Genomic DNA, 275,109 nt, shown 5'->3' with positions numbered 1-275,109 from the left:
AGTAATGTAATGTACCACCACAACAAATTAAAGAAAAAAAAATTATATCAATAAAAAAAAAAAACAGTGCAATAGATGTAGAAAAAGCATTTGACAAAAATCCAATACCTATTCATGATTAAAACTCTCAGCAAACTAGGAATAGAGAGGAACTTCCTCAAATTGGTAAAGAACATTTACAAAAACACCTACATCTACAAAAAAGACACCATTAAGATCAGGAACAAGGAAAGTTATAAGGTTACCACTCATATTCAGCATCACTGGAAGTCTTAGCTAGTGTAAGAAGACAAGAAAAGGAAATAAAAGGTATACAGACTGGAAGAGAGAAATAAAGTTGTCTTCATTAGCAGATAATATCCAAACATATATCTGATGAAGGACTTGTATCCAAAATATACAAAGAACCATTAAAGCTCAAGAATAAGAAAACGAACAACCCAATTAAAAAGTGGGGAAAAGATCAGAATGGGCACCAAAGAATATATACAAAGGGCAAGTAAGTTAGGAAAAAATACTCAACATCAGATGTCACTAGGGAATTGCAAATTATAACAAAGAGATACAACTACATACCTATTATAATGGTCAAAACACTGACAACACCAAATGCTGGTGAGGATGTGGAGCAACAAGAAACTCATTCATTGCTGGTGGGAATGCAAATGGGTACAGTAACTTTGGAAGACTGTCTGGCAGATTCTTACAAAGCTAAACATAGTTTTGCCATGCAATCCCGCAACCACACTCCTTGGTATTTACCCAAAAAAGGTGAAAACTTATGTCCACACAAAAACTTGCACATGAATGTTTGTTGTTGTTGTTGTTAGGTGCCATCGATTTGGTTCCAACAGAAGTAAACACTGCCTGATCCTACACCCTCCTCACAATCACTGCTATGTTTGGGCCCATTGGTGCAGCTACTGTGTCAATCCATCTTGTCGAGGGTTTTCCTCTTTTTCACTGGCCCTCTACCTTACCAAGCACGATGTCTTTCTCTAGGGATAATATGTCCAAAGTATGTGAGATGATGTCTTGCCATTCTCACCTCCGAGGAGCACTCTGGCTGTAGTGCAGCTTTATTCGTAATTGCCAAAGCTTGGAAGAAACCAAGAAATAAACTGTGGTACATTTATACAATGGAATATTATTCATCAATAAAAAGAAATCAGCTATCAGTCCATGAAAAGACATGAAGGAACCTTAAATGCATATTGCCAAGTAAAAGAAGCCAGTCTGGAAAAGCTACACATGGTATCGTTCCAACTGTATGACATTCTGTTAAAGGCAAAACTATAGAGACGGTGAAAAGATCAGTGGTTGCCAGAGGGTTGGGAGGGGGTGGTGGTGGTAAGCGATGAATAGATGGAGCTCAGGGCATTTTTAGAGCAATGAGACTATTCAGTGTGATACTGTAATGGTGAACACATGACATGCATTTGCCAAGCCCACACTAATGTAAACTACAGACTTTAGTAAATAATAATGTACCAATATTAGTTCATCACTTTTAACATATTTCCAACTATATGAAATTCTGAAAAAGTCGAAACTATAAAGATCAGTGGTTGCCAGAGGTTTTGGGGCAGGGGGGTGGGTGGGGAGAGAAAAGGACAAATACGTGGAGTCCAGGGAATTTTTTAGGCAGTAAAACTATTCTGTATGATACTCTAATGGTAGATACTTGGCATACATTTGCTAAAACCCATGGAACTGTACAATACAAAGAGCGAACCCTAATGTGGACTAATAATAAAGCATCAATATTGAGTGAGGAATTGTAACCACACTAATACTTTTTTTTTTAATACTAGATGTTAATACCAGGGGAAACTGGGGGGATGAAGAGGGTATATGGGGATGCTCAATACTTTCTGTAAACCTAAAAGTGGCCTAAGAAATACCAAAACCCCTAAAACCAAACCCACTGCTGTCGAGTTGATTCCGACTCATAGCGACCCTATAGGACGGAGTAGAACTGCCCCACAGAGTTTCCAAGGCTGTAAATCTTCACAGAAGTTGACTGCCACGTGTTTCTCCTGATGAGCAGGCTAGTGGGTTGGAACTCCTGACCTTTCGGTTAGCAGCTGAGTGCTTAACCATTACCAGGCTCCTGTCTAAAAAATAAAGTCTATTAATTAAAAAAATAAAAGCATTGGTTCTTTTTTTTTTTTTTTGGCGGAGAGTGTTTTTTAAGATTGGGCCTCTAGATGTGCTCATTGCTATTGGGGTGTTGATGTTTTCAAGGCCTCGCAGTCGTCAGAGGTTGAGATTATAGGCAAGTGTATATATATCCATGTATATCCATAATTTATAGACATATAAACACACACACACTTAGCTCAATATTTCTATATTTACCTCTATATATTGAAAACCGTGAATTCACACCAATTCCAACACTACTGGCTTGTTCTAGTTTCCTGATTTTCATATTTGTAGTTCCCTTCTCTGACAATGAAACAATGAGAAATCTGGCTCCCATTATGTTACTTGAATTAATCTTCATGAATGTAACCAACCTTTTGTCACCACTAGTGCTGACTTTCTCCACACTCTCCTCCTCATTTCGGTTGGGCTCCAACATCCTGTGACTCAGCATTTATTTTGATCTTCTTTAATTTCTCTCATAATATCTTGTAAGGTTCAGTGTAGAGGTCTTGAATATCTTTTTGTTGTTGTCGTTGCTGAGAATATACATAGCAAAACACACACCAATTCAAGCTTCTATATGTACAATTCAGTGCCATTCATTACATTCTGTGAGTTGTGCAAATATTCTTACCCTCCTTTTCCGACTCATTCCTCCTCCATTAACATAAACTCACTGCCCCCTAAGGTTCTTATCTAAACTTTTGCTCTGCTGTTGTCAATTTTGTTCCCACATAGATAGTACTTAAAGAGCATAATGCTCAAGGCAGACATTTTTTATTAGTTAAGCTAAACTATTGTTTGGTTGGTTTAATTTAAGGATTATCTCAGGGCAATAGTTTTGAGGGGTTCATCTAGGCTCCATGCTTCCAGAAAGTCTGGAGTCTATGAGAATTTGAAATTCTCTTCTGAGTTTCCCCCCTTTTGATCAGGATTCTTCTACAGAGTCTTTGATCAAAATGTTCAGTTAACTTTTAAAAATTATATTACTAAATGTTTTCCATGCTATTTTCATGAAATTGTTTATTTCATTTTCTAGTTATTTGCTGTTAATACATAGAAATGAAACTGCTTTTTTTCATATTGATTTTGCATCTTGCAACCTTGCTATACTCATTTACTAGTAGTAACTACTTACTATTAGATCTAGTAGTTTTTTTGTTAGTGTTGATTCCTAAGGATTTTCTGTATAAACAATCATGTGTCTGTGAATAGGGACAGATTTACTGTTTTGTTTTCTATCTTTATGTCTTTTATTTCTTTTTCTTGAATTATTGCAATGGATAGAACTTCCAGTTGAACACAAATGGTGAAATTAGAAATTCTTGTTTTGTCCTTGATCTTAGCAGAAATGCATTTAGTGTTTCACTAGTGAGCAGAATGTTAACTCTTAAGTGTTTCATAGAGGACTTTTATCAGATTGAGGAAGTTCCTTTGTAGCCCTGCTTTACTGAGAGTTTTCATCACGAACGAGTGTTGAATTTTGCCGAATGATTTTCTGCATATATTAGCGTTAATCGTATGATTTTTCTGTTCATGTGCTGATACCAATTGGCTTTATAATTGTGTTCTGGGCCACACCTCACTTGTTATGATAACTATTGTATTTGATTTACTAATACTTTGTTAATTAGTTTTGCATTAATTTCATGAAGAATATAGAAATCCTAGATTTTTTTTTTTTTTATTTCATGTTCTATCAAACACTGAGAGAGGTATGTCTCTTTGTTTTTCTTAAAATGTCTTTGTTTTTGGTATCAGGGTAATTTTGGTCTTATAAAACAAGTGTTCCTTTCTCCTCTAATTTCTGAAAAAAGAAAAAAAGAGGAAGACGGGTATTATTTCCTACTTAAATATTTGATAGAATTTAGCAGTGAGACCATTTGAGCCTAGAATTTTCTTTGCGGGGAGATTTTTGATAACAAATCCATTTCTTTAATATCGGTTGTTCAGATTTTCTATTTTCTATTGTGTCAACTTTGTTATGTTTTTCCAGAAACCCATCCATTTCATCTGTGTTATCAGTATATTAGCCTAATTCTTAATAATCTTTTGTTATCCTTTTGATGCCTGTAAGGTCTGTAGTGATATTCCCTCTTTTATTCCTGATATCGCTAATTTATGTTTTCTCCATTTTTATTTTGATCAGTCTTGTTAGAGTTTTATCAATTTTATTAATCTTTCAACAAGAACTAACTTTTGGCTTTGTTAATTCTCCCTATTGATTACCTGTTTTTCTATTTCATTGACTTCCACTCTTTAATTGTCTCTTCCTTCTTTTTCGGGTTTAATTTGCTTGTCTTTTTGTAGCTTCTTAAAGTAGAGCCTTAGATAATTTATTTTGAACTTTCCTTCCCTTAAAATCTAAGCATTTAAAGATGTAAATTTCCCTCTAAGCACTATTTTAGTTGCGTTTCACAAATCTTGTGTTGTATTTTCATGAAGTTTGCAATATTTCCTAATTTCCCCTGTGATTTTCTTTTTGATTCATTTGTTATCTGAAAGTGTGTTGACTAATATCCAAATATTTGTGACTTTTCTATGAAAATTACTATTATTGATTTCTAATTTAATTCCATTGTGGTTAGAAAGTATACTCTTTAAGAATCCGATCTTTATCCAAAATTTATTGAGACTTGTGTGATGATCCAGTATCTAGTCTATCTCAGTGAGTGTTCTATTTGCACTTGGAAAGAATACAAATTCTCCAGTTGTTGGTCATACTGTTTTAAAATGTCCCTAGGTCAACATGGTTAATGATGTCGTTTAGATCATCAGTCTTCTTAGATTTTCCTTTGTCTCATGTTCTATCAATTATTGAGAGAGGTATGTTAAAATCTCCAGCTATAATCGTGGATTTGTTTTGCTTCTATTGCTTTATTCCTGCGAGTTTGTTCTCCATGCATTTTAAGCTCTGTTACATAGTCATTGTAATTGTTTGATCTTCCTGATGTATTGACAGTTTTATCATTATGAAATGTCTCTCTTCATGTCTGCTAAACCTCCTTGTCTTGAATTCTATTTTGTTTGACATGAGTAGAGCCATTAAAGATTTTTGTATGCTTACTCTTTGCATGGTATGCCTTTTTCCATTGTTTTACTTCCAACCTATTGGTGTCTTTGTATTTAGTGTATGAAAGTGTGCCTCTTGTAGACAGCATATAGTTGAATCATGCTTTTTCATCTAGTCTGACAGTTTCTGCCTTTTAGTTTTTAGTCCACTTACATCTAGTATAATTATTATATAGTTGGATTTAGGTCTACATTTTGCTATTTGTTTTCTATTTGTCCAATTCATTCTTTGTTCCTCTTTTCCTCCCATCTTGCCTTCTTTTGGGTTATTTGAATATTTTTTAATATTCTGTTTTAATTTCTATGTTGGCTTTTTAGCTATATGTTTGCACATTTTTTTTTAGTAGTTCTTTAAGGATTTCAATATATGTTTTAAACTTGTCGCAATATACTTAGAGTTTATATTGTATTTCACATAAAATATAGGAATCTTGTAATGCTATAGTTTGTTTTCCATGTCCCAAAACTTTGTGCCATTTTGATCCTATTTATTACAGCTACTTGACAGCAGCTTTTTTTTAATGTTATGTACTCCACATGTTATGTACTTCACAATATGCTTTTTGTATTATGCAATCATATGATTTTTCAAGAAATTAAGAAAACAAAAAGTATAATACTCTTACATTTACCCAAACATTTTCCATTTCCTGTGCTCTTTATTCCTTCCTGTGAGTCCAACTTACTTTCTGGTGTCATTTTCCTCGAACTGGAAGAATTTCCTTATCATATCTTAATAGCACAGGTCTGTTGGTGATTCATGTTTGGGGTTTTTGTTTATCTGAAAATACCTTCATTTTTGAGAGATAATTTTGCTGCATATGGAATTCTGGGTTGACAGTTTATTTTATTTAATTCAGTACTTAAACATGTCATTCAGTATTTACCATAGTCAGGTTCCTCGGAAAGTAGACTCTGAGATGGAGTTTATCCAACAAGATGTTTATTCAGGAATTTCCTTGGTATCAAAACTTGTGAAAAGGAGAAGGAAGCAAGAGCAATAAGAAAGAAAAGTTAAGATCTGATGCATGCCAGATGATAGCATCAGCAGACCCCATGGGGAGATCTGGAGCAAGAATGGCCCTTTAAATTTGTCTCAAGCTGGTCAGGCCTTTATACTCCTACACTGATTGATCACTGGCTGTAAGTTTCCTCAGGAAGGGGCATGACTTTGAGTGAGGCAGCTCTCTATAGTTGAGGCAATCCCTAAAGGGGCTGACAACTGAAGACTATCTACTAACAGCACTCTTCACGGCGAGGGCAACCAGTTTTTCACAAAAGGGTATCTGAGTGTACATCACAGTCTCATGGTCTCCATTGTTTCTGATGAGGAGTCAAGGACCATTTGTATATTGTTTTTCTATATGTAATGTATAGGTTTTTTTGAATTTTGTTTTTTTCTTACTGCTTTCTTTTTATCTTACGGTTTCAGCAGTTTATTATATTTATTCTGCTTGTGGTTTGCTGAGTTTCTTAGATCCACAAGTTTGTGTTTCTCACTAAATTTGAAAGTTTTCAGCCATTATTTCTTAGAATATTTTTTTCTTCCCCAGCCTCTCTCTCTACTCCTTCTGACACTCCAATTACATGTATTAGACCACTTGGTATTGTCCTACAGGTCTCTGATGATCTATTAATTTTCTTCTTTTTCTTTCACTTCTTGAGATTGGACTATTTTCCGATTCATTGATTCTTGTGCCATTGTCAATCTGCCATTAAGAACATCCAGTAAATTTTTCTTTCTTTTTTATTATGCTTTAGGTGAAAGTTCACAGCTCAAGTTAATAATTTTTTATTTTATTTACTGTATTTTTTAGCTCTAGAACTTTCATTTGGTTCTTTTCATTGTTTCTGTTTTACTGCTGCAACTCTCCATCTGTTCATTCGTTAAGAGTGTATTTTCCTAAAAGTCCTTGAACATATTTATAATACCTGCTTTAAAGTCCTTGTCTGCTAAGTACTACCACCTAAGGTCTCGTTTCTGTTGACTTTTATTTTTCCTTGTGTATGGGTCACGTTTTCCTATTTCTTTAGTCATTTTTATTGTATACTAGATCTTATGCATAATAAATTGTAGAGACTGTTTCTGTTATGTTGCTCATAAAAGTGTTGATTTTTGTTCTAGCATGAAATTAACTTGGCTGGACTCAAACTCCAAACTCTGTCTCTCTTGTGTCTGGCTATAGTTGAAATCTCTGCTCAGTTCTTCCAATTTTTAGCTGCAGCTTTTTCACTGGACCTTTTGGGATCTCCCCCATCAATGCATATTTAAGTGGTCAGAGAAGAATTTCAGGAGGGTTTATACACAGATTTAGTGTTTCAGTACCGGTATGGCTCCCTCCCTTCCAGGATTTCTCCCCTAACTTCCCAGTTGCTATGCCAGCCCAGAACTCTATACTGACAGCTCAGTCCAGCAAGTTTGCAACTTTTTGCATCCTGTACCTAGTGGATTGATGGACATCTTTGGACAAAAACTGAAAACTCAAAAATCACTTTGCTATATTTCTTGTCTTTTAAGGGTAGACTCCTCTCCAGTTTCTGCCTGTTTTTAGTCTCTCCTGGGTGTCTTCAAATAGTTCATTTTTACTATTTTTTTCCTAGATTTTATCATTATCTATGGGAAAATTAGTCCAACCAAGCTACTCCAACATTATTAAAAGCCAGTCATGCCCCCACACTATTTTTCCTTGTTGGTAGAACACAAATTTTGTTCAAAGATACACCCTTCCCCCACATTTCTCAGGTGAAAACCCTGATTAATCTATATGAACTATTATAATTCCATCTCCCTTGAATCAGTGATATGATTAAGAACGGCACATATCAGCAAGGAAAAGAGAAGTTACTCTATGCACTCTGGATATAAAGTGTTTTAATATAGGGAATTCATAGCTTCCCCATGCCTCCTCCCTGAAAAAAACCCTGAAGGAACAATGGTTAAATAAGTCACCATTAACCATCTCAACCTGAAGCACTCCAGCAGCTTGCTCTCAAGAACTTGCCAGGAAATGACTGTAAGTATCATATCTGCCCACAGTTCTGGCCGTAATTAACTCTGGAGAATAATGACCTCTCCATCACTTCTGGCTTAAGGGTGCCTCTCATTGAAACATGCTACCTTGTAACAACTCAACGAAGGGAATTCTAGCAAGTATAGTCCCTGGCTTCTCCACTTCCAAGTAGAGGAGAACTTAGAAGTGATGGCAGTAATGACAAGTTAACAACAGTCAATCCAGTACAGGGCATGCGACCCAAACAAACCAAAGGGACATGAAGGGAGTTGGATGGCTTCTGGAAGAGATTTATTTGTTGATAAACAAAACAAAAAAGAGTCACAAGAAGAACAGTCCCTCTTCTCTTCCACTGGATGTTGCTGTATCTTCCTGTGATTCTTGGAACTAAAGCAGCCATCTTGTGATCCTGAGAAGAGACAGTTGAGATGGAAACAAAAAATGGTATCTGAAGCCTATTTGACCTGGACTTCTTGTAATATGGGAATAAATTTTATTATTTAAGTCACTTTCAATTAGTTTTTCTGTTACTTGTACTTGGATTTTCTATCACTTGTATGTAGATTATTTACATCAGGGAGGTAAATCCCAGATGAAACAGTTAAAAAAGTGAAATCGATAGCCTTTAGCAAGCAGGACTGGAGGTAATGAGATGTGGTACAGGGTATGTTGCTTTTTATTCTAAGCCTTCTGGTATTTTACTTTGTAAAGGTGTATGTACTACTTTAATAAAAAAAATTAAGTTGAAAAAGGAACATGGTGACAACTCATCTCTACATCATGCTTTTCTCGATTAACTCTGACCTAGAGTTCAGTGGAGCTTCCAGTCTAAGATGGACTAGAAAGGAAGCCCTGGAAATCTACTTCTGAAATCAGCCAGCAAAAACCCTGTGGAAAACAACAGTCCAATCCACAACTCATCATAGAGATGGCACAGGACCAGGCAGTGTTTCTGTTGTACGCGGAGTCACCATGAGACGGGGCCCGACTCAATGACCTTTCGGAAGCAGATTGCCGTACCTCTGGGTGGGTTCGAACTACCAACCTTTCAGTTAGTAGTTGAGCGCTTAACTGATTGCATCACCCAGGGACTCCAACATAGTTCAAAAGGAAAAGGTAGCTCAATGCAGAAGCTTCCTTACTCTTATTTCAGGCAATCATCAATTCTCACTACCTATTAAAGAGAAATTTTTTTTTTTTTTTTAAAGAGCTTCCTAAATTAACCTCATTCTTATATCCCTCTGATCTACCATCTATTGTGCCACCAAAATAATCTTTCCTATGGGCAAATATGGAAACCCTGGTGGTATAGTGGTTAAGTGCTACGGCTGCTAGCCAAGTGGTCAGCAGTTCAAATCCGCCAGGCGCTCCTTGGAAACTCTGTCAGGCAGTTCTACTCTGTCCTGTAGGGTCACTATGAGTCGGAATCAGCTTGATGGCAGTGGGTTTGGTTTTTTTTTTTTTTTTTGGTTATGGGCAAATATAATCACATTTCTCTCCTGTCTAAAGTCCCTAATTGGAATCACATCATTTCTACAGGATAAAATCCAAATTCCTTAATATGGTAGCCAAGTTCCTCTATAATCTGGCTCCTGACACTCTTTCCTGTGTATACTCCATCTATTCTGAAAATCCTGCTTTTCTCCAGACACTCTGTGCTTTCTCAGATCTCTGTTCCTTTGCAAACAGGGTTCCTTTGGCTTGGAACATCCTTCCTAACTAATCTTTTTCAGCTATGTCTTCTGTGAAGCTTTCCCCTACTCTCTCAATCCTTCTACAATCTCTTCCCCCAGATATGTTATAGATAATAGCCGTTAGTATCATAAGTTATATTTCAGGTAGAAAATCAATCAGAAATTCTAAAATTCAGAAAATCTCTTAAGACTAAAAGGGTTTTTGGTAACTTATTTGGTGGCAAAGCCTAAACTATTTAAATGTATATTTATAATCTCACTTTATTCCCATCTTGTGTAAAATATTCATTAGTTTTGTTGCAGAAATACTAATGGGCTTGATTATAAAGTCTCAGTCTCCATTGGTAGTATGATATATCATGTAACATCATATGTACCTGTGGCTCCATTCCAAAAATAGCCACAGCAATATTTCTCATACCACAAGTTATTCCAGAACTCTCAGTCCCTATCAAGAAAAAAAAAAAAAAAAACACCATAGCTGTCGAGTTGAGTCCAAATCATAGAGACCCTACAAGATGGCATAGAACTGCCCCATAGGATTTCCAAGGAGTGGCTGGTGGATTCTAACTGCCAACCTTTTGGTTAGCAACCAAGTTCTTAACCACTATGCCACCAGGATTCCCCCTACCAAAAGGTGAGGTCTGTTTCCTCTTCCTTTTGAAACTGGGAGTGATTTTTTGACTGTCTTGATGAATAAAACACAGCAGAAGTGACACTGCTTGACTTCCAAAGCTAGGTAATAAAAAGTGATATAGCTTCTGCCTAGTTCCCCTCCCCCCTCTCAATATGCTTGTTGTTGGAACTCAGCAACCATATTGTAAGGAAGCCTAAGCCACGTGGTGAGGTCATATGTAGGTGTTGTGGCCCACATCCCCAGCTAAGGCCACAATCACCAGCCATCATCAACTGCCAAGCATGTGAGTGAACTTTTACATAATCCCTGCCTCAGATGCCAAGAGGGCAGAGTAGTCAGATGCTTCCTGTGGTCCCTCTTACAACAAAGACCCCAAAACACAAGTGAATTGATTATGTATGACAATCTAGGAGCCCTGAACATCAAAGGCAAAGTTGAGGAATCTGACCGAATGGCAGAGAGAGGGAGAGACCATTCAGAAGCAGTGAAGAGCTGCTAGACCTGACCCCGTGGGAACTGGAACACTGCAGGGCGGATCCGCTGATATGCATAGTGAGGCAAGCAGTGGTGCTTGGGATGCATTTTCTACACTGGAAGAAACCCAGCAGTGGAGAATCTACTCAAGCCTCCAGAACCAGGGGAAAGTGGTGCTCAATCAGCAAAAGATAAGTACATGTGTCCAACCTACCACGTAGATCAAAAAACACCCCATTTGGGAAGAACCTCGCTCCCATTTGCCTGCCCCCTCCCTGCTCCGCACCAGTCCTGGGCCAGCTTTAGCAACTGCTGCATCCCCTGGGCCAGAAGTAGGACCTGTTGTACGCTCCGAGCCATTCTCCCACCTTTGGAGAGGGAACAAATTAACAAACAGGAAAAAATAATCTGGCAGTTCCCCTAAGCCAGAAACTCAGAGCAGACACAGCCCCTTTGCCTAGTCACAGGCATAAGGAGTCCACGGCCTTTAAATGCCTTTCACTCCTGCATAAACCTGCGTAGGCCTATTTCAACAGGATAGGCCCTCATTAGCACAGTACAACAAGGTATACCTGAAGCCTATTCTCAAACTGTATCAGCTATAATGCGGAGTGGCAGGTTCGTGACATTTGACACCATTCTGCCCATTAAGCAGGGTCCTCACTACCCACATCAGGGGCCTGGGGACTGGTGGCTCCACCCACACCACCTAGCCACCCGCAACAGGGATCCAAGAATGAGCAGTGCCTCCCAGTCCTTACAGCCAACAGCACTGGCTGCCCATAGTCCGGCTGCAAAACTCACCCACCTATGCGCTCTAGGGAACGGGTACATGCTTTCCTCCCAGACAGTCAGGGGCAGCCTTCAGCCCCGTGCCTTGCTCAGTGCATGACCCCCTACTGCAGCCAGATACCTATGCCTACACCAATCACTCCTGTCCATCTAGGACTGTAGGTGAGAGCCTGCACCACACACTTCGTGACCAACTACCTGGATATCTGAGCTGAATCCATACAAGAAAAGTAAACAGACTCCTGGGCTCACATACCTAGTAACAGCTCTAACCACCTGGACACAGGACATGAAAGCCTCAAAGACACCAATAATCAAACTAGCTCACATAAGCAGCCTATTTGTGCATATCGAAACAAAACAAAACAAGAAGCTAGCACATAGTAAGCAAACACAAAATAAATAAATATAATAACCTATTGAAATCTGGGAGACAACAGTCAATATCAAATCACACAAAGAGGCAGGCCATGATGGCTTCAGCAAGTGCACAAAATAATCAAGAAATGTTTCAGCGGAAGAGAATTTCTTGGAATTACTGGAGGTAGAATTCAAAAGATTAATATACAGAGACCTTCAAGAGATCAGGAAGCAGATCAGGCAAAACACAGAACAAGCCAAGGAACACATAGGGAAAGCAATAGGTTATAACAAGACCATAATTACAAATTCAACAGGCTGCAAGAATCCATAGAGAGACAGCAAATAGATAATCCCAGCCCTCAGCCTTCAAGCTATGTAAAGAAAACCTAGCCTAACTAAAACCAAAAACCCAGCCCAAATTGCAGATTCATGAGCAAAATAAATGTTTTTGTTATTTTAAGCCACTACGTTTTGGGGAAACTGTTTCGCAGCCATAGTTACTGGAACAGCATCAAAAAAATTGAATTCCAAAACCCATCAAATGTTTCAGATGAGAAATGTGGAGTTGCCATGACTACCACAGCCTCCACAAGACTGAGTCCAGTACAAATAGATGGTGCCCAGCTACCACCACTGACTGCTCTGACAGAGGGTCCAGAGCTGGAGAAAAATGTAGAACGAAATTCTAATTCACACAAAAAGGCCAAACTTATTGGCCTGACAGAGACTGGAGAAACCCTGAGAGTATGCCCCTCGGACACCTTTTTAGCTCAGTAATGAAGTCACTCTTGACATTCACCCTTCAGCCAAAGATTAGACAGGCCCATAAAACAAAGTGAGACTAAAGAGGCACACCAGCCTAGAGGCAAGGATTACAAGGCAGAAGAAAGCTCGTAATAGGGAATGCAAGGAAGAGAAGGGAGAGTGTTGACATGTCCTGGGGTTGTTAACCAATGTCACAAAACAATATCTGTACTAATTGTTTAACAAGAAGCTAGTTTGTTCTGTAAACTTTCATCTAATGTGCAATAATAATAATAAAAAGAAATTGTGGACATGTATACTTTAATTGTGTGTTTCTATGTCTGCTTTTTCAACGGGATTAAAAGCTCCTTGAGGACAAGTCTAAGTCTCTTTATCTTGGTACTCTAAGAGCCAGTATGTAAAATTTAATGGGTCCTCAAGGCTTGTTTGTTGAATTAATGTTGGATGAATAAATTAATGAATAAACAGTTACTGTTTTTTAGACTATACTCTTAGACAACTCAACTCATTGCTCAAAATAATTTAGAACTCCTTATTTTTATAATTATTTTCAATGTATTTAGTATACAGTGGGAAAAAAAAGTAAGTTTCATTATTTCCCAATCTTGTTTTCACCCAAAATATATTTATCTTTATTACATACTTAATTCATCAGACTGTATTCCAAAATTCCTTGGCTGTTTCCAAAAGTCAAATACATCTTTAAGGATAAAGATTTTCTGTTATGGGGGATAATCAAAATAATTTGACTTAAACTCTGAGGATAATTCCAAACATGAGAGCTCAATGTTTTTGAACAACGGCTGCAAGCTGCAATAAATAGTTCGATATTCGTGGTAACAATTTTGGGGTGGGGGGCGGGGAATACACTACTTTGGAGTACAAGTTCTGCTTTTCATGACAAAACTATATTTATCTCATGGTCACAAATAAACCCAAACCAAACCCACTGCTGTAGAGTCGATTCCAACTCATAGCAACCCTATAGGACAGAGTAGAACTGCCCCATAGTGTTTCCAAGGCTATAAATCTTTATGGAAGCAGACTGCCACATCTTTGTCCCGCAGAGCAGCTGGTGGGTTCAAACCACCGACTTTGTGGTTAATATACAGAGACCTTCAAGAGATTAGGAACTTGGTTTGTTCTGCACCACTAGGGCTCTGTCACATGTATATTTAACTGTATAAAGGGAAAGGGAAGAAAGGAGATAAAGAGAAAATCCATAATGTCATAAAGGCATGAATAGATAATGTCAAGCATCTGGCAATGAGAGTCAAGTACCGTCTCCTATGTCCCCACTTCCTCTCCCTCTCTCTGGACTCTGAACTCTGGGTGAAGTTCTGGGAACTCAAGGGTTGGGAAGGTGCAGGAGCAGAACTTCTTACTTACAATACCCAAAACCAAACCAGTTGCTGTCCAGTTGATTCCAACTCATGGTGACCCCATGTGACCCATACTGCCAAATAAAATACAGGACACCTAGTTAAATCCAAATTTCAGATGAACCATGAATAATTTTTTAAGATTGATATGTATGTACCACATAAAGCTTGAAAATTAATTAATCGAAATATTAGTGTAAATATTGGAATGTACTTACACTAAAAAAATTGTTCTTTTTCTGACATTCAAATTTAACTTGCTATTTGTTGTTTACCCCTAAATCTGGGTAACCCTAATTTATTTATGAGAAGAATAACAGCCAGGAGTGAATACCTTAGACTTGAAAACTGGAATTCTTAGGGCTATACAACCTTTGCAGTTGTCCACAGAAATGTACCTAAACCATCAGAATATCAAAAAAGCAGACTCCAAAAACAGCAGGGTCAGACAGAGGCAGTCTGAAGCATTAAGATGCTTAAGCAGCTGAAAATGTTTTTTTGGTATGCAGTAGACAGAGACCAAGTCAGCTTGTCCTTTAAAAAGTATGTGATGCGGTGGTCATGTGAAAATTTACTTGTCAGCACAACTAGTATAGATGAGCTCAAAGTCTCTTTTCGTTTCCTGGAAAGAGAGTTGAGAATTTTAAACAAAGTGCTATAGGAATGTTTAGAAATTGGCAGGAAATCTGCACTGCCAAATTGAGAAAACATAGAGATCAATACATTACAACAAAATGTAACTACAAAAAGCTCAAAACAGGGTAACAGCAATGTTATTATATAAAAGAAGACAACATTAAAATAATAAAGAGGAACTAAGAAATGTAATCATAGACCTTCCATATGGAGAGGAATATATGGCGATACAAAGAAGTAAAAGTTAGGTTTAAATTTAGAAAAATAGGGGTAATAACAAGGTAACCACAAAGGACACTAACTATCCTACTCATCAAAATAAAATACAAGAAAAAAATAGGGACTCAGCAGAAACAAAATTAACAACAACAAATACGAGGAAAGGACAATATATAAAGATAATCTACTCAGCACATAAAATTAAGTGGGAACAAGAAACAAGAAGTGAGAACAACACACAAAAAAAGACATCAAACTGATAGCACTAAATTCATACCTATCCATAATTACACTGAATGTAAATGGACTAAATGCACCAAAAAAGAGACAGAGAGTGGCAGAATGGATTAAAAAACGCGATCCATCTATATGCTGCCTACAAGAGACACACCTTAGACTTAGAAACACAAATAAACTAAAACTCAAAGGACGGAAAAAATATATCAAGCAAACAACATTCAAAAAAGAGCAGGAGTGGCAATATTAATTTCTGACAAAATAGACTGCAAAATTAAATCCACCATAAAAGATAAGGAAGGACACTATGTATTGATCAAAGGGACAATATACCAGGAGGATATAACCATATGAAATATTTATGCACCCAATGACAGGGGTGCAAGATACATAAAACAAACTCTGTCAGCATTGAAAAGTGAGATAGACAGCTCCACAATAATAGTAGGAGGCTTCAACACACCACTTTTGGTGAAGGACAGGACATCCAGAAAGAAGCTCAGTAAAGACACGGAAGATCTAAATGCCACAATCAACCAACTTGACCTTATAGACATATACAGAACACTCCATCCAACAGCAGCCAAGTATACTTTCTTTTCTAGTGTACATGGAACACTCTCTAGAATAGACCACATATTAGGTCATAAAGCAAGCCTTAGCAGAATCCAAAACATCAAAATATTACAAAGCATCTTCCCTGACCATAAAGCCGTAAAAGTAGAAATCAACAGCAGAAAAAGCAGGGAAAAGAAATCAAACACTTGGAAACTGAACAATACCCCACTCAAAAAAGACTGAGTTATAGAAGACATGAAGGATGGAATAAAGAAAGTCATAGAATCCAATGAGAATGAAAACACGTCCTATCAGAACCTTTGGGACACAGCGAAAACAGTGCTCACAGGTCAATTTATATCAATAATGCACACATACAAAAAGAAGAAAGGGCCAAAATCAAAGAATTATCTCTACAACTTGAGCAAATAGAGGGCAACAAAAGAAACCTTCAGGCACTAGAAGAAAGGAAATAATAAAAATTAGAGCAGAATTAAATGAAATAGAAAACAGAAAAACAATTGAAAGAGTTAACAACACCAAAAGCTGTTTTTTTGAAAAAATCAACAAAATTGATAAACCACTGGCCAAACTGACAAAAGAAAAACAGGAGAGGAAGCAAATAACCCAAATAAGAAAAGAGATGGGCGATATTACAACAGACCCAACTGAAATTAAAAGAATCATATCAGATTACTATGAAAAATTGTACTCCAGCAAATTTGAAAACCTAGAAGAAATGGATGAATTCCTAGAAACACACTACCTACCTAAAGTAACACAAACAGAGGTAGAACAACTAAATAGACCCATAACAAAAGAAGAGATTGAAAAGGTAATCAAAAAGCTCCCAATGAAAAAAAGCCCTGGTCCGGACAGCTTCACTGCAGAGTTCTACTGAACTTTCAGAGAAGAGTTAACACCACTACAACTGAAGGTATTTCAGAGCACAGAAAAGGACAGAATACTACCAAACTCATTCTAAGAAGCCACCATATCCCTGATACCAAAACCAGGTAAAGACACCACAAAAAAAGAAAATTACACACCTATATCCCTCAGGAACGTAGATGCAAAAATCCTCAACAAAATTCTAGCCAATAGAATTCAACAACATATCAAAAAAATAATTCACCATGACCCAGTGGGATTCATACCAGGTATGCAGGGATGGCTTAACATTAGAAAAACAATTAATGTAACCCACCACATAAATAAAACAAAACACAAGAATCACATGATTTTATCAATTGATGCAGAAAAGGCATTTGAAAAAGTTCAACACCGATTCATGATAAAAACTCTCAGCAAAATAGGAATAGAAGGAAAATTCCTCAACATCATAAAGGGCATTTATACAAAGCCAACAGCCAACATCACCCTAAATGGAGAGAGCCTGAAAGCATTCCCACTGAGATCGGGAACCAGACAAGGATGCCCTTTATCACCACTCTTATTCAACATTGTGTTGGAGGTCCTAGAAAGAGATAAGGCTAGATAAAGAAATAAAGGGCATCCAGATTGGCAAGGAAGAAGTAAAAGTATCTCTATTTGCAGATGACATGATCTTATACACAGAAAACCCTAAGGTTTTCTAATAGAAGAGTTCAGCAGTGTATTGGGATACAGGATAAACATACAAAAATCAGTTGGATTCCTCTACACCAACAAAATGAACATCAAAAAGGAAATCACCAAATCAATGCCATTTGTAGTATCCCCCAAGAAGATAAAATACTGAGGAATAAATCTTACCAGAGATGTAAAACACTTATACAAAGAAAACTACAGTACACTTCTGCAAGAAACCAAAAGAGAATTACCGAAGTGGGAAAACATACCTTGCATATGCATAGAAAGACTTACCACTATAAAAATGTCTATTCTACCAAAAGTGATCTGTACGTTTAACGCAATTCCGATCCAAATCCCAACGACATTCTTTAATGAGATGGAGAAACAAATCACCAACTTCATATGGAAGGGAAAGAGGCCCTGGATAAATAAGATACTACTGAAAAAGAAGAACAAAGTGGGAGGCCTTACTTTACCTGATTTTAGAACCTATTATACTGCCACAGTAGTCAAAACAGCCTGGAACTGGTACAACAACAGATACATAGACCAATGGAACAGAATTGAGAATCCAGACATAAATCTATCCACATATGAGCAGTTGATATTAGACAAAGGCCCCAAAACAGTTAAATGGGGGAAAAGACAGTCTTTTTAATAAATGGTGCTGCCATAAGTGCCTATCCATCTGCAAAAACCTGAAACAAGACCCATACCTCACTCCATGTACGAAAACGAGCTCAAAATGGATCAAAGACCTAAATATAAAATCTAAAACGATAAAGATCATGGAAGAAAAAATGGCGATGACGTTAGGAGCCCTAATACGTGGCATAAGCAGTATACAAAACATTATTAAGAATGCAGAAGAAAAACTAGATAACTGGGAGCTCCTAAAAATCAAACACCTATGCTCATGCAAAGACTTCACCAAAAGAGTGAAAAGACTACCTACAGACCGAGAAAAAGTTTTTAGCTATGACATTTGCGATCAGCACCTGATCTCTAAAATCTACATGATACTGCAAAAGCTCAACTGCAAAAAGACAAATAACCCAATTTAAAAATGGGCAAAAGATATGAATAGACACTTCACTAAAGAAGATATTCAGGTAGCTAACAGATACATGAGGAAATGCTCACAATCATTAGCCAGTAGAGAAATGCAAATCAAAACTATGATGAGATTTCATCTCACTCCAACAAGGCTGGCATTAATTCAAAACACACAAAATAATAAATATTGGAGAAGCTGTGGAGAGATTGGAACACTTACACACTGCTCGTGGGAATGTCAAATGGTACAACCACTTTGGAAATCGATTTGGCGCTTCCTTAAAAAACTAGAAATAGAACTACCATAGGATCCAGCAATCCCACTCCTCAGAATATATCCTAAAGAAACAAGAGTCTTTACACGAACAGATATATGCACACCCATGTTCATTGCAGCACTGCTTACAACAGCAAAAAGATGGAAGCAACCAGGGTGCCCATCAACAGATGAATGGATAAATAAATTACGGTATATTCACACAATGGAATACTACACATCGATAAAGAACAGCGATGAATCTGTGAAACATTTCATAACATGGAGGAACCTGGAAGGCATTATGCTGAGTGAAATTAGTCAGTTGCAAAAGGACAAATATTATATAAGACCACTATTATAAGAACTTGAGAAATAGTTTAAACTGAGAAGAAAACATTCTTTTGTGGTTATGAGAGGGGGGAGGGAGGGAGGGTGGGAGAGGAGTATTCATTAATTAGGTAGTAGATAAGAACTACTTTAGGCAAAGGGAAAGACAACACAGAATACAGCGGAGTTCAGCACAACTGGACTAAACCAAAAGCAAAGAAGTTTTCTGAATAAACTGAATGCTTTGAAGGTCAGCGTAGCATGGGCAGGGGTTTGGGGACCAGGGTTTTAGGGGACATATAAGTCAATTGGCATAATAAAATCTACTAAAAAAACATTCTGCATCCCACTTTGAAGAGTGGCGTCTGGGATCTTAAATGCTAGCAAGCAGCCATCTAAGATGCATCAATGAATCTCAACCCACCTGGATCAAAGGAGAATGAAGAACACCAAGGACACAAGGTAATTACAAGCCCAAGAGACAGAAAGGGCCACATGAACCAGAGACTACTTCATCCTGAGACCAGAAGAACTAGATGGTGCCCGGCTACAACCAATGACTGCCCTGACAGGAAACACAACAGAGAACCCCTGAGGGAGCAGGACAGCAGTGGGATGCAGACCCCAAATTCTCATAAAAAGATCAGACTTAATGGCCTGACTGAGACTAGAAGGACCCCAGTCGTCATGGCCCCCAGACCCTCTGTTGGCCCAGGACAGGAAGCATTCCCGAAGCCAACTCTTCAGACATGTATTGGACTGGACAATGTGTTGGAGAGGGATGCTGGTGAGGAGTGAGCTTATTGGATCAGGTGGACACTTGAGACTATGTTGGTTATCTCCTCCCTGGAGGGGAGATGAGAGGATTGAGGGGGTTAGGAGCTGGCGAAATAGATATGAAAAGAGAGAGTGGAGGGAGGGAGTGGGCTGTCTCATTAGGGGGAGAGTAATTGGTGCATATAGGTTTTTGTGTGAGAGACTGACTTGATTTGTAAACTTTCACCTAAAGCACAATAAAAATTATTAAAAAGAAAAATAAAAAACGTAACTACACTGACCTGGAAAACTTAAAAAGGAGTGGAAGTAGGCATCATCAAAAGTGTTCAAAAGCTTAAGATTATTTTTTCTTGAAAACCACTAATACAGATTGAGTGGGAAAGTGAAAATTTGAAGTGATAAATGCAGGCAAATCCGACTGATTCTCACTTTCTTATTTTCAAATTTCAGCATTTCCATAAAAAAAGGAAAAGAGAATTTTATCCCAGTACTTACAAAAAAAAAAAAATTTTTTTTCACTTACTTAGCAGACTATTAACACCATTGTAGTATAATTTCATATGACTGAATCATTATTTTAAAAGGTAATATTTTTAATATGGAATACGTTTAGATTTTATTTGTTATATAATTATAAACTATTGAAACTTAACTAGTAAAAATTATTGGGACTGTATAAATGTATCTACATAGAAAATTAATTACTAATAATCAAATTATGAAAGCAGAAGAATCATCAAATAACGTAAGTTTCATAGCAGATACCCAATTTATTTGTTTTGCTTTGCTGTTTTTAAAAACTAAATTGTTTAGCTGTATAAAATATAGATCTCATCAAAGCCCTCTCAAGCAAAGATTCTGCAGATGAAATAAGAGACATTTTGGTCACCTCAGTGGGATGGAATAAAGCATGTGCTAGTTCCGTTCAAAAAACACTAGTTGCCCTCAAGTTGATTCTTACTCATGGCGACACCATGTGTGTCAGAGTAGAACTTGCTCCATAGGGTTTCGGTGTCAGATTTTTTGGAAGTAATCTCCAGGCCTTTCTTCTGAGGAGCCTCTGGGTGGACTTGAACCACCAACTTTTTGGTTAAGAGCCAAGTGTTAACCATTTTGTACTGCCTAGGGACTCCTCAGAGCAAAAACAAGTTCTTTAAATATACACAGAGGGAAATAAACCTATACTCACCCTACCTGGCCACCTCCTCCTGTGAATCCCCTCACTCTACCCCACTCAGTCATTGAGTTCCAGTTCCCATTTTGCTTTTAGTGTTTCAGAAATGATAGCCCATGAAAAGAAAGCTGCTCTTTCTCATTTTAGCAGCTAAACTACACTATGCACTCACTGAAGGCAAGTGGGCTTAACCTACAGCAAAGAGCTTTCACACAGAGAGGAGCTCGAGTGAATTACTGAATGTAATATCAAAATTGCTAAATTTTAAAAACACAAATTAGTATTATATTATTAATCTTAAGATAAAACCGAATCATACAGAGATCATTCTGCCTTTACAGTTCTCAGAGAGACTCCTGGAGAACAAGACTGAAGTACAAAGTCAGGAAAATGTATAACAGACTTCAGTCTCCTGAGTTCAGTTTGGTGCCCTTCACCAGCATTAAATTAAACCACCCCCCAAAAACCAAACTCATTGCTGTCAAGTCGATTCTGACTTATAGTGACCCTATATATAGAACAGAGTAGGGCTCCCCTATAGGGTTTCCAAGGAGCAGCTGGTGGATTCAAACTGCTGACTTTCTTGGTTAGCAGCCAAGCTCTTAACCACTGCACCACCAGGGCTCTGCAGCATTAAATTTGCCATAAGAAAATGGATGCAAGTCCTGTCAGTATATTATATACATTGAGGGAAGAACAAAATGAAATCATATTGACAAAGTATGTCTCTCTTTTCTATAGAATTGTTCATTTGATCTTTATCCCAAACCTTCTTTGACATGATTAACCAAAGATTGGAAACTGAAGATATGAGACACATAAAAGACTATTAGATTATCTAGCCCACTTTTTAGGCCACATGTACAATTATCCATTCCCTATTGAAATATTTCTAGAACTTTGTCTAATTCATTTCCAGTAGCCTTCCTATAAATGTTTTAAAGTCTTTTTCTGAGGAGCTTATTCCAGTTAGGCACATCTTAAATACCTGACAGTTTTTCTGAAACTTCTGTTTCAATTTGTCTCATTTAAATTTTATCCCATTACTCCTAGTTAGACCCTTTTCCCATCACCATCTTGTAGATAGTTTTCATATTCCTATTTAGGCATAATTTAACGATGCTCCACACATCAACTTGAGTAGACAGTATATGGTATAAATTACAGAAAACAGCGATGTGTGAAGGCATTCTGTGGTGAATAAAGTAAAGTATTAATTTCAGACATAACGGACTAACACTTTTTAAATTTGTGGTTCCTATAATTTTCAGACCTGTTTCTAAAATCTTTGGAATGGGGCAATTAAATGGAAGAGATTAGTTTAAAACTTCTACCTTTACTTCATAGGTTGGAGATCTACCATCCCCATGAATATTTAAAGCGGGAAGATTTTTAAACGAGAATTTAATACAGAGACCCTGCTCCGATTTAAGGAAAGGTTGGCATTCAGACAATGCTCGTGAAAAAGACTGGGTTCAGCAACTCACAGATAGAATCGCCACCAATGCAGCGCATTCCGGAAACCCTGGGAGCCGTAGTGGTTAAGAGCTACCGCTGCTAAACAAACAGTAGTTTGAATCCACCAGCCGCTCCTTGGAAACCCTATCTGGCAGTTTACTCTGTCCTATAGGCTCACTCTGAGTTGAAAACGACTCGATGGCACCGTGGCTTTTTTTTTTTTTTTTTAAAGCTGGCAGTTAAAAAGAAGAAAAGCAAACGCACTGCCATAGAATCGATTCTGATTCATAGTGACCCTATGGTACAGAGTAGAACTGCCCCATAGAGTTTCGAAGGAGCGCCTGGCGGATTCGAACTGCATACCTTTCGGTTCCCACCCACCCAGTGGTTAAAAAAAAAAAAAAAAAAAGTGGTTAGCAGCCATAAAACCTGACCACTAGGCCACCAGGAGGAGTACACACCATTGCTCGTTGGGAGTGGACTTATATAACCCACTGAGTACTGTATATGCAGCCTGGTACAATGAATATGAATTGATTGAAGTAGAAAACCTATTTCTGCTATAATATTATGAAGCAAAGGTTGTAAGAGAACCTAACTCAAAGTTAACCAAAATCTGTGTGCGAAGGGAAAACTTTCCCAGCACATGCTTTCGTGGGATCCCGGGATTTCTGGTTTCCACAACTGATAAAAAATATACATGCAACTGGCACCAAAGAAAAGGCAATTCTTTTTAAGTTGTGAGGCTTCGGAAAAAGAATCAAGTCTATCCCTGTTCCCAGTTTTATTTTCCTCCATAATATTTATCACTTATATCACATTTTTTACTTATTTTCTTTATTGTCTATTTCCCTATTCCCTGACTAGCATTTAAGCTCCATGAGGACAGAAATTTTGTTTTGTCATGTTCACTTCTATATTCCCAGGTCCTAGTACAGTGCTTGGACCATAGCAGGCACTCAATAAATATTGTTGAAAAAATGAATTCATTTATTTGGCACTGATTTCTCTATTTAAGGAATCAAACAGAAAGATATGCATACTTCTCTGCTAAAAAGAGCTAGATAAAAAATAATATTGTTGATAAACTATGGGAAGAAGTTCTTTAAATTCCTGAAAGAAGGATTTGAGATAGTACAAATCGTTAAAACACAAAGTAGGAAGCATCTCAAATCTGACGATCTTATTAAAGGCACAAAAGATGAGGCCCCACAAGGGCAGGGCGCTGTCTTACTTATCTCTCTGTATCAGCTCATAACCCAGGCCTGACACAAGGCAATAAGAAAGAGCCAATAGGAATAATTGACATATACCGTGTGCTGGGATCCTGGTGGTGCAATGATTAAGTGCCAGGCTGCCAACTGAAAGGTTGGCGGTTCAAACCCACCCAGAGGCTCCTAACCTGGCCGTCTGCTTCCATAAAGATTACAGTCAAGAAAACCCAATGGAGCAGTTCTGTTCTGTCACACGGGGTTGCTATGAGATGGAATCGACTGATCGGCACCCAATAACAACAGCCACAAGGTCCTCGGGGGGTGCAAGTGGTTTATGCTCATCTACGAATCAACTCCATGGAACTGGGTTTTTTTTTAAAAAAACCCAGTGGCGTCGACACTTACATGCATTAATTCATCTACTCTTCACAACAATTCTATGCAGGAGGCACAATTATTACTCTCACTTTCCAGGTAAAGAAAACGAGGCACAAGAGAATACAGAACTGCAACACTTATCGAGGGCACAGTCCAAACCATCCTTTGCCTGGCTTTGTGACACTGGAGCTGGCGGAACGTTAGGCTTCGTCAATAGAGGGCACTAGAGCGACATTGCAAAGCCATAAGACCAGGAAGACTTTTCCCTTTCAGGTTCCAGTCCTCCATTGCTATTATTCAGCATAGGGGCCCAGTGGTCAGGTTGGAGGAGTTCCAGCTGTGCCTCCGAGTCACATTCTTACAGGTAAAGGTAGCTGCTTCTATAAACCAGCTCTGGCCCTATCTTCTGGCAAGTCTTTGGCCACCAACAGGGTGAGTGCTCCTACAGTAGCCACACCTTCTTTGAAGAGGTAAGAACCTCAGACTTGGTGGGGCCTTCCCCTAGTCCTTAGCTCTTTTATTGTCCACTTTCTTAGCCCAGAGGGAGTGGTTGCTTTTTTGCCGCTGCTTATTCCTGTACGTGTTACACTCTCTCTCATCCCCTATAGTAAACCACATTCTGCTACTCAACATTTATGTTAAAATTTTCATGATATTGTACTATATCATAGAGTACTGTATTATATTAGGGCTGACTCGCCCAGGGAGGAGCCCTGGTGGTGCAGTGGTTAAGCACTCCACTGCTAACCGAAAGGACAGGGGAGAAAGAGGTGAAAGATGTGGCAGTCTGCTTCCGTAAAGATTACAGCCTTGTAAACCCTATGGGGGAAGTTCTACTCTGTCCTACACGGTCTCTTTATCAGTCGGGATGGACTCAACGGCATTGGGATTTTTTTTTTTCTTTTGCCCAGGGTCATGCCACTAGGAAGCAATAAAGCTGAGTTTCAAGCCAGGAAGTCTGATAGCAGATAAACACTCCAAATTACTATGTTAAAAAAAAAAAAAAAAATTGCCCTAAAGTGGATTCTGACTCATGGCTACCCCATGGGTCAGAGTACAACTGTGATCCATTGGGCTTTCAATGACTGATTTTTTAGAAGTTAGATTGCCAGGCCTTTCTTCTGAGGTGCTTCTGGGTGTACTCAAACTTCCAGCCTTTCATTTAGCAGCTGAATGGGTTAACCTTTTGCATCAGCACACTGTCTCAAATATGTGAGAAAAATTCAGGTTAACTTCCCTATTCCCCAAACACCTCCAATGTTGCAGGAAGTACTTACTTATCTAAGAGTTTCATTCAATAACAAAAAATGAGAATTGTAACACCACAGTCCAAGAGTAAGGCACTCAGTTTCATCTTCTGCTCAAACATGGCATGGACTGATATCACAACCGTAAATTTTAGTTTCTCAAAAAGCTTTCACATGCAGGATTTCATTTAAAAACAACTTTGTTGAGTTGGTAAGGCAGATATTATCTCTATACATAAGGAAACTAGGTCCACAGATAATACAAATTAGCATGGTTAGTTTTACTTAAGTCTGTCAACTTCCAGCTAGAACTTTGTCTATAATATCACTGTCTTGCCTTGAGGTTTAGTTACTCTAGAGTCAATCTGACAAATTCCAGTTTAAAATAAAAGTTTATGGGGATAGAAAATAATTTCTTAACATGACATAAAAAGATTTATAAACTCCAAAAAACCAAACCCACTGCCGTAGAGTTGATTCCGACTCATAGCGACCCTATAGGACAGAGTAGAACTGCCTCAAAGAGTTTCCAAGGAGCGCCTGGCAGATTCGAACTGCCGACCTTTTGGTTAGCAGCCATATCACTTAACCACTACGCCACAACTCAGCTTCATTTAAATTGAGAACTTCTATTTATCAAAAACACATCATTAGGAGAATGAAAACACAAGCTACAGACTGGGAGAAGATATTTGCAAAACAAACATTCTACAAAAGATTTAGACTCAGAATATAGAAAGAACTCCGTCAAATTGGTAAAAGGCCAGCTGACAACTCAAAATTTTTTAAATCAGCAAAAGACTAACAGGCCCTTCACAACAGTGGGTGTCCAAAGGGCCAAAATGCCTAAGAAAATGTGCTTAACATCAGCGGTCAGTTGGGGAATGCAAATTAAAAACACAAAGAGATACCACTATACCTGACACGCCCCTCCAATGGCTAAAATGAAAAAGACTGATAATACTCAGAGTTGGTAAAGATTTAGAAAAACTAGAACTTTCATACACTGCTGATGGGAGTATAAATTAGTAGAACCACTTAGAAAAACTATTTGACAGTATCTACTAGGAAGAAGGACCTGGCAGTCTACATCTGAAAAGCATTAGCCAGTGAAAACCTTATGAATAGCAGCGGAACATTGTCTGATATAGTGCTGGAAGATGAGTCCCCCAGGTTGGAAGGCACTCAAAAGATGACTGGGGAAGAGCTGCCTCCTCAAAGTAGAGTCGACCTTAATGACGTGGATGCAGTAAAGCTTTTGGGACCTTCATTTGCCGATGTGGCATGACTCAAAATGAGAAGAAACAGCTGCAAAGATCCATTGATAATCAGAACCTGGAATGTACAAAGAATGAATCTAGGAAAACTGGAAATCATCAAAAATGAAATGGAACACATAAACATCGATATCCTAGGCATTAATGAGCTGAAATGGACTGGTATTGGACATTTTGAATCAGACAATCATATATTCTACTATGCTGGGAATGACAACTCGAAGAGGAATGGTGTTGCATTCATCGTCAAAAAGAACGTGTCAAGATCTATCCTGAAGTACAACGCTGTCAGTGATAGGATAATATCCATACACCTACAAGGAAGACCAGTTAATATGACTATTATTCAAATTTACACACCAACCACTAGGGCCAAAGATGAAAAAATAGAAGATTTTTATCAGCTGCTGCAGTCTGAAGTTGATCGAACGTGCAATCAAGATGCATTGATAATTACTGGCGATTGGAATGTGAAAGTTAGAAACAAAGAAGAAGGATCAGTAGTTGGAAAACATGGCCTTGGTGAAAGAAACAATGCCGGAGATTGAATGATAGAATTTTGCAAGACTGACTTCTTCATTGCAAATACCTTCTTTCACCAACATAAATGGCAACTATACACATGGACCTCGCCAGACGGAACACACAGAAATCAAATTGACTACATCTGTGGAAAGAGATGATGGAAAAGCTCAATATCATCAGCCAGAACAAGGCCAGGGGCCAACTGTGGAACAGACCGTCAATTGCTCATATGCAAGTTCAAGCTGAAACTGAAGAAAATCAGACCAAGTCCACGAAAGCCAAAATATGACCTTGAGTACATCCCACTTGAATTTAGAGACCATCTCAAGAATAGATTTGACGCATTGAACACCAGTGACCGAAGACCAGACGTGTTGTGGAATGCTATCAAGGACATCATCCATGAAGAAAGAGAGAGGTCACTGAAAAGACAGGAAAGAAAGAAAAGACCAAGATGGATGTCAGAGGAGACTCTGAAACTTGCTCTTGAGCATCGAGCAGCTAAAGCAAAAGGAAGAATTGATGAAGTAAAAGAACTGAACAGAAGATTTCAAAGGGCAGCTCGAGAAGACAAAGTATTATAATGACATGTGCAAAGAGCTGGAGATGGAAAACCAAAAGGGAGGAACATGCTCGGCGTTTCTCAAGCTGAAAGAACTGAAGAAAAACTTCAAGCCTCGAGTTGCAATAGTGAAGGATTCCATGGGGAAAATATTAAATGACACAGGAAGCATCAAAAGAAGATGGAAGGAATACACAGAGTCATTATACCAAAAAGAATTAGTCGATATTCAACCATTTCAAGAGGTAACATATGATCAGGAACCGATGGTACCAAAGGAAGAAGTCCAAGCTGCTCTGAAGGCATTGGCGAAAAACGATGCTCCAGGAATTGATGGAATATCAATTGAGATGTTTCAACAAACAGATGCAGCGCTGGAGGTGCTCACTTGTCTATGCCAAGAAATATGGAAGACAGCTTCCTGGCCAACTGACTGGAAGAGATCCATATTTATGCCTATTCCCAAGAAAGGTGATCCAACTGAATGTGGAAATTATAGAACAATATCATTAATATCACATGCAAGCAAAATTTTGCTGAAGATCATTCAAAAACGGCTGCAGCCGTATACCGACAGGGAACTGCCAGAAATTCAGGCCGGTTTCAGAAGAGGACGTGGAACCAGGGATATCATTGCTGGTGTCAGATGGATCCTGGCTGAAAGCAGAGAATACGAGAAGGATGTTTACCTGTGTTTTATTGACTATGCAAAGGCATTCGACTGTGTGGATCGTAACAAACTATGGATAACACTGAGAAGAATGGGAATTCCAGAACACTTAATTGTACTCATGAGGTACCTTTACATAGATCAAGAGGCAGTTGTTCGCACATAACAAGGGGATACTGATTGGTTTAAAGTCAGGAAAGGCGTGTGTCAGGGTTGTATTCTTTCACCATAACTATTTAATCTGTACGCCGAACAAATAATCCGAGAAGCTGGACTATATGAAGAACAGGGCATCGGGATTGGAGGAAGACTCATTAATAACCTGTGTTATGCAGATGACAGAACCTTGCCTGCTGAAAGTGAAGAGGACTTGAAGCACCTAGTATTGAAGATCAAAGAACAGAGCCTTCAGTATGGATTACACCTCAACATAAAGAAAACAAAAATCCTCACAACTGGACCAATGAGCAACATCATGACAAACGGAGAAAAGATTGAAGTTGTCAAGAATTTCATTTTACTTGGATCCACAATCAACAGCCATGGGAGCAGCAGTCAAGAAATCAAAAGATGCATTGCATTGGGTAAATCTGCTGCAAAGGACCTCTTCAAAGTGTTGAAGAGCAAAGATGTCACCCTGAAGACTAAGGTGCGCCTGACCCAAGCCATGGTATTTTCAGTCACATCATATCCATGTGAAAGCTGGACAATGAATAAGGAAGACCGAAGAAGAGTTGACGCCTTTGAATTGTGGTGTTGGTGAAGAATATTGAATATACCATGGACTGCCAAAAGAACGAACAAATCTTTCTTGGAGGAAGTGCGGTCAGAATGCTCCTTATAGGCAAGGATGGTGAGACTGCGTCTTACATACTTTGGACATGTTATCAGGAGCGATCAGTCCCTGGAGAAGGACATCATGCTTGGCGGAGTACAGGGTCAGCGGAAAAGAGGAAGACCCTCAACAAGGTGGATTGACACAGTGGCTGCAAGAATGAGCTCAAGCATAACAATGATCATTAGGATGGCGCAGGACCGGGCAGTGTTTCGTTCTGTTGTGCATAGGGTCGCTATGAGTGAGAACCGACTCAACACACCTAACAACAACAACAATTAAAGCTTTAGGAGTTCTGGTGACACCGTGGCTTTGGACATGTTATCAGAAAAGACCAGTCACTAGAAAAGGACATCATGTTGGTAAAGCAGAGGCTCACCAAAAACAAGGGACATCCTCACTGAGATGGATTAACACAATGGCAAAAGAATGAAATCAAACATACCAATGATCATGAAGATGGTGCAGGACCAGGCAAGGTTTCGTTCTGTTATATATGTAAGGCCACCATGAGTCGTAGCTAACTTGACAGCACCTAACATAGCAACGACTAAAGCTTAACATATGTACATTATAACTCAGCAGTTCCACTCATGGTTATATATACAAGAGAAGGTTAGATTATGTCCACAAAAAAAATGTACGAAAGTATATAAGAATATACACCAAGAACTGATATAAAAAGTTTTGGTATATGCATATAATACACAAAAATGAAAAAGAATGAACTACTACTGCTCTCAAGATAATGAATGAATCTCACAAACACAATGTTGAGTAAAAGAATCCAGGCACAAAAGAATACTCACTGTATGATTCCATTTATACGAAGTTCAAGAACAGGCAAAAGCGACCTATGGTGATAGAGGTTAGAGCTATGGTTTCCTTGGTGGGCTGTCTACTGGGAAAGGCCATAGGAGAGCCTGCTGGCAATGCTATGTATCTTAGTCTGAGTGATGGTTACTTGGACGTATATGTAAGAAATTAACTGAGGTGCAAAATTTAAGATTTGTATTCTTCACTGTACATAACAAAAAATAAAAAGAACACAAAGAACAACAACCAGAATTTATTTGAAAGAAATGTAAGGCAGTAGAGTTAATGCACCACATTTCAAGATCAGAAAACCAGGGTGCCATTCTCGTTTCACTAGAAAATTGACATGTGAAAATCGATCTTTCTCCTTTGCAAAATTGGAATATTAATACCTACCAACCTCATTGGCTATTATGATTATAATTAAATAATGTATAAATATTCTTGTGTTCCTGTAAGAGAAGTCCCATATAAATATAAGGTAATAGTATTTGTGTAGCATTCCAAAATTCATTCTCACTTATGTAATCTCTGTTATAAATACGTTCTCCCTTCTTTTATGTTACAATCACTAAAAACAATGAAATAAATGAAAGTGGAAAGTTGAGTCAGGCCAACAACAAATTGAGAAATAGGGGTGGAGATGGAGAAGTTGAAGATTTTTACCAACTTCTGCAGTCTGAAATTGGTCATGCAATCAGGATGCATGGTGATTGGAATGCAAAAGTTGGAAACAAAGAAGGATCGGTAGTTGGAAAATATGGCCTTGGTGATAGAAACAGTGCCAGAGATCGCATGATAGACTTTTGCAAGACCAATGACTTCATTGCAAATACCTTTTTTCAACAACACAAACGGTGACTCTACACGTGGACTTCGCGGGTAGGAATATAGAGGAAATCAAATTGACTATATTTGTGGAAAGAGACAATGGAAAAACTGAATATTATCTGGCAGAACAAGGCCAGGGGTGACTTTGGAACAGACCATCAATTGCTCATATGCAAATCCAAGCTGAAGCTGAAGGAAATTAGAATAAGTCCACGAGAGCCAAAGTATGACCTTGAGTATATCATATCCCACCTGAATTTAGTTAGAGACCATCTCAAGAATAGATTTGACAAGTTGAACACTAATGACCAAAGATCAGACGAGTTGTGAAATGACACCAAGGACATCATACGTTAAGAAATCAAGAGATCATTAAAAAGACAGGAAAGAAAGAAAAGACCAAAATGGATGTCAGAAAAGACTCTGAAGCTTGTTCTTGAACATCGAGTAGCTAAAGCGAAAGTAAAAAACGATGAAGTCAAACTCTTCCAGCCTCCTTCCATTACCCAATTCCAAATCAACTTCTACATTGTAGGTATTTGTTAGAGCACCACCCTACTCTTCCAGCACTATGTTCTTAGTTATCTAGTGCTGCTGTAACAGAAATACCACAAATGGGTGGCTTTAACAAACATCTATTTTTTCACAGTTTAGGAGGCTGAAGTCCAAATTCAGTGCGCTGGCTCTAAGGGAAGACTTCTGTCTCTGTCGGCTTTGGAGGAAGGTCCTTGTCTCTTCTGAGCTTCTGCTCCTGGGCAGTCTACATGTGGCTTGGCATCTGTCTTCCCCCTTCTCTGCTTTCTTGCTTAAGCTCCTTTATAACTCAAGAGATTGACTCAAAATACACCCTACATTATTTCTGCCTCATTTACATAGCAAACACAGCCCATTCACAAATGGGATTATAACCACAGGCAGAGGTTAGGATTTACAACACACATTTTGAGGGAACATAACTCGTAATGTAGGGCTGCATATTCTTTCTGTCAGTTGGAGAATGCAAATTAAAAACACAAAGAGATACCACTACACCTGATACCCCCCTGCAATGGCTAAAATGAAGAAGACTGATAATACCCAGAGCTGGTAAAGATTTAGAAAAACTAGAACTTTCATACACTACTGATGGGTGTGTAAATAGGTAGAACCACTTAGAGAAACTATTTGACAGTATCTACTAAAGCTTTTTTTAACTAAAGCTTTAGGAGTTCTGGTGGTACCGTGGCTTTGGACATGTCATCAGAAAAGACCAGTCACTAGAAAAGGACATCATGGTTGGTAAAGCCAATATACATCAGATAGGCAATTGTCATAAAATGAAGTTAATATTTATACTTATTAATCTTCTTGAAGGAGTCTCCAAATCTTCATAAAGTAGTACCAATTTAGTGACAGGATTTTCACTTCCAAATGGTTTATAAACCATTCGGAGGTTAATAAAAAGCCTTAAGCCCAATAATACCTTCCTGCTAATCTCCTTCTTTTTGGAGTTTATTAAAGAGGCAATTAAACAATAAGCAGGTTGTAGCCATACCTATATATAAAAAAAAAAATAACATGGCTCAAACCTTCTGCTAAATCTGAGCTAGCCAGTGGGGTAGCCATATGTGGCTATTGAGCACCTGAAATGTGGCTAGTCAGAATTGATTTGTCTTAAATACACACTAGATTTTGAAACTTTGTACAACAACAACAAGAATGTAAAATATCTCATTAATATTTTTGTATTGATTACATGTTGGGTTTTACTTTTTAAATGCCGCTAAGAGAAAACTCTAAATTACAAATATGGCTTGCATTACATTTCTATTGGGTAGCAGAACTCTAATTAAAGATGAAAACTTTCATAATGCCATTTCTCTGAGGATAGAGTTTCCAGAAAGAGAGTTTTAAAAATAAGGGTTAAGATTACTTGATGTTTTCTGGGCAAATTACCTGTCTTTGTCAAAGATTAAAACCTGTGTTTAATCTTTAATCAACTGCATTTTAGAATGGTCACGTAGTAGATGTTCCACCTATATGAAGTCATGGAGTATTTATTTAACTAGTTTTTACTGAATTTTAGTAACATGTAAACCTGTACTTCTAAAACTTTTGCAGGCTTTGAACTATCGAAGCAGGGAAATGACCTTAGTAGATCTCCTAGAGGACTTTCCAGGCCACTCTAACACAAAGACTGTATTCAATTAACCAAAAACCGATACTACCACTTAAAGCAATCTCATTTTTAATAAATATCATAATTAATCTTTACTACATGCTTGTTACATGAATATATACGTTGTCATTATATAAAGGAACGGTGATTTGCACAACCAACCCGTTGCTGTCAAGTCAATTCTGACGGAATTCGACAGAGTAGAACTGCCCCATAGCGTTTCCAAGGAGTGCCTGGTGGATTTGAACTGCTGACCTTTTGTTTAGCAGCCAAGCTCTTAACCACTGCAACACCAGGGCTCCAGATCTGCTTAAAGTGGAGAATAATTATTTGTTGATTTTCTCTACATATTGATAGATCAGACCTGGTCTATGGTCTCTGCAAAACAATTCATAGACCATCATTGGAGAGCTAGTAGAAAGGATCAAGGGAAAATGACTATTACTTTAAAATATTTATTCTTAACAATATGTATAAAAAATATTTTCTTCAGTAAATGGAATTCAAATTCCCATTTGAACTGAAAATGCTAAGTTGTTAATATCTTCCCTAGGTATTTGCTTCTTCATATGATGCCTTCAATGATTTTAAGTGTAATAAAATCTCATTTTATGCTAAAAGGCAGGGAAGATCCTAAATGTTCCTCAAGCAGTAGTTCTTAGCCTTGTGGCTTTTGGCATATCTCAAAAAGCATTCCAAAAAAAAAAGAAAGGGTCACAGCCTGAGGAACAAAATAGTATGCCTTTTCCTCAAAGAAACAGTCAAAACATCTGATTTTTACTGCTTAGTTTTAAAGAAAGAAAAAAATGGAAGAGAATCAATTAGGGTAGTTATTTAATCCCTGTTCTCACTTTCATCCCTTTTAGTATCTTTTAGGACTATTAGTATCTTTTAGGACTATAGGGGGTCTAAAAACTCCCAAAAATCTATGCAAAATTGCATTTGTCTTATATACATTTTCTGGGAAAAGGGCCTGGAGCTTTGGACAGAGGAGAAAATGACCACAAAGGTTAAGAACCTCTTCTTTAGGGGGTTGCTTTAGCAAACTGAATGAATACCTCTCCCTCACTTCCAGGTCAGATGTAACCAGCTTTCTGATTTGCTGTGTACCACCCAAGACCTCAAGATTTGTGCCCAGCTCTGCTTCCACTTTTAGTCTGCTTCCACTACTTGGTTGATTATTCTGTTTCTTGGGTGTGTGTGCATGTAAGTGTGTGTGTTTATGTCAGTTGCCTCCAACTTCCTCCTTCCTCCTCAGTTCTACTCTGTATGTCCCTGATAAGTTAAGAATAGACCCTGAGTGGCTGTCTCCTTATTTAAGTAAGACTGGTGGTGGAACTTGCTACCACATTTATGAACATACCCTTTTCCCTTACTCTGCTCTACCTTTTTGGCACTACCTGAATTTGCCACAGTGCTTCAGGGGTAGTCTACCTATATTTACTTTCTATTTAGGTCTAGAAACAATTACTTAAAGGGGGTCCTTTTAAAGTATGTCAGATCACCTTCCTGTATGGCCCTTCTCAGGTGGTATAAAATTCAATTTAATTCCCTCTCTAAAGATGTTGACAGAAAGAAATGGTGTCTGTAGTGTGCTCTTATCTCCCTAGAGAAGAATATTATATAAAGTTAATAACAAGTTTCTTTTTACATCAATTATTTGGACATTATTACATCAAGTGGCAGTCTCCTGTCCTTGCCTTTACCATTTCTTCCCTAGAGTAGGCAGAGTGATCATGCACCCACTGACGTAGCACCCTTCACCCCCTTCACCCTCTCCAAGCCCCACATTCCAAGTTCTCTCCTTGAATATAACTCCGGATATTCCAACAACCCTTCCTGTATTGGATAAAGAATTGGAGTTTACTCTTTTTCTATACTCTTCCCACTAATAAATTCTAAAACCTCTTCTAGTTTTTTTTTTTTTTTTTTGTAGGGTGCAGATTGGTAAGTTTTTTTCTTAAAACTTGCCTAAAATCTGTGTGTCCGGCCCTTCGGCATTCCATCTCAGGGCTGAGAATAGGTTGGCCAGTGAGGGGCCAAGAAACCTAGGACTATTTATAAAAAGAATATCGGCCTTAGAGAGCTGCGGAGAAAGACAGCCAAGCTGGGGTCTGAGATCTGAGGCCCCTGAAGAAGCAGCTCCCCGACTTGGCGCTCGGCGCGGCCAGCTCAGGGCAGGGCCCCAACTCCTCAGACCCCAGAGTCGCCTGCGTAAGAAGCCCCCCTCCCGCCGGACAGGGCCGGTCCCCACGGGGAAGCCCGGCTGGGCCCGGGCCGAGGGCGCTGCGCCGCGGCCTCTAGCTTCTCTTAAGGGCGCCGCGCGGCCAGGCCGGTGGGTGGCGGCGGCCCGCGGCCCCCGGGGATGGCGGCGGCCCGGGCGCCGCGGCGAGGGCGGGATCCGCCAGCAGGTGGCCCCGGGGTCCCGGCGGCGCCGCCTCCTCCCCCCCTCCCAGCCCCTCCTCCCGTGGGGGCGGTTAGCGCCCGGACCCGGCTCCGCTCCCCGCCACCGCCGCCGCGGCCGCCCTCCCTCGGCCCGCCCGCCGCGTCCCCGGGGCCGCGCTCGCCTCGGCCGCCGCCGCCGCCACGTCCGGAAGGTTCTGCCCAGGCCGGCCCGCGGCGAGCGCCCCAGGGGCGCCGGCAGGACCAGACCCCGGCCGGCAAGGCGCTCCTCCTCGCTTCACACCCTGTCCCCAACTCGGTCCCCAACGGAAAGTTCAGCTTCGGATACGTTTTTAAAAAGAAAAAAGAAATTAGAAAGGGTAAGGGGGTGTGTGTTTAGGACACGGGGAGGCGGTGAAGAGGAGGGGGCAACTTCTCCCTGGGAAACCGCCTCCTACCGAGACCCGAAAGCTGAAGCACCCGAGTTCGTTCGAGGTGGTTTTTTCCTTTCCTTTCTCCCCCCTCTGCTGATTGAAGAGACGGACCTTGGTCCTGGCCGCTCCCGCTGCTGGGTGACAAGAGCCAGTGCTGCCGCCGCCGTCGCCTCAGCCGCCGCCTCCCCTCTCGCCCTCCCGCCTCCCTCCCGCTCCCTCTCCCCGGCCGCATTCCCTGCCTCCTTCCTCCTTCCCAGCACCATGGAGTTCTCCGAAAGGAAAAGAAGCAGGAAATCCCAAAGCTTCAAACTGGTGAACCGAGGTGAGCGGCGGGCTCGGGGCGGGGGCCGGGGGTCCTGCGGGTCGGCGCCGGCGGCGGGAGAAAGGACTTCGCGCGGCGTAAACATCTCCGCACCGGGCCCCGCGGCCCCTCGCCCTCGGTGGCGGCTTCAACTCCGGGGGCTCGTCTTCCTGGACCCCCAAACTCCCCTCCCAAGCGGAGTGTCGGAGGAGGGGCTGCGGCGGAGGGGGCTGCGGCCGCACAATTCGGGCCGCGAGGAAAGTTGTGCGGGGGGAGGCTGGATATTATTTAACGTAAACAAGTCGCAGGGCATATCAGGAAATTAGCAAACAATGACACTTGGGGAGCAAAGAGCCTTCTTTGGTGTTCCACTCCTGTGGCTAGGTTGGGGGGGTGGGGGAGAGTTGCCTTTGAATCAGGCCGTGCTCCTGAGAATCCGGACGAATGAATTTTATTCCCCCCCAAAGAGAAAGAAAAAAGGTGGTGGTGGTTCTTTTAAGAAGAAGGAAAAAAGCTCATTAGGTGTAGAAGCCCAGATAAGAATTGTTGACATCCAGCATCTTTTCTAGATATGTGATTTGGGTTGGAAAGATATCTTAGAATAGATCACTTACTAGTCAGATAAGTGTCTCACAGAAACAAAAAAAGTCTTCTAGTTTCTGATCATTTAACAGGTGTATAACACACTCTTTGGGCTTGGGTTATTTTATTAGTGGAGAGTAAAGTTGTGTAGAGTCATATCTGTCTGTTCAGTTACTTGTTAGAATCTTTATTTTCCTGATTTGACTTTAAAAAAAATGATGAGTACTAAAGATAAAAACAGACCTACGAATATGTCTTTCAAAATGCATTGTGTCTCCTGAAATTAGAGGTAGGTGACTTTTTTCATTGTAATGTCACAAGTTCTAATACTGAGTTTAGAAAAAAATATTGACTTTAGAACCACTGTGTAAATCAACTTGAGGTCCAAACAAAACCACAGACCCATCCCCTTTTTCTCTGGTGTTTTATCCAGCACTGACATCAGAGTAGAGAGCAAAAACGATGGTTTTAACCACCTGGAGAAGTCACATATAAACTGATGAAAATTAGAGGGCTATTGCAAGTAATAGCGTTTTTCAAAGTAAGCTAAACTAACTGATGTGGATTCAGTAAAGGCTACATTCGTTTAGTCTGAAAATGGTTTGATTATAGACATTTTGAAGATCTAATCATATCTCTTTCCCCCAAATTTAGTTTGGACACCTTAATGAAAGAGGCCTAAAATAGTTTTATATATTCAAAATATTTGGCTCCTTCCACCTTCTATATAAAATTTTTTCCAACACTGCTGATTACTCAATTACTTGTACTTTAAAAGTCTCTTTTGTGACTAGCCTGTTGGTGCTATCTGATTCATTCAGGAATGTAGGCTGTTTTTATATTTATGACTTTAGGGAACCTACTACTTTATCTTAAGAGTGAGAGTAGTTTTATAGACGTTGACCTGTGAGGTCTAAGGCCAAAAGGGAAGAGCTGTTATGAAAGAATGTATATTTTCATGCCTAGGTGATTTTTAGAAATAGGAGATTGCCAAAGCACAGCCCAGAGAGAGAGAGCGAGAGAGAAGCTTGTATTGTGTTTTAAAGTTTGACTGACATAGCAAGTTTTTTCTTTTTTTAAATTACGGGTCTGATTCTCTCTGCTCTGCAGGTGCATTTTTTAGAAAATAAACGATTGCATATTAAAGTGCAGTAGCTGAATGCAAAAGCTTCACTTGTGTGAAAGATGAGAATCTTGCTTTCTTACCCAAATTTTTCTATATTTGAAATAACAAATCAGTATCTTTCAGGTGTGCTCACCTTTAAATTGCTTAATGATGGTTTTTTTTTTTCTTTTTTTTTTTTTAACTGAGTAAATTGAAAGAGTGCCAGGTACCTCTAAAGCATACTATTGATAGGCCCAAGAAAATGGGTTGTGGAGATAAATTTGGAAACCTCCCCTGGCTTGTAATTGGGTGAGGCTTTTCTTTTCCTTATAAACATACTTGTCATCTGAAATGAAAGAAGGTTAATAATTGGTATCTGTGGGCAAAATTACTGGGAAAACAATATGATCAAGCAGAGTTGTTTTCTGAAGTCAAAGTAATATTTCAATGTTGTGTACTTTCGTCAGAGTAAGCAAAGTTTTTAGAGATTATTATTGACTACAAGTCTGTGGTTAACTGGGTTCTTGAAAACTATATTTTTAAATTAAAGCATAGATTATGCTTCTAGCCTTTATTGGGATTCTAGTCTGTTGCTTATTCATATTTTGCCAGTCGTTAAAATTCTAATTTTTGATTGTTTTCTCATCCTAGATTATCACCATGAGGTATATACGATCTCAGAATTCAGCAATGATGTTAATGGGGAGGCCAAAGAGACACAACCCATTTTTTTAGGTAGGTTCTGATGTCAATTAATTTCTCAGCAAAACAGCATGGCCATTTGCAATTAGGAAGAAAAAAAAAGATTGTGCAAGAACGGGAAATGTCTGCCATTGCTTAATGTATGACATTCTTTTCAAGACCTTTTATTTTACAGATTGCCAATATATCCCTTATTAACATTGCTAAAAGTTGTAATTTCAGACATAAATGTTTATTAGTGTCTACACACAGTGCTAATTATCACTCACTCACAGAGCCAGATGCTGACTGTGCAGTTCTGTGGCTCTGTGCTCACCCCATTTACATTGCATATTCGCTGGCATGCTTCACTGGCAATAGTTTGTGTAATTGGGGTATTACATCTTTGACATCTGGATAACAGAAATTCAATTTCCAGGAAGCTGCTATTTGTTTGGTTTTGCTTCTGCCTTGGGTGGGATAGAGGATTAATGTGCTGTCTTATTATAATGTCCCTTCACCTCTGTGGCCTGGTTGCTAATCCTGCCATGACAAAATTAAATTAAATCTACAGTCAAAAAGCGTAAGAAAAATAAAAGTGTGATTGCCTGTCTGACCACTTCTTGATAGTCCTAGTTATCACCAAGCAGCTCTTCATTTTCATGGCTTTGTGTTCATTTTGCACCAGCCTTTTTGGTCAGAGAGATCAGCCACAGCCATGCTTGTCTCTTACTGCCCTCATTCCCGGCTCACCTCAGGGACAAGTGAAGCAAAAGTAGCATCTCTGAGTCCTTTAGACAAGTGTAGCTATATGATGGTAATGGATGAGTAGGTAGCCATCTGTGTGTAGTTTTTGGTACAGATACTGTTTGTGAAGAACCTGGAATACTTGGTTTGTGATTTGCAAACCATGAGTCAAAACTTAAACCACTTAGGATTTTGCTGGTAGAGTGAAGTACCCATAAAGTAGGAGTGAAGAGTAAATGGTGGCATTTGGCTTCAGCCTTACCTCTTCTGGACACCATTGCATCCCCACTTAGTAGAATGAGGGCTGGGAGCTGCACAACAAGGAAGCAGAAAACAAGAGAAAGTCAGGGCAAGAGTCATTAAAAGCAAGGGCCAGAATTGTCGTATCATAGGAAAGAATTGATAGGATTTAGGGAAGCAGGATTGCCACGTAGATCCAAGGCGTAGTGCTTCAAATTAAGCAACATGAAAGCCAAAGGGTGTAGTGTTGTATCACCTAGATCTCTATTCTGCTTTAAGGAAGAGAAAGGGTGGAGTTGCAGTGGAGTGAAATCAAATAGATACTTAAGCAAAATAAAAAAAAAAAAAAAAATAGGGAAATATTTCTTACACAAGTGATCATTGAAGGTGTTCAGATCTTTCCAATGAGGGAGAGAATATTACTCAGGCCAGCACTGCTCCACCACCTGTTTACTGTTGTAAGATAATGAAAAACCCAAAGGTTTAAAAAAAAAAAAGAAAATCCAAAGGTGAAAATCAAGTGAAATGCTATGACCCAGAAAGAGAATATTCTTGGACAGTACTCTTTTGAGTTCCCTAAACTTGATAAGTTGGAATTCTGATTTTGCCATTTGAAATGAAGAATTTGCCTAGTAGAAAATTTACATTTATGTTAAGAGTGGTACATCATGTCCTTGTTTTAGTTATTCTCCAAAGAAGCAGGCCTTTTTCCCCTTTTCTGTTGTATACTTGACAAATGGTAAAGCTGCTATACAGTCACTTAGTTTTGAGTATGAGAACGTGGAGGCTGAAGAACTGGAGGTTGCTAGCGCTCAGAATTCAGGAAAAGTACACTTCCGAGGGTGGCAGACCTTGCTGCTTTCTTAGCCTGTGTCCAGGAAGATATAAGAATATCAGTGAAAGACCAGGCTTGGCATAAGTTTTCAAAGTTACTGGTCGAACAGCCTTTAGATATCAAGAGACAAAAGATTTAGCAGCATAGCAGTGTGGTCCTTGGGTTGTTTCTCAATCTCTTGCTTATGGTGGGGAAAGTGAAATAAGATTCTCGAAGAACATTTTTATTTTGTGATCTCTTGGTCAATAAAAAAAATAGTGGAAGAATAATAACTACACAAACATAATTTCTAGAGCAAAATATCAGTATTTTACTGATGGCATCTGAAACTAAGAATTTTATTGTTGACCATGTTATAACATGGACCTTTCTTAGTTTATAGTTACGCTTCTCAAAAGATAGATTTAAATTATGCTTCTTTCATAATTTGCTAGAATCTTATTGTGGTGTAGAATTCTGTATAAGGTTTACGACATCCGAGGGAGATTGTTACCAGAATATCAAAACAACTATTTCACGTGTACTTCGGTACTAAAACCTGGCCCTGCAGATATTGTATAGCATTTTCTGTGTTTAAACATATATGTTACCTTTGATATTACTTGCGTCTCTAAGATTAACATTCACGTCCCGGGGGGAAAGAGTGCTCCAGAGTTTGGCAGAGGTTCCTACATCAAATCTATTTCTCTGGAGTATTTTTAGGCTTTTTAATCTAACGCATCCAACATGGTAGGGCAAATCGATAGGTGTCCTTATTCATGTGTGAATGGTCTGGCCAAGTAATTTAGGAGTTACTCCTGTATTTTGGGTTTGATAATAGAGTCAGAAAAGCTTACTTTACTCTATGGACATTAACTTTCTCAAGCAGGCTGTGACAGGAACAAGATAAAGATTTGAGTACTGCTTGGAGGGAACGACTTAATTATTTTCAATCAATTCAACAAAGTGGTTTTTGAGAAAATACAATGAATTCAGCACTTTTCTAGAATGGATGTGGGTTTGGGGGTAGCTGAAAAAGTGGAGAGCACAGAGACCCTACTCTAAAGGATTATAATTATCCATTTGGGGAGGTAGGACAAATTCAGGTAACAGTTAAGGAGCAATAAATCCAACCAAACCCATTGCCATTGAGTCGATTCTGACTCATAATGACCCTATAGGACACAGTAGAACTGCCCCATAGGATTTCCAAGGGAGCAGACTGCCATGTCTTTTTCTGTGCAGACGTTAGTGGGTTCAAACCGCCGACCTTTTGGTTAGTAGCTGAGCACTTAACCACTGGCCACCAGGGCTCCTTAGGGAGCATTTAGTAATAATAACTGCTACAGTTGTATGAGTGCTTACTCTGTGTTTGAGTACTTTACGTGAATGATGTCAATCTTCACATCAAATCTGTGAGAGCCATTATTACCCCCATTTTATAGATGAGGCTTAGAGATGATAGGTAACCTGCCAAGGCCTCACAAGTAGGAAGTGCCACAGCTGGGATTCCAGTGTAGGTCTGCCGGAGCTTGAAGCACCCCACTGTATCATGTCTCTTGTGAACAGTAAATGACAAATGTGGACGATTAAGGCAATGGACAAAAGCAGGGTTGAAAGGGAAAAATCAAATCTAGGGTAGAGTGGATAGTTCTCAAAAGCCTAGACCTTGATCTATATGATAGACTTAGATAGACAGAAGTTGGAGAAGATTCCAAAGGGGAAGGGCAAGCCAAGGCAGAACCATAAACATCATTATAATCAGACTTGGAGTGTTGTACTTTAGAAAGGGCTTTCACATCTGTTATTTCACTTGATTCTTACGATATACTTGTGAGGTGGTTAGGGTGGATGCTGTTGTTTCCATTACACAGATGAGGAAACTAAAGCTCAGAGTTAAGTGACTTGCTCATAAATAACAGAACCTGGAGTGTACCCAGGTCTCCTATCCAAAGCTCTTTCCTCTCTATCACGTTGAGCCAGGCAAATTCAAGGGTCATTGAAGAGACCTTAGCTGGTAGCAGGGTACTTTTGAAAACTGAATATTTTAATGAGACAATAACAATTCATAACAATGACACAAACATTAGATAAAATCTCTGTAAATATTGGATTATGGTTTAGATGTTCAAAAAAAAAGCCAACCCAGTTGCTGTGGAGTTGATTCTAACTCATGGTGACCCCATGTGTGTCAGAGTAGAAATGTGCTGTGTAGAATTTTCAATGGCTGATTTTTCAGAAGTGGATCACTAGGCTTTTCTTCCGAGAAACCTCTGGGTGGACTCAAACCTCCAACCCGTCAGTTACCAGCCAAGCGTGCCACCAGGCACCACCCAGGGACTCCAGATATGCCGTTATAACCCGTTGCCATCTAGTCAGTTTAGACTCATAGCAACCCTATAGGACAGAGTAGAACTGCCCCGTAGAGTTTCCAAGGAGCGACTGGTGGATTCAAACTGCTGATTTTTTGGTTAGCAGCCGTAGCACTTAACCACTATGCTGCCGGGGTTTCCAGATTAACCGTTACAGGATGTAAATTTCAAACATGTTTGTTCTTCAGGTATTCAAGTAGCCTTTCATTCATTTATTATTTAACTCATATTTATTAAGCTTCAATTATATGCCAGGCCCTCTTCTAGTTGTTGTTTTTAATATTCAGTTCAGTGATAACAACTCTCAGTACCAAAAGCACATGGTATAGTAACCATGTCAGCTGAGCAGAGTTGAGATCTCTGTGAATTTTTTAATCTCTTTGTGGCGGTTTTCTTGATGACAGTCGTTGCCAGTAAGGCCCAAAGAATCTCCCCAAACAGGACATACTGGGAAAATCCTGCACACTTTTACAAGTTAGGAATTTAGCCCTAACCGCAATGTAATTCCCTTCTTGGAAAATTGGGCGGGTCCTTGTATAAAATGGAAGAGCTCTTCACCTGTAGTTGAGTAGCCTGCTCTTTATCGCTGATTCCCTGGGTCCCTGCATGGTTCTTGTTTGGCCTTCAAAGGCCTAGGGAACTGAGTCCCTCCTTCCAAGTGAAAGGCGGTCCTGACATTTTGCCATACCAGTGCCTGGAGCTCCAAGCAAGAGAAGCATTCTCAAATAAGACAAAGGTCCAAGAGGACCAGCAGAGAGGGGGAGACAGGAACCCCCAAAAGGTATATCTTTTGGAAATAAGAGCCCCTCCTCCCCAAAGCCGCACTCTCAGCACCATGGCCCGGTTGTGTGCTTGTGTCCCTGTCCTTTTCCATATCAGTTCTCCTTTTTGGGGGCAAGGTGGAGTGAAGGGAACAGAAAGCTATGAATATCTCTTGGGATTAGAAATGTAGCCAATAATAATAGGTATCAGTTATCCAGATCTTGTGTGCCAGGCAGTATGTATATGTTATTTCATTGACTTTGTATATGTTATTTCGTTGACTGTCCCATGAAAGGAATCCCTGGTTAGAGCTGTGTCTGCTAACCAAAAGGTTGGCATTTCGACTCCACCGGGCACTCCTTGGAAACTGGGGGGCAGTTCTACTCTGTTCTGTAGGATTGCTATGAGTCAGAATCTACTTGACGGTAATGGGTTTAGTTTTGGTCCCATGAAAGGTATTATTCCTCCCACTTTGTTGTTATTGTTAGGTGCCGTTGAGTTGATTTCTATCCATAGCAGGACTGCCCCATAGGGTTTTCTTGGCTGTGATCTTCATGGAAGCATATCTCAAGGTCTTTTTCTTGTGGATCCACTGGGCGAGCTCTAACTGCCAACCATTTCAGTTAGCAGCCAAGCACTTAACCATTGTGCCACTAGGGCTCCATATTTCCTCTTTAAAAAATGAAGAATTTGAGTTCATAAAGTTATTCAGTGACAGAACTGGGATATAAATCAGGGCCTGTCTATGTCTAGGAGCCCTGAAGGTACAGTGGTTAAGCACTCAGCTGCTAAGTGAAAGGTGGGCAGTTCAAACCTACCAACCGCTCTACAGGAGAAATATGCGGCAGCCTGCTTCCGTAAAGATTTATAGCCTTGGAAACACATGGGGCAGTTCTGCTTTGTCCTATAAGGTCTCTAAGAGCTGGAATTGACTGATAGCAGTGGCTTTGGTTGGGTTAGAGAGCAGTTGTGACCTGGATTCTTTTTTATATCCTTTGGAGCACATAGCACCGTGTATTTATAATAGGTACTCAAATAATAGGTATTCAGGTATTTGTTATTTAAGTGCATGAATATATGGGTGCTGTTGTGTAGAACTCTGAAGATAAGCTTTGAGATACTATCTCTATACTGAGAATGAGCTGACCTAAAATATACCTCATCTAACTTGAAGAAGCTTTTGTAATATACTAAACAGAAATTTGAGATTTCTGGTGTTGAATTGTGAGGCATAACCTGAAATCTTTTTTTTTTTAAATCTAGAAAAGACCAAAAAGGAAGGTAACTCACATATGAAAGCCAGTAGGGTATTGAATACCAAAATGGAAAAATAGCCTGTGTTCCACTTGTTCAGTGCTCTGCTGTACCGTTGGTACAGCTTTATAGAGGTGCTTAAGATAGTACTGATCTGTTTATAAACTGATTTTGACATTGTCTAGTTCTCAGGTTCCACATGAAGAAAGATTTTGTACTTTAATTTAGGAAAATAAAGCTGTGCATTAAATAACAACATTGGTTGTTGGAACAGTGGTGTGGTACAGTGACTTAGCGAATGGAAAAGCCCTTGGCGAATATCATGTTTTTGAGGGAACAGGGACCCTGCGTACAGCTGTACGTGCCAAGGGTGCCCAGTGAGGGGCGAGTGGAGCCGAAACCCAGCTTGCACTCTTTCAGCAAGACCTGTGTGCGGGGCAGCATCTGTCCTGAGAAAGAGTTACCTTTTTCTGTATCTCATGAAGGCTCTGTGTAGTTTAGCAAGTGCCCTATATGTGAAATGTGTGCTGTGTTGTGATATTTTACTTTTTCTAATCTGATCACAACTCAATCATTAAAAAAAATCTCTACAGAGTATAAAATCTAAAACCAAAAACCCCATTGCCATAGAGTCAATTCTGACTCACAGTGACCCTATAGGATAGAGTAGAACTGCCCATAGAGTTTCCAAGGAGTGCCTAGTGGATTCGAACTGCTGACCTTCTTGGTTAGCAGCCATAGCTCTCAACCACTATGTCATCTAAGGAGATGTGTTAGTAATTTGCCTCTCTGGTTCCCATGGGAGTATGGATTTTACTTTTGGAAGAAAATAATATGGCCAGATATAAGATAGAATGAAGATTTTAGAACAGTGTGTTTTCTTCTCAAAGTTAAAAATAGATGGAGGATATTTCTGCAGGAAGTCTGTTTTCTTGTAAGTAACAGATTATTGGAGAGGAAACTACCTGGAAAGGAATGCACCAAGAGTGGCAAGAGGAGGTGGACAGGGGGAAGAAGCAGAATCTCAGACCTATAGTGATTCATCCAGGGAGTGCCTTTAGGATCCTTAAGGATTGTGAGCAATTCAGCCTGCTCCCTTGCCTGAAAGTCTTCATTATCTGTTGCTTTCAGGTTATTTGTCATGCTAAGGAAGCATGACAGGTAAGACCTTGTATGAACTGGCACCTGTCTGCTCCTTTGGGCTTATTCGTTACACAGTGCCTCTCATCTTCCGTGCTTTAGCCATACCAAACCACTTTTAATTCCTGGCACCGGGCCTACTTCGTCACCCTGTAGGCCACGCACTTTGATGCTTCCGTGCCTCTGCATATACCATCACTGCTGAGAATGCCACACTTCCACCTGCCCTTCCTCATTGGCTCGGTTCTTTCCTATCCCTTAAGACCACAAGTTGATGCAACTTCCTCCAGGCAGTCTTCTCTAATTCCCCCTTTTACTTTCCCTTCCACAGTATTCTGTACATATGTCTATCAAAGCAAGGAACTTTAGTTTACTTGTATATCTCTCCAACTAGATTGTAAACTCCCTAAGGGTTTTCTTTGTATCCTTACTGCCCAGCCCTGTTCTAGTCACATAACAAACATCAATAAATGCTTGATGAATGAGTGATTTTACCTCTAAGCTCTCATCCTAGCTGATTTGGATGAAAATTTACATGTCCATCTTAATAGCTAACACAATAGAATGTTTATTTTTCAGTTAATTACATATTTTTTCTTTTTCATTAGATTAATGGCAGAGCCCCTTTTAAAGTTTAACTCTGAAATAGGATACAGTTCTGTGCCCTCGTGCGTGTGCCATTCCTCCCCCCGCCCCAATACGCTGCCGGTCTGTTTATCTAGAATGCCCTCCACTCATCTTGTCTGTGTGATTCTTTATTCATCTTGCAAGTCTCAGCTTGAATTCCTTCAGGGGAAGACTTTGAGTTTTAAGTGTGTATTATATTCCCAATGCACAGTGCTTGGCACATTGACCCTCAGTAATTATTTTTGAGTAAATGAACAAGTACCACATTAAAACATGTTAAAATGTAAGTCACCACCAGTTATCAGCTGCTCTGAGTGGGACAGTTTATTTAGTGAGATTGTTTTCTTGTGCAGGACTGTCCGTGCGTTGCGTAGGGTCTTGATCCCACCCTCTAAATGCTGGTAGCATAAATGGGTATAAATGTTAGTTACATCCAACCTAAGGAGCCCTGGTGGTGCAGTGGTTAAAGCACTCAGCTGCTAACCAAGAGGTCGCCAGTTCAAACCCACCAGCCGCTCCACAGGAGAAAGATGTGATAGTCTGCCTCCATAAAGATTACAGCCTTGGAAATCTTGTGGGGCAGTTGTACTTTGTCCTGTAGGGTTGCTATAAGTCGGAATCGACTTGACAGCGATGGGTTGGTTTGTGGTAGGATCCAGCCTACTCACTGTGACCTAACAACACCCCTACAGAATGGAATGCAAGGCTAATTGCCTCCATGAACAACTGCTTCCTTTGCCCTGAGACCAGAAAAACGAGATGGTACCTGGCTACCATTACTGAAAGCTTTGATCAAAGACTCTATAGAAAAATTCTGATCAAAAGGGGGGAAATGGAGGAGAGAATTTTAAGTTTTCATGGAATCCAGACTTTCTGGATCCATTGGGGCTGCATGAGCCCCTAAAATTATTACCCTGAGATAATCTTTAAACCTTAAACCAAAATATCCTCTGAAGCCTTCCTAAAACCAAATGATAGTTTTGCTTGACTAGTAAAGAACATCTGCCTTAAGCATTATGTTCTTTTAAGAACCATCTATATGGGATCAAAATTGACAACAGCAGCTTGAAAGCATAGGAAGCCTAGGGGGTGACAGTGAGTTTATGTTAGTGGGGGAGGAACAGTTTGGAAGAGGAGGGTGAGAATGGCTGCACAACCTGAAGAATATGATCGGTGTCACTGAATTGTACATGCAGAAATTGTTGAATTGGTATATGTTCTGCTGTGTATATTCTCAACAACAACAGCAAATAAATTATTACTCCCCCCCCCAAAAAAAAACCCCCTTACATAGGTGAGCTAGATAGTGATCCTTAGCAAGCCAAGGCTGTGGGTTCAGTCATCTTGAGGAAAACAGCTTTGAGCATTAAAAACTACGCCATTGCCATAAACTGAACACCCTTCTGTAGTCAGTTGTCTCACAGATGCCAGTCTAAAGGGGAGCAAATGATAGGCTGTGGTGGCCCAGTTCAGCTACATCACCATAACTGGAAGCAAGAGATCAAAGGGCACATCCCTTTGATGGTCAGGTTGCTGTGCCTCCTTTCTATCCAAAGGATAGCCTATTACAAGCATATATGATAATATATTTTAAAATCATTAAGAAGTTTAGACAGATTTTCTTTCAGTATTCCAGACAGTCCATATCTTTATGAATAAGAACCGATAAAATTGTTTTCTTAGTATTGTAAGTTTTTTCAAACTTGTAGAAATATACTGTGTTATTTGAATTCCAAGGGTCTTACAATGTTTTTTACTTGGAAATCAAATTTTATATCTGAAAGGTTAATGGAGAAAACTAATTATGCTCTCTGGTAACCAAATGTGTGATGAGACATTTGTCTCTGTAATTAACAGCAAGGAACTTTTATAGTTTCATAAAATCGAATGTTACATAGAGTATTCTGTGAGCATTTGTTTGGATGAGGTGTCCAGAACAGAGATGTTTATGGGTGATATAAAGTTGAACTGAAATGTAATGCAGGTGTCTGTGCATCTCACAGCATTTCTCATTGTTGAAATGGAAGCCAGAAGATTAATAACTTTACTTTGTCATGATAAAATAAGTAATGTGTTCTTGGAACAGTGGTACGGTACATAAGTTACTCAGTAATTCCAAGAATTTATTCTGTTCCAGGAATAATATTCTTAACAATTTATTTTTACAGAAAAAGTTGATGCAACATAATAGACTCTGAAGTTGCTTGTGTGTTTAATGGAATTATATCTCAAATATGACTTTACACCTACGTATAAAATGTAAAAATCCCCACAAAAATACAAGGTTAAAAAAAAAAAATTAAAACTGAAAAGTCAGGAGATGCAAAAGTTAAGGTTCTTCTGTTAACGTTCACTCATTCTCATTGCACATATATAATTTTTTCGATTACTAGCAAGACTTGAATGGGGGCCTTAATACGCATTGTGTAAAGGATGGCTGAGAAGGATTTTCTGCAGGAACATTAGCTTTAGCATTTCTCCATAAGGTTAATGTTTTGCTGTTTAGCTCGACTCTTAAGAGAGAGCACAGTGCCTTTAGCATCAAGGAGACGTGTGGTCCAAATCTGATCTGTCTTCCTCTGATTTACTTTGGTCATTTTGGGCAAGCAGCTTAGTCTTTTCATTTGTCAAACGGGGGAAGCTATATCCTCCATTAGGTAGGAAGAAGATGAAGATGAGATATGATCCTTTGGGAAAGCTTTCCCAAGAAGACATGACTGTGTATTGGCCCAGATGGCCTGTACTTGCCACCTCCCTACATGCTCCATAGAAATTAGGAGAACTTCCTTCACAGATGTCACAGAAGTTGGTTTACCTCTTAGACATCAGTAGTGTTTTCTTCAACTTCCCTCAACTCATACCTTCCCATCATATTTGGCACTAGAATGTATTTATTCTTGTATTCGTTTTGTAGCTATTTATTAGATAGTCACTACTGCCAGGCTAAAAGATTTTAAAACTCAGTAGATTGTGATAAGAAAAATTAAGGTTTCTGCGGGAACATAGAACAAGGGCCTCACATAGAACAAGGGCCTCACGAGGCCCAGGGGATTAAGGAATACAACCTTTGAGGACATGACATTTGGGACCTGAAGGATAAGTATGGGTTGGGGGCGAAGGTGCAGAAGGGACATGTGTTAAGTCCAGGAGGTGAGAGCACCTCTGAAGAACTCAAAGACTTTCATTATATGTAGAGCAGAGGGTCTTTGGCTATACGTTACAGTCGCTAATTAGATTCTGATTTAATTGTTCTGAAGTGAGACCTGGGCACTGGTAATATTTTAAAAGTTGTCCAGGTGATTCTAATGTGCACCCAGAGCCAAGAGCCACCATGTATATTAAGGGAGAGGTGTGGCAAAAGCCCAGACTAGAGACATAGGCAAAGGGGGCCAGATGTGGAGGGCCGTATTTGCCATGTTGGAAGATAGTCTTCTATCCTGAGGATATTGGCAGCATCCCACTGAGGTATTTCATGTAATTAGATTTGCATTTTAGAAAGATCACTCAGGCTTCAGGGTGGAATATAGATGGGAGGGAGCAATACTGAAGGTTTTTGGCAGTAGCCCCATCAAGTGATAATGGGAATGGGAGTGAAGTAGAGGGATTCAGACATAATTTAGAAGTCGAAATAAGTAGGACTCAGTGATTAATTGGATGCGAGAGGAAGGGGAAGAGGGATAACTCCCAGGTTTCTGTCTTGGACAGCTGAGTTGTTGCATTTATTAAGGCGTGGTTATGGTCCAGGTAAAGTACATTTTTGGATGTAATTTTTAGGTTGTGTTTGAAATGTCCGAGTGGGGCTGTCCAGTAGGCAATTGATGTGTGGGTCTGGAACTCCAAGGCGAGGTCTGGGCTGTAGGAATAGATTTGCGCGTCCTTGAATGTAGGTGGTCATTGGCACAAGGAGAGAGGATCGGTTGATCTCGAGAGCGTGGAACATGAGAAGATTGCCTAGGACGGTGTCCTAAAAAACTTTGACATTGAAGCTAGTGTTTTTCACACCAGCAGCTGTGATCTATAAGTGGGTAATGAAATCAAATTAGTGGATTGTTACCCTCACTAACTACAACAATAACAACAGCAATAATAACAAGAAGAAAAATAGAACAGAAAATATCAAAGTACTGTGCATGTAGGAAGGATAAATTTGCGAAACTTGTTTTGGTTACACGCATGGTATAAAGGAAGCTGGGCAGTGCAAGTGGTTTACCATCGACCGCTAACCTAAAGATTGGTGGGTCAAACCTGTCCAGTGGCTCTGTGGAAGAAAGGTCTGGCGAACTGCTTCCATAAAGATTATAGCCAAGAAAAAACCCTGTGGAGCAGTTCTACTCCGTAAAACATGGAGTTGCCGTTAGTCAGAATTGACTCAAGGTTTGGGTTTGTTTTTGTATGTACATGTATGTGTAGGTGATCATGAAAAATGCATTTCTTTCTGGGAAACATGGTCAAAAATATTTGAAAGCCACTGATTTAAGGGATCATTACCTTGCCTCTGGAGATTTCCCATTAGTTTTACTCGAGAAGACTGCCAATCCCCAGGTACCTTTGGGCCCAAAGTTACCAGAGTTCCTTGATATCTTTGGGAAGAAAAAGTGATCTGAAGGATCTTTTTTTTACTATTTCATGGTCATATGTATTATTTACATTGAAGATGAAACTGCAACAGCATGTGTATTTGACTTTCAATATTTTAAAAATTAGCATGACTAAAGAAATGTAAAGCAGCCAGTCCTTCCACCACGTTCATTCTTAACTGATTCATTATGTTGATCTCAGTAAGCATCTCAGTAGGGAGGGGAGATTTGCACATCTGTATTAGGATGCTTTTAGAAGTTTTCTGTAGAGCAGAGTAGAGGATCAACATTTCAAATTATATTGAAAAGCGTTGTCTTTTTCCAAACAGTAAATTACGAGTATTTTATATCTTACCAAGCAAAGGCAAGATTTTGGTTCTAATATTATAGGAATTTAGAAACCGCTCCTAATCTATAATCTTTATATATACACATTTTTCAGCCTTTTAAAAACTTTCGCTATATTTTTCATAAAAGCATGAACACAAATTCTTAGTTGACTTTTTCCAAGTTTTAATCTTTGGCCTTTGTAAAACTAACAGGATTCACAGGAGCCACGTCTCCAATTCAAAAGGAAATATTTGAGCCTCTTCCTTAGTTTGAAGCAGTACAATTAAGTCAGAATCCCAGAAACAAAATGTATTTGTTTTAGGACAATTATTATGTAAAGTCTACTCTTAGGAATGGTTTGGGGACTAGTTCATCGTAGATAAGGGAAATAAAATGATTTGCATTCATTTGATCATAGTATTGTTTGGTTCAGTGATTTCACTGTTTCTACCATGTGTGTTAACATAATTGGGTGGTTAAGGAGCTAACTGGTTTAAAGGGCACCTGACACATGTCATAAGAGCTTCCTAGATACCATGCAGCGTGACTGTTTCAAGAATGGATTCTTTCCTGCCATTCAGCTAGTTACTTGAGCAGTTCGGTAGAATTTTGAAGAGTATAGACCTTGGAGGCTAACAGATCCAGTTCAGATCTCTAACTAACCACTTAGTCTTCATTTTCTCCTGGGTAAAACATAAACATCAGTGTTCCTGTCTCTTAGCTTGCTATCAGAATTAAATGTAGGGGAGTGCTTACCAGAGGTTCTGGTACATAGTAAGTGCTCTGTAATGTAGCATTAACACATTTTCCTCTTAAATAAATCTAAATTCCTTTTAAAAGTACATGGCTTGTAATGAGTATGAAGAACAAAATGATGTTAGGCATGTATTCCAGGGTTTGCACACCATAACCCACCCAGCACGCTCCTTTTTTTTTGCTGCAATCTCTAGCCACCTATTACTCACTCCTGTCTACATCTTTCTTGGGAACACTATGAAAGATGCTCTTATGTTCAAAGCTGCCACTACCAGTTGCCTTATACCCAGCTTTAGAATACTACAGGGAAAAGACTGCAAATAATTCTCTTAGAATTTTTTTTAAGTAATATATGTTTATTTAAAAACAATGATTAAAGTTAAAATTTATGAAGTTAAAAATGAAATGTAAAGTAAAAACAGATCCCTTCTCAATCACATTCTCTAGAGATAACCAGATAACCACTAATAGTGATAGAGTATGTATGCATGCATAAGTATGTATGTATGTACATATATATGCATATGTTGATATCTAATATATACGTATAATACATAGATTGATATATACACATATTGTTGTTAGGTGCCATCCAGTCAGTTCTGACTCATAGCAACCCTATGTACACAGAAGGAAACACTGCCTAGTCCTGTGCCATCCTCACGATCGTTGATGTATTTGAGCCCATTGTTACAGTCACTGTGTCAGTCCATCTCATCAAGAGTATATGAAAATATAAATATTACAAAAAGGAAAATGGAATCATGCTATGTTTTGCAACTTCTTTTACTTCACAGAGTCTCCATTTATTACACATATATTGAGAACCTAGTTTGTGCAGGGGTGGTTACCAAAACCAAACCCATTGCCTTTAAGTTAATTCCAACTTGTAGCAACCCTACAGGACAGAGTAGAGCTGCCCCATATGGTTTCCAAGGCGGTAATCTTTATGGAAGCAGACTGCCACATCTTTCCCCTCTGGAGTGGCTGATGGGTTTGAACTTCCAACTATTTGGTTAGCAGCAGGGCACTTAACCACTGTGCAGGGGAAGTTAGGCCCTGATTATCCAGTAGCAAATGAAATAATCACTATCTCTACCTTCATGGAATTTACAGTTCTATCTTGCACATAGTCCCAAATGACTGTATAAGGACGGATTATTTTTTATAGATATGTAAAGATATATTGTAATTTTATTTTATATGTATGTATATATTGTAACTCATTTATCTAATCCCTTACTGATAAATACTTGGGTTGTTTCTAATTTTTCACTACTAAAATTATGCTGCAATGAATATCCTTGTACATATGTAATTGGTACTTGTTTAAATATTTCTGTAGGATAAATTCCTATAAGTGGAATTGCCGAATTCCCTTCCAAAAAGCTTTTGCTAAATTATACTCACACCAGCAGCATCTGACAGTAACTGTAATGCTTTACCATCACCCAAAATGGGCATTATGGATCTGTTGTTTTTGTCAAATTAATAGACAAATATTATTTGATTTTTATTATGTTAATAATTAGTGAGATTAACAGGTTTAAAATATTTATTGACCATGTATGTCTTTTTTGAATTATGTGTTCATACCCTTTGCCCATTTTTCTATTGTATAAGCATTCTTCCAAGTATTCAGGATTTTAACTCTTTTACTTGATTATTCTTGAATATTACTTGAAGTGGCAGTTTCACACCTAGTCACTTAATGTTGGGTGGGATTACACATTAAAAACGTTCAGTTGGGCAGCTGTGTTATTTATTATAAAATAAAAGTTAGTTTTTTTAGTATAAGACCATTGGGGGAGAGGTAAGTAGATGAACTTTTTGAATTGGTTGGTAGTTATAGTTGTGTTGTATTACTTTCTTAGGAAAACATTTCAGGATAGAGTCAAAACTTCCAAAGTTCCTGTGTCCTTGACTTTGCTTCTATTCAGTATCTTAACCCCAATTAAATTAATTTATTTACCATTGCCGACTTTGTTTCATCCTTTCCTCAAGCTTTGTTTCATGTTGTTTTCCCTTTTCTCCTTCCAAAAGTGCCCCTGAAAACTCTAGCTACCTTTCTTTGACCAACTCAAATCTTACCATATTTATGGAGCTGGTTATAATCCTTCCAGTTTAAAATGATCTCTCCCTCTTCTTAATTCCCAAAACATTTAAGGCAGTTATCATATTTTGTCTTGTTTTTGCCTGTTCAATCATGGGCACTATAAATATATCCATGCAGAGTGTAGCTGGGAACATTTGGAAGCCTGACTTAGAAGCAACAGCCCTTTGCGTTCTGTAATGGTCCAGCCTACCCTTTACTGGCCCTGTGCTTTTTAAACTGTCAGATTTACAACTGTGGGTAGCCAGTGTTGTTCCAGGGACCACGGGAAGCTACACGTCTTTTGGTGTGTCTATTGTGCTCCAAGATTGGTTGGTAGGTATTGTTTTTAAATTAAACGTAGAAATAGAGTTCAGTATAATATTTGCATCATATTTTTAAGATAAAACATGAAGACAGCCACCAGCCACTCCAAGGAAACCGTATGGGACAGTTCTACTGTGCCCGATAGGGTCGCTATAGGTCAAAATCGACTCCACAGCAATGGGTTTGGTTTTTGGTTATTCCCTTGTTAGGGCTTTGCTCCCAAACTTCTCAGAGATACTTACTCTCTTCAGTCTTCATGTGTTCTTTGAGGGAAAAGTTTGAGAAGGAGTGTTATAGCCCATTTTGAACTGCTGTTCCTTGCTTCATTTCCTGGTATTTCTTCAGCCCTTTGTACCCATCTCAAGCCTTTTTTGCTCTATTTGCTTTGAAGGCCTGTTTTCCAGCTAGGACCCATGGCATTCTCTCTCAGTACCTGTCCCGGCTTCACATCCCTCAGCTGTGGTTAAAAAGACCCCATGGCTTCCCTCCCTGGCTGCAGTCGACCCTTACTGGTTAAGCTTGCCAACCTATTCATTCTAAGAGAAATGTTGTATTCTTAGAGTTGTCTGGGCATTCATTTTGTTTCCCATGCTGGACTGGAAACTCCTGAAAGGAAGAGATTGTATCTTATATTTTTATTATTATTATTTTTTCAGTCACACAGTGTCTCATATTAGTAGTAGTACAATAAATATTTATTGAATGGATGAATGAATCTGATATTATCTAAACATCCAGAAAGCTTAGCTGTCCTTTAAATGCAAATATCATTTATAACTTGGGCTGCTTAACAATTTTTCACTTAACAATATTCAGTGTAGTAGGGACCTCAAACATGTGGCAATACATTTGCAGTCTAAATGTTCCTTATCATAATATTTAATTCAACCAATTAAAGGATTCTGTAGCCACTTTTTTGCCTCTTTTCTTTTCAGTGGCATTCAGAATATGTTGTGTGGAGCCCTTGGAGTTCTTGAAGGTACTCCAGGGACTCTTTCAGGAATCTGGGCTCTGGCAAGCTCTGTTCAGCAGAGCTTCCTCTTCTTTATTTATTGGGGTTCCACTTAAGATTTCATTTGAAAAAAAGTTTCCCTTGGAAAACCATTGCACCGTTCCAAAGACTGATGCTTTTCAGACCTTTTTTTTCCTATGTTAGAGTCCCAGTCTTGCATGTCCCTTATAAACATGTCTGTTGTCCCTGAGGGCAGCTAGTTGGGACCTTGATAGCATCTGCCTGCCAGTAGGTGTTTGGAATGAGGATACCAACCTCAGGTCTTCTCATAGCACAGTGTATACTTCAGATTCCTTTCTTTTGAATCCATTTGTTGATATTTGCAACGAAGAAGGTGTCACCATAAGCTTAAAGGGCCATGTCTCCTCTTCCCTGTCCTTTCTCTCATTGTTGTCATCTGTCAGGCTGTAGTTCAGTCTTTTCTACAATAGGGCTTCATGCCTACGTCTTATAGTTGTTAAGAGGACATATTTAGACCATTTAGTATAATCCTGGTCATCTTAGTGTTTCTCACTAATTTAGATCTTTTTCTGTTATTTTACCATTTCATTACCTGGAAAACGCAAGGAGTTTTAAAGCATTCCTCTTTTACTGATGTTTCTGCAATCTGTTTCAAGTACTTACAAACTGGAATGGTCAGCTCCTTCAGACCATATGTTGCCTAACCTCTAGCCTGGAAGCTATATTTTCAGTCTGTTTTTCTTTGTTGATAAAGAACAAAGACCTAGCATAATAACCCATAGTATATTTGATGATAATGAAGTCACTCAATAGCCATTTATTTCTTAGTGAAATGACCCAACTCCTATAACCTTCCCTTTTTCCTTTTTTATCTTTTTTTGTTGAGTTTTTCATTACCTCCTCAAGTTTGTCAGTAACCTGTTTAAAATAGGAGGACAAAACTGGACATGATAAAAGTCTGGCCCATACTGAACATAGTCAAAGAATTCTACATCTGTTCTTTAAGATTCTCAGTCTAAGTTACCACGTGTGGCACTCTTGGATGATGGGTTTGATACTGGACTGAGGGAGAACAAGGAGTCAGAGATGACTCAGGATTATGACCAAGGTGACTGTTAGGCACCACAGTGATAGGGAAATATGTTTTAACCCCCTTTACCAGCTAGGAAACAAATGAAATCATATCTCTTAATATTTAAAGGAAATCTTTGAGCCTTCGACATACTAGATTAATAGGAAATCTAGTATCTCTAAGGTGTCCTTTCACCTCCTGAATTGTTCATGAACCTCAGGGGCTTACTCAGTCCAGAGGGGCTGGCCTCCTAACGTTATAGTACTGGAGTACTACTACTTTGTTAACTTTATGTACACTGCAGCTGAATTTTCAGTTGCCTGCTGCTTTTCTAAATGTTCTTCATCAAAACAAGGCTCATTATACCCCTACTCCCCTGCAACCTTCTTTTTCTCATTTTCTAAGTAGTATCAGTATCCATTCAGCCACCCAAGAAAGAAACCTTAGCGTTATCTTTCATTGGTTGTTCTTTACCACCCCACCCCCATCCCCATCCCCACATCCAGTTCATCATCCAGGCCATTTCATTAAACTTCCTTAATACCTCTTTCTCCATTCCTGCCCCCAAAATCCTGATCAAGAGTGCTACAGTCTTACCTAGCCTTTAGCAGTAGCATTCTCACTTGTTTCCTTTCCCTATAACAATTTCACCATCATTTCACCAGAATTGTTTTCTAAAAATATGTATCTGATTGTCAGCTATCCTCATATTAATAGAGGCAACAAATTTAAAATTACCCAGACTAATAACACATTGTCTCTAGGGTAAAATCCTTCTCCCTTAACCTGGCTTATAAGGCACTTGACAGGATTGTCTCAATATATGTTTCAACTTCATCGCCTGCCACTTCTCCTTAAGAGAATTTCTGGCACACAGAACTTCTGTGCAGGAAGGAGGTTGGAAGATGGTACAACTCTGTAGCACCATACTCAAACAGCCGTGAGCTTTGTCAAGAGGCTGGAAGAGTCATGTCTTACGGAGCTAGAAGAAAGCCAAGTCCACTCTTCCTCAACCCCATGGGAATGGAAGAATGAATAGCTTCCATGCAGGAGGCTGTGGGGAAAGCAGGTCCTTGGGGAAGAGGCGGAGTTTAGGTCTGGCAAGGAAACAGAGTCATCTGCAAATGATAAGGGAATTTGCTAACGGAGTTTTGGGGTACACAGAAGAGATAGGGGTCAGTAAAAAAAAAAAAATTTTTTTTTTTAAATCATGGCATTTTTTAAAACAGGAAATCAGCATGACAGGATTTGGGTAAAAGAAGATGAGAGATTGGGGGAGGGATACCTTTCAGTTTGTACCACATGATCTTTGTGTCTCTGGGCCCAGGAGGTGCTTGATAGATGTTTGTTGAACAAATCATTTCTGGTGCTTTTTCACCCCATCTTGTTAGTATATTGTTTGTTTATAACTTTAGTGTAACATTTAAGACTACTGGACTTTATTCTGGTCTTGATAAACCATTTCTTTCATTTATTTGAGAAAGGCTTGTGGAATGCCTACTGTATATCAACACTAGTTCATTTATAAGGCAAAGGTAGGATAACTGGTCTTCATGAATCTTCATAATAAGAAGGCATTTATAATGGAGTCATGATGTTTACATTCAACCTCTCTATATATGTTTGTATGTTGTAGCCTTTTTTCTCTTATCATACCAGACTGTTAATAATCAGATCCTATATAATATATCCTTCTCTCCAGTCCAGATTAAGAGAGTTTATGTATGATGACTTCTGTGTTTTCATTCTTATCAAATCGTGCAAGATTATGTATTATATAAAGTCTTTATGTAAAGGAAAGTGATACAGTTAAGTCTTGCGGTTGAATAAAGGATGGAATTCAGCTTGTCATCTTAATGAGATCTTTTCCAAGGAGTATAGTTATTAAACTCTCAAAAGAATCTCAGTTAAAGTTGTTTTACCTATAAGGAAGCCAGATAACACAGACCCATTTTATTTAGTATGATTCCCCGCCCCCCCCCCACCCCCCCCCACCCCAAACTCTTGAAGTTGAGTGTAGTAAAGAGAAAGAAGGGCTTGGAAAGAAATCAGGAAAGTGTCCAGGTTTCCTTGTAGATCATGTTTCTCAAGATGGCTCATTGCTTCTAAGAGCTTCCTTTTCCTGGTATTTATACATGGAAAAGATATTTTCTAATTAGAACTAAAAAGACAAATAGAGCTTAACTAATGCATGAAACCTCAGTCTCTGATATATTTTCTGCCAATCTTCTAATCAAAGAACTTGGGCTCTACTGTGACAGACAGAATAAGCCCACTTTTTCGGAGAAGGACACATGACTAAGAAGTACTCTGTTAACATTTTGGTAACTCTGAAAGCCCTGCATCCCTCCTGGACTACTTTCCTTTACCCCTGAGGCTATACATAGCACAGATCTGCTTCAAACTTTCATTTAGGAAACTGAAGTTCAAGAATATTAAGTGACTTGTCTTATACCAAGTAGCAAGTTAGTACAGTTAAGCGAGTGCAGGTCTCAGGAATACCATCTTAGTACTTTCCACTGTACCCCCTAGCATCTGTTGTCTGAGCTTCTGCCTACTTGTCCTATTTGTCTACAGTCAGCACGCACTACCTCCCAGTTTATGTAGGTCAACTCCACCTTCTTGTCATCCTTACTTTTAGTCTTCAGGTCGCATCTCTGACTCTCTGCTCCATCTGTCCCAAATGTACAAGGAAACCCCTTTCCTTTTCTGTGCCAAAGCCTGTCATTCCCTGCATAAGTAATTAAGCTCTAGAACTCCTTCGACCCAGGCAGTATTTCTGGGTGTGATCTCCACTGCTGCTCCCTATTTCTTTTGCTAAAGGAATTCAGTTAACCCTAGAGACCATTCATAAATGTCCAGTTACATTTTGGGAAAGCCCAGCCTGTCTCCTCTAAAAAGCTTTCCCCCAATCAACCCTTCTTCGACCTCCCTACAATCTCTCAATCCTCCTCTCAGAAAAGACTTCTCCGGTTATTGCAATTGTCTGTTTATTGCAATTGTCTGTTTTCTGGCTTTAAAATGTGCTTACAGTCGGATAGACTAAGAGCATTCTTGTTAAGTCGGGCAGATTTGTCTTTGGCCTTCTGTTGTATCCTTAACAGTATTCTTTCCTTCTCCTTGGTCTTCCCAGGTCTGAGTTTTTGTTGTGGTGGTTTGTTTTTGTTATTGTTTGGTTTGGTTTGCCTTTGGAAGAAATATTTCTAAACATTGTAAGGGCAGCCCACAATCAGAGTCTCCCGCCCTGCTTTTCACCTTCTCTCCTTGTCTTCACCTGTAGCTTAGGATTCTGGTCATAAACATGAAATAGAAATCATGCAAAACCCAAGTTGTATTTCCAGTCTTGTAATTTTCATAAACATAAATCTAGAACTATGAAACTAAGGCTGTGACAAAGCAGATTTGGTCTTAGAAAGTTCCAGAATCCTGTAACTTTCTTTTTCCTAAAAAGCACTTCATTATAGAGTTCTGTCTACAGAGGAGAGGTGCATCCTTTGAAAAGAGATATATCCCTTTTCCTGTGATATGTCAGGGTTAGTGTGGAGGAGTGAGCTGGCATAGACTCAAGAACCAGGGAGTGCGCCTGCCTCTGCCTGGCCAAGCTGGTGGCAGCTTTTTCCAGGGAGCCAGGAGGAAGGGAGTGGCGACCACCATCCTGAGCCAACTAAAATCAGTCTGTGGGCAGCCTTTGATGCATGTGGGACTAGCCTCTCATCTAGAAGATTTAGGGTAAAAACCATGCAAGAAAGATGCTTCCTCTTGCCAAAAATATGCTGTTAACTGGCCTGTAAAATATATGTAAGGAGCCCTAGTGGTGCAGTGGTTAATCACTCAGCTGCTAACTGAAAGGTCTACTGTTTGAACTCACCAGCCACTCTGTGGGAGAAAAGAATGATCTGCTCCCATAAAGATTACAGCCTAGGAAACCCTATGGGGCAGTTCTACAGTATCATACAGGGTTGCTGTGAGTTGGAATCAACTCAAGGGCACACAACAACAATAACAAAATGTAGGTTGGGATGCTGAAATTAATGCCATATTTGCCTATATGTTTCTCGTTCTGCATCCCTCTGGGAGCTCTTCCAGACACATCCTGTTCAATAGGTAACTTGAAGAAGTTGTAAATTTTGCTGACTATGCATTATTTAAATCGTGCTTGGTCATTCCTTCCCATAATTATGCTCTGGAATGTGATTTATTGTTTCTATATTGTAATTTTCACAGGTGTTTGAAGTAAAATTAGTTTTATTAAAAATTAAAATATTTCTCTTTTCAAACATATGCCAGCACATAGCATTTTTGTAAATTTGTAAATTTGTGTCACTTCTGTGTTCATCTATGTTAGCAATTAAAGGCAGAACTAATATTTTTATTAGCATTTAAAAAATTGAAGATACTTATTTCAAGATAGTATATAAAAGTTGCCTTATATTCAGAAATGTAATAAATGTATTATTGAGCTAAATGTCTAACTTGACTACACACAATACCTAGGCTGATTGTGCAATTACCATTTCTGCAGAGAAATTAGACTTAAGTGATGTTAAGTGCATTAAAACATCATTATATTAAACGTGCTGTGTTTATTTGCAGGAGCTATGTTTTTCTTACAGATTTTTTTATTGGCCTTTTCTTTTTCTCATAGTTTAAGTTTTCAGCATTTAACAGAGTTGCCGTATGAGAGTATATATGTATACCCTGGCAAAAGACTTTTATTTTAATATCAAGGTTAGAGAAAAAAATCTACTTCCCTTAATCTTTGTGAAGATACTGGCTGATCCACAATTTAAGAAGATAGTATGTTTTAAAATAGCTCCTAATAGATGGTGGTATCCTCTAATGTTAGTATATTATGGAAAATAGTTTATATCTGTACAGTTTGTTGTTATCTTTAAATATATTTGTGTGCCCCCAGGGCAGTACAGAGGTATGTTAGTTTTCGGGGGAAAAACGCCCTGAGGCAAAAAAAAATCCTCCCCCCCCAAAAAAAAGAACACATGTGGGTGCAGTGGAGTGTAGAAACAATCTGTTATCTTTGGCACCTAGTTATGAAGTTGACGTTGTGGAGGGGCTGTTGGTGGATTTGGCCTGGGCAGGTCCAGCAGGCAGACAGTCAGGACAACCGACAGGGCTAGGAGGAGGGCAGGGGGAAGGACTGCAGTTCCACCCTTCCAGTGCTTGCTTGCTAAGTCCCTTACCTGGAGTGGGGCAGGGACAATGTGGACCTGACTGGGCTGAGGTACAGTTCCAGCAGAGTCGGGAGTCTCTTCTGTGAATAAGGAGTTGGAAAGCCAAAACCCCACCTTTATTACAACTCAGTCTCTTTCTACTTCGTGTATTATCATCTCTGAGGTGGTGTCTCCACCAACAGTGTGTGATTCTGGAGTACGTCCTGTGCTAGTAGTGCTGCTGCTGTGCCACACATCACGTTCTCCAAATCTCTGCATCGCAGCTCACACTGTACACTCTTCCTTGAAACACTCGGGTGAAGGGGTTGCCCGTTTGCACCTGAGTGTTGAAGCTAACAGACAGGCAGAGTAGTGTCAATGCCCTGCCCTGTCTGGGTTTCTTTTACAAGCGAGTGACTGAGGCCCATCGAAGCAGAAGATTTCTGCTTTATAGTCCCACCTTGATTTTCTGTCTTGGTTTATTTTCTTATGCCACCCTGACTCAGAAAATGCCTCTGAAGAGGGAATTTAAAAGTCTGTCCCAGATGAAACACATTCAGGAAACTTTTTTATTGTAAGCGAACTTGGTGAGAAAGGGATTAAAATGAGATGCAGCAGGAATATGATGGGTTTCTTCCCACCATGACCAACTTTCCTGCTTTTATTTATTTTTTATAGATTACTTAAGTTTCTGTAAGCTTCCTCTTGGAATCAGTAATCTTTCCCCATTTCCAAAGAAGTGGTTTTTTTTTTTGGTAGTGGGTTGTTTTTTCATTTGCTAACTTTTGCTCTGTTTTCATTAGGAGATGAAAGCATGGAAATTAAAAAACAAATTACAGGAATGAGAAGATTACTGAATGATAGTACTGGGAGAATCTACCAGCGTGTTGGCAAGGAAGGAGAAAAATTAAAAGAAGAGCCCCAGGATTCAGATTTAATCTGGCCTCAGCGTCTGAACTCCTCTGCTGAGGCCCCGCAGAGCCTCCGCCCTTCTTCAGGTGGTGCGTGGAATGAAATACCATCTCAAAGCAGACAACTCTCAGGACAGCATGGCACCCGCTCTAGAACCTTCCAGAGTCAGCCCCACGCTGCTGGAAGCTCCAATGGTACGCCTGTCATCAGATATTCAGAATGCACTCGGGAGATTGTCCTGAACGTGTTTTCTTTCTAAATATTCAGCTCAATCTTTGAGTTCAATACAATGAGTTAAACGCTCCCTTAATCACCTGTCTTACCTGAGCTATTTTAAGAGAGAGAGAAAATATAAAGGAAGAAGTTGAAGGGTGTAAAACACCAGAATTGAGAATCAGGAAAGACTAGGGGATCTATATTGGAAGTGAAGATTTCTTAGAGAGTTTAGCCCTTTCAGAAGTTGTCATTTGCCAATTTACAGATATGTCACACAGGACTGAACCTCAGGGCAGAAAGAACTCCCCTTTGCCACTAAAAGAAGCTTCCTGGCCATGTGATATGTTATTAACATATCCTCTTGCTTACTCTTTGCTTTCTTTCATTATAAGGAGAAGCTAAAGGGAAGACTAATAGGGTCCGGAGTGGCACCTTTGCTTTAAACTCCACTGCAGCTACTGGACCAAATGATCCATATTTTATAACTTCCTTAATTAGTGTTGAAAACTATTCCTTTCAAGTAAAATGCCTTAATTTAGATTCCTAACTGTTAAGAAAATATCAAGTGGCAATTTTTTTGCGAAGCTTAAGAAAGAAATAGAGCCCTGGTGGCACAGTGGTTAAGTGCTTTGGCTGCTAACCAAAAGGCTAGCAATTCCAATCCACTAGCCACTGCTTGGAAGCCGTATGGGGCAGTTCTGTTCTGTCCTATAGTTTTGCTGTGAGTCGGAACCGACTCGACTGCAGCGGGTTTTCAGGAAGAAATTGACAAGTTTTCTGGTCATGTTAAATTTCCATCCAGTGGCACTGGATTTTATTTGTCCTGTAAATTATGTATAGATGTGCAGATCTATAGTTTTCACAAAAGGAACAAGACAAAATAAGAATGTACTTAGCAGGAAGGTGCATTTCAGTTTCCTTAAAAAATTAAGGACTTTCCATTCATTTTTATTTCACGGTATTCTTTAAAAAAAAGAAAACTGTTTTGATTCTTTAAAAAAACATAATTTGCAGCAACCAACTCAAAGGCATGAAAAGCTGTCCTGAGACACTGCTGATGTGACAGCAAGAGACCCCAGTAGATGTACGGGTATCTTATCATTCCCTCAATATTACATAAGCTGATATCAAATTCACAGGTTGGCACGCTTCCAGGTCGGAAGGAGATGGCTCTTTAAAGACTCCTCCATAAGAAAAAAGTCAGTTCTCTTTAAAATTAGAAAATGATTTATAACAAGTTGAAAAGGCTTGGCTTTATCCTCTAAAAATGATAAAAAAAAAAAAAAAATAGTACTTAGAACAGTGACTAGGGATATTCTATAAGGCCCTCCTAACTACTGCCATGAAAGAACTATGAAAAATAAAATATCCTAATATATATATATATGGAGCCCTGGTGGCAAAGAGCTTGGTTGCTAACCAGAACATCAGCAGTTCAAATCCACTGGCTGCTCCTTGGAAATCCTATGGGACAGTTCTACTCTGTCCTGTACGGTCGCTATGAGTTGGAACTGACTCAGCGGCACCTAACAACAGCAGCAGCAACAGTATATGTATAATGTTAGTAGACCCCATATGAATAAGTTTTGGTAAATAGTGTTCTGTTTTCCAGTTCACAACAAGGATGGTAGATTTACTTTGGAAAATATTACTAATATTAATAAAAGTTACAAATATAAATTCCCCCATATTATTTTGAAAATAGATCTTTTTGTGTTTATTGCTTGCATATTTTCAATAGAAATGTATTACGTATAACTGTAATTACTTTGATAATTCATTGAAATCATTTGCAGTTTTAAAGTTGTAACCTCAGTTTGCTACAATTTTGAATTTAAATAATTATGCTACTTCAAACATTAATTTATCTGTAAGTATTTCATGATTTTGCTGTGGCAATTTTTTTCGTAGTATCCACTATGAAAATGTGGATACTGTGATGCATAACGTATAATTCATGTTACAGGATTTAAATTACATTTAATGTGTACTAAAAGATATAATTGGAATAAAACCCTAGAACTTAGCTCTCTCACCTATGAGAAGACATAACTGATAGCAGTCTCTTAAACTGATCCATTTTAGGATAGTAAGGGATGAATGTTGATGCTAGAGGAATTCTCCTGGAGAAGTGATTTTGCAGATGTCCCATTTTATTCTAAGAACAATAGGAAGATATTTGTTTACATATAAGAGAAACAAAATAGGAGAGTTTTATTCAGGAAAAGAGATTACATTTTAAAAATGGAAAAGACTGAGGTGAGGGAAGAGTAAGAAATGGGAATGAATAAACGTTGTAAGATCTCCTTTATTAAGTTGGAGAAATGCCAACACACCAACACCCTCTCACCTATCAAGTTAAAAAATACACTCCTATACCCTTTTTCCACTTCTTTTCTCCATCCCAAACACAGTGAGTACACCCAGAGAGTATTCTAAAAGTTTTAGTTGTGTCCACGGTTCTTAATTTTTGAAGTACCATACTTAATATTCAAACTATTTTTAATAGTAAGACTCTCATTTAACTTTTAATATAAACTCTTAAAACATACACAACTACCAGTTTTTTGTAAGGCTGTTCTCAGAGCTCGTTTTTTGTACAAAATGGTGTGAGTATGTTTATAGTGAACTTTATGATACTGTTATCTGAGGTGAACTGATCTGACAATAGGGAGGCCTGCTGAGACAGTGCGTTGTGTTCATAGGTTCATGCAGGCTCCACCACCTTGTGAAACAGCACGCACCTTACAGCATAGAAGCTTGCATAATTGGATTAAGTCAGGGCCCAAAATTTAGGTTTTCCTTAGGTACAGTTTCTTAATAATTACATATGCTTCAAAATCCTGTCAAGATACCTTCTTTTTTCTTTTTCTTCCTCTTTGTATATATTGTTTTTTGTTTGGAGTGTGTCACTCTTTTCTTTTATGCTTAGGAGAACTTCCAGTGGTGAATTCGTCAGGTGAATCAAACTGCTGTACCTGTAACTGCCAGTCAACGTTGCAGGCCATTCTCCAAGAACTCAAGACCATGAGAAAATTAATGCAAATTCAAGCAGGTACAAAGAACAAGTCCTTTGATTTTTAATGCATATCTGACATCTTCGGTTGGGACGTTTACTGTCCTTTTATTATTTAGTCTTCCCACCTTGCTGTCTTGCTGTGCACTTTCAAAGCATACATTTTCTCAAAACCCATTTTTCCTTTAGGAAATCAAACCAATTTTTTTATTGCTAATAACACTACCCATACTCCATATACTTCATCCCATGATCTCCTAGTACTTCACAAATGTCAGTTAATTAAATTTTGGAAGTATTGTACACAAAGGCGGGCACAGTTCTTGAGTCCAGTTTTCTTATGGGAACTGACAGTAAGGTTCACATCAGGAAAGAAAATGAGGACAACTCACCTCCTTACATCCTGAGGTGCCCAAGTTGGGGGCTGTGTATATTTGGACAATCCCCGCTACTGTCCAAGTCATTTTGGGGGCTTGACTTGATGTTTGGAATGTCACCCATTTTTAATACATGTGGAGGAGCCCGTTAGGAAGTATGGGCTCCACTGTTGAACATATTCAAGAACTTAAGCAGACAAGACATGTTGAACTTTACCTCAGGCTCCATTTGTGGTTTTCCAGCATTCAGGATATAGAAACTATAGTGTTGATAGCTCAGAGACACCTCAAGTTTTTCTTCCTTATTTACATGACTTTTTTTACTTACCACTGTTAGACAAGATGAAGAACAAAAGAAAAATGAATTTGTAGTTTGACTTTGGAGTCCCAGTTCCCCTCTTGTAGCTGTGCGATTTATCTGAGCCTCACGTCTCATCTGTAAATGAAACATTAATATTGAACTCACAGGGTTGTTTTGAGAATAAAATTAGAAAGTAAATGTAAATAGACTTTGTAAAGCATTATATAAATGTAAACTCTTTTTCATTAATAATATTATAAAGACCACAGAGCATTACATAACAGTCTGCAAGTCTAGGTCTTTATTATGGTAGCTGTGTTTTCTAGTCTCTGCAATTAGGAGAAAAACAGATATTTTTTTTTGGTCACAGGTACAGGAAGACAAATCAAGTTATCAACCTGTCCGTCTTGTCAGGGAAAATTGTTATTTGGTCTTAGCCTAAAGCAGGAAAATAAACAACATAGTCATATTATGACTGACTTTCTTACCATTTCACCATAATAATATTCAGAAAGGTCATCTTTCAGAAATTGTTCTTGGGTGCCATTTAGTGAATTCTAGTAAAATTTTAATATTCAATGATGTGATTTTGATATAAAAAGATTAGTACTTAAGCATATCAGTGACCCAAATCACATTAAAGGTGATCAAAAGGTGAGCAAAAGGCTCTCTGAAGAGCAACATCTCTTTAAGTACTGTATTTGGTTTTATCCCAAGGAAAAAGAAGCATTTTGCTCAGGTCAGTAAGTATTTGACTCACCTTGTTCCACCACAATAATCTGGGTTCTTATTAGCCTGGCAGAGGTTAACATTTCCTAAATAAGGAGCTCAGAGAGAAAGGTTACTTTATTATGTTCGGATTCTTTTCTCAGAGGAAGAATTTGTTAGCACTTAAGAAAATATGTGCGTGAAATTGTAATGATTTATTTTGTAGTTTAAGCTCCTTACTACTGAAAAGGCAAACTACAAATTGCAACCCTTTAAGTCTCTGACTGAAACCTTTTTAGAATCTATTAAGTAAATGCCACTTTGTCACCATGTTTTCTTTTCTGAACTTCTGCAGATTAGTACAGTAAACTATTCCAAAGCCATAGGATAGCATAAAGGATAAAACTGCATAAATTACTCTTCTTTAATTTTCTGAAACTTATAAGTTTGTACTGTGTGGGCAGATTTACTTAAGGTTTATTGCCTATAAGACTTAGATTTAAATTAGAAAGTTTCACCTTTACTTTAAGGAGAAGGCAAGGATTAAGATCGAGTGATAAGACCTGAAATCAGAAGACTAGGGCTGTATCTAGACTTCAGGGAGACCAAAAACTAAGATAGTCCCTGTGTTCTTTGAGCCAAAACCATTTTCACTTTTAATTTCGATTAGCGAGGTTTAGAGAGGCCTGTGCCCTAGACCATCTTGATAATTGCTTCAGTTATCCATTTAACTTTGGGACTGTAGACCAAGCCTTGGGTGAAAATTCAGACAGAACAGAAAAAAGTTCACAACTCTGGCTGCACTTCAGAACTGCTTGCAGAGCTTGAAAGAAATAGTGGTGCCCAGGCCCCACCCCTGGAAATTCCGATTAAATTAGTCTGGGGTGCGGCTGAGGCATGGGGATTTTTTTTGAGCTCCAGGGTGACTGTGATGTGCAGCCCAGATTGAGAACCACTGAGCTAGACAACGGCATGAGTAGTTGAAAAGCTTTTCAGTGCTCATTTGCAGTGCAGATAGTAGGTTTCAAGTACTTATCTATAAATTGCTTCCCAGTCTGGGGATGAAAATATCAAGTTCAAAGTGTAAGTATTCTTTATTTTCAAATTGATAGGACACATAAATAAGAGGGAGTGATCCATATTTATGTGCATTTTAGGACGTTTTTTTTTTGGCTTATATGTATAGCTATATTTCTGAAAAAAGCAGGCATTTCCTGTGGTTATATTTTATAAGCCATATTTTTTTATTAATATCTAAAGATCTAAATAATGCCGTATTTTCCTGTTAAATTTTCCATGAGTGTGTTTAAACGGTTAACAAATGTTGCTTCTCAAAGTGCATGTGTAAAAACTACAATTACCATCCTTGACTTCTTTAAGTGTATAGTCAGTCTTAGCCCTAGTAGAGTTCTTTTCATCTTTGGAGCTCAGACTTCTTCTGAATTTTACTAATTTGTTTGATGACTACAGAGCCATATTATTCCTAATTTTCAGCTACATAAACTGAAGTACAGAGAAGTGGCCTGGCCTGAAACCATGTAACATAATACTGTGGATAGAGTCGATGTGTGGGGGATACTTTTTTGGTGGTGAAGGAGTTACTGGACCTCATGAGTGAATAACAGGCTTTGTCCATATGCTTACTGGTCCTACTACAGAATCACTCAAACTGTTCTTTTTGATCAGAGTTTCCCAAATGATTACCATTTCTCAGGTGTTGTAAGTTTTGACACCTGTAGATTATTAGCAACTGATCAGTTTAACCCCAAATCACAATTGAAATATTCCTGAAATTGGCTTACCGGAGAGCCTGGAGGTCTCTGTTTTGCCTTTAAAACTTAAAAGTGCTCCAGAGCCAGCATTTGGCTACCTTTGGTCCAGAACGAGATTCGTGAGTGGGCCTCATTTCAGTTTCAGTTTGTCAAGCATGTAGGTAGATGGGTGGTAAGTTTTCCAAAGTTAGACACAAGTGCCTGTACCATATTTTTGTTTATTGTTCACAGTTGGAACTCAAAACAGACAACAACCCCCAATTTCCCTTATATGCTCCCAGCGAACTGCTGTCTCACGCAAGAGAAATAAAAAGAAAAAAGTTCCCCCAAAGACTGTTGAACCTCTTACTGTGAAACAGAAGCCCAGTGTGTTAGAAACTGAAAAGAAGACAGCAGTGGCCTCTGAGCAGTCTGGTCTCCAAGCAGCCGAGCACATCTCCACTGAGGAGAACCACGTTTTAGGATTTGGCATTGTTCTTGAATCACCTTCCTCAGATGTAAGTTGATATTCTATGGCTGCAGATTCTAATGTGATGTAACTTTCAGGAATTTTATACTATTAAGACGTTTTCCTCTTAACTAGTTCTGCCCAAGAAAACCTGAGATACTTGCAGAATACATGTGGCAGAGAGGAAAGGAAGACTACTAATAATTCCCTTGCCTGGAATTTTCTTTTCCTAAAATGTTATGCATTATTTGTTTAAACATGTTTCTAGTCATTATTTCTGAAGGAAGCAGAGTGACAGTAAATAATCTTCTCACTAATTTCTTTAGCGTTTTAAAATTTTGAAGTGGCAGTATTCAGCTTTCTCAGTGTAGGGAACTAAAAGAGCGTAATTAAATCCCTTGTAGATGGGAGTAAGTGAACAGAACCATACAGATAAGGTCACACCTTTCTAGAAACACAAACTAATAATAAAAAAGGAGCAGTAGTTCTAATTCTATTTTATAGATGCAAGCTACACTGCTAATTAGGTTGCAGTGCCATGCCATTTACTCTGTAATGATAGGTTAACGCTCCACAAAGGATTTTCTATTTTAATATCATAGCTAGAATGTCGTTGAAGTCAGATGTTGGATGACGTCTAGATAGCCCTCAGACTTGTCATTGTATATTTCTGTGACCATAAGCTAATTTTTTTAATGATGTGTTATGTTTGCAATTGCATATATTTACAGTATTTTTATCTAAGTACATTTGTGTTGTGAACCCCAACTTGTTGGGAGAGTTCTTAAAATAAACGAGAATGAGTGATCTATTATTACCAGGTTGCATTGGATGAGAATCCTGCTGAGAACTCCCACAGGGCTATATAGGAATTGAGTTTGGCCCTACCTTTTAAACTTTAAATAAGAAATAAATTGCTGTTGTTTTTAAAAAGTGCTGCCTTTTAAGATACAGAAAGTCAGTTTGCTAGCATATATCCACATTGGGCCTTTAATAGAGGGAGGTGACAAAAATAATCATCTTGTGACTCTTTTAGACTAGAAAATTTATTTGAACTTTTACCCAACCTTAGTGTTAAAGGGGTATTTTTATCTATGAACACATGCTATTTATTGTAAAGTTCTTCAAGACTAAAAACAATTAAAAAGATCGTTAATGATAATGCTCCACCCTGGGCGAATCGGCTCATATGAGTGTTTTGTATTATTGTTATTATTATTGCAGCTAAGGTCCTGCTTTCCAACTCCACGTAGGTCATATACTCAGAAGGAGAGGTGAATCGTTTCACAACACAGTTCAGTCCATCCTCAGCAGTGTTCATAATACTTTTATATTTTCCTTGAATTTGACAAGCATTTTTTCTGATAGGTTTTGGTGTATCAGGAGCAGTAATTTGAATTGCATAAATCACATCCCAAATGGGCTGATCTACTGGTAATGACTGAACTATTTCCTTTTTTTAAATTTTTTTTATTTTTAAGCTCCAAATGCACATAGATGAGGAAGATCTGAAAAAGGCCTATGTACATTAGTGAAATATTTGGAATCAAATAGAGTATTATTATCTTTACCAGTATTAATATTATTTTATTTATATGCCATGCCATATAAAAAATAATTTATTTTTTATTCATGATTTTTTTGCTAACAAGAGCTATTAAATTTGATAAAGCACATTCAGAACTGTTCATGAAAACTCGATTAGATTCTGATTGTCTTTGAAGAATAACATGCATCTAAAGAAAAGCAAAAACAAAAGTGGATATTATTCAACTGATATGCCAATTGATTCATCTATTCAACAAAAGCTATAGCTGCCCCTAGAGAACCACCTGTTGAGTACCTTCAGTAGATGAGGAAATTCTCTGTGAACACTGCATGCTGGCATTAATGCAGCTTGTTTGCACAGTCCCTGAGGGTGGGTGGGAGACTGACTCCCTAAGGGATGGGACTGTCAGTGCTAAGGCATCCAAATTTAGGTGCTTTTCCAGCATTTTTTAGCCATCAGCCTTTTAAAATTCAGTGAAAAATCCAGAGGAGAAAGCAGAAAGTTAATTATCTTGTAGGGATTATTCTATAAAATGAATGGAGAAAAACAAGTGGATGAGAATTATATCTTTGAAGATGGTTCTGGAAAGTGCCTAGCATTGGGAAGATTGGGTCTAAAGTTGTAGGTTTGGGCAAGTGGTCCAATGTTGCTAAAGCAGCTGTCTCACTGGGATTGGTAGCAGGTAATGATATAAAAGTAGGATGGGGCCAGATGGTGAAAGCCCTCATATATCATGCTGAAGCTTTGGGTCTTTATCATGTAGACACTAAAGAGCCATGGCAGGTTTCAAGTAGAGGAATAATCATATCTGTGTTTTCGTATAGTAGCTGAACAGCAGTGTCGATGATGGGTAGACGGAGAGAGGAGATACTAGAGACAAACTCAGGAGGAATATAATTATAGTCAACCAGGCAAGAGCATTGAGGGTCTGTACAAGGGCAGTCAGCCTGAAGAGAAAGAGAAACAAGAGACACGTAGGAGGTATCCACACAGAGAACTTGGTGTAGAAAGTAAAACTAGGTTGGTTACTAGATGGTAGTGATTTCCTTAACTGAAATAGAGGAAGCAAGAGCAGAAGCAGGCTTTCAGTTCTGAATAAAAAATAAAAGTAAATTTAGTATTCTCAAAATGTTCATTGGACATTGGAGCACAGGAGAAAGATTGGAGCTAGAAACAATGGGAATATGACATATAAAACATACTTTTTAAGTATAAAAATTTTACTCTAAATATTTTTTAAATTCACGGTGTATTATTTTCCTTTATACACTGTGGCTTGTAGTGTCATACAAATACAAATGTGTATCCACGCACAGACATAAACATGAAGGCCCGTGTGGGGTTAGAGACCATTGCATCTACATCCGCCTTCTGCTGGGTAATGATTGTCCCTACCCAAACGCAGTAAAACATTAAACTCTGATCAAAACCAACTGAAACGTCAGCGCAACCTCAGAGTGTTGTAAGCATTATATAATATACAGGAAAATCCTGTTATTGCGCCTGGCACATAAAAGGTGCTCCGTAAATGTTACTTATTTAGGCTGCAAATGACACAACACTTATATTTGCATAAAGCACAATATGTAAAATAAAACTTATGAAACTTTGGATTTAGAACTTGGCTTTAATTAAAACCCCCTCATCTTTTTATCTTTTTAACTCCCATTTATTAGTTCTGTCCTCTTTACTCCTCTCTCTACCTATTCCCCTCAAGATTCTAATATGATTTAAGCAATCGTCCATTATAGAACTTTCTAGACCGTTTTGTAATTATTTACATGATATCTCATATTTCCACCCAAGTTTCTCAAGGGCGGGGAGTATATAATAATATGTGCCATCCTGTGCTAAATGATTTATCTCAGCAGCTCTATGAGGTGGTACTATTATCCTCATTTTATAGATGAGGAAATGTAGCAAAAAGGGCTTAAGTAGCACACACAGCCAGAAAACAGGAGAGCTGGTTCTTAAACCCAGGTCTGTCACCTGCTCTTTCCGTTGTGCCGAAAGACTGCTGGGTGTCTGGTCTAGCACAGTTCTTGTACAGGGTGAATACTCAGTAAATTTTTGTGGAATGATTGTTGTGCAAAAGAAAACTGAAAGCTTAGACTATGGCTATTTATTCTGTTGACTCAAAAGTCTCTTGGGGAGAATTAATGGTTAAGAGTACAGGTTCTGAGGTCATACTGCCCAGGTTAGAACCTCAGCTGTGTGAACCTGAGCTCGCAAACCTAAACTTTCCTGACTCAGTTTCTCTCTGTTAAATAGGGATTAAAAATAGTGCTTACATCATAGAGTTGGCCTTTTGGAAGAGTTAAATGAATTGATCTACGCAAAGCACTTACAACAGTGCCTGGCCCATTTTAAGCACTCAATAAATTTTGGATCTTTTTTTAACCTTAGCAGCCCAAACTAAGTAATCTTTATAGGGACAAATCTAAACATCTGTTAAATAAACTCTGTATATGTATGAATGGGAGCCCTAGCAGCACCGTGGTTAAGAACTGGGCTGCTAACCAAAAGGTTGGCAGCTCGAATCCACCAGCTGTTCCTTGGAAACCCAAGGGGCCATTTCTACTCTATCTGTAGGGTCACTGTGAGTCAGAATCAACTCAATGGCAATGGGCTTGGTTGGGTTTTTTATGTATGAATGAGCAAATACATATACGTAGTTTATTTTATTATTATTATTTTTTTTAATAGTATTTTTAAAAGGGAAGTGGCCAGAAATGTTTCTCTTTTGGGGTAGGATTATTTGACTCATTTAAATTGGCACATTAAATAAAATTTCAAGCCTCAGTTACACAGAAGCAAAAGCAGAAAGCCAAAATCAAATTTCAGATTTAAATACAGCATTTAATTATTCCTTCTTGAGTTCACAACCCCATACTCTACCTGTACTCAGACAACACAGTTGTTAATTTCTTACAGTCACCATCTCTTCCTATTTAGTTGGATATATTGATTTGTATTTTTCAGGGCATGCATACATGACCCAAGTTTGTTTTGCTGTTGCTATTTTTTGTTTGATTTGTTTTCTGGCTTTGGTGAAAGACTCAGAGCAGTTTTAAAAAATCTTGTTATAAGAATTTTTAAAGTAGAAAATGTTTTTCTAGTAGTAACTACAATAATTATATATTCTCCAGTAATCCCAGACTGCAGAAATTTTAAAATTATCAGAAAATAAATCAGCCAAAGATGATTTTGTCAATGTTTATTTTGTATCATTCTTTTTAAAATAAATAATTGATAATGCATTGATGCTTTCGATAGAAATAGCCGCTGAATTTGGATCTCAGTTTCAATAACACCTTCTTAGCCCAGTAAAGTAATTCATTGGAAACTAATAAATCAGGCAAGCAAACACTTTTTCATTTATTTATTAACACATTAAAATTGAAGCAGGATATGCTTGAGATGATAAGTTCTAGTACAGAATACTTAGGTTCAGATCTTTGCTTTGTCCTTTATTAGCCGGATAATCTTAGACAAGTTACTTAACCTCTCTAAGCCTTAGTTTCCTCATCTGTAAATTGGGGATAGTAATCTAGTGGCCAGTTCATAAGGTGAGAATTAACTTAGAAAATCCATGTAATGTGTGCTATCCAAGGGCCTGGAATATAGCACCAAAAACAAAAACAAACCCATTGCCATCGAGTTGATTCTGACTCATAGTGACCCTATGGTGTAGAATAGAATTGCCCCACAGGGTTTCCAAGGAGCAGCTGGTAGATTCAAACTGCTGACCTTTTGATTAACAGCCAAGCTCTTAATCACTACGTCACCAGGGCTCCGACATTGTAAGTACCAAGTAAATGTTAATTATCATCACTGTTTTCCAAGACATGTTGAAATAAATGAAAATGCCCTTGCCCTTCAAGAAGCACCATACGGGGGAAAATACATTAATAATAATTGCAGCATAATAGGACTAAACTCTGATACAGGCAGTCGAAAGGTACCATGGGAACACAGAAGAGGAGGAGTCTTCCTCTTTTTGGAGGGTCAAGGACAGATTCTCAGAGGTGGACATCTCTTAGAGAAGCAATTTCAGTGGAGTTATGATGGAAGACGCTAGAGAGTAGTGGTTAAAATCATATGCATTATACATTTTGGCTCAGATATCTTTAGCATAAATCAAATTCTAGTCTCAGGATTATTAATTTATTACCTGAGAAAGAAAAAGCTAAAAACATTGCTAACAGGCTTGTAATACCTTATTATGCAGGTACATGAAGAAATTTTCAAGGGACCGATTTGTATTGTCATTTCTAAAATTAAATTCTTAGTTCAACCAAAATTTTGTCTATTAAAAAACTATAAAGAATTAGCTCATCAATGTTGACTTTTTTCTCTTGTTCAGCATTTTTTAGTTTTTAGTATATAGGTTACTTATACTTTTTGAAAAAAACTTTTGGCCCAGTGTGTTTTACTTTTTAGAGAGCACCTACCTAACAGTATGAACCTTGATGTAGTACATCCAGTATGGAGTCTCTGCCCATTGACACCCATGATCCTCAGCTCCAGATCTTACCTATTTTGAGCTGCTTAATGGTAACAGCTGTACGAGCTGGACCAACTAGAGCAGGCCTGCTTTTCAATCTAATGTGTTTTTGTGGCCACCCAGCTCATTGGCCATGCTCTTGGCATAGCAGTTAGTAATTCGCAGCAGTAATTCTTGCTAAACCTACCTGGAGGAGGTTTGAGTTGTAGGAAACAATTTCCTATTTTCTCCTCATTTTCTAATTTCCTGTTTTTCTCAGGCAGAAGCAGACCACATTCCTGAGCAAAATAAAATCAGTTATGAGGGTGTTTTGTATTTTTTTTAATTCCTTTTCATAAATTAAAGTTCATTTTCCTAGAAATACATTTAATATGCTGCTAAATAAATACTAAATAAGAACAGAGCCATTATATATGTGGTATTATGAACGTAAAAACGAAATTCACACCCTTTTAAAAATTCTTATCAATCCTGTTTTATGTTTTTCAGTGCAAAATCAGTTAGCCATCTTCAACAGAATCTTGCCTCTTCATCTGTATTTTCTTCCAGATTTCGGTCTGAGCCAGTCCAAGATTGACTAGCCAGCCGCCCTAGAACTCTTTGATCTCCATCACCACATGATCTCATGCAAACAGCTTTGTACAAGTGCCTGTAAATATGATTATTTTATAACACACAGAATTTACAAATCTATGGATAATTTCTTAATTTGCAATTGAAAATCTGGGACTAATACCCAGTGTGAATATTTATGTACTTTTTACTCTTTTTTTACCTTCCATTTTACTCTTTCGGTTGTGACCACATGTAACTTTTTACACATCACGCTGTAATTTAATATTGAAGTACTTTATATAAAATAGCCTTATCAGAATGTTCCTTCTGTGATTAATTTGTATGATCTCTTTAAAATTGCCCTTTTTTTCTTGAGATTATACCGGCAAGTCACATGATAGCTCATGTGGATTTAGGGAGAAAAACCCTTTTAATTTAACTGGTTGAGGGATCTCCCACTCAAACTAGGTCTTACCCCAACTGCTTCTATCCAAAGGGAGGCCACAGCCAAACAGCAAAGAGAAACAAAATTAATGTCCACATGCCTGGGTCCAGGAAAATTTTTCAGAGTCGGTATGACCACATGCAGTTTTTGCTTCCTGTCACCAGTGTACGATGTGACTACACTGGATAAGGAAAATCAAACATTTGATATGTTGTTGTGCTGAGTGCCTGAGGTACCTAAAATGAATGAGACATACATGGAAATCCAAATTTATAGTGGGAATTCAGACTCTTAAAGTGATGAAAAACCTGCCCCATACTTTGGATATCGTCATTTTAAGATCATATTACATCAGGAATCAGTAGACTGCCTAAATTAGTGTATTAGCTGTCTGTATTTTGGCTTGAGTATCACATAGTGAATCTGTCAAAGGAATTCGGTTTTTAAAATGGTGCTCATTTGCAATAGTGGCTGTTCATATCATAGCCATCATTAATATGTAGAGAGATGTCATTTAAGCCAGACCAAGTAAACTAAAAGAAGAGATTCAGTGATACACTTCAAGAGTTTTAACCTGTTTTTAAATATATATTCATAGGTGGGGATCATTGCATTGCCGTAATTCGCAGTGGTTGTATTTGTAAAATTGAGGAAATAAAAAGGTTTCATAGTAAAATTTTGAGTTAACCTATCATCTTTTCTTCATGTCTCAGACAGTAAAGGTAGCCACTTTTTTTCCCCGTCTTTTGAGGTTTGTTGCTTTATAGCATCTTGTAGACACAGCTGTAGCACGCATTCACTACTAGTCAAGAAATCTAGGAGTCTCAGAGGTCAGATGGCTGAGTTTTAAGGACCTGTTTGAGGGTTTGATTCTTAGTCATTGATTCTTAACTACCCTATGAGTCAGAATCGACTCGATGGCAATGGGTTTTTTGGTTTTATACCACCCTGGTCCCTCGAATAGCTACTTCTGTAAGATAAACTGGAATTTTTTTTTTAATGGCCTTCAGTGATAAAGGAGCACTTAGCAAATCAGTGATCGATTCATTTAGAATAAAAGTTCCCAATTTATTTACCCATAAACTAAAAACCCATAGGATGTGCAAAATAGAATTCTGGTTAGGATTAAAACTTCATCTTGGATTAAAAAAAAAAAAACCCTGTTGTCATTGAGTTGATACTGACTCGTAACAACCCCGTAGGACAGAGTAGAACTGCCCCATACATTCCAAGGTGCTGCTGGTGGATTCAAACTGCCAAACTTTTGGTTAACAACCAGGCTTTAACCACTGTGCCACCAGGGCTATGATGGTAAAAGTCAGTCCTAATATTTCTACTTTGATTGACTCAGCAGATATCTGTTAGTGCCTGTCTTGTGTCAGGTTCTGTTCTAGGAGTTAAGTATACAGCCTTTGGCTCTCTTTAGCCTCTACAGAGCTTTTATGAGCAGCAGGATGCAAAAGTCAAAAGGAAAAAAAAAATTGGATAGTACTGCTTTTATAGTGATATTTACCAATCGTTCATAGACTAAAAGTTGAATGGCAAAGTGAAACAGAGAAATGGAATGACTTTCTGGATAATCCAGTCAGAAATTCCATTTTGGAGAGTCAAGGCCCAAGCTCCTTCCTCCACCATCTGAGTAATTTAAGCCCTGCTCTAAGTCCTCTTTACTTTGACCGTAGTATTCTAGTCATTTTGAGAAGCAATAGGACAAAAAAAAATAATTTCTGTTCTTAAGGAGAGAAACTAATTCTGAATACTCACATTTATAATATGATTTAGAATATCTAAAATAGTGCCAGGTTTGCAAAGTGAGAAGTATGAGATCTAAGAATAAGCGTTTCATAATACATCTTACTTAAGTCAGGGTTTCTCCTGATTTTTTTCTAAAAAAGTTTATTAAATGCATTTCTTCATATTAAAGTTATTTTAGAGCTATCATGTTATAATCAACAATAAACTTAATAGTTCAGATTACGACTAATGAAGTTTCATAAGAACAGCAGGAATTTATTCAGTGCCTACTATGTGCTGGGCCTTAGAGATAGAAACTCTCAGTCCCAAGCCTCAAGAAGGGCCACAATCTAATAAATACCTAAAATACAGTGTGATAAATAGAATCATACAACTAAGTCAGGCAAATAGTAGTGACAAAGAGTGCATAGCTTCCTCCTTAGGAAGAAGGGAGTGAGGAAAGGCTTTGAAAAGGAAATGAGGTGAGCTGGGTTGAAAGATGAGTTGTAAGCATCCATGGTGTTCTGATAGAGAATGCATTATTACTGTCTCAGCTTATATCATAGAATGATAGAGCCCAAGTTGAAAGGCACATTACAGGTCTTCTGATTCAGAATCCCAGTCGTGTAAGAATTCTCTTGGAAATCCCTGACAGGGAGGCAATGTGATTAGCGCATTGGTGTTCCAATGGTGCTGTGGAATGTAGCTTCAGATATTCCTCCGAAAAGTGGGGTGAAGAGTGGATGTAAACAGCTAGGGAACCTGCTCAGCATTTTTGCCTGTTTTGTGTATTAGGTTTATGTATGTTTTCACTGAAGGAAAAAATAGTTCACAGCTAAAAACCACTGGCATAGTAGAAGGAGCATGGAACCTGTGGGGTAGTCTCATATTTGTATCCTTAGGCAAATGAAATTAAATTATTTAACATATGAGAAAGTTACCTGTACACTGTAATGCACTGAGCGCATTTTAATTATTTCAAATTCACTTTTGTTATAATCTCTCAGAGCCCTAGTTCCTTCATTTTCAAAATAAGGGAGTTTCACCCAGAAGTCTCAAGTTCCCTTTAGCTCTAGAATTATATGATTCTGTGATTATCCAGCTATCTCTTGAACATTTCCAAGGTCAGAAATGCTCTTTCAGTGTACTCCTTTCCATTGTTTTTGATAAGACTTAACATTGGAATTAGAGCATCTTGTTTTCTGAATTATAATTAGTAATTGATTTTATAAATTGCAAATACTGGCACACAAAGCTGAGACTGTATCGTTTGCAGGATATGGACATTTCGATAACTAGTGATGTTTTGTATAGCACATATGCCCGAAGTCAAATGCTTCAAATGTTGCTTTTAATGAAATATTTATGTTCTTTTGGTAGCCAGAAGTGCAACTTGCTGAAGGCTTTGATGTGTTTATGCCTAAATCTCAGCTGGACTCTATATTGTCAAACTACACTCGCTCAGGAAGCCTTCTGTTTAGAAAACTGGTGTGTGCATTTTTTGATGACAAGACTTTGGCTAACTCCTTACCCAATGGGAAGAGGAAAAGAGGACTCAATGACAACCGGAAAGGACTAGACCAAAATATTGTGGGTGCAATAAAAGGTTGGTCTGCATCATTTCATTTTATGGGTTCTTTGTTAAGCTTTGCCTTCGTTCCGTAAAGATGCAGCTGAAATCATAAGTTAGCTAACTAGAGGCAAATTTACATTGTCATTGGCAAATCTTAAGTAGCATGGCTTTTGGTTGTGAGCTCTGTAACTCACCAACCCAAGTACCACTAGAATTTGATATTTCAAGGTGATGTTAATTTGTGAAAATAATAATTTAGGAGCCAGTTTGATCTGCTGCAGAACTAAAAAGAAGTTTTTTCTTAATTGACTTTTAAACGAAGGTATTTATCTTCTTAGTAATTTCTAACTAAGAACTTTACCAGAATATGATTTTTCTTAAATTTTTAATTGTAAATAAGAGTTACAGTCTGATGCTTTTTTGAAAGTAAAGTAAAACAGTTCTTTCAAAGTTCAGAAGTTGCTTTACCAGGTAACTGCTTCGAAAGACACTTTAAGTCCGAATGAACTCACTGTGAAGCCAAACCCTGTCATTTCCATACTTTCCTGGCCTTTTCTGCTCCCTCTTGTTTTGTGACATGGAGGTATGTCAGTTACATGCAAAGAAGACCATGAATCTTTCCGCCTTAACACCTCTGACTATGTAGCTGTATTCCACTGCGTTCCTAACCATGCAGGTGCACGTGTATCTTCATTTATATCCAGTTCCATATCCTAGACCTATTTTTTAACTTTAAAAAGTCCTTATTTAGGACTCTGATGAATGTAATTTTAGGAAGTAGAAGTATTTAAATGTTATTTTTTAAAAGAATGTAAACAAATTCTCAAACATAAACACTACCATGGAAATGGAATTTGGAATCAGGCCTTAATTAAAACCAGAATAACTGATAAGGATGTTCTTCACTGGCCCAGCTCTGACATTGTTTGGCTTGTGGAGTGCTACTGGATGCAGAGATCTTTCTCTCACCCCCCTCTTGCTCCCCATTATCTTGCCAAATGAGAAAATGAATTTAATCGTCTTTATAGGATACTTGGAAATCCACAATTAACTTTAAAAATAATACGATTTTTAAATGGAGTTAGCAAATACCAGACACCGTTTGTTCGTGGCCAGAAGGACATAAGCCTTCGTTAACAGAAAATTTCTCATTCTCCATTAGAAATGTTTTCACTTAAAGTGACAGTTGAGTTGTATTAAATAAGAAAAGCTACAGAAATATCACAGTCTGTGTCATTTCAGAAAAGAATGGTGCAGCCTGGAATGACGCTAAAAACAAAATTACAGAATTTGAAGAATGGTCGGTGATGTAACTGGGACTTGCAGAAGTGACGCAGGGTCCCATTTTGTTTTAATATGCCCGAGGCCTTCTCCAAACATAAAGGTCAAGGCTGATGATGCTTTTCATTGCTGAAGCTTTTAAAGACACTGAAATGCAGCCAGGAATTGAGTTTTTTTTTTTTTTTTTTTTTTTAGGACAGTGTATTGGCATTATAGAGGCATTCAGGGAACCATAAATGACCGTGTTCCATTTTAATGACTATAGAAGTTACCTTAATAATACGTGGTAATGAAATGTTTCATTACACATAGACTGATATAAGTTTATGCTACCATTTTTAATCTAGATTGTACATCATACAAGAGTTTGAAAAAATAATTACAAGCAGAAATAGAGGACATGCCTTAATTTTCTGCACTGCCTTACTCCTTAGCTAGAAGTAAACACGGCAGTGAGGTTGCTGCACCTATGCATACATAGTAAAGCAGATTATTCAAACCAAAAACTTAGTTTCCATATTCTTCTTTCTTTCATCGTTGAATTAAACCTGTCTTTAAAGTTCTATTAGAACAATAACAAAGTAACTTTAAAACAGACAGAAATTCACCCATAAGCCACCAACAACCTAGGTCAACAAATATTTTACATTCCTTGTTTATTCATAGACATACACTTTTATTTTGATAATTTTTTCCTGATTACAAAAATAATATATACTTGTAAAAAAAATCCAGATCATTAAAAAATGTATAGAAAGCCAAAAGGCCTCCATAGTCCTATTCCTCAGAGGTTACCACTATTAACAATTTGGTGTACATTCCTGCAATCTTTTTTCAAAGTATGCATATAGTATCAGGTTTATTTTTCTGATGAGAGCAATCTGTTCATATTGCCAACTAACAGGTTTATCTGATTTAGTCTGATAATTTCTTATAAGCTCCTTGAAGACAAGCTTTGTCCTAAATATTTTTTATTATTACCTGTTCTACTTCAACAAGAGCTTTGTACATAGTGGGATTTCAATAAGTATATGTTGTGTGAGTGAATGGACATGGTTTTTTATTTTATGTTTTGGCTTTGGCCTTAATTTATTGACACAATGGATCTCTAGTACTAAACATCCATTCTCATGTCTTCTCATAACTAATTTGGAACAATCTTTATTAAAAAGTTGTTATAAAATTCTATTGGTTAATAAAATGCCAATGAAAGCAGAAAATGGAAGCCAAAATTGAATAAAATTTCAATACAACTCTCTTAACTTCCTAATCCATTTTCCCTTTACCATACCATACTTTTACTGATTAAAATTTATTAACCCACATATACAATAGCACGTGATTTTTGTTAGTAGCTGTATATTGAAGGTTCTCTAGAATAACTACACCTGCTTATTCTGGCTCTTGGTGGAGATAGAGAAATGTATTTACTTAAATCTTTTGAATCTGAGTATTCTGGTAAAGTATGAAAATGGTTTCTCTCAAATGTTAGATATTTAGTCATTTCTTACTCTATCCTTTATAGGATAGCACGCTAGTACTCTGTTAATTTGAAAAGTCCTACAACTTAGGAATGTGGGAAGACTGGTCAATTTTATAAATTCTCAAAAATAAAAAGAATGGTAAGGGCCGGTTTTTGTTTCAAAGTGATTAGATTGGTTAAGACAGCAATGGGAAAAAAATATGAATATCTATGAAATGCTTATAAAAAGGAAGAAAAATGGAATGAAAAAAGACCTTAGTGTGGGAATTATTAACAAAGATTTTTGTAGTGATAATTAATATTCCCCCATGACAGTATCTTGAAAATAAAATGTAAGTCTCTTTGTAGAGAGCGTATTTTTCACATATGCTCATCTTTTTTATGGTGGCTGACACTTGGTAATTCACTAAAAATTCAGTTATAAGTATGACCCATGGTATTGATGATGAAAGAACCCTTAATAGAAACAAATCACCTGAGCACCCTGAGTTTAACTCTGGGAAGAAGCAACTTAAACTTATGGTCTTATTAAATGAAGTCATAGGGTTGAATGGTGAGGATAAAGTTTAGCATCTTGGATTTGATTCAGAATTGATTTTGTAGCCAGAGTGGAGCAGAGGTTGGTACTCGTGTGTACCTGCTGTAGACTGTAACTGGCATCTCATTCTTGATATGATATACTCATTAGGCCATACAGCTTGACTTGGTGAGAGTTATCTCAATATTGATATGTTACGTGAATCTCCGAATGCTCTTCAGAATATATAGTTGTAATAAAGCAGTTCTGGGAACCTGGGTTATGATGTTTAATTCAACTTCATAGTGATTAGTTGAGAACATTATATTACTATCAAATTGTACCAGATCGTAGAATCCTCTTACATGTGAATGAAGTGAAAAGACGGTTGACCACTCTTAGTTACTCCTGGGTGGTTTGCTGTCCACCTAGATAGGCACAGGCATCAGAACATCTCTGAGACAAAACACTGAAAAATTAACTGTGGTCCCTGCGAGATTAGAAGGCCTGACTACGTTTGACGTCACTCTTTCACAGGCTGTGCTGAAGGGAGCGGCAAGCCCTTTCATTTGATTCCAGTAGAAAGTGATTACCTGATTTATTCTGATTAACTAGACTTGTAGGGTCCATATTTGTTGTTTTATAATACTTTTATTTTCCATTTTTTTTGACAAATTAATATGGTTGGGGATGGAATTGACACCTGATTTATTATTTATTCTTTGACAGTAACTTCTTTGTGCTCCCAGAACTCCCTCTAAGGACAAGACTGAAACATCAGCTTGGATTTGATTTTTTTTAATAATAATAGCTAATATTTATTAAATGCCCTCATGTACTAGGTACTTAATATACATTATCTCGTTTAATCCTTACACCCGTACAACGTTGATGCTTTTATTTCCACATACAGGAGAGGAAACTGAGGCTGTGAGAAAGTGAGTAAGCTGTATTACTCAAAGTCAACAGCTAATAAAGGGTGGAGCCAGGATTTAACCCCAGGCCTCGCTGATTCTTGGTGATATACGTGATACATGAGCCCAGCTTCTAATGTAAAGGTTGGCCGTTGGAGTCCAACCAGAGGCGCCTTGGAAGAAAGGCCATGTGATTTACTTTGGAAAAACCAGCCATTGATAATCCTGTGGAGCACAGTTCTACTCTGACACAGACGGGGTTGCTATGAGTTGAAGTCGACTTGATGGCCACTGATTTGGCTTTCTGACTACAAAGCCATTTCCCACACGCTTCATTCTTTTTATAAGGAATATTTGAAAAGAGAGAAAGGTGTCCAATGTTTAAATTGCTATCATAAAATTTAGCATTTTGAATTGAAAATCTACTACAAACTTACTTAAAATGACCGTTGATTATTGTTTATGCAAAGCATATTCAAAGTTGGAAACCCTGGTTAACAGTGGTTAAGAGCTATGGCTGCTAACCAAAAAGGTCAGCAGTTTGAATCTACCAGGTGCTCCTTCGAAACCATGTGAGGCAGTTCTACTCTGTCCTGTAGGGTCGCTATAAGTTGGAATCGACTCGATGGCAACGGGTTTGGTTTTTGGTTTGGTATTCAAAGTTTAGCCAAAAAAAAAAAAAATTTTTTTTTTTTTTTTTTTTATTCAAAGTTAATTTCTGGCTAAAGTGTAGCTCCACCTTGATTGATTTACGAATTTCAAGGGCCAGTCTTTCCTTGAAGATATAATTGGTCCCATCATGCTGGGGAGGAAAACAGAAGTTTGATCTCTTCTCTAGGAAAAGAGACTTCTGAGATTCTTGCAGGGCACAGGACCACAAAGAAAAACTTTGGAAGTAGCACTGTATATGTAGTCTTTCAAAATTGTATGTAAATTAAATTCTAGTTTAAATATTTGGCAATTGGAACCAATTGATGAATCCTTTAATTCAAGAATCCTATTGGAAGATAAATATAATTTGTTAAATTTTGTGTTCATATTTACTAGCTCTCATATCAAGTCTGCTTAAAATGATGTAACTAAATGATATAATATATAATAACTATATAATTTTTTTTTATATAATTACACCAGAAGCAGAGCTTGTCTGTTAGCTCTGTTTGTAACTATTACTTTGTTGTTGCTGCTTGTATTTTCTCACTTTTTATGGAGGTTCAGTGGCAAATAGGTTATGTTGAATCTCAGCTATTCTGTATATGTAGCCCTGTATGTTTAACTCCTTCCACGTTGTTGGGGTTAGGTGCCATCGAGTCAGTTCCGACTCATAGCGACCCTGTGTACAACAGAACGCCTTCCATAATGGTTCTCAGATTTTAGTGTGCATCAGAGTTACCTGGGGTGCTAGGTGCTAGTTCAGAATTCAGATTTCTGAGTCCCATGCTCAAGAGATTAACTCAGTAGGTGTAAGGTAGTCCCAGAAATTGGGAATTTGAACCAGCAACCACAGGTGATTCTAATGCAAGTTGTCTTCAGACCATTCTTAGAGGAGCACCTGATTCTAACCAGGCATGATGTACAGCAGCAGCATGTGTCAGCCCTACTTGATACTTCGTCTCCTTCTAGTTAATCCTCATGAACTCCTAGTTTTTTGAAGGCTGCCCTACTTCTCCCCTGGAACAACTGAGAAGATAGCATTGTGTCAATGCCCCTCATTCTTTCAACCCTTGGGATTTAAAATTATTTTTTTGTGTTGTGTTTCACAAGAGTCTTGGTTTCAGACATACCTGCAATGCCTTACCAGAACTTGATTAAATAATGGCCTAGTCCAAGGTGGAAGAAAGGTACTTTCAGATGTAAGCACAACTCTTACGTATGGATCACTAAACAAATACCGTATAGTTTTTCATATGGCCTTGTCATTATAGTCTTGAAGAAAATGTAGTCTTCATTCCTGGCAAGTTCTTGGCCAGAGACTCCTTGAGTGCCTATTTGAAGCGCTCGTTCAGTCAAGTTCTTCACCAAACAATCTGACACAGAGGATATGATCTTTACTGTGTATCAGATACTGGAAAAGTCATGAGAACATGAAAATCTTTGCAGATTTAAAACTTATAAATCATCAGTGGGCCTGAAGTTTTTGGTAATAACACAAACATTTATTGCCCGCCTGCTGTGAGCCAGGAAGTGGTGATGTAAAGAGGAGTGAGGCATGGCCCCTGACCTTAAGGAATGTGCAAACTACCGGGGCTACAGACATATAAAAAATAAACCATAATGTTGAACCGTACTCCAGAATGGAATAAAATACATGTCAAATTCCTATTACCAAATGGGAGGAGGAAGCACAGAGGATGTAGTGCTAAGTCTCACTATGGGAAGGTCTCAGGAAACGGGACATCTGAACTGGACCTTGGAGGTTGAGAAGCATTTCAAAGGCAGTGGGAATGGAAAAGTCTAACCAGTGAATAAGTTTAATGAAGTTTAAATTAAATAGAACATTGGGTGAAAGCCTTTTGCTTTCAGAACTATTTAAAGCCTATTCTAATTGATGGACCTTGAATCTGTTTACCTTAAAGTGTTTAACTTCCTGAATATTGTTGTTGTTAGTTGCCATGGAGTTGATTCTGACTCATGGCAACCCCAAGTGTGCAGAGTAGAATGGCTTCATAGGGTTTTCAAGGGTGTGATTTTTACAATGAGTCTGTCTATCCCCAGTTAGTCACTAGTCTTCCATATACTCAAAAAAGGAGTCTTATATTTCTCAAAACTGTAGATCCATTTGTTTGCTATATAAGGAGCAAATGGAAATGTAGAAAAGTTAGTTCAGAAGAAGATTGCGGCTTTTATCGATCTTTCTTAAGACTTTCACATAATGGTCAGGAACCAGTTGTGGGTTACCTTGAAAGAATTCAACCCTAACTCCCAGTTAATGAATTCTTACAAAACCTGCATTTTAACACCAGTGGTAGAGTTGAGTAAAATAGCCTCCTGTCAAAAGGGATAAGTTTCTGTAGCATGAACAGGGCCATATAGTATTATTGTGCATTGCACAACATTCTGGGGCACCATTCCTATTATTGGCATTGCAGATTTGTGTATTTATTATGACAGTTTTCTGGCAGATGCAAGTAAACTGTCTTGAGGAAGGGGCACCTTTCTAATTTGCACAGTGGCTCCATATTAGCTAGCCATGTCCCTGAAAATAGAATGGCAATGTTTTCGCCATACTTCACCTCCTTTTTATTTAACTTCCTGAATTTTGGGGCTGATCTAAGATACCTACCAGCATCATAGGTAATGCTGCATCTCATCTGTTTTCCTTCCCCTTGTAGGGAAAGCAGAATTGCATAAGTCTAGAATTGAACAAATTACATTCTTTGTAGCTTTCTCATGGACCTTCAGTTAGTGCCAGGAATGAGACAAATGTTTCCGTTTAATTCTGTAAACAGCCCCTCAAAAGATAAAATACTTAGAACTAAATCTAACCAGAGACGTAAAAGACCTATATAAAGAAAACTATAAGACACTACTGTAAGAAACCAAAAGTGAACTACATCAGTGGAAAAAGATACGTTGCTCATGGATGGGAAGACTCAATATTGTAAAAATGCCTATTCTACCCAAAGTGATCTATAAATACAATGCAATCCTGATCCAAATACCAGTGTAATGGTATTGATTTGGTGATTTCCTCTTCAAAGTTCTTTTTGTTGGTGTAGAGGAATCCAACTGATTTTTATATGTTTATTTTATATCCTAGTACTCTGCAAAACGCTTTTATTAGTTTCAGTAATTTTCTTGAGGGTTCTTTAGGTTTTTATGTGTATAAGATCATACCATCTGTGAAAAAAGACACTTCTTCATATAGAAGGGAAAGCGGCACCGGATAAGTAAAGCATTACTGAAAAAGAAGAACAAAGTGGGAGGCCTCACACTACGTGATTTTAGAACCTTTTATACTACCGTAGTAGTCAGAACAACCTGGTACTGGTACAACAACAGATACATAGACCAACGGAACAGAATTGAGACTACATCAGCCTGAGACCAGAAGAACTAGACAGTGCCCGGCTACAACTGATGATTACCCAGACAGGGAACACAATGGAGAATCCCTGAAGGAGCAGGAGAACAGCGGGATACAGACCTCAAATTCTTGTACAAAGACCAAACTTAATGGTCTGTTGGCTTCGGGAATGGTTCCAATCTTGGGCTAACAAAGGGCGCGGGGACTGTGACCATCAGGGTCCCTCAAGCCTCAGACCATTAAGCCTGGTCTTTTTACGGGAATTTGAGATCTGCATCCCACTGTTTTCCCGCTCCATCAGGGATTCTCTGTTGTGTTCCCTGTCACAGCAGTGATAAGTGGTAGCCAGGCACCATCTAGTTCTTCCGGCCTCAGACTGATGGAGTCTCTGGTTTATGTGGCCTTTTTTGTCTCTTGGGCTCAACTTTACCACATGTCTTTGGTGTTCTTCATTCTTCTTTGCTCTAAGTAGGTTGAGACTAATTGATACATCTTAGATGGCCGCTTGCTAGCATTTAAGACCCTAGACGCCGCTCAGCAAAGTAGAACGCAGTACGGGTTCTTAATACATTTTCTTAGGCCAGTTGACCTAGATGTCCCCTGAAACCATGGTCCCCAGACCCATGTCCCTGCTACTCTGGCCTTTGAAGCATTTGGTTGTATTCAGGAAACGTCTTTGCTTTTGGTTTAGTCCAGTTGTGCTGACTTCCTCTCTGTTGTATGTTGCCCTTCCCTTCACCTAAAATAATTCTTGCTTTTTTTTACTATCTAGTTGGTGAATACCCCCACCCTCCCTCCCCACCCTCGTAACCATCAAAGAATATTTTCTTCTGAGTTTAAACTGTTTCTTAACTTCTTAAAATAGTGGTCTCGTACAGTATTAGTCCTTTTTCAACTGTCAGATTTCACTCAGCATAATGCCTTCCAGGTTCCTCCGTGTTATGAGATGTTTCACAGATTTCTCATTGTTCTTGATCATTGCGTAGTATTCCATTGTATGAATATACCATGATTTATTTATCCACTCGTCCATCGGTGGGCACCTTGGTTGCTTCCATCTTTTTGCCTGTATATACAGTGCTGCAGCAAACATGGGTGTACATGTACCTGTTTGTGTAAAGGCTCTTATTTCTCTGTGATATATTCCAAGGAGTGGGATTGCTGGATCATATGGTAGTTCTATTTCTAGCTTTTTAAGGAAGTGCCAAATCGATTTTCAAAGTGGTTATACCATTTTACATTCCCACCAGCAGTGTATAAGTGTTCCAGTCTTTCCACAGCCTCTCCAGCATTTATTTGTATTTTTTGGATTAATGCCAGCTTTGTTGGAGTGAGATGGAATCTCACTGTAGTTTTGATTTGCATTTCTGTAATGGCTAATGATTGTGAATATTTCCGCATGTATCTGTTAACCACCTGAATGTCTTCTTTAGTGAAATGCTTGTTCATATCTTTTGCCTATTTTTTAATTGGGTTATTTGTCTGTTTGTAGTTGAGTTTTTACAGTATCATGTAAATTTTAAAGATCAGCCACCGATCGGAAATGTCATAGCTAAAAACTTTTTCCCAGTTTGTAGGTAATCTTTTTACTTTTTTGGTGAAATCTTTGGATGAGCATAGGTGTTTGATTTTTAGGAGCTTCCAGTTATCTAGTTTCTCTTATGGTGTTTGTACATTGTTAGTAATGTTTTGTATCTGTTTACGCCATGTATTAGGGCTCCTAGTGTTGTCCCTATTTTTTCTTCCATGATCTTTATCGTTTTAGATTTTTGGTCTTTGATCCATTTTGAGTTAGTTTTTCTGTATGGGGTGAGGTATGGGTCTTGTTTCATTGATTTGCAGGCAGATGTCCAGTTATGCCAGCACCATTTGTTAAAAAGACTGTGTTTTCCCCATTTAACAGACTTGAGGCCTTTGTAAAATATCAGCTGCTCATCTGCGGATGGATTTATGTCTGGATTCTCAATTCTGTTCCATTGGTCTGTGTATCTGTCATTGTACCAATACCAGGTTGTTTTGGCTACTGTGGCGGTTTAAAAGGTTCTAAAATCAGGTAGTGTGAGGCCTCCCACTTTGTTCTTCTTTTCCAGTAATGCTTTACTTATCCGGTGGCTCTTTCCCGTCTATATGAAGTTAGTGATTTGTTTCTCCGTCTCGTTAAAAAATGTCACTGGTATTTGGATCAGGGTTCCATTGGATTTATAGATCACTTTGGGTAGAACAGACATTTTTACAATATTGAGTCTTCCCATCCATGAGCAAAGTATGTTTTTCCACTGATGTAGTTCACTTTTGGTTTCTTACAGTAGTGTCTTATAATTTTCTTTCTATAGGTCTTTTATGTCCCTGGTTAGATTTATTCCTAAGTATTTTATCTTTTGGGGGGCTGTTGTAAATGGTATTGATTTGGTGATTTCCTCTTCGAAGTTGTTTTTGTTGGTGTAGAGGAATCCAACTGATTTTTGTATGTTTATCTTATATCCTAGTACTCTGTAAAACTCTTTTATTAGTTTCAGTAATTTTCTTGAGGATTCTTTATGTTTTTATGTGTATGAGATCATACCATCTGCAAAAAAAGACACTTTTACTTCTTTGCCAATTTGGATGCCCTTTATTTCTTTATCTAGCCTAATAGCTCTGACTGGGGCCTCCAGCACAATGTTGAATAAGAGTGGTAATAAAGGGCACCCTTGCCTGATTCCCGTTCTCAAGGAGAATGTTTTCAGTCTCTGTCCACTTAGGATGATGTTGGCTTTTGGCTTTGTATAAATGCCCTTTATTATGTTGAAGCGTTTTCCTTCTATTCCTATTTTGCTGAGAGTTTTTCTCAAGAATGTTGTTGAACTTTGTCAGATGCCTTTTTTGCATCAGTTTATAAGATCATGTGGTTCTTATCTTTTGTTTTATTTATGTGGTGGATTACATTGATTGTTTTTCTAGTGTTGAACCGTCCTTGCATACCTGGTATGAATCCCACTTGGTTGTGGTGAATTATTTTTTTGATATGTTGTTGAATTCTTTTGGCTAGGATTTTGTTGAGGATTTTTGTGTGTAAGTTCATAAGGGATATTGGTATGTAGTCTTTTTTTGTGGTGTTTTTTTACCTGGTTTTAGTATCAGGGTTATGCTGGCTTCATAGAATGAGTTTGGGAGTATTCTATCCTTTTCTGTGCTCTGAAATACCTTTAGTAGTAGTGGTGTTAACTCTTCTCTGAAAGTTTGGTAGAATTCTCCAGTGAAGCCATCAGGACCAGGGCTTTTTTTTGTTGGGAGTTTTTTAATTACTTTTTCAATCTCTTCTTTTGTTATGGGTTTGTGTTAGGTAGGTAGGTGGTATGTTTCTAGAAATTTGTCTATTTCCTCTAGGTTTTCACATTTGTTAGAGTACAGTTTTTCATAGTATTCTGTTATATTCTTTTAATTTCAGTTGGGTCTGTTGTGATACCAGCCATCTCATTTTTTATCCAGGTTATTTGCTTCGTCTCCTGTTTTTCTTTTGTCAGTCTGGCCAGTGGTTTATTGATTTTGTTAATCTTTTCAAAGAACCAGGTCTTGGTCTTGTTAACTCTTTCAGTTGTTTTTCTGTTCTTCATTTCATTTAATTCTGCTCTAATTTTTATTATTTGCTTTTTTTTTGGTACCTGAGGGTTTCTTTTGTTGCTCTCTTTCTGTTTGTTCAAGTTGGAGGGATAATTCTTTGATTTTGGTTCTTTCTTCTTTTTGGATGACACACCATTTTGAATCAGCCTAGCCAGGTACAACATTTGGGGGTAGATTCTATTCAAAAATGTGAATAGAAGCCAGGAGCAAATGAGATAGCAGACAAAGGGGACTGAGACACATAAGGCATTCCATTCCAGTTTAATCACTGGAGTTGGGGCCTATCCTGGCCTCTTAAAAGAGTCAGGTGTGGCCCTTCTTACTCACACAGCAGATTACCTTAAAGATGACATTGAGTTTCTAACAATAACATGCCCTTGCAACCACATTTTTTAACAAAGGCATCAGCATTCTTCTCCTCTTCAAGTTTGAAAACTCAGAACCATTTTCCGTGACTTTTTTTTCTTTGCTTCTCATCCCACTTAATTACCCAGCCTTATCAGTTCTTTTGGTCATTCGTTGTAGATCATACGGTATACACTAACAGCCAAGTAACACTTTTGAAACAAAACTAGATGCCATCATTTTCCTACTTAGCTCTCCTTTGCCTGTTAAATCAAGTCCAAATTCTGGCCTCCTCCAAACTCTCCATAATTTGGCTTGTCTCTCTTTGCGACGGTATTTTCCAGTGCTTCCTAGCAGGTGAACCAGCCCTGTGTTGACCCTGTTGCTCAATCTCATGTTCGTTTTGGACCTGGATTATGCTGCTTTCCCCAGAGCTGCAATGCTCTTCTTTCTTTTCTTGTTCTGGACAAATCCAGTTCATTCTTCATGCTCCAACTAAAGTGCCATCATCTCTACCATGAGATTTTCTCCAGGAAATCAATCTCTGAGTTTGTATAGCATTTGTTACCTTTAGCAATAAATCTTAACCCCTTACATTGCTACTAATGGTTTATGTGGAGCATGACCATATAACTTATTGCCCAAACTGGGACACTTCTGAAAGTCAAAGTGTGTAATTTCACCAGGGAAACAGGCATTTTAACCTTGAACTGTCCTAGGCAAATACAGATATATGGTCATCCTATTTATGTTTGAGCGTCTTGTCTTCCGGCAAGACCGTAAGCTCCTATGAAGGCAGAGATCATGTTTTGTATTTGCTTTGTGTATTCCTTAATATGCGAAACAGTGCCACTCAATTAATCGTCAATTTATGTTCCATGTAAAAATTGTTTTTTTAAAAAAATCAAAACACAACTCCACTATATTAAATATGTATAGAACATGAATAACAGGATAACTGTACAGTTTCTCCACAACAAGTTAGAAAAGGGCAGCTGCAATTTGAAAAGGCAGAATAAAAGTTTGAAGATTAGAAAAAAGCAGCAGCAGACAGACCAGATTGTGTGCATCCATCAAGGATGGTATAAATCTTGCCAGTATCTTCAAGGTGATCCCAAATATAAAACCAAAGTTGTATTCAGTGGGTCTCTGAAAGCATAGATTATAGTTAAATACCAAAGAACAACATCCACAGTATACAATATGAAGTGTATAATTTATCATGCTTTCATTTGTACCGGAGAGTAGGCATCTTCAAAAGCTAACCCATTGCCATTGAGTCTATTCCGAGTCATAGTGACCCTATAGGACAGAGTAGAACTGCCCCATAGGGTTTTCTAGGCTGTAATGTTTTTTGTGTGTGTGTGTGCTTTAAGTGAATGTTTACAAATCAGTCTCTCATGCAAAAACTTATATATACCTTGCTATGTACCCTAGCTGCTCTCCCCCTCATGAGACAGCACACATCTCCTTTCCACCCTGTATTCCCTGTGTCCATTCAGCCAGCTTCTGTCCCTCTCTGCCTTCTCGTCTCGCCTCCAGACAGGAGCTGCCCACATAGTCTCATGTGTCTACTTGAGCCAAGAAGCTCATTCCTCACCAGTATCATTTTCTGTCTTATAGTCCAGGCCAGTCGTTGTGTGAAGAGTTGGCTTGGGAATAGTTTCAGTCTTGGGCCAAGAGAAGGGCTGCGGACCATGACCTCCGGGGTCCCTCTAGTCTCAGTCAGACCATTAAGTCTGGTCTGCATATGAGAATTCGAGGCCTACATCCCACTGTTCTTCTGCTCCATCAGGGATCCTATGCTGTAATCTTTATAGAATCAGACTGCCATATCTTTCTTCCACAGAGCAGCTGCTGGGTTTGGACCACCGAACTTTTGATTAGCAGCCAAGGGCTTAACCACTGTACTACCACGGGTCCTTTTGAAAAGCTAAAGTGTAATAATTTTATCATAGGATTTTATTTCAAATAAATCTGATAATAGAATCCGTAATCAGGGTGAATGTCCCATTTCCTATTTTTACTATCTCAAGGATTCTTGATACATCAGTATACCTGCCCATCCATGTGTTTTTTTAGTATTCATCCGCATAGCAATGTGTGCCTCAAAAAGAGAGTATCAAATAAAAGTTTGAGAACTTTTTTATTGCCAGCTTCAAAATGTGAACCCAAAATTTTCCTAAAGCTGATCTCAGTTGGAAGTTGCTACCATTTAAAAAAAAGAGCTAGAAATAAAATCCTACCTTCAGTGCATCACCCTTGTCCTGTTGTCCCAACATCTTCATCCTGATGTACAACAGCCACGGTAAAAGGTGGTGGGGATGAAGGGAAGGTCCTCATCCTCTTCTGCTCCTCATGGATGAGACCCGCCATCACTCCCGTGGCTTATCCAGCTCATTGCTGTTTGTTCTTCCAACCTTGATCATCTCAGAATTTAGGTGGTTGTGAGAGGTAGGGTGGTACCTGAGCTTCCTGAATGTGTCCTAACTTACTCTGGTAACTGTAGGTATTACTTCCAGACTTGCTGGCTGTGGAATGAAGTCAATACCTCATGAACTGGCTTCCATAGTTCATATACTGAGAAACCATAGCTTAAAAAACAGAAAAACTCATGACATTTTCCTCATTTGTTTATATAAAGAACATAAGCATAATAGCATGCTGTGAAGCTCCTCTTTGCCCAAGAACTCTGTGAAGCAGAGTTCTTGGGCACATGTGATTTTACGCCACTTGATCAAATATTTGAGCTGATGATTCTCAGTCTTTTAAATTTTGTTTGCTTGAGTCTTGGCTTTCTGATATATAAATGAGTTATAAATCTATAATTTTGCAATAGCCCCCCTAAAAATGGAGTGAATAGCAAAACATCATTACATCAAAGCTTCTTACTACACAGATTTTAATATTTAGCAAATAAAATTTATTCCCTCAAAATATACCAAACATGTTATACAAAGGTGAATTGTAGCACAGCTATTAAAAGGAAAGTATTAATCCTTCCAAACAGCTGTATTATAAATAATTTCTTGTGGGATTTCTTAAATGAAGTATATTAAAATTTGTTTAAGAAACCACTGTAGGCATTTTGGGCACTTTCTTTTGATGGAGATGCTGTTTTAGCAAAAACTGAATAAAGGAACACAAGAGATTATTGTTCTTTTCCTCCAAGCTACTGTGGCCTCAAATCTTTGAAAGTCACTGTGATTAAACAAGATTGTTCAAATCTCAAAGTTCCTCTAGTTTGGAGATAATGAAAGGAGCATTGTGGGATGTAGAATTACTCCTGACTCTGTCATTTAGGTTCTTGAGACATTTTTTTCCTCTAGAAGAAGGTGTGGCTTGGCTAATTTTTAAAGTCCCTTCCAGCTCAGAAATTCCATGGTTCAGTAATTTTAGTCCAGATTCTCAGAAGTAAACCTATAGAATTAAATAAATACAGCTGGAACTCAATTTTACAGATATTTAGGGCCCTTTTCATTACAAAAACCAACCGAAAATAAGCAGCCTCGTAATAAGATCAGCACAGTTGTTGTTAAGTGCTATTAGGTGAGTCGATTGCAATTTATTAGTGACCGTGTAGAACATAGGGTTTCCAAGGCTGTAATCTTTATGGAAGCAGACTGCCATATCTTTCCTCTGCACAGTGACTGGTAAGTTCAAACTGCCAACCTTTCGGTTAGCAGCCAATCGCTTAACTACTCCACCACCAGATCTCCTTTAAGATCAGCACTAAACCTAAACCAAACCCGCTGCAGTCAAGTCGATGCCAATTCATAGCAACCCTATAGGACAGAGTATAACTGTCTCATAGGATTTCAAGGAGCGGCTGGTGAATTTGAACTGCTGACCTTTGGGTTAGTAGCTGATCTCCTAACCACTGCTCCACCAGGGCTAGGGTCAGCACTAGGGACTAAAAATGAAATTGTCATTATGGTCAGCTTTTACTAGTACTTGACTGCTGTGTCTGTACCAGATGACTGCCATGCAGTCTCCTGAAGCAGTCACAGGTAAATAATTCCATAGATTATTCTAACTTCATCATTATTGTTTACATTACTGTATCTCCTTAACTTTATTTTTTAAAACTTTACTTCTAGGTAGATAGTTGATAACCCAAAAAACCAAACCTGTTGCCGTCAAGTCTATTCTGACTCGTAGCGACCCTATAGGACGGAGTAGAACTGCCCCATAGGGTTTCCAGGGGCAGCTGATAGATTCAAACTGCCAACTGTTTTGGTTAGCAGCTGAGCTCTTAACCATTGGGCTGTCATTTTCTTATTGACTTATATGAGCTCATTTGTTAGTTACGTGTGCTGCACATATCATCTTATTTTCCAGCTTGGGAAAACTTTGTGTTTGATGTCTTTTTGTCATACCAAAATTTAGATTTGACAGTCGTATTTCTTTTCTTTATAGTTTGGGTGTTTTTGTGCCCATTTCAGGAAATCTTCCATACCCTGATGATATTAATGGTATTTTCCTATTTTTTTCCAACAGAGTTTTAAAGTTTTATATTTTATACTCAGGTCTTTGATCATCTATAATTTACTTTTGCCTAAAACATGAGGGAGGGATTTAATTTAATTGTTCTTCTGTATGGACAGTAAATCATTTTAATACCATTCTGTTTTTTTTTTTTTAACTGATGTGTAATTCTGCCTCTGTCATATACGAAACTTCCACTGCACATGTTTAACCCAAAAATGTTTACACTTGGTCTTTTACCTACCTCTGAGCCAGGACCATACAGTTTTTATTACTTTGAGATTATAATAATTCTTAACATCTTGTAGGTTATGTCCTCCTTTTTTCCCTCTCTCCTACCCGTCCCCCCACCCAATTCTTTTCTTCTGTGTTTAGTTTCTTTCTCCCTTAAGTACAACCTTTAGTAATTCTTTGAATAATGGTCTGTGTGGTATATTCTTTCAGCCTTTGTTGTTCTGAAAATTTTTTTAATTTCACCCTCACTATTGAATGAGGGGAAACCCTGGTGGGGTAGCGGTTAAGTGCTACGGCTGCTAAGCAAAGGGTCAGCAGTTCGAATCCGCCAGGCACTCCTTGGAAACTCTATGGGGCAGTTCTACTCTGTCCTGTGAGTCGGAATCGACTCGACGGCACTGGATTTGGTTTTGGTTTGGTGTTGAATGAGGTGAAGTTTAGTTGGATAATTGATTCTAGGTTGAGGATTGTTTTTAGAGCAATTTGAAGAATCTATGCTGTTTTGTAGATTCTGTTGTTCCTGTGAGTCTGTTCTTTTGTAGATAATCTGTCCTTTTGCTCTGGTTGCCTTTAAGATCTTCTGTTTGCCTTTAATGTTCTTCAATTTCATTATTATAAAGTTGAGATGTATTTTTACTTTTAATCTATTTGGTTATGCTACTTGACACGGAAGGTTCATGACTTTCATCAATTTCAGGCATTTTTCTTATACCATGTCTTCAAATTTTGCCTTTCCTTCATTCTTAAAATTCTGTCCCTCTGAAGCATCTGTTAATGCTTATTGGACCTTTTTATTCTCTCATATCTCTTAATTTACCGTATTTACCATCTCTTCATCTCTGTGCTGTATTCTGGGTAATTCTTCAAACCTGTGTCCCTGTTCTATTCAGTGATATTAATTTATTGATTCACCTGCCCTTTGAAATTTTAAATTTAAGTTACTCTATTTTTTATTTCTGTAAGTTCTATTTGGTTCCTTTTGAAATTGTCCTTATTTTCTTGAGGATTTAAGTTCTTCAATATCTTTAATCATTTTAAGCATACATACTTTGTCATTTTATTGCCTTAAGTTAGTGAGAGTCTTATCCTGCTTTTCTTGGGTCTGTTGACTCTTGTTATGGTCAGCTGTATCTTCATGTGCTTCGTTATTTTAAATATGAACTCCTCTGTAGTGGACCTATTTTTTTGTTTTGTTTTGTTTTTCTGTGAAAATCTGTGGTGCCCCAGGTTGTAGGAGCATCCCTTCAGAGCAGTTTTGCATTTGCTTTTATCTAGAGCCTAGGAGCATCAACAGCAACGTTTATGTTCATTTATGCTTTTATGCAGGCGTAAGGGGGTGGTGGTAGCCTCAGACCTCATCTTACTTCAGGGAGAATGAGAATTAGCATAGCATCAACCCAAAGCTGATTCCTGTGAGGTTGAGGTCAGGCATACCTGCACTCTCCAACCTTTTTACTAATTCTCAAGCTAGCCGTCCTTCCCAAAGCACTCTCTACCTCTCTGCTGGTTTTGATAATTTGTTGCAGTGGCCACACAGAACTCACAGATGATACATTTTTGTGGTTTATTAGGGAAGTAACGTGGAATCACGATTAACTTGGAAATAATAGGAACAGGATCAGTGTCAGGCAGCACATGGGCAAGGCTTAGAAGGCTCCCCCAAAATGAAGAGCACATCCCTCCATTCTTTAGTGTAGGACAGCGCTGTCTCTCCCTCTCTGTCTCACTTTCTCTTTCACTCCTTCTCAGTCAGCTGTGCAGGCCTTCTGTAGGCCCCCTCAGAACAGGCTCCTCTCACTTCCCTCAGGACAGGCCTCCTTTTAGCCCCCTCTCAGGCTTGGCTTCTGCCCCTGCTTGGACCTGGCCTCCACCCTGCTTAGGCAAGCGTTACAGCTTTTTAGCTCCACCAACAAGTGCCTGGAGGTACCCCACTCTGCCAGCAAGCCTCCTCCCCGAAGGCCCTCAGCTCTCTCGCTCTGGGTTGGCAGGCCCCTGTAGCCACCTTGCTCCATGGGCCAAGAAGCCCATCATACCATCTCATGGCAGTCTCCTGGTTCTGCTGGCACTGCTCTAGTATTACAGCTCTTTGTGTCTCATGGGTCTAGGAGGTTCTCAGTGCAGGGTCCAAAGTACGCCATCCGCTCCAGGCCCCTCTTCTTGATGGTACTGAGGTCCCCCTTATTCTGTGGGATGGGTGCTTATATAGACAAATAGCTCAATCATATTGGATGGATTTTATGCATTTATATAATTTGTATTTGTATAATAACTAACCAGTCCCCTCTCTGGACTAAACTGACCAGTCCCCTCTCAAGTGGCTCCATCTATTTGCACAATAACTGACGTTTTCCGCTGGCAGGGACTGGCTTCTTCCCTGGGCAAAAGTAGCAAGCTTCTCCAGAGGACTATGGCAACTGTGACAAGGGCAACTGTAACCACTTCCTCAGAGCCCTGGGAAAAAAATCCCCCAAGCTATTTTCTCTTTCTCTTTTTTTCACAGAACCAATTGTCATGGATTGAATTATGTCCCCCCCAAAATGTGTATATGAGTTCGCCTGGGCCATGATTCCCAGTATTGTGTGATTTTCCTATGTGTTGTAAATCCTACCTCTATGATGTTAATGAGGCAGGATAGGCAGCAGTTGTGTTAGTGAGGCAGGACCCAGTCTAGGAGATTGGATTGTGTCTTGAGTTAATCTCTTGAGATATAAAAGACAGAAGTGAGCAGAAAGACTGGGGACCTCATACCACCAAGAACGCAGTGTTGGGAGCAGAGTGTGTCCTTTGGACTTGGGGTTCCTGCACAGAGAAGCTCCTAGTTTGGGGTAAGATTGATGAGAAGGCCAATAGAGAAAACCTTCCCCTGGAACTGACACCCTGAATTTGGACTTATAACCTACTTAACTGAGAAAATAAATTTATCTTCGTTAAAGCCATCCACTTGTGGTATTTCTGTTATAACAGCATTAGATGATGAAGACACAAGGCAAAAGGCCACATATAGAAACTCATTTCACCACAGCAGGTAATACAATTTCCAATCACAAACCGAGAGGTGAGGCCAAGCATTTAGAATTCTTTGAGAAACTTTTTTTTTCCTCCTTGTAAAGACTGGAAAGCTTACTTGTTGTCCCCTTGTATAGGTGGGTAGATAGTTATCCTTTCCATTGAGGTGCAGTCTGTCCAGGGTCTCAGCTTTTTACAAACGCTTCAGTCCCAACTCCCCAGTCATATAGGCCCAATGCCTCATTTCCTGTTCCCTTATACCTGTAAAACTCTGAGTATCCAAGTTATTGAGACTGCTACATCCTCACCCCACTTCAGGGCAACTGCAGAGTATGCCTTTGGTCTGTATATGTTGTTCCCCGCGTCTAATCTCCATCTTCTTTCCTGTTTTTTTTTTTTTAATTAGAAGCACGTTTTTAAAAAAATTGTGCTGTAAGTGAAAGTTTACAAATCAAGTCAGTATCTTATACAGAAATTTATATACACCTTGCTATGTACTCTTAGTTGCCCTGCCCTAATGAGACAGCACACTCCTCCTCTCTACCCCGTATTCCCTGTGCCCATTCAGCCAGCTCCTGTCACCCTCTGCCTTCTCATCTCACCCCCAGACAGGAGCTGCCCACATAGTCTCCTGTGTCTACTTGAGCCAAGAAGGTCACTCCTCACCAGTATCATTTTCTATTTTGTAGTCCAGTCCAATCCCTGTCTGAAGAGTTGGCTTTGGAAATGGTTCCAGTCTTGGGCTAACAGAAGATCTGGGGACCATGGTCTCTGGGGTCCTACTAGTCTCAGTCAGACCATTAAGTCTGATCTTTTTACAAGAATTTGAGGTCTGCATCCCACTGTTCTCCTGCTCCTTCAGGGATTCTCCATTGTGTTCCCTGTCTGGGTAGTCATCAGTTGTAGCTGGGCACTGTCTAGTTCTTCTGGTCTCAGGCTGATATAGTCTCTGAATTATGTGGCCCTTTCTGTCCCTTGGGCTCATAATTACGTTGTATCTTTGGTGTTCTTCATTCTCCTTTGCTCCAGGTAGGTTGAGACCAATTGATGCATCTTAGATAGCCATTCGCTAGTGTTTAAGACCCCAGATGCCACTCACCAAAGTGGGATGCAGAATGTTTTCTTAATACATTTTGTTATGCCAGTTGACCTAGATGTCCCCTGAAACCATGGTCCCCAAACCCCCATCCATGCTACCCTGGCCTTCGAAGTGTTCGGTTGTATTCAGGAAACTGCTTTGCTTTTGGCTTAGTCCAGTTGTGCTGACCTCTCCTGTATTGTGTGTTGTCTTTCCCTTCACTTAAAATAGTTCCTGTCTACTATCTAATTAGTGAATACCTCTCTCTCTCCCCCCGTCTTCCCCTTGTAATCATCAAAGAATATTTTCTTCTGTGTTTAAACTGTTTCTTGAGTTCTTATAATAGTGATCCCATACAATATTTGTCCTTTTGCGACTGATTAATTTCACTAGTATAATGCCTTCCAGATTCCTCCATGTTATGAGGTATTTCATAGATTCATCATTGTTCTTTATTGTTGCATAGTATTGATTGTGTGGATGTACCATAATTTATTTATCCATTCATCCGCTGATGGGCACCTTGGTTTCTTCCATCTTTTTGCCATTGTAAACAGTGCTGCAGTGAAAATGGGTGTGCATGTATCCATCCTTGAGAAGGCTCATATTCCTCTAGAACATATTCTAAGGAGTGGGAGTGCTGGACTGTATGGTAGTTGTATTTCTAGCTTTTTAGGGAAGCACTGAATCGATTTCCAAAGTGGTTGTATCATTTGACATGCCCACCAGCAGTGTATAAGTGTTCCAGTCTCCCACAACCTCTGCAACATTTATTATTTTGTGTTTTTTGGGTTAATGCCAGGCTTGTTGGAGTGAGATGGTATCTCATTGTAGTTTCAATGTGCATTTCTCTAATGATTAGTGATGATTTGTGAACATTTCCTCATGTAACCTATTAGCTGCCTGAATATCTTCTTTAGTGAAGTGCTTGTTCATGTCCTTTGCCCATTTTGTAATTGGGTTATTATCTTTTTGTTGTTGAGTTTTTGCAATATTAGAGATCAGACACAGATTGGAAATGTCATAGCTAAAAACTTTTTCCCAGTCTGTAGGTAATCTTTTTATTCTTTTGGTGAAGTCTGTGGATGAGCATAGAGGTTCGATTTTTAGGAGCTCCCAGTTACCTAGTTTCTCTTCTACATCGTTAGTAATGTTTTGTATACTGTTTGTGCCATGTACTAGGGTTCTTAGCATTGTCCCCATTTTTTCTTCCATGATCTTTATCGTTTTAAATTTTATATTTAGGTCTTTGATACATTTTGAGTTAGCTTTTATGCATGGTGTGAGGCATGGGTCTTCTTACCTTTTTTTTATTTTGCAGGTGGATATCCAGTTATGCCAGCATCATTTGTTAAAGAGTCTGTCTTTTCCCCATTTAACTGACTTTTGGCCTTTTGTCAAATATCAGCTGCTCATATGTGGATGGATTTATGTCTGGATTCTCAATTCTGTTCCATTGGTCTATGTATCTGTTGTACCAGTAACAAGCTGTTTTGACTACAGTGGTGGTATAATATGTTCTAAAAGCAGGTAGTGTGATGCCTCCCACTTTGTTCTTCTTTTCAGTAATGCATTACTTATCCGTGGCCTCATTCCCTTCCATATGAAGTTGGTGGTTTGTTTCTCCATCTCATTAAAAATGTCGCTGAAATTTGGATAGGAATTGCATTGAATTTATTTTTTTTTTTTGGATAGAATAGACATTTTTACAACTTTGAGTCTTCCCATCCATGAGCACAGTATGTTTTTCCACTTATGTAGTTCACTTTTGGTTTCTTGAGGTAGTCTTTTAGAGTTTTCTTTATATAGGTCTTTTATATCTCTGGTTAGATTTATTCATTAGTATTTTATCTTCTTGGGAACTATTGTAAATAGTATTGATTTGGTGATTTCCTCTTCAAAGCTCTTTTTGTTGGTGTAGAGAAATCCAACTGATTTTTGTATGTTTATCTTGTATCCTGATCCTTTGCTGATGCTTTTATAAGTTCCAGTAGTTTTCTTGTGGATTCTTTGGGGTTTTCTGTGTATAAGATCGTATCATCTGCAAATAGAGATACTTTTACTTCTTCCTTACCGATATGGATGCCCTTAATTTCTTTGTCTAGCCTAATTGTTCTGGCTAGAACCTCCAGCACAGTGTTGAATAAGAGTGGTGATAAAGAGCATCCTTGTCTGGTTCCCTGTCTCAGGGGGAATGCTTTCTTTAGACTCTCTCCATTTAGGATGTTGTTGGTTATTGGCTTTGTATAAATCTGCTTTATTATGTTGAAGCATTTTCCTTCTGTTCCTATTTTGCTGAGAGTTTTTATCATGAATGGTTGTTGGACTTTGTCAGATGCCTTTTCTGCATCAGTTTGTATAAGATCATGTGGTTCTTGTCTTTTGCTTTATTTATATGATGGATTACACTGATTGTTTTTCTAATGTTGAACCATCCCTGCACACCGGGTATGAATCTCACTTGGTCTTGGTGAATTATTTTTCTGATATGTTGTTGAATTCTATTGACTAGAATTGTTTAGGATTTTTGCATCTAAGTTAATGAGGGATATAGGTCTGTGATTTTCTTTTTTGGGGGGGGATGTCTTTACCTGGTTGCGGTATCAGGGATATGCTGGCTTCATAGAATGAATTTCGGAGTATTCCATCCTTTCCTATGCTCTGAAATACCTTCAGTAACGGTGGTGTTAATCTCTGAAAGTTTGGTAGAATTCTGCAGTGAAGCCGTCAGGGCCAGGGCTTTTTTTAGTTGGGAGTTTTTTAATTACTTTTTCCATCTTTTCTTTTGTTATGGGTTTATTTAGTTGTTCTGCCTCTGTTTGTGTTAGTTTAGGTAGGGAGTGTGTTTCTAGAAATTCATCCATTCTAGGTTTTCAAATTCATTAGAATACAATTTTTCATAGTAATCTGGTATGTTTCTTTTAATTTCAGTTAGGTCTGTTGTGATATCAGCCATCTCCTTTCTTATTTGGGTTTTTTGCTTCCTCTTTTTCTTTTATTTTGTCAGTTTGGGCCATGTTTTATCAATTTTGTTAATTTTTTCAACGAAGCAGCTTTTGGTCTTGTTAATTCTTTGAGTTGTTATTCTGTGCTCTGTTTCATTTAATTCTACTCTAATTTTTATTATTTGCCTGGGGGTTTCTTTTGTTGCTCTCTTCCTATTTACTCAAGTTATACGGTAATTCTTTGATTTCAGCCTTTTCTTCTTTTTGGATGTGTGCATTTATTGCTATAAATTGACCTCTGAGTATTGCTTTAGCTGTGTCCCAAAGGTTCTGATAGGCACTGTTTTCATTCTCATTGGATTCTATGAATTTCTTTATTCCGTCCTTAGTTTCATCTATAACCCAGTTGTTTTTGAGCAAAGGTGTTGTTCAGTTTCCAAGCGTTTCATTTCTTTTCCTTGTTTTTTCTGTTATTGGTTTCTTCTCTTACAACTTTATGGTCAGAGGAGATGCTTTGTGATATTTCAATGTTTTGGATTCTGTTAAGGCTTCCTTTGTGGCCTAATACGTGGTCTATTCTAGAGAATGTTCCATGTGCATTGGAAAAGAAAGGATAATTGTCTGCTCTTGCGTGGAGTGTTCTGTATATGTCTGTGAGGTCAGTTTGGTTGATTGTGGTATTTAGCTCTTCCGTGTCTTTAGTGAGCTTCTTTTTGGATTTTCTGTCCTTCTCTGAAAGTGGTGTGTTGAAGTCTCCTGCTATTATTGTGGAGCTGTCTATCTCACTTTTCAATGCTCTTAGAGTTTGTTTTATGTATTTTGAAGCCCTGTCATTGTGTGCATAAATATTTAATATGGTTATATCCTCCTAGTTTATTGTCTGTTTAATTATTATATAGTGTCCTCCTTATCCCTTTTGGTGGATTTAACTTGAAAGCCTGTTTTGTCAGAAATTAATATTGCCATTCCTCCTTTTTTTTTTTTGACTGTTGGCTGCTTGGTATGTTTTTTTTCCATCCTTTGGGTTTTAGTTTGTGTCTTTAAGTCTAAGGTGTGTCTCTTGTAGGCAGCATATAGATGGATTGTGTTTTTTTAATCCATTCTGCCACTCTCTGTCTCTTTTTTGGTGCATTTAGTCCATTTACATTCAGTGTAATGATGGATAGGTATGAGTTTAGTGCTGTCATTTTGATGTCTTTTTTTGTGTGTTGTTGACAGTTTTGGTTTTTCCACTTAATTTTTTGTGCTAAGTAATTTTTTTTATATATTGTCTTTTCCTCTTATCGTTGTTGTTGATTTTGTTTTTTCTTTTAATGTGTAGGATTGTTAGTGTCCTTTGTGGTTACGTTAATATTTACCCATATTTTTCTAATTTTAAACCAAACTTTTATTTCTTTACATTGCCTTGACTTCCTCTCCATATAATAGTTCTATGACTACATTTCTTAGTCTCTCTTTGTTGAATTAATGTTGTCATCGTTTACATAATGATATCTTGATTTCTCTGTTTTGAGTGTCTTTTTATCTTGATTTATTTTTGTGATTTCCCTATCTGGGTTGATATCTGGTTACTCTGTCCTGTGTTCTAGTCTTGGGTTGATATATGATATTGTTGATTTTCTAATCAGAGAACTCCCTTTAGTATTGTAGTTTTGGTTTGGTTTTTACGAATTTCCTAAACTTCTGTTTATCTGGAAATGTCCTAATTTCGCCTTTGTATTTGAGAGACAGTTTTGCTGGATATATGGCTCTTGGCTGGCAGTTTTTTTCCTTCAATGCTTTTTATAAGTCATCCCACTGCCTTCTTGCCTGCATGGTTTCTACCAAGTAGTCTGAGCTTATTCTTAATGATTCTCCTTTGTTGGTGACTTTTCGTTTATCCCAAGCCGCTCTTAAAATTCTGTCTTTATCTTTGGCTTTCGTAAGTTTGATTATAGTATGTCTTGGTGACTTTCTTTTGAAATCTCCCTCATGTGGAGTTTGATGAGCACCTTAGATAGATATATGCTCATCTTTCTGCCATCAGATCTTCAACAATTCTCTCTATATTTTCTGTTATCCCTCCCTGTTCTGGTACTCCAATCACTCGTAGGTTATTTCTCTTGATAGAGTCTCTCATGATTCTTAGGGTTTCTTCATTTTTTAGAATTATTTTATCTGAGTTTTCTTGGAATGTGTTGCTGCCAAGTGTTTTATCTTTAGTCTCACTAATTCTGACTTCCACTTCCTCAATTCTGCTCTTCTGAGTTTCTATTAAATTGTCTAATTCTGAAATTTTATTGTTAAATCTTCTGAATTTCTGATTGCTGTCTATGGATTATTGCAGCCTATTAAATTTTTCACTGTGTTCTTGAATAAACTTCTTAATTTCCTCAACTGCTTTATCTATGTTCCTTGGCTTGTTCTGTGTTTTGCCTGATCTCGTTCTTGATGTCTTGAAGAGTTCTGTATATTAATCTTTTGTATTCTACCTCTGGTAATTCTAGGAATACCTCTTCATCTGAGAAGGTTCCTTGATTCTTTGTTTTGAGAGCTTATTGAGGCAATCACGGTCTGCTTCTGTATGTGATTTGGTATTGACTGTTGTTGTGTCCTAGCCATCTATAAATTATTGTATTAATTTATTTTATGTTTGCTTAGTGTATCCTAGTTTCATGCTTTGTTTAATTTTGAAATGCCGAAATAGGCTGCTTGAGTGAGCTGGCTTGATTATTTGCACCTTTGAAGCTCTAACGTCCTGTTGCCAGATGGCTAGAGCTGTTACCAGGTATATGAGCTTAGGAGTCCATTCACTTTTCTTGTATGGATTCAACCCTGCCCTACAGTCTTAGAGGGGCAGAGTTGATTTGTGTAGGCACAGGTATCTGTTTGCAGCAGGGGGGTCATGCTCTGAACAAAGCAGGGGGCTGACAACCATCCCCCAAGTGTCTGTGAGGAAAGCGTGTCCCTGTTCCCTAGAGCGCACAGGTGGATGGGTTCTGCGGTCAGACCATGGGCACCCGGTGCTTTTGGTTGTAAGGACTGGGAGGCACCACTTATCCTTGGACCCGTGTCATGGGTGGCTAGGTGACATGGGGGACATCACCTGTCCTCAGGCCCCTGACGTGGGTAGGTGAAGACCCTGTTTAATAGGGAAAGCAGTGTCAAACATCAAAAACCACGCCTCTCCACCACACAGCTGAAGCAGTTAAAGTAACATCACAGGTATATGTACCGTTGCAGTCTGCCAACAAGGACCTAAGCTTCTGAAATGGGCCCGCACAAGTCCATGCAGGGGTGAAAGGTATTCAAAGTCCATGGACTGTGTCTGGACAGGAGCTGCTTCTGTCCTGAGGTCCCCAGCTTAGAGAAGCTGGCAGTATCTTTTCCCCCAGTTATTAAGTTATTCCTTCTCCAAGGCCAAGAGAATGGCTCAAGGTGCTCAGCAGAACCTGTCTCAGGCCCAGGGAAATCAACAGCCAGTGAAACTGGCTTGGGGGCTGGGAGCACGGTAAAGTAGATGCAAGTACTTAGTTTTGCTGAGAGTATTGTTCTTCTCTGCTTCCGGAGGTTGGAGTAGACTGTGTGGCTCGCTGTCTCTCCCTGAGGAAACTGCATCCTGAATGCTACTGCCAGCCCCACCACGGTCCTGCCATGGAATCGAGACTGAGAGGCGCTGGTTCCCGCCAAGTCAGGCCCGGCAACTCCTCGCTGCTTCTGAACCATCTCTCCCTCCCCCGCCGCTCAGTGCGATTTCGTAACTTTGCCTTTGGTGTTCAGGGTTCCTAGCTTGTCATATATATAATCATTTCACTTGGGTTTTTTTTGGTTTTTGTAGTAAGAGGGATCCCTGGAGGCGTCTTAACTATGCTACCATCTTACCCCCGCCTCCATAAGCACAAATTTTTACCTAATCTTTTTTTCTTTGTTCTTTAGATGAAGGCTTACAGAACTAACTAGTTTCTCATTAAACAGTTAGTGCACACAACATTTCATGACCTTGATTAACAACCCCACAACATGGCAGCACTCTCCTTTCTCAACCTTAGGTTCTATATCTTTCCTGTTTCTTTATCTAACCTCCATTTGTCTTAGATTTCAGCTTAGCCATCATTTTATCCAAAAGCCTTTTTTAACTAAAACCAAAACCCACACCCACTACCATCGAGTCAATTCCAACTCATAGCAACCCTATAGGACAGAGTAGAACTGCCCCGTAGGGTTTCCAAGCCTGTAAATCTTTATGGAAGTAGACCATCATTCAGCTTTCTCCCACAGAACAGCTGGTGGGTTCAGACCGCCAACCTTTTAGTTAGCAGCTGAGCTCTTTAACCACCGCACCACCAAGGCTCCTTACTACTGCCCCCCAAACTAAGAATAGGTTAGATGCCCCTTCTCTGTGCATCTCATATTTGCTTCTGCAATGGCAGTTTTACTCTGTACTATTCTTCGCCTTTTTTATTTGTCTTCATCCTTCACTTACCCGCAAGATTTTGGTGGAAAAGGGACCATTTGTTCGCTGGCAACTAACATAGTCCTGGCATGTTATGGGGGCTAAATAAATATTTTGTTTTTCTTTTCTTTTTTTATTGTTGTTGAAAATGCATACAGCAGGACACATGCAATTCCACAATTTGTGTATGTGCAATTCATTGACATCGATTATATTCTTCATGTTGTACAACCATTCTTACCCTTCTTCTCTGAATTTTCCTCCACCATTAACATAAAATCACTGCCCCCTGAGGTTCCTATTTAACCTTTTGAGTTGCTGTTTTCAATTTGAACCCATATAGATAATTCTTCTTTACTGATTTGTATGTGTGTGCGTGTGTTTAAGTGAAAGTTTACAGCTCAAGTTAGTTTCTCATACAAAAATTATCTACACGTTGTTATGTGACCCTAGTTGCTTTCTCTATAATGTGACACATCAAACTCCTCCTTTCCATCCCAGATTTCCCATGTCCATTCAACCAGCTCCTCTCCCGTTCTGCCTTCTCATCTCACCTCAGGACAGGAACTGCCCGTTTAGTCTCATGTATTACTTGAACTAAGAAGCATACTCTTCATGAATATCATTTTATGTTTTATAGTCTAGTCTAATCTTTGTCTGAAGAATTGGCTTCGGGAATGGTTTTAGTTCTAGGATAACAAACCAGGAGCCATATCCTCTGGGGTTCCTCCAGTCTCAGTCGGAACATTAAGTCTGGTCTTTTTACTAGAATTTGAGTTTTACACCCCACGTTTCTCTTGCTCTGTCAGAGACTCTCTGTTGTGTTCCCTGTTAGGGAGGTCATTGGTGGTAGCTGTGCACCATCTAGTTCTTCTGATCTCAGGCTGATGGAGTCTCTGATTTTATTTTCCTTGTATCTCTGGTTTTCATTCTCCTTTGCTGCAGGTGGGTTGGGACCAATTGATGCACCTTAGGTGGCCACTGCTTAGCTTTTAAGACCCTTGTCGCCACTCACCAAAGTGGGATGCAGGACATTTTCTTAATAAACTTAATAAACATGCCAGTTCACCTAGAAGCCCCTGAAACCATGGTCCCCAGACCCACGCCCCTGCTACTCTGTCCCTCGAAGTGTTTGATTGTATTCAGGAAACTTACTAGTTTTTGGTTTAGTCCACTTGTGCTGAGTTCCCCTGTATTGTGTGTTGTCCTTCCCTTCGCCTGAGATAACTATTGTCTATTATCTAGTTAGTGAATACCCCTCTCCCTCCCTCCCCACCCTCATAACTATCAAAGAATGCTTTCTTCTGTGTTTAAACATTTTCTTGGGTTCTTATAATTGTGGTCTCATACAATATTTGTCCTTTTGTGACTAATTTTACTCAGCATAATGTCTTCCAGATTCATACATGGTATGAAATGCTTCACAAATTCATCATTGTTCTTTATCATTGCGTAGTGTTCCATTGTGTGAATATACCATAATTTATCTATCCATTTGTTCATTGATGGGCACCTGGGTTGTTTCCATCTTTTTTGCTGTTGTGAACAGTGCTGCCACGAACATGGGTGTGCATATATCTAGTCCTGTGATGGCTCTTATTTCTCAAGGATATATTCCAAGGAGTGGGATTGCTGGATGGTATGGAATTCCTATTTCTAGCTTTTTAAGGAAGCTTCAAATCAATTTCTAAAGTGCTTGTACCATTTTACATTCCCACCAGCAGTGTATAAGTGTTCCAGCCTCTCCACAACCTCTCCAGCATTTATTATTTTGTGTTTTTTGGATTAATGCTAGCCTTGTTGGGGTAAGATGGTATCTCATTGTAGTTTTGATTTGCATTTCTCTAATGGCTAATGATCTTGAGCATTTCCTTATGTATCTCTTAGCCTCCTAAATGTCTGCTCATAAGTAGAAGAATTTACATCTGGATTCTCAGTTCTCTTCCATTGGTCTGTGTATCTGCTGTTGTATCAGCACCAGGCTGTTTTGACTACCATGACTAGATTCTAAAATCAGGTAGTGTGAGGCCTCGCACTTTGTTCTTCAGTAATGCTGTACTTACCTGGGGTCACTTCCCTTTCCTTATGAAGTTGGTAATTTGTTTCTGTATCTCATTAAAAAATGCCATTGGAATTTGGGTCAAGATTTCATTGTATCTGTAGATCACTTTGGGTAGAATTGACATTTTCACAGTGTTGAGTCTTCCTCTTTATGAGCAGTGTCTGTTTTTCCACTTACATAGGTCTTTTTTGGTTTCTTGCAGTAGTGTCTTGTAGTTTTCTTTGTATGGGTCTTTTACATCTCTGATTAGTTTTATTCCTAAGTATTTTATCTTCTTGGGGGCTATTGTAATTGATAAGATCATGTGGTTCTTGTCCTTTGTTTTATCTATGTGATGAATTGCATTGATTGTTTTTCTAATGTTGAACCATCCTGCATACTTGGTACGAATTCCACTTGATCATGGTGGATTTTTTTTTTTTTTATATGTTGTTGAATTCTACTGGCTAGAATTGTGTTGAGGATTTTTATGTCTGTGTTCATGAGGAATATGTCTGTAATTTTCTTTTTTTGTGGTGTCTTTACCTGGTGACTTGACGGCAGTGGGTGGGTTACCTGGTTTGATTATCTGGGTTATGCTGGCTTCATAGAATGAGTTTGAGAGTATTTCATCTTTTTCTATACTCAGAAATACCTTTAGTAGTGGTAGTTTTAACTCTTCTCTGAAAGTTTGGTAGAATTCTCCTGTGAAGCTGTTAGGGCCATGGTTTTCTTTGTTGGGAGTTTTTAAATTACCTTTTCTGTCTCTTCTTTTATTATGGGTTTATTTAGTTGTTCTACCTCTGTTTGTGTTAATTTAGGTAGGTAGTATGTTTTTAGAAATTTGTCCATTCCCTCTAGGTTTTCAAATTTGTTGGAATACAGTTTTTCCTAGTATTCTGTCATGATTCTTTTTAATTTCAGTTAGGTCTGTTGTAATACTGTCCATCTCATTTCTTATTCAGGTTATTTTCTTCCTTTCCTGTTTTTCTTCTATGAGTTTGGCCAGCGGTTTATCAATTTCGTCGATCTTTTCAAAGAACCTGCTTTTGGTTAACTCTTCTAGTTTTTCTTTTCTCTATTTTGTTTAATTCTGCTCTAATTTTTATTGTTTCCTTTCTTCCAGTGCGTGAGGGCTTCTTTTGCTGCTCTCTGTTTCTTTAAGTTGTAGGGTTAATGTTTTGATTTTGGTCCTTTTTTGTTTTTGGATGTGTGTATTTATTGCTATAAATTGACCTCTGAGCACTGCCTTTGCTGTGTCCCAAAGGTTCTGGTAGGATGTGTTTTCATTCTCATTTGATTCTATGAATTTCTTTATTCTGTCCTTAATTTCTTCTACACCCCAGTAATTTTTGAGCAAAGGTGTTGTTCAGTTTCCATGTGTTTGACTTTTTTTCCTTACTGTTTCTGTTATTGATTTCTACTTTTATGGCTTTATGATCAGAAAAGGTGCTTTGTAATATTCCAGTGCTCTTAAGGCTTGCATTATGGCCTAATATGTGGTCTGTTCCAGAGAATGTTACATGTGCATTGGTAAAGAAAGTATATTTGGCTGTTGGGTGGAGTGTTCTGTATATGTCTATGAGATCAAGTTGGTTAACTGTGGCGTTTAGATCTTCCGTGTCTTTATTGATATTTTGTTCTTCACTGAAAGTAATATGTTGAAGCCTCCTACTATTATTGTGGAGCTGTCTGTCTCTTGTTTCAGTGCTGTTATAGTTTGTTTTATGTGTTTTGTAGCCCTGTCATTGGGTGCATAAATACTTATTATGGTTCTGTCTTCTGGGTATATTTGCACTTTAATCATTATATAGTGTCTTGCCTTATCCTTTGTGGTGGATTTTGCTTTAAAGTCTATTTTGTGAGAGATTAATATTGCCACTCCTGTTCTTTTTTGATTGTTGTTTGCCTGAAATGTTTTTTTCCACCCTTTGAGTTTTAGTTTGTGTCTTTAAGTCTAAGGAGTGTTTCTTGTAGGCAGCATATAGACAGATCATGTTTTTTTATCCATTCTGACACTCTCTGTGTCTTTATAAGTGCATTTAGTCCATTTACATTCAGCATAATTTTTTTTATGAGTTTAGTGCCATTATTTTGATGTATTTTTTGTGTATTGTTGACAGCTTCTTTGTTCCACTTAATTTTCTATGCTGAGTTGTTTTTCTTTGTTTTCTTTTCATCCTGTTTCATTGTTGTTGATTTTGTATTTGCTGAGTCTTTATGTTTTTCTTGTTTTTTATTTTGAAGTGTAGATTGTCAGTTTCCTTTTTTGTTACTTTAATATTTACCTCTGTTTTTCTGAGTTTAAACCAATCGTTTATTTGTTGATATCGCCTTGACTTCCTCTCCATATGAAAGACCTATAACTAGATTATTTAGCCACTTTTTTGTTTTAATGTTGTCATCTTTTACATGTTGATGTCTCTGTTTCTCTATTTTCAGTGTGTTAGCTTCAATTTATTTGTGACCACAGGAAGCATCTGACTACTCCACCATCTTAGCCCCACCTCCCTAAATAAATGTTCTTGAATGAATGAATGTTATCTTTATAATAAGGGCACAATGGGTTGAAGGTTCCAGGTATGGAACACCCCACTCCAGTTTGTGTGCAGAGTTAGAAAACATCCTGTAATATAATTACTCTCAATAAGAATCATCAAAACAAGTGAGATAAGCCATATGCTAAAGTAATCACACTTCAGAAGATCATTTGTGTCTGTGTCTTGTTGTGTGCTCCTAAGATTTGTGAGTGCACAGGGCAGCCAATAGGAGATCAAAGAGAAGACTAGTCAGTGCCCACTTAGTATTAGCTGAAGTCGAGGGACATTACAATATGGTGGTCTTATGTAAACTCTAGCCAGCTAAGAATCAAGCTTTACTCCAGTCTGTTCACAATGCTCTCTTCAAGGAGATTCTTGGTTTCAAGATTGAGAATCACTTAAGTTTCCTTTGGAAAAGAAAAGATTTACTGTGAGGATAACATGGAAATAGAAACAGAGGCTGCACCTGAGCTCTGCATCCCTTTCTCATGATCTTCACTGTCTATCTGTCTTCCTCTGTTTAATTTCTGCTCCATTACAGTTACAGTTTGCATATGGTGCATCATGACTTTTCAGTTTGCCTAGGATTACTAAAGCCCTCATTCTCGGGACCTACTGTTGCTAAAGCCCTTACTCAGGAAAAGGGTGCAAGAGCACCCAGCTCATATTTTTGTTCAGTCCGTGGCTTGGCTTCCCTTAGGTCAAATGCCCATCACTGTCCCAGTGAATATGTGGCTTGGAGGGCACTGGTACAACACATGCCTGTCCCTTTTGGCAACAGGGTCAAGCAAGAGGTGGACAGTTTTCTGTAACACAGTGTGCTAGTATGGTAGACATCCTGAGCTTGGCCTGCCTCACACCACCCAGGTCCCTTCGGTCTAACACCATGCCTACCCAACAATCTTCTATTACGTGCTTTGTTTCCAGTACTTTGATCTGAAGAAGAACTGGATTGTGACAGCAAATGATTCAGATACTAGAAAGACAGCTCCCTCATTATACATTAATTAATTGGTGATCTAGTGTATTCATCAGTCTCTTATGGGTTTAGTTATCGTGAGCTGGTTTTTTAAGCCTGATCTGCCTGAGTGATCTGATAAAATCAGATTTCTAAACAAGCACAGCTGAGAGCCAGTCCCTAGACCAGTAACAGTTGCATCAAGATATGGATGCAAGACCCAAATGAAATTAAAAGAATCGTATCAGATTACTATGAAAAATTGTACTCAAACAAATTTGAAAACCTAGAAGAAATGGATGAATTCCTAGAAACACACTACCTACCTAAACTAACACAAACAGAGGTAGAACAACCAAATAGACCCGTAACAAAAGAAGAGATTGAAAAGGTAATCAAAAAGCTCCCAACGAAAAAAAGCCCTGGTCCGGACAGCTTCACTGCAGAGTTCTACTGAACTTTCAGAGAAGAGTTAACACCACTACAACTAAAGGTATTTCAGAGCACAGAAAAGGACAGAATACTACCAAACTCGTTCTATGAAGCCACCATATCCCTCATACCAAAACCAGGTAAAGACACCACAAAAAAAGAAAATTATACACCTATATCCCTCAAGAACGTAGATGCAAAAATCCTCAACAAAATTCTAGCCAATAGAATTCAACAACATATCAAAAAAATAATTCACCATGACCCAGTGGGATTCATCCCAGGTATGCAGGGATGGCTTAACATTAGAAAAACAATTAATGTAACCCACCACATAAATAAAACAAAACACAAGAATCACATGATTTTATCAATTGATGCAGAAAAGGCATCTGAAAAAGTTCAACACCGATTCATGATAAAAACTCCCAGCAAAATAGGAATAGAAGGAAAATTCCTCAACATCATAAAGGGCATTTATACAAAGCCAACAGCCAACATCACCCTAAATGGAGAGAGCCTGAAAGCATTCCCACTGAGATCGGGAACCAGACAAGGATGCCCTTTATCACCACTCTTATTCAACATTGTGTTGGAGGTCCTAGCCAGAGGTAAGGCTAGATAAAGAAATAAAGGGCATCCAGATTGGCAAGGAAGAAGTAAAAGTATCTCTATTTGCAGATGACGTGATCTTATACACAGAAAACCCTAAGGAATCCTCAAGAAAACTAATAGAAGAGTTCAGCAGTGTACTGGGATACAGGATAAACATACAAAAATCAGTTGGATACCTCTACACCAACAAAATGAACATCAAAAAGGAAATCACCAAATCAATGCCATTTATAGTAGCCCCCAAGAAGATAAAATACTTAGGAATAAATCTTACCAGAGATGTAAAACACTTATACAAAGAAAACTACAGTACACTTCTGCAAGAAACCATAAGTGGAAAAACATACCTTGCTCGCGAATAGGAAGATTCAACATTGTAAAAATGTCTGTTCTACCCAAAGTGAACTACAGATACAGTGCAATCCCAATCCAAATACCAGTGACATTTTTTAATGAGATGGAGAAACAAATCACCAACTTCATATGGAAGGGAAAGAGTCCCTGGATAAGTAAAATATTACTGAAAAAGAAGAAAGTGGGAGGCCACACTACTACTTCATTTTAGAACCTATTATACCACCGCAGTAGTCAAAACAGCCTGGTACTGGTTAACAACAGATACATAGACTAATGGAGTAGAATTGAGAATCCAGACATAAATCCACCCACATTCATGCAGCTGATATTTGACAAAGGCCCAAAGTCTGTTAAATGGGGAAAAGACAGTCTTTTTAACAAATGGTGCTGGCATAACTGGATATCCATCTGCAAAAAAATGAAACAAGACTCATACCTCACACCATGCACAAAACCTCACTCAAAATGGATCAAAGACCTAAATATAAAATCTAAAACGATAAAGATCATGAAAGAAAAAATAGAGACAATGTTAGGAGCCCTAATATATGGCATAAACAGTATACAAAATATTACTAACAATGCAGAAGAGAAACGAGATAACTGGGAGCTCCTAAAAATCAAACACCTATGCTCATTCAAAGACTTCACCAAAAGAGTGAAAAGACTACCTACAGATTGGGAAAAAGTTTTTAGCTACGACATTTCCGATCAGCACCTGATCTCTAAAATCTACATGATACTGCAAAAACTCAACTACAAAAGACAAATAACCCAATTAAAAAATGGGCAAAAGATATGAACAAGCATTTCACTAAAGAACACATTCAGGTAGTTAACAGATACATGAGGAAATGCTCACGATCATTAGCCATCAGAGAAATGCAGATCTAAACTACAATGAGATTCCATCTCACTCTGACAAGGCTGGCATTAATCCAAAAAACACAAGATAATCAATGTTGGAGAGGTCATGGAGAGACTGGAACACTTATACACTGTTGGTGGAAATGTGAAATGGTACGACCACTTTGGAAATCAATTTGGTGCTTCCTTAAAACGCTAGAAATAGAACTACCATACGACCCAGCAGTCCCACTGCTTGGAATATATCCTAGAGAAATAAGAGCCTTTACATGAACAGATATATGCATACCCATGTTCATTGCAGCACTGTTTACAATAGCAAAAAGATGGAAGCAGCCAAGGTGCCCATCAACGGATGAATGGGTAAATAAATTGTGGTATATTCACACAGTGGAATACTACGCATTGATAAAGAGCAGTGATGAATCTGTGAAACATTTCATAACATGGAGGAAACTGGAAGGCATTATGCTGAGTGAAATTAGTTGGTTGCAAAAGGACAAATATTGTATAAAACCACTATTGTAAGAACTTGAGAAATAGTTTAAACAGAGAAGAAAATATTCTTTGATGGTTATGAGACGGGGGGGGGAAGGGAGAGAGGTATTCACTAATTAGATAGTAGATAAGAACTACTTTAGGTGAAGGGAAAGACAACACACAGTACAGGAGAGGTGAGCACAACTGGACTAAACCAAAAGCAGAGAAGTTTCCTGAAAAAAGTGAACACTTCGAAGGCCAGCGTAGCAGGGGCAGGGGTTTGGGGACCGTGGTTTCAGGGGACATCTAAGTCAATTGGCATAATAAAATCTATTAAGAAAACATTCTGGATCCCACTTTGGAAAGTGGCACCTCGGGTCTTAAACACTAGCAAGCGGCCATCTAAGATTCATCAATTGGTCTCAACCCACGTGGTGCAAAGGAGAATGAAGAACACCAAAGACACAAGGTCATTATGAGCCCAAGAGACAGAAAGGGCCATATAAACCAGAGACTACATCAGCCTGAGACCAGAAGAACTAGATGGTACCCAGCAACAAAACTAATGACTGCCCTGACAGGGAACACAGCAGAGAATCCCTGAGGGAGCAGGAGAGCTTTGGGATGCACACCCCAAATTCACATAAAAAGATCAGACTTAATGGTCTGACGGTAAGTGGAGGGACCCTGGTGGTCATGGTCCCCAGACCTCGTGTTAGCCCAAGACAGGAACCATTCCCAAAGCCGACTCATTAGACAGGAATTGGACTGGACAGTGGGATAGAAAATGATAATGGTGAAGGATTAGCTTCTTGGATCAAGTAGACACATGAGTCTGTGTTGGCATCTCCTATCTGGAGGGGAGATGAGAGGGCAGAGGGTGTCAGAGCTGGCTGAATGGACACGAAAAGAGAGAGTAGAGGGAAAGTGTGCTTTCTCATTAGGGGGAGAGCAATTATTAGTATATAGCAAGGTGTACGTAAATTTTTGTATGAGAGACTGACTTCATTTGTAAACTTTCACTTAAAGCACAATAAATATATTTTAAAAAATTATAGACCAATATCTGTCATGAGTATAAAATAGATACAAAAATTCTCAACAAAATTCTAGCCGATAGAATTCAACATCATATCAAAAATAATAATAAATCACGACCAAGTAGGATTCATACGAGGTATGCCAGGATGGTTTGATATTAGAAAATCAATCAGCGTAATCCATCACACAAAGTATAGGAAAGAAAAGAATCACATGATCACCTCAGTCGATGCAGAAGAGGTATTCTACAAAGTCCAACATCCATTCCTGATAAAAACTCTCAATAAAATACGTATAGAAGGGAAATTTCTCAACATAATAAAGGGCATCTATGCAAAACCAATGGCCAACGTCATTCCTAATGGAGAGAGGCTGAAAACATTCCCCTTGAGAACAGGAACAAGGCAAGGATGCTCTTTATGACCACTCTTATTTAATATTGTGCTGGAAGTTCTAGCTAGAACAGTAAGGCAAGAAAAACAAATAAAGCCCATCCAAATTGGTAATGAAGACGTTAAAGTGTCCCTTTTTTCAGTTGTTATGATACTATACATAGAAAACCCAGAAGACTCCATGAGAAAACTACTGAAACTAATAGAAAGTTTCGGCAGAGTAGCAGGATATAAAGTAAACATACAAAAAATCAGTTGGATTCCTATACATCAATAAAGAGAACGATGAAATATGAAAACAATGTCATTTATAATAGCCCCTAAAAAAAAAATACTTAGGAATAAATCTAACCAGGGATGTAAAGGACCTATACAAAGAAACACTATTGCAAGAAATCAAAAGAGATCTGCATAAATGGAAAAACATACCATGCTTATGGAAAAATAGGCTCAACATTGTGAAAGTGAAAATTCTACCCAAAGCAATTTACAAATACAGTGCAATCCTGATCTGAATACCAACAGCATTCTTTAAAGAGATGGAAAAACTTATCATTAACTTTATATGGAAAGGGAAGAAGCCCCCAATAAGTGAAGCACTATTGACGAAGAAGAATAAAGTAGGAGGATTCACACTACCTGACCTCAGAATGTACTGTATAGCTACAGTAGTCAGAACTGCCTGGTACTGGTGCGAGGACAGATCCGTTGACCAATGGAACAGAATTGAGAACCCAGATGTAAAACCATCCACCTGTGGTCACCTGATCTTCGGCAAGGGCCTGAAGTCCGTCAGATGGGGAAAGAGCCTTTTCAGCAGATGGTGGGCAAAACCAGATGTCCATCTGCAAAAAAATGAACCAGGACCCATTCCTCACACCATATGCAAAAACTAACTCAGAGTGGATCAAAGACCTAATATAAAGCCCAAAACTGTGACGTTCATAGGAGAATAAATTGGGTCAATGCTAGAGGCCCTAATATATGGCATTAACAGGATACAAACCACAATCAACACACAAGCGCCAGAGGATAAGCTAGATAACTGGGATCTCCTAAAAATTAAACACTTATGCTCATCAAAAGACTTCACCAAAGGAGTAAAAAGAGAATCTACAGGCGGGGGAAAAAATTTGGCTATTACAAATCAGATTAAGTTGTAATCTCTAAAGTCTACAAGAAAATCCAACACCTCGACAACAAAAAGACAAATAATCCAATTAAAAAATGGGCAAAGGAAATGAACAGTTTGACATTCAAGTGACCAACAAGACACGTGAGGAAATGCTCGCGATCTTTAGCCATTAGGGAAATGCAAATTTAAACCACAATGAGATACCATCTCACCCTAGCATTGCTGGCGCGAATCAAAAAAACAGAAAATAAATGATGGAGAGGCTACAGAAAGATCAGAACTCTTATGCACTGCTGGTAGGAATGCAAAATGATACAACCATTATGGAAAATTATATGGCACTTCCTTAGAAAGCTAGAAATAGAAATACCACATGATCCAGTAAGCTTACTCCTAGGAATATATCCTAGAGAAATAAAATCTGTCACAAAATAGACACGCACAACCATGTTCATTGCAGCATTGTTCACAGTAGCAAAAAGATGGAAACAACCTAGATGCCCATCAACAGATGAATGGATTAACAAACTGTGGTACATACACACAGTGGAGTATTACGAAACACTAAAGAGCAACAATGAATCTGTGAAGCATCTCTTAACATGGATGACTCTGGCGGGCATTATGCTGAGTGAAATAAGTCAACCACAAAAGGAGAAATACTTTGTGAGACCACTACTGTAAAAACTCATGAAAAGGCTTACACACAGAAAGAAACAATCTTTGATGGTTACGAAGGTGAAGGTGGGGATGGAAAAACACTAAATAGACAGTAGATAAGTAGTAACTTTGGTGAAGGGTGAGACAGTACACAATACTGAGGAGGAAGCCAGCGTAACTTGTGTTTAACGAGAAACCATTTTGTTCTGTAAACCTTTATCTAAAGTACAATAAAAAAAAAGACATGGATGTACCATTAGGCCTGCCTGAATAGCCAGCCCTCATCTTAGCTCTTTCCCTTTCTCTCAAAGTACCTTAAATGTAAAAATCATTGTTATTTTATTAAATTATTAGAATGGATGCAAAGCCCGCAATTGGTTTTTGGCTCTCCCCATGAATTTGGAGAATAAGGCACGAAAATATCATCAAAGAAAATAAATATTGTTATTTAAAAAAAAAAGACCCACTACCATCGAGTCGATTTAGACTCATAGAGCATTGTAAAAGTCAGGCTAGAGTCATCGAATCTCAGAGTTGAAAATACCTGTACATTAATCCCACTGATGGTCTAGTTTTCCTTACAGCTTCTCTGCCTCCTGGATCTAGGAGATAGGCGATCTCACAGATCCCTGCCCGCCTTATCTGGGAGCCTCTCAGTATGTCTCTCCTGTTATCCACCATGCTTCTATTTTGTGTTCTTGAAAGTAACACCAGCATTCACAGCTTTAACATGAAAGTGTTTATTTAGCTATTGATTTGCTTATGTTTAGAATTTGATCGTTTTTCTTTTATACAATCTGTGTGTTCATTTACAGCTTTAAATAGAAAATTAAGTAATATATGTGGAAAATAATCCCTACCAGCTGCAACCTTGGGCAGGTTATTTAACCCACTGGTTATTGTGAAGATTAACTGAGATGCTTTAGATAAAGTGCTTATTAGTACATGGAAAGTTTCAAATAATAACTTTGACAGAGTAAAAGCAAAAAGAGGGAGAAGTGAGAGGAATACTGCTTGGTCTATACCCACTGAGATGTGAGGTAATAGAAGGAGACCTGTGTGCAGGAAAACTCTAGTCTCCTCCTTCTCCACCAGCAGACAGGACGAGATACAGTCAGTCAGGGAGCATGGCCCAAGAAGCTGCTTCCCAAGATTTCCTCTCTTTTTGCAGATCGTCAGCTGGCTGACAGGCAGTCTCCAGTTGGGCCCATTTGTTTATTACCTCGGCCCCTACTGCAGAGTTCCCTTTCTGATCATTGTCCCTAGCCCCTCACAAGCTCTAGGAGATTGGCAGATCTAATGAGGACCTGGTTTCAGTTCTGCATGATGTGAACCTTGATTTCTGCTTGGTTGTGTTTGCCCAGAAGTTAAAATTTAGTCATCAAATCAGAAGTTGGGCTACTTCTGCTGGCCAGAGTTATACCCTAGTTAGAGGATCATAACAAATTATGGATAACATTGCGAAGAATGGGAATTCCAGAACACTTAATTGTGCTCATGAAAAACCTTTACGTAGATCAAGAGGCAGTTGTTCGGACAGAACAAGGGGATACTGATTGCTTTAAAGTCAGGAAAGGTGTGCATCAGGGTTGTATTCTTTCACCATACCTATTCAATCTGTATGCTGAGCAAATAATACAAGAAGCTGGACTATATGAAGAACAGGGCATCAGGATTGGAGGAAGACTCATTAACAACCTGTGTGATGCAGATGACACAGCCTTGCTTGCTGGAAGTGAAGAGGACTTGAAGCATTTACTAATGAAGATCAAAGATCACAGCCTGCAATATGGATTGTACCTCAACAGAAAGAAAAAAATCCTCAGAACTGGACCAATGAGCAACATCATGATAAACGGAGAAAAGATTGAAGTTGTCAAGGATTTCATTTTACTGGATCCACAATCAACAGCTATGGAATCAGCAGTCAAGAAATCAAAAGACGCATTGCATTCGGTAAATCTGCTGCAAAGGACCTCTTTAACGTGTTGAGGAGCAAAGATGTCACCTTGAAGACTAAGGTGCACCTGACCCAAGCCATGGTATTTTCAATCGAATCATATCCATGTGAAAGCTGGACAATGAATAAGGAAGACAGAAGAAGAGTTGACACCTTTGAATTGTGGTGTTGGCGTAGAATATTGAGTATACCGTGGACTGCCAAAAGAACGAACAAATCTGTCTTGAAAGAAGTACAAGCAGAATGCTCCTTAGAAGCAAGGATGGTGAGAGTGTGTCTCACATACTTTGGACATGTTGTCAGGAGGGATCAGTCCCTGGAGAAGGACATCACGCTTGACAGAGTATAGGGTCAGCGGAAAAGAGGAAGACCCTCAACGAGGTGGGCTGCAACAAAATGAGCTGAAGCGTAACAACAATTGTAAGGATGGCTCAGGACCGGACAGTATTTCATTCTCTCATGCATAGGGTCGCTATGGGTCGGAACCAATTCGACAGCACCTAACAACAACAACATTGCTTTTTAAAGTGTGATACAATTACTTCCTTAGAAATCCATGCAATATTCTGCTTTTCCCAGCACAGATAGCCAGAAACATTGAAATTAAAGGTCCTTTAGGAACTATTGTATATAAATAGCTGTTTGGAGAACACAGCCAACCTGCTCTGTTCTCAGCATGTCACATCAGCACATCAGGCATGCTACACACCACCGTGTTCATTGATAATTATATTAAACGCCCCATTCCTAGCGAAGGATCTGCTCAGCCACTACAAGCTTATTCATTATTTATATACAATTAAAGGGCATGGTTCAAATGAATGCAAGCATCTGGGAAAAGTCATTATTCATGTACAGATCAAATTGAACATTTGTCATTTCCCTAGTGATTTAACATACTCTTTGTGCCTTGTGATCTCAAATTATATTAAGCAGAATAGATGCTTTAACTTTTATTTCATTTAATTGTTGGCCTTATTCCACTTGTTCAGATTATTTGGACTCATGTAAAATTAGCCTTCACTTCTTAATATGCTAAAATAGGAAAGGAGGGAAATTTCTTTTTAGAGCCTATTGCATTCTAAGGATGAATGCAAATTATTCTACTGTGATTCTTAATGGCCCACTATTAACATAGTGGGAACCCAGTGCATTAATGCAATACCTCTTTTCACATCATTACTCCTAATGGAACTGTTACCAAGATAATAGCTTGACCTTTAGCTATAGATTGAGATAGCAAAAATATATTCTGCTTACTGGATACCTCTATTCACATAGCATATTGAGTGTTTTCAGATCAATACAATGACAATCTTTTGGCCTTGTTCTTGGCCTCACGTGTGAATGTAATGGAGAGAATAGGATTTCATCTTCAGTAGGTAAATTCTAGTTAAAAGTCTCTTTTAAGTTTGAATGTAATCCATGAAATAGAAGGTCTGGAACGTGCCCAGTGGAAATGTTTATTTGTGTAGGTATTCTTCAAGAAGCCTATTGCTGTGCCCTCAAAGGTCTCAGACACAGACCCAGGAGAAAGAGATTTTCCTGATTTCTTTCTACTGAAACCAGATACATTTTCACTGAAAAGAGGAAAAAAAAAAAAAAAACCAAATAGCTAAATAGCTGGCATTTTAGTGAATGACAGAATACTTGAGGTCAAGGTTAGATTAGAAAGGTCTGACCTGAAGCCCCTCAGGGAGTGGAAGAGAACATTCCACAGCCTTCCCTTCACATCTCCTAAACTTAATCTTTGATACACTTGGGTGCTGAGAGTCATTTTGATGTTGGCACAGTCCAAATCTACATCTTTAATTTGCAGCCACTGATTTCTAGTGTATGGTAATTTGGACACAGACATTTCACAATCTGAGAAAAGAAGGGTTGCTATGGAAATTAATTGTGTGAGCAGTATTGCGGTGGGGGGGGGGGGGATGTTTACCTGATAAGTAGATTCAATCATTTTGTAGTACACATTTTTGCATAAACTAATAAAAAAAAAAAATAGAGTACTAAATATAAATATTTTTTGTCTGTTCATTCAAACAGGATTTCAAGAACCTTTTGCTGATCTTCTGATTAGTAAACATTTTGGGCATTTGAATATAACAATACCTTGTTCCTTTAAATATAGTCTATTAATGAAGGCTTCCTACTAATTCAGATAGTTTTTTTCCCCCCGATTAGTCTGAATTTGTGAGCTATTTGCTTTCATTAGAAACACAAATGAAAAATATTCATCAGATATTTGAGTTATTATTCAGTACAAGGCACTATAGCAGGTACTTTGAGGGAGACAAAATACATGAATACCCCCTGAAGTGACTTAAAAGCAAACCTATCATCAGGAGTACTAATTCCTCTGCATCTCTCTGAAGTGGAAACTCCTGACCTGCCATGCCCCATATATCATACACTGGGCAGCTTGGTTGATATTTCCCATGATCCCTAATTTTGCTTCCTAATCACCACTCCACCTCTACTCAGTTGGAGCTGGGATGGGACCTTTCCATTAAGGTTCTTACCATAGCTCTACCGCTTTCTCCCTGCCTCCCCATCCTTCTCCACATCATCAGTGATTTGGCTTCTGGATAACAGTCTTCTTGATACCAGGTTCTGCTGTCATCTTGGATGACCTCACTGCCCACATGAAAGGTTCATCTGACTTCCTAGCTACATAGTTTATAGGCCTCATCTACAGTGAAACGCATCTCTGCTCCATAAGCTCCACATCACTGACCACACCTTAGCATTCTCATGCAGAACTTGCTCTGCTGCTATTTTATACTCTACTATCTACTCTGTCTGAAACCTTGGTGGTGTAGTGGTTAAGTGCTACAGCTGCTAGCCAAAAGGTTGGCAGTTCGAATCTACCAGGCGCTCCTTGGAAACTCTATGGGGCAGTTCTACTCTGTCCTGTAGAGTCGCTATAAGTCAAAATCGACTTGACGGCATTGGGTTTGGTTAATCTATTCTGTCATATAGGGTCACTATGATTCCATGGCAACTGTTTTTTTTTTTTTTTAACTTAGTGGAATTATTCTTCTCTCTCCTGTCCTTAATCCCATACCACCTGCTTGAAACCCCACTGATATCTCCCTTCTCTGGTCTCTACAGATTTCTCCAAGTTTTTGAGTCTTTTTTTGGCTTCTTTCCCAAATTTGCAGGTGGGAAGGAAGTTGAGGTACATCATTCCTGGTAGCATCTTCATCAGCATCTTCAAGTGCTTTATATTGCTATCCTTTCACAAACCTTTCTGGTAAAATTCTAACCTTAGACTAGCCCTCACATCCAATGTCTCCACCTAAATACAAGCTTTAAGATATTGTGAGAGAGAACAGCCCACCCATATAAATCATTGCCAACACAAACATGTAGCCCTCTCTGATTCCAGACATTCACCATATTCTCCACACTGCCTCACCAATCCCTGCCCTTATTTCAAGCACTTTCCTTCACCTCCTAGTTTATGGAGGTCTCAGGAGTGACTACTACATTTCTAAATCTACCCGCAGTCTTACCTTACCTTCCCTTTGGTTTCAAAGGATAACGTGTGCCTTCTTCTGTTTGAGGGCAACTTCCCCATCTATATTCTAGATCCCATCATCTCAGAGTTCTGCCAATTCTGGTTCCTTTGATTATCTCTTTTCTCCCACATCCTGTATTCTCTAACAATACTGGCTTCTTCCCTTAGCCTGTTAACCATGGTCTGGTCTCCCCATTCCTCAGCCCTCTTCTCCTTTCTAGCTACTCTCCTCTTCCTTCCTTCCCCCACCTGAGCCAGGTTTCTTGAGAGTGTCTTCTGTGGTCATTCCAACCACTGCATAGCTGACCTTCACTGGACACTTTCTGAACCTCCCCTTCCTACCCCTCTCTTCTGCACTTTAAACTGTTGATACCTCCTCTTTATCAGAACCACTAGTTGACCTTTATAAAACACATCTTTCCTGGTTCTTCTCACTCTCTAGCCACTCATTCTTGAACTTCATGGGCTTCTCCACCACAATCCTCCTTTTAAACACTGGCGTTACATGGTTCTATGCTTGGCCCATTGCTCTTTGGCAGTGTTTTTTTCTCTCATTGTTTTAACTCCTGTATGTATGGTGGTGCTTCTGAAATACTCTCGCCAGCCCTGGCCCTTTCCCTGAACTATAGGCCCTGTATCTAAATGTCTATTAGCTATCTCCACTTGAATACACCACAGACACCTCAAACTCCCATACTCCCAGCCAAACTTAACGTATTCCACCTTTCATCTCACAAACCTTCCCTTCTGTATTTCCTATATCATGTGATTCACCAAGAAATGCCAGTTCTGTGCCCTAGATATTGTTAAGGTATTGACATAGCTTCCTAAAAGAGATCCTCCTGCTTCCACTCTTGCCTGCCTCAATCTATCATCTCCATTGTTGCCGCTTATCTCTTCTTGCTCATTTGGATTACTTACATTTGTTTGCTATTAGAGATAATGCATATGGCTTTCTTTCAAATTATTTCCTTAGGATAAATTTCTAGGAGTAAGATTACTAGGTCCAAGCGTGTAACAATTTCATGGCTCTCACTGTATATTTTTACCTTAATTCCCAAAAGGGCTTTGTCAGTTTATATTTGACTGTGACAGATCCCCATAATTTTATCATTGCTCTGTCAGTGTTAGCTTTTTAAATTGGTAGATATAAAATGGTTTGCAGTTTTTTGATGTATTAAGCTGAAAATTTTTCCTGATTTTTTTTTCGCTAAATGTTTTGTCCATTTATATATGGGGGTTTTTGAAGTTGCTCTTTGACTTGAATGAGCTCTTTGTATGGGGTAGATATTAAACCATTTCTGCCATATTTAGTGCAAATGACTTTTCTCATTTTAATAAGATGTCTTTTTCATTCATTAGAAGTTTTACATTTTTATGTAGTTGAATCTGTCAATATTTTGCTTTGTTATTTCTTAAAAAAAAAAAAACCTTTTAAAACATTAAAATTACCAATATTTTACATACCAAGAAAGCAGTGTGATGTGACTGCATACTAGGTCTTGACCTTATGGAGAGTAAGTTGAAAAGACTGAAAGTGCTTGGGGATGGAGTGTGAAGCAGAAATGTCAACAACAGTGTCTTTATGTGCAGCCACACACTGAGAGTGGTTTTAATAATTGTCTTACCTCCCTTTTGCTGTGTCGTGTGGTTCTTCAGTTTCTTTTGTGCTTAATAGGGTAGCTCTTTTCTAGGAGCTAGTACAAGGTGCAAGAGGTTGACTCAAAGTAGAATTGGAACTTCCGTTAATCTGACATTAGCACTTCTTTTTGGAAGAAGAAAAGGAGGGGCATTTTAAAAACTATGAAATAAAGCACAACTGCATCATTTATTTTGAGTGCTATTATTTATTTGAGTTAATAGGAATCACCATGGGAACATCATCTTTTTCTGCAGTTTTCCCTTAGATTTTGAATTAATAGCAAGAAGATGAAATCTTTTAATACATTTGTTGAACTTGGACATGAGACCATTAGACCCAGAGGTCATGGAAGCATTTTCTTCTCTGCCTGTAAGACACCTACACATGGACATGGAGAAGTACACCTTCTCCATACAAGCTACTTACTATTTAGAGCCAGTTTCATTATGAAGCACAGTACACTGTAGCCAGGGCCCTGCTCATCTCCCATCTTTGCCAAAGGAATGTGATGATGATACTGATGATACCTATTAGAAAATTGAAGTCTTTAAGAAATATCCTTTTTTTCTTCTTGGGAGTATACCTGTTTTAGATCTGCATATTTTATTTGCTAAAGATTTAACAGTATTTCACATTTTCTTTCAGTCTTCACAGAAAAATACTGCACTGCTAACCATGTGGATAAACTTCCTGGCCCAAGAGACTGGGTACAGATTCTACAGGATCAAATTAAACTGGCCAGAAGAAGGTTAAAAAGAGGCTCAGGTAGGAATAGGTTGCAAGAAAGTAATTGCGGAAGCACATTATTGAACACTTAGACTTTGGAAAGTACAATACTTTGCTCTAGGGTATTTCAGTGTCTGTTGTCTTTTAAAGGAGTAGCTCTACATAATGTGCTATGGCTTTATATTTTAAAGTCTTATTCAAATGAATTTTGAAATTCTCCTTAAGATTAAACAGTAAAAATGATACCAGACCATTTGCTTTTAACAGTACAAACAAAAATGATGGCTAATCTCATTTGTGGTTTTATGTGTCTCATGCATGAAACTGGGTCTGTCTTTTACAGTTTGCTCCTATTTGCCTGTTAATTTTTGTTTATTTGGATCTGCGTGACTTCCTAAAAGTACTGGTTGCTTAAGGTAAAAACAATCATCAACTAGAAACACCACATGAAACAGGGATTTTAAGTCAAATATATATATATATTTTTAAATTGGGGATTGTAGTTTCTGGAATTATTCTTCCAGGAAAAATGAAAATCAAGTGATCCGACAGCAGTTGAGTTGTAACTATTAGATTTGGTGATTTGAAGTCTCAGTCCCCACAAAGGAATAGTGTTCCAATTTACCAGTAAACAATTCCTTTGAGGTCAGTGTTCTCCCATCATATAAGAATAATCCTCTCCAAGAGACCACAAACCTCTTTATATTGTTTAAAATAAAAACCCGAATCAACCAGAAGCACACCTGGTCTGATAAAAGCCTTCTGTGCTTTGAGTGTGAGAATCAATTTGGGAGATACACTTCAGATGCTGAAATGTTACCAATTTTAGAATATTATGGAGGTTTATCAGAATAGCAGTTCAAAACACATCAGACTGTATCTTTAAACAGACCCTTTTTATATGAAATCTCACAATGTGTAGTATGTATTTGTCTACCAAGCCTATGGAGGAGTAAAAGCTAAGGAATCCTGGGAACTCTATTCATAGGGCCCCTTCTGGCACATGCTGGGAGTATCTTTGACTAGACAAGATACTCAGGAACCAAAGGGCCAAGTGGTCTTCAGTGTGAAGATGTTAAAAAAAACCAACCCAAATCTGGTGCCATCGAGTTGATTCCGACTGAAAACATTATAGCTCTTTATTCTAAAAGGATCCCTTGTGGAGCAGTGGTTAAGAGCTCAGCTGCAAACCAAAAAGTCCACAGTTTGAATTCACCAGCTGCTCCTTGGAAACCTTATGGGGCAGTTCTTCTCTGTCCGGTAGGGTCTCTGTGAGTCAGAATCAACTTGACGGCAACAGGTTTGTTTTTTTTTTTAATTATTAGGATTCTAAAATATCATCCCCAGATGATTTCTTTAAATTTACTTAAAGATATTCCCACCCCTTCCTTTACTTTTTTCTTCGTTTTACGCTTAATTGATATTCATTTTATAAAAAAGCAATGGATTATTAATATATTATCTTTAATTGGCAAAAAAAAAAAAAAATGCTTTCTTGTGTTAAGTAATATAACGTAGGTGACTCAGAAGACCTGGTTTTGAAGTCTCGCCTCTGCTCTTTGCCAACTCTGGATCTGGGACAAATCACCCAATCTCTCCGATCCTCAGTTGCCTTACCATTAAGTGCACATCAAACTAAAACCAGCCTCAGAGTTGGTGTGGAAATCAAGGGCTGTGTTGTATATGAGTGTGCTTTATAAATGAAACTAATATATTGTCTATGAAAATGTTTGGTACTCATGTGCAGCCATGTTTGAGAACTATGGAGATCATTGAGGTAAACATGCTACCTTTGTGCCTCTCTTGTATCCTGTGTCAGGGGACCAAATATCCTGGTTTGCCTGGCCATCCTGCTTCATTTTTGTTGTCCCAGCATAATTATTAAGAGTACCCCTTTCACTCTGAAAGGTTTTCAGGTTTGGATAGTAAATTGTATGGTCATCTTCATCCTATTTCTCTTAGTTTTCACTGCGCTCTTTTTCTTAATCTACAAATATCCTCAGACACATCATAGTATAGTGGAAAGAATAGATCTGAATTCAAATCTGTCATCTGCCATTTACAGATTCTTGTGACCTTAGACAAATTACCCTCTCTGATCCTCTGTTTCTCCATTTACATACGGGGGATAATACTTACCTCACAGGGTTGTCTTGAGAGTTAAAATTAGATCATGTAAACATTGCCACTAATATAGAACTGACACATAAAATGTTCAATAAATGCCTATGACCTTATCCTCCTCCTGTTTGCCATTTAAAAAAAAAAAAATTCCTTTAGCCCTGCCATTTCTTAAAGTCACTACTATCTCTTTCTCTTAACATTGTCAGTCACATTTCTTCCAAAAGGATTTGTGTTCCCTGAGCCTCCTTCACCATCTGCAGTTCACTTTTCAATCCATTGCATTTTTCCTCTGACCTCACTCCTCTAATGAAACTCTTCCTGTGTTCACCTCCTGATGGTCAGATCTTGTTGTCTGTTTCAATTAACACTCCTAGTTGACCCCTATGTTGAATTCTACACTGTCAAACCTCATCCTTCTTGAAAATTTCTTCCCTTTACTTCTGTGATTTTATTGTCTTTTTTTTTTTTTGCCTCCTTATTCTCTGGTAATGCCTTTGGTCTCCTTCACTGCCTCTTTCTCTTCTGCCTACCCCTTAAACTTAGTATTCCCATGTTCCCATTCTTGGCAGTGTTCTTACTCTTAGTCCTCACTCATGACTTGAACTACCCCCATGCATCGATGGCTGCCCAGTGTGTAGCTTCAAACCTGGCTTTGTGCTGGAGCACTAGATTCCATTCACTATGCCTCTGTGATTATCTTCTTAACACACAACTTGATCATACCAGCCCATGTATTAAATACTTCTGCTAGCTTCCTATTGTCCCCACAGTAAAATCCCTTTCACATACCACCCTCACCCCTACAAGTCATACAGGGTCCTTCACAGTCTTGCCCCATACACCTCATCAGCCTCCTCTCTTGTCATAGGCCTCATACTCCCTTCAGCCATACCAGACCTCTCCCTGTTCCTAACATAGCTGGTCTCTCACACTCTCATGCTTTTCCTCGGCCTGGAAACTCCTCTATCTCCTTTAATAAGCATCTCAAAGGTTACTTGCTCCTGGACCCTTCACAGGTGGTACCACACCACCACAATAGGTTACATTCCTGTTTCCTCAGCTGGACTGTGTGAGATCCTCAAGAGCAGGGACTGCATCTGAGTAGTGTTTCTATCCCAGGTGTCAAGAACTGTACCTAGCACAAGGTAGATACTTGTCGAATGAACCAGTGAATCAATCAGTAATCCAAGAAAGGAAGAGACTGTAGACTGCAACAGAAAGATCTTGTTGTTTAGTCAGTTACGTGAAGTCCGGAAGAATATTCCATCAGTTCCTTACTTGAGGTTCAAGGACTTAATCCATCCCCTCCAGAGCCACAGGTGGCAGATTTGAGAATGACTTCTCTGTTCAGTGTCCATGAGCTCTGTCCTTAGGAGCAAGGTCCTTAGGATCCTAGGTATACCTTGTAGCCTCTCACATAGTTGTCCCATAGTGCCCCTTTTACCCTCCTGCTCCTTCCCTCTCCCTTATTTCCTTCTCTGCTCCCCATCTCCTTAGTCCTGTTATCCCCTCTCAATTTATTCTTTTCTCCTATCCTCCTCCAAAGGTGATGTCACTGAAAAACAACAAAAACAAAACACACCTTTAGACTATGAAGATTGACCTCCTGCTAGTGTGTCTCTTACAGCTTGTTATGCTAAGAGTCTTTTGCCTTCCCCTTGATTTACATTACAAAAGGCCCCTTTTATTACTGTAGCCTCCTTAGGTTTCCAGCTCCAGGAAGAGGTTGAGGGCGGAAAGGAAAAAAGCATCTTGCACAATTGAATGACAGGTGTTATTAAAGACAGTAGCCTAATAACTTTACACAATGAGTAACCCCTAATTGAGTGCTGGCATCATGCGGGGCATTGTGTCTCCTCAGTTTTATATCCAAAATCAAATTTCAAGTATTAAGCCTGAGTACTGTGTCTGTGCTAGTGTTAAGTTGATCTTGTGTTACCTAATTTCTACCTTGAAAGACTTGACTTGTTAGAAATATTAACAGATAGAAAACATTTTCTTCATGAGTATTTAAGAACTTCCATTCATCTATTGATTTTGTTGTAGAGCAAAACCACAAAGCCTAGTTAAAATTGAAAGTAAAGAGTTCTATTGAGGGGAGAGAGACAGCTGCAGTACAAAAGAGCATTGCAATGGAGAAACACGGAGTCCCAGCAAATGGAACACATGAATCCAAGGGGGAGCAGTTTAGGGCCACATGGTTATAGAGCTGGAGGAGGAAGTACAAAACACAATATTCTGATTAGTTTACAGTGATTGAGGTCAGTCAAAGGCGAGAAAAAGCAAGCATAGTCTTTGACATTATTGGTTATATGAATACATTGGTTGGCTAAAAGACATAATTGTAAGACATGGGGCCAGAGGGGGGCTTCATGTTGGTTACAAAGCAATGACATGATGAAAATTTTCAGGAGTGGTGTGTTAAAAGTTATATTGCTCAGAGCCTCAGTCTCTGCAAGAGATTGGAAACAAAGAGTTTCCATCAGGGAACAAAGGAGTTTCTGTAAGATATTCACATTTTTTATCCTGACCACAAAGAAACTTACTTCCTTAACGGTAAGAGGGGTTGGTTCCTAGGCAACAAATGTAGAAACCCACTGCCTTCAAGTTGATTCCAACTTACAGTGACCCTGTAAGACAGAGAAGAACTGCCCCACAGGGTTTCCAAGGCTGGTGGATTTGAACTGCTGGCCTTTTGGTTAGCAGCCGAGTTCTTAACTACAGTGCCACCAGGGCTCCAACAAAGGTAGAATCTGGGGGAAAGGTTACATGAGCTCTTAGAGTTAGCTCTGTCATTTTACAGATGGGTCAGGTGCCTCTGTTTTGATTTTATACATTATTATTCCGTCCTTTTGATAAAGATTTCAAAGAAGATCCTTTGGTCACACTTACGGGCATACTCACTTCTGCATGGGCTTGACTTTAAATTGTCCTTAATGGCTGCTTGAACCAGCAAGTATTTAAGTTCCTAGATGTTAAGTCATAGAAGTGGCCGGATGCCACTACGAATTTTTACCTTGCTACAGGGGAGTTTTCATCTTTAGGGAGAGCTGGTCTCATGTCACCCACAAAGGAGTAACTCATCTTCTGCATGATTTTTTGGCAGTGGGGCACCCTCAGTTTTCTTCACCATGCTATTGCTGAGCAGCCATCTTCAGTGACCTTGGTGTGGGAAATGGCTAGGGTGTGGCCAAATTGGAGGAGCAACCTGACCTACTTTCAAATGACTGATCTAAGTCAAAAGGCTACTCTAGTTTGGGTTCCCAAATACGTTGTTAAAATACATATTTCTCTGAGCAGAAGATGAAGTGAAGTTTCCAGTTCCAGATGCGCATCTTATATTTTATAATTCCAATAATAAGGATTATTGTTATTAATATAATCAATGTGGTTTGCAATAAAGACTGTAACCAAGAACCTACACTATTAGGTAACCAAATGAAGATATCAGAAAAGGATGGTAAAGTCATAGAGGGTATAGAGTGTAACTAAGCAACTTTTTGATGAATCTTCTTAAGGTCTTGCTGTACTTCTGTAGTGTTTATCCAAGAGCACATAGTCCAATGGCACATAGTCCACCCTGCTGTGCTAGTAAGAAATCTAAAGCGATGCGGTTATCAAGTACTTCTTTAACTAATGAATTAAGGGATCATTGTTGTGCTGCCATTTCACCTGCAACATTGTCAGCTATTTGAGCTATGGTAGCTGGCAGGTTACGAATAGACTATTTTAATTGTATTGTACCAAACCAAGGAATGGCTACTTGCGAAAAGGTCCACTCCCATTGGAGTAGTCAGCAACAGGAGTGCTGGTAGATACTAGGCTATGCTGGGGTGAAGAAATTAAATTTTAACTCTACTTGTCCAATGTAGACTTTTATTATGGGTCTAAATATCTAGAGGAACTCCCAAGATTCTCAGTGTACCTTGACCTTTTATTCTCCAACTATCCAAGCATGGTGTAGCCTATGCATAAGGAAAATACTTAGGGGTCATCTACAGTGAACCTGCACAAAAGAATAAGTAACCATGGGAAGTACTCAGGGCCTGTTTAAAATCAGAGGAACTAGGAATAGATAAATTTGCATTTACCAGTGAAGTTTCCATGTAGACATTATTATAAGTTGATATCCTTTCAAAGTTTAGTTCCTACTGATTATAGCTTTGAAAACATGGGTTATTCTAAGGTTTAAAATTATTGTATCAACTAGAATATAATCAGCCTTCTTCAGGGCATCCTTTAACAAAGGGACATTGCCCAATATAATCTTGGTTTCTAAATTTATTTTCTGCATTTACCTCTTTAGCTCCAGCACAATCATACGGGATAAACAAAACAACAGAGATCATTATAAAAATATAACAAACGAGTAGTACCATGAATATTTAGACAAAATAAGTACTCGAACTGCTAATAGAATGAGTCCTAGTACTTCCAAAGGTGGTATAGAAAACAGGAAAGATCAAGAAGTATTGGGCTAAGTTTTGCCAACCTGAACATCACTTGATTTGTCTTTTTTAAGAAATTAGACTTTGAAAATTTTGGGGAAAAATTGGAAGACCCTAATTTTATTCTCCATATTACCCCTATTCCCTCCTTTTTATCCTGCTAATGATTCTAGCGTGAAAACAATTAGTTAAAAATTACTAACCAAAAAAAAACCAAACCAAACCCACTGCTGTCGAGTCTATTCCGACTTAAGCTATGAATTTATAGAATAAGGCAACTTTAAAGGCTGTAAGTGTTAGGCAGGGCTAATGCCATCTAGTGGGAACGTAAAGAATTAACACCAGAAAGGAAGAAAAAAACAAACCCATTGCTGTCAAGTCAATTCTGACTCGTAACAACCCTATAGGATAGAGTAGAACTGTAGAATTAACACCATGGAGGATAATATTCTGATACAGGGATAAGGCAATCTAAATGTAGTTCTATAAGGGTCACCTATGCCAATAGCAATAGAAGTTCAAGGACTTTAATAGCCTGTATATACGTGGGAAAGAAAGGTGTGGATGTAAATAAAAAGGTAACAGGTGGCAAATTACCAGTCTGTAAATCCCAGCTGATAAAATAGTGCCACCTTAAAAGTTAAAGAACTGAATAAAGAGTAACTGCTTCAGGGGTTTCTATACAGCATATCTTAGTAGGGGGGAATACTAACTTGGTGAGGGATACTTCAGATAAGTAGGAAAGTAAATATTATAAAGCACTGTTAAAAAATCTTAGCTGCTTGTGTGAAGCCTTGTTCCGTGGTCTTGGGTTTAGCTCTTTGCTTCTCAGTTGTTTGCTTCTGTCTACCAGGGCGGCTGAATTTCAGCCTGAGTCCCTTAGTTGGCTGGACAGTTTAAACAGGAGCCGTGCTGTTAATTGAGAGAGATATATCCAAGTCTTAACTCTGTGTAATTTAGCAGTATAAGGAGTAGTAAAGAGAACTACATACGGTCCTTCCCAGCAAAACCCCAGGGAATCTTCTAGCTGTTTTTCCTAATATGCATGGTCCTCTGGAGTAATACCAATCGGATTTTGGTTTTCAGCCATCAAAAACTCTTAACCTGTGAAAACATTGACAACATTTAATAAAATTAGAGTTGATATAAGTAATATAAGGGAGATTTTGAAGATCTACTTCTTTCATCATAATTATGTCACTGTTTATTTCTTAGAGTCTGTGGCATTTCTGAGTATATTTTAGTTAGAACTTTGACATGAGCCATAACATTTTTTTAATTCATAGGATATTCTGTAACCAGTATAGTGTTATTAGTTCCTGAAATAGATGATTCTTAAATAAAAAAGGAAAGAAGGAAGAGAGGAAAAAATGATTTCTTATATCAGGAAAATAGAACATTGTATATTAGTGATATTCTTATATAAGTCTGCTATTGTTGTTAGGTGCCACTCGGTCAGTTTCAACTCATAACAATTCTATACATAACAGAACGAAATGCTGCCTGGTCCTGCGCCGTTCTCATTGTTACACCCACCATGTCAGTCCATCTCATTGGGGGTCTTCTTTTTTGCTGATCCCCTACTTTACCAATGTCGTTCTCCAGGGACTGATCCCTCCTGACAATATGGCCAAAGTATGTGAGATGTAGTGTTGCCATCCTTGCTTTTAAGGAGCATTCTGGTTGTACTTCTTCCAAGACAGATTTGTTCGTTCTTTGGCAGTCCATGGTATATTCAATATTCTTTGCCAGCACCATAATTCAAAGGCTTCAGTTCTTTTTCAGTCTTCCTTATTTATTGTCCAGCTTTCACATGCGTAGGAGGTGATTGAAAACACCATGGCTTGGGTCATTCACACCTTAGTACCTCAAGGTGACATCTTTGCTTGTTAACACTTCAAAGAGGTCTTTTGCAGCAGATTCGCCCAATGCAGTGTGTTGTTTGATTTCTTTACTGCTGCTTTCATGGGTGTTGTTTGTGAATCCAAGTAAAATGATATCCTTAACAACTTTGATCTTTTCTGCATTTATCGTGGTGTTGCTTATTAGTCCAGTTGTGAAGATCTTTGTTTTCTTTATGTTGAGGTGTAATCCATTCTGAAGGCTGTGGTCTTTGATCTTTATCAGTAAGTGCTTCAAGTCCTCTTCACTTTCAGCAAGCAAGGTTGTGTCATTTGCATAATGCAAGTTATTGATAAGTGTTCCTCCAATCCAGATGCCCTGTTCTTCTTCATATAGTCCAGCTTCTTTGATTATTTACTCATCATACAGATTGAATAGGTATGGTGAAAGGATACAGCCCTGGCACACACCTTTCCTGACTTTAAAGACAAAGTAAAGTATTATAATGACATGTACAAAGACCTGGAGGTAGAAATCCAAAAGGGAAGAACACACTTGGCATTTCTCAAGCTGAAAGAACCAAAGAAAAAAATTCAAGCCTCGAGTTGCGGTAGTGAAGGACTCTATGGGGAAAATAATAAACAACATCAACGAAGCATGAAAAGAAGATGGAAGAATACACAGAGTCACTATATCAAAAAAAATCGGTTAATGTTCAACAATTTCAGGAGGTAGCATATGACCAGGAGCCGATAGTACTGAAGGAAGAGGTCTAAGCTGCACTGAAGACATTGGGGAAAAACAAGGCTCCAGGAATTGATGGAATACCAACTGAGATGTTTCGACAAATGGATGCAGCACTGGAGGTGCTCACTCACCTATGCCAAGAAATTTGGAAGACAGCTACCTGGCCAACCAAATAGAAGAGATCCATATTTATGCCTATTCCCAAGAAAAGTGATCCAACCAAATGTGAAAATTATCAAACAATATCATAATATCACACACAAGTAAAATTTTGCTGGATATCATTCAAAAGTGGCTGTAGCAGTACATCAATAGGAAACTGCCAGAAATTCAAGCCAGATTCAGAGGAGAATGTGGAACCAGGGATATTGCTGATGTCAGATGGATCCTGGCTGAAAGCAGAGAATACCAGAAGGATGTTTACCTGTGTTTTTATTGATTATGCAAAGGCATTTGACTATGTGGATCATAACAAAGTATGGATAACGTTGCAAAGAATGGGAATCCCAGAACACTTAATTGTGCTCATGAGGGACCTGTACATAGATCAAGAGGCTGTCATTTGAACAGAAGGAGGGGATACTGCGTGGTTTAAGGTCAGGAAAAGTGTGTATCAGGATTGTATCCTTTTACCATACTGATTCAATCTGTATGCTGAGCAAATAACCTGCGAAGCTGGACTGTGAATCTTACAGTAATCGGTTTGGTTCACTTAGTTTTATGGAGCCAATTTTGGTTTCATGTTATTTTGGATGAGCAGCAACTTGAAAAACCCTGTCAATTTCTACATGAGTTCTAAAAGTCCTGACTGACTCCAGTGGCATTTATTTTCAAAATATTATAGTCCTCTTTAAGAGTCTTATATAGCCCATTTTTATTGTGTTTTCAGTGAATAAGTAAGGTAAAACTTGGCTATGGTTAGCTTATAATAATAATTTTTTTTAATGAAAAGGCTTGATGGTAATTAACTACAAAAATGCAAAGTTAAATAAAGTCAAATAATAAACTTCAGATAAAAATATCTCTAAGCATAATGATTAACCTTTAAAAATAAGAGTCAGGATATACCAAGAATAATAGAAGCTCCATAGGTGAAATCATTGGCTTTGATGATGGTTGATTTTAAAAGAAATAAAGTTGTGACCAAGTTAGTAATTAAAAGGTTAATAAAATTATGATATAATAGAATGAGTTTATTGTCTAATATCAGGCAAAATACATAAGAGGAAATATTAACATATAAAATTTTAACCTAAAGAAAATTTTGCATGTCTCTTGATTTGACAACATGTTTTATGTAACTTAAAACATATTAAGTAAATCTTTTTAGCACTGTTTTCTTTAGGTAACAGAAATAAATCTTTTGTGGCTTTTTATGAAGTTTCAAAGTTGTCAGGCGTTTATCACGGGCTATTGAGAAACAATATTTGAGTTATTTAATTAAATATTTTAAAGGTAGAATTCTTAGTTTTTCCAAAGCCATGTGGCTTCATTTTTGAGTTAGGAATTTATTCTGTTGAGCCTTTGCTTTTGAAGCAGATTGCATAAAAAAATAATAAAATTCTTTAGTTTAAAAGAAAATTTTGTTAATAGTGAGAAACCCAATTCTTAGCTTATATGTTATTTAATATTACTTTTAAAAATTCTTATAAATCAACTCATTAAACTTTTAGTCATAGTGAATAAGAACTTTAGCCATGCCAAATAAATTTTCTTTTTAATATACTTTTTAAATTTCTTGTAAAAATGAATATATTTTTCCTTGTGGCATAAAAAGTAAGAGCCTATAAACTTTAATAATAACAAACATCTACCAACACAGTATCAGTAAGTTACTCAAAAATTCTGAAAATGAGTTTAAATCTACATATTATAAAACATAATCACTATTGAAATAAAGCTCATCTAAACAGTCTGTATCTCTAAGGTTTTATTATTTCTTTTGTTATAAAAATGTTTTCATTTTGTTGGGAGGAGTCTTTTTGGTGACTGTCTACATGAATAACAGAAACTTATCAGGAGCAGAACTGATTTTTATCTGGATGTCTTATCCTCACAGGGGCTTGCTTTGTATGTTAGTCAGAAGGTAGTTAGTGGCTAGATTGAATGGCCAGGCTGTGAGCTCTATAGCCTGTTGTAGTTTCTGTGTGTGTCTAAAAAAATGACCTTATCATGGAAGCTCCATAGAGACATCCAAACTCTCTGAGTGACCAAATTACTGGGCCGAGGGTTGTGGGGACCATGGTCTTGGGGAACATCTAGCTCAATTGGCTTAACATAGTTTATAAAGAAAATGTTCTACATTCTATTTGGGCGCGTGGTGTCTGGGGTCTTAAAAGCCTGTGAGTGGCCATCTAAGATACTCCACTGGTCTCACCCTTTCAGGAGCAAGGGGGAATGAAGAAAACTAAAGAGACAAGGGAAAGATTAGTCCAGAGGACTAGCGGACCACAACTACCACAGCCTCCACATCTACCACAGCCTCCCCCAGACTGAGTCCAGTATAACTAGATGGTACCCAGCTACCACCACTGACTGATCTGACAGGGATCACAGTAGAGGGTCCTGGACAAAGCTGGAGAACAAAATCATAACTTACCAAAAAAAGACCAGACTTACAGGTCTGACAAGCTGGAGAAACCCCGAGAGTATGGCCCCTGGACACCCTTTTAACTCAGTAATGAGGTCACTCCTGAGGTTCACCCTTTAACCAAAGATTAGACAGGCCCATAAACAAAACGAGACTAAAGGGGCACACCAGCCCAGGGGCAAGGACTAGAAGGCAGGAGGGGACAGGAAGGCTGGTAATAGGGAACTCAAGGTCAAGAAGGCAGAGTGTTAACTTGTCATGGGATTGTTAACCAATGTCATAAAACAATATGTGTACTAACTGTTTAATGAGAAGCTAGTTTGTTCCGTAAACCTTCATCTGAAATACCATAAAAAAAAAAAAAAGAATAAAAGAGATGACCTTAATTGCAGCAGTTTTCATCAAGCCTTGGTGGCAAAAGTTTTACAAAGATGTACATTACTGTATTACATCATTAACATATAAGAGCCTTGTTAAATTTTTGAAGGGACTTATCTGTAATTCAGGCTTGGGCAAGGGTCTCAATAATGGTTACTTCAGACTCAAAAGTTTTCTTTATCTTGGTGTCAGGTGTTATAAAAATTATAGTCACTTGTGTAATGGTATCCAAAAACCTGAGACATATAATTTTTTATTTTTGAAAGTTAGAATATTTAGGCAAGCCTTGCAAAGCCTTCAGTCATTTGTGGAGTTATACCTCCACCTTTTCAAATGCAAGTAGCATGAGTTCAGCCTGGTTGCCTGGTAACACAGAAGCGGTCAGTGCACTTTTCAAAATAGACTAACTTATCTTAAAGTTTCTTAGAGTAGCTGCCAAAATTTTTTTTTTTTAGATTATAAGGCAGGTGAAAATAGTTTATCAAAACAAAACAATACAGTAATTGTTAGGAATGGCTTTTAATACAAGGCAGGTACTTAGACACAATTCTTTAGACTAGAAGCAAGATAAATGAAACAAAAAAACTACATAATTTATTGGTTTCTGAGGTCAGCTAACCTGAAGAACTTGTAAAATAAAAAACAGACGTGTACACGGAAAAGCAAAAAGCAGTTGTGAGAAGCATTACTTTCAGTCTCTCTCCCCTTAAAGAAACCTCCACAATGCCAGATTGGGTACTGTGGCTGCAAGGAGCATTACTTTAGGTCTCTCACCACTTAAAGTGATCTCCACAATACCAAATTGTGAGGAGCAACCTCAAATGTGCACCAGACCTAGGTCAAACCAGCTTTAACCTGAATTTTCAAGCAGGAAAAAAAAAGAAACTGAATGTGCATTGAAACTTGCATGCACACTGTACCTTGGAAGTGTACAAGGAAAGAAAAAGCAAGCTCAAACTTAATGAGCTAGAACCTTGATCTCCCCAGACCTGGGGATGTAGTAGGAATAGCCCCACCAAACTGAATTTGGCAACAGACTCCTCAGAACGTTCAGATAGTGAACTTCAAATGAAAGTAAAGACTGATCCTCAATAAAAATCACAGAGCTCTACACAATGAAGGCAGAGCTCGAATTCTAGAGACTTTACCTTAGGTGACCTCTGGAAATCGGGGAGGCGGTAAGCCAAAAGGCTTCTGGCCACACCCACATTCTCGATGTCCCCAGGGTCATAGAAGGCAGGATGTCTCTGAAATCCCACTTCTGACACAAAGTAATGTCATAGAGCAAAATCACGAAGCCCTGTTAAAATTGAAAGTTAAGAGTTTTACCCAGGAGATAGACAGCTGCGGTACAAAAGAACATTACAATGGAGTCCCAGCAAGTGGAACACACAAATCCAAAGGGGAGCATTTGAGTCACATGGTTATAGGCCTGGAGGAGGAAGTACAAAACAAAATAATCTGATTGGTTTACAGTGATTGAGGTCAAAGGCCAGACAAAGTAAAGTATAACCTTTGACATCATTGATTACATGAATACATTGGCTAAAAGACATAATTGAACGGGGTTAAGGGAGAACCTTCATGTTGGTTACAAAGTAATGACATGACCAGTTTTCTGGAGTGGTCTTTTAAAAGGTGAATTGCTCAGGGCCTCAGTCTCTAGAGGAGATTGGGAACAGAGTTTCCATCAGGGGACAAAGGAGTTTCCATGAGGTATTCACATTCTTTAGCCTGATTGCAAAGAAACTTACTTCCTTAACAATAGTAGGGGTTGGTTCCTAGGTAGCAAAGGCAGAGACTGGGGTTACATTGAGCTCTTAGAGTTAGCTCCGTCATTTTACAAATAGGTTTTAATTTTATCCCTTAGTCAATTTTCAGGGGGAAATTATTGAACAAAAAAAGCAGAGACACTAAGTATAATATTCAAGTTTGAGAAAGATCTAAAATTTGCCATAAGGAAGAGACCTAAACTGAGTACTCAGTAACCCCAAGTGAAGGGGACAGCGGTGGTTCAGTGGTAGACTGCTGAACTGCCGTGAGGAGGATGCGCAATCCCCAGGCAGTGCACCTCAGGCACAGCCACCACGTGTCTCTCAGTGGAGGCTTATGTGTTGCTATGATGCCAAACAGGTTTCAGTGGAGTTTCCAGACTAAGATGGACTAGGAAGAGAGGCCTGGCAATCTACTTCCAAAAAATGAACTAGTGAAAACCCAAAGGATCACAACGGTCTGATCTGCAACCGATTGCGGCAGTGGTGCAGGACGAGGCAGCTCAGTTGTGCATGGGGTCACAATCATTTGGGGACCAACTCAACAATAGCTAACAACAAGCTGAAAGGCGAGGCAAAGGGCCAAAGTACTCAAAAACCACCTACCTTTGCTTCTCCTGCATGATATTCCACCAACTTCTAGGTAGCCTGAGGTGGTGGTGGTAGTGTTGGTGTTATCTGCTGTTGAATTGGCCCCCAACTCATGGCAACCCCATTTGTTACAGAGTAGAATTGCTCCACAGGATTTTCTTGGCTGTAATCTTTTTTTTTTTAATCTTTATGGAAACAGATTACCAGGCCTTTTCTTCTGTGGAACACTGGGTGGGTTTGAACTGCCAGCCTTTCAGTTAGCAGCCAGTCCCAAACTGCTTGCTCCACTCAGCCTGAGGGAGGTGAGCAAAGTCCTGTGTTTCACATCCTCTACTTAAAATTCATAAAAGTGTAAGTGTGCCTGATTTCTTCTACTTCATAGGGGGTGGTGAGAGTAAATGGAAAAATGTGAAAAATGCTTGCAACTCCTTGGGAGCTTGAAAGAAAAGTATTCTGTAAATCCAGAATACCAGTGTTACTAACTTAAGTGCTGCAGAGGCCACCCAGAGAAAGGAAGAAGAGGCTTTATGTTATAGAACACGTGTCTCTAGCTGAGGACAGTTATTAAAAGTCTCTAAAGGACCTGAAAATTTAAGTTTTTTAGGGGAAACCTTTGACGGTGGACATCATAAAAAGTGAGGAGATTTTGGAGAAGGCTGTTATCAGGGACTCAAACAACCTAGCTGGGAGTGGGTCACATGACTAAAATTAAAAAAAAAAAGCCCAGCTTAAATCATGTGCGTGCTTTGATGCCTTCCCCATACTGTATAGTTTATATGTAAAGGCACCTTCTTGTTCTATTGTCAGATGCTGAGACCAATTATTATAAGTTCTGGTCTCCATTTCCCTTCCCCTTTCCACCAACATACACACACACACACACACACACACTAGGAATGTCCACCTCATTCTTGTTTCTCTTTCTCACAGTTAGATGGGGCAGCAACATATTACTTAACCACCTTGATATTTCTATTAATATCACACATAACAAATGCTCATTTTCCACACATTTATGTCTATTTCTGCAGAATGGGACCCATACTGTATAGTGTTCCCCCCACCCTTCCCTCCATGTAGCACCCTCTCACATATTCAGAAGATTGCCCTTATTCCACAGTCACCAGTAATGTTTGGTTTGGAACATTTTAACTTTTGACCACTGCGTTTGTGATTGGCACCTCGGCACTTCTCTTGTGCTCTGATAGCAGGCTCTGTTAGTGTCCGAGGAAGTGGAAGGACAGAGCTAACTAACCCTGACGTATAGACCAAACCAAAATGAGAGCACATCAGCAGTGACCTGCCAAAAAAGTTTTGTATCCCAATTTTGTCAAATACTGTTACACTCCGTTCTCCTCAAGTGGCACAAATGTGAGGCCCCAGCAGGTTGAAACTAGAGCCACTTCCATTTCCTTCTTAAAGCTGATGGGAACTGAGAGGCCTGGGTCAATAACAGGGTTTTCTCTCGTGCTTTTTGTCTTGATTATTTTCAGTCTAAATGATAGTGTAAACAGTGTATCAGAGGTATTCCACACCTTCAACCTCATTTATCATATTTGGCTCAGTTCCTGGGATTAGATACAGACTCTGACTGGGCAAGCTAATCAGCTAACCACTTAAGGAACTGTGCACTGCCTGTAGAAAAAAAAAGTGCCCCGCACCGATTTTGAAAGGTTATTATCCTAATCCAAATAGAAATTCAATTGGGGCTCTCATCACATGTAATAATTCTTTTTCTTCTGTAACTGGAATGATTCCTTTCCCGCTGTGGATTTTTATCATTTTCATTAGATTATTTCCTCCAAGTTGAAATCACAATTTTTTTATTTGTGTTAAATTTAAGAGTGACGCAGCCGCTGCTTTTAAATTTTTATTGGGCTTTCTCAGTCTTTCCAAATTTCACAAGTTGACTGTCAATGGGGAAGAAAGGTGGTGAGCTGCTTGTTACAGATAGATGTTATGATTAAATTTAAATAACACAATGATCTTCTTCACTCATGACACTTGGACCCTGTTCATGCAGCTAGCATATATTAATTTACATATAATAATTTATATATATTTTTCAGTTATATTTTTTTCTTACTAAACCATATAATTGCATAAGTCTGTTTTTTAAAAGGTGAAGATAGCTGAATTAGAAAGGGAAAGATCAACATATATTAAAAACTGGTTTTTGTTATAACTATGTGAAAAGCAATTATCCATGTAGAGAAAATTATTAAAATATAAAATGAACTAAAATTTGAAGATTTAAAAAGTTAGCTCATAATGAATTCAAGTGGTGTATGTTTGAACCACAGTATTAGTAACAGAGCTGCTAAGGGCCCAGGCATTGCCTCTGTCCAACAGTGTAGTGGTTAAAGCACAGGCTTTAGAGTCAGAAAATCTGTGAGTTTACATCCCAGCTTATTTCCTGAGTGACTTTAATCAAGTGGAGTAATTCCCATGAGCGTCTGTTCTCATCTGTAAAATGAGATCACGAACTCTCCCTTCAAGACTGTGGTTAACGGTTAACTGAGTTAATGTCTATATGGCCCTTAACTAGTGCCTGGCTAAGTGATAAATAGTAAGTACATGAGAAATGTAAGAGCGCAGGCATTATTAACTCAGTACAAATCCTTGGATAACCTCTCTGTGCCTCAATTTTCCCATTTGTTAAAATGGGAATAACAGACCTAATTCATAGGGTTTCCTGAGGTATATGTGACACAATGCATGTAAAATACTTAGCAAATGGTAAGCAGTATAATAAATGGTGCCAGCTATCATTGTTGTTATTATTATTGAAGAATTTTGTAAATCCTAGGCAATGAGAGAGTATTACTGTATAGTTCATCTGCTTATTCAAATTCACTCAAAGCAGTTAGAAGAAAATGTTTTCTAAATATAAAAATAATATATGCTCATTGTTTTTTAAATATACAATGTAGTGATTTTTTTTAAAAGCCCAGAGCACAAAATTTAAAATACCACTAAGCCTTTCATCCAGTGGGAAACGCAGTTAATGTTTTAGTATGTCCTTCCTGTATTTTTTCTATGAACAATTTAAAAAATTATCAGCATACTGTATAACCTATTGTTTGACCTAAATATTTGTATTTGTTACTAAATATTCTTCTGCATCATAGAAGAGTGGTTACTACTCTACCCCAGCCAAACTTGCTCTTGAATATTTTATCTCCTCTCAGTGTGCTCTTTGTGGTGAATTTAGCAGATCAGCAGACAGTGGGGAAAACAAGTTCTCACTAATGCCAGTGTGTATCATTCTGAGGACAAGATGTTAGAGGATGAACTACAGGTGGAAATATTTGACCTTTTCTAGCCATATCTAAACCCTAATTGTTTTGAAGCAACAATAATAAAAACAAGAGCAGCAGAGTGTTAGTTTTGCTTTCCACCAACTCAGCATAACACCTGGATGCAAAAGGCCTGGCCTCACAGTGTAGGCTTCATATGCACATGTTGCGTTGCGTCAGCAGGAAAGCGCTTTCGAGCAGGAAACTTCTCAGGGGGACCACCAGCCCTGTGACATAAAAAAAAAAAAAAAAAAAATTTTTTTTTTTTTCCAAAGTGGTGCAGCCAGCTATAATGAGATGTTTGACCTGTCCATGACACATTAGGGGAATGTGAAGAGCCCACCAGCTATCAGGAGACATGTGGGCACCTTTTTTTCTGTTTTTGCATTTGGCAGAAAGTTTTCTGTGACTGAAGGATTTGCTTGTGGAAAACTCTTAAAGGACATGGGCACACATCAGAGATGAACAAAAGTTTGCATCTTAAAACATAGATATAAAGAATCCTTTGAAAAAAATGTTTATGCCTTCCGATTTCCTTTGTGACTGTGTGGATGCCATTGTTAGACTGGCGGCTCTAGAGTCTGGATGAATTTCCAGTCATCTCCAAGGGAAGGCTGGTGCTCAAGATTCCCTGAGCCTGCTCCACAGGAGTGGTCCCGGCTGAGAAGTAAATGTCCAGCTGGAGTTCACCAGCCTCCATGCCTTCCATGATCACACGTAAACAGATTTGGCTTGGGTATTTAAAGCCTGTATAAACACTGAAACTGAGCTGAGCTCAACCATGAATGATCAAGTAATCATTTTAATTGATTTTATGTCATGATCATCACAAAATTATTTTATTTAAATAATGATATTAAAATCTATAATGTGAACCAGCTGAAGCTGAAAAGGGAAAAGAAAGGTGAAACCTGTTATGTATGCTGGTGTTTTCTAATTGTGTTGCTGTATTCAGTAAAATGAATGTGCTCCCTGAAACTAATGAGATTTGTGTTTATGTTTGTAACCAGCCGAGGTAGCTGACTGTGATGAAAGACTGGACAGCGTTTCTCTACCACCAACAGGTAAAACACATTTACATTTTCATTGCCTGCTGGAAAATACAGTGCAAAAAAATTTTGCATCTCTAATGTTGTTAACATTAGAGATGCAGATGCTTGAGCAAGCTGCTCCTATAAGGGCCCTAGCCCCTAGTCATCAGAGGTTCCTAGTGCCCTATGTGCAGAGTTTTCACATTGAATAGAAAAAGCATGAAAAGCTACATTTTCATCACCCTGCTTCATATTTATAAAAACCTCAGAAAAGTGAGTCTTAAGAACTTAGTATCACGACGTTTTGCCTATCAAAACCTTCACACATTAAAAAATATGTTAGCATAAAATGACAGTTCTTTTTAGAACAGGGATCGGTTTTGTACGATTGGATTCGTACTCATTCTGTCTTGCTGTTTCCCCCAAAAGGGTTTTGAGAAGCAGTCACTGATTGCTAGTCATATCGTGGGCACCCAATAAATAAAAAACTGAAACCAAACCAGTTGCCATCGGGTCAATGCTGACTCATGAGATTAACTGAGGGATTGAATAAGCCAGTTCATCTGCTGTTGGTGGTACATTCCTAATACTACAACCAAATCAGCCGAATGCAACATTTCATTGAAGCATTTACTGCATACTCTTATTTTGAGCTATTGACATAATTCTACTGCACATTGACTCTCAAGTATTACTTCTGACCTTGCCCTCCTGCCTCTGCATCTGTTCGTACCTGAGAGCCTGAGGGACAGGCATCTGTTCAGTGAGCCAAGTGTCAAACAGTTAATTCCACCAATTGGTAGCAGGACCCTTTTCTCTGCCCACAAAGCCCAGTCACCACCCTCACCCAACCAAGAAAAAAAACCTAAGTGAAAAAGTTTAACTCTGTTTTCTCCTTCAGATTTGGGTTAATGTGTTTTTTAATTCATTTCAGTAAATATTAATGGAGTACCTGGTCTGTGTTAAGGTCACGTGCTCATCAATAGTACATGTTCTGAGATGGCAGCAAAAGCAGAGTTCACAGGTGGAGAACAGGCATGTTAGTGAACTTCAGAGCAACAGGAAAGCTTAACTGTGTAAACGATGCTTTGCTTTCTTTGTCGTTGAGTAGCTGAGCAATAGAGTGATGGAGAAATAAATGAGCCACATAGTGTAAAAACGATCTGCTTATATCAAGTTCTTATCACATATCATCATTATATAAAAGAAATTTCTTCTTTGGCAACATTTCACTTTATAAATTAAGAGAATTAAAAGACATGATCTCTATGGTTTATTCCCAGTCTGTAATTCTCCAAATATCAGAACTCATTTGGGCCTTGTTCATATCATCTCTGGCCCACTCCCAATAAATACATTAAATACAACTGCTAACAAAATTGTACATCTCAGGAGGCCCTTTGGAGACATACTAAGTATAGGTATCATGCTTCTCTCTCTAATTGTGCTTCCCAGGGTCATTCCTCCACCCCACTCACCTTTCCCACCCTCCCACTGCAGCCAGGGCTTCTGTCATCTGTTTGACACATTGTGCTTTTTTTTTTTTAATTTAAAAAACCATTCCTCTTGAAATAATACCTTTGCATTTTCGTGTTTGAAGATGGAGGCAGAGGGATGTTTCAGGTAAGAAACTTGAGCACAGCAGAAGATAGCCCCTCATAGAACAGAAAGAAATCTCATGGACTCTGAGCATGAGAACACACTTTAGAGATCATCTAATTTAATCTCTTCTTTTTATCCAGTCCTTTTATTTTACAAAAAAAAAAAAGCCCAAAGCCCAGAAATATTAAATTACTTTCCCAAGGTCTGTTTCGGATGGCTTTCATTCTGGTTGAAGGCCCAGCTAGAACCCAGGTCTCATGAAGCCACGCCACTCCACCAGATAGCTTTCTTATACCAAACCCATTGCCATCGAGTCAATTCCGACTCGTAGGTCACTATGAGATGAAATTGATGCGTCGGCAATGGGTTTGGTTTGTTTTTTTTTTTTAATACCTAAACCAACGCCAGCTTTTATCTGCATATTTCTTAAAGATCCTAAGAGATGATTTGTCTCGCAGGTTTCACAATTGGAAGTTTGTCATAAATCCACCCAATTTAAACTCATTTCCTCAGAGTACTTTTTCCAGTTTTGCTCAAGGTTGTGAGGTCTTCAATGGACACAGGACTAGAGCACACCAGCACTGACATTTAATACAAATGTCATTTGATACAGTTACTAAGCAGCATGATAAATAATAACACTTGTCATTTAAAAAGGAAAAGAAGTTACAAAATGATCAAATTTTGCAGTAACAAAATTAAATAATCTTGATAGCTTAGTATATCTCTAGATTGCTTCTATAAAGTTAACTCCCCAGTCTGGTCTGCTTTGAATACACTGCTACTACTTATACCCTATTCCTTACTTGTGCCTTACTAAGATCCTCTGGGTGGTGCATTCCACCTCTCTTGCACATGTAGCTACATCCTTGAACTTGAGACTCACTGGTCAGAACCATGTGAGTGACCAAGGGCTCTAGTACAGACCTTCATTATCCCCTTTATCTGAGCTTTCAACAGTTGGTCCTTTTTAAGATTTAATAGTGCCTTTATTACCTTTTTTTGTTTGTTTGGTGGGGGGAAGCTGGTCATGCAGTGATTAAGAGCTCGGCAGCTAACCAAAAAGTCAGCAGTTCAAATCCACCATCCACTTCTTGGAAACCCTATGGAACAGTTCTACTTTGTCCTGTAGGGTCACTATGAGTCAAAATGGACTCAACGGCAGTGGGTTTTATTACTGTCTTATGGTCTTTTTTGTCCTTCCAAATTTGGGTGTGTTTTGTGTGGTACAAGTGCAGGAGGTAAATCTTTGACTGTTTCTATGAACCAGAATTGGCCAGTGCAGGGTTAGTCAGACAGTCAAATGACATTTGTTTTAATGTATTACATATAAGCAACCCTTTATATGTCTATTTTTAACAAAAATGGATACAGATTTTACAGTGGAGAAATTTATTTTAATTTGTTTTTCCTCAGCCCCATCAGTAAGCCTTTTTTGAGGAACTATCAGGAGTCAGCACTGTGTTAGGTTCTGGAATACCTGCCCTCAGAGACCCCTTAGAGTAGTGCCACAGGCAGAAGCAGTAATATAGATGTGGAGAGAGTGCTTTGGTAACAAAGAAAAACCATTTATGTTTTGGGAAGCATTTGTGTTTAAGAAAAAGTATAAACCCATAACCCATTGCTGTCACATCATTTCCGACTCATAGCAACCCTGTAGGACAGAGTAGAACTGCCCCATAGGGTTTCCAAGGCTATAATATTTATGGAAGCAGACTGCCACATCTTTCTCCTACAGATCCGCTGGTGGGCTCAAACTGCCAACCTTTCAGTTAACAACTGAGTGCTTAACCACTGTGTCATCAGGGCTGCTTAGAAAGAGTTTAGAGGAAATAAAATTGGAACAGTGCTTTCTGAAATTTAAAACTTTCCTTCTGAATTTGAGGTCAGTTAGTGCAGAGTTCATCTGGACTTAGTGGATTTTGTCATAAAAAATTGTCATCCTCTATGTACTTTTGTTTAAAAAAAATGAATAAATTTAAGGAACCAGAATAAACCATATACTAGGACACAAAACAATTCTCAAACAAATTTAAAGATTGAAATCATACAAAGCATCTTCTGTGACCATAACAGTATGAAGCTACAAATCAATAACAGGAAAGATAAGCGGGGGGGAGAAACATGGAAACTAAGTAATATACTACTAAAAAACTGTTGGGTCATAGAAGGAATCAAAAGTGAAAAAAATTCCTACACTCAAAAGAAAATTCAGTCTCAACGTATCAAAACCTTTGGGGCACAGAAGAAGTATTCAGAGGGAAATTCATAGCAATAAATGCCTATATTAAAAAAAGGAGAAAGATCTAAAATCATTAACTTAAACCCACAACTTTAACAAATAGAAAAAGAAGAGCAAAAGAAGCCAAAAGCTATGAGAAAAAGAAAATAATAAAGATCAGGGCAGAAATAAATAAAGTAGAAAAGTAATAGAAAGAATCAGCAAAACCAGAAGTTGGTTCTTTGAAAGGATCAATAAAATAGACAAACCACTGGCTCACTGGCTAGATTGACAAAAGAAAAAAACAAAAAAGGCAAATAACCAAATGCAATTGGTGGCATTACAACTGATCCAACAGAGATAGAGATGATCATAACTGATTACTATGAAAAACTGTACTCAAACAAATTTGAAAACCTAGACAAAATGGGCAAATTCCTAGAAACACGCTACCTACCCAAACTAACAGAGAGGCAGAAAATTTAAAGAAACTCATTATAAAAGAAGAGATTGAAGATGTCATCAAAAAAACTGCCACCAAAATGAAGCCCAGGACCAAATGGCTACATTGAGGAATTCTACCAAACATTCAGAGAAGAGTTGACGCCAGTCCTACTCAGTCTCTTCAAAAATATAGAAGAGGAAGGAACACTACTGAACTCTTTCTGTGAAGTCAGTATAACCATGATACCTAAACCAGGCAAAGATATAACAAAAAAAAGAAAATTACAGACCAATATCCCTTACGAATATAGATGTAAAAATCTTTGACAAAATTCTAGCTGACAGAGTTCAGCAACTTACCAAAAAAATCATACACCATGATCAAGCAGGATGCTATGGATTGAATTGTATCCTCCAAAAAATGTGTATTATAAATCCTAACCTCTGCCTATGGTTGTAATCCCGTTTGTGAATGAGTTGTGTTTGTTATATAAATGAGGCAGGGTTAGGTTATGTCAGTGAGGATTAGGTTATTTTATTATGTTAATATGGTAGGATTAGGGTCTATCTTGAGTCAGTCTCTTTTTTGATATAAAAGAGATTAACCAAGCAAGCGAGATAAGCAGAGATGGGGAGGAAAGATGCCAAGTCACATGAAGATTGCCCAGGAGCAGAAGCTCAAAAGAGACAGGAACCTTCTTCCAAAACCAACAGAGAGAGAAAGCCTTTCCTAGAGCAAGCACCCTGAATATGGACTTCTAGCCTCCTAAACGGTGAGAAAATAAATTCTATGTATTAAAGCCACCCACTTGTGATATTTCTGTTATAGCAGCACTAGATAACTAAGACATGGAATTCATACCAGGATTACAAGGGTGGTTCAACATTAGAAAATCAGTATAATCCAACACATAAATAAAACAAAGGAAAAGAACCATGTGATCATATTAATTGATGTAGAAAAGGCATTTGATAAAATTCAACACCCTTTCCTGATTAAAAACTCTCAGCAAAAACAGGAATAGAAGGGAAATTTCTTAACTAGGAGAATGTACGCAAAACCAACAGCCAACATTACACTCAGTGGAGAAAGGCTGAGAGCCTTCCCTTTGGGAATGTGAATGAGACAAGGATGCCCATTATCACCACTGTTATTCAACATTGTACCGAAAGTTCTAGCCAGAGCAGTAAGGCAAGAAAGAGAAATAAAAGGTATCCAAATCAGAAAGGAAGAAGTAAAACTCTATTTGCAGATGACATGATCCTGTGCATCCAAAAAATAAACCAAACCCATTGCTGTCAAGTCAATTTCAACTCACAGGGACTCTATAGGACAGAATAGGACTGCCCCATAGGGTCTCCAAGGAGCACCTGGTGGATTTGAACTGCCAACCTTTTGGTTAGCAGCCGTACTCTTCACCACTATACCACCAGGGTTTCCAGATCCTACACATAAAAGACCCTAAAGATTCCATAAGAAAACTGCTGGAACTAATAGAAGAAATTTAGCAGTGTTAACAGTGTACAAGATCAGCACACACAAGTCAGTTGGGTTCCTCTACACTAACAAAGACTACTCCAAAAAAGAAATCAAGAAAGTAATAGTATTTACAGTAGCCAATAAAATATCTAGGAATTAACCTAACCAGAGACATAAAAGACTTATACAATGAAAATTATAAAACATTGCTACAAGAGATTAAAAGAGACCTACAAAAATGAAAAGACATCCCATGCTTGTGGATTGGAAGACTTAATATAGTGAAAATGTCAGTTTTACCTAATTCAATCTACAGGTACAATGCAATCCTGATATAAATCCCAATAACATTCTTTACTGAAATGGAAAAACTAATGACCAATTTCATGTGGAAAGGAAAGAAACCTCAAATAGCCATAGCAATATTGAAGAAAAAGAACAAAGGAGGAGACCTCACGCTCCCCGATATCAAAACATACTGTACAGATGCTGTAATCAAAACAGCCTGATAGTGGTTCAACAGTAGACACATAGACCAGTGGAATAGAATTAAGAACTCAGAATTAAACCCAGTCATCTATGAACAACTGATTTTCAACAAAGGGTCAAAGTCCTTTCAGTGGGGCAGAAAACAGCCTCTTTAATAAACAATGCTGGCAAAACTGCATATCCATCTTTAGAAAAATGAAGCAGGACCATACTTCACACCATACACAAAAACTAACTCAAAGTGGATCAAAGACCTAAATGTTAAACCTAAAATCATAAAATTCCTGCGAGAAGACTATGGGACCTAATCTTTGGTAAAAACAGGATAACAAGCATGACGACAAATGCATGACTAGAAGAAGACAAAATAGATAAATGGGATCTCATAAAAATTTAAAACGTGTGCTTATCGAAAGACTTTATTAACCAAAACAGAAACTAGATAACTGGGAGCTCCTAAAAATCAAACACCTATGTTCATCCAAAGACTTCACCAAAAGAATAAAAAGATTACCTACAGACTGGGAAAAAGTTTTTGGCTACAACAATTCCAATTAGTGTCTGATCTCTAAAATTTACATGATGCTACAAAAACTCAACAAAAAGGTAACCCAGTTAAAAAAATGGGCAAAGGATATGAACAGGCACTTCACCAAAGAAGACATTCAGGCGGCTAACAGATACATGAGGAAATGCTCACCATCATTAGCTATTAGAGAAATGCCAATCAGAACTACAGTGAGATACCACCTCACCCCAACAACACTGGCATTAATCCAAAAAACACAAACTAATAAATTTTGGAGAGGTTGTGGAGAGACTGGAACACTTAAACACTGCTGGTGGGAATGTAAAGTGGTTCAGCCACTTTGGAAATCCATTTGGTGCTCCCTATTAAAAAGCTATAAATAGAACTACCATACGATCCAGCGGTTCCACTCCTTGGAATAATCTTAGAGAAATAGGAGCCTTCACACGAACATATATAAACACACCCATGTTCATTGCAACACTGTTTACAACAGCAAAAAGATGGAAGCAACAAAGGTGCCCATCAACGGATGAATGGATAAGTCAATTACAGTATATTCACACAATGGAATATTATGCAACAATTAAGAACAATGAGGAATCTGTGAAACATCTCATAAAATTGAGGAACCTGGAAGGCATTATGCTGAGTGAAATTAGTTACAAAAGGACAAATATTGTATGAGACCACTATTATAAGAACTCAAGAAACAGTTTAAACACAGAAGAAAATATTCTTTGATGGTTACGAGGGAGGGTGGGGAGGAAGGGAGAGAGGTATTCACTAATTAGATAGGAGACAAGAACTATTTTAAGTGAAGGGAAAGACAACACATAATACAGGAGAGGTCAGCACAACTGGACTAAACCAAAAGCAAAGCAGTTTCCTGAATACAACCGAACACTTTGAAGGCCAGGGTAGCATGGATGGGGGTTTGGGGACCATGGTTTCAGGGGACATCTAGGTCAACTGGCATAACAAAATGTATTAAGAAAACATTTTGCATCCCACTTTGGTGAGTGGCGTCTGGGGTCTTAAATGTTAGCAAGCAGCCATCTAAGATGCATCAATTGGTCTCAACCTACCTGGAGCAAAGGAGAATGAAGAACACCAAAGACATAAGGTAAAGATGAGCCCAAGAGACAGAAAGGGCCACATAAACCAGAGACTCCATCAGCCTGAGGCCAGAAAAACTAGATGGTGTTCGGCTACCACCAGTGACTGCCCTGTTAGGGAACACAACAGAGAATCCCTGAAGGAACAGGAGAGCAGTGGGATGCAGACCTCAAATTCTCATAAAAAGACCAGACTTAATTGTCCAACTGATACTAGAGGGACCCCGGAGGTCATGGTCTCCGGACCCTTTGTTAGCCCAAGACTGTAATCGGTCCTGAGGCCAACTCTTCAGACAGGGATTGTACTGGACAATAAGACAGAAAAATGATTCTGATGAGGAGTGAGCTTCTTGGGTCAGGTAGACACTTGAGAGTATGTGGGCAACTCCTCTCTGGAGGCAAGATGAGAAGGCAGAGGTGGATAGGAGCTGGTTGAATGAATACAGGACGGAGAGGAGGAGTGTGCTGTCTCATTAGGGAGAGAGCAGTTAGGAGTATGTAGCAAGGTGTGTATAAGTTTCTGTATGAGAAACTGACTTGATTTGTAAACTTTCACTTAAAGCACAATAAATTAAAAAAAAAAAAAGACTTTATTAAAAGAGTAAATAAGTAAACAGTCAACCTACAAGGAGCCCTGGGGGCTCAGTGGTTAAGCAGGCAACCTACAGACTGGGAAAAATCTTCAAAAACAACTAATCCAGTAATCTCTAAAATCTATAGGAAACTTCAGCAACTCAACAAAAAAACAAACAACCCAATCACAGAATGGACAAAGGACATGAGCAGAACGTTCAGCAAAGAGGACATCCAAGCAGCCAACAAACATATGAAAAGATGTTCATGGCCATTACCCCTTACCCATTGCCATCGAGTAGATTCCGACTCATAGTGATCCTATAGGACAGAGTAGAACTGCCCCGTAGAGTTTCCAAGGAGTGCCTAGTGGATTCGAACTGCCTACCTTTTGGTTAGCGGCCATAGCATTTAAGCACTATGTCACCAGGATTTCCCATTAAAAAAAAAAAAAACCATTAGAGAGATACAAATCAAAACTACGATGAGATACATCTTAAAAAATTCCACTGCTGTAAAGTCGACTCCAAGTCATAGTGACCCCTTAGGACAGAGTAGAATTGCCCCATAGGATTTCCAAGGCTGTAAATCTTTACAGAAGCAGAGTGCCACATCTTTCTCATGTGGAGCAGCTGCTGAGTTCGAACTGCTGACCTTTCAGTTAGCAGCTGAGTGCTTTAACCACCACACCACTACAGTTCCTTCATCTTACCTGGCTAAAATGGCACTGATTAAAAAAAATACCAGTAAATGTTGGTGAGGATGTAGGGAGATTGGAGCCCTTATCCATTGCTAGTGGGACTGTAAAAGGGTACAACCACTATGGGAAACTGTGTGGTGCTTTCTCAAAAAACTAGAAATAGAACTGCCCTATGATCCACGCTATGAATCGATATCAACTTGACAGCAGTGGGTTTGGTTTTTAGGTATGATCCAGCAATCTCACTCCTAGGCGTATACCCTAAAACCAAAAAAAAAAAAAAAACCACAAAAAACCAAGTCCATTGCCTTAGAGTCTATTCCAACGCATATACTCTAAAAAAACCCTTATAGTCTAGAGACCTAAAAATGACACAAACAGGCATATGCACACCTATGTTCATAGCTGCATTATTCACAATAACGAATAAATGGAAACAACTCAAGTGCCCATCAACAGATGAATAGATAAACACATTGTGGTACATACATACAATGAAATGCTGTGCAACCATAAGGAACAATGATGAGTCCACGAAACATAACATGGATGGACCTGGAGCACATAATGCTAAGTGAAATAAGCATTTAAAGGCAAATATTGTATGATCCCTCTTTTATAAGAAGACAAGAATAGATGTGTAGAGACCAGTCATCCATCGCTGATTACCAGGGAGAGGAGGTGAGGAAGAGAATATACGCAGACCTTAGAGACTTGTTATTTTTGGTGATGGGAAAAGTGGCACCAAATGTGGATGTAGTGAGTATAGCACAACCAATGTAAAAATGAATGTTTGAGCACATATGGATGAGTTAGGCATTTTGGTATACAGGTAGGTACAGGAACATACATAGGTAAGAACAGACAGAAGTATCTGTAGGCATGTATAAATATAAATATGTGGGTACAGGTACATACAGTCATTGAAGACACAAATAACAGATACTCCTCAGACGTAACCAGACACCTTCCAAGATTGGTTTTCTGGATTTGAAAGTTTAGGACCATAGTCTCAGGGGACAACTGAGTCATTTGGCATACTACGGCTGCTAAACCAAAGGTTCGGCAGTTAAACCTGCCAGGAGCTCCTTGGAAACTATGGGGCGTTTCTACTCTGTCCTGTTGGGTCGCTGTGAGTCAGAATCGACTTGATGGCACTGGGTAGAAGTTCACAAAAATCATGATCTGCATCGTAGTGAAGTGAATAGTGTCTGGGGTCTTAAAAGCTTGTGAGTAGCCATCTAAGATACAACTATGATCTCTACTGGAAGCAAAACACTAAGAAGATAACCAAAAGCTCAGAGAAGAAACAAGTCTGCATGAGCCACAACCTCATATGCCCTGAGACCAGAAGAACTAGATGGTGCCCAGCTACCACCACTGGCTGTTCTGACCCAGAGTCACAATAGATGGTCCCGGATAGAATGGGAGAAAAATGTGGAGCAGAACTCAAATTCTTAAAAAAAAAAAAGACAAACTGGGATAGTCGAGAACAGAAGACTCCCTGAGACTGTCACCCTGAGACACTCTAAAACTAGAACTGTGCCTATCCCCTGAGGGCACCTTTTAGCAAAACAGCAGAGTGGCACACAAAATAAAGGATACTACCCATAAGATCTGTGCTGTACTTAGGAACCATATGTATGAGACCAAAAGGTCAGTAATTACTCAAAAGCAAAGATAAAAAGATAATGGGGCAGGGAAACTGCAGTACTGGAAATGGAATAAACGGAACACAAAGAGAATGTTGACACGCTGTGATAAATGTAACTAATATCACTGAACAAATTGTATGGAAATTGTCAAATGAGAACCTAACTTGCTGTGTAAACTTTCACCAAAAACTCAATAAAATGTTATTTAAAATAAAAGAAGGAAGAAATTTAAATTTGTCACCCAGAGACAACATTTATTGAGTGTTTTTCCCGAGACTTTATCTTATTTATTTACATGATAAGATCAAATACATATAAAATTGTGTTTCCTGGGTTGTTGTTTTTTTTTTTAACCTGACAAGTATTTTTCTGTTTAATTACAAATTCTTTATAAGCATTATTTTAATAGCTGCATAATATTCTCTTTTGCAGGTAAATCACATTTAACTATTTTCTGTTGCTAGACAATAATACTGTAGTATATGGACATAGGCATGGTCTTTCCTGTAAAAATAATCATTTCAAGTTCCCAGTTTCTAAAATTGCACATTTAGCACAACTAAAGCCTTATGAAAAAATAAGCAGTTTAAATATGATACCTCACCAAGAAAGTTTTTCACTCTTGTCTAGAATACCTATCTCAGCCATGTCACAGAAAAGTAGATAACTCTTCCTTATAGAAACAGTTTCTCCCCATTCATTTTCTTGTCTCTGTTGTAGGTAACATATTTGATACCAGGACAGAAAACATGGATGACACAGAAGCAGACTTCACTGTCTAGACTTTGATTCGAGTGACATTTTTCTTTAGCACCTGTAACTCTTCCGTTTGAATTTCCTCTAAGATCCACGTAAGCATTTCAGGTTACTGCAAAGTGTGGGTGTTCTGTGAAGTTTACCCTTCATGTTTGAATAGTTTTCATACACTTTCTCAGTAATATGTGATGATCAAGCCTCCAATTTGGTATAAGATTTTTTTTAATCATTTTTAGAGTTGATTTATTACCCTTTAAAAGTCCAGCGTGTAATCCAGTTAGTTCATTGTCCATTATAAAGAAGCAGTTCTCTCTTCCCGGCGTTTTTTCATAACCTCAATGTGACTGTATAGAGTTTGGAAGTATATTTATTTTCATGTAAATTGCTTAGATGCAGTATTAAGGAGAGTGGTGTTTTCCAATACTGAGAGAGCAGTTATGAAGGCCAAAATTAATTAGACCTTCATCTGCCTAGAAGATGAAAAAGTTGTTTTAGGAGACGAGATTGCTCTGATCTATTAGATGAAACGCTTGTGACATCAGTTCCCCAAAAACAATCATTTGTGACTGAATAAGTGCAAATGATATATGAATTATTAGGAAAGAAAACTCCGTCACTTTTTTGTAAAATCTGGATTGTATCAACACAGTGACAAAATAATAAAAAGGTGAGAAGCTCAAAGCAACCAGTTATCTAGCTACCTGATGCCTAACAACTATTTTAACAGATGATTTTAACTGAGTTGCTGCTGGCCCTGTAATTTGACATTGTGGTGACCAACCACAAATGCACTTAATTGATATTATATACTTCATTTGATTTCTACTACACTTGCCCTTCATTTTATATAAAACCAGTATATTAAATTCTGAATTTTTTTTTAAAAAGCTATATTGCCATGTGGGCATTTGTTTTATAGAATTTACCTCCACATTCCTTTCTCTAATAAGATTGTGAATTTAAAATTCCATTTCATTTAGAAACATTGCGGATTTATACCTCCTGATTATATAAAGCAAATTACCTTGGATCTTTGGCACTTGATCCAAAAGCCAAAAATTGGCATGAAAGAAGATTTGACTCGAGAAAGCTCTCCACCACATCCCAGGGAGGAAACTTGCCATGTGGACAATTTAATACCTTTCCTTTTATCAAACCATAGAATATCCCTTTATCGAATCCCACCTTTCCTTTATCCACCCATAGAACTGTAGAGCTAAAAATTACTGTAGAGATCATTTAGTTCAGCCCCCTCATTTTGCAGTGAGGAAACTGAGGAGTAAGTCTAAGTGGGTGTCCAGAGCGATTAACCCACCAGTGTCCAGCCAGGCCTAGAACCTAAATTTCCTTACTATCCTGGCCAAGGCATTTGTGTCAGATCACACTGAGACATTAAACCAAGAGATAGGAAGGGAGCTCTGGGATAAGCTAGTACTCTGCTGACAATCATCTAGTCACCTGAAGATGACAGGAGGCATTCCTGTACTGTGACAGAACTGGTTCTAGGTGTGGCTTGTGGAATCAGTCTAACCACTAGACAGTTACATCTCATATATGTGTGTCTTTTTTTTCTCCTTCTTTTTTTTAAGTTACAAGAAGGTTCAGAGAAGTTGTTTCCATCATGCCTTTTAGTTAGCCTTTTACATTTCAGGCCAGTGATGAATCCTGTTCCTGAAACCAGTCCCTTTGTTTATCAGGTGGTCTAATTAAGTACTAAGAACCAGGGCTTTTGTTTTTCTGCAAAACCTGTCTTAAAATTTGTCTTCTGCCTCCCAGAAGGAAATATTTCTCAAGGGACTAGAACAGATTAATTAGTGACCTTTTTGTTCAACCTTATTAAAATATGATGAATATGTTGCTAGTAAAGGTGGAAGCATTTACCCTAGAACTGTGGAATCTGTTAAATACGCACCGTGAACCTTCAAAACCGCTTCCTTCCACGACTGGATGACCACTTGGATTTTTCAGCACTTGAGGATCAGGGAGGATTGTTCAAATATGTGCAATGGATCCATAAATTGGAAATACATATCATAAAACTGCAACAGTAAAATCATATTTTGTAAATTAAAATTGTATTTGTGTTTACTTACTGTGACTACTGTTCAGACTTTATTCAGAAATCCTTTTTATAGGCTTCTTAGCAAAAAATATTCTGTATCTATGGATAATGTCTCAATCTCCATGTATATATGTTTTATTAATGTGTAAATAATTAGATTTTTTTAAATTACTATGTTCTTTAAAAAAATTCAACAAAGGACTAGTTGTGAAAATGGTGTATAACATCGTGTTGTGATATCAATTCCCAAGATTCTCTTTATGTCCGTTCCAGAAGAATACAATAAATTACTTTAAATGAACATGTTTCTTGCTTGTATGCCAGTCCTCCTGTGTTTCTGAAGAGGAGTCAGTGCTATTCATTAATTAAAAGGTATTTACTAATACTCCGGTGAGATGAAAGTTATATCTCCTTATGAAGATAATTTTTAAAAATAAATAAACTTGATTGCCACCCGAATGAAAGTCTTCAGACATTGGAAAGCAGTGGGCTTTGTCTGGCTTGTTAGATCAATGGCTATAGCGAGTCCCCCAGCAACACTTGAGCATTAAGTACTGATATGCTTGAAGCCTAATTTTAAATGAATTAGGTAGCATTATAATCTTCACTTAAAAGGTTAAGCTCTGCTTCTATGGAAACAACACATCAGAAGGACAAATCGATCTTCTGTAATGCAAAGTGGCTGTTAAAACATAATTACTTTATTCTCTTCCCTGGACACAGGAGGGCACTAGCCCTCACTGGTTACCTGCCCCCATCCTTCCTCCAAAAGACATCCCCCGGCCCCTACCATTGGACACCCACACCTCCAGGCTGAACTCTGGCTCCTCGAGGACTTTGGTTCAGGGTCTGTTCCTTGGTCTCTTACTTTGGAGGGCCCAGAGCTATTTAGCAGCTGTGAGGGATGGTGGGCAGGAGGTGTTGGGGACTAGCTGCTGCATGAGAGAGCAGCTGAATTAGGAGAAAGCAGTTGACAGGGCAAGCAGCCGCAGAAACAGAAACTCAGGACTGCAGACAGCCAGAGTCAGTCACGTACCCGCACCTCTCTGAAGCTGGGAACTTGCACCAGCCTCCTCCTCCTGCCACAGTGCCCCCCAGGCCATGAAATGGTAAGGGTGCCCACATCATGTTATTTGGCCTGGTGCCCCTGGGATGCCCTTGCACTCAAATGCTGGCAAAGAACTGTCTTTATAATCCAATAGCGAAGGACCCCGTTTCACCATAGGAGGCTCCACAGGAAGGGACTATTTACATTCTCTTAGAACAGAAGCTCATATACCTGCCTCAGTCATCTCCCCTCCTTTAGGCCCAGCCCTACCTACCAAGTAATTGAGGGGTGGCAGCTGCTGCACTTCCCAGCTGTACCCGGGGTTCAGCTTAACCATTTACCGAACAGGAGCTGGGGCCAGGTACTGTGGTGGTTTAGTAAGGTGCAAGGGAGGAGTGGTGAGAGATGAAGCTGGGGAGTTCTGCCTGGCATCAAACCATGTTGGGGCTTGTGGACCATCCCCAGAAATTAGGAAGGCATGGGGAACCACAGAACCAGTAGGAGGTCATGATCATATTTATATTTTATATTGATCCATCTGGCTGAAGTATGGAACATTAACTGTAGAGGGGCAAGCCTAAAGCAGGGAGTCCTATTAAGAAGCTACTGGAATAAAAAAAAAAAAAAAAAAATTTTTTTTTTTTTAGCTCAGGATAAATACAGAGGACACAACTCCAAACACCCAAGTGTAATAGATAGATGAACAGGACTTGGTGACTAGTGCAGGAGGGCAGTGCAGTTTTTAAGGGAGGGAGGATGTGTCAAAGCAGATACCCAGCTTTCTGGATTGGGAACTAGCAGGTCTTAGTCGTGCCCACTAAGACAGGGGGACGTCCCTGGGTGGTGCAGATAGTTAACACACTCACTGTTAAGCGAGAGGTTGGTGATTCTAGGCACCTCGGAAGAAAGGCCTGGCAGTCTACTTCTGAAAAATCAGTTATTGAAAGCCCTGTGGAATACAGTTCTATTCTGACACACGTGGGGTCTCTATGAATTGGAGTCGACTCCATGGAAATAGGCTTTTTAAAGTAGGGAACCCATGGAAGGAGTGATTTTGGAGAAGGACAACCAGTGAGTCAGGCTTCGATGTCATTCCATTCATTCATTCACTCACCAAGTATTTACTGAACACTTACGGTGTGCCTGCTACTGTTCTAGGTGCTGGGAGTACAGCATTGAACAAAACAGAGTTCCTGCTGTCATGGCGCTCACTCAGTCTGCAAAGAGGAGAGGGACTGATGATGGAATCTGGGGAAAATGCCAGCATATAAGGCTTGTTTGTATTCCCGAGCAATGGTACTAGAGAGAATGGAGCTTAATTTTTACTTGCAGCTTTGTCCCAAACTGGAGGCAATCAAGATTTGCAGCACCATTCACTCCTCATAATTCAGGTCTCGACTAAACTTCATCAAAGAGGAGTTCATGACTGCTCACAAGTAGCCACCCAGTCTCTATCAAATCAGTTTTTTAGTTCTTTCATTGTCACTTCCGCTATGAGAAATTGTCTTGCTGCCCAAAGTCCATTAAATGGGGAAAAGACAGTCTTTTTAACAAATGGTGCTGGCAAAACTGAATGTCCTTCTATAAAATAGTGAAACAGGACCCATACCTCACACCATACGCAAAAACTAATTCAAAGTGGATCAAAGACCTAAACATAAATCCAAAAAGTATAAAAATAGACTCAGCATAGGGGCCCTAATATACAGCATAAACAGCATACAAACCATAATTAACAATACCCAAACACCAGAAGATAAGCTAGATAAATGGGACCTCCTAAAAATTAAACATTTATGCTCATCAAAAGACTTCACCTTTTTGTTGTTACTAAAACCAAACAAACCTTTTGCCATGGAGTTGATCCTGACTCATAACAAACCCATGTGACAGAATAGAACTGCCTCATAGAGTATTCTAGGTTGTAATTTTTATGAAGGAGTCCTGATCGCTCAGTGGCTAAGAGTTATGGCTGCTAACCAAAAGGTTGGCAGTTTGAATCCACCAGCAGATGCTCCTTGGAAACCCTATGGGGCAGTTCTACTCTGTCCTACAGGGTCACTGTGAATTGGACTTGACAACAACAAGTTTATTTTTTTCATCTTTATGAAAGCAGATTGCCAGATCTTTCTCCCGTGGAGCCACTGGGTGGGTTTGAACTGCCAACCTTTCAGTTAGCAGCTAAGTGCTTAACCGTTATGCCACCAGAGCTCCTTCACCTTTTTTTTAGCAGTATTCTTGTAAAAGGGTCTCACTATTCCACTATGGAAGGCCTGGGGGCATAGTGGTTAAGAACTATAGCTGCTAACCAAAAGGTTGGCACTTCGAATCTACCAGGTGCTCCTTGGAAACCCTATGGGGCAGTTCTACCCTGTAGTTCAGGGTCGCTGTGAGTCGGAATCAACGTTTTTTTGGTTTTGGTTATTCAGCTATAGCATCCTTATGCCCAGTGTACAAGGGTGGTGATTAGAGTTCCCTTTATTTTATGCCCAAGCAAGGTAAAAACACCAAGGAAGCATTTATTATTAGTTTTCTAATTTGCTGAGGATTTTCATATTTAAGTATAAGACTTTGTTATTTTAACCATTTTGAATGAAATTTTAAAATTATATGCTTCTCTTTTTTAAGCAGAACATACTGATGTAATGTAGCCCTTTTTGATAACGTCTTATCATTATTATGAACTTTTTTTTGCTATAAGCTGCTATAAGAAGGCACTGCTTACTGTGATAACAGTAACTGACTTTGGATTTCGTGTCAGTTTCAGATAGCTTTTATGAGCCCCTAATAGGCCATGTTTTATGCCTAATGAATTCTCATAACTCTTACAACACCCCCATGAGTTAGGGATTGTCTTCATTTTACACATAGAAACCTTAGATTCAGTGAAGCTTAGTGCTTTGTGCAAGGTCCCCTGCTAGGGGTGGCAGAATCAAGATTTGAACCCAGGTCTTCCACACAAAGCCCTGAACACCACCTCTCACTGCAGTTTTTTTTTATTCTGATGTTAGTTGTCACTAGCTGCTGTTATGCCCACCAGCAGCAGTCTCTCTCCTCCCAGTGCTAGCCGGCTGTTAGTACAGAAAGTTGATAATGAAGGCTGGTGTAATTTTGAGTAAACTAAGCATAAATGACTTTGAGGCAAGACCTAAGGGCCATTTTTATAAGTTAAACTATGGACTTCAGCTCATGGCTGCCCAGAGTGAAAGCTTCCTAAAGCTAAAACTTCCTTCTTGCTTCCTTATCTTGGCTGTTTGGCCTTATTTAAGGTTTCCGTTTGCTTGTACAGGTCTTGTCAGTTTTCTGCATTGTCCAGGGGTAAAAGAAGAATCTGGTTGTAGAGTATTTTTAGGTGATACACCCCTTCCCTCCTTTAGATGCAACCCCCTCAACCTCTCCTGCTTTACTCTTCCCAGCTGCAGCAAATTGGAGCCTTCCTCTACTGTCAGTCCGTCCTGTTTAAGGTAACTCTCCTTCTCCCGTCAGCCCAAGACCCTGACTTTTTATGGGAGAACAGAGGAGAGTCGAGGCAGTGGCAACATCAGGCAGTGTTGACCCCAAAAGTGAAGGAAGGGCTGGAGCAGTCAGGCGAGTGACCACACATGGGACAGATCAAGAGTCTTAGGTACTACGCTGCCCCTTCATGCACTGCACATAGTCTTAGGTCACGTGGACTTCCCTTGTCCCTATATCATTGCTGTTCGTAAATGATGGGGAAATTACGTCAATAGGTCAGCCAAAGAGATGCTGGGTGTGCTCCATGAGAATTTCGTAACACTAATGATCCAGAGCAATGCTATGAGCTGACATAGATCAGCTCCTTTTGTATTTTGTGACCTCAGATCCCCAAAGTTGATCACTTTAAAAATTATAATTATTATGTATGCTGATCATTAGGAAACCCTGGTGGCGTAGTTGTTAAGCACTACAGCTGCTAACCAAAGGGTCGGCAGTTCGAATCTGCCAGGTGTTCCTTGGAAACTCTGTGGGGCAGTTCTACTCTGTCCTATAGGGTCGTTATGAGTCAGAATCGACTTGACGGCACTGGGCTTGGTTTTTTTGGTTATGCTGATAATTAAAAACTACAGAGAGAGAGCGAGTGAGAAGGAATGGAGAGCAAAATGGGACTACAAGAGGCTGGTGTGGGCAAAAGAATGAGAAGTGATAGCTGCTGGTCAGTGTGATAGAAAAAGACAAAGCAGACCAAACAACCCAGAGGGGAACTCAAAATCACTACCCTTGGGGAGTGTTTCATACTGGATCAAAGAATTTGACACCCCCATAATCAACCCTAAAGATATTCCTACGTTACAGCAGAGTAAAATCATTGATGATAACAACGAGAATCCTGAATTCTGAAGGAAAGACTCAGTTATGTTCCGTGTACCCTCCCTAAGGTGACAAGGCAGCATGATAGACATTCTAGAAATAGTTCCACCAAAAGGGGTTAGGATTTTTAACACTTGTGAAGATACGGGTTTTAACCCTAACAACCAAGAAAACTCATCTATCCAGAATAGCAAGTTTCCTGAAACTTCTAGATAGTCAAAGTCTTAGCTGCATGTTTAGGCTGTCCCCCAAATAAGTTTTTTATTCTAACGTATTTCAGATAGTGGGTAAGACAAACTGCTTTGTCTACAAATAAACAATTCAACACATAACTTCTTTTTAAATTACCCAGAAGTCTTGGAAAACAGATCATCTGTGCCACTCTGCGTAAGAAGTGAGGATGAAAATGATACAAAAAAATTCTCTCATCTTCCATAAATTAGTAGAAGGCTTTCCTTTGGATATTTACTAAGAATCTACAATCTATGTATCTGGGCGATGTAAAGGATCCATTAAGGATAGGAAATGCATATAAAAATTATATATATGTCCTGGAGAAGGACATCATGCTTGGTAGAGGGTCAGTAAAAATGAGGAAGACGCTCAGTGAGATGGATTGACACAGTGGCTACAACAATGGGCTTAAGCATAACAATGATTGTGAGGATGGCGCAGCACCAGGCAGTGTTTCATTCTGTTGTACTTAGGGTTGCTATAAGTCGGAACTGACTCGATAGCACCTAACAACAACAACAGCATATATATACATACAGGTATGTTTATATTTGTTTTGTTATCGGTGAAATTGAAAATATATATTAAAGGAGCCATAGTGGAAGCGCCAAAGAATGATCTAGAAACGGAGCTCAGGTGCAATAATACCCAATATACTGTGCTTCCTATATACTGATATTCCAAATCAACTTGATACTTAAAAGCCTTTTAAATTGTATTTCTTTTTTTTGCTTTTTATCTGTTAATGCTGAGAAATTGAGGGATATTTTAAACCTAAACTTTGAAACTAAGCTACTTCAGATAATTTTTTAAAAATACTTTCCAAAAATGAAATTGATGCAAGTGTGTTGAATGAAGGAGCTGGTCAGGAACCAGCTCTCTTGACTTCCAGTTGTACATGTTCTCCAACACGATGCCATAACAGATTCAAAAAGTGGAGTACCCTCAATGTGAATATGGAGTGAAAATCAATTTTACAAGGGAAATTGAGCATCCTAAATGGTTTCGATGAAGTGCTGAGTGAATTGCGTATTCTGTTAGGGAAATTACTTTCTGCTCTACTTTAGCAATGGAGAGACAAAGAGAATACATTATAATAGCTGGCACTTGCTCTATAGGTTACTGAATTAGGTGCCCTCCAAAAGTGATGCATTTGTAATCATTGGATAGGGAAAATCAGAAGTGACTAAATTAACAGCCCTACCCTAACCCCATTTCCACCTTGTGATGATGGAAAAGAGTGAATGTTATAATGCCATCCTTATAAGAAATATTTCACTTGTGTGAAACAGTGCTGCCTTCCTCCATTCCTACCTCTCAGTGAGACTCCCTGTAACTTTGATTTATAGCTGTGGGCATCTTTGACTCTTTTTAAGATTTTGTGTTTGTTTCCATCGTTTATGTCATGTATTGTTAAAGTGTGTTTGTCCTACCTACTCCCAATAACATCTGTGTTCCCTGGGAACAAGAACCACAGCCAGCCTTGTTCTTACCTGGCCTCAGTGGGACTGGCTTACCAATCATGGTGGAAGGGACATATTTTAAATATCAGACTGACTCCTGGGCTGTGGCTGCTGACATTTTAAGGGAATGGGAGCCTAAAAGCACCGTAACCAATCTTAGACTGCCATTATAATGAAATACAGCTTTAAGAAGATTTTTGATTGGAAAGAGCCCAGTGACCTTGGGGATAGGAAGAAGGAGGTGGTATAACTTGGCAAAATTAGTCTGCATTTATTCGAAAGATTGAATGCAGGAGAAAAACTAAGAAATGCTTTAAAATTGTGAGATAGATTTGCTCTCCCCTGCCCCATATTAAATATATTATGAAACTACAGAAATTGAAGTTGTGGTTCTGGTACAAGGATAGATGGGTCAATAAAACAGAATGGAAAATTCAGGAACAAACCTAAGTCTACATAAACATATGTTGTTGTTAACTGCCATAGAGTTGGCTCTGGCTCATGATGACCTTATGTATAAGAGAACGAAACGTTGCCTAGGCCTATACCATCTTCTTGATCTTTGATATGTTTGAGCCCATTGTTATGGCTACTGTGTCAATCTATCTCACTGAGATTTTCCCTCATTTTTGCTGACCCTCTTCTTTACCAAATGTGATGTCCTTGTCCAGCGATTGGTCTTTCCTGATGATGTGTCCAAAGTAAGCAAGATGAAATCTCATCATCTTTGCATCTAAGGAGCATTCTTGTTGTATCCCTTCTAAGATTGATTTGTTCATTCTTCTGGTAGGCCATGGTATGTTCAACCATTCAACATTTTTAACCAACACCACAATTTCAATACATCAATTCTTCTGTCTTCTTTTTTCACTCTCCAGCTTCCACATGTATATGCGGCAATTGAAAAGACCATGGCTTGGATCAGGTGCACTTTATTATTAAAGTAACTAACAAATACGTTATAAACATGTGTATAACGTATATTAAAGGTGCATAACATATGTTAAAAGTGTTGTAATAATTCAGGTAACATATGTTAAGCTTCTATAACAAATCCCAAAATGGTTCAAATGAAACACAAGTTTATTTCTTAACTCCTGACAGTCCCGAGGTAGCAGGTCCAGGGTGGTAGTACTCAGGCCTGCTCCATGAGGTTATCCAGAAACCCAGTCCTGTCCATCTTATTGTTCTGGAGATCATCCATAGTCACATGGTCAAAACTGGCCCGTCAGCGTATGTCAGTACTTAAGCCTATGGAAAGATGGAAAAGTTTAGTGGGGGGGAAGCAATTTCCTTACAAAAACATGGTCTAGGGTTTGCAAACATCACTTCTGCTTATATCCCAGTGACTAAAACTTAGTCAAATGGCTACACCTAGCAGCAAGGGAAGCTAGGCAATATAGTCTCTAGCTGAATAGCTATGTGCCTAATTAGAACTTTGTTACTACAAGGAGGAGGGTTAGAATGAATACTGAGAACAATAACCTGTTTGCACTACAGCTACCATTTTAAATTTGTGGAAAAAGAAATTATTCAATAAATAGTAGTGGAAAAAACTGGCATACATTTATACAAATAAGGCTAGACATACACAAAAGTTAAATCATATGGATTACAGACCTAAATGTAAGAGCTAAAACTATAAAACCTTTAGAAGAAAGCTTAAGAGTAAATCTTTGTGCCCTTGGGTCGGGCAATGGTTCCTTATATATGACATCAAAAACACAAGTGACGACAGAATAAATAGATAAATTTGGACTTTTAGAAATTAAACATTTTTGTGCTTCAAAGAACACCATCAAATACAACTCATAGAATGGGAGAAGATATTTCCAAATTATCTGATAAAGGACTTGTAACCAGAATATATTTTTAAAAAATAATAATAAAAAAAAAAACCCAATTTTAAAACGGACAAAGAATTTGAACAGACCTTTCTCCAAAGAAGATACACAAATGGCCAAAAGGCCAATGAACACATACATGAAAAGATACCAACATTATTAGTCACCAGAGAAATGGAAATCAAAATCATAATGAGATATCACTTCACACCCACTGTTGATAGCTGCCGTGAGGTCTGCTCAGAACAAAATTTTGATGTTTAATAGCTTTGAACTCATCGTTGTGGCTATTGTGTCAATCCATTTCATTGAGGGTTTCCCTCATTTTTGCTGACCCTCTACCAAATACGATATCCTTTTCTAGGAACTGGTCTTTCCTGATGATGTGTCCAGAACAGCTTTATGTGTCCAGAGCAGCTTTAATTAAAAAAGACAGCCATCAACAAGTGCTGTCAAGGATGTGGAGAAACTGGAACCTTTATACATTGCTGGTAGAAAAGTAGAATGGTGCAGCTTTTGCTGCTTTGGAAAACAGCTTGGCACGTCCTCAAAATGTTAAATGTAGGTTACCATATGACCCAGCAATTATACTGTTAGGTATATACACAAGAAAAACAAAAATACACATCCACAAAAAAAACTTATACACAAATATTCACTGCATTGTTACGCATAATAGCCAAAAAGTGGAAATGGAACCAAATTCCTCAAGTTCTTGTCCTGTGCTATTAGCTGATCAAAATAAGATGGACACCAATTGCTAGGCAAACAAAGTGGTAATATATTGTATGCACAGACAAGGAGCAACATGGGGCCTAAGGACTGAAAGACCATATGCTCCCTGCTTGAGGGGAACGGTGACCTTTCATGTCCTTGAGTCCCCAGGGAGCAGGGATCGGCACCTGAAACCCTATACCCTGAGCACTCCCACTCCCAAAATTGGAGATCTGGGTGCTGAGTCATTCTGCATAGGAAGTCCGTGTCGTGGTACCTCTCACTTTGCAAAGGGGTTTAGGTAGTGCTGCTTGCTGGACAATATCTTCCCCTCTGGTGTTGCTCAGGTCCAGGGTCAGATATGAACATGATTCTTTAGATTTGCACATGTGCCAAGATCCTGGCCAGTGCATGCACAAAGATCTGGCACCAAATACAAACCGTGGTGAGAGACTGCGGTTTGCAGCAGTGGTGGGCTCAGAGTAAATGGTGGTTGGAGAAAAAGGTGTGGTGGGCAAACCGCAGTAAACTGAGGTAAATGAGGGGGGGTGCTGCAGCAGAGCGGAGTTTCAGGAACAACCCAAAATGCATCAAATAATGAATAAATAAATTGTGCAGTTTATTCACAAACCAAAACTAAACCCATTGCCATCGAGTTGATTCTGACTCATAGTGACCTCGTAGGACAAAGTAGCACTGCCCCATAGGGTTTCCAAAGCTATGTATCTTTACTGAAACAGACTGCCGTATCTTCCTCCCATGGAGCAGCTGGTAGGTTTGAACTGCTGACCTTTCAGTTAGCAGATGAGTGCCTTAACCACTGTGCCACCAGGGCTCCTGGTATATTCATACAATGGAATATTATTTTGCAATAAAAAGCAATGAAGTGATGGAGGGGGCCAAGATGGCTGACTAGGTAGAAGCTACCTCAGATCCCTCTTGCAACAAAGACTCAGAAAAACAAGTGAATCGATCACATACATGACAATCTACGAACCCTGACCATCAAACACAGATCTAAAGAGTTGACCTGAGTGACAGAGACTGAGAACGAACAACCACGGGGAAGCAGTGACTGTTTTCAGAGCCTGGAGCCAGCATCCCAGTCCGGAAAACTTGGCGCCGGGCTTTGGACTGGGTGCAGGGGAGCCGAGCACGGAAACCTGTGACGGCGCAAACACGGGGCGCAGCCCTAGCCCCCTGAACTGACCTCGAGGGAAATCCAGTCAGTGCACGCAGGCAGCGCAGCGACGCGGCTGACAGGAGGAGAAGTCACCGGGAGGCAGCAACTGGTTTTGGAGCCAGGAGTGTGGCATCCCAGCCGGGGAACCTTGGCGCTGGGCTTTGGACTGGGAGCGGAGGAACTAACTGCGGCTTCTGAGACAGCGCAAGCACAGGATGAGGCCTGACCCTTGGGGGCAATCTCTACCCAGCCAGCGCACACAGTCAACGCGCCCCTCGGGAATCTCAGATAAAACAGTCATCCCAAGCAAGATAAGTGGCTTTGTCTATATTCCGGGGTGCTACTCTCTCCTATTTATCTGAACCCTCCCCTCCCCTACTCAGGCGGCTTCATTAACATTGGGATTTCCTGAGCCAGAGAGTGAACTGCTCCACAGTTTTTCTTTCTTTTCCTTTTTTTTTTTTGGTCATTTCCTAACCCATTTTCCTGGCCTGAGAGAAGCAGCTACAAAAAACCCAGGGACCAAAAATCCTTCCCTAATTGGACTAAAAACACAGAACCAGCTCCAGCCAAGCATATGTGATCCAAAGTCTTGGGCTTTCATCCCCAGAAGGAACAAGGTGGCTATTATAATGCAAAGGCATTCCTGATAGGGATCTGATTGTAAATATTTTAGCGGATTACTGGAAAGACAAGTTTCCGAGGTCTAATATCTCTGCATATTCAACAGAGCCCTCACTGACCCACAACAGGGAACTGAGGGCTGAAGCTCCCCCCAGACCACCTAGCCTCCTGCCTTAGGGGTCTAAGGAGGGTGACACCTACTAATCTGTAGAGGTACTTGCATTGGGGGCCTAAGGTACAGCTGCAGAGCCCACCCACCAAGGTGCTTTACGAAGAGAGACACACCTACCTCAATGACAATTGGGGGAAGCCTGTCAGCATCCTGCCCCCCGTGGAGTGTGACCCCCTGCTGCTACTAGAATCTGGTGCACACAACTGTCACCACTACTTCTCTAGGTGGATAGGTGACAGTCTGCACCACACACTTGATGACCCAAAATCAGATTCTACTCAAGAATGGTGAATGGACTCAGGCTTATATATCTGGTAACAGCCCAAACCAGCTGGTAATAGGACATAAGTGAGTCAAGGGCTACAACAATCAAGACAGTGCAATCTAGTAGCCCATCTACGTATATTGAAAGAAAACAAAACAAGATAAGACTCAGTGAGCAAATATAGAATAAATCACTACAATATCTTATAGATGGCTCAGAGACAGCAGTCGATGTCAAACCACATAAAGAAGCAGACCATGATTGCTTCTACAACTCCCCAAACTAAAGAATCAAAATCTTTCCCAAATGAAGACACAATCTTGGAATTGCCAGATACAGAATATAAAAAACTAATTTACAGAATGCTTCAAGACATCAGGGATGATCTCAGAAATGAAATAAGGCAAACTGCAGAAAAAGCCAAGGAACACACTGATAAAGCAGTTGAAGAACTCAAAAAGATTATTCAGGAACATAGTGGAAAAATTAATAAGTTGCAAGAATCCATAGAGAGACAGCATTCAGAAATCCAAAAGATTAGCAATAAAATTACAGAATTAGCCAATGCAATAGGAAGTCAGAGGAGGAGACTCGAACAATTAGAATGCAGAGTGGGAGATCTGGAGGACCAGGGAATTGACACCAATATAGCTAAAAAAAAAAAAAAAAAACAGATAAAAGAATCAAAAAAAAAAATGAAGAAACCCTAAGAATCATGTGGGACTCTATCAAGAAGAATAACTTGCGTGTGATTGGAGTCCCAGAACAGGGAGGGATGACAGAAAACACAGAGAGAATAGTTGAAGATCTGTTGGCAGAAAACTTCCCTGACATCATGAAAGACAAAAGGATATCTATCCAAGATGCTCATCGAACCCCATTTAAGATTGATCCAAAAAGAAAATCACCAAGACATATTATCATCAAACTTGCCAAAACCAAAGATAAAGAGAAAATTTTAAGAGCAGCCAAGGATAAAAGAAAGGTCTCCTACAAAGGAGAATCAAAAAGAATAAGTTCAGACTACTCAGCAGAAACCATGCAGGCAAGAAGGCAATGGGATGACATATATAGAGCACTGAAGGAGAAAAACTGACAGCCAAGGATGATATATCCAGCAAAACTCTCTCTGAAATATGAAGGGGAAATTAAGACATATACAGATAAACACAAGCTTAGAGAATTTGCAAAAACCAAACCAAAGCTACAAGAAATACTAAAGGAAATTGGTCAGAAAACCAATTTTATCAGATACCAGCACAACACAAGATCACAGAACAGAGCATCCTGATTTCAACTCAAATAGGGAAATCACAAAAACAAATTAACTAAAAAAAAAAAAAGCTCAAAACAGGGAATCATTGAAGTCATTATGTAAAAGATCACAATAATCAAAAAGAGGGACTAAATACAGGTGGCATAGAACTGCCATATGGAGAGGGATACAAGGCACTATAGGACATTACAAGTTAGGTTTTTACTTAGAAAAATAGGGGTAAATACTAAGGTAACCACAAAGAGGTATAACAACTCCATAACTCAAAATAAAAACCAAGAAAAACATAACGACTCAGCAAACATAAAGTCAAATACTATGAAAATGAGGAACACACAATTTACAAAGAAAAACATCTCAGCACAAAAAAGTAAGTGGAAAAATGAAATAGTCAACAACACACATAAAAAGGCATCAAAATGACAGCACTAAACACATACTTATCTATAATTATGCTGAATGTAAATGGACTAAACACACCAATACAGAGACGGAGAGTCTCAGACTGAATAAAGAAACACGATCCATCTATATGCTGCCTACAAGAGACACACCTTAGACTCAGAGACATAAACAAACTAAAACTCAAAGGATGGAAAAAAAGATATCAAGCAAACAATAAGCAAAAAAGAAGAGGAGTAGCAATATTAATTTCTGACAAAATAGACTTTAAATCCACCACAAAGGATAAAGAAGGACACTACATAACGATTAAAGGGACAATTGACCAGGAAGATATAACCATATTAAATATTTATGCACCCAGTGACAGGGCTGCAAGATACATAAAACAAACTTTAACAGAACTGAAAAGTGAGATAGACACCTCCACAATTATAGTAGGAGACTTCAACACACCACTTTCGGAGAAGGACAGAACATCCAGTAAGAAGCTCAATAGAGACACGGAAGACCTAATTGCTACAGTCAACCAACTTGACCTCATAGACTCCACCCAACTGCTGCAAAGTATACTTTTTTTTCTAGCGCACATGGAACATTCTCCAGAATAGACCACATGTTAGGTCATAAAACAAACCTTTGCAGAATCCAAAACATTGAAATATTACAAAGCATCTTCTCAGACCACAAGGCCATAAAAGTGGAAACCAATAACAGAAAAATCAGGGAAAAGAAATCAAATACTTGGAAAATGAACAATACCCTGCTGAAAAAAGACTGGGTTATAGAAGACATTAAGGAGGGAATAAAGAAATTCATAGAATACAACAAGAATGAAAATACTTCCTATCAAAACCTCTGGGACACAGCAAAAGCGGTGCTTAGAGGTCAATTTATATCAATAAATGCACACATACAAAAAGAAGAAAGAGCCAAAATCAGAGAACTGTCCCTACAACTTGAACAAATAGAAAGTGAGCAAAAAGAGAATCCATCAGGCACCAGAAGAAAACAAATAATAAAAATCAGAGCTGAACTAAATGAATTAGAGAACAGAAAAACAATTGAAAGAATTAACAAAGCCAAAAGCTGGTTCTTTGAAAAAATTAACAAAATTCATAAACCATTGGCCAGACTGACTAAAGAAATACAGGAAAGGAAACAAATAACCTGAATAAGAAACGAGATGGGCCAGATCACAAAAGAGCCAACTGAAATTAAAAGAATCATATCAGATTATTATGAAAAATTGTACTCTAACAAATTTGCAAACCTAGAAGAAATGGATGAATTCCTGGAAAAACACTACCTACCTAAACTAACACAATCAGAAGTAGAACAACTAAATAGACCCATAACAAAAAAAGAGATTGAAATGGTAATCAAAAAACTCCCAACAAAAAAAGCTCTGGCCCGGACGGCTTTACTGCAGAGTTCTACCAAACTTTCAGAGAAGAGTTAACACCACTACTACTAAAGGTATTTCAAAGCATAGAAAATGACGGAATACTGCCTAACTCATTCTATGAAGCCACCATATCCCTGATACCAAAACCAGGTAAAGACATCACAAAAAAAGAAAATTACAGACCTATATCCCTCATGAACATAGATGCAAAAATCCTCAACAAAATTCTAGCCAATAGAATTCAACAACATGTCAAAAAAATAATCCACCACGACCAAGTGGGATTTATACCAGGTATGCAAGGCTGGTTTAATATTAGAAAAACCATTAATGTAATCCACCATATAAATAAAACAAAAGACAAAAACCACATGATCTTATCAATTGATGCAGAAAAGGCATTTAACAAAGTCCAGCACCCATTCATGATAAAAACTCTCAGCAAAATAGGAATCGAAGGAAAATTCCTCAGCATAACAAAGGGCATCTATACAAAGCCAACAGCCAACATCACTCTAAATGGAGAGAGCCTGAAAGCATTTCCCTTGAGAACGGGAACCAGACAAGGATGCCCTTTATCACCACTCTTATTCAACATTGTGCTAGAGGTCCTAGCCAGAGCAATTAGGGTAGACAAAGAAATAAAGGGCATCTGGATTGGCAAAGAGGAAGTAAAATTATCTCTATTTGCAGATGACATGATCTTATACACAGAAAACCCTAAGGGAATCCTCCAGAAAACTACTGAAACTAATAGAAGAGTTTGGCAGAGTCTCAGGTTATAAGATAAACATACAAAAATCACTTGGATTCCTCTACATCAACAAAAAGAACATCGAAGAGGAAATCACCAAATCAATACCATTCACAGTAGCCCCCAAGAAGATAAATACTTAGGAATAAATCTTACCAAAGATATAAAAGACCTATATAAAGAAAACTACAAAGTACTACTACAAGAAACTAAAAAGGACCTACTTAAGTGGAAAAACATACCTTGCTCATGGATAGGAAGACTTAACATAGTAAAAATGTCTATTCTACCAAAAGCCATCTATACATACAATGCACTTCCGATCCAAATTCCAATGTGATTTTTTAATGTGATGGAGAAACAAATCACCAACTTCATATGGAAGAGGAAGAAGCCTCGGATAAGTAAAGTGAAAAAAAAAAAAGTAAAGCATTACTGAAAAAGAAGAAGAAAGTGGGAGGCCTCACTCTACCTGATTTTAGAACCTTATTCTACAGCCACAGTAGTCAAAACAGCCTGGTGCTGGTACAACAACAGGCACATAGACCAATGGAAGAGAATTGAGAACCCAGATATAAATCCATCCACATATGAGCAGCTGATATTTGACAAAGGCCCAGTGTTAGTTAATTGGGGAAAAGATAGTCTTTTTAACAAATGGTGCTGGATTTGCAAAAAAATGAAACAGGACCCATACCTCACACCATGCACAAAAACTAACTCCAAGTGGATCAAAGACCTAAACATAAAGACTAAAACGATAAAGATCATGGAAGAAAAAATAGGGACAACATTAGGAGCCCTAATACAAGGCATAAACAGAATACAAAACATTACCAAAAATGACGAAGAGAAACCAGATAACTGGGAGCTCCTAAAAATCAAACACCTATGCTCATCTAAAGACTTCACCAAGAGTAAAAAGACCACCTACAGATTGGGAAAGAATTTTCAGCTATGACATCTCCGACCAGTGCCTGATATCTAAAATCTATATGATTCTGTTAAAACTCAACCACAAAAAGACAAACAACCCAATCAAGAAGTGGGCAAAGGCTATGAACACGCACTTCACTAAAGATATTCAGGCAGCTAACAGATACATGAGAAAATGCTCTCGATCATTAGTCATTAGAGAAATGCAAATTAAAACTATGATGAGATTCCACCCCACTCCAACAAGGCTGGCATTAATCCAAAAAACACAAAATAATAAATGTTGGAGAGGCTGTGGAGAGATTGGAACTCTTGTACACTGCTGGTGGGAATGTAAAATGGTACAACCACTTTGGAAATCTATCTGGTGTTATCTTAAACAGTTAGAAATAGAACTACCATACAACCCAGAAATCCCACTCCTCGGAATATACCCTAGAGAAATAAGAGCCTTCACACGAACAGATGTATGCACACCCATGTTTATTGCAGCTCTGTTAACAGCAAAAAGCTGGAAGCAACCAAGGTGTCCATCAGCTGATGAATGGTTAAATAAGTTGTGGTATATTCACACAATGGAATAGTACGCATCGATAAAGAACAGTGACGAATCTGTGAAACATTTCATAACATGGAGGAAACTGGAAGGCATTATGCTGAGCGAAATTAGTCAGAGGGAAAAGGACAAATATTGTATAAGACCACTATTATAAGATCTTGAGAAATAGTATAAACTGAGAAGAACACATACTTTTGTGGTTACGAGGCGGGGAGGGAGGGAGGGTGGGAGAGGGTTATTTACTGATTAGTTAGTAGATAAGAACTACTTTAGGTGAAGGGAAGGACAATACTCAATACAGGGAAGGTCAGCTCAACTGGAATGGACCAAAAGCAAAGAAGTTTCTGGGATAAACTTAATGCTTTGAAGGTCAGCGGAGCAAGGGCGGTGGTTTGGGGACTATGACTAAGGGGACTTCTAAGTCAATTGGCAAAATAATTCTATTGTGAAAACATTCTGCATCCCACTTTGAAAAGTGACGTCTGGGGTTTTAAATGCTAACAAGCAGCCATCTAAGATGCATCGATTGGTCTCAACCCATCTGGATCAGAGTAGAATGAAGAACACCGAGGTCACACAATAACTATGAGCCCAAGAGACAGAAAGGGCCACATGAACTAGAGACTTACATCATCCTGAGACCAGAAGAACCAGATGGTGCCTGGCCACAACTGATGACTGCCCTGACAGGGAGCACAATAGAGAACCCCTGAGGGAGCAGGAGAACAGTGGGATGCAGACCCCAAATTCTCATAAAAAGACCAGACTTAATGGTCTGACTGAGACTAGAAGAATCCCGGTGGTCATGGTCCCCAAACCTTCTTTTGGTCCAGGACAGGAACCATTCCCGAAGACAACCCATCAGACATGGAAGGGACTGGACAATGGGCAGGAGAGAGATGCTGATGAAGAGTGAGCTACTTGTATCAAGTGGACACTTGAGACTGTGTTGGCATTTCCTGTCTGGAGGGGAGATGGAAGGGTAGAGAGGGTTAGAAACTGGCAAAATTGTCACGAAAGGAGAGATTGGAAGGGCTGACTCATTAGGGGGAGAGTAGGTGGGAGTATAAGCTTATATGTGACAGACTGACTTGATTTGTAAACGTTCACTTAAAGCTCAATAAAAATTATTTTAAAAAAATAAATAAAAAACAAAAGCAATGAAGTACAACAACATGATGCTACAACATCACTGAACCGTGAAAACATTAATGCAGGTAGTCCCCAACTTATGACTATTCCAGTTAGGAGGAGCCACACTTAGGAACTTCCCTTGTTTTTTTGTTTTGTTTTGATTTGTTTTTTACATCTTATCATTAGTAATACGTACTACATACAATGTTGCAGCATGTAATTTGCTGATGTTATCATTCTCAGATGTTTAAAGTCAAAGATCAGATTTATAAAGATACTGATAATTTGTAAGGCAATAATAATGAAAATTAAAAAAAAAAAGATATTCGACTTACATCAGAACTGACTTAAGACATAGCGGTAGGAAAGGAGCTCAATCAGAAGCCAGAGACTACCTATACTAAGTGAAGAAACCAGTCACAAAGGGCCACACATTGTATGATTCCATTTTTATGAAATGTCCAGAATAAGTGTAGAGACAGAAAGTAGATGAGTGGTTGACCAGGGCTGGGACGGGGACCAGAAATGGAAGTGACTACAAGTGGGTTAGGGATTTTTTTTGGCGGCGGGGAGGGGACGGTGATGAAAATGTTCTAAAATTAGGTAGTGGTAGTGGTTTCACAATTCTATGAATATACTAAAAACCAATGGGTTATATGCTTTAAAAGGTAAATTTTATGGTATATAAATTATATCTTAGCACTGTTATTAAAAAATAATAAGGTTAAGGACCCCCCACCTTACTCTGTATGTGGTAGGTAGTTCCAGATGTTTCAAAGATTTAAGTAAAACACTAGAAAATTTGTAAATAAATATTTATATAAGTCTGGGGAAAGGGTTTTCCAAACATAGGAAGAAATTATGAAGTAAAAAATTAATTCATTTTATTAAATAAAAATTTTAAACTGTACTTCAAAAATATCACAAAAATAACAATGAGAAAAATATTCGTAGACTAAGTGGTTTTTTAAAAAAAGGTTATTATTGCATATAGAACTCATAACTCAAATGGCCAATAAACATAGTAAAATGACAAAATTAAATCAAGAAATGCTGATTAAAATAGCAATAGGAAATATTTTGGCTATCAATTTGACGAAGACTTTTAAAGAGGTAGCAGCAGTGTTTCTTGTGATGGAGAGGGCCCTTATGTGCTGCTGAACTAAAAAACTCACTGCTGTTCATTCTGACAGAGTAGAACTGTGCCATAAAGTTGCCAAGGAGCAGCTGGTGAATTCAAACTGCCAACCTTTTTGTTAACAGCCGAGCTCTTTAACCACTGTGCCAAGGGCTCCTGTGTACTGCTGATGGGTGTGTTAATTGGTGCAGTGTTTCTGAGGGCAGGGTGGCAATACCAATCAAAGTTGTTTAAAATGTTGCATAGCTTTTGATCAAACAATTCTACTTGAAGAAATAAGGATTTTCCCAAAGATCAAACCACAAAATGTTCATCACAACATAGTTTAAATGGTAAAAAATGAAAACAATTTACATGTCCAATGATAAAAAAAAAAAATTTTTTTTTTTTTTGTCCAATGATAGTTTCTAATAATCCTTGAAATGGAATACTAAGCAGTCATTTTAAGTAGTGTACACAGAGATTCAATCAATTAATTGGAAAAAAAAAAAGGTTACAGAACAATATATACAGTTGTTGTTGCAGTTAGGTGTTTAGGTGCTATCAAATTGATTCCAACTCGTAGCGACTCTATAAGATAGAGTAGAACCACCTCATAGGGTTTTCTAGGCTGTAATCTTTATGGGAGCACATCACAGGTCTTTCTTCCATGGAGTGACTGAGTGGGTTCGAACTGCCAACCTTTCTGGTTACTAGCTGTCGTGGATTGAGCTGTGTCTGCCCAAAATATCTGTCAACTTGGCTAGTCCTGATTCCCAGTATTGTATGATTGTCTACCATTTTGTCATCTGATATGATTTCTCTATGTGTTGTATTGTAAATCCTATCACTATGTTGTAATGAGATGGATTAGTGGCAGTTATATTGATGAGATCTACAAGATTAGATAGTGTCTTAAGCCAATCTCTTTGAAGATATAAAAAAGAAGCGAGCAGAGAGACATGGGGGACCTCATACCACCAAAAAAAGCAGCACCAGGAGCAGAGCGCATCCTCTGGATCTGGGGTTCCTGCACGGAGAAGCTCCTCATCCAGCGGAAGATTGGTGACAAGGATGTTACTCCAGAGCTGACAGAGAAAGCCTTCTCCTGGAGCTGATGCCCTGAATTTGGACTTCTAGCCGACTAGACTGTGAAAGAATACACTTCTGCCTGCTAAAGCCATCCACTTGTGGTATTTCTGTTATAACAGCACTAGACAACTAAGACGGAAACCCTGGTGGCGTAGTGGTTAAGTGCTACGGCTGCTAACCAAGAGATTGCAGTTCAAATCCGCCAGGCGATCCTTGGAAACTCTATGGGGCAGTTCTACTCTGTCCTATAGGGTCACTATGAGTCGGAATTGACTCAACGGCAGTGGGTTAGTGGGTAGATGACTAAGACAGCAGCCAAGCGTTTAACCATTATACCACCAAAAAACAAACTTCTTGCCATTGAGTCGATTCCAACTCATAGTGACCCTATTGGACAAAGTAGAACTGCTCATTGGGATTTCCAAGGAGTGGCTGGTAGATTTGAACTGCCAACCTTTTGGTTAGCAGCCAAGCTCTTAACTACTACATCATCAGGGCTCCAATATGTACAGTAGGATCCTTTTTTTTTTTTTTTAATACATAAGCTCATAGTCAAAGGTTTAAGAGCACATACACCAAACTGTTGATAATATTGATCTCTGGATGATGAAATTATACTTTTTAATTTTCTTCCATTCTTTACCTGAATTAATTTTTCTTTAATGAGCATGTACTGCTTTTGCAATGAGAAGTTTGTTTTTAACAATGTAGGAGAATATTTAATGGCCTGGAGAAACGTTGACAATGTTTACTGTTAAATAGTATGTTCAGCTTGATCGCATTTTGTAAAAGAAATGTTAATATGCATGCACAGAAAATAGAAAAGAAGGAAGTTAGTTGTTAACAGTGGTTATCTCTGGGGGGTAGAACTATATACTCTTTTTTTATCTGTATGTTCTAAGTTTTCTAAAATGAACATGCATCATTTTCAGAAAAGAAAAAATAAAGGTGAAGTAAGATAAGTCTCACTGGTACACATCTCTGTGTATATGAAGTGCTTGCTGCTTAAATACCTGAAATATCCGTGTAAGCTCTTGTGATACGGTATCTAGGTGATACTATAGGCTCCAGTGAAATCTTCAGCTTCCAAGTCTTTGTTACTCCCATAACATGTACCTCAAACCTATTTACAGGACTCTGGGAGGTTAATGCTTCACTTTGATGGAAAAAAATAAAATCATTCTGCAGCTTAACAGAAAAAAAAAGGATATCCTCTCTGAAACTTGAAAGGAAACTGGAGACAATGCTTTATAAAAAATGTATTAGTTGCAAGATGAGAAGAAACCCATCTCGGGTATAAGTGCATTTGACACATTGGTTCGAAACGCAATACCATCAGGGCCTTTGGGATTTGGAAAGAAAGACTACCTAAGAGAAATAAAACATAGGGTGGGGTGCTGTAATAAATGAGCCTGAGACTCTAACCAGTTCAGGCAGTGATAGTCTGTTCTCTCAGGTGCGTCTTATTCATTTATGCAGTCCTAAACTGACATAGGAGTCCCTTGGGAGTCCCAACCCAGTGCTGTCGAGTCGATACCAACTCATAGTTCTACTCTGTCCTGTAGGGTCGCTATGAGTGCCCTTGGGAGTACAAATGGTAAATGCACTCAGCTGCTAACCAACAGGCTGAAGATTTAAGTCTACCCAGAGGCATCTCAGAAGAAAGGCCTGGGAAACTACTTCCAAAAATCAGCCATTGAAAACCCTATGGAGCACAATTTTACTTTGATACACACGGAGTCGCCCAGAGTTAGAAGAGATTCCATGGAACTTGTTTATTTTTTAGATGTTTTTTATGTTTTTTACATTGACATAACAGGAGATGTGTTTGGAAAAACAGATTTGTGACTATCAACCCATATGTAGTGCCAACTCTCTGTGAATAATGGCTCACACATATTGGACACTTAGTGTGTGCCAGGCACTATTCTAGTGCTTCCTATATACAGTTTTAACTTGTATAAGCCTCACAACCATTCTATGAAATGGATACTATTATCCCCATTTGACAGATGAAAAAAATGAGGCAAATTATTCCAGCTTACACTACAATGAGTAGTTTTGAGCCAAGGTTTGAGCCTAGGAAGTGTGATTCCAGCTGTCACATCTAATGTCTGTTTTGCCTAGTAGCCTTATTTGTGGAGAGAAGCGTTCAGAATACCCTAGTGATGGTCAGACTGAAATGACATCCATTTACCATGCTCTTGGTAGTTCAGTTTGCACAAAAGCATTGAGCCAGGAATGATAGTAGACATTTATTAGGTACTTATATATATATATATATTTTTTTTTTTATGAGCCAGCACAGTCATTAGTATTTTACAAATAATAATCCAGGTACTCTTCATTACCCAGTGCCGTTGAGTCAATTCCGACTCATAGCGACCGTATAGGACAGAGTAGAACTGCCCCATAGAGTTTCCAAGGAGCGCTTCATTATAAGCCCTATAAATACTATTATTATCATCCCCATTTTACAGATAAGAACACTGAGTTACAGAGAGCTTAAATAACTTGCCCAAAGCCACACAGCAGAGCCAAGATTCAAACCTGGCTCTAATCTCTGTGTTCTAGAACCTTGCTTCTAATCTCTGTTATAATCTAGAACCTCTGCTTCTGATTACTACGTTGTAATTGATACTTCTATATAAATGTGTTGGATGCTTGCTGTGTATCAGGCCTCGTTTTAAATGTTTTACTTGAATCATCCCCAACACACCAAAAAAGGGCGGAGAAGTAGCTGGTGTCTTCAACCTGACCAGGTTCTTTATTAAAATGTTTCCAAGGGAACGTAGCAGAGTGGTTAAAAAAGGGAGTTTTGTGACCAGAAAGATCAGGGGCTAAGTACTGGCTCTACTGCTCACTTACCTGTGGTACCTTTGGTTCTCTTATTTCCATTGTTTTTCCATTCACCAAGAGAACTAGGGGAGGCTGAAATGGAAGTCAAACCATTCACAGAAACAAGAAAGGCACTGAAATCACTGAGGGCTCCCTCACTTTAGAGGGGAAATATTTGCTGCAGGTGACAGGGCTGGGACTTAGGGAGGTACTGGGGGCGCAGGAAGGGGGTGATGCCATAGAAGAGTTCTCAAAGTATGGGCAGTCACTCTAACCAGCGAGATCTGACAGGCAGCACCAGCAGCACCTGGGAACTAGTTAGAAATGCAAATTCTCAGGCCCCACCCCAAACCTACTGACTCAGAAGCTCTGAGAGCTTCTGGGGGTGGGGCCAAATGTGTTTTAACAAGCCCTCCAGATGATTCTAGGGCACAGTAAAGTTTGAGAACCACTGCCCTAGAAGATCGGGGAGGTATGGAAGACCTCACCGTCAAACCTGTGAAGTAGAGTAAGAGTAATTTGTGACTCATAGTAACATGTGAATACTTGTCCTTAATGAATCAGAGCAGAAAGAAAGTTCTCCATGTGATAGTGCCACCCTCCCTTATATTCCAATTGGTGAGAGCTGGCTGACATCACGGAGTATCCGGGAGTGCCAGTACCCCAGGTGAGCCCATGAAGGTGTGTCATGCATAGGAACTTTGGCAGTTGGGCGTTGCGGTGGAGAAAAGTTTGAGACACAGAGCCCTCTTTTTATTTCTTATTTTTTGGGTAAAAGTATCCACAGCCAAAGCTACACCATCTCAACAATTTCTACATGTACAATTCAGAGACACTGGTTACATTCTTCAAGTTGTGCTATCATTCTTGCTATTCTTTTCTACACTGTTCTACCACCATTAACATAAACTCACTGCCCCCTAAGCTTCCCATCCAACCTTTCGAGTTGCTGTTGTCAATTTGATCATACACAGCTAATTCTTTAAAAGAGTACAATGCTCAAAGCAGACATACTTTACTAATTAAAATAAGTTATTTTTTGGTTCAAAGAAGACTTCAGGGGCTAGTTTTGGTTTAAGGCTTAAAGTTTAAAGATTATCTCAGGGTAATAGTTTTGGGGGCTCATCCAGCCTCAATGGCTCCAGACAGTCTGTTTTCCATTGGGAATTTGAATTCCTGTTCCCCATATTCTCTCTTTATAACTGCTGAGATCAAGGCTGTCTTAATCATCTAGTGCTGCCATAACAGAAATGCCACAAGTGGATGGGCTTTATCAAAGAGAAATTTATTTCTCACAGTCTAGTAAGTAACAAGTCCAAATTCAGGGTGTTGGCTCCAGGGGAAGGCTTTCTCTCTGTGTCAGCTCTGGAGAAGGTCCTTGTCCTCAATCTTCCCATGGTTGAGGAGCTTCTCAGGCACAGGGACCCCAGGTCCAAAGGACACGCTGTGCTCCAGGTGCTGCTGTCTTGGTGGTATGAGGTCCCCAACTCTCTGCTTGCTTCCCTTTCCTTTTATCTCTTGAGAGATAAAAGGTGGTGCAGGCCACACCCCAGGGAAACTCCCTTTACATTGAATCAGGGAGGTGACCTGAGTAAGAGTGGTGTTACAGTCCCACCCAAATCCTCTCAACATAAAATTACGATCACAATATGGAGGACATCCACTCAATACTGGGAAGCATGGCCTAACCAAGTTGATACACACATTTTTGGGGGACATAATTCAATCCATGACAAAGGCCCATAGAGGACAAAGAAGAATTAGAGGCAGATCAAGGACCAGACACCAGGACTCTCTTACTCCCTTGGATAGGTAAGTAGCCTGTCAGCTCCCTTCCCTAACCCCTTCTTGGCCAGGCTGCATGTCCCCCCTGAATCTCTCTCCTCCCTCCTCTCACATGGTTGCTCCAGAGAGTCATTGTTATGGATTGAATTGTGTCCCCCAAATTATTTGTCAACTTGGCTAGGCCGTGATCCCCAGTATTGTGTGGTTGTCCACCATTTTGTGATCTGATGTGATTATCCTATGTGTTGTAAATCCAAACCTCTATGACGTTAATGAGGCAAGATTAAAGGCAGTTAATGAGGCAGGACTCAATCTACAAGATTAGGCTGTATCTTGAGCCAATCTCTTTTGAGATATAAAAGAGAGAAGCTAGCAGAGAGGAGAGGGACCTCCTCCCACCAAGAAAGAAGAGCTGGAACTGAGCATGTCCTTTGGACCTAGGGTCCATGTGCTGAGAAGCTCCTAGACCAGGGGAAGATTGATGACAAGGACCCTCCCCCAGAACCAACAGGGAAACCCTTGCTCTGGAGCTGACACCCTGAATTTGGACTTTTAGCCTCCTAGACTATGAGAGAATAAATTTCTTTTTGTTAAAACATCCACTTGTGGTATTACTGTTACAGCAGCACTAGATGAGTTGTCTTAGCAGTCATGTAACTAACCCAGTTGGCCTTGGCCATCACCCTGCCCTCCAGAATAACCCTGAGTACCATGAACATCATGCTCCAGGAGAATGAAGAAATAAAAAAACACATATCCCAAAAGCCATTAATCAAATTGATAACTATTTACTGAACACCTACTGTGTACAAGACCCTGCACCAGGGAGGGGAAGAAAAAGAACCTAATATATAGTCATTTCTCTCAAGAGCCAAGTGAGGCAATAAAACATAAAACCCGCAAAACTGTAGTGTCAACATAGCTCCAAGAACTCTGTAAAACAGAAGACTACAAGGCACTGCATGGTGTGTTGCTGTAGGGTTTACAATTAACTTTACCCAATAAAAGCTTTGGACACTGAATATCCATGAACTTCCTGGTTGGTGAAAGACATTGGTTTTTGGGAGGGTGACACATCCTTTTTTTGGAACATAGAAGCTCTGGGTTGGGGACATTCCCAGGCTTAACCCTGTATTCTTCATTTGTATTATTTTTGCTGTAAAAAAAATCATAATAATAAACTGTAATAAGTAAGTATAGTGCTTTCCTGAGTTCTATGGGGCCAGCTGTGAGGGTGTCACAGGGAACTCCCTTCCCCCCAGCTTGCAGCTAACATCTGAAGTCTTGGGCAGACATGGCAGTCTGGAGAACCATGTCCTTTAACTTGTGAGATCTGACCTAGTTCTGGTGGTTAGGGACAGAAGAATAAGTACTGTATTTGCAGATGGTGTCAGAGAAGACATTCGTAGTTGGCCTCAGAGCAGGCAGACTGAGAGACACCCTTTATAGCTGTTGTCAGAACAGAACTAAATTGATTCACTCGTTTGTCTAATGAGTGTATCAAACTATAAACAAAATAGGAAATTCCGAGGATGGAGATGCCATTGGAAGGCTTTGTAGAGGAGGAATGGCTCAAGCTGAGTTTTGAAGGAAGAAGAGAATGCATGGATAGAGAGGAGGGGTGGCAGCCATCCCAGGAAAGGGGCAGGTGCTCAGAGTGAGAAAAGGCAATGATATGCAGGTCTTAGAAGTCTGTTAAGGAGCCCTGGTAGCACTATGGTTAAGCACTCAGCTGCTAACCAAAAGGTCGGTGGCTCGAACCCACCAGACAATCCACTGGAGAAAGATGTGACAGTCTACTTTTGTAAAGATTTCAGCCTTGAAAACCCTATGAGGCAGTTCTACTCTATCCTACAGGGTTGTTATGAGTTGAAATCCACTGAACTGCAATTTTTTTTTTTTTTTTTTCGGTGTAGGGAGGCTGGAAGTCTGTTCTCTCCAAAGACAGTATGTTTGGGGAAAGTTTGGGGTATATGTAGAGGGATAGTAGGAGATGAAGCTTGAAGCTAAGTGGTAAAAGTGGTAGGAGGCCTTAAAAATTGGGGAAAGGAATTTTGATATTTGTTATGTCAGCCAGAGTTTCCCAAAGTGTATTACTCAGAATACTCTTTTCGCAGAATTTTAATAGATGTTTTGCAATCTCATAAGTCAGAAATCCGAGGTGGACGGTTTCATAGGTGTCTTACCTATAGAACCTCTCAGTGCCTTTGATATGCTAATGCCAATTGTGTATCTCCAAAAGGGATTTACTATATGTAGCATTTTCCAAATAAGGTTACAGAACCCTTTCTTGAGGACTGTCTTAAGCTGGGTTCTCTGGAGAAGAAAAAAACCCAGTAAAGCATATAAATATATAGATAGAGAGGTTTATATCAAGTAAATGACTCATGCAGCTGTAGAGGCTGGAATGTACCAAGTCCATGGGTAAAGCTGGAGGCTTCTCTTGACTCATATAGCCACAGGGGCTGACAAACACAATATCAGCACGTCAAACATTAGGGCTCTTAGTCACAGGCTGCAAAGACCTACAGATCCCAAGATTGGCAGGCAAGATGGCAGGTAATCTGGTAGCTCAGGTCCCAAGAACCAGAGGTCAGATGAACAGGAGTCAGCTGCAAGATCCAGAATGAACAAAAGCCCTCGAGTCTTGCCAGAAAGTTCACTTATATTCAATGCAGGCCACACCCACAAGGAAACTGCCTTTGAACTGATTGACTATTCACAGCAGATCCCATCATGGAGGTGATCACATTATTTTAAATCTCATCATCAAACTACATCATAACTGCCAAACCACTGAGAATCAGGGCCCAGTCAAGTTGATGAACAATCTTTACCATCACAAGGACTGTGTTCCAGGTAACATACTGTACTTGGTTTGTAAATTCAGTTAGTGGGCCTGTTACTGTCATGATCTCTCCAGTAGTTTGTTGACAATACAGCTTTAGGGCCTCCCCACAGACCTGAATAAGACTCACTGCCCCAGGTGAGTCCAATGTATAATCAAGTTCAGGAACTACTGGTTTCCATTGTTAGGGGATGAATTCTAGGATGGCAATGGTGATGGAAAGGGAAAGCTGGGAGAAAGAATGAAAAGAAATAATGGGCCAAGACCACATGACTTGTGGATGAGCAGTATGGAGGCATGGAGAAGAAACAGAGGTACAAATGACTAGGAACACAACAGGTTGGAAGGAGTACCTTTATATCATTGCAGAAAAAAACGTACACTTCTGGAGTGGCTTGTAGTTTACAAAGTATCTTCAAAAATACTAGCTTAGCCCTCATTACAATTCCATGAGGTAGGTAGGAAGATTATTGTTATCTTCATTTTTCAGATCAGGAAATCAAAGCTAGCAAAGTAAACATTTGCTGTTTTTCTTAAGCTGTCCAATATCTGACTCCTCTTTTCATTCTTAGGGATTATTGATGGGGCAGTTTCTTAGGCTGGGTTCTCTAGAGGAGCAAAACCACTGAAATGTATATAGAGAGAGAGAGAGATTTAATTCAAGGAAATGGCTTACACAGATTTGGAGGCTGGCAAGTCCCAAATTCCTGGGTCAGGCATCAGGCTGGAGGCTTCTGACTCACATTGTTGCAGGGGCTGATAAAGCCAAAATAAGCAGGTCAGACAGCAGACTGCTGGCTCCCATCCCAAGAACAGAAGGTCAGATGATGATGAGTTGGATGCAGGATCCAGAGTGAGAATTAGCCTGCCAGGAACATCCTTTTAAATATTGAAGGTAGACCACACCCCCAAGGAAAATTTCCTTTCAACTGATTGGCTGCTCATAGCAGATCTCATCATAGAGGTGCTTGTATTATTTCAGATCTCATCATAGAGGAGGTTACATTATTTTATGGAAGAACAATCAGTCCAATGTCTGTTAAAACACTGAGAATCGTAGCCTAGCCAAGCTGACACATAACATTAACCACCACAGTCCACCCCTTGGTAATTTGGTACCTGTATACATCTCCTTAAACCATACATAATCTCTAAATAAAGACCATTTGTAAAATTATACTTGCACCTAACATGATACAACTAACATGCATATAACCAAAAATGCGCTAGCCCCATTTGCATCTTATATTTTATAAGTAATGGGATAAGAAAGGGAAGAAAACAAAACCATTTGCTGTGTGTATATATATATATATGGAGCCCTGGTGGTGCAGGTTAAGCATTCAGCTGCCAAACAAAAGGTCAGCGGTTCAAATCCACCTGCCACTCCTTGGAAACCATATGGGACAGTTCTGCTCTGTCCTATAGGGTCACTGTGAGTCAGATTTGACTCAATGGCAACAGGTTTATATATATAAATATATGTACTTATATATATACATATTTATGTATATATACATATATACATATACATATATACATATACATATATATATATATATATGGAAACCCTGGTAGCATAGTGGTTAAGAGCTACAGCTGCTGACCAAAAGGTCAGCAGTTCAAATCTACCAGGTGCTCCTTGGAAAACATATGGGGCAGTTCTACTCTGTCCTATAGGGTCGCTATGAGTCGGAATTGACTCAAAGCAAAAGGGTTTGGTTTTTGGTTGGTTTTATATATATACATACACACATACATACATACACACAAATACACATATAATAAAGCAAAGAAGAAATACTCATAACAATTACAGTCTGTTTCTGCAACTGGTCACCTGGTTGTAGCTAGTATTTAGAACTACCTTCTTCCACCACTCATTCCATATTCCCTTTACCCTCAGCAAGCACTTCAACTGGTTGTGGTTCTTTGTCCGGTGAGATGAGCCAAACCTTCATTTCTGAAGCATCTGGGACATTAGTAGACATGTTGGAATTGGGTTGCTGTAGTTTTCCATTGACTTTAATCACAGGACCTGGTGATACTAAGAGATGCCCTAAGGGATTTCCTGTGTTCCAGATGTACTCTTCTTTACCTCCATTATGTAATATCAATCCAATTTCCCCTGGTAATAAGGATCAATCACATGAGCCAATATGATAACTCCCTTCCCAGTATTGAGGAGCCCAAAGTGGCTGGGTGGCATTCTTAACTTCCAGTACAATGAAATCACTGTTGTATCTCCTAATGGGAGCATTCCTCCCTTTGTAACTAAGACCTCCAGGCCCATAGAGCATAGAGTCACAGGGACAGAAAGCAAAAAAATTGAGAGTGGATCCCTAGGGTAATAGTGAGTGGTTCTACTCCCATTTCCACCCCTTAATTCTTGGGCCCATAAATCCTGGCTATAGGAGAAAGAGCACCATATATTGCATGCTGCTTTAGAGTATATACAGCTTCCTGGAGAACATTGCTCCAACCCTGTAAGATATTGCCACCTAGCTGGCACTGTAATTGTGTCTTTAGAAGGCCATTCCATCATTCTATCAAGCCAGCTGCTTCAAGATGATGGGGAACATGTTAAGACCAGTGTATTCCATGAGAATGGGCCCAGCGATACACTTCATTTGTGTTAAGTGAGTTCCTTGATCTAAGACAATGCTGCGTGGAATGCCAGGATGATGAATAAGGCACTCTGTAAGCCCACAGATGGTAGTTTTGGCAGAAGCATTGTATGCAGGGAAGGCAAATCCATAGTAAGAACAAAACACTGCCCTTTCCATGATGGAAGTGGTCCAAAGTGATCAACATGCCACCAGGTTGCTGTCTGGTCATCCCTAGGAATGGTGTCACATTGGGCACTCAGTGTTGGTCTCTGCTGCTGGCAGGTTAGGTACAAAGCAGTGGCTGTAACCAAGTTGGCCTTGGTGAGTGAAAGTCTGTGTTGCTGAGTCCATGCTTAACCTCCATCCTTGCCACCATGGACACTTTGTTCATGAGGCCATTGGGCAATGAAAATAGTGGCTAGAGAAAGAGGCTGACTTGTATCCACAGAATGCATCATCCTATCCACTTGATTGTTAAAATCCTCCTCTGCTGAGGTCACCGTTTGGTGAGTATCTTAGTTATCTAGTGCTGCTATAACAGATGTACCACAAGTGGATGGCTTTATCAAAGAGAAGTTTATTCTCTCACAGTTTAGGAGGCTAAAAAGACGAATTCAGGGTGCCTGCTCCAGGGAAAGTCTTTCTCTCTGTGTTGGCTCTAGGGGGAGGTCCTTGTCATCAATCTTCCCCTGCTCTAGGAGCTTCTATGAGCAGAGACCCGGGAGCCAAAGTATGTGCTCTGCTCCCAGTTCTGCTTTCTTGGTGGTAGGAAGTCCCCCTGTCTCTCTGTTCACTTCTCTCTTTTATAACTCAGAAGAGACTGGCTCAAGATACAACCTAGTTGATAGGGATTGAATTATGTTCCCCAAAAATGTGTGTCAACTTGGCTAGGCTGTTATTCCCAGTATTATGTGATTGTCCACCATTTTGTCATCTGATGTGATTTTGTATGTGCTGTAAACCCTAATTCTATGATGTTAATGAGGTGGGATTAGCAACAGTTATGTTAATGAGGCAGGACTCAATCTACAAGATTAGGTTGTGTCTTAAACCAATCTCTTTTGAGATATAAAAGAGAGATATGAGCAGAGAGCCAGGGAACCTCATACCACCAAGAAACAAGACCTAGGAGAATATCATGTCCTTTGGACCTGGGATAGAAACTCCTTGACTAGGGAAGATTGATGACAAGGATCCTTTTCCAGAGCTGACACAGAGAGAAAGCCTTCCCCTGGAGCTGACACACTTAATTCAGACTTCTAGCCTCCTAGACCGTGAGAGAATAAATTTTCACCGTTAAAGTCATCTATTTGTGGTATTTCTGTTATAGCAGCACTAGATAACTAAGACACTGGCCAATTTCAGCTCCTGAGAAAGGCCCAAGGCAGAAGTGGGATGTGAATAAGATCTGACTAAAGCAGTAGATAGCTAAGACACTTATCTCATACATTGAGTCCTGCCTTAATATAACTGCCTTTTAATCCTGTTAAAATCTATTGCCATCAGGTTGATTCTGACCCTTAGTGACCCTATAGGATAGAGTAGAACGGACCCATGGGGTTTTCAAGGAATTGCTGCTGGATTCGAACTGCCAACCTTTTTGATTAGCAGCCAAGTTCTTAGTCACTGTGCCACCAGGGCTCCATTAACCTCATAGAGGTAGGATTTACAACACACAGGAAAATCACATGAGATGACAAAATGGTGGACAGTCACACAGTACTGGGAATAATGGCCTAGCCACATTGGCATAACATTCCAGCCTTTGACCCCCCAAAATTCATGTCGTTGCCACATGTAAAACACATTCACCATACCATATCATAGCAAAAGTCTTAACTCTAAGTCCAAGATCCAAAAACTCCTCTTCATCTGTGAAATCTAGAATACAAGTTATGTGCTTCCAAAGCACAATGGTAGAACAGGCACAAGGTAGACATTTCCATTACAAATGGGAGAAACTGGGGGCGGGGGGGGGGGAAGAAGGGATAACAGGCACCAAGCAAGTCAGCAGAACACATTACATTAGCTCTCAAGGCTTGAAAATAACCCTCTGTTCGCTGAGACTGTTAGGGTGTTGGCCACAATCTTCTGATCCTGGGTAAAGGCCCTTCAGCCCTGGGCTTCAGCTCTGCCTTCCAGGCCCACTGGGATAGAAACTCTGCTCCTGCAGATTTTGGGGACCCCATTCTGCTAGTCCACTGAGCGTTGACCCTACCTTCTCAGCTCCAGCATGCCCCTTTCTTCTGCCCCTTGAGCATGGCAGCCCCACCCCCACCCCCCCAGTTTTGGGCAGCAAATCTGGCCCCATCCTGATGGCATTTGTGAAAGGCAGCCGCTCACTCTGGAATTGAGTTGATGAAGATCTGACTCTTTGAAAAACCAGAAGCTGCGGTCCTACCCTTTGAGACTGAGGCAGCTCTGCTTCCTGTGATCCTTGTCTCTTTAGCTTCTGATTCCTGACTTCTTTGTCACTCAGCCCCTCGGGCCTCATAGCCCACATCTGCCCTGCTGGGGAAAGTTTTCCAAAGCTCTTTAGCTCCACAGATAAGTAAGAGCCCGGAGGCACCCCACACCACCAGGGGGCCTCCTGCACAAAGGCCCTCAGCTATCTCGTTCTGTGAGTTGACATTTCCATTGCTGTTGCACACCAGTCTCTTGGCTCTGCTGCTGCCAATTCTCTGTTACTGTTTCTCTGCTGCTGCTTCTCACCATCTGAGCCATCTCCAATATAACAGCTCTCCTCACATCCTTCTGAGTCCTCACCAGAATTGTATTTGACGTCCATAATTCCACCAACTGTCTCTTCAAGCTTTTACTATTAGGCTCTTTGAAACTCTTTCAGCCTCTATTCATTTAGTTTTAAAACCACTTCCACATTTTAGGTATCGGTTAAAGCAGCACCTGCTTCTTCCCATATTAAATTCTATCTTAGTTATCTAGTGTTGTTGTAATTGAAATACCACAAGCGTATAGCATTAACAAAGAGAAATTTATTCTCTCACAGTTTAGAAGGCTAGAAGTCTGAATTCAGGTGCCAGCTCCAGGGGAAGGCTTTGTCTCTATGTTGGCTCTGGGGGAAGGTCCTTGTCATCAATCTTCCCCTGGTCTAGGAGTTTATATGTGCAGAGGCCCCAGGTGGAAAGACACGCTCTGCTCCTGGCTCTGCTTTCTTGGTGGTAGGAGGTCCCCCAGTTTCTCAGCTCTCTTCTCCCTTTTATGTCTCAAAACAGATTGGTTTGAGATACAACCTAATCTTGTAGATTGAGTCCTGAGTTCATTAACATAACTGCTGCTAATCCCACCTCATTAACATCACAGAGGTAGGATTTTCAACACATAGGAAAATCACATCAGATGATAAAATGGTGGACCATCACACAATACTGGGAATTGTGGCCTAGCCAAGTTGACACATTGTTGGGGGACACAATTCAACCCATAACTGTAAGTATTCACATGAGATATAAGTATCTTCACCCATTCCGCATACCTTTTCTTCATGCCTCCTTTTCCCTGATTTTCCGATTATATTACTTCCAAGTCCCTGACCACCCAGCCAAACCATTGGTCACAGCCCATGAATCCGTATACAATTGCATAACTCACCATCTGTCCTTCCAAGCAAAATCAATAACCAGGTGCACTGCTCGAAGTTCTGCTCACTGGGACGATTTCCCTTCACCACTGTCCTTCAGTGGTGCTGCCGCTTTCCACTTCCCAGTGGTGCCAGTAGATCTTACAGAACCATCTGTAAACCAGGCATAACTTTTCTCTCCTCAATCAACTGATCATAAAGAACTCCCCATGAGGCCAACCATGGGTGCAGACTGGGAGAAGGAAGATAATGTGACAAAAGTGGGGACCATGGGCATTTGGGCCAATTCCTCATATAACTTACTTTTGCCTTCAGGTCCTGCTCAAACCCAATGTTGTACATACCACTTCCATTTAATAATGGAGTGCTGCTGGTATTGTCCGACTTTATGACTCTGTGGGTCAGACAACATCCAGTTCTTGATGGGCAGCTCAGGCTGAATAGTGACTTGGTGGACAGTGGTTAAGTGTTCAGTCTCTACTAATGCCTAGTAACAAGCCAAAAGCTGTTTCTCAAAAGGAGAGTAGTTATTTGCAGAGGATGGCAGAGCTTTGCTCCAAAACTCTAAGGGTTTGTGCTGTGATTCACCAATAGGGGCCTGACAAAGACTCCAAACAGCATCTCTATCTGCCACTGACACTTCAAGAACCATTGATCATATGGCCCAAGTGGCAGAGTGGCTTGCACAGAACACTGAACTTGTCATAGAGCCTTCTCTTGTTCAGGGTCCCACTCAAAACTAGCAGCTTTTCTAGTCACCTGATAAATAGGCTGGAGTAGCACACCCAAATGAGGGATATATTGCCTCTAAAATCCAAAGAGGCCCACCAGGCATTGTGCCTCCTTTTCAATTGTAGGAGGGGCCAGATGCAACAGTTTATCCTTCACTTTAGGAGGAATATCCCGACATGCCCACACCACTGGACCCCTAGAAATTTCACTGAGATGGAAGGTGCCTGAATTTTTGCTGGGTTAATTTTCCACTCTCTAGCACTCAAATATCTTTCTAATAAACCTAGAATCATTGATACTTCATCCGTACTAGGGCCAGTGAGCATAATGTCATCAATGTAATGGACCACTGTGACATCTTGTGGAAGGGAAAGGTGATCAAAGTCCCTGCGGACTAAATTATGACATAAGGCTGGAGAGTTCATATATTTCTGAGATAGGACAGTGAAGGTGTATCGCTGGCATTGCCACATGAAGGCAACCTGCTTCTGGTGGTTCTTCAAAACCAGAATCAAGAAAAAGGCATTGGCCAGATCAATAGCTGCATACCAGGTACCAGGAGATGTATTAATTTGTTCAAGCAATGAAATCACATCTGGAAAGATCAGCTGTAATTAGAGTCACCACCTATCCACTGTCATTCTCCAAGATCCATCTGTTTTTTCCACAGGCCACATAGGTGAATTAAATGGGGATATGGTGGGAATCACCACCCCTGCATCCCTCAAGTCCTTGATGGTGGCAGTAATCTCTGTAATCCCTCCAAGAACGCAGTATTACTTTTGGTTTACTGTTTTCCTAAGTAAGGGCAGTTCTAAGGGCTTCCACTTGGCTTTTTCTACATAATAGCCCTTATTCCACATGTCAGGGATCCAGTGTGGGAGTTTTGCCAGTTGCCGAGTATGTCTATTCCAATTACACATTCTGGAACTTGGGAAGTCACTACAGGATGGGTCAGGGACCCAGTGAACCCACTGTGAGGCAGACTTGAGCTAAGACTCATTAATAACCTGACCTCCAGAAGCCCCTACTCTGATTTGTGGGCTGCAGAGACATTTGGGATCTCCTGGAATTAGTGTCAGTTCAGTGCCAGTGTCCAGTAAGCTCCTTTTCTCCAATGAACAGTCACTCTCCTAAAAGGCCATAGATCCCTTTGAGAAACACTGGGAGAAAGATCAACAGTATAAATGTTTGAGAGCGTAGTGATGTCCTTCCTCAAGGGGACCTGGCCTCCCCTTCATTCAAGAAGCTGTGAGTCTGTAAACTGGTTCAAATCTGGGAATTGATAATGTGGGGCTGTGACTCTCTATTCTGGTGATTCAAGTTAGACCACTGTTCACTTGACCAGGAATTCTTCTGCATGTACAGATCAAGTAAATGCCTAGTAGATTTCTGACCTATTTCACTCCTAGGGGCACCATGACTAAGTAGCCAATGCTACAAGTCCATATGAGTCAGACTATTCTGATTACTGCTTTGATTCTGATGTCCATTATGGTGACCACACCCACCTTGTCTTTGTTGATGGAGTGCTGCCACTTCACCCCTACTGCCACTGGGTCAATCAGCCCCATTGTAGTTAGGCATCTTAATTCAGTTAGGGCAGTTCCCACGGTCAGATCTGACTTATATAAAATAGAAATCACAGCAGTCTTCAAGGTTTCTGGGGCTCCCTTCACAAATGTATTCCTCACCATTGTGGTAAAAGATGTGTCTTCTCAGTGCTCCCTGGGTAGGTCTGTGGGTCCAACCTGATCAATCCACTCTAACATGTCAGTTTCCCTGAATAACTGTGAGAGAATAAACTTCTCTTTGATAAAGCCATCCACTTGTGGTACATCTGTTATAGCAGCACTAGATAACGAAGATACTCACCAAAGGGTGACCTCAGCAGAGGAGGATTTTAACAATCAAGTGGATAGGATGATGCATTCTGTGGATACAAGTCAGCCTCTTTCTCTAGCCACTATTTTCATTGCCCAATGGCCTCATTAGTTTCCCTAAGCCTTTTGATACCTTCTTCTACAGTATACCAAGGCATGTCTGGCACTTCAACCTGATTTAGTGTAGGCCATCGCTTAATCCATGTTTCAGTGAACCAACCAAATAAACTATGAGATCCTTTTCTAAACTCTCAGCTGAAACAATGAATAAAGAATCTGGGCTTAGTAGGCCATAACAATAAACTCAGACTAATTCAACTTGATATTCCTTCCACCATTATCCGGTACCATTAATAGCCATTCCCACACATATTCTCCAGGTTTCTGTTTGTACATATTGGAAAAATCAAGCAGTCCTTTTGAAGCGTAGTGTACCTCCTCCTGGGTCACACTGTGTACTTCACCCTCTTGGGGCTTGCTGGGACTTAAGTCTAGTTATAGGCCTAGAAGCAAAAATAAGTAGTGGAGGTAGGTCCTGGGGACATTCAGCAATATCTTGTAGGCATCTACCTCAGGCAATGCCACAGAAAAAGACTCTTCAGGCAAAGCTGAGTTAATCTCATCAGATGGAGGTGGAAGAGATAATGGTTTTACTAGTGAGGGTGGCTTAGCAGACAAAAATGGAATAATCTCTTCAGATGGAAGGAAGAGGGCTGGTTCTATTGGCAGGAATGATTCAACAGAATGTAGAAGCTCATTGTCCCCAGTTTCCTGATTATCTGCCCATATGTCCCCATTCCAAGTTTCAGGAATCCATTTCTTCTCAATCAATGCCCTCATTCAGACACCATTCTAGGTTGGAAATTCAATTGGCATTGCAATTCAGGCATTCTTACAGTAAGACTCTGGGTTTGGTTTTTGGCAATATCAGCTCTGTTACTATAAGAAATAAGGCTTTGTTTCAGGGCACAACTGACAACTTTCAGGTCTTTAATGTGATGTTGAAGCTGTGACTCTGAAGCTCTGAGCTCATCTGTTTCCTCGCTTTTTCTAGTGAAAGTAGGACCAACCAACCAGCTTCCTTATACTTATCCCATTCTGACAAAATTGTAGAAAAGTGTCATATATGAGTCGGAACCAACTAGATGGCACCTAAAAACAACATCAAATATGCAATCACCCAGAGCCTTGTCTCTCACAATTATTTGATCCATCGGTGTTGATATTTTATGTATTTCTATTGCCACCTCATACCATGGATTAGCAGTGCCCTCTTTACTACTGGAAGAGAGTCATCAGTGCTTTTAAGACAAGTCAGACTTGAGAGAAAATTCAGAAAACTCATCCTTATGACTTTGTTCCTTTAGAACCACTCTTGGTAACAGATATCTTAGACTGGATTCTCTAGAGAAGCAAAACCAACAAAACATGTGAGTATATGTATATATTTATTTATAAAGAGAGAGAGAGAGAGATTTATCTCAAAGAACTAAATGACTCAAGCAGTTGTGAAGGCTGGCAAGTCCCATATCCATGGGTTAGGCATCAAGTTGGAGACTTCTCCTGACTCACATGGTTGTAGGGGCTGACAAACCCAAAATCAGCAGGTCAGACAGCAGGCTGCTGGCTCACAACCCAAGAACCAGAAGTTAGATGATGATGAGTCAGATACAAGATCCAGAGCAACAGAGAGCATTATGGAACATCCATTTATATAATGGAGGCAGGCCATGTTTTTTTTAGGTGCTGTTGAGTCAGTTCCGACTCATAGCAACCCTGTGTTCAACAGAACAAAACACTGCCCAGCCTTGCGCCATCTTCACAAGCACGGCTATGTTTGAGCGTGTTGTTGCAGCTACTGTGTCAATCCATCTCGTTGAAGGTCTTCCTCTTTTTCGCTGACCCTCTGCCTTACCAAGCATGATGTCCTCCTCCAGGGACTGGTCCCTCTTGATCACATGTCCAAAGTATGTGAGACGAAGTCTTGCCATCCTTGCTCCCTAGGAGTACTCTGGCTGTACTTCTTCCAAGACAGGCTTTTTCATTCTTCTGGCAGTCCCTGGTATATTCATTATTCTTCACCAACACCATACGTAATTCAAAGGCATCAATTCTTCTTTGGTCTTTCTTATTCATTGTCCAACTTTTGCATGCATATGAGGAGACTGAAAATATTATGGCTTGGGTCAAGGTGCACCTTAGTCTTCAAATTCTTCTGTGCTTTTCAACGCTTTAAAGAGGTCAGTTGCAGCAGATTTGCCCAATGCAACAGGTCGTTTGATTTCTTGACTTCTGCTTCCATGGGTGTGGATTGTGAATCCAAGTAAAATGAAATCCTTAACAACTTCAATCTTTTCTCTGTTTATCATCATGCTGCTTATTGGTCCAGTTGAGAGTTTTGTTTTCTTTATGTTGAGATGTAATCAATACTGAAGGCTGTAGTCTTTAATCCTCATCGGTAAGTGCTTCAAATCCCCTCTGCTTTCAGCAAGCAGGTTGTATCATCTGCAAATCACAGGTTGTTAATGAGTCTTCCACCAATCCTGATGCCACATTCTTCTTCATATAGTCCACCTTCTTGGATTATTTGTTCAGCATATGGAGGTTTGAATAAGTATGGTGAAAGATATAACCCTGATGCACATATTTCCTGATTTTAAACCACACTATATCCCCTACAGGTTCTGCCTGAGCACAATTAAGCAGGCCATACCCCAACGAAATTCTTCTTTCAACTGATTGGCTGCTCATATCGGATCTAATCATGGAAGTGATTACATTGTATTACATTATGGAAAAGCAAGCAGTCCAGTGTGTGCCAAACCACTGAGAATCATAGCCTAGCCAAGTTGACATGTAACATTAATCATCACAGGCAGTGTTCTGCCTCCTACCACAGCGCCGAAGTGGAGAAACCCCTTGCCCAGGCAGCAGCAGCAGCAAGGATGCCGTTTCCAGCAGCAGGATCTAAACCAAATTATGCTCACTGTCGAGCCTTGCTGCATAGCCCCTAGAAAGCCACATTTCCTGCCCCTTTCAAATCGGATCCCCGACCTTCCTTTGCACCTATTCTATAAGCTACCCCATGTCCCTCAGATACATTCCTTTTCTGCCTAATTTTGTCAGAGGTTTCTGTGGCTCCAATTGTTGTTGTAAGCTGCTATCAAGTTGACCCCCAACTCATGGTGACCCCATGAACAATGGAAAAAAACCCTGCTTGGTCCTGCTGATTTTCAAAAGTAGATCATGAGCCCTTTCTTCATAGTCTGTCTTAGTCTGGAAACTTCACCAAAACCTGTTCAGTATCATAACAACATGCAAACCTCCACTGACAGACAGGTGGTGGCTGCACGAAAGGTGCATAGACTAGGAATTGAACTTGAGTCCGTAAATGGTAGCAAGATTGTCATTTTTGCACAAGCCAAGGTAATGATGACAGGGTGTTAGGTGGGTTCTCTTGGGCTTTCCTGCGTATGAGTGAATCACTAGCCAATTTCCTATTGTCTGCAGACCAAGCTCTACCTTTGGTAGACCAGCTCTCCCATGGACATCAGAGAAAATGCAGAGCCTTCATCTAGGAAGGGATGCAGATGAGTGAGAAATCTCTCTCTCTTCATTCCACATGAGTTGTTTGTTCAGAGAACTCACATAGCAACCCGCTAAGTGTCTGGGTCAGAAAAAAAAAAAAGAGTTCTCAGTTTTTGGAATAATCATAACCCTAATGAATTCCTTCTTTTCAATGATCACTGGTCAAACTTCAGTTTTCTGCGCTACGATATGGCACAGTGATGTGGGTAAACAATAATAATGATGGTAATAACAATAATAATAAAAAGTTACTCAATTTAAAGAATTTAGACTGGTAATTTAATGCAGGTGTGTCTGATGATCTTGGAATTCATAAGACAGCAAGGCAAATACTGAAGCCACGCTGGGAAGGCAGGGAGAGCTAACATCTGTCTGGTTTCCCCACCCTGCCCCACTAAAACTCTCCTTCCTCCTGATAATTCCATGCTGGGAAAGGAAAAAAAGATGGTATCCTTCAGAGAATTGGCAAAGAGCACACAGGCTAAAGAGGCCCGCAGCACACCTTTCTTTTTTCAACAAACGTAATTCTTTTTGTGGTTTTTCCACTGATGCAATATAAACATGCAAAGGTTCTCTGTAATGCTGATGACCTAAAAGCTGACATTTTTGGGATTCAGGTAGGGCTTGTGCAGAGCATTATCCCATTTAATATTTGCAGAAAACCTTGAGTTAAGAACCTATTCTAGAGATGAAGAAAATGGGGTTCAGAGGTTAGGCAACTTGATGAACATTATGACACTGACCCCAAGCCAAGGCTCTTACCCATCTAAGAACCCAGCTCCTCCCTTTGGTGACTTGTTCTGGCCGCACACCTGAAGAACAGTTTCAATAAGCCCTACCAAGTGTCATCCACATGTTTTCTCCCTGGAAAAAAAACACCTTTCTCAAATGATTATTCACAAGTAAGCCAGGTACAATTTATCATACTCTGAATGCTAACAAATCCTGGTAATGCAAAACCTCTAGTGTTTGTATAAATAATTTGACTCATCGGTGTAAACATTGATTCAATGCTTTTAAAAAAGCAAAAAAGAACAACCTTATTTATCTGAGTTGTGATATTTCCTCTCTCCTTCTGGATTTTTTATTGGCTCACCAGGGCCAATAGAAACTTGCTCTAAAAATGATTAGCCCTGAGAATGCCTTTGTAATCAAATAAATCCGAAGTTTAGCATGCTTTCAATTTTGTTTAGAAGGGAGACATTTTTCCAAATATGCCTTGCTTCTCAAAGAAAGCTTGGTGACTTGTGTGTTCTAAAATACATTTACTTCTGTGATTTCTAAGGACATCAGAGGCCATTTTGTTTGCTGTTATGGATTGAATCATGTCCCCGCAAAATATGTGTTGTAAACCCTGAACTATATACCTGTGATTATAATTCCATTTGAGAATGGGTTGTCTTTGTTGTGTTAATAGGATAGGATTGGTGCAGGGAGTGTCTTGAGTCAATCTCTTTTGAGATATAAGAGATTAAACAAACAAGCAAAAGAAGCAGAGATGGGGGAAGAGAGATGCTAAACCACAAGAAGATTGCCCAGGAGCAGAAGCTCAAAAGAAACAAAGACCTCCCTCCAGAGCCGACAGAGAGAGGAGGCCTTCCCCTAGAGCCAGCACCCTGAATTCACACTTCTAGCTCCCTAATTGTGAGAAAATAAATTTCTGTTTATTAAAGCCACCCACTTGTGGTATTTCTGTTATAGCAGCACTAAATAACTAAGCCACAGGCCAATTTCAACTCCTGAGAAAGGCCCAAGGAGGAAATAGTACATGAATAAGATCTGAATAAAGCATATTATTAGCTCCCCAAGGGAATCAGTAGATTCTAAGGTAGTTTTCCTTACATTGCATCAATAAGACAACGTTGCTATGAAGGCATTACACTCTCGCCTTCTCTTGAGGATTTGAAAAGCTTGGGGTTTTTTTGTTGTTGTTGATTTGCCCTTTGGGTTGCCTGTCCTAAAGACTAATTTTTTGGCTTTGTAATGCCTTGCAACCATAAAGTAAGTCTCAGAACACATATGGCTAGGTGACGACTAGGGGTTATTTTGGAGCCATGGTGGCATAGTGGTTAAGAGCTTGGCTGCTAACGAAAACATTGGCAGTTCAAATCCACCAGCCACTGCTTGGAAATCCTATGGGGCAGTTCTACTCTGTCCTATAGGGTCGCTATGAGTTGGAATTGACTTGATGACACCTAACAACAGGTATTATTTTTATTACCTGTGCTTTATAAGGAATTGTCCAACTTGCTTGCCTTGGTCATTTCATCAGGAGGGATCAATAGTTATAGGAGGATGTCATGTTTGGTGACGTAGAGGGCCAGTGAGGATGAGCAAGACCCTTAGTGAGATGGCTTGGCACAGTAGCTGCAACGACGGACTCGAACATGTCAGCGATTGTGAGGATGGCACAGGATCATGTAACAGCTTTGTCTTGTTGTACATAAGGCCACCATGAGTGAGAATCGATTCTAACAACAACGTGAAGAAACCTTATCCTGGAAAGATGACATGACTTATCCTAAGTCACATACACAGCTGCATTTGGGAGGTTGGTGTCCACAGTTCTAGACTGAGCCTTTATCTGCTTAGAGTCAAGAGGAATCTGAGGGATCACAGGCTGACCACTTATTTTACTGTTGACAAAATGGAGGCCAGATGGCTTAGAGACCTTTGCTGTAGCCTCACCAATAGAGAGTGGCAGACCTGTGTCTCCTGACATTTCAGCTTGATGCAGTAAGACTGTGTCTTCTAAGCGTACTGTGCTGTACTCCAGAAACACAGACACAGCGGTGTTTGAAGCCCATGTGCCCTTTGTCTATCTGAGAAACCATGGAGGAACGGCATGAGCCAAGCTTCGCTCTCCTCCTAGGCCAAGGCTTCTTCCCGCAGCAAATCTTAATAGAATATCTGAAATTTGAGCCTTCTTAGAAAGACTGGTCCAAGTTGACTTGACATTCTACCTGTCTTTCTCCAATTCTCTCTCGCTGGGGGAAGCTCTTCCTGGGAAATCCTCATGTCTTGACTTTCAGAGATTGCTTCTCCCCCAGACCTGCGCTTTGACACCCAGTGATTTTGTTAAGGACCTTTTTGTCCTTGTAAAACACACAGCCACTCCACTTTCTCCTCCAAGTCCGAGCCTCTGTGCTTTACAGGCATTATCTCATTTAATCTTCAAAACCTCCCTGAGTGGAAGGTAATATCTCCATTTACTAGTCGAGAAACTGAGGCACATATGGGTTAAGAACCTGGCCCAAATTCATACAGCTCACAAGCAGAAGAGATAGCTCTGCACCTCAGTTTGTCAGGCTCTTGGCTGCTGTTATCTGATTGGGAGATGGCAGATTATCTTACCTTTGGGAGTCTTGGGCATTAGGCCCCTGTCTTAGCTATCTAGCACTGGCATAACCTAATGCCACAAGTGGGTAGCTTTAAAGAACAGAAATTTAGTTTCTCATAGTACAGGAGGCTAGCAGTCTGAATTCAAGGCATGGCTCTAGGGAGAGATCCTTCCTTGTCTATTTCAGCTTTTAGTAAAAAAATATATATATATATATTATTATTTTTTTTTTTACTAGCCGCCAGAAATCCTTGGCATTCCTGGGCTTGTAAATGCATCTGTCTCTGTTGTCTGTCTTCATCTTTTCTGTCTATTCTGCTCTTTTTATAACTCAGAAGTGATTAGGTTTAGTACCCACCCTACGCAGGTGTGACCTCATTAACATGACTAAAAAAAACCCTGTTTCCAAACAGGATCACATTTACAGGTCCAGAGATTAGATTTTAACACAGACCCCCTCCCTCTCTCCCAGACAATGTAGGTGAAAAAGCCCACCAAGGACCTAGCCAAGTCAGTGGTCTTCACATTTTGTCTCTGGAAGCTTCAGAGTATGCTTTGCAGAATCAGACAAGGACCTGTCTTTCATGGGACTCTAGAACAGTGCCAATCAAAGGATGGACTATAGACAGACAGAGTGGGTCCACAAACTGTTAATTACTGCCCCACAACTAGATAAATATCAAAATTGAGAGTGAGCATTCAGAAACTTGTAGAGCAGTTTACCAGAGCAATTCTATATTGTTTTTGTAAGGTGCTGTTGAATTGATTTTGACTCATAGAGACCCCATGTGACAGAGTAAAACTGCCCCATAGGGTTTTCTAGCCTGTAATCTTCATGGAAGCAGATCGATATTAGTAGAACCTAATTTTTTTTTTATTTGCACTCATATTTCATGTGTCTTTTGTTAAAATAATATTTTATCGTGTTTTCGATGAAAGTTTACATAGCAAATTAGGTTCTCATTTAACAATTACTACACAAATTCTTCAGTGATTTTATGTCTTTTTTATACAAAAATTTTATTTTTTTCTCATCACCTCTTACTGCACTGCAAAAAAAAAAAAAAAAAAAAATAGCCCTTTCCCACAGATAGTTTGAGAAGTACTGCCCAGAGGCCCAGCATAACTGACTGAGGAGGTACAGAGAGATGCAAAGGCACACAGCCAAGGAAACACAGGGACTCTCTCCAGCTGGCCAGAGTTACAAGGGGATGGTCCCAGCCCAGGGCCGGTGGGATGTGAGATCCTCCAATACAAACTGCCCCCTTACTAAGGGGCCTTATAGAATATTGAAAAAAAGATGGTGGGCTGGAGGTAGAGAGGTCTAGCTTTTAGCTGGTTTAGTGGTGTAACCTTGGGTAAATCATTTAACCTTCTGTCCCTCGATTTCTCATCTGTGAAACAGGGGAGATGATAGAAGTATCTACCAAGCACCTACCTTAGAGGATTATTCTGAGGATTAAATATGTTAATATATGAGAATGTTTTGAACAGTGCCTGGCATATAGTAAATGCTATGTCAGTATTAACGGTATTATGATTAGATGTTGTTGTTGGTTGCTGTCCAGTCAATTCCAACTCATGGAGACCCATGTGTGTAGAGTAGAACTGCTCCATAGGGTTTTCAAGGCTGTGTAGGTTAAGAGCTCAGCTGCTAACAAAAACATTGGCAGTTCAAGTCCTACAGCCGCTCCTATGGGGCAGTTCTATTCTGTCCTATAGGGTCATTATGGGTTGTAATTGACTTGACAGCAACGGGTTTGATTTTGATCCATTCAGAAGTAGATCACCAGGCCCGTCTTCCAAGGTGCCTCTGGGCTGGTTCGAACTGTCAACCTTTAGGCTAGTAGTCTAGCACTTAACCATTTGCATCATCGATTTTTCTTCTCTATCCTACCTCTCTGCTCTACCAAAGTGGTTTTCAAATTGTGTTCTTTGTAATGTTTGAGTTTGTGGAGATGTTTCAGGAGTCCCACAAGCATTTGACTTAAATGTAATTTTTAAATATATTGAAACTCTTTTGGTAAAAATGTAAAAAACAATTATCACATTCAAATGTGTTCTATACCAAATTTTAACACATTGGAGAATTTCTGGTTAATTTCTTTGCTCTTTAACTGGCTTTATAAACAAGCAAATGAAATATTTAATCTTATTTAACTGAGGCACCTCATAACATAGCACACAACCCACCTACTTAGACAAGAAGGAAGTCCATTTTTTTCCCCTGTAGTGGGTACTGTAGGACCTATTATGGATTAAATTGAATTGTGTCCCCTGCTAAAATATGTATTGAATTCTTGCTCTTTGACCTGTGGATGTGATCCTGTTTGGAAACTGTGATTTTCTTTTGTTATGCTAATGCTGTCATACCAGAGTAGGGTGGGTCCTAAACATAATCACATCTGAGTTATAAAAAGAACAGAATAGACACAGGGACACATAGAGGGGTAAGACAGACACCATGCGAGGACTGTCTACGAGGAATACCCAGGGCTACCAACAAGGAAGGAATTAACACAACTGAGACTCTGATTTGGACCTTTAGTTTCCAGAACTGTGAGAAAATAGATTTTCAGTGACCCTAGGTGTGCCTTGGTTCCTTGGCCTGTAGACAATTCTCACCAGGTGTCTGTCTTCTCCAGTTTGTGTGTGAGTGTCTCTGTGTCTGCGCTGCTCTTTATATAACTCAGAAGTGATTAGGTTTAGGATCCGTACTACACTGGTATGACCTCAACTGATTGATTGGTTACATTACATTAGATTACATTATTAAAGGTAATTGCATCATATTACACTAAATGTAAGGTAATTACACCAGTCTAAGAAGAAATTACAACCAGAATGCTCCTTAGAAGCAAGCATGGCAAGACTTCACTTACTTTGGCCACGTCATCAAAAAAGACCAATCACTAGAAAAGGACATCATGGTTGGTAAAGTAGAGAGTTGGTGAAAATGAGGGAAACCCTCATTGAGATGGATGGGCACAATAGTAAAAAAAAAAAAAAATAGATTCAAACATACCAATGATCATGAAGATGGTGCAAGACCAGGCAATGTTTTGTTCTGTTATACATTAGGTCTCTGTGAGTTTGAGCTGACTCAAGGGCAACTAGCAACAACAAGATAATTAAACTCACAAATATAGGGGTTAGGATTTCAATATGTCTTTTTTGGGGGGGAACGAATTCAATTCAACTGCATGGCATGACAAAGCCGATTTCCTAGGAAACAAACTGTCCACACAACGCTGATTTTGAATAGGTTTCAAAGTCACAGCTCTTCTTGTACTCTTCCCATTGCCTGATCTGGTGGTAGGGGCCAGCCCAAGATCCCATCCCCTGTTGTTGTGCTCCCTTACACCAGGCAGCCCACAAGTTTCTATCTTAGGAAGAGAGGGTTCGGGGACCACAGTCCCTTCCTTCCCATAAAATTTGCCCCACCTTGAGACAAGTGTTCCCTTTGGAATCTCTCCTACTCCCTCCTTAGCAACCTTTAGGCTACATGCAACAATAGTTTGTCTTTTCTTCAAAATAACTGGTTAAGCTCCATTTTCCACATGTGTAAAATACATTTATACCAAGAAAAATGCCACTTTTGTATAACAAAATATGCACAAGATTTATATTTGTTGTTGTTTTAGAAAAGGGCTCAGATGCTTTAGAAGTTTACAAACAGCCTTCCAACTTTTCACAACAAACCTGAGCCTGCAACTTCAGCTATTCATTTCTCTATTATCTTTGGAGAAGGAATGAAAGTTGTTCCAGAGGGTGGGTGTAATGGAAGGATATCTGGACTGAACAGCAGGAGTTTGGCCCTGCCATTACTCACCTGGTGACCTAGGGCATGTCAATGAGCCTCCTTGAACTTGTCATCTTACATGGGTGTGGAGCTCTGTGATCCCACGCTTCCTGATTTAGTCACTTTCAAAAGTGGTCTCTCCTGCTGTCTTAGTCACCTAGTGCTGCTATAACGGAAGTACCACAAGTGGGTGGTTTTAACAAACAGGAATTTATTTTCTCACAGTCTAGGAAGCCAGAAGTCTCTGCTTTCCCTTTTGCTTGTTTAATTTCTTTCATATCTCAAAAAAAGGTTGACTTAAGACACACCCTACACCAATCCTACCCACTAACATAACAGAGACAACCCATTCCCAAATGGGATTATAAACTCAGAAACAGAGTTTAGGATATACAACACATATTTTAGGGGGATATAATTCAATTCATAACATTCCACCCTTTGGCCCCCCCAAATTCATGTCCTTGCCACATGCAAAACATATTCACCCCATCACATCATCATCGCAAAAGTTTTAAATCAACTCCAAGTCGAAAATCTCATTTTCTGAAGCATCTGAATCAAATATTGTTGAGACTTTAGGTGTATTCCATCCTGGGGCAAAATTCCTCTCCATCTGTGAACCTGTGAAACCTAGACTACAAATTATCTGTTTCCAAAGTGCAGTGGTGGAACAGGCACAAGGTAAACATCTCCATTACAAATGGGAGAACAATTCTCTCAGTGTATGGCATTTTCTTTTAATGTAAGAAGGTGTTATGAGTTGAATCGTGTCCCCCAAAAATATGTGTCAACTTGGCTAGGCCATTATTCCCAGTATTGTGTGGTTGTCCACCATTTTGTGATTTGATATGATTATCCTATGTGTTGTAAATCCTAACCTCTATGATGTTAATGAGGCACGATTAGAGGTAATTATGTTAATGAGGCAGGACTCAATGTACAGGATTAGGTTCTTTTTTGAGTCAATCTCTTTTGAGATATAAAAGAGAAAATCAAGCAGAGAGGAGAGGGACCTCATTGCCACCAAGCAAGAAGAGCCAGTAGTGGAGCGTGTCCTTTAGACCCAGGCTCTCTGTGTTCAGAAACTCCTAAACCAGGGGAAGATTGATGACAGGGACCTTCCCCCAGAGCAAACAGAGACAGAAAGCCTCCCCCTGGAGCTGGCACCCTGAATTTGGACTTTAGCCTCCTAGACTGTGAGAGAATAAATTTCTGTTTGTTAAAGCCATCCACTTGTGGTATTTCTGTTATACCAACACTAGATAACTAAGACAGAAGGCCTTTCACTTTACTTTTTATCTTTTCTGCAGCCGGTCCTTAGATATGCTCCAGCCCAGCTATTTATCTTGTGAGTTTTCAAACACACACTCTCCCCACCCCTCCCATGCTGCCTTTCCCATTTGATTACATCTTTCCTTGGTAATGGCCTTTTGACTGGCCTTTTGTGTCACGATAAGCCACAACGGGACAAGAATATTCTCCCCTTACTTTTATCAGGTGCTTTTCTTTCCTGAGCTGTTTTTGAAAGTGTGCATGTTTCTGATTTCGCTCCTGGTAGAGAAAGGGGCCAGGTATTCAGGGAGAAGATTGGATGCTGTGGTGTGTCAATTGGTCTTTAAAAGAAAGAAGCAAAAATTTTGATCACATGCTGAAGCTCAAGGCCAATTCAGAGCTGCCTCCCGAGAGGCCAATCAATTTCAATTAAGGAGATTAAAAGTCCTGCAGCACAGCAGAACCAGGGCACGTGTTTTTAAGTGTCTCCTCCTCAGCTGCCTGAAAGCAAGCAATGAGCCCCAGAAGTGCCAGGCTGTGTCCTTTGGACCAATGTCAAGGTGGCAGTAAAAGAGAGAAAATGAAAGAAAAGGCTAGTTTAAGAGCTTGGTGTTCCTTCACAGGCCTTGTTGGCATTTTGGGTAGAACCATTCTTCCTTGTGCTGGACTAGCCTGCTCATTGCAGGATGTTTAGCATCACTGCCCTCCAGATCCAAGTCATCAGGACAACCAAACCAACCAAAACATAAATAAAACCACTGCCCACACACATTTCCCAGGGACAGAGCCACCCTGGTACCCCTGACAGCCTTGGCTCTAATTCATAAGCTGAGAGGGAGCCTTCTGTACCGCCCGAGTGGAGAATTAAGTTTCCTGGCCTGAATCTTCCTCAAACATTCGTCATCAGCATCGTGGGGGCACTACGCCTGCTGCATGCCTCACTGGATTCTGGGGCTCCACTTTCCTAACTGCCTGGGGCTTCAGAGAGACCAGACCACCAAGGGCCAAGGGCAAGAGGTACAGAGAGGGGAACAGGGCAGGCTGGAAGAGGCAGGGCCCATATCAGGAGGGCTTGGTGGAGGAGCAGAGCTTTGGCATCACATAGACCCAAAACTGACCCCTTACTGACTGAGAGATTGTGGGCAAGTGGTCCTCACTTTCTTCATCTGTAAAAAGGGAGCTCTCACCCACTTTGCAGAGGTTTGGTTGGCTCACAGGAGGCAGTGTGTGTATGCAAATTGTATAATGTCAGCTAACCAGCACCAGTTGCCTTCGATTTTGACTCATGGTGATCCCATGTGTGTCAGAGTAGAACTGTGTTCCATAGGGTTTTCAGTGGTTGATTTTTCAGAAGTAGATCACCAGGATTTCTTCTGAGGACCTTAGGGTGGACTTGAACCTCCAACTTTTCAGTTAGCAGCTGTTATGGATTGCATTGTGTCCCCCCAAAATATGTGTCTACTTGGCTAGATCAGGATTTCTAGTATTGTGTAATTGTCCACCATTTTGTCATCTGATGTGATTTTCCTGGGTGTTGTAAATCTTACCTCTATGATGTTAATGAGGCAGGATTAGAGACAGTTATGTTAATGAGGCAGGACTCAATCTACAAGATTAGGTTGTATCTTGAGTCATTGTTTTTAGAGATATAAAATAGAGAAGCAAACAGAAAAGACATGGGAACCTCATACCACCAAGAAAGCAGTAGCAGGAGCAGAGCATGTCCTTTGGACCCCAGGTTCCTGTGCTGAGAAGCTCCTAGAACAGGAGAAGATTGATGACAAGGACCTTCCCCCAGAGCCAACAGAGACAGAAAGGATTCCCCTGGAGGTGGCACTCTAAATTCTGACTTCTGGCCTCCTAGACTGTGAGAGAATAAATTTCTCTTTGTTAAAGACATTCACTTGTGGTATTTCTGTTATAGCAACACTAGATAACAAAGACAGCAGCCAAGCAGATTAACTATTTGCACCACCCAGGGACACTATAATGTCACCTAGCCAGGAGGGGGCCAAAAATTATATTCAGCCTTGCAGATCTGGTGATTTTTGTTCGGAAGCCAATACATCAACAATATTGTGAGAATCTGATAAACATGTTTGACCGTGCTTTGTCAACTGTCAATGCTATGCAAATACAGAATATACGTTACAGGAATCGGGGAGGACATCGAACAGCCCTTGAAGCATGGGTCTGGTTGAGTCTGGAGCACAGGAACAAGGAAGGACATTTCAAGAAAGGGAGTAGCGTGAGGCTGGCTGAAACCGCAGGTATTTGTTGAGCAGGAAAGAGAAGTGGGCTGAGGGAAGCCAGACAGAAGCCTCGTGGACAGGAAGAACTACAAAGACACAGTCTTTTCTGGCTAAAGCCACAGTTTGTGTCATCCTTGGGGTGAGACCCTTCTTAGGGACTTACTGTTCTTAATGGGGCCTCTTCCTTCTCTCTGTGGCTTATCTTCTGGTCCCTTTCCTATTCACTGAATGCTCTGGAGACTGAAGGGCAAGAGGGTGAGGCTTGTTTCAGGCTATTTGGCTGCTGGTTTGATTATCTAAAGGGCAGGTGTCATGGATTGAATTATGTCCCCCCAAAATACGTATTGTAAATCCTAACCTCTATGACTATGGTTATAATGGGTTGTGTTTGAGTCAATCTCTTTTGAAGTACAAAAGAGATTAAACAAGCAAGAGAAAGAGCAGAGATGGGGGAAGTCACATGCCAAGCCACATGAAGATCGCCCTGGAGCAGAAGCTCAGAAGAGACACGGACTTTCCTCCAGAGCCGACAGAGAGACAAAGACTTCTTCTAGAGCTGGCACCCTGAATTCAGATTTCTAGTCTCCTAAACCGTGAGAAAATAAATTTCAGTTTAAGCCTCCCACTTGTGTTTCTGTTAGAACAGCGCTAGATAACTAAGGGTTTGGTACAAGAAGAGTGGGGTGCTGTTCTAACAGACATCTAAAACGTGGAAGTGGTTTTGGGATTGGGTAATGGGTAGAGGCTGGAGGAGTTTTTTGTTTTAATTGTGCTTTAAGTAAAAGTTTACAGCTCAAATTAGTTTCTCAAAAAATTTATACACACATTGTTATGTGACCCTAGTTGCTATCCCTAAATATGTCAGCACACTCCTCAATTCCACCCTGGATTTCCCATTTCCATTCAACCAGATCCTGCCCCTTTCTGCCCTCTAATTTCACCTCCAGACAGGAGCTGCCCATTTAGTCTCATGTATCTACTTGAGCCAAGAAGATATCACTAGTATCATTTTATGTCTTATAGTCCAGTCTAATCTTTGTCTAAAGGGTTGGTTTCAGGAATGGTTTTAGTTCTGGGTTAACAGAGAGTATGGGGGCCGTGTCTTCTGGGGTTCCTCCAGTTTCAGTCAGACCAGTAAGTCTGGCCTTTTTACTAGAATTTTAGTTCTGCATCCCACATTTTTCCTGCTCTGTCAGGGATCCTCTGTTGTGTTCCTTGTCAGGGCAGCCATTGGTGGTAGCACAGCACAATCTACTTCTGGTCGCAGGCTGATGGAGTCTCTGGTTTATGTGGCCCTTTTTGTTTCTTGGGCTCATATTTCCCTTTTGTCTTTGGTGCTCTCCATTCTCCTTTGCGCCAGGTGGGTTGGGACCAACTGATGCATCTTAGATGGCCACTCGCTACCTTTTAAGACCCCAGATGCCACTCACCAGAGTGGGATGCCGAACATTTTCTTAATAAACTTTGTTATGCCAATTGACCTAGATGTCTCCCGAAATCATGGTCCCCAGACTCCCGCCCCTGCTACACTGTCCCTCAAAGTGTTTGGTTGTATTCAGGAAATTTCTTAGCTTTTGGTTTAGCCCAGCAGTGCTGACTTTCCCTGTATTGTGTGTTGCCCTTTCCATCACCTAAAATAATTCTTGTCTACTACCTAGTCAGTGAATACCCTTCTCCCTGTCTCTCCACCCTCATAACTGTCAAAGAGTGTTTTCTTTTGTATTTAAACCTTTTCTTGAGTTCTTATAATAATGGTCTCATACAATTTTGTCCTTTTGTGACTTATTTCACTCAGAATAATGTCTTCCAGGTTCATCCATGTTATGAGGCGTTTCGAGGATTCATCATTGTTCATTTATCGTTGCGTAGTATTCCATTGCGTGAATATGCCATAATTAGTTTATCCATTCATCCATTGATGGGCACCTGGTTGTTTCGATTTTTTGCTATTGTGAACACTGCTGCAGAGAACATGAGTGTACATATATCTATTTATGTGAGGGCTCTTATTTCTCTAGGATATACTCTAAGGAGTGGGATTGCTGGGTGGTATGGGACTTCTAGATTTTTAAGGAAGCTCCAAATCGATTTCCAAAGTAGTTGTACCATTTTACATTCCCACCAGCAGAGTATAAGTGTTCCAGTCTCTCCACAACCTCTCCAACATTTATTATTTTGTGCTTTTTGGATTCATGCCAGCCTTGTTGGGGTGAGATGGTATCTCATTGTAGTTTTGATTTGCATTTCTCTAATGGCTAATGATCGTGAGCGTTTCCTCATGTATCTGTTAGCTGCCTCAAGGTCTTCCTTGGTGAAGTGCCTGTTCATATTCTTTGCTCATTTTTTAATTGGGTTATTTGTCTTTTTGCTGTTGAGGTTTTCCAGAATCTTATAGATTTTAGAGATTAGACCCTGATTGGCTATGTTCTCGCCAAAAATTTTTTCCCAGTTTGTAGGTTGTCTTTTTACTCTTTTAGAAGTCGTTTGATGAGCATAAGTGTTGAATTTTAAGGAGTTCCCAGTTTTCTAGTTTCTCTTCTGGTGTTTGTGCATCATTAGTAACGTTTTGTATACTGTCTATACCATGCATTAGGGGTCCTAGTGTTGTCTCTCTTTTTTTTTCCACAATCTTTATCATTTTAGATTTTATATTTAGGTCTTTGATCCATTTTGAGTTAGTTTTTGTGCATGGTGTGAGGTATGGGTCTTGTTTCATTTTTTTGCAGGTGGAGATCAGTTATGCCAGCACCATTTGTTAAAAGAGACTACTTTTTCCCCAATTAATGGACTTTGGGCCTTTGTCAAATATCAGCTGCTCATAGGTGGATGAATTTACATCTGTATTCTCAATTCTGTTCCATTGGTCTATATATCTGTTGTACCAGTACCAAGATGTTTTGACTACGGTGGCCGTATATAGGTTCTAAAATCTGGTAGTGTGAGGCCACCCACTTTGTTCTTCTTCAGTAATGCTTTACTTATCTGGGGCCCTTTCCCTTTTTGTATGAAATTGGTGATTTGTTTCTCCATCTCATTAAAAATGCCATTGAAATTTGGATCAGAATTGCATTGTATCTATAGATCATTTTGGGCAGAATTGACATTTTCACAATGTTGAGTCTTTGTATCCATGAGCAAGGTATGTTTTTCCACTTCTGTAGGTATTTTTTGGTTTCTTGCAGTAGCGTCGTGTATTTTTCTTTGTGTAGGTCTTTTATGTCTCTGATTAGATTTATTCCTAAGTATTTTATATTCTTGGGGGTTATTGTAAATGGTATTGATTTGGTGACTTCCTCTTTGAAGTTCTCTTTGTTGGTGTAGAGGAATCCAACTGATTTTTGTATGTTTATCTTGTATATTGATTATTGGCTGAAATTTTATATTAGTTTCAGTAGTTTTCTTGTGGATTCTTTGGGATTTTTTGTGTATAAGATCATATCACTTGCAAATACAGTTGCTTTTACTTCCTTTTTACCAATTTGGTTGCCCTTTATTTCTTTTTCTAGCCTAATTTTTTTAATAGCTCTGGCTATTGTTGAATAAGCAAAATGTTGAATAAGAGTGGTGATAAAGGGCATCCTTGTCTGGTTCCTGTTCTCAGGAGGAATGCTTTCGGTCTCTCTCCATTTAGGTTGATGTTGGCTGTTGTCTTTGTATAAATGCCCTTTATGATGTTGAGAAATTTTCCTTCTATTCCTACTTTGCTGAGAGTTTTTTTTTTATCATGAATGGGTATTGGACTTCGTCAAATGCCTTTTCTGCATCAATTGATAAGATCATGTGGTTCTTATCTTTTGTCTTATTTATGTGATGGATTACATTGATTGTTTTTCTAATATTGAACCATCCCTGCCTACCTGGTATGAATCTCACGTGGGCATAGTGAATTACTTTTTTGATATGTTGTTGAATTCTATTGGCTAGAATTTTATTGAGGATTTTTGTGTCTAAGTTCATGAGGGATATTGGTCTGCAATTTTTGTTTTTTGTGGAGTCTTTACCTGGTTTTGGTATTAGGGTTATGCTGGCTTCATAGAATGAGTTTGGGAGTATTCCATCCTTTTCTATGCTCTGAAATATCTGAAATACCTTTAGCAGTAGTGATGTTAACTCTTCTCTGAACGTTTGGTAGAATTCTCCAGTGAAGCCGTCAGGGCCAGGGCTTTTTTTTGTTGGGAGTTTTTTAATTACCTTTTTGATTTCTTCTCTTGTTATAGGTTTATTTAGCTGTTCTACCTCTGTTTGTGTTAGTTTAAGTAGGTAGTGTGTTTCTAGAAATTTGTCCATTTCCTCTAGGTTTTCAAATATATTGGAGTACTATTTTTCATTGTATTTTGTTACAATTCTTTTAATTTCAGACAGGTCTGTTGTGATATCGGCAATTTTATTTCTTATTTGGGTTATTTGCTTCCTTTCTTGTTTTTCTTATTACAGTTTGCCCATTGGCTTGTTGATTTTGTTGATCTTTTCAAAGAACTAAGCTTTTGGTCTTGTTAACTTTTGTTTTTCTATTCTCTATTTCATTTAATTGTGCTCTAATTTTTTTTTTTTTTTTTTTTTTTGCTTTCTTCTGGTACCCAAGGGCTTCTTTTCCTGCTCTCGTTCTATTTGTTTGAGTTGTAGTGTTAATGTTTTGGTTTTGGCCCTTTCTTCTTTTTGAATCTGTCCATTTATTGCCATAAATTGACTTCTGAGCACTGCTTTTTCTGTGACCCAAAGTTTCTAGTAGGATGTGTTTTCATTCTCATTTGATTCTGTGAATTTCTTTATTCCTTCCTTAATTTCTTCTATAACCCAATAGTTTTGGAGCAACGTGTTTGATTTTTCCTTGCTTTTTCTGTTATTGATTTCTACTTTTATGGCTTCATGGCCAGAAAAGATGCTTTGTAATATTTCAATGCTTTGGATTCTGTTAAGACTTGCTTTGTGGCCTAATATGTGGTCTACTCTGGGGGATGTTTCATGCGCGCTGGAAAAAAAAGTATACTTGGCTGCTGTTGGCTGGAGCGTTGTGTATAAGACTATGAGATCAAGCTGGTTGATTGTGGCATTTAGATCTTCTGTATCTTTAATGAGTTTCTTTCTGGATGTTCTGTCCTTCACTGAAAGTGGCATGTTGAAGTCTCCTACTATTATTGTGGAGCTGTCTAGTTCTCTTTTCAATGCTATTAGAGTTTATGTATTTTGGAGTCCTGTCACTGGGTACATAAATATTTATTTTGGTTATGTCCTATTGGTGTACAAAAAAAAAAAAAATTGGTGTATTGACTCTTTAATCATTATATAGTGTTCTTCCTTATGCTTTGTGGTGGATTTTGCTTTAAAGTCTATTTTGTCAGAGATTAATATTGCTACTCCTGCTCTTTTTAAATTGTTGTTTGCTTGATATATTTTTCTCTATACCTTGACTTTTAGTTTGTTTGTGTCTTTCAGTCTAATGTGTGTCTCTTGTACACAGTATATAGACAGATTGTGTTTTTTAATCTGTTCTGCTACTCTCTGTCTCTTTACTGGTGCATTTAGGCCATTTGCATTCAGTGTAATTATTGATAGGTTTAGTGCTGTCCTTTTGATGCCTTTTTTCTGTGTGTTGTTGGCAGTTACTTTGTTCCACTTAATTTCCTGTGCTGAGTCATTTTTCTTTATGTATTTTCTTTTCATCATTGTTGTTGATGTTATATTTGCTCAGTCTTAATGTTTTTCTTGTTTTTTATTTTGATGTGTTGGAGTGTTAGTTTCCTTTGTGGTTACCTTAATATTTACCCCTATTTTTCTAAGTTTAAACCAATCTTTTATTTCTTTATATTGCCTTGACTTCATATCCATATGAAAGATCTATAACTACATTATTTTGTCCTTTTTTGGTTTAATGTTGTCATCTTTTACATATTGGCATCCTTGTTACCTTATTCTCATTGTTTTAGCTTTGATTTATTTTTGTGACTTCCCTTTCTGGGTTGATATCTGGTTGTTCTGCCTTGTGTTCTAGTCTTGGGTTGTTATCTGATGTTATTGATTTTCTAACCGGAGGACTCCCTTCAGTATTTCTTGTAATTTTGGTCTTGTTTTTACAAATTCCTGAAACTTCTGTTTATCTGGAAATGCCCCAATTTCACCATCATATTTGAGAGACAGTTTTGCTGGATATATAATTCTTGGTTGGAAATTTTTTTCTTCAAGGTTTTATGTATGTCATTCCATTGCCTTCTTGCCTGCATGGTTTCTGTAGAGTCGTCCAGGCTTACTCTTATTGACTGTCCTTTGTAGATGACTTTTTGTTTATCTCTAGCTGCTCTTAAAATTATCTCCTTATCTTTGGTTTTAGCAAGTTTGATTATAATATGTCTTGATGTCTTTCTCTTGGGATCTACCTTGCGTGGGGCTCAAAGACCTTCTTGGATTGATATATTCTCACCTTTCATGATATCAGGGAAATTTTCTGCCAACAAATCTTCAGCAATTCTCTCTGTATTTTCTGTTATCCCCACGCCCGTCCCATTTGTTGCTCCAATCACTCATAGGTTATTCCTCTTGATAGAGTCTCACATAATTCTTAGTTCTTTTCCATTTTTAAAAAATTCTTTTATCTGATTTTTCCTCAAATATGTGTCAAGTGCTTTATCTTGAATCTCACTAATGCTGACTTCCATAACCTCAATTCTGCTACTATGACTTTCTATTGAGTTGTCTAACTCTGGAATTTTGTTAATCTTTTGAATTTCTGTTTGCTATCTCTCTATGGATTCTTGCAGCATGTTAAATTTGTCATTATGCTCTAGTATAACCTTCTTAAGTTACTTTATTGCTTTGTCTGTGTGTTCCTTGGCTTGTTCTGTGTTTTGCCTGATCTCTTTCCTGATCTTTTGGAGAGCTCTGTATATTATCTTTTGAATTCTAACTCTGGTATTTCCAAAAAATTCTCTTCCTCTGTAAGGTTTCTTGACTGTTTTGGGCACTTGCTGAAGCTGTCACGACCTTCTTCTTTCTTTCTGTGATTTGATATTGACTGTTGTCTCTGACACATCAATAAGTTATTGTATTTATTTATTTTATGTTTGCTTACTGTGTCCTATCTTCTTGTTTTGTTTTGTTTTGATATGCCTAAATAGGCTGGTTGTGTGAGCTAGTTTGATTGTTGGCATCTTTGAAGCTCTCATGTCCTGTCACCAGCTGGTTAGAGCTGTTACTAGGTATGTGAACCCAGGAGTCCATTTACTTTTCTTGTATGGATTCAGCCCAATTGTCCAGGTAGTCGGTCACCAAGTGTGTTCTGTAGGCTCTCACCTACAGTCCTAGATGGGAAGGGTGATTGGAGTAGGCACAGGTATCTGGCTGCAGTAGGGGGTCATGTGCTGAGCAATGTGGGGGGCTGATGGCTGCCGCTGAGTGTCTGGGAGGAAAGCAGGTCCCTGTTCCCTAGAGCACATAGGTGGGTGGGTTTTGCAGCTGGACTCTGGGTACCCAATGTTGTTGACTGTAAGTATTGGGAAGCACCACTTATTATTGAATCCCTGTTGCAAGTGACTAGGTGGCGTGTGTAGAGCCACCTGTCCTCTGGTCCCTGATGTGGGTAGGTGAGGACCCTGTTTATTGGGCAGGGTAGTATCAAATGTCATGAATCTGCCATGCCCCCTTATAGCTGATATAATCAGAAATAGGCTTCAGGTATATATCCTATTGTACTGTGCTAATGAGGGCCTACGCTGTTGAAACGGGCCCACATAAATCTATGCAGTGGTGAAAGTCATTCAAAGTCCATGGACCACTTATGCTTGCTAGGCAAAGGGTCTGTGCATTACCTGAGTTCCCAGCTTAAGAGAGCTGGCAGATTACTTTTTCCTCTTTGTTAATTTGTTCCCTCTCCAAAGCCAGGGTTATGGCTTAAGGCACACGATGGGTCCTAGTTTTGGCCCAGGGGATGTGGCAATCATTGAAGCAGGCCCAGACCCAGTGCAAAGTGGGTAGAAGGCAAGTAAATGGGAGAGAGGTTCTTCCCAAAGGGGGTGTTTTCTTCCTCCACACAGTAGGTTAAACACGTGTACTTATCTTTTGCCGATGGAATGCCGTGTCTCACTGTTTCTGGAGGGTTGAGCAGACTGTCTGCCACTCAGTCTCTCCTGATGTGGAAAATGTGTCCCAAGTGCCACTGCTCTCCTCAACATGCATGCCAGCTGACTCAGCCTGCAGGGTGCCGGTTCCCACAGGGTCAGGTCTCGCAACTCCTCGTTGCTTCTGAACTGTCTCTGCCTCCCCCTGCTGCTCAGTCTGATTGCTCCATTTTGCCTTTGATGTTCAGGGCTCCTAGATTGTCATATATAATCAATTCACTTTTTTTTTTTTTGGGTCTTTGTTGTAAGAGGGACCACAGGAAGCATCTGACTACTCTGCCATCTTGGCCCCCATCATGGATTGAATCATGCCCCTCCAAAAATGTGTGTATCAACTTGGTCAGGCCATGGTTTACAGTCTGTGTGGTTGTCCTCCATTTTGTGATTGTAATTTTATGTTACAGAGGATTAGGGTGGGATTGTAATACCCTTACCAGGTCACATCTCTGATCCAATTTAAAGGCAGTTTCCCTGGGGTGTGGCCTACGCCACCTTTTACCTTACAAGAGATAAGAGGAAAGGCAAGCAAGCAGAGAATGGGGACCTCATACCACCAAGAAAGCAGTGCTGAGAACAGAGTGCAACCTTTGGACCTGAGGTTCCTGTGCTGAGATGCACCCAGACCAAGGGAGAACTGATGCATCACGAGGACTTTTTCCAGAGCCTACAGAGAGAGAAAGCCTTCCCCTGGAGCTGACACCCTGAATTTGGACTTGTAGCCTACTCAACTGTGAGAGAATGAACTTCTCTTTGTTAAAGCCATCCACTTGTGGTATTTCTGTTATAGCAGCACTAGCTGACTAAGACCACCCCCTCAAAGAGTTTTAAGGTGCCTAATAATAAAAGCTTTTAATAATAAAAGCCTAGATTGCTTTGAAGAGACTGTTGGTAGAATCATGGACATCAACAGCAATTCTGACAAGGGCTCAGAAGAAAGTGAGGAGAGACAGAGGGAAAGTCTATATTGTCTTAGAGAATACATATGGCTCCTGCAACAGAATGTTGCTAGAAATGTGGACATTAAAAGTGCTTCTGGTGAGGCTTTAAAAGAAAATGATGAACATGTGATTGGACAATGGAGGAAGAGCAAAGCTTTTTATGCGGGGCAAAGAACTTACCTGAATTATGTTCCAATGTTTGGTGGAAGGTAGAACTTGGAAGTTATGAACTTGGATACTTGGATACTTGGGTGAGGAGATTTCTGAGCAAGATCTTAAAGGGATCAAGTGGTTTCTCCCTGCCACTTATAGTAAAATGTGAAACAAAAGAGATGGATTAAAAATGAACTGTGTACAGAGGAACAGAATTGTGTAGATGGAAGTCATAATTAGCGCGACTGAAGATAAAACACTTGGCAACAATGTCAGATAAAAGAATTTAAAAAAAATGAAGAAACCTTAAGAATCATCTGGGACTCTATCAAGAAGAATAACTGACAAGTGATTGGAGTACCAGAACAGGAAGAGATAACAAAAAATACAGAGAGACTTGTTTAAGATTTGTTAGCAGAAAACTTCCCTGACATCGTGAAAGATGAAAGGATATCTATCCAAGATGCTCATTGAACCCCATACAAGGTAGATCCCAAAAGAAAGTCACCAAGACATATTATAATCAAATTTGCCAAAACCAAAGATAAAGACAAAATTTTAAGAGTTGCCGGGGATAAGCAAAAAGGTACCTACAAAGGAGAATCAATAAGAATAAGCTCGGACAACTCGCAGAAACCATGCAGGCAAGAAGGCAATGGGATGACATATATAAAGCATTAAAGAAGAAAAACTGCCAGCCAAGAATCATATATCCAGCAAAACTGTCTCTCAAATGTGAAGGCGAAATTAGGACATTTCCAGATAAACGGAAGCTTAGGGAATTTTCCTCACAAACCAAACCAAACTACAAGAAATACTAAAGAGAATTCTCTGGTTAGAAAATCAATAATATCAGATATCAACCCAACACTATACCTCAGTCAGAGCAACCAGATATCAATGCAGGCAGGGAAATCACAAAAATAAATCAAGATAGAAGAACGCTCCGAACAGGAAATCAGTGATGTCATTATGTAAAAGATGACAACATTGTCAATAAAGAGGGACTAAATAATCATAGATCTTCCATATGGAGAGAAATCGAGGCTATAGAGGGAAATACAAGTTAGGTTTAAATTTAGAAATATAGGGGTAAATTTTATGGTAACCACAAAGGAGACAAACAATCCTACACATCAAAATAAAATACAAGAAAGACAAAGACTCAGCAAAAAACAAAATCAACAACAATGAAAAAGAGGAAAACGCAATTTACAAAGAAAAACTACTCAGCACAAAAAAAAAGTGTAAAAATGAAACCGTCAACAATACACCAAAAAAGACATCAAAATGACAACACTAAACTCATGTTGTTGTTGTTGTTAGGTGCCATCAAGTTGGTTCCGACTCATAGTGACCCTAAGCACAACAGAACGAAAAACTGCCCAGTCCTGTGCCATCCTTACAATCGTTATGCTTGAGCTCATTGTTGCAGCCACTGTGTCAATCCACCTTGTTGAGGGTCTTTCTCTTTTCCGCTGACCCTGTACTCTGCCCAGCATGATGTCCTTCTCCAGGGACTCATCCCTCCTGACAACATGTCCAAATTATGTAAGACACAGTTTCACCATCCTTGCATCTAAGGAGCATTCTGGACACACTTCTTCCAAGACAGATTTGTTCGTTCTTTTGGCAGTCTATGGTATATTCAATATTCTTCGCCAACACCACAATTCAAAGGCATCAATTCTTCTTCGGTCTTCCTTATTCATTATCCAGCTTTCACATGCATATGATGTGACTGAAAATACCATGGCTTGGGTCAGGTGCACCTTAGTCTTCAGGGTGACATCTTTGCTCTTCAACACTTTGAAGAGGTCCTTTGCAGCAGATTTGCCCAATGCAATGCAGCTTTTGATTTCTTGACTGCTGCTTCCATGGGTGTTGATTGTGGATCCAAGTAAAATGAAATTCTTGACAACTTCAATCTTTTCTCCGTTTATCATGATGTTGCTCATTGGTGTAGTTGTGAAGATTTTTGTTTTCTTTATGTTGAGGTGTAATCCATACTGAAGGCTGTGGTCTTTTGTCTTCATTAGTAAGTGCTTCAAGTCCTCTTCACTTTCAGCAAGCAAGGTTGTGTCATCTGCATAATGCAGGTTGTTAATGAGTCTTCCTCCAATCCTGATGCCCCATTCTTCTTCATATAGTCCAGCTTCTCGGATTATTTGTTCAGGATACAAATTAAATAGGTATGGTGAAAGAATAGAACCCTGACGCACACCTTTCCTGACTTTAAACCAATCAGTATCCCCTTGTTCTGTCCAAACAACTGCCTCTTGATCTATATAAAGGTTCCTCATGAGCATAATTAAGTGTTCTGGAATTCCCATTCTTTGTAGTGTTATCCATAGTCTGTTATGATCCATACAGTCGAATGCCTTTGCATAGTTAATAAAACACAGGTAAACATCCTTCTCGTATCCTCTGCTTTCAGCCAGGATCCATCTGACATCAGCAATGATATCCCTGGTCCCACGTCCTCTTCTGAAATGGCCTGAACTTCTGGCAGTTCCCTGTCAATATACTACTGCAGCCGTTTTTGAATGATCTTCAGCAAAATTTTGCTTGTGTGTGATATTAATGATATTGTTCTATAATTTCCACATTCAGTTGGATTACCTTTCTTGGGGATAAGCATAAATATGGATCTCTTCCAGGCAGTTGGCCAGGAAGCTGTCTTCCATATTTCTTGGCATAGACGAGTGAGCACCTCCAGCACTGCATCTGTTTGTTGAAACATCTCAATTGATATTCCATCAATTCCTGGAGCCTTGGTTTTCGCCAATGCCTTCAGAGCAGCTTGGACTTCTTCCTTCAGTACCATCGGTTCCTGATCACATGTTACCTCTTGAAATGGTTGAATATCGACTAATCCTTTTTGGTATAATGACTCTGTGTATTCCTTCCATCTTCTTTTGATGCTTCCTGCATCATTTAATGTTTTCCCCATGGAATCCTTCACTATTGCAACTCGAGGCTTGAAGTTTTTCTTCAGTTCTTTCAGCTTGAGAAACGCCGAGAGTGTTCTTTCCTTTTGGTTTTCCATCTCCAGCTCTTTGCACATGTCATTATAATACTTTACTTTGTCTTCTCGAGAAGACCTTTGAAATCTTCTGTTCAGTTCTTTTACTTCATCAATTCTTCCTTTTGCTTTAGCTGCTCGACGCTCAAGAGCAAGTTTCAGAGTCTCCTCTGACATCCTTCTTGGTCTTTTCTTTCTTTCCTGTATTTCCAGTGACCTCTTGCTTTCTTCATGGATAATGTCCTTGATGTCATTCCACAACTCGTCTGTTCTGCAGTTACTAGTGTTCAATGCATCAAATCTATTCTTGAGATGGTCTTTAAATTCATGTGGGGTATACTCAAGGTCATATTTTGGCTCTCATGGACTTGGTCTGATTTTCTTCAGTTTCAGCTTGAACTTGCATATGAGCAATTGATGGTCTGTTTCACAGTCGGGCCCTGGCCTTGTTCTCACTGATGATATTGAGCTTTTCCATTGTTTCTTTCCACAGATGTAGTCAATTGGATTTCTGTGTGTTCTATCTGGTGAGGTCCATGTGTATAGTCACCGTTTATGTTGGTGAAAGAAGGTATTTGCAATGAAGAAGTTGTTGGTCTTGCAAAATTCTATCATTCGATTTCCGGCATTGTTTCTATCACTAAGGCCGTATTTTCCAACTATTGACCTTCTTCTTTGTTTCCCACTTTCACATTTCGCGTTCCAATCACCAGTAATTATCAATGCATCTTGATTGCATGCTTGATCAATTTCAGAGTGTAGCAACTGATAAAAATCTTCTATTTCTTCATCTTTGACCCTAGTGGTTGGTGCGTAAATTTGAATAATAGTCATATTAACTTTGTAGACGTATGGATATTATCCTATCACTGACAGAATTGTACTTCAGGATAGATCTTGAAACGTTCTTTTTAACGATGAATGCAACACCATTCCTCTTCGAGTTGTCATTCCCCGCTAGTGGACTATATGATTTTTTGATTCAAAATGGCCAATACCAGTCCATTTCAGCTCACTAATGCCTAGGATATCGATGTTTATGTGTTCCATTTCATTTTTGATGATTTCCAATTTTCCTAGACTCATACTTCATACATTCCAGGTTCCAATTATTAAAGGATGTTTGCAGCTGTTTCTTCTCATTTTGAGTCATGGCACATCAGCAAATGAAGGTCTCAAAAGCTTTACTCCATCCACGTCATTAAGGTCAACTCTACTTTGAAGAGGCAGCTCTTCCCCAGTTATCTTTTGAGTGCCTTCCAACCTGGGGGGCTCATCTTCCAGCACTATATCAGACAATGTTCCACTGCTATTCATAAGGTTTTCACTGGCTAATGCTTTTCAGTGCCTGTCAGTTTGTCATACTGTGGGGGCTTGTGTGTTACTGTGATGCTGGAAGCTATGCCACCGGTATTCAGATACTAGCAGGGCCACCCACGCAGGACAGGTTTCAGCTGAGCTTCCAGACTAAGACAGACTAGGAAAAAGGACCCGGTAGTCTACTTCTGAGAAGCATTACCCAGTGAAAACCTTTTGAATAGATAAACTAAACTCATGCGTATCTATAATCATGCTGAATATAAATGGACTAAATGCACCAATAAAGAAACAGAGTTGCTGAATGGATTTAAAAAACCATGATCCACCTATATACTGCCTACAAAAGACACACTTTAGACTTGACATAAACAAACTAAAACTCCAAGGATGGAAAAAAAATATATCAAGCAAAAAACAATAAAAAAAAGAGCAGGAGTGGCTACACTAATTTCTGACCAAACAGGCTTCAAACTTAAATCTACCACAAAGGACAAGGAAGGACACTATATAATGATTAAAGGGACAATATACCAGGAGGATATTACCATATTAAATATTTATGCACCCATTGACAGGGCTTCAAGATACATAAAACAAACTCTAACAGTGTTGAAAAACAAGATAAACAGCTCCACAATAATAGTAGGAGTCTTCAATATACCACTTTGAGTGAAGGACAGAACATCCAAAAAGAAGCTCAATAAAGACACGGAAGATCTAAATACCACAACCAACCAACTTGACCTTACAGACAAATACAGAACACTCCACCCAACAGCATCCAAGTGTACTTTCTTTTCCAACATACATGGAACATTTTCTAGAATGGACCACCTATTAGGCCATATAGCAAGACTAAACAGAATCCAAAACATCAAAATACTACAAAGCATATTCCCTGAATCATAAAGCCATAAAAGTAGATGTCAATAACAGAAAAATCAGGAAAAAGAAATCAAACACATGGACTGAACAACACTTTGCTCAAAAATGATTGGATTATAGAACAAATTAAGGATGGAATAAAGAAATTCATTGAATCCAGTGAGAATGAAAACACTTCCTATCAGAACCTTTGGATCACAGCTAAAGCAGTGCTCAGAGGTCAATTTATATCAATAAATGTACACGTACACAAAGAAGAAAGGGCCACAATCCAAGAATTATCACTACAACTTGAACAAATAGAAAAAGAGCAACAAAAGAAACCCTCAGGTACAAGAAGAAAACAAATAATAAAACTTAGAGCAGAATTAAATGAAATGGAGAACAGAAAAACAATTGAAAGAATTAACAAGACCAAAACCTGGTTCTTTGAAAAGATTAACAAAATTGATAAACCACTGGCCAGACTGACAAAAGAAAAACAGGAGATGAAGCAAATAACCCAAATAAGAAATGAGATGAGTGATATCGCAACAGACCCAACTGAAATTAAAAGAATCAGAACAGAATACTATGAAAAATTGTACACTAACAAATTTGAAAACCTAGAAGAAATGGACAAATTTCTAGAAACACATTACCTACCTAAACTAATACAAACAGAGACAGAACAGCTAAATAGAGATTGACAAAAGAAGAAATTGAAAACGTAATTTAAAAACTCCCAACAAAGAAAAGTCCTGGCCCTGACGGCTTCACTGGAGAATTCTACCAAACATTCAGAGAAGAGTTAACACCACTACTACTTAAGGTATTTCAGAGCATAGAAAAGGATGGAATACTCCCAAACTCATTCTATGAAGCCAGCATTAACACTGATACCAAAACCAGACAAAAACACCACAAAAAACAAAAATTGCAGACCAATATCCCTCATGAACTTAGATGCAAAAATTCTCAACAAAGTTCCAGCCAATGGAGTTCAACAACATATCAAAAAAAAAAAAAAAAAAATTCACCAAGACCAAGTGGGATTCAACCAGGTATGCAGGAATGGTTCAATATTAGCGAAACAATCAATCTAATCCATCACATAAATAAAACAAAAGACAAGAACCACATGATCTTATCAATTGATGCAGAAAAAAGCATTTGACAAAGTCCAACTCCCACTCCTGATTAAAACTCTCAGCAAAACAGGAATAGAAGGAAAATTCCTAAACATTATAAAGGGCATTTACACAAAGCCAACAGCCAACATCATCCTAAATGGAGAGAGACAGAAAGCATTCCCCTTGAGAATGGGAACCAGACAAGGATGCCCTTTATCACACTCTTATTCAACATTTTGCTGGCTGTCCTAGCCAGAGTAATTAGGCTAGTTAAAGAAATAAAAGGCATCCAAATTGGCAAAGAAGTAAAGGTATCTCTATTTGCAGATCACATGATCTTATTTATACACGGAAAAACCTACAGAATCCTCAAGAAAACTACTAAAACTAATAGAAGAGTTCAGCAGAGTATCAGGATACAAGATAAACATACATAAATCAATTGGATTCCTCTACACCAAAAAAGAGAACATTGACGAGGAAATCACCAAATCAATACCATTTACAACAGGCCCTAAGAAGATAAAATACTTAGGAATAAATCTAACCAGAGACATAAAAGATCAATACAAAGAAAACTATACGACACTACTGCAAGGAACCAAAAGACACATACATTAAGTGGAAAAACATACCTTGCTCGTGGATAGGAAGACTCAACATTGTAAAAATGTCCATTCTAACCAAAGTGATCTACAGATACAATGCAATCCCGATCCAAATACCAGTGACATTTTTTAATGAGATGGAGAAACAAATCTCCAACTTCATGTGGAAGGGAAAGAGGCCCTGGATAAGTAAAACATTACTGAAAAAGAACAAAGTGGAAGGCCTCACACTACCTGATTTTAGAGCATACTATACCACCACAGTAGCCAAAGCAGCCTGGTACTGGTACAACAACAGTTACATAGACCAATGGAACAGAATTGAGAGTCCAGACATAAATCCACCCACATAGGAGCAGCTGATATTTGACAAAGGCCCAAAAATCTGTTAAATGGGGAAAAGACACTCTTCAACAAATGGTGCTGGCATAACTGGATATCTATCTGCAAAAAATTGAAACAAGACCCATACCTCACACCATGCACAAAAACCAACTCAAAATGGATCCAAGACCTAAATATAAAATCTAAAATGATAAAAATTGTGGAAGAAAAAATAGAGACAATTCTAGGAGCCCTAATACATGACACAAACAGTATACAAAACATTACTAACATTGTACAAACACCAGAAGAGGAATTAAATTACTGGGAGCTCCTAAAAGCCAAACACCTATGCTCACCCAAAGACTTCACCAAAAGAGTAAAAAGATTACCTACAGATTGGGAAAAAGTTTTTTAGCTATGACATTTCCAATCAGCGTCTGATCTCTAAAATCTACACGATACTGCAAAAAATCAACAACAAAAAGACAAATAACCCAATTAAAAAATGGGCAAAGTATAGGAACAGACACTTGACCAAAGAAAACATTTAGGCTGCTAACAGATACGTGAGGAAATGCTCATGATTGTTAGCTATTAGAGAAATGCAAATCAAAACTGCAATGAGATTCCATCTTACCCCAACAAGGCTGGCATGAATCCAAAAAACACAAAATAATAAATGTTGGAGAAGTTTTGGAGAGACTAGAATACTTATACAATGCTGGTGGGAATATAAAATGATACAGCCACTTTGGAAATCAATTTGGCACTTCGTTAAAAAGCTAGAAATAGAGAGCTACCATACAACCCAGCAATTCCACTCCTTGGAATATACCCTAAAGATATAAGAACCTTCACACGAACAGATACATGCACGCCCACGTTCATTGCAGCACTGTTTACAATAGCAAAAACTTGGAAGCAACCAAGGTGCCTATTCACCCATCAATGGTTGAATATTCACACAATGGAATACTACACAATGATTAAGAACAATGATGGATCTATGAAACATTTCATAACACTGAGGAATCTGGAAGGCATTATGCTGAGTGAAATTTGTCAACTGCGAAATGACAAATATTGTATGAGATTGCTATTATAAGAATTCCAGATAAAGTTTAAACACAGAAGAAAATATTCTTTGATGGTTACGTGGGTGGGAAGGGAGGGAGAGGGATATTCACTAACTAGATAACTAGATAGTAGGCAAAAATTTTTTTAGGCAAAGAGAAGGGCAACACATACCATAGGGATAATCAGTACAACTGAACTAAACCAAAAGCAAAAAAACTTTCCTTAATACAACCAAAAGCTTCAAGGGCCAGAGTAGCAGGGGCAGGGGTCTGGGGACCATGGTTTCAGGGGACATCTATGTCAATTGGCATAACAAAATGTATTAAGAAAACAGTCGGCATTCCACTTTGGTGAGAGGTCTTAAATGCTAGCAAGCAGCCATCTAAGATGCATAAATTGGTCTCGACCCACCTGGAGCAAAGGAGAATGAAGAACACCAAAGACACAAGGTAAATATGAGCCCAAGAGACAGAAAGGGCCACATAAACCAGACTCTCCATCAGCCTGAGATCGGCCTAGATGTTGCCCAGCTACCACCAATCACTGCCCTGGCAGGGAACACAACAGAGAATCCCTGATGGAGCAGAATAGTGGAAGGCAGATCTTAAATTCTCCTAAAAAGGCCAGGCTTAATGGTCTGAATGAGACCAGAGATACCCTGACAGTCATGGTCCTCGGACCCTTCGATAGCCCAAGGTTGGAACCGTTCCTGAAACCAACTCTACAGACAGGGATTGGCCTGGACTATAAGATAGACAATGATGCTGGTGAGGAACGAACTTCATGGCTCAAGTAGACACATGAGACTATGTGGGCAACTCCTGTCTGTCTGTAAGATAAGAAGGAAGAGGGGGACAGGAGCTGGTTGAATAAACAAGAGGACTATAGGGTGGAGTGGAGGAATGTGCTGTCTCATAAAGGGGAGAGCAGCTGGGAATGCACAGCAGGGTGTATATGGTTTTTTGTACGAGAAACTGACTTGATTTGTAAAGTTTCACCTAAACCACAATAAATAAATTTTTTTAAAAAGAGAACTGTGCAAAACGAAAACAGAATTTAAAGATTTGGAAAATCCTGTTGTACAAAAAAAGAATATGTGTCCTAGAATGTTGACCAAGGACATGGCTACACAATCTTGTGACTGATGAATCTAATCCACTACCACAGCAGAAAACCCATCAGCTTAAACCAAAGGGAACAGGCAAAGAACTACAGGCCAAAGGAGGTAAATCAGTCATCCTCCAAAAAAAGAAAAGGACCATCCCTGGAGCAGCTCCAAGATCAGCAGAACTGTTGGAAGGAGCTCAGGAAACAGGGCTGCATCAGCCTCAAAGGATGGGGCCATAACCTCCTAGGTTTCAAAGGGTTAGGTCTTTGCCAACTCTGTTCTGGAATGTAGGGCTGCCATTCACAAGTGCCAGGGGGATGGGGCTGCTGCCCAAAGCTGAGGGTGCAGGGCTGCCATGCCCAAGGGACAGAAGAATAAGGCCTGTAGGCACCAAGGGGGTGGGGCCTTGAGTGATGACTCAGATGGACTAGGAGAATGGGGCTGCACAAAGCCAAGGGAGCAGAGTTGCCATCCCAGTGGACCTGGAAGGCAGAGCTGAAGCATAGGGTCAAGGGGCCTTCACTCAGAACCCAGAGGGCATGGGCCACACTGAGAGTCTTGGGGGCAGGGCCATTGCCTTGATAGTCTCAGAGAGCAGAGGATTATTTCCAAGCCTTGAGAGCTAATGCAATTTGTTCTGCTGGGCTTTGAACTTGCCTAGTGCCCTTTACCTCTTCTTCAGTTTTTCATACTATGGTGGCTCTTGTGTTGCTATCAAGATGGAAGCTATGCCACTGGCATTTCAAATACCAGCAGGGTCACCCATGGTGGGCAGGTTTCACTGGAGCTTCCAAACTAAGAAACACTAGGGAAAAAGACCTGATGATCTACTTTTGAAAATTAGCCAGTGAAAACCCTATGGATCACAACAGAATACTGTTTGATATAAATAACAACCAGGCAGTATTTGGTTCTGTTGTACATGGGGTCATCATGAGTCAAAGCTGATTCAAGGCAAGCTAATAACAACAATGCCTAACACATAGCAGGTTCACAACAAGTATTTGTTGAATGAGTGAATAAATCAATGGACGGACTGGTGGATATTGAATGAAATAGGATAAGAGCAACTGGATAGCATGGACGGTAAAATTGTAGCTTATTGAATGCTGGCTCCCTGAAAATACAACCAAAACCACCTGTTGATGAGGCAAGCCTCCCTGCGGTAAGGGAGATCACCACCTGGATTGTCGTGACAGGGTCTTGGAGGAGGGCAGGTAAAGTCAGGAGATCTTTGAGGTTTTAGAGTCTGGTTTAAGATGGGGTGGGCTTAAGATTTGATTAAGGATCTTGATATAAGTGTCTTGGGCCAATGGGCACAGGAAAGGGAGGTAACAGTCATTTGATGCTATTTATTGAGAAATTAAACAGCTTTAAGTGGGTCTTGGAGTCGTTAGGTGGCACAAATAGTTAAGCACTCAAATATTAGCCAAAAGGTTGGTGGTTCAAACCCACCCAGAGGCACCTGGAAGACAGGCCTGGTGATCTGCTTCCAAAAGGTCACAGCCTTGAAAACCCCATGGAGCAGTTCTTCTCTACACACATAGGTCACCATGAATTGGAATTGACTTGACAGCAAAGAACAGCAACAACAAATGGGTTTTGGGGAAGTTCCCAAAATAAACAATAAGTGTAAAAATGGCACGGGGGGCAGTGTCTGACCTCCTTTCACTTCACAAGGGGGAAGGAGAATCAAGATCAAGAGCCCAAGGCTGATTCCTAAAAGGCAGAGCTCAGACTTGCCTCCCCTCTCCGCCATCTTTACCAATTCTGACACCAACAGTCCCTCCCACGGCACTCTCTACTTCTCTGCTGGGTTCGATAATTCATTGCTATGGCCACACAGAACTCACAGACTATACTCATGATTACGGGGTTTATTAGGGAAGTAACAGTTACAGTTCAGGCTCAGGAACAGTCAGGATACAGGTCTTCCATCAGGACAACCTCTTCCCAGCCATGCTTCCAGGCACACCTTTCTCTGTCCTCAGCCTCTGCCCAAAGGCACTCAGCTCTCTATCTCTGTGTGTCGGGAAGCCCACCATGCCGTCTCCTGCTGCTGTCCCCTACCACCAGGTCTCTGCCGCCACTTCTCTCTGCCTTCAGTGTTATAGCCCTCTCTCTGGCTCCTGGTTCCAGGAGATTCTCAGTGCAAGGATCCCGGGTCCAAAGGATCTGCTGGCTCCTGGCTGTTCTTCCTTGGTGGTGGTGGCATCTTCTCTTTCCTGCCTCTGGGGCTGCTCATTTCAAGTCCAGCGGGATGGCAAAACGACCAATCCCTTTGATGGGCCACAATTACCCTATCACACAGTCTCATCCAATCATTTGGTTGGGAGTTATAAGACCATGGCTAGAAACGCCACACAAAGGTGGTCCACTGCACCACAATAAGGTTATTTGCAACTCTTATCTTCCTGGGCAAGCGTTTCCTGCAATAGTAAAATCGTGTTGGTGAAGTCATGTGAGTGAAGACTGCCTAGTAGTAGTCATGTTAATGCAGTCGTAAGTAAGCTATGTGTGTGTAAATGGGTTCAGTTCCTACGTTAGTGATCATAAACCATTCTCCTTTCACATTCAAAGGAGGACAAGCAAACCTATACGGGCTCCAGGATAGCTGAGGTGGCTGATTTCTGGTTATGCATGGCTGACACATACTGAACACATGCACGGGAGAGGTAACTCAGCTATGCCTTGGTCTTAAATGTCATCTAGCAATAGCCCTGAGTAGCAGAACCAGCTATGTAATTGTCAGAGCCCAGTGCAAGATGAAAATGTGAGGTCTTTTGTTCAAAAATTAAGAATTTCAAGATGGCAACAGCAGAGCATTAACCAAGCACAGGGTCCTTCAAGTCCAAAACTCAGCAGAACAAATTACATTAAGCTCTGTGAGACAGCATAAGTCTCATGTACATGAAGCTGGTCCTGCTAAGGTGACAGTTGTGTACTCTCAATTTTATTTCAACTCATAGTGGCACCGTGTGACTGAGGAGAACTGCCCCCATAGGGTTTTCTTGGCCGTAATCTTTATGGAAAGAGCCCTGGTGATACAGTGGTTAAGCACTTGTTTGCTAAACAAAAGGCCGGTGGTTGGAGCCCACTAGCGGCTCCATGGAAGGAAGATGTAGCAATCTACTCCCATAAAGATTACAGCCCATGTGGAGGCCAAGGTCTCAGGGAACATCTAGTTCAATTGGCATAACACAGTTTATAAAGAAAATGTTCTATATTCTACTTTGGCAAGTAGCGTCTGGGTCTTAAAAGCTTGTGAGTGGCCATCTAAGATACTCCACTTGTTTTACCCCATCGGGAGCAAGGGAGAATGAAGAAAACTAAAGACACAAGGGAAAGATTAGTCCAAGTGACTAATGGACCGCAGCTATCATAGCCTCCACAAGACCGAGTCCAGCACAACCAGATGGTGCCTGGCTACTACCACTGACTGCTCTGACAGGGATAACAATAGAGGGTCCCGGACAGAGCTGGAGAAAAATATAGAACAAAATTCTAACTCACACACACACACACAAAAAGACCAGATTTACTGGTCTGAGAGACTAGAGAAACCCCGAGAGTATGGCCCCCGGACACACTTTTAGCTTAGTAATGAAGTCATTCCTGAGATTCACCCTTCAACCAAAGATTAGACAGGCACATAAAACAAATGAGACTAAATGGGCACACCAGCCCAGGGGCAAGGATGAGAAGGCAGGAGGGGACAGGAAAGCTGGTAACAGGGAACCTAATGTCAAGAAGGGGAGAATGTTGACATGTTGTTGGGTTGGCAACCAATGTCACAAAACAATATGTGTATTAATTGCTTAACGAGAAACTAGTTTGCTGTGTAAGCCTTCAACTAAATTACAATTAAAAACAAAAGAATTACAGCCCAGGAAACCCTGCGGGCCAGCTCTACTTTTTCATAGGGTTGCTATGAATCAGAATTGAATCGATGGTAAACAACGACACAACCTTTACAGGAGCAGATCATCAGGTCTTTCTTCTGCAGAACCACTGGGTAGGTTCAAACCTTCCAGTCAGCAACCAAGTGCTTAACTGTTGCACCATGATTGGGTGGCATTCCACATTCTGGAGACTAAGTGTATTAAAGAACCTGCTACATCTGGGTCATTGAAAGTCTACCCATTCTGCCCAGGACTCCAGAATCCATTTGGTGCTCAACAAGACTAGAAAAAAATCTAGATCCCTCACCTTCCCGACTGCCATCCATTCCATCCCTGGCCTTATAAAGATCAAGTCCGGAAATCCAAATCCAAAGTTCAGGACTTTGGAGGTAACAATGTTTATGTGATGTTTTCCTTCTTAGCTCTTTACCTCAGTAAAGACTCACAGGAAGAGGAGAGAAAAAATCCTTGATTTGGACTTTTAGCTTCCAGAACTATGAGAAAACAAATTCTGCTCTTTAAAGCCACCCACTCTTGGTACTTTCTGTTATGGCAGCCCTAAGTAACCGAGACAGGTATCAATGAGAAGTGAGGAGGGAAATAAAAAGGTGAGCAGGACATGGCCCTGCCACCAAGAAGCGTAATGAAAATCAGATTACTGGCCACTTATGCCATAGGTGACTTAGATTATCAGCCCTTGATTTGGGGTTTACTAAGTGGAAGCAACGCCCTTCTTTTGAGCTAAACAAAATAGGAGTGAGCTTTCTGAGCTAAGGCCGCCTCTTGCTAGCAGCTCAAGATACCTGTTCACTGGTAGCTTTCAGCTCTTCCGCCTCTGGGTGGCCACTAAACAGGTGGGTGAATACTCTACTTGCTGGCAGGGAACAAACCTCAAACAACATTTTCATGAAAGTTCTAAGAAGTAAGTCTTGGGTTCTGACCCTGCCTATCATTGTAAAATTCCCCAGCCACCTAGAAGCTTCTCATCATTTCTGGGCATCTCATGGGGGCATTCCATGGATGAACATTCCGTGTGTCCTTTCAAACCCACGTGGGATGCACTACTTTCTTCAGTCTGTACTCTGGTTCCCTACAAGGGCACATGCTATACAACTCTGCTGTTGAGCTTTTGTGTTGTTGACTTGTGACTTAGGAGACCTCAATGTGTCACAGAGTGGAACTGGTCCATAGGGTTTTCTTGAGTGTAATCTTCATGGAAGCAGATATCCAGGACTGTTTCTTCCTCGGTGCTGCTGGGTGGATTCAAACTGCTAATCTTTTGGGGTTTTCTCGTTTTTTTGTGTGTGTGTGTGTGCTTTAAGTGAAAGTTTACAATACAAGTCAGTCTATCATACAAAAATTTATACACACATTGTTATGTGACCCTCGATGCTCTCCCTATAATGTGACAGCACACTCCTCCTTTCCACTCTGGATTTCCTGTGTCCATTCAACCAGCTCCTGTCGCTTTGGGCCTTCTCATCTTACCTCTGGACAGCAGTTGCCCATTTAATCTCATGTGTCTACTTGAGCTAATAAGGACTCTCTTCACGAGTTTCATTTTATACCTTATAGTCAAGTCTAATCTTTGTCTGAAGAGTTGGCTTCAGGAATGTTTTCAGTTCTGGGCTAACAGAGAGCCTGGGAGCCATGTCTTCTGGGGTCCCTCCAGTCTCAGTCAAACCATTAGGTTTGGTCTTTTTACTAGAATTTGAGTTCTGCACCCTGCTTTTCTCCTGCTCCATCAGGGACTCTCTGTTGTGTTCCCTGTCAGCTCAAACTGCCAACATTTTGGTCACCAGCCAAGTGCAAACCATTTATGCCAGCTAGGGACCCTACAACTCTGAAAGCTGGAAGATTCCTCACCCTAGCCCCTGTCTCCTACTTAGGTGTTGCAGGTCAAGTAGAATTTGTCATACAATGCCCAGGACATCGATACAGCCCCCTGCTGGTATATATTCTCCCCAAAGAGAAGAGAATCCCAAGTCACCATCACTGCAGGTTCCCAAGCATTCTTATACTCCTTGAGGAATGTTCTGGAGGACCATCTGTGGTCTTGCTGTGCTAAAAATTGCCCTTTGGGGTTGGAGCTGGGGCTGAAACAAGGCATAAGATCTTCCCTGTGAGCCTCCAGGTAAACCCAAATGAGGCCTGAACCCTGGAGATTAAGTTCGGTCTGCAATTCCTAACATACTAGACGTGTAGGAACAAAAGGCGTGGCAGCAGGGAAATACCAATATATTTCAAGTCCCCGTCCTCTTCTCCTCCACTCAGGGGCATACTGAACTTTTAGCATCAAAGGAATGAGGTTGGTTTGGGAGATTGGAGCAAGCATACAAAACAGCATGGTGCTCTAACTACCTCCTTCAGGAGTTTTAGAGTCAAGCCACTTTTCTTTCAATCGTGAATTGAACAGGTCTGCTTTTACTAATGTCTTTTTATCAAAGGCACTAATCTCTGGAAAATGTGCCCAAATAGCTCCCCTTGGTCCTCACCCCTCCACCATGTTCTGCTCTCAGATACCCACCCCTCCACCATGTTCTGCTCTCAGATACCCACACCTCCACCATTCACAACAGCCTTCCTTTGCCAAAATGTACCTTTAATCATGAGAACTAGAATTTACAGAACACGTTCTATGTCTCAGGCATGGTGTATTGGTTTACTAGGGCTGCGCAACAAAATACCACGGAGTGAGTGGCTTACAGCAACAGAAATTTATTCTCTTACAGTTGTGCAGGCAAGAAGTCTGAAATCAAGGTGTCAGCCTGGCAGCGCTGTCTCTGAAGGCTCTAGAAGATCCTTCCTTGTTTCTTCCAACTTCTGGTGCTTTCTAGCAATTTTTGGCTTGGTTGGCTTGTAGATGGATCACTTCAATCTCTGCCTCATCTTCAAACGGCTATCTTCCCTGCGTCTCCTCTGTGTCTTTGTTGTCTCCAAATGTCCCTCTCCTCATAAGGACACCAGCCATTGAACTTAGGGCCCACCCCATAGGGTCACTATGAGTTGGAATCAACTGGATGGCAACAGGTTTGGTTGGTTTTTTCTACTCCAGTGTGACCTCATGATAAACTGTTAACACCTTCAAATACCCTGTTTCCAAACAAAGTCACATTCACAGCTACCGGGGTTTAGAACTTTAACATATCTTTTTATTATTATTATTTTATTATTCTTAGGTGAAAGTTTACAGCTCAAGTTAGTTTTTCATTCAGAAATTTCTACACGTACTGTTTTGTGACATTGGTTGCAATCCCCACAATGTGACAGCCCTCTCCTCCTTTCCACCCTAGGTTGCCTGTTTCATTTGTCCAGTTTTCCTGTCCCTTCTTGCCTTCTCGTCTTGTTTTTGGGCAGGAGTTGCCCATTGGGTTCAACATATCTTTTTAGAGGACACAATTCAACCCATAACATATGGTCACATTGTCTTTTTTTGATCCCTACAACAACTCTAAGGAGACTTGGTGGTGCAATGATTAAATGCTCAGCTGTTAACCAAAAAGCTGGTAGTTTGAACATACCTAGCAGCTCCACAGGAAAAAGACCTGGCGATCTGTTCCCATAAAGATTACAATCTAGGAAACTATGGAGCAATTCACTCTGTCACATGGGGTCGCTATGAGTCGAAATCAATTCAATGGCACCTAAGAACAATAACGACACAACAACACTATGAGAGAAATGTTAATAACTCCACTTTACGAATGAGGAGACACGTTCAGGGAAGTCAAGCGATTTTTCCAAGATCATGAAGTTAGTTAGTGGTGGGGCTAATATTTATGTTTACCTTTATCCTTTTTTATCCCAGTTTTAATTCAGAGTAACTATTGGACAGGCTTTAAACATAGGCATAAGTGAGCTGATCAGTAAAAATAACAGCCAATATCTTAATACCCACTATATGTCAAGCATTTTACACATTCTTTCATTTAGCAATTTTGCAAGATATGTATTTCTCCCCACTTTGTAGATGAGGACTCTGAGGCTCAGGGATGTTAAGCAACCTGCCTAAGGCTGCATGAGAAAGGTAGCCAGCAATTGACAGCTTGGGCTCTGGAGCCCAACTGCCTGAGCTCAAATCACTATTCCCCTACTTACTAGCTGTGTGACCTTGGGCAAATTATTTATAACTTCTCTCTGCCTTTCTTTACCTATCTGCAAAACAAAACTTGATAATATTTATCTCATAGAACTGCTATGAAGAGTCAATGAATTGGTACATATCAGGAAAGCTATTAAGGATAGCGTCACGGATTGAATTATGACCCCCCAAAAATGTGTGAATCAATTTGGCTGGGCCATGATTCCCGGTATTGTGTGATTTTCCTATATGTTGTAAATCCTGCCGCTATGATTTATGATGTTAATGAGGGGAGATGGGCGACAGTTGTGTTAGTGAGGCAGGACTCAATCTACAAGATTGGATTATGCTTTGAGGCAACCTCTTTTGAGATATAAAAGAGATAAGCGAGTAGAGAGACAGAGGGAACTCATACCACCAAGAAAGCAGTGCCAGGAGCAAAGCGTGTCCTTTGGACCCAAGGTTTCTGTGCGGAGATGCTTCTAGTCGGGGGAACATTGAAGAGAAGGTGGACGGAGGGAGAAAGCCTTCCCCTGGAGCTGACGCCCTGAATTCAGACTTTTAGCCTACTTTAGCATGAGGAAATAAATTTCTCTTTGTTAAAGCAATCCACTTGTGGTACTTCTGTTACAGCAGCGCTAGATAACTAAGACAGATATGAAGAGGAAAATTTTATTTTTTGATACAGAATCACCCAACTCAGGTCAAAGGTAAGCACCAAAGAAGAGACGTAGATAACTCCGTGAAAATATCCAAATCAGCCTGCTCCTGAGTAGCAAGCAGGGACTCAGGAACAGAAACGCTTGTCATTTAGCACCCTGTCACAAGAACCATGGACTCTGCCAAAAGAGCTATTATCAGTGGCAACATCAGGAGGGCACACCTGGGCTGCTTGTTAACACTGAGTGCATAAGGAATGAGGGACACTGTGGAGAGAAAGAAGTAGTGTGCAAGAGCTTCACAGCCCCCAAGGCCTGGAGCCACTGAGCTGAGAAGGCACACCTGAAGGTGAACGGGAAGAAATGACAACCCTGAGAATGGGAAGAGACTGAGAAGCCTGAGGAAGGAGCTGCAGGGCTCTATTCAAGGCTGGGCCCCTGAGAACACCACCAGTTGAAACAAGTTGCTATCAAGTTGACGCTGACTCACGGTGACCCCATGTGTGTCAGAGTAGAATTGTACTCCGTAGGGTTTTCAGTGGCTGAGTTTTTGGAAGTAGATCATCAGGTCTTTCTTCTGAGGCACCTCTGGGTGGACTAAACATCCAGCCTTTCAGTTAGCAACCAACTGTGTTAATCGTTTGCACCACCCAGGGACCCTGAGAACACCAGTGTCTAGAAACGTTGCAACAAACCATCCACCTCACTGCACCTTCTCGCAGAGTCACCGTTATGCTCCTTCCTTAGCAAAGTGCCTTCCTTTAAAAAAAAAAAAAAAAAAAACTCACATAATGAAATAGTCTCCTGGATGTTAGTGCCATTAAAGCCTACACTGTCACCTACAGACACACACACACACACACTAATAGTCCATAAAAATATTCACCAATGCTACTCTCACAGCACAGATCCACCTCTCCCCCTGACATGTGCCATAAAAGAAAAGGACACCCTGTGCAATCCTTTGGTTTACATAAACATCAGCTAATTGTACAGAGCAAACACAACCCTATGCTGAATCAGATGAAGGCAAAACCAAGTGAACAACTTTTTTTTTCTTTTGGTATATCTATTTTTATTTTATTTTTTTTATTGTACCTTAGATGAAGGTTTACAGAACAAACTAGTTTCTCATTAAACTGTTAGTACACATATTGTTTTATGACATTGGTTAACACCCCATGACACGTTAAACTCTCCCTTCTCAACCTTGGTTTTCCTATTACCAGCTTTCCTATTTCTTCCTGCCTTCTAGTCCTTTCTCCTGGACTGGTGTGCCCCTTTAGTCTCATTTTGTTTTATGGGCCTGTCCAATCTTTGGCTGAAGGGTGAACCTCAGGAGTGACTTTATTACTAGGCTGAAAGGGTGTCCGGGAGCCATACTCTCAGGGTTTCTCCAGTCTCTAACAGGCCAGCAAGGCTGGTCTTCCTTTTTGAGTTAGAATTTTGTTCTACATTTTTCTCCAGCTCTGTCCAGGACCCTCTATTGTGATCCCTATCAGAGCAGTCAGTGGTGGTAACCAGGCACCTTCTTGTTGTACTGGACTCAGTCTGGTGAAGGCTGTGGTAGATGTGGTCTATTAGTCTTTCGGACTAATCTTTCCCCAAGTGAACAACTTTTACCAGATCTTGCAAATGGCTGGCAGCAGGTCAAAATCTGTAGACATTGTAGATGAGTCTCACATCATGTACAGTAACGTATTTTTATGCAAATAATGTGAGCTTTCTACATGTGTTTGCCAACCACTCCTACTACCCCCCACGAGGTATTTTCATAAGTGCTGCTAGGCCAATTTTTTTTTTACCTGTTGCTGTAAAAATACTGGCATAGCATGCTTATGAAAATACCTCGCAGAAGGAGAGAGCGATTGGCAAACAAATGTAGAAGGCATGCCTTATTTGTGTAAAAATACAGTAATTGCTACATTAGCATTGCCCTAACCTTGAGCACCTACAAACTATTGCATTTACAGGCCATAAAATTAAGCCTTGGGATTATTGAGCACCTACAAACTATTGCATTTACAGGCCATAAAATTAAGCCTTGGGATTATTGAGCACCTACAAACTATTGCATTTACAGGCCATAAAGTTAAGCCTTGGGATTATAATCTAATACATAGTTATAGGCAACACAAAGACCAGAAAAGCTACAGAGACATTCTTAAAACACTGGACGGTAACCAGTTTTTGATGCCCAGAATTTAACTACATCAAATTTATTCCCAGCTTCCTGCAGTTTCTGATCTCTGAATAATACCAACTTCTCCCTTTTTGCTCTCCCAGCCCTTCCACCAGCTTTGTAACTTAATTCCCTGTATTAAATCCCTCTCTGCTCAAAAAGTGATTTCCATTTTTCTGTCTGAATGCTTTTGAAAAACACTTCTTTCAATTTTTTCCCCTTTGTACGTTTGCATAAATACCCAAGTTTTCGTGTTCAGGTCTCTGTCTTTTGTCCTTATATTACTGAGTTCTTCAACAAGACCTTTCTGTTTTTAATTTTTTTCTCATTGTTTCTTCCCATGACCCACTGACCAATAGCAGGGAAAATTAGATGCTTGTCTCCAGTTGTGCTCCTCTGCTTTTGGACCGTTGTTTCATTAAACTGCAAAACAGCTTTAAAGCACTGAGCAGCCCTAAGCCCCTTCCTCGGAAGACACCCACTCACTGAAATTTTTGGGCCATTGGATCATTAGGAAAAAACGCCTGCCACAGCAGGACTCTGCCCCTGGTGGTGGGAACTATGCATAACTAATGCACAGGAAAATTAGTATCAAACCTTACTGAGCAGTCTCAACACATTTCTAATGATAACTTCCAAATCTCTCAATCTTGATTTTCTTATACACTTTCTTATACACTCCAAGCCTTCATCGGCCCACTAACATTTTCGAGTCTATATTTTCTTGTTCTTTCCTCTTCAACGTATGGCACTTTGTTTTGTAGAGCTTTACCCCGGCTTTTTGGTCACACTGTACACATTTTAATAATTAGTTGTCTTGGCCTCTAATTGTGAACACGAAGATGTCATAGATATCCACATACCTCAGAGATCTAGGACTAGTGTTTATCTCGTAGTACTGCAAGAAACGCAAGCGATAGGTATTGTTATGGATTGAATTATGTCCCCTGAAATAGTATGTGGATGTCCCCTTCACCGTGGAATGTGGCCTTGTTTGGGGAAACAGGGTTTTTATTTGCAGATGTTATCAGTTAAGTTAATGAAGTTATACCAGTGTAGGGTGGGTCCTAGTACTAATCTCTTCAGGGTGACATCTTATAAAAGGAAAGAAGAGACAGGAAAACAGTCACACACGGGGGATGACAGATAGAGGGGGATGACAGATAGAGGCGGATGCATCTGTAAGCAGCAAAGGAATGCCAAGGATTGCCGGCAGCCACCAGCAAGCAGGAAAGAGGCATAGAACAGTTCCTCTCTCGAAGCCCCCAGAAGGAACTGACACAACTGAGATCTTGATTTGTACACGTAGCCTCCAGAACTGTGAGAAAATAAATTTCTGTTCTTTAAAGCCACCTACCTTGTGATAGTTTCTTACGGCAGCCCTGGCAACTAAGACAGGCGCTATATCTCTGTTTCAAATACCAGGTAAATAATGTGCAGAGGAGTTTACTACTTGCCCCAAATCACATTGATTATAAGAGGCAGAGCCAAGGTCTGAATCTAGATTCTTCTGAAGCCACAGCTCATGCTTGTCCCACCATTCTGAGGAGGAGCCTCTGACTGTGACAAGGGGTGTCAAGAAAGGCTTCACAGAGGCAGAAGTAAATGTCAGAGTCCTGCAGTCAGCCAAGAAAAAAATAAACAAATCGTGGATTTTAAATTCCAGCAAAATTCTCTCTATATACTGTCAACAAAAGGTACTTCTTGAATAACCATTTCATTCAGGCATTTCTCACCAAGCCAAGCAGACAGGCAGTTCTGAAGTGTCCTCCAGGGTTTGTTTGTCCTGAGTCATACTTTACATGGAATACAGCTATGCAAACAAGGAGAGACATGTGGCAGGACACAGAGGGAAATAGAAGTGAAAGGAGACTGTAGGTAGGTTTATGGTTAATTTTGCCTTTATATTCCCACTTCACTTGTTACAATAAGCATGTATTATTTTATAATTTGAAAAGCACCTAATAAAAGAAGAATTAAGAGCTTGTAGCAAAGGTAATGCTTTATGTTCATCAAATCCCATTTTATTCTTCTTCCTGCATATACAGGAAGACTACATTTCCCAGCCTCCCTTGCAGTGAGGTTGGGCCTGTTTAACTGGATTCTGACCAAAGGGATGTGTGCAGAAGTGATATATACCACATCCAGGCATGGCCATAAAATTCTCCATGTGATTCTCTGCACTCTTTCTACTTCTTCTGTGCCAAACTTTTGAGGCCACATGATTAAGACGATAGCATCAGAAGATAAATGGAGCCTAGATCTCTGAGTCACTTATTGGAGGAAAGCCACCAAGAATAGCGACTTGACCAACAGCAGACAATAACTTGTTGTATTAAGCCACTAAAAATTTAGTTTCTTTCTTACCGCAGCCTGGCCTTACCTATCCTAACTAATATGGAGCTCATCTATTCCAAGGATTTCCAACGTATGTCACACAGAAGACCCAGAGAGAACCTCTTGGATATTTCACACATGGAAATAGCCTTTCAACGCTGGCTGTATGTTTTTGGATCCTAAGTTTATATGAGGACACATTTCTGAGCATAGCCCCTTTCTCTTCTTCTACCTCTAAATTACCTTTTCATTCTCACATCTTTGTGTTTGTTCCAAAGAGAAATAAATCACAGCTTTCATTCAAAACCAAATAGTACACACACTTTACATTCTCACTTAAAGAAGACCTGAAAAAGGAAGAAATTTTATTCCCCCTCAGGGACCATTCCAAGTTTTACTATTCTAATATTTACTTACCGCTATAGTAAAACCTTGGATAAACCATCAGTGACTGAGTTGTTCCGGACAAACACTTCAAGATAACTGAGTTTACGCATTTTGGCATCAAAATGCTGTTGACTTCAAGAGGTTTTGAATAAAATATTTATGAAGCATATTAAATGAAGTACTATGACTCTAATTTTACCTTTTCCAGGTGGTTCAGAATCATCCTAAGTTCCTTGAATGCTCCACACCCCCTCAGGGGCTTGCACCTGCCAGCTCATCTTCCTGGAATGGTCTTTCTCTTTGTCTAGTTTCTCATCTTTAGATTTCATTCCAAAGACCAGTTCCCTCAGGCACAACTGTATAAATTTACTAAAATCTATTGAATTGTTCACTTAAAATGGGAGGTATGTAAATTATACCTCAATATAGCTATTAAAAACAAAACACACCCTCAAGGAGGTAGCACACAGCGCACAGCTCCACCCTCCTCAAGTGTTGCTGCACATAGTGACTTCCTTCCAAAGAGTACAGTATGGAAAGGGCAAACACCACCTCAGCCAGATGATCAAGGTCAATATCAACAGCGATAAATCATATTGAGAGTATACGCCCTTAATGTTGTTGTCATTCTTATTACGTGCTTTCAAGTCCAATTTCGACTCAGAGCAAACCCATTGGACAGAGTAGAACTGCCCTATAGGGTTTCCTAGGCTGTAATCTTTACAGGAGCAGATTGCCAGGTCTTTCTCTTGTGGAGCCACTGTGTGGATTTGAACCACCAACCTTTCGTTTAGCAGCTGAATTCTTCACCATTGCACTACCAGGGCTCTTTACCCTTAATATAATGTGATGGAAATGGCACCTAACTTCTGTGTTCTTCCTCCCCAAAAACCATAACCCCAATCTAATCATGAGGAAAACATCATTCAAATTCCAGTTGAGGGAGCTTCTAGAAAACACCTTACCAGTGCTCCTCAAAACTGTCAAGGTAATCAAAAACAAGGGATGTCTGAGAAACTATCACAGAAAAAAGTAACCTGCAAAGACATAATGACTAAAATGTCATGCCCTGGAACAGAAAAAGAACATTACGTATAAAGTAAGGAAATCTGAATAAAGTATAGACTTTAGTCAATAATAATGTGTCAATATTGGTTCACTACTTGTTAACGCATATACCACACTAATGCTGGATGTTAATATTAAGGGAAACTGGGTGTGGGGTATATGGGAACTCTATGCTATCTTCCCAATTTTTCTACAACTCTAAAACTCTCCTAAAAGATAATTTTATTATCTTTATTTTAATTCACACTTTAAATAAATAAAACAACTCCCTAGCCCCTCAAGCCAGATCAAGTTCCCCTGCTGTATGTTTCTTATAGCAATCTGGATTATTGAATAAATGAATGAATTGATTTTTCACCATTTGTAATGATATATTTGTGTATTTTGCTCATTGTTGTACTCTCAGTGCAAGGTCAGGGCCTAATTCTTTTTTAAAATAATTTATTTTATTTTTTGTTGTTGTTGAGAGTGTACACAGCAGAACATACACCAAGGCAACAATTTGTACATGTACAATTCAGCGACATTGATTACATCCTTCAAATTGTGCAACCATTCTCACCCTCCTTGTCCAAGTTATTCCTCCCCCGTTAACATAAACCCTTTGCCTGTAAGTTTCCTATCTAATCTTTCAAGTTGCTGTTGTCAGTTTGATCCCATATAGATAATTCTTAAAAAAAGCACAATGCTCAAGACAGACATTCTTAACTAACTAAGCTAAACGATTGTTTGGTTTAAAGAAGACTTCATGGAGATATTTTTGGTTTAAGGTTTAAAGATTATCTCAGGGCAATAGTTCCAGAGGTCCATCCAGCCTCCGTGGCTCAGGGCCTGGGTCTTGCCGTTGTTGTTGTTAGTTGCCGTTCAGTTGGCTCTGGTTCACGATGACTATATGCATAACAGAACAAAACTCTACCCAAGTCCTGCACCATATTCCAGCACTATATCAGACAATATTCTGGTTTTCGTCAGTTAATTTTTGGAAATAGGTCACTAAGCCTTTCTTCCCACTATTTCTTAGATGGGAAGTTCCACTGAAATCTGTCCACCATTGGTGATCCTGCTGGAATTTGAAATACTGTTGGCATATTCCAGTATAAAAGCAACATGCAAGCCACCACAGTACAACAAAATTACAGGCAGGTAATGGTGGCTCTTGGTAGGTCCTTGGTAATAAAAAAAGAAGTGTAATATTATAAAATACAAGTTCCATAACAACAAGATTGTGTCTGTTTTGTTCCTACTGTGTCTCCATCACCTGGAGAGTGCATGGCACACAGTAGCACTCAATAAGTACAAATTCCTCACCATATTGAGTCAAGGAATACTTTCCCAAGTGCTTTGAGATTGGGACAAAGACATTTTAGCCCAGTCTGTCTGATAACCTTTAATTAAGCGTATAGAGGTATTGATAGTAGCAATTTTTTTCTTCAGGTGAGCTGGGAGGCAGAAGGAGTTGATCTATAACAAGAGAAGAATGAAGCCAACACTCAGGGTGAAGGAAAGACAAGAGAGAGAGCAAAAGACCCTCCAGGATTCCCAGGAGTGCTGTCCTCTCTGGTCCCAGTCAAGTCCTGGGGCCCCTTTTGTCCTGGGAGATGGCCTTGTTCTGCATAATCCAAAGAGTCCTGACCACTGGATCCTGCTACTTCAGTTCAGCTTCATTAAAGCTTTATCTATGCTATATTTGTCTTGTCTGCATTTCTTCTATGAAAGCTTTGAATAAAATTAAGGTAGGGAAATCACCTGTGATATGATGAGGAGAGAAAAAAAGAGACAATGGGGGAAAAAAAGGGGGGGGTAAGAAAGGGAAAATTGAGGATAAGAAAAAGAAAGGAAGAATTAGAAATAAGTGAAAATAACCTAACAAATACACAAAAACAAATAAGATACAAGTTTCAAAGTGCTGTTCATTCATTCAACAAATACGTAGTGAGCAAAAAACTTTTTTTTTTTTTCTACCTACTGTGTGCCAGGCCCCATCCTAGGTGTTAGGAATGCAACACTCGAGAAAACTATAGAAACTACTGCTCTCAAGGAGCTTATATCCTGGGGAGGTGGGGGGAGCGGGACAGAAAATAAACAGATAAATAAGAGATATTGTGAGACTGGTAAGTATTTACACAGCAATTTGAAAACAGTCAGGTGAGAGGGATTGAGTACCTACTTGATATTAGTTGGTCAGGGAAGGCCTCTTTAAGAAGGTGGCATTGAAGTTGATATCTGAATGACAAGAAAACATGTAAAGATGGTGGAGAGTATGTGGGGACAACAATCTAGTCAGAGGGAAGAACTGGTACTCTAAGGCTCTAAGGCAGTGACCCTAGGACAATGGTTCTCGAGAGAGGAGGAGGTGGGACTTTACCCCCAAGGGAACATTTGCCAATGTCTAGAGACATTTTTGGTTGTTACAGCCTGAGGGGAGAGGAATGTTAGTGACATCTAGTGGGTAGAGGCTACAGAGGCTGCCAAACATCCTACAATGCACAGGACATTCCCCACAACAAGGGATTATCCAAAATGTCAATAGTGCAGTGGTTGAGAAACCCTATTCTAAGGTCATCATGAACTTGTCATCTTGAGGTATAGAAAGCAGGATACCATGCTGGGATAAGAGTAGCAGAGAGGGCAGGGCTATGAAGTAATGACAGGGAAGTAGGCTGAGGCCAGATGGTGCATGGCCTTGTAGACCCTGGTAAGGAGTTTGAATCTTATTCTAAATGTGATGAGGAGCCAACGAATATTTTAAAACTGAGAAGTAACCATGGATTAATTTATTTTAGAAACAATTACTCTGACACTTGTGTAAAATATGGATGGGAAGGGGCAAGCGTGAATGCAAGAGACCAATTGGGAGTGTTTACAGTAGAGAGTTGATGGTGGTTTGGATGTAGGCAAAAGCAGGAGAGATAAAGGGAAGTAAAGGTTTGAGATCTATTTTGCAAGTAGAACCCAAAGGTCATGCTTATGAAGTGAATGTGGAAGGCGAGGGAAAGAGAGGAATCGGGATTAAATGAAGACAGGGCCAGCTTCAGTGTGATTTGTATGACAGGCATCCCAGCTCTGGGCTGGCAATGCCATGATACATTTGACTGGCCACTTGTCAGGATCTTCCCTGGATCTAGGTACAAAGCATGTCCCAGCACAGAGGTTACAATTCCTTCATGGTGGGTTGGGGCAACAGGCCTGTGGGAAGAGGAGATTGACTTCTTTGTTTCAGGCTGGGACCCACATCTTCATTTTGCTCTGGGCATCACAAATTATGTAGCTGGCCCTGCCTGAAGGTTTCCTGTTTGAACCACTAGGTGCTTACTTAGTACCATTTACCAAGATAGGAAAGAATAGGGGTGGGGGGACAGGTTGTATTAGGAGGGAGTGGGGCTCAAAGGTGCAACTCGAGACTTGTTTAATCTTGAGATGTCTGTGAGACGTCTAATTGGTGAGGTCATGTAGGCAATTGTGTATATCTACCTGCAATTTGGAAACCCTGGTGGTATAGTGGTTAGGAGCTACATCTGCTAAACAAAATGTTGGCAGTTCAAATCAACCAGGAGATCCTTGGAAACTCTACGGGGGCAGTTCTACTCTATTCTGTGGAGTCTCTATGAGTCGAAATCCACTCAACAGCAACAGGTTTGGTTTTGGTTATCTGCAATTCAGAAGAGGTTTAAAGTTGTAGGCATAAAGCTGGGACTCATCATCCTGTTGATACTGCTTATAACCATAAGAATGAATGATCTTCCAGACAGGGAGTAAAGAGAAAGAAGAGGGCCCAGACCCAAACCCTGAAGATATTTAGAGGTTGGGAGAGAAGGAGAAAACAGCAAAGATTGAGAATAAGCTGCCAGTGAGAGAGAAAGAATGCTGGGATAGAGGAAAGTGTTTCAAGGATTTCTCTCCTGAGCTCTAGACACATTGATTCAACTGCCCACATCTCCCATTCATGCTTGCCCCCTCCCACCCATATTTTACACAAGAGTCAGAGTAATTGTTTCTGAAATAAATTAGTCTGTGGTTACTTCTCAGTTTTAAAACCTTTTTTGACTCCTGACCACATTTAGAATAAGATTCTTTCTTCTTGAGGGTGCCATTAGCATCTAAAACTCAACATTTCAAAACTGAACTCATCAAGGCACCCCAAGACCTGATTCTCTTCCCATACTCCCCATCTTGATAAATGGCACTAACATTGATCTAGCAGAAGAAGCCACATTCCTCACTCCTCACTATCCCTCACGACCACACCCAATAACCTAGACCTGATGATTCTCTCTCTTACATATCTCCTGAATCCAATCCCACTGCAACTACCTTAGTTATCAACTAAATTTTGGTGTAGCTTCTTAAGTGGTCTGCATGTCTTCAATCTTGCCTGTCGCCAAGCCATTCTCCAGACCATGAGGGATCTACCTTAAGACACAAATTGAATCCCAGCTCTTCCCTTTTTAAAACACTTCGGTGGCTCATGGCAAGCTGTATAGCAGGAGGTTATCCAGACATACAATCCTTTCCCAGCCCCTTCCTACTTTCACCTCATCCTACCCATTTACCCTCTTATACAACCTTTGCCCCAAACAAGCAAATTATCCACAGTTTCCCTCTGGACCTGCCCACCTACTGCTCCTTACCTCCAGCCCATACTGCTACCCTTCAACTGGCCAACTTTCGCTGGTTTTTCAAGACTCATTTCAGCTGTCACCTCTTCAAGGATGACTTTCTTGACTGACTCCAACTTCTCACAAAAAGAAAGAAAGAAGGAAAGAAAGAAATAGAGGTAAGTGTATTCTCTGTGCTCCCCACAGCAGGCTTCACTTAACTCCATCATAATGCTTATTATGGTGTATTATAATTGTCTATCTGTCTCCATCAGACAGTGAGCCTCTGGAGGACTGGTACTCAGTCTTACTCTGTACCAGTTCCCACCTCCTAATCCAATGAATAAAGCTTGCCATGAATAATCAGATGCATGAAATTCAGAGTGGCATGTTTTTAACAAAGGCACCAATAAAGGAGCATTTAGAGAAAAGGACCAGTATAGAGAGGAATTTAGCGGTCATCTGAGAAACAGTTAAGGGAACTGGGGATGCTCAGGAAAGGAGAAGAATTTATGGGGACATGAGCACTGCCTTGCATATTTGAAGGTATACCATATGAAAGAATGAGTCAATTTAGTTACACTGCAGAGGAAAGAATTAGGACCATGCCAATGAGGGGAAGGTTCAGAAGGCAGCACTTTGGCTCACTGTCTGGAGGAAATTTATCCTAATTAAAGTGGTTCAAAAGTGGAATGAATGGGCAGCTTCATAAGGTACTGGGCTTCCTATAAGCCAAAATGTCCAGCCACAGCTAGATAAACATTTTACAAGAATATTGTGAAAAGGTTGCCTTTTCCTCCAACTTAGAAAACCAACAACCTTTGATCAAACAGCCATGTCAGTGGAGCACTCTCCCTGTAAGGAGCACTGCATTGGGCTCTATGGAAAGCATGGGAAGTGTCCTCCCACTGCTAAAGGCCTTAGACTCTAGTTCGCATTTTGGGTTACAGATGGCAATGCAGGCAGTACCAGTGGTAAGTACTGCCACCAGAAGAACAGTGGCAAAAAGCCCAATCAAGTTATCTCTGGAGCCTGAGCTCATGGTGCTTACAGCCCGGAAATCTGGAGCCAACCAGAAGTATATCGAGCATGCATTTTACTCTTACAGGAGTTCGTGCCAGTTACCTGAGCAACTGGGGGAAACAACCTCACACAAAGCTCAAAATTGTTGCTATTTTGAAGGACTTTCCTGTTCATCTTTGAAATGTGCCATTATTTTTGGTGGACATTTGTTGGTTTGTAATCACATTTTGCTTAGGTTAGTAGTAGGATGGGAGCCTCGGTGGTGTGATGGTTAAGCGTTCAGCAGCTAACTGAAAGATTGGCAGTTGAAACCCACTCAGTGGCTCCACAGGAGAAAAGACTTGGCTATCTACTCCAGTAAAGATTCTACAGCCTTAGGAACCCTATGGGGAAGTTCTACTTTGTCTTATAGGGCCACTATGAGTTGGAATTGACTTGTCGGCACATAACAACTATAGCAAAATGAGCTTTTCTCTTGGGTACACCCCATCCAATGACAGGGAAATAGAACCACAGGAAACACCAGTTGTAAGGTCAGCTTAAGTTAAGAAACCGATTACAGCTAAGAATGGAAGAGTATATTAAAAGAAAGAAAAGTAGATTGCAAAATAGATTATATTGTGCACTCCCATTTCACTAATGTGTATGTATAAATACACACACATACACATGTTCATGGAAAAAAACTGGGAGTATATGTGAGTATAATTATCTCTGAATTGTGAAATTCTGAGTGAATTTTACCTTCTTATTGTTTCTTTGGATTTGCTACCCCCTTTACAATCAATATGTATACTTTCTAAAATTAAAAATGAGAAGTATTTCTCAGGATGAAACACTGATCAAATAATGTTCCAGAGAAATCGATAAAGTGCAGACCAAGAATAAATTGTTTCCATGTACTCAGGCCATTGCTCAGGAAGCATCTGGATGGTGCTCATTCATTGATTCATTTATTTATTCCTTCACTCAACAAACATACCTGAGTACCTACCATGTGCCAGGCACTTTTCTAGGCTCTGAGAATACAGAGGTGAAAAACAAAGTTCCCGCACTCTTAGCGCTAGCATTCTGGTGGGAAGAGTCAGACAATAAACAAACAGGATAATTTCAGAAAGTAGCAAGTGCTGGGAAGGAAGTAAAGCAGGGGATGGCATAGAGTTCAGGGAAGGGGGTGCTCCTTAGGAAGGCTGCTCAGAGACAGCCTCAGGGCAGAGGAAAGAAGCCAAATGAACATAGCAGGAGTCAGCCAGGTGAAGGGGAGGGAGGAAGGACAAGAGCCTGCTGCAGGGAATGGGGCTGGCACATTTGAGGTACTCACAAAAGGCCGGTGTATTTGGGCCCTGGATGAATAGGAGGGTGAGTCAGATGAAAGAACTGGGCAAGTGGGGCCTTGCAGGCTATGATCTGGTGTTAGATCATCCAGGCACGCCTGTCGACAGCCCAAGCCATGTGAGTGAGCCATCTTGGTCATCCAGCCTTAAGGCAATAGAGAAGCATGGCAAGGAAACTGACACAACCTGATTTACTTTTTCTTTTTTTTTAAGAATCACTCTGACTGCTGTATCAAGAATGGAGTGGGGGCAGGGAGCTGAGATAAGGTGGCGCAAGCGGTGTGTGATCACCGCTAAACTAAAGGATGGTGGTTTGAATCCACCCAGAGGCTCCATGGAAGAAAGAAAGGCATAGCAAACTACGTCTGCAAAGATTACAGCCAAGAGAAGCCTATGGAGCAGGTGTTCTCTGTCACATGGGGTTGCGTGAGTCAGAAACAACTCAATGACAATGGTTTGTTTGTTTTTTAACCCAGGGCACTATTGCTATGCAGTGGTGCAAAACAATGACCATTTAATTTTGTTCACAATTTCATAGGTCAGGAATTTGGGAAGGGTTTGGTTGGTCCATTCCTACCTGGGGTGTCTTAAGCAGCTGCAGTCAGGTGTCATCTGAAGGCTTGTTCGGGCTGGATGACGAAGATGGCACACTCATGTGTCTGTCAGAAGGATACTTAGCTTGGGCTGTCGATAGCAGTGCCTGCATGTGGCCTCTCCAGCATGGCAGTTTCAGGGCTGTTGGACTTCTTACATGGGAAGTGACGACACACACACACACGTAACACACCCCCTAAGTGTCCCAAGAGAACGAGGCAAAATCTGTATGGCCTTTTTGAACTATCCTAGAAATTGACACATCACTTCCACTGCATTGCACTGGTACAAGCAAGTCCTTAAGGCCAGCACAGGTTCAATAAGAAGGGATATAGACCTCCCATCCCTTAATGGGAGGAGCGTGAATTTATTTGAGGACATAGTTTAAAACCACCGCAGTAGGAAACCAGTTAGAAGGCTCTTGCTGTGGTCTAGGTGAGAGAACTAGGCAGTGATAGTAGAGATGGAGAGAGCAGAACAAAGTCAACATATGTTTGGAGGTACAATTTAGAACTCAGAGGAGAGGTCAGGACTGGAGATATAAACGTGGAAGTCATCATATATGGAAGATATTAAAAATATTTAAATTTAGATTCAATGAGATTACCTAGATAACAAATGTCAAGAGGGACACCCCAGGACCAGATCCAGAATTTATGGATCAGATGGAGAAGAAAGAGTGGGCACAAGAGACAGCAATAATAGCCAGTGAGATTAGAAGGAAATCAGAAAATTTGGGTGTCTTTGGTAGCTGAGCAAAGAAACTGTGTCAGTAACAAAGGACTAGTCAGCTGGGTCAAGTAGGACTGCAAGGGCAATGGACATGATGACAGAGAAGTGAACACTGGTTTGGAGAAGTGCTTCAAGGAGCAGTGGGAAAGAAGTCAGACTTGAGTAGGCTAAAGAGCGGATGGGAGGAGAGGAATTAGCAATTTCAATTAGAGACTGTTTGGATCAGATAGGAGCCTCTGCGTGGTACAAACAGTTCATCTACTAGCTGCTAACCAAAAGGTTGGAAGCTTAAGTCTACCCAGAGGTGTCTTGGAAGAAAGGCTTCGTGATCTACTCCTGAAGAATCAGTCATTGAATACCATATGGAGCACAGTTCTACTGTGACACTCATGAGGTCACCATGAGTTAGAATCAACTCAACAACAAGTGCTTGGGAGCAGAGAAATGGGGTTATAACTGGCAGGTAATGTGGAACCAAGAAAGAGGTTTTTTTTTTTTTTTTTTACAGACAAGCAATACTTGAGTATGTGTATGTGCTGACAGGAGTGACTGAGGAAGAGGAAGAGAATTCTGATCTAGGAGGAGAGAGGTGGGATAAGTGAAGCTAAGTCCTTGAGAAGAAAAACAGCTCCAGGCATAAATAGAGGGACTGGCATATCAGGGAAGACAAAATTTGTGGTTACAGATACAGGTAAGTGGGGAGACGTGAAATAAGAGGGATCCCTCTCTACTTGCTTCTCTTTTGTCAGTGAAGTACGAGTGAGATGGCAGCTTTTGAATTCTTGCTGCCTGTGTGACCTTGGCAAGTTACTTAGTCTTTCTGTGTTCTGGCTTCCTCATGAGTAAAATAGGACAAAACAGTGCTGTTGTTGGAGGCAGGGCCAAGACGGTGGAATAGATAGACGCTTCTGGCGAGCCCTCTTACAACAAAGCAAGTGAAACGAGTATATTTATGACAAGGTAGGAGCCCTGAACATCAAAGGCAAAGTTACAAAACAAATCGAGTAGCAGGGGGAGGAAGAGATGGTTCAGAAGCGCAGAGCAGTTACCGCACCTGAATCGCTGGGAGACCTCAGGCACCACTCCCAGGAGTGGCTGCAGTGGGCTGGTAGTACCATTCAGTCACAGTTTTCACAGGGAGAAGGAGCCAGCCACACAGCCTACTCACACCTCCGGAACCAGAGAAGAACGGCGCTCTCAGCAAAAGCTAAGTACTTGCATATATTTTACTGCACCCCCCACCCCCAAGCTGGCTTCAGCAGCTGTTAATTTCCATGGGCCTGAAACAGGCCCTGTTGAGCACCTAGAGCCATCTTCCCAGCCTTGGAGAAGGAATAAATTTCCAATTGTGGGAGAAGATAATTTGCCAGCTCCACTAACTGGGGGAGCTCAGGACAGAAGCAGCTCCTGTCCAGGCATAAAGGGTCCATGGACCTTGGGTACCTTTCCCCCCTTCATGGACCTGTGTGGGCCTATTTCAGGAGAATAGGCCCTTCTTGGCAGACTTCAACTTTTTCAGCTGTGCAGTGGAGAGGGGTGTTGATGTTTGACACCACTTTGCCTATTAAACAGGGTCCTTGCCTACCCACATCAGGGGTCTAAGGACTGGTGGCTCCACTCAGATCACCCATGACAGGGGTCCAAGGATAACTGGTACCTCCCAGTCCTTACAACCAAAAACATTGGGTGCCCATGGTCCATCTGCAGAACCCACCCACCTGTACGCTTTAGGGAAGAGGGACATGCTTTCCTCAGAGACACTTGGTAAATGATTCTAAGCCCCCTGTCTTGTTGAGAGTGTGACCCCCTGCTGCAACCAGACACTGGTACCTACAGCAATCATCCCTGCCCCTCTAAGACTGTAGGACAGAGTCTGTACCACACTTGATGAGCAGCTACCTGGACACATGAACTGAATTCATACAAGAAAAGTGAATGGACTCCTAGACTGATATACCTGGTAACAGCTCTAGCTATCTGGGGACAGGATGTCAGAGCTCCAAAGGCAAAAATAACCAAGCTATATTCTTTATCTCACTCAAGCATCCCATTTTGGCCATATCAAAACAAAACAACGGAAGAAGCTATGATACAGTAAGCAAACATAAAATAAACTAATACAATAACTTATAGATGGCTCAGAGACAACAGTCAATATCAAGTCACATGAAGAAACATACCATGATCAACTCAACAAGAATCAAGGGATCTTCTAGATGAAAGTGCCTTCCAGGAATTACCGTTTGCAGAATACAAAAGATTAATGTACAGAACCCTTCAAGACATCAGGAAGGAAATCAGGCAATATGCAGAACAAGCCAAGGAACACACAGATAAAGCAGTTGAAGAAATTAAAACGTTTATTCAGGAACATAATGAAAAATTTAATAAGCTGGAAAAATCCATAGACAGCAATCAAAAATTCAGATTAACAATAAAATTACAAATGTAGATAACTCGGTAGAATGTCAGAGGAGCAGAACTGAGCAAGTGGAAGGCAGAAGTTCTGAACTTGAAGATAAAGCACTTGGCACCAATATATTTGAAGAAAAATCAGATAAAAGAATTTTAAAAAATGAAGAAAACTTAAGAATCATGTGGTGACTCTATCAAGAGAAATAACCTACGAGTGATTGGAGTACGAGAACAGGGAGGGATAACAGAAAATACAGAGAGAATTGTTGAAGATTTGTTGGCAGAAAACTTGCCTGATATCGTGAAAGATGAGAAGATATCTACCCAAGATGCTCATGGAACTCCACATAAGGCAGATCTTAAAAGAAAGTTACCAAGACATACTATAATCAGACTTGCCAGAACCAAACAGAATTTTAAGAGCAGCTAAGGATAAACGAAAAGCCATCTACAAAGGAAAGTCAAAAAGAATAAGTTCGGACTACTCAGCAGAAACCATGCAGGCTAGGAAGCAATGGGATGACTTACATAAGGGTATTGATGGAAAAAAATTGCCAGCCAAGAATCATATATCCAGCAATACTGTCTCTCAAATATGAAGGTGAAATTAGGACATTTCCAGATAAACAGAAGTTTAGGGAATTTGTAAAAACCAAACCAAAAGTACAAGAAATACTAAAGGAGTTCTTTGCTTAGAAAATCAATATCAGGTATCAACCCAAGACTAGAACACTGCATGGAACAATCAGATGTCAACCGAGACAGGTAAATCACAAAAATAAATCAAGAGGAAAAAAAGGCTAAAAACAGGGAAACAGGAATGTTATTACGTAAAAGAAGGCACATTAAAACTCTAAAGAGGGACTAAGAAATGTAGTCATAGATCTTTCATACAGAGAGGAAGGCAAGATGATACAAAGAAATAAAAGTTAGGTTTAAACTTAGAAAAAGAGGGGTAAATATTAAGGTAACCACAAAGGAGAAAAATTATCCTATACATCAAAATAAAATATAAGATAAAAACAGAGACTCAGCAGAAACAAAATCAACTACAATGAATATGAGAAAAGAAAATATATAAAGATAAACTACTCAGCATGAAAAATTAAGTGGGAAAAAGAAACTGTCAACAATACACAAAAAAAGACATCAAAATGATAGCACTAAATTCATAAAAAAATTATTATTATTTTTTTTACCTATCCATAATTATGCTGAATGTAAATGGACTAAATGCACCAGTAAAGAGACAGAGAGTGGCAGAATGGATTAAAAAACATGATCTATCTACATGCTGCCTACAAGAGACACATTTCAGACTTAGAGACACAAACTAAAACTCTAAGGATGGAAAAAAAATATCAAGAAACAACAATCAAAAAAGAGCAGGAGTGGCAATATTAATTCCTGACAAAATAGACTGCAAAATTAAGTCCACCACAAAAGATAAGGAAGGACACTATATATTGATCAAAGGGACAATATGCCAGAAGGATATAACCATATTAAATACATATGCACCCAATGACAGGGCTGCAAGATACATAAAACAAACCCTATCAGTGTTGAAAAGTGAGATAGACAGCTCCACAATAATAGTAGGAGACTTCAACACACCACTTTCAGTGAAGGACAGGACTTCCAGAAAGAAGCTCAATAAAGACACAGAAGATCTAAATGCCACAATCAACCAGCTTGACCTCATAGACATATACAGAACACTCCACTCAACAGCAGCCAAGTATATTTTCTTTTTCTAGTGCACATGGAACATTCTCTAGAATAGACCACATACTAGGTCATAAAGCAAGCCTTAGCAGAATCCAAAACATCGAAATATTACAAAGCATTGTCTCTAACCGTAAGGCCATAGAAGTAGAAATCAATAACAAAAAAAGCAGGGAAAAGAAATCAAACACTTGGAAACTGAACAATACCCTGCTCAAAAAAGACTGGGTTATAGGAGACATTAAGGATGGAATAAAGAAAGTCATTGAATCCAGTGAGAATGAAAACACTTCCTATCAGAACCTTTGGGTCACAGAGAAAGCAGTGCTCAGAGGTCAATTTAAATCAATAAATGCACACATACAAAAATAAGAAAGGGCCCAAATCAAAGAAGTATCCCTACAACTGGAACAAATAGAGAGCAAGAGAAGAAACCTTCAGGCACTAGAAGAAAGGAAATAATAAAAATTAGAACAGGACAAAATGAAATAGAAAACAATTGAAAGAATTAACAAGACCAAAAATTGCTTCTTTGAAAAAAATTAACAGTGCCGTTGTTAAGATTAACAAAGAATCCACAGAGCACTGAGCAGAGTGCCTAGAACACAGAAAGTACTCAATGTCATGAGCCACGATTATTATAAACAGCCCCGGTGGCACAATGATTAAGCACTTGGCTGCTAACTGAGGTGTTAGCAGTTCCATCCCACACACAGCGGCTTCTTGGGAAAAAGACCAGGTGACCTGCTCCTATAAAGATTACAGCCTAGAAAACTGTATGGGGCAGTTCTACTTTGTCATACGAGGTCACTGTGAATCAAAATCAACTTGACAGCACACGTCAAGAACAGCAACATCATTATTATTATCATACAAGCACGGAAACAGCTTGTATGGGTCCCCGTGCCTGAGGAGAACTACAGGTTACTGATTTGATTCCTTTTCATGTGTTATAGCACAGGAAGGCCTATGGAGTCTCCTTTTCTTTTCTCCATGTTATCCCTGCTTTTTTCATCTGAGACCAAGTTCTAAGCTCTTTCCACTCAGCATCCCACATCAAAACCCACACTTTAAAAATGGCCTTGAGTAAGGTCATGGAAGCTCCATAGATACATCCAAACTCCCTGAAGGATCAAATTGCTGGGCTGAGGGAATTGGGGACCATGGTCTTGGGGAATATCTAGCTCAATTGGCTTAACAGAGTTTATAAAGAAAATGTTCTACATTCTACTTTAGTGAGTAGTATCTGGGGTCTTAAAAGCCTGTGAGTGACCATCTAAGATACTCCATTGGTCTCACCCCTTCCGAAGGACTAATGGACCACAACTACTATGGCCTTCACCAGACTGAGTTCAGTACAGCTAGATGGTGCCCGGCTACCACCACTGACTGCTTTGACAGGGATCAAAATAGAGGGTCCCAGACAGAGCTGGATAAAAATGTAAAACAAAATTCTAAATCAAAAAGGAAGACCAGACTTACTGGCCTGACAGAGACTGGAGAAACCATGAGATTATGGCCCCTGGACACCCTTTTAGCTCAGTAAAAAAGCATCCTGAGGCTCACCCTTCAGCCAAATATTGGACAGGCCCATAAAACAAAATGAGACGAAAGGGGCACACCAGCCCTGGGGCAAAGACTAGAAGGCAGGACGGGATAGGAAAGCTGGTAATAGGGAACCCAAGGTCAAGAATGGAGAGTTTTGACATGTTGTAGCATTGTTAACAATTGTCATAAAACAGTATGTGTACTAACTGTTAAAAAAAAAAAGGCCTTGGCCGTGGGGAACATGGTCTTCGGGAACATCTAGCTCAACCGGCATAACATAGTTTACAAAGAAAACGTTCTACGTTCTACTTTGGTGAGTACTGTCTGGGATCTTAAAAGCTTGTGAGTGGCTGTCAAAGATACTCTGCTGGTCTCACACCATCTGGAGCAAGGGAGAATGAAGAAAACCAAAGATACAGGGGCAAGATTAGTCCAAAGGACTAAAGCACCACAACCACAGCCTCCAGCACACTGAGTCCAACACAAGTAGATGGTGCCCGACTACCACCACTGACTGCTCTGACAGGAATCACAATTGGGAGTCCCAGACAGAGCTGGAGAAAAAGGTAGAAAAAAATCTTAACTCACACGCACCAAAAAAAAAAAAGACCAGACTTACTGGTCTGACAGAGACTGGAGAAACCCCAAGAATATGGCCCCTGGGCTCCCTTTTAGCTCAGTAATGAATTTACTCCTGAGGTTTACCTTTCAGCCAAAGTTAGGCAGGCCCATAAAATAAAACGAGACTAAATGGGCACAGCAGCCCAGGGGCAAGGACTAGAAGGCAGGAGGGGACAGGAAAGCTGGTAATTGGGAACTTAAGGTTGAGAAACAGAGCGTGTTGAAATGTCATGGGGTTGGCAACTAATATCACAAAACCATATGTGTATTAATTGTGTAATGAGAAACTAGTTTGTTCTGTAAACCTTCATCTAAAGTACAATTAAAATGATCTTCGATGAGGGCCCAAAGTCCATCAAATGGGGAAAAGACACTCTTTATAACAAACGGTGCTGGCAAAATTGGATGTCCATCTGCCAAAAAATGAAACAGGACCCATGCCTCACACAAAAACTAGCTCAAAATGGATCGAAGACCTAAATATAAAGCCAAAAACTATGAAGTTCATAGAAGAAAAAATAGGATCAACACTAAAGACTCTAATACATGGCATTAACAGGATACAAATCACAACCAACAACACACAAGCTCCAGAGGGTAAGCTAGATAACTGGGATCTTCTTAAAATTAAACACTTACACTTATCAAAAGACTTCACCAAAAGAGTAAAAAGAGAACCTACAGACTGGGGAAAAATTTTTGGCTATTACAAATCAGACAAAGGTCTAACCTCTAAAATCTATAACAAAATCCAACACCTCAACAACAAAAAGACAAATAATCCAATTAAAAAATGGGCAAAAGAAATGAACAGACACTTCACCAAAGAAGACATTCAAGCAGCCAAAAGACACATGAGGAAATGCTCATGATCTCTAACCATCAGAGAAATGAAAATCAAAACCAGAATTACATACCGTCTCACTCTGGCATTACTGGCATGAATCCATAAAACAGAAAATAACAAATGTTGGAGAGGCTGCAGGGAGATTGGAACTCTTATGCACTGCTGGTGGGAATGCAAAATGATACAACCATTTTGGAAAATGATATGATTCTTCCTTAGAAAGCTAGAAATAGAAATACCATACGATCCAGCAATCTCACTCCTAGGAATGTATCCTAGAGAAATAAGAGTCGTCACATGAATAGATACATGTACACCCATGTTCTTTGCTGCACTGTTCACAATAGCAAAAAAATGGAAACAACCTAGATGCCCATCAACAGATGAATGGATAAACAAACTATGGTACATATACACAATGGATTATTATACAACAGTAAAGAACAATGATGAATCTGTGAAGCACCTCATAACATGGATGCATCTGGAGAACATTATGCTGAGTGAAGTCCATCACAAAAGGACAAATATTGTATGAGACCACTACCGTAAAAACTCTTGAAAAGGTTTGCATACAAAAAGAAACAGTCTTTGATGGTTATGAGGTTGGGGAGGCGGGGATGGAAAAACACTTAATAGACAATAGATAAGCAGTAACTTTGGTAAAGGGTAAGACAGTACACAATACTGGGGAAGCCTGTACAAGGCAAGGCCATGGTAGCTCCATAGACACATCCAAACTCCCTGAGGAACCGAATTGCTGGACTGAGGGCTATGGGGACCATGGTCTTGGGGAACATCTAGCTCAACTGGCGAAAATGTTCTATACTCTACTTTGGCGAGTAGCGTCTGGGGTCTTAAAAACCTGTGAGCAGCCGTCTAAAATACTCCACTGGTCTCACATCTTTCGGAGCAAGAAAGAATGAAGAAAACTAAAGACACAAGGAAAAGATTAGTCCAAAGGACTAATGGACCACATCTACCGTGGCCTCCACCAGACTGAGTCCAGTACAACTAGATGGCTACCACCCTGCTCTGACAGGGATCACAATAGAGGGTCCCGGACAGAGTGGAGAAAAGTGTAGAACAAAATTCTAACTCAAAAAGAAAGACCAGACTTACTGGCCTGACAGAGGCTGGAGAAACCCTGAGGGTATGGCCCCTGGACACCCTTTTAGCTCAGTAATGAGTCCACTCCTGAAGCCCACTCTTCAGCCAGATTGAACAGGCACATGGAACGAAACAAGACTATAGGGGCGCATTACCCCTGGGGTAGGGACTGCGAAGATAGGAGGGAACAGGAAAGCTGGTAATAGGGAACCCAGGTTTGAGAAGGGAGAGTGTTGACATGTTGTGGGGTTGTTAACTAATATCATACAAGAACGTGTGTACTAACTGTTTGATGAGAAACTAATTTGTTCTGTAAACCTTCATCTAAAAGTTCAATACAGGAAAATAAAGTACATTAAAAAAGAAACTGAAAAATGTCCAAGAAAATTGGAAAAGAACAATACAGTATATAACCTCTAGAAATGAAAACGTAATGATTAAAATTAAAACCTCAATGGATTTTTCCAAACAAAAACAGACATTTTGACACAAGTAGACTGTCACTAATGGAAGTTCTAAAAAATGTACTTTAGGCAGAAGAAGAAATCCCAGATGGAAGGTATGAGATGAAAGAAAGAATACAAAAAAGGGGTTAGTATATCAGTAAATTTAAATGAACATTATGGAAAAAATCAAGAATTAAAAAAGCTAGTATATAAGTTGCGAAGGGATAAATAGAGTTAACTGGAATTTAAAGTCTTGCACAATTTCCCCCCAAATAATGCTGGAGATACAGATTTATTTATATTCCGATAAGATTTTTCAAGCTAAATTTCTCACTCATTATGTAGTCTTTGTTCTGCACATTTCAGTATAGGGCATATAAAGAGAATATTTTGCAGATGTCTGGATTCCTCAGTAATTCAGATGCTCTAATGTTTTAGGGTCACTGAGTTGGAATCGACTCAACAGCAACAGGTTTGGTTTGGGATTTTAATGTTATAAAGGAAACGCTGATGGCATAGCCGTTAAGAGCTACAGCTGTTAACCAAAAGGTCCTCAGTTTGAATCCACCAGGCACTCCTTAGAAACGCTATTGGGCAGTTGTACTCTGTCCTATAGGGTTGCTATGAGTTGGAATTGACTCAATGGCAATGGGTTTGTTTTAATGTTATGAATAATGAACACACAAACTAAACTCTGGAGTTTTCATTTGTTGCTGTTAGTTGCCATCTAATTGATTCCTATTCATGGTGACCCCTTCTGTGCACAGTAGAACTGCTCCATAGGGTTTCCAAAGCTGTAATCTTATATAAGCAGACTGTCGCATCTTTTCCCCTGCAGAAGTTGGTGGGTTCAAACCACCAATCTTCTGATTAGGAGCTGAGTGCTTAGCCCACTTTGCCACCAGGGGCTGCTTAGGCTACTGTTACTGCATATATTAATCAAAGATTCTATAGAGGAATTCCTGATCAACAGGAGAAAACACTGCAGAATTTCAAATTCCTGTGGAATCCAGACTTTATGGAACCACTGAGACTAGATGAACCCATGAAGCTATTGCCTTGAGATAATCTTTCTTCCATTAAGGTAAACTCACTGCCCCTTGAGCTCCCTATCTAACCTTTCAAGCTGCTGTTATCAGTTTGGCCCCTTGTAGATAGTTCTTTAAAAGAGTACAATGTAAAGGCAGGTATTGTTTACTAATTAAGCTATACTAAAAATTTTTTTCTTTGTTGTTTGCTTTAAAGAAGACTTCAGGGAATACTTTAGTTTAAGGTTTAAAGCCAAGAAAAGGAGGGTGAAAAGGCTGTACAACTTGAAGAATGTAGTCATTCAGTTGTACATGTAGAAATTGCTGAATTGGTGTATGTTCTGCTATGTATATTTTCAACAATAACAAAAATAAATAAAATAAAAATGGTCTTGACACAGTTTCATACAAAACTAAACATAGGCTTACCATAGGATCCAACAAGCGTGCCCATAGGTACTTATCCAAATGAGTTGAAAATGTATGCCTACAAAAAACTTACACATGAATGTTAACAGCAGCTTCATTCGTAATTGCCAAAACTTGGAAGCAACCAAGATAATCTTTAATTGTGAAACCTCCGTCAAGGCTTCCTGCACTCACTGCAGTTTCCCCCCTCCCTCACAGCCAGCCAAACCTGGCTGTGACTTAGCCTGCTGGCATCTTGCCCCTAACTGCAGTTTGAATTTGGTGCCAGAATCCCATGCATGCACAAACCAGGATCTTAGCACATGGGTAGAACCTGAAGGGCTGTGGCCCTGCACTTGACCCCGGACCTGAACACTGCCGGAGTGGAAGATGTTCTTCAGCACACAGCTACACCCAAGCCCATGTGCAGAGGGAAATGTCCATTCCTTTGCAACATGGCTCAGCACCTCGGTCTCCAACTATGGACATGGGAGGCATGGGGTGTCAGATTTTGTGCGCCAATCGCTGCCCCTTGGGGGCTAGAAGGTATAAAAGCTCCAAGCTTCCCTGGGGTGGTGGTGGGGGAGGGTGCATGGTCTTCCGGCTGCTAGGCCCCATGTTGCTCCTTGTTTGTGCAAACAATAAATTGCCACTTTCTGTTTCCCTTGCAACTTGTGGTGTGGCATCCGTCTTATTTCAGTCGGCTAATAGGATAGGACAAGAACCCAAATTCAGTTACCATAGGACAATAGATAAATAAACTGTGGTACATCAATATAGTATTATACAGTGATAAAAAAAATGAGCTATCAAGATATGAAAAGACATGGAGGAACCTTAAATGCATATTGCTAAGTGAAATAAGCCAGCCTGAAAAAGCTACATGCTATAGGTTTCCAACTATATGACATTCTGGAAAAGGCAAAACCACAGAGACAGTAAAAAGATCAGTGGTTGCCAGGAGGTAGGAGCAGAGGGAGAATAGGAGAACACAGGGCTTTTTTAAGTTAGTGAAATTATTCTTCATGATGCTGTCATGGGTGGACACATGACATTATGCATTTTTCAAAACCCATAGGACTGTGAAACCTAACGTGAACTGTGGACTTCAGTTAATAATACTATATCAATATTGGTTCATCACTTGCAACAAATGTACCACAGGAATGTAAGATGTAACGGAAAGAAGAAACTGTGCAGGGGGGTAGGGATATATGGGAACTCTCTGTACTTGCTGCACAATTATTCTGTAAACCTGAAACTGCTTTGAAAAACAAAGTCTATTTTTTTTTTTTTTTTAATGGCCTTGAAAAATTCAGAGACCAAAAGTAGATTAGAGGTTGCCAGGCGCTGGGGAAGGAGAGAATGGGGAGTTACTCCTGCTTTATGGGTGCAGTGTTTGGGGTGAAAAAGTTTTAGAAATAGATAGTGGTGATGGTTGCACAACACTGTGAATATAATTAACGCCACTGAATCCTACACTTAAAAATGGTTAAAAGAGCAAATTTTTTTGTTACATATATCTTACTACAATAAAATTTTTTAAAAGAAAGAAATAGAGTCTTCATGCTTTCCCCATTTAGAGAATTATCAGTAATGGCTAGTTTCTGATTTGAAAGGTCTTTTTGGGCACCCCTGAAAGCCTGAGGCCGGACCCCATTTTGCAAGCAAGAAGTCACAGGCTGGCAGCTCAGATCAGGAACCACGGCGCCTACCCTGAGGGTGGGTGGTTGCTAAAAAATGCCGGCCTTGATGACAGGCTGGAGCATCTTTAGCGAGTCTTCACCTCTTTTTTTTCTTCTGGGGATTCCTCAGCCCATCCAAGTGAGGGGTAGGAAAGGGCAGGAAGGAGCCCTGAATGTCTCTCTCTGCTTACAAACCAGGCCTAGGGACCCATCGCGCCAGCTTGACAAAGGGAATCTTTTTTTTTTTTTTTTTTTATTGTACTTTTTTTTAGATGAAGGTTTACAGAGCAAACTAATTTCTCAGTAAACAGTTAACACGCATATTGTTTGTGACATTGCTTTCTAGCCCATGACATGTCAACACTCTCCCCGCTCGACTCTGGGTTCCCCATTATCAGCTTTCCTGTCCCCTCTTGTCTTCTTGTCCTTGCCTCTGGGCTGCTGTGCCCATTTAGACTCATTTTGTTTTATGGGCCTTGACAAAAGGAATCTTGATGGCTATTTAATGAGGAGTTTTCCCATTTCCAATTCTTTCCTCTTCTGTGTTGTTGTGTAACGGCGAGTCAATTTCGACTCAGAGCAACCCGATATGACAGAGTGGAACTGCCCCATAGGGTTTCCAAGGCTGAAATATTTAAAGGAGCAGTTTGCCAAGTCTTTTCTCCTGTGGAGCTGCTGGGTGGGTTCCAACCATCCATTAGCAGTCAGGAGCTTACCACTGTGCCACTAGGGCTCCTTTCCTCTTCTGTGTAAGGATAAAATACAGAGCCCCTCTTCCCTGCACTCCCTCCCCGACTCTTTTTCAATAGCCAAGGGAAGAAACCCTCTACATGAGCATGGCCAGCCCTAGCCAGTACTGGCGGGAGACAGCTGCCCCTGCCTGACCAAGAAGCCCTTGTGTGGGGGCTGCCCAAGGAAAAGGGGGCAGACTGACAGGCCTGATGGTGGGAGGCAGAGTGAGAGGAGAATATGCCTGGTGTCCTGTGCTCCCTTTGAGCAGCTCGGGAGAGGATGCTTCAGAGAAATGTCCTCGTGGGTTTTTGTGGGTTTGGGTTGTGGGAAATATGGCCCGTCTATGGCCCTCCCATATTTGCACAGGTTCTAGCATCTGCTTTTCCCTTCTCACCCCTTTAAGGGTTTCCTCAGACTAATTCCCCGTCCTTTCCCAAGTGCCCTCCCTGAACCTGTACCTAGAACTGACACGTGGAATGTGCTTTCTAACCGAGCATCGCAGAAAGCTTTTTTTTTTTTCCTCCAGCAAAATGAGAGAGAGGTTCTCAGCTACCCCTAAAAATTTTATTTAACCCATAATGTAGCTAGGAGAGTATACATTTGCAACACTATCCTTTTCTATCTTTTTCTTTGGGCACGCATAGTAATTTAGGTGGCAGTGTTGTTTGCTGCCATCGAGGTGGTACTTCATTCATGGTGACCCCATGCACGACGGAATGAAACACTGCCTGGTCCTGTGCCGTTCCCATGACTGATTGCAGATCTGACGGCTGTGATCCATAGAGTTTTCATTGGCTGAATCTCAGAGGTAGATTGCCAGGCCTTTCTTCCTACTCTGTCTTATTCTGGAAGTTCCACTGAAATGTATTCAGCATCATAGCAACACACAAGCCTCCGCTGGCAAACAGGTAGTGGCTGCACATGAGGTACATTGGCTGGGAATGGAACCCAAGGTTCACTTTAGAGACCGAATTCCCCTGCTCAATCAGGAAACACTCCCCAAACTCCTGGAATTGGCATTGACCACTTCGGGTTCCTGCAGGCCTGAAGTGGTTAAAAACAGAGAAAGAACAGACGACCAGGATACAAAATGCCTTCCTAGCTCAGGTCCTAGTCAGTTTAAAGAGTAGGCACGGCCCGGAGATTTATTTTATTGCTGGGGCAGGAGACAGCAGAATCTGTAACCAGGCAGGGTCAGGCCTACAGAGCTGTGAGGCAGCCAGAGGAGGCAGTGGTCGGGCCCCTCTTCCTAACCCTTTTTCGCTGTTCTGTGTGAACCCCACCCTCCCTTAATCCCCAAGTGGGAATTTGATTCGGCCCATCGCCAATCTCTTTGACAGGTTTTCTGCCTTTTACACCCCTTTTCTTTCTGTGCTGGGAAGGCCAGGAGCTGGATAAGATGCTCTTGGTGGGCCTGAAGCTGGGGCTCCCAGGCCCTTCACAGGTAAGCGAGCCCTGCTTTAGCTACACTCAGACAAAGAGAAAGAGGATGAGAAAGGGGTGCTCTTCTCTGGGCCTGGCCCCCAGGAGGGCAATTTACTTTCAGTTCTAGTTTTTGAAATAATCCACATCTCCTTCCTTGGCCCCACCCACCCCAGCTCCTCCCTCCAGGCTCTAGTTGCTCTAAAACAATTGCCATCTTGAGGCGTTTGGGATCCCCTACATACACAGTTATGATGGCTTAAGAGACTCAAGAATTGACACAAATATGTTTTAAAATATACTTATGTAACTAACTGAGGAGGTCCTTCAGAATAAAGCAATAGCATAAACCCAATGCTATTTTCAATGTTTAACTCATTGAAAATAGCTAAGTTTTTAGCAAGGGAGTCAGAGACTGGATTTTTTTGTCCTCTTCATTTCTACTCTCGCTGCTTTTAAACTAAACTTAAAAAATTACATTGGTTGCACAGTGATTAAGAGCTCAGCTGCTAACCAAAAGATCAACAGTTCAAATCCACCAGCTGCTCCTTGGAAACCCTACGGGGCAATTCTACCCTGTCCTACAGGGTCGCTATGAGTCGGAACTGATTTGAGGGCAACGGGTTTGTTTTTTTGTTTAGTAATTTAAATTTCAGCATTTGCTAGCTATAGTTTTCTTCTAAATTTGTGTTGTTGTTGTTAGATCACTTCAGCTCTAAAATCCATCTCCAAAGGAAGGCAGATGTCAAAAAACAACCCCTGACATGTTACCATCATCTGTGGAAAACACCAAGAAAGAGAATAAAAACTGAACGTGGAAATATAGTTGTTGGTTTTTAGTAACCATTACTCAATTCTATATATAAGTCCTCCATGGTCATTGTTGAAATTGTGGGAAATAATAAAAATTAAAGGTAACATCATCCAGAATTCCAAGAGCAGAAATAACTATTGCTAACATTTTATACATTCCTTTGCTCTTTTTTCTATTCATCAGAATTTTTCACTGGTGAGACCATATTTCTGCTCAAATCTGAATCTCACTTTTTCTGTTCATTTTATCATATTCATTCCCAGCATCATTGAAAATTATTCATTGACACGTTTAATGGCTGCATAACATTGCCTGGTATTGCATGCCATAATCTACTTAACCATTTTCCAGTTGTTGGACATTTGGGTTTTTTCCAGTTTTTCAGAATTAAAAAAAAATAATGCTGACAAACATCTTTGGCCTATATCCTTGCCTGTGTTTCTGATTGTTTCTTTAGGCTAGATTCCGATAAGTAAAATTACTATGTCAAGTAGGCACACATTTACTTTTAAGGCTTTGAAACACAGAAAAATTCTGTCTCTCAGGCTCTGTGACTTCTTGGGTCAGGGAATAATGTGTCAGGCCCTCCCGATGCTAGTCCAACCTTAGGGCCTATGTTCCGACACAGTGCATCTCACCCTCTGCCCAGTTTTCCACCCGAAGCACAATTATTAGTCCTGATAATTACAGAGTGCTGTGATGACTACCCGTGGGAGAAAGATGTGGAAGTCTGCTTCTGTAAAGATTTACGGCCTTGGAAACCCGATGGGGCAGTCCTACTCTGTACTGTAGAGTTGCTATGAGTTGGAATTGACTGTGTGGCAATGGGGTTATGATGGCTACTGAGAATAAAAAGGCAATAAAGCTGCTAACCAATTGCCATCTAGTCGACTCTGACTCTTGATGACCCCATGAGACCCAGAGTAGATCTGTGCTCCATAGGGTTTTCAGCGACTAATTTTTCAGAAGTAAATCGCCAGTCCTTTCTTCTGAGGCACCTCAGGGTGGACTCGAACCTCCAACCTTTCATTTAGTAGCCAACCACGTTACCTGTTTACACCACTTAGGCACTCAATAGAGTTGCTAGTGAGGGGCAAGAAGTGGTGGGTGCGGTGGTGTAGAAATACTTGCATTTTTGAAGCACTTCTCCTCCAAATACCACAGAGGCTTTCAGGGGTGTGGTTTCATTCATTTTCATAGAGTTGCTATTTTTTGCCTGATCCAGACTCAAGCATAAACCTTATTTGTTGGCATGTATATATGCATGCATTCATTGTGTTCCTGGTTCCCCCCCGCAAAAAACGGCTTTTATGTTTGGGACTTTTGGTTCATGCCTATGGCAAAAGCCCCAAACTAGGTCCGTTCGTCTTTTGTCCTATGACTCATAGGAGGAAAGACAATTAGTTGTATTTCAAGGATGAACAGAAAAGTTAAGTAACCCAGCACAGAGTATCATGGCAGAATAAAGATGGCGAGTCAGTGAGAAGCCCTGGGTGAAAGCCACACACAAGGCACGTTCTTTTCTTTCAAAATTGCCTGCTTTTGAACAGAATTTCAAATTCTCATGGAATATAGACTTTGTAGAGTCACAGGGCTGGATCAACCCCTGAATCTATTGCCCTGAGATAATCTTTAAACCTTAAAAAATATCCACTGAAGTCTTCTTAAAACTAAACAATAAAAACAGTTTAGCTTAATTAGTAAAGAATATCTCCCTTGAGCATTTTGTTCTTTTAAGATCTATCTATATGGAATCAAATTGACGACAGCAGCTCGGAAGATGAGATATGAACATTAGAGGGCAGTGAGTTTATATTAACGGGGGAGGAACGACTCAGGAAAGGAGAGTAACAATGGTTGTGCAACTTGAAGAATGTAATCAGTGTCACTGAATTTTACACGTAGAAACTGTTGAATTGGTGTATGTTTTCCTGTGTGTTTCTCAACAACAACAAAAATAAAACAAATCATATTTTTAAAAGTTGCCTGCTTTCACACTTTGCATAAGTAGATTCACAATTTGTGACCTTGTAGACATTTTTAAGGTGGATTATGACAGACAGAATAATGGCCCCCAAAGATGTCCACATCCTAATCCCCAGAACCTTCGAATATGCCAGCTTACATAGTAAATTGTGAAATGGATTGAATTAATGATACCTCAGAGAATAAAATCCCTCCCCCAGAAAATTCATGCACATTTGAAATGTATAATGTATGAATGTGGAATATAGAACTGTGATCTATACGGCTTTCAATGGCTGATTTGGAAGTAGATAGCCAGGCCTTTCTTCTGAGGTGCCTCTGGGTGGATTCGAACCTCCAACCTTTTGGTTAGCAGCCAAGGCTGTTAACATTTACACCACCCAGGGACTGCCCTCCCCACACACTCCCCTTAACCAACACGAGTGCAACGGTACATGCAGATGTGATTAAATTAAGGATCTTGAAATGGAAGGATTATTCTGGATTGTCCAGGCAGGCCCCATGTAGTGACAAGGGCCTTTATAAAAGGGAGGCAGGAGGATCAGATCCAGAAAAAGGTGATGAGATGACAGAAGCAGAAGTTGGAGCATGATGGGTTTTGAAAATGGAGGAATGAGGCCATGAGCCCAAGGAGCAGGTGGCCTCTAGAAGCTGGAAAAGGCAAGGGAATGCATTTCTCATGGAGCCTCCAGAAGGAACACAGGGCTGCTGGCACCCAGGAAGGCTCTTTTTGGGCTTCTGACCTGAAGAACTGGAAGATAATAAATTTGTGTTGTTTTAAGTCACTAAGATTGTAGTAACTCCTTACAGTGACAATAGCTAATACCTTATTATTTTATTGTAGGTCACTAGCCATGATGTACTAATTCACTCCTTAGTTGATTACATGCCTTTTAAAGTTCCACAGCAAGCAGCCCTGCAGTTTGGGTACAAGTGCTGATGGCTGGTGGGATGAGCCCCTCTGTGTTTGACCAGCGTGTACTCAGGGTAGAATTTGCTGAGCGACTCTGGGGCTGTCAGACAGTGATGCCCTTTTACAAAGACATAAATTGTGAAAAGGATTCAATTAATGATGCTGCAAAGAACAATATTTCTCCCTTTGAAAACTCATGCACATTTGAAATGTATAGTTTATGGAAATTACACCTGTGTGACACACCAAAAACCAAACCCATTGCCATCAAGTCAATTCTGATTCAGCAGCCCTGTAGGACAGAGTAGAACTGCCCTATAATAGGGTTTCCAAGATGCAGCTGGTAGATTCGAACTGCCGACCTTTTGGTTAGCTGCCAAGCTTTTAACCACCATGCCACCAGGGCTTCTGTGTGATACAAGCAGGACTGTATTTAGAGGCCATGTTCCTATGCTCACTGCTGTCCACAACTTGCCTTTTTCTATTTTCCCTCAGCACCTGCCCAGCCTATTACCACACTGTACTGCTCTTTAGAAGCTTATTAAACTTAGCATCCAAAACACAGACTTTATATTTTAATCCTTACATCTAATTATGGAATCTGCTAAATGAAGAGAGAACATTCTGGAGGGTATCTGAATAGATTGAAAAACCATGATACCCAGGACATCCACATCCTAGTAAGTGACATTTAGCAATATGATCCACTACCCGTCTGTCAGTTTGTTGTACTGTAGCGGCTTGTGTGTTGCTATGATGCTGTAAGCTATGCCACCAGTATTTCATAGACCAGCTGGGTCAGCCATGGAGCTCTCAGACTAAGACAGACTTGGAAGAAAGGTCTGGGGATCTACTTCTGAAAATTAGCCAATGAAAACCTGTGATCACAATAGAACACTGTCAACCAATGTGTTGGAAGATAAGCCCCCGAGGCTGGAAGGCACTCAAAATACACAGGGGCTGCAGTAATGGACTCAAGCAGACCAATGATTGTGAAGGTGGCGCAGCACCAGATAGCACTCCGTTCTGTTGTACATGGGGTTACTATGAGTCAAAGCTGACTCAACATCCACTAACAACAACAATAGAGATATGATAGTGTTAACTCCAAAGAATCTACAGAACTTTGACATCTGGCTCCAGCACCTTTCTCCAACATTTTTTGTAACATCGAGATCTCTATTCCTAGCCATGTTCTAGCAGTGTTTCTCTAAAAGCACCAGCCTACGCAAGGTTAAAACCTCTAAGATCCTGTATGCTGAGTTCCCAAGCTGCTTCTTATTCTTCTCTCACCCTTCAATGGCTGCTCCATAGACTCGATAACTGCTCATCAAGTTACAGACAGGTGCAGCAGGCCAGTTACCTGAGCTCCAAGCCAGGGGCTGTAGATCTCCTTCATGTGGTGGCAGCAGGCAGGTACAAGGGCACCATGGGTGGGGGTGTCACAGCTGCAGGGACTGACTCAACCATTATCCTCACAAAGCTCCCAACCTGGGTCAGAACAGAAGCAGTGGATTTTCCAACAATCCCAGAGGTGCCCTTTTTCACTGTAGTCCTAGCCACATCACCAAGGAGGAGTGGAAATCAGGTGGAAACTGCAGCTGCCTGAGGCATTATTTAGCACTCTGCCAAATCACTTCTTCCTGAGAGCTATCCGATGATAAATCTTTGGTTTCTTGCACTTTGCTTAATGGCTAAGGTAAATAAAGAAGACGTGGTAAATACACCTGCTCTTTCTTTCTTCCTTTTTCCCACATGAAAACAACAGCTCACCTAAGGTGGTTTAGTAAACACCAAACTGGAGAGACCTTTGTCAAAAAAGAACTAGGTAGAAAATGAAAATAAGTAGGACAACTTTTTACTACCCCTTAATAAAATATTTCTCCAAGTAAGTTTTATCTCTTTTCTAATTATAGAAGGAATGCATTTTACTGTAAATGATCTGGAAAACAGAGGAAAAACACAAAGCAAAAAATAAAAATCATTTGTAATCCTATCATCTTGAGATAACCACTGTCCCCTGTACAACACTCTCTATCCCCTTGTCCTGCTTTATTTTTGTTCATAGTTCTATTATTTAAAAAAAAAAAAAAAAAAAAAACCTGTTGCCTTCAAGTCAATTCTGACTCATAACGACCCTATAGGACAAAGTAGAACTGCTCCATAGAGTTTCCAAGGAGTGGCTGGTGGAATCGAACTGCCAATCTTCTGGTTAGCAGCCGTAGCTCTTAACCACTACGCCACCAGGGTTTCCAGTTCTGTTATAGTATATATTTATTTGCTCATTGTCTGGATACTCCAGGAAAATGTAAAGTCCCTGAGGGCAGTAAAGTCCGTGTCTTACCCCCGGCACCCGGAATAGTGCCTGGTTCAGTAAATATTTGTTAAATGAATAAATCAACATTTTGGTGTCTCACCTTCCAGTCTTTTTTTCTTAAAAAAATGAACATAAATTATGTTTATAAAGCATTATTTTGGTTCATTAAAAAAATCCTTCTATTACCAAAAGTCCCAGAGAGAATACCTAAAATGTTCATGATTTAAAAAATAGAGCCCCACAGCTAAAATGTGGAAACAATCCACGTGTCCATCGACAAGTGAATGGGTGAACAAAATGTGGCACATATGTACGATGGAATATTGCTGAGTCATAAAGAGAAGTGAAGTCCTGATACATGCTACAGCATGCAAGAACCTTGAAAGCATTATGCTGAGTGAAATAAGTCAGTTACTTATATAATCCCATTTATATGAAATGTCTAAAACAAGTAAACATATAGAGACCAAAGTTTATTAGTGGTTACCAGGGTAGGAGGTAGAGGGAAAGAAGGAGTCATTGCTTAGGAAGCAAGAGCTTCTGTCAAAGGTCACGGACAAATCTGGAAGTGGAGAGTGGTGATGGTTACACAAGGTGGACATAATTAATGTCATTGAACTCTATATGTAAAAAATGTTGAAATGGCAAATGTTTTGTTATACATACACTTACCACACACACACACAAAGTAAAGCTCCAAATTACTTAAGTCCACATTTATTCTCCTCTCATAATTTTTGAAGCAGCAGCTTTAGTGAATGGGCCCAGAGAATTGATGGGCAATACTGACCTTCCAGCTATGGCTGAAGGCTTTTGAAGGGGCTGCTTGGTGTGACTATGTGATCTTTTCCCCTTTAGCATCTTAGGGCTGCTTGGGTGAGCACAAATAAACAGGTGATAGGGTTGAACGGGCTGGACACAATGGAAGGTCAAGAGGGCGATGGCACCCCCTGCCTTGTGCTTGCGCTGATAATCTCTTTCCCTTCCAACTTTTCTAGGGTTCTGTTCTGTCAGTTACCTGCTTTCTTGCTTATATTATCAGTTTTTGCAGGCATACTGATTCTTTCCCGTGTTTTTATAAATGTCTTCAAATCACCCAATTTTAAAAATCCCTCTCTCAATTCCACTCTCCTCCCACCACCATCCAATCTCTTTCCTAGTCTTCACATCAAACTGATAAAAAGGGAATTTACACTTTGTCCCTGTCTCCTCGCCATACCAATTGCCAATTGTCTCGACTCCAACTCATGGTGACATCATGTGTGTCATAGTAGAACCATGCTCCATAGGGCTTTCAATGGCTGATTTATTTGGAAGTAGATAGCCAGGCCTTTCTTCTGAGGTGACTTTGGGTGGATTTGAACTTTCAATCTTTTGGTTAGCAGCCAAGGCTGTTACCATTTGCACTACCCAGGGACTCCCCTCCCCCCAGACTCTCCTTAACCTCCTACAATCTAGTTTCCACCTCAGCTCTCAGGCCACCTATGACCTCCTAATTGCTCTATCTGAAAACCTTCCCTCAGTCCTCATCCTACTCCATCTCTCTACAGCATCTTACACTGTCAGCTAGCACTTCCTTGAGACTCCTTCCTTGTCTCTATCCACGCTCCTAATACATCCTACGCACTAATGACAGGTTCTTATTTCTAAAGAACAATTGTGATCATGGAAGGCTAACCTAATTTCCTTCTGTGGCTAAACAGTAAATTTTAAAAAAAAGTGTTAAATATACTGAGTCTGGATGTTAGCAAGACATTTAGCAAGTTTTCATCCTTGGAAAGGTTATTGAATACTTGGAGGACAAATGTGGAAGAAGGATTAAGGAAATCTTCCCAAATAATAACCAAACTTATAACGATGATGATTACAGTACTAGTCAACATTTATTGAGCTTTATTCTCTGCGAAACCCTGGATTAAGCACTTTACAAGTGTCATCTCATTTAATCTTCAGGACAATGAAGGACTAGTGTCCAAGTCTGGGCTTGGCAGACAGAGATACCAAACTGGGTGAGTAGACCCAAAGGCCTTTAAATTCCCTTTCACCTCTGAGATTACATAGTTCCATGTCACTCTTCTGCTCCAAGACCTTCAATGGATCCCTATTTGCTATACTATATTAGGTACAAATTTTTCAGCCTGTCATCAAAGACTTTTCACCAAAACCAGTTGCCATCAAGTCAATTCCAGCTCATAGTGACCCCATGTGTGCAGAATAAAACTATGCTCCACAGGGTTTTCACAGCTGTAATCTTTACAGAAGCAGATTGCCAGACCTTTCT

At 39.7% G+C, this 275,109-nt stretch overlaps 1 protein-coding gene across 2 annotated transcripts; it reads left to right on the top strand.

Moving 5' to 3' along the window:
• Positions 1-35,715: 35,715 nt before the first annotated feature.
• On the top strand, positions 35,716-161,855 carry BEND7 (BEN domain containing 7). Of its 2 annotated transcripts, XM_064284869.1 has the most exons (10): positions 35,716-35,892; positions 36,050-36,268; positions 38,586-38,669; positions 62,670-62,972; positions 65,927-66,049; positions 69,400-69,665; positions 79,787-80,012; positions 127,618-127,737; positions 146,500-146,553; positions 158,052-161,855. In XM_064284869.1, the coding sequence occupies exons 2-10, from the start codon at positions 36,208-36,210 to the stop codon at positions 158,111-158,113; spliced, it is 1,299 nt and encodes a 432-aa protein (XP_064140939.1). In that variant the 5' UTR covers positions 35,716-35,892; positions 36,050-36,207; the 3' UTR covers positions 158,114-161,855. The 2 variants fall into 2 exon arrangements, with proteins under 2 accessions (XP_064140939.1, XP_064140940.1); XM_064284870.1 differs by lacking the exon at positions 127,618-127,737 and having other exon boundaries at positions 35,716-36,268.
• Positions 161,856-275,109: the final 113,254 nt, after the last annotated feature.

This window comes from Loxodonta africana, chromosome 4 (assembly GCF_030014295.1).
Source record: "Loxodonta africana isolate mLoxAfr1 chromosome 4, mLoxAfr1.hap2, whole genome shotgun sequence".
Taxonomy (NCBI): domain Eukaryota; kingdom Metazoa; phylum Chordata; class Mammalia; order Proboscidea; family Elephantidae; genus Loxodonta; species Loxodonta africana.
Note: the sequence above shows the minus strand (reverse complement) of the source record. Positions and strands in the feature narration are given on the sequence as shown.

Coding starts and splice junctions, on each gene's coding strand:
- BEND7 (XM_064284869.1), top strand. CDS start 36,208: ATGGAGTTCTCCGAAAGGAAAAGAAGCAGGAAATCCCAAAGCTTCAAA. Junction 62,973..65,926: donor CGCTGCTGGAAGCTCCAATG/GTACGCCTGTCA, acceptor TTTTATGCTTAG/GAGAACTTCCAGTGGTGAAT. Junction 80,013..127,617: donor TATTGTGGGTGCAATAAAAG/GTTGGTCTGCAT, acceptor ATTTTCTTTCAG/TCTTCACAGAAAAATACTGC.